This window comes from Hippopotamus amphibius, chromosome 12 (genome assembly GCF_030028045.1).
Source record: "Hippopotamus amphibius kiboko isolate mHipAmp2 chromosome 12, mHipAmp2.hap2, whole genome shotgun sequence".
In the NCBI taxonomy this organism is placed as follows: domain Eukaryota; kingdom Metazoa; phylum Chordata; class Mammalia; order Artiodactyla; family Hippopotamidae; genus Hippopotamus; species Hippopotamus amphibius.
In genome coordinates, this window is record NC_080197.1 from 101,448,307 (window position 1) to 101,736,664 (window position 288,358).

The 288,358-nt window shown below is 39.1% G+C and overlaps 1 protein-coding gene across 3 annotated transcripts; it reads left to right on the forward strand.

Annotated features, from left to right (window-relative positions):
• The first annotated feature begins 30,196 nt into the window (after window positions 1-30,196).
• SLC16A7 (solute carrier family 16 member 7) lies at window positions 30,197-196,927 on the forward strand. 3 transcript variants are annotated; one of them, XM_057702899.1, is made up of 7 exons: window positions 30,197-30,334; window positions 79,782-79,879; window positions 123,405-123,537; window positions 138,166-138,412; window positions 188,065-188,208; window positions 191,869-192,687; window positions 195,951-196,927. In XM_057702899.1, exons 4-7 carry the CDS (start codon window positions 138,196-138,198, stop codon window positions 196,232-196,234), a joined length of 1,464 nt encoding a protein of 487 aa, XP_057558882.1. In that variant the 5' UTR covers window positions 30,197-30,334; window positions 79,782-79,879; window positions 123,405-123,537; window positions 138,166-138,195; the 3' UTR covers window positions 196,235-196,927. The 3 variants fall into 3 exon arrangements, with proteins under 3 accessions (XP_057558882.1, XP_057558884.1, XP_057558885.1); XM_057702901.1 differs by lacking the exon at window positions 30,197-30,334 and adding an exon at window positions 44,129-44,203; XM_057702902.1 differs by lacking the exon at window positions 30,197-30,334 and adding an exon at window positions 57,991-58,032.
• Window positions 196,928-288,358: the final 91,431 nt, after the last annotated feature.

Consider the following 288,358-nt stretch of genomic DNA (forward strand, 5'->3'; position numbering starts at 1 on the left):
GAGGAAGAAAAGCATTCAATTAAAGAAATTAAAACAACAACAGAGGCCTAATGGTAACTTCTCAGCATGTTCAAAGGACATATGTTTCCATGTAATAAAATTTACTTAATAAACCCCAAACCTAATTGTCTGTCTACTTTGTCTACTTTACATTGCCTATTTCATCAGAAGATATAATATCATACGTTTTACCCAAAGGCTCTTGCCACAACACTGGAAATGAAAATCAAGTTTATAAAACCTCTCCATCATACGAGTGCTGAGGCCATGATCAGCCATGGTCATCACACAGTGACAAGTTCCGTCCATATCGACCGTCCACAAGTTTTTAGGAAGAGGTAAAGGGCTTCTGCAATAGTGCAGAGCACAGTTCTGGAGGATCTGTGAGATGTCATTGGAGGAGGCAGTGTCGTTGTGTATAAGGGGATGGGCAGGACTCAAGAGCAGTAGGGTTTTAGCCACTGGAGGGGGCACTGGAAAGTGACGGCTGGGTGACTCACACGACAGAAAGCTGAACGTGGGAAGTGCTAAATACGAAGAGAGCTATCATTCAGCCGCTAACGCCGGCAGCCGGCAGCCGGCAGCCCTCACTGAGACATAAAACGTTGGGAAGTGCTTGTGCGTACAGGGGTAAATGGGGCTCCAAGTGTCAGTGCTGAGATCCATGACCTGGGAGCTGGGGTCTGTTACCTGGACGTGAGAAAAATCCACATTCGTGGGAGGATCAGAGATTCAAAACCAGGTTTAATTCTTATGTGCCGAAGTCAAAGAGTGCTGATGAGAGAAACCTCCAGAGTCAGGGACACCCGTGGATTCAGGGATGAGCCCAGAATTCTTACCAGCACTTAGGCAGTCTTTCGATGAGCTCACCCAGTTCTGTGATTTGAAAGCTCTCTCTGTGTTTATAAAGGTATCTTGAGGCCTTATGTCCTCTTAGTTCCAGGCTCCCCTTGGATAGTTAACAGATATCTCAAAAGCAACATGACTAAAACTCCCTATATTTCTATATAATAATTCAATGAAGAGCGAGGTTTTTCCCTGTAGAGAGCTCTGCCTGGCTTTCCATCAGTGGCAGTTCCAGAATTTCCATACAGGCATCTCTTTGGAACCATACTCTGGTTGGAAAGGGGAGGCTGGCTAGGGAATCTGAGAAAGAGGTTTTAGAAGCATTGGCGTTGCAAGCACACATTTTCACTCAAACTGTGTATTTATTTTGAGTGAAGAGAGACTGGGGTGCGATGTTGAGCTGCCCCCCACCTGCGGCCACCACTTGGCATACTTGAATGAATTCCCATTGACCTTAAAATAAATGAAGTATTACGTTTTATAGTTTCCTGGGCACCACTTGCGATGGCCTCTGCCTCCTCCTCTTCTCATCTTCATCCACCATCCATCCCCTGCTTCACCTTTGCCAAGTACATTCCGGCCACAGGGCATGTCTTGCTCACACTAAACCTGGAATGTTTTCAGCTTTCCTGCTATTTCAAGCACATGCCTAGTTCAGGACCTTTCTACGAGCTGCTCTGTCCGCTTGGATTACTTTTCCTTCCACCTTTGAATAGCCATCTCTGCCTTGTTATTTAAGTCCCCTTCATTGTCACCTCTTTCTCAGAAAATGTTCTCGAACCATCTAATCTGAACTCTCTCTTCTCCCATATCTAATACTCAACCCTGCGATTTCTATCACATTGCCTTTTGTTCATCTTAGTTATTTATCTTTGTGTTAACTAGCAAACTTTTGTACTGCTCTATCAGAATGTAAGCTTCAAGGTCAAGGAGATGGTGTATATCAGGTTAACACTAGACTCCCAAAACCTAAAACAGTCAACAGTCAATGTTTGATAAACATGTGTAGAAAGACTAGAAAAAGTAAAAGTAGGGAAATGTGCGAAAGGATTGGTGAATCCATTTTTAAACATTAAATAAAAGTTATTACAATGTTAATAACATTCTATTCAAAAGGAAAGGGTGAGAATTGCAACATAGTGTCAGAAACACTTTGATCTGTGTTAAAGTGATGGGTAACTCCTAATAGTTATTTACGTAGTGACATGGTATCACTTGAACATCTTTTCAGCACATCATTTCACACAGGGTAACAGTGAAGTATTTCCTGCAAATGGTTGCAGTTAAATGTTTGTATATTGAGTTAGTTCCTCATTGTTATATACTAGAAATTGACATTATTTATGATCAATCTTCCTTTGACAATAATTTTTATTTATTAACGGGTAAGATTTTTTCTCCACCTCTTGTCAAGAAGTTAATTACATGAAAATATTTTAAATATGTAATTGGTACTTCTATTTTAACATACTTTTCTTAAGTAGTTCTTAGTGAAATAAGCAATAATTTATCTGTGAAGAGACCTATGCTAGAGTGTTTCACATGTTTTCATAAAATTTTATTTTATGTACTAAGTTTTCTCAGAAGGGTAATCATTACCACATATTGCATTTTGAAAAATGAATATATTCAGGTGATCCCAGAAAACACGGATTATAATATAATTACACATAGTATTACTCTCAAAAAAATCTCAGGCTTATAGAAAAAGGAATATTGTTTCAGAAGGAATCCAATTCAATAGACTTTACAGGGCTTTCTTATTGTCTTCACATGAGCTATTGAAGAATTCTCACTGGGAAATAAGTAGACATTAACAGAGCCCAGGCAATGAAAAATCCATTTAGACCACTTTAAATATCATGGTAGATGTTATTAGACATTTATAAAGTGAATTATGTTGACCCTCAGGGGTTCAGATTTATTTTAAATAATAAAAATGCAACTTTCCATGAAAATTTGATACAATATAAGAAATTGCTCTGAAAATTCAGTTTCCCTAATTTAAAAATTCCAATTGACTTACACCTTCCAGGAGAAATATTCATAAAGTTGTCAGTTTGTGTAAGTTGCATGAGAAAGATGATATAAATTTTCAGAGGAGGCAAATTTAACATACAATTTGCAACAACTTTTCTTAAAGCCATAGTATAAATATGCTATTTCTCATATTCACATTTCTTAAAATCTAATCTGATGAAATATCGGTTAATAAGAGTTATAGCTATATGTTTAATAACTATTAATTTAATTTTGATGAAAGCTAGTATACTGCAGTAACTAGAATTATTTTACAAAACTCAAGTTCCTAAGGGATGTCCCTTTAGACTCCCCATCAAATAAGAAAACATTGATCACTATACGCTAATAGACATTGTCTTAGTTCAGCCCCTGGTTTAAGTATTGGGAAATAACAATCCTCCACTTCTCTACTGTCATTTAGAGGAAAATGTCAAAATTATATAATGAATAAATGATTTATAAAATGTTTTTCTACTCCCTGTCTACTCTCTTTGAAGGATGATAGCATTCCCGGACTAGAATTAGAAAATATGAATGCTAGTCCCCAGATCATCTTTTAATAGATTACTCTGAATAAGTAGCTTTAGCTTTCTGTGCTTTCCTCTTTTTACTGATAAAACGGTGGCGGCTGCATTGTCCTTCTTAACTTGTTGTCCTTCCTACTCTTTTAGGGGTAAAATTATCTTTATTGTCAAATCAGAGTCTTTGACTTATTAAAAGAGACATGGGCACAATCCATGAAGAACTTGCTGTTTCAGTGATAAAAAAGCAGAAGACATTATTTTAGATACTGGTTCAATTTTTACCTACTTTTATTAAAAGAGAGGAGAATAATGGCATACGTATGTATTTCTGAGTGTGTATGTTTTATCGCATAAGAGTGGATAGGTTTTAGTTCTGTGTAATGCAAACTGTGTATTTTGGACCACAACTTCCACATAAGACAATTTTAAAACTATACAAAATATTTGAAATATTTCCTTGGAACATCAAAGAGCAAACAACAATAACTCTTACTGTTGACAAGTAGCAACAGACTGACAGCTAACTCCTCAAGAGCAAAAAGGAAGTCAAGAGACTGGAATAATTTACCAAAATGCTGAAACTGAACATTTTCTATCTAAAAAAAACTCCTTTTAGAATGAGACCTGAAATAAAGGTATTCTCACAAAAACCAAAAAGCAAAGAATTCATTACCAGCAGACTGATGTTAAAAGAGATTCTATCAGATGACAAGTTAGTGATGCAGGAAGAAAGAGAACAGAAATTAGTAAACGTGAAAAAACTAAATTAATATGGGCTTATAAACTAATAATAGATATAATGAAAATAATGTTTCAGTGCATCTAAAAGTATATAGTGTGATATTGACCCAGGGATACAGAAATAGATCAATGCAAGAGAGGATCTAGTAACAGATCCAGCAACGTATAGATACTTGGTATATGACAAAGATGGCTTTGCATAGCAGTGCAACAATAAATAGTCCCCAAATAATTGAGTATTTATGTGGAAAAATAATATTGGACCCTACTTCAAATGGGTACTATTTATAGAATTAGATGCAGAAGGGAAAATAATAGACAATAAACAGAAAAGAAAACAATAGACATGTTAAAGGAGTATATCTTCATATTAGGTCAGGGAAATATTTCTAAAACAGGACACAAAAATAAATAATAGTAACTAAATGATTTTTAAACTGGGTTACATTAAAATTAAGAATATCTATTTATCAACGGCACTATTAAGGATGTAAAAAAATGCAAATCACTTACAGTTAACGACATATGTAACTGACAAGGTCTTGTATCCAGAACACATAAAGAACATCTACAAATCAGTAAAAAGACAACCTGATGGAAAAATGGAAAAAATGAGGAACTGAAATTTCACAAAGAGAATGTGTAATTGGCCATTATACATATGAAAAGTACAACCGCATTATAAATCAGGGTAACTCAAATCTATAATGAACTGTCACCTGCAAGCACTATAATGGATACAATGTAAATGTCTGATGATACAAAGTGCTGGAAAGAATGTGAAGCAACAGGAGTTCATACAGTGCTCCTAGGAATGTCAACTGGTACAACGACTTTGGGGAAAAAAAAAACCCGAAGTTATCTCCTAAAGCTGACAGTATGCAAAGCCTAAGGCAAGCAAATCTATTCCTGTGTATATAGCCATGGAGACTGTGGGCATATGGTACATTAGGGAATCATCACAAAAAAGAGTTAACAGCAGCGTTGCAGACATAAACGAAAAGTCCAGTAAAAGCAAAATAAATAAATATATTGTGATTCATTCATGCAATGGAATCAAGTGAAAAAAGTGAAGGGACCAGTAACATTATTGGTGAAATTACAAAAACAATGCTGAGCAAGAGATGTCAAACACAGGAAATACTCATCATATGATTTAATTTATGTAAAGTTTTAAAATAGCAAAAACTAAATTACAGTGCTCAGGAATGCATTTGGGGGGTGTAGAAATTATACAGCAAAACAAGGGAGTGTTTACATAAAAGTCTAGAAAGGGAGGTGAAGAGTTGAAAGTGGCAAGCGGGGAACTTCTGGGGAGCGCACAATGATCTCCTGACCTGGGTAGTTTACTTGCTGATTACTTTTTAATAATTTGAAGCTGTATACATTTGTGTTTTATGTACTTTTCTCTCTGTGTGTAAATTCTTCACGTTTAAAAAAGATAAAAATTGTAAAAGAAACAGCTAAACTCTGGAAATCGAATGTTTAGACAAGAAGCTGAAATGATATAAAGAATAAAAAAATAAGAGAAATCAAGAAATTACATGACATACTTCAAAGGAGATCAATAGATCTTAAAAGGTAAGTTAATACCTTGTTTGAATAGAACAATTAAAACACCCTTAAGATGTCACAGGAAAATTGTAAGACGTGTTTTTGAACCTCGACTTTCTGATTTATGCTTAACTTCCTTGTAATAAACACATGGGAAGAAGACCCTGCAACCCCTGAGTGCATCCAAGAAAATTAATCTGTCTTCTATGGTGAAAAAGGATTACTGCGAAGTAGAATGAGAAGGCGAAAAATAAAGAAGCTACAACTAGAGAAAAAGGGTTTATGGCATTAATATTATTTTTAATGGTAAATGCAAATTAGGATAATAAAGAATCATGATTTTGTGATTAAGTAGTGTCTGGAGGGAAAATCTTAGACTATAAATGAGCTATCTGAAACTGACCAGAGAAGGTAAAATACATTAAATAAAATGGGCAGAGATAATGCTGTAAAAGAATAAGGAAAATTTGCATATTTTAAGAGATAGAAATATGGAGTTAATGCAAAGTATGTGTGGAATTTCCACCCATTTCTTCAAGGAGAAAATAATTATAACTATATACAATATTAAATTTCCTTTTACAATAAGAAGTGTGAACATTAAATGAGGAGGAAAGAAGAAATGATATAGTAAAGTGAATAGTAAAGGGCTGTTAACAAGAAAAGTGGCTCAACATGGAGTTGCTATGCTAAGCCCCAACTCACCAAACTGAGACTTAATTCCAGTTTCTGCTCTCCCAGAAATGGGCTGTTAAACTATCAGGAATCACCAGATGAGCGCAAGTTAGTTAGTCTGCCTGGCACACGTCTTGCCATGCCCCAAAGGAAGGTAGCCTTGCAATAAGCAACCCACTTTTTTTGCATAGTGTAGCTTCCTTGTTCTTGCTCCCTTCTGCCTGCAAGTCTTTCATTTTGTACAGCTCCTCGGAGCGCCTTTCTATCTGCTGGACTGGAATGCTGCCCAATTCGTGAAACATTGAATAAAGCCAATAACATCTTTAAAATTTACTCAGTTGAATTTCTTCAACAGAGCCAAAGAAAAAATTTTCTTTATCTTCCAAGGAATCAACCTCTATCTTTCCCTACCTCCATGAGAATTTCTACTTTAAGGGGTTTTTGCTCCTCTGCCCCTCCTTAAATGTGCATCTTTTCCATGGTTCTGTCCTCGAGCTGCTTCTGTTTTGTCTCTACCTTCCTCCTCCTTCCTAGTGATTTAAGTCTCCTGCATATCATTGATTTCCAGACACAGTCCTTATTTCTGTCTGTTGTTCCACTTGCCTGCTGGACATTTCCACCCAGTGCCTCAATTTCCCATTTCCAAAAAGGAATGCATCACTTTTTTCTTAAGACAGCATTATCTGCGAGATTTTGGCAAACAGCATGACTACCCCTGTAATGATCCAATTAAAGATTTTGAACATTTTCTTAGCTCTTTATTCTGCTTCAGCAACCTTCTCAAACTTCTCCTCCTGTGAACACAGAGATCGTCACCACCACCACCACAACCATCACCATCAGTCTCCGAATACTTCTGTTTCCTACAATGCTGCCAATGTTCCTTTATTAAAAGCAAGCCTGCATATATAATATGGTTGCCTACTTAACATTCTCTAATGCTGCATAATTCTTCCACTTGACACTTACAGGATTTTCAATACAGCATGTAACAATCTAGTTTTATACTTTGTTTACCTGTCCATCGCTACCAAATTGTAAATTCTTCAAGAACCAATCATAGGTTTCAATCCTTAGAACAGTCAATATGGAATACAACACATATGTATGAAATGAATGCATTTTGGCACAGCTGCTCACTGTAAATTCAGCACGCTGTAAAGCAGGAATTATTAGTCAAAGGTCCTTGGATCCCCAGGGGATCCACGGACAGAATTTACGAGTCATCAAACTTGGATCAAAAGATATATGTTTAATTTTCACTAACCTCTGATAAAAGTGAGCACCGTCTTCAAACCATAAACTACAGTAGTACCTACAACTTTGACACCAATAAAATCGGAGATTTACTCATAGCAGATATGAGGTACTGCAGATGTATTAAAATATCCTTATGACCATGACGGCTTTGGACTACGGCAATTATTACACCCATGCTATACCATTCTATGCAATATGTGAACCAACACACGCACATATATTAGTGTACGCGGACTTTAAATATTTAGGCAAACGTATTCCAAAACAATACGTTTTCCCTGATAACCCTATGCATTTAATTTTATTTACTTAAACCTGAGGAAGAAGGGTTCCATAGGCTTCAATAGATGTCAAAAAGGTTCATGACACCAAAAATATTAGGAATCCCTGTTTTAAAATGAAGCGAATAGAACACACCACTAAGAGATTTATTTTAAGTCTTCTCTTAGATAAGGAGCTCATCCTACTATGCAGGAAATCACTAAAGATGCACCCACAAATCAGTTGGGGGGAGAAAAAACCAACTCAAATTGAATGTGAAGGTCAACAGTGCAAGCGGAAAGGAGTGGAATTAATATCAGTGCATGAACAAGGAGACAAACAGAGGCATGACTAGAAAGAAAGGTAAAATACAGAATTAAAGTAAAATACAAGAATGTATAGTAAGAACTGAAAACTCTTGTATAATGAAAATGATTAGACATTGAGCTATTTGATTAGAATATCTAAGTCTCCTGGAAAATACAAAGCAAAAGACAGAAGTATTACCACAGATAATGGTTTGCTGAGATAAAAATATAAGCAAACAATTTTGAAGCATTTAAGAATACAAGTGAAGACTGAGAAAGAAAATAAAAGGCAAAATAAGACAAAACAAGTAAATACAGGTATAGTTGGTAAGTTAGTGAACTGTTACAAATTCCACATGGAAAAGAAACCGGTTGCCAAAAAGCAAATTGTAACTATAGAGACAGGAATACCACGTTTTCCTGTGCTTTGCAAATGCTAAGGTTTCGAGGGTTTGCAGTCTTGAGCCAACCCTACATTAAGCAAGCTTATCGGCACCGTTTTTCTAACAGCACCTGCTCTCTTTGTGTCTCTGTGTCACCTTCGGTAATTGTGTAATATTTGAACTTTTTCACCATTGTCACATTTGTTGGGGTGACCAGGGACCTTTGTTGTTACTCTGACAATCATTCTGAGGGGCAGCAAACTGTGCCCGCATAAGATGGCACACTTAACAGACCCGCGCAGTCTGGCCCATGGACTAGCTGTGCCCTCGCCTCTCCCCCTCTCTTCAGGCCTCCCTCTTCCCCGAGACACAACTGTATTGAAATTAGGCCAATTAATTAGCTTACAATGGCCTCCACCTGTTCAAGTGAAAGGACGATTCTCACCTCTCTTAAGTCAAACGCTAGAAATGATTAAGCTCAGTGAGGAAGGCAAGTTGAAAGCTGGACCTCTCGTGCCAGTTAGCTAAGCTGTGAATGCAAAGGAAACGTTCTTGCAGGAAATTAAAATTGCTGCCCCACTGAACACACGGGTGACAAGAAAGCAAAACAGCCTTGCTGCTATACGGAGAAAGCTTAAGTGGTCTGGATAGAAGACTGACAGCTTCAAACCATCCTCTTAAAGCAAAGCCTAACCCCGAGCAAGGCCCTAGCTCTCAACAGCTCTGTGGAGTGTGAGAGAGGTGAGGAAGCTGCGCCTGAAGTTTAAGGAAAGAAACCACCTCCTAACCTAGAAGTGCAAGGAGAAGCAGCAAGCGAGGACGGAGACGCTGCAGCAAGTTACCCAGGAGATCCAGCTCAGACAACGAATGCATGTGGTTACACCAGACAGCATAGTTTCAGTGTAGACGGAACAGCCTTATATTGGAAGGAAGATGCCCTGTAGGACTTTTACAGCTAGAGAGGAAAAGTAAATGCCTGATTTTGAAGCTTCAAAGGACAGACTGACTCTCGTTAGGGGCTACTGCAGCTGGTGACTTGAAGTTGGAACCAGTGTTCACGAACCATCCCAGAAATCCTAGGGCCCTTGAGAATTATGCTAAATCTACTCTGTGCCTTGTAAATGGAACAACAGAGCCTGGATAACAGGGCATCTCTTTACAACATGGTTTCCTGAATATTTTAAGCCCACTGTTGGGAACTACTGCTCAGAAAAGAAGATTGCTTTCTAAATACTCCTGCTCACTGACAACACACCTGGTCATCCGAGAATTCTGAGGGAGAGGTGCAACGAGGTTAGTGCTGTTTTCATGTCAGTTAGCACAACACGCATTCTGCAGCCCATGGTCAAGGAGTAATTTCACCTTTCGAGTAATATTGGGAGGGCGGCTCAAGAAGGAGGGGATATGTGTATACACATAGCTGATTTACTTTGTTCTACAGCAGAAACTAACACAACATTGTAAAGCAGTTATACTCCAATAAAACAAAACAAAACAACAAATCCAGGAAGGGGCAACATAATATTTTTGGTAAAGAATTTTGGCCCGGAAATAAATAGATCTGAGTTCGCAGGAAAAAAAGAAAGAAAGAAATACATTCCGTAAGGCTATAGCAACCATAGATAGTGATTCCTCTGAAGGATCTGGGCAAAGTCAATTGAAAACCTTCAGGAAAGGATTCACCATCCTAGATTCCATTAAGAAGACTTACGATTCATGGGAAGAGGTCAAAATATCAACATTAAGAGGAGTTTAGAAGAAGTTGATTTCAACCCTTAGGCATGAGGGGTTTAAGACTTCAGCAGAGGAGGTAACTGCAGATGTGGTGGGAATAGTAAGAAAACTGGAATTAGAAGTGGAGCCTGCGATGTCACTGAATTGCTGCAATTTCATGATAAAACTTGAGCAGATGAGGAGTTGCCTATTACGGGTGAGCAAAGACAGTGGTTTCTTGAGATGCAGTCCACTCCTGGTGGAGATGCCGTGGAGATTATCGAAATGACAACAAAGGATTTAGAATATCACATAAACCTAGTCGATAAAGCAGTGGCAGGGTTTCAGAGGATTAACTCCAATTCTGAAAGAAATTCTACTCTGAGTAAAATGTTATCTGACAGCATTGCATGGTACAGAGAGATCATTAATAAAAGGAGGAGTCAGGTGATCCATGTGGCACACTCCATGCCTGTCTTATTTTAAGAAATGACCACAGCCACCCCAACCTTCAGCAACCACCACCCTGATCAGTCAGCAGCCACCAACTTTGAGGTAAGACCACAGCAGGAAAAATTACAACTCACTGAAGTCTCAGGTAATGGTTAGCGTTTTTTTTAGCAATAAACTATTTTTTAATTAAGGTACATACACTGTTTTTTAGACACAGTGCACACTGAATAGACTACAGTATAATGTAAACATAATTTTATATGCACCAGGAAACCAAAAAATTCATGTGACTTGCTTTATTGCGGTGCTGTGGGATCAAATGGGCAATACCGCTGACGTTTGCCTATAGTTTCCTTAAATAAAGCTACTATTAGTTTTATGCATTTAACTAAACTTAGTAAATTAAACTTCAATTGTATTGTCAATGCTGCAGAACTATTTTCAGATTTCCTGCTTTAATTTATTCACGTTCAAATACAGGTCAACCACACTAAACATCTGGTATTTACTCTGTTTACCAGTATCCAATGATGAAGTATTCTTGCATCTTTTTTTATCTCTTGATAACATCTCTTACTTCCAAGGTGAACAGAGAATGGAGAAGAGATGAAAACATGGATTTACACAATGAAACAGAGGCTATTTCAAAAATACAGGGAAAATATGAGGAACTATACTAAATTATTATTTAGGGAATAGAAATACGCCACATGCCATTTGTTAAAATCACAAGATATACTATTTATTATTCTGTGTCTGTCAGTCTCTGCATTATTTACCAATGATAAAAAAAAATGACAACACCATCAGTATCTTCACGAACCTACCATCTAGGGAGAAGGCAGAATTTAATCAAACTAACGCATAACATATAGTTTAATATCATCAGTGCTGTAAGCACTGTGAAGGAAAGATACCTTCACGTAGGACAGGGAGAATAAACTAGTCCAGATCTAAAAGGAGACACTATTTGAGCTGAGATCTGAATGACAAGTTGGCTGGGGGATGAAGGAAGGAAACTAGACGATGAGGCAGCATAGACTCAAGATAGGAAAGCACTTGACATGGTCCAAGAAATGAAAGGTAATCAACAGTGTGTACTGAGCATGAGGGGTGGCAAGAGGGAAGGCAGGGTATACCACATAGGACTTCACAGGTAGGATAACCATATATCCCGGTTGCCTAGAGTAGTCCAGATTTAAGATAGGTAATAATAATAATGATGAGTAATGAATGTCGTCCTTTTCCACTCCCAGAAGTGTCCCAGTCTGGGGACGTATTATTATTCCACCTCTTGAAGTGAGTAGGGTAGGATCATGGAAGCCATTAGCAATTGCACTTAGCTGATCGTGTCCCTTGTCAGAAACAATAAGAGCTTAAAAAAAGACGTTTTTCTCTTATTTAAAAAAAAAAAGTACAAAGTGAGGAGGTCCTGTCCTGAGCTGACAGCTATCTTCTATTTTTGTGTCTCAGCACTCCTAGGTAATAGCTTCTCCTCATGTCATCTCAGGGTTCCGCAAGATTTCTTCAGCCTCGGCCATCTGGTCCACATTCCAGGCAAGATGAAGGAAGAATGAGGAAAGCACAGAGAGGCCCACACCCTATGAGGGAGCCTTCATGAGAGACCCAGACTAAAAAACTCCCATTTACATTTTATTGGCAGGAACCTAATCACACGGTAACACTTAGTTGCAAGAAAGGTTAGAAATTGTATTGTAGTTTTCAACTGAGCCTACTGCCACCCGACCAAATAAATTAGGGTTCTGTTATTAAGGAAAATGGAGAGAAGAGACATTGGGAAGGGAATTAGCCATCTTTGCAAAGGACATACTAATAGCTTAAAAAATATATCCTAAGTGAAACGGAAGCCAGGAAGAGACTTATGCAGGGTGGTGCATAACCTCATCATAGGTTTTGTTTTTTTTTTTTTATAAATTTATTTATTTATTTTTATTGGCTGTGTTGGGTCTTTTTTGCTGTGCGCGGGCTTTCTTTTTAGTTGCGGTGCGTGGGGGCTACTCTTCGTTGTGGTGCGCAGGCTCCTCATTGCCGTGGCTTCTCTTGTTGCAGAGCACGGGCTCTAGGCACGTGGGCTTCAGTAGTTGCAGCACATGGGCTCAACAGTTGTGGCTCACAGGCTTACTTGCTCCACGGCACGTGGGATCTTCCTGGAGCAGGGATCGAACCCACATCCCCTGCATTGGCAGGCGGATTCTTAACCACTGCACCACCTAGGAAGCCCAACCTCATCATAGTTTTAAAAAATCTTCTGGCTTCCCCATGGACAGCAGGCCTGAGGAGGGCGAGTGTGGGGTACAGAGATCAGCCAGGGGCCCTAGCTGACATGATGTAGGAAAAATATGAAATGGAGCACATTCCACTGCAGATGGAGAACGTGTGCAAAGAGTGAATATGGAGGCTGATCAAAAGGCAGGTGACAGAGAAGACAAATATTTGTAGCTTATAGAACTGAGTGAGCCGTGTTACCATTTGAAGAAATATGGAAACTTGGAAGAGACGTGGATTAGAGGCTAAAGAGTACAGGATGAGTTCTGGACATGTGAAGTTGGAAGTGCATTTGAGATATTTAAATGGCAATAGCAAGTCCGTTTTTAACTAGGTAGGCTTAAAATAAACTGGGAAGTCATTGGCATACAGGTGATAACTAAATTTGCTGATATTAACAAGTTAACTGAGGAAGGGCGTATATAATATGAAAAGATGGCCTAGGGCCAAGTCATAAGCAACTCCAACATCTAATTGTAGAAGAATATGATCTTAGAAGAAGACAGAAAATACCTGGCAACAAAGTTGGAGGAAAAACAGGAGAGGGCATTGTAATGGAAGCCATTGGAAGAGAGAGTTTCAAGGAGAGAGTTTACAGATGACACATTCTAGTGAAATATCCAATAAAAACAGCTGAACAATATCCGCTGGAGGTGGAAAATGAAGGTTATCAAAATTTGCTTCAGGAAAGGGGAAGTGATAAGCAGAGTACACATTATCAAGGAATAATTGGAGGTGAGGTGATGGGGTAGTGGAGACTGTAGGACAAATAACTTCAGCAAAGATCTGCACTGCAAACAAGTGTAAGCCTTGTGTAGAGAAAAGCAGAACCATAGATTTTTTTAAACTAAGATCAAGTTATGCACTAGCCTGCAGGAACCTCTTCATGGCCTCCATTCCACTTAGAATATATTTTTTAAGGAACCAAAGCATTTTCTTTCAGCTCCTTTTTAAATGGTAGAGTTTAAAGCAAGTTCAGAGGCTGCTGAGACGTCTTTTATAAACAAAGGGTTTGTTAAACAAGCAAAACGTGATGGGACAAATGCATTGTTTCATACTCCTTATTTCTTTCTTCAAATACACCAGGGCAGATTTACTCTCCCTGTGAAGGACATCTCGGGAAGATCCCACAACTTGGCCATCACGCTCAAGAACTAAGAAATCTGATTCTATCTTACACTGAACATCCATCACAATCAAGTTAAAGTTTCTTCTCTTCCTTCCATGTAGGCCAATTTTTTTTTTTTTTGCTGGGGACCTGCTCTGGCAAAGAAGTAATTGATCTGGTTTTCTTCCACTTACTTTTCTGCTGTTTGCACTGCCAGGAGCAGAGCCAGGATTGAAGGAACGTAGGCAGAAGTTTTACGTGATTAGTGCTATTTCATCCAGCCCAGTGTGAATGATTCCCTGATGTGGGCACATGCACAGCTGACCTCTTGCTACCTTCTTCCTCAGCTTCCATTTCCGGGAAGTACATCAGAGAGTTTCTTCCGTGGGGTCCCTTGGAGACAGCGCAAGCCCAGGTACGTTCCCTGGCATCTGATTGACTTGTGGGGGATCTCATGTATCTTTAGTCTACCAAAAGGTTCAGACGTTAGCACTCTTTCTTTCTCTTCCCTGCTAAGTTTTTTCGCCAGCTTCAGACTCCTGCAGGCATGAAGTAGGTATGGGTTTCTTTGTTTCTAAGTTCACATACATCTCCAAGTGTTTGAGAACCTACGTCAAGCCCTCCCAAAAGTACTCCCCAAAACTCTCATAGTGTACTATTAAAAGGTCAGAAAGGGGAAAATAAAAGCGTTCTCTACTTTTACAAATTCTCCCTTTAACAAACCTCCTTTTAAGTTCCGAGCCTGTCATCTAAGCTGTGGAGGCTGTGAGCACTGTGTCCATTTTGTCATTTTGTAGTCAGTTCCTCACAGATATAGCCAGTCCTTTTTTCCCAGAATTCTGAGACTCCTAGAAAAGTGGATTATCTCATGTTATAAACACAGTCCAAATAGCAGAGAGAGGGCACAGCAGATATACTGGACTGCCAAGAGAGTGCAGAGTGGAACGACTGACCTCAGAAAGCCAGGATCGTTCTGTGAGGGATTAGACACAGATGTTCATTTGTTTTTTTAATGTGGATTGCATTCTACTGGTATCGTGAGACTTCTGAATGTACGACCTGTGAACTGAAAGATTCAAATATGTTCTTTAAAATGAAAATGAAACGGCGGGGGGAGGTAGTGTGGTGGCCGGGAGTGTGAAAGTGAGTTATGGGAATAATTTAAAGGCACTAGAGAGTGGTGCCCTTAATTAGGCCAAGACAGTTGGAAATGAGAAGGGACAGTAGAGGAGAGGTTACGGAGTTACAAACGGCAGGACCTGATGACCAGAGGATACGAAGAAAGAAATAGGCTTAAAGGCAGTGGTAGGAAAAGGGAACCTCAGAGTTAGTTTTGTGAATCACTCAAATGTTGTGGATTTGAACTCGTTTTGTCATATGTGTGCTATGAATTTAGGTGCAAATATTACCTCTCTGAGTCACAGAATTGTACTTTAACATGTAAGTCACTTCCACAGGGACCTGACGGCTCTAAGTTCACAAAATTGCTAGCTCCTACCTCATTTCATTCTTCTCCACGTTCAAATTTTCTTCCTGTGTTTTAAGCTTTTGTTCAGAAATTTTTTTAAAACACAGTATGTGCGAGGCATGATTCTACCTGATTTATAAATATTAACTCTTCCAATTTTCACAAGTGACCCCATAAAGCTGTCGTTATCACCTACAGTGTGCAGATGAAGAAATCGAGCCCTGGGACTTCCCTGGTGGACCAGTGGCTAAGACTTGGCGCTCCCAGTGCAGAGGGCCTGGGTTCGATCCCTGGGCAGGGAACTAGATCCTGCACGCATGCCACAACTAAGACGTCCGCATGCCACAACTAAGACGTCCGCATGCCACAATTAAGACGTCCGCATGCTGCAACAAAGATCCCATGTGCTGCAACTAAGACCTGGTGCAGCCTACATAAATAAATAAATATTTAAAAGAAAAAAAAAAAGAAAGAAATCAAGCCCCTACAGGACGCCCAAGATCATGCAGCTTATAAGTACCAGAGCTTGGATTTGAATTCAAGCAGTTCATGCTTGTAAGTGCTACTTTTCTCTCCTACAAGCAGCCATCCCTGATTCTTTTAATCACAAGAAACTGCTCCACCCACGCTGCCACCCTACCCCCACCTCCCACAGCCTGAATTGCTGTACTGCTATCTGGGCTCCCATGCTGGTTCTTTCTTTCCACTTTGAGCTATAACTATTTATACAAATGTTCTAACTAGATTCTCCGAGGTAAGGACCACTTCTCGTTCCTCTTTGTACCTATGGCCTAAAAGCGCATAGTGCTACGGCGTGTAGGGTGACAGCGCAGACCCTAGCATCAGACAGGCTTGAACAGAGTGGATGTTACTGTCTTGCTGTATGACTTGAGCACAGTCCTAAAAGTCACGTTTCAGTCTCCTTACTTGCAAAATGGAGAAAAAGCTTTCTCTTGTGTTTGTTCCGAAGATTACGTAGATAACATATAGAAACATTGTAACAGCTCCTGATCCATAGTGAACACTCATGAAATACCTATCGTTTCCATTTTTGTTGCACAGAAACCCTCAGCAGAATTATTGAATTATTGATTCTGTGTTTGAGATTACATACAGGTCTGGCTGGTAAAAAGCACAGAAGAGGCCTCGCCTATTTAAAGTCACAGGAGAAGTGCCTTAAAATATAATTGCGATCAAGTGTTTTTACTTTCAGGTATGTTGATTAGTCATCCATGGAAGTTTTAACTTGTAGGGAACAGCTGTCAGCTATTATCCAGTAGCTTATTCTCGTGAATATAAAAATACGCTCATGACATCGTATCCGATAGGAAAGACATGGGGCAGTTTTGTTTGAAAATTTACCCAGAATATTGTGACATTTCCATCTGTAAAAGGAATAATAAATCAAAACTCAAGATTAAGGCTAATTATATTTGTAATTTAGAAAATGAAACAGAAATATTAAGCATAATTGTCCAAATTAAATCAATTGGGACTGAGCATACATAGGTTTATGAGCTGTTTGTTCTTCTCAACAGCAACAAGAAAACCAGATGTTTTCTAGGAAGTAGTAGCAGATAATTACTTTCATCCAACCCTGAATTATAGACTTTGTAGATTGCCCTCCTTGGATTCTTATGTGGAAACACTTAATGAGGGATGTTATGACCCAATAAGGCAAATAGCATTGCATATTTGAATTTCTTTTTTCAGACTATGGAACGGTACAAGAACATACGATTTCCCTAATCTCCAAATAACAATCTCCTAATATATTTATTTCTGGCTGGCTGGGAAAATATTATATGAACTACCAATTGTTGCTAATGGAATTGCAAATATTGTATGCCTATATTTTTTCCTTGAAAGGGCTTCCCAAAAGAAAAACTTTTGTATTACACTGGGTGGGGAACAGAGGCGATGCTTTAAGTGAATCTGCATACCATTTAAAATGTCACACAGGTGGTTTCTATCTAACCTTCTCTTTCTAATCCTTCACTTTCATTGGAAGATTTTAACAGGAAGAAAGGCAATACTGATGCCTTTGCAAAAGATAAAATGCTGAAGACGGAATAACATCAGAGGCCAATCATGTCAAAGAGTATTTTATGATCCAGGTGTAGCTTGACGAAGTCTTGAATTAGGGTTATTTTCTATTATATAAAAATAAACTTTTTATCCTTGATAAGTTTTTAGTTCACGTTCTCATAGTAAAGGTATTTCCTGTTAAATGGACTTACTGTTTAATGAAGCAGTAAGCCATTTAAATCTAAAACTTATAGGAAGAAAGTAGGTGATATACTCAGAACCACTAGAGTTGAAACATAAACTCATTTGATTTCATGAGTCCTGGAGCCTTTATGTGATTACTCAGTTCAAGCGGGGAATCTTTGAGACCCTTAAAGCAATGAACTCTGAGAAAGAAGGAGCTAGCTTGACTGATTGGAAAAGGCAGCAGATAAAGCCCCAGAGCTAGGTCATATGGAAGCAGGATTAACACATCATGTCACGCAGCAGCAGAAATGCCCCTCAGGTGAGTATAAGATGTTCCAGAAAATGCAAGGGAGCCATTTCCTGAGGGTTGCCCTGTTGTCACTGAATTGGAATCAGCCTAAAATTCTAGGCATGATGCTGAAAGAAGATAAAGTGTCAAGAGAAAGGAAAAAAGTTGCAAATTTTATCGACAAGATAGTGGAGTAAAATGAGCTTGAGCCCACCTGCTGTCATGAGCGCACCAAAATCACAGCTAACTGCTGAACAACCATCGATAAAAGACTGGAACCTACCAAACAAGACACTCTACACACATCCAAACACATAAAGAAGAAACCCGGTGAGACGGTAGGAGGGGCACACTTGCAGTACAATCAAATCCCATCCCCCGGGCGGTGACCCGCAAACCGGAGAACAATTACATCACCGTTTTCCCCCAGGAGGGAAGGTCCTGAGCCCCACATCAGGTCCCCCAGCCTGGGGGTCTGGCGTCGGGAGGAGGAACCCCTGGGGCACTTGGCTTTGAAGGCCAGTGGGGCTTGAGTTGAGGAGCTCCCTGGAACTGGGGGAAACAGAGACTCCACTCTTGGAGGCCACACACGAGGTCTCAGGGCGAAAGCAGTGACTTCACAGTACCTGCTGGTCTCGGAGAGTCTCCTGGGGAGGCGGGGCCATGGCTCACTGTGGGAACGAGGACACTGGTGCCGGAGGGACTGGGCGGATACTCATCAGCTTGAGCTCTTCTGGAGGCCGTTATTTTGGCAACAAGACCTATCCTCACGCAATAGCCTGTAGGCTCCCGTGCCGAGAGGCCTCACACCAAACAACCAAGGACACAGCCTCACCCATCCGCTGACTGGCTGCCTAAAGACCAAAGAGCCCACAGCTGCCTCTGGACATGCCCCCAGACACAGTTCCACCCATCAGAAGGCCAGGACCCACCTTCATCCATGGGCCCCTCCCTCCAGGAAGCCTGCACAGGCATCTTAGACCAGCCTCACCCTCCGGGGCGCAGACACCAGAAGCAAGACTACTACCCCCGCCCCGGCAGCCTACGCAGCAAGTGCGGGAACACAGGTCAGAGCCTGCCCTGGGACCAGCTGGGCCCTGGCCCTTGGGAGACGAGAGGGGTGCGTGCTGCTGGGACACAGAGGACATCCCCTACAGAGGACCGCTTCTCCAAGGTTGAGAGACATAACTAACCCTCCACGTACAGAAAAATAAAAATAGAAATCTAGACCAAATGAGACAGCAGAGGAATGAGTTTCAGGTGAAGGAAAAAGATAAAACCCTAGAAGAACAACTAAGTGACGTGGAGATAGGCAATCTACCTGAGAAGGAGTTCAGGGTCGTGATCCTAAAGGTGACCCAAGAACTTGGGGGAAGAATGGACACACAAAGCGAGACGTTACAAGCAGTCTTTAACGGAGTTAGAAAATATAAAGAATAACCAAACAGAGTTGAAAAATTGCAGAGTAAAACAAAAAACAAAAAAAAAAAAACTAACAGTTAAAAAGTACAAAAACCCCAAATGGGAATGGAAGAAGTGGACTGATGACTTGATTCTGGTGGGACTTACAGGACTGTATGCATCTGTCAAAACTCATAAGACTATTCTTACCTAAAGTGGGTAAATTTTCCTGGAGGTAAATTATACTTCATTAAACTTGAATAAAAAATGTTAAAAACAGGGACTTCCCTGGTGGTGCAGTGGTTAAGAGTCCACCTGCCAATGCAGGGGACACAGGTTCGATCCCTGGTCTGGGAAGATTCCCACATGCCGTGGAGCAACTAAGCCCATGCGCCACAACTACTGAGCCCACGTGCTGCAACTACTGAAGCCCGCATGCCTAGAGCCTGTGCTCTGCAACAAGAGAAGCCACTGAAATGAGAAGCCCGTGCACCAGAACGAAGAGTAGAGCCTGTTCGCTGCAACTAGAAAAAGCCCTGGGGCAGGAACGAAGACCCAACACAGCCAGTAAGTAGATAAATAAATACATAAATATTTTTTAAAAAGTTAAAAACAAACATTATCCGCTTAGAAAGATGAACATGCTAGTAGAATTTTTTTTTAAAAGTATGTGATTTAATTCACAACAATTTTAAATTATAGCTTGTGGATTAAGAGATGACCGTAGTTTCCAAAGAGGAAAGGGATGGGAAAATGGCACATTAACTTGACTTTTCAATGGCTGGCTTGGGGAGACTGTGTATTCTTTCTGTGTAGGAATTTCACACAATCCTGTGTCTTGAATGTGGACCCTGAAGGCAGACATAAACGAGAGTGTGTCCAGTTTCCCTGGAGAAACTGGTATGTCATCGGTAGGTGCTCCAGAAGCAAATACCAGCACTGCGCTTAGTGAGTAAGCTGTTCGTTAGAGAGGGGAGAGGGGAATTAGCATGACGGGGCAGAAGAGGAAATCAGAATGACTGGGTTTTAATGCATCTGCTACGCTGGGTCACCAGATTCAGGCTACCCAAAACAGGAGGAGACATCAGACAATGTGACTTCCTGCAGCAAAGGCAGAACTTGAAGCTGCTGACATGTGGAGGCTTCCTGCTAACCACACTCTCTGCATCTGGGCTGCATCAGGGGTCTGAGAAACATAACTGTGTGTACCACATGGAATTAAGTTTTCAAAGGCAGAAGACAAAACAAGAAACAAACAGCAAACCACCTACCTCTTTCTATATCAGACCTGATTTTCCTAAGGAAAACTATAAGCAGGTCCATGTACTGTTTAGCATTTTTTTTTACTAGTGTTCTTCCACTGGTTTCCAGTTGGAGAAAGCGATAGAGAAAAAGAGCTAAGGAGGGAAGTGTGGCAGATTGCGTTTTCCAAAAACGGCTGCAACAACAGCTCCCATCCCACATGCTTTCCAAAAATGTATCTTTGCTATGCGCCCTCGAAAGGTGGAGGCTGATTCCTCTTCTCTTTCGTGGTAGGTAGAATGCCTTCCCAAAGATAGTCACGCTCCACTCCAGAGCCTATGCATGTAGGTTGTTCACAGGGCCAAAGGGAGTTCACAAATGTAAATAAGGTGATGGCCTTTAATTAGGGAGATTATCCTGGTGGGCCCAATATACGCACACACGTCCTTAAAAGCAGAGATCTTTCTCCAGCTGGTGCCAGGAGAAGAGCTGCAAGGAGGAGCGAGTCAGAGAGATTCAGAGCATGCAGGAGACTCCAGGCCTTCTGAGGATGAAGGAGCAACGTGAAGAACAGAGGTGACCCTCAGAAGCTGGCAGCCACGGTGGAAATGGGGACCTCGGCCCTCCAACGACAAGGACCTGAATTTTGCAGGCGACCTGAATGCACTTAGAAACAAAACTTCCCCCAGATTGTGAGACCCAGAGCAGAGGAATTAGTCAAACTGACTCGGACCTCTTACAGAACTGTGAGTTCATGAATGTGTGTTGTTTTAGGCCACTACATTTGTGATGATTTGTTACAGCGGCCATAGATAATTAATATTGACTTATGACTTGCTGGTTACCGGTAGAATAAAGTGGAAGAGACACTGAGTAACGTTTGAGTTTAGGTGGACCTCTCTCTGGGACTTGGAGGCTGGCTCTCCGCAGGCTGCCTTTAGGAACAGAACACGCACACCGTAAGAATCTCAAGCGTGAGGAGAAGCCATGTCTCAGTGCTTCAGTAAGGATTCCCTGGGAGAATCCAGCCTGTGGGTCACTCCAACCCAGGAGCCACACGTGTGGTTGAAGAGGCACCTAAATATATTAGGCCCCCCTGTTCCCATCTTTCCAGTTGAAACTATGGACACTACGGAGCAGAAACAGGCCATCCCTGTTCTACCAAGAGCATACGGGAGCATAATAAAATTGTGGTTGGTTTATACCACAATTTTAAAATTTTTACACAAAAATGGTAACTGGAACAGAAAGGAGGTGGAAAAAAAGCCCTCAAATAAAAAGGGAATTTTTAAAGATCCCATACCTGGAGTAAAAAAGATATACAATTCTCTCTAGAATAGTTACGAGGAAGAATTTTATTCTCAAGTTGTACTCTGGCTGAGTGACAAAGGAAGAGAATGCCTTTTATGAGCTGCTCTACAATGGGGTCTGTAGCTCCCGCATGATACATGGTACTTCTTGAAGCCAGTCTTAACTGAACAGATATTTTTTTAAAGTAAGATGCCAGTGAAGTGATTAATTTTTCTATAGAAAACTGTTTTTGAATTTTGCAATTGTCCAATTTGTTCTTTAAAAATTGATGGAGATAAATATCAAATCTTTTTAAATTTTTTATCGAATGAGAGATTCTTTAAATTCTATAGTGTTTATAATTTTCAAAGGTTCACACACATGATTTCATATAATCCCATAATAGCCCCCTTTCCCCTCCACTCCTGTATCCCCCCCCCCGTAACCACTAGCTTCTTCTCTGTATCTGAGTCTGCTTCCTTTTTGTTTCATTCACTCGTGTGCTGTATTCTTTAGATTCCACATATAAGTGATATGATACATTATTTGCCTTTCTCTGTCTGACTTATTTCACTTAGCGTAATGCAAATATCAAATCTTAAGTAATATTACATTTTCTTTTCTCATTCAAATGATGTCAGATCAGTTTGCTTTACTTACATAATTGTATTTCTGAAATACTATTTCCTACATATGTACATATTTTGCATATGATCATACCACCTTTCATTTTTGTTAAGTGTTACAATTTAGAAATCAGTTCCATTTATTACATCATCTGGTTGACTCTTCTTAATAACCAAATCAAGTTTTTTACTTATGAAGAAAGTAAAATTTAAACGTACCTGTGTCTTTGCCAAAGTAGTGCATTAGTAAAGTGCCCAACTAGGCCCATATCCAGTTATTCAGATACCTAGTATTGAAAATACTAATTTCAGACACTGTATTGCTTTTTTAATACATTTTTTATTTTATGTATTAAAATCAAACTTGAGATGATAACATATGTCCACAGAAATATTTGTCCTTAAATATTCATAGAAGTACTTAAATAATAAAAATATTCCAAATATTTTTCAACATGTGAATTGATTAAAAAAAAAATTGTGGCATTTCCACACGTTAGAATACTAACAAACAAGGCAAGGAAAAACTGATGCACACACACAACTGCATGGATGAATTAAAGATAAATATACAGAATAAAAGAACCCAAATAAAAAAGAACGTGTGCGATGTCACTCTATTTAGATGCCGTTTTAGAGTATGGAAAACCAGCCAGTCTATGATGATGGAAGCCAGATTAGCGATCGCCTGGGCTTCAGGGAGGAGTGAATAAAAAGGGCATGAGGGGACTTTCTGGGATGATGGAGATGCTCTATACCTTGATTAGAGGAGTGATTAAATGCGTGTAATAATTTGTCAAATTTCACCCAACTGTACACTTAAAATGCATGCATTTTAATGTAAATTACATGTCAATAAAGGTTATTTAAACTAAAATAAAGCTGGTATATTGACAAGGAAATCCACCATTGTTTGAAGTCCTTGGCATCATGGAAGAAAGCTCATTCTCCTTCACAAAGGCTTCTGAGGAAAAAACTCTACATGTCTTTCTTGAAACATGTTTCTGACTTACTGGATAACCCTTCAACTCCATACTGTCACTAGGATAGTCTATGCCAGTTCAGACTGAAAAAAACTACAAGGAATATCATTCAAGAAAAATAATATCCCAATATTTATACTCCAATGTGTGCATACGTGCAGACATGATTACTGGGTGGGTGTAATCATAGCGTTAGGATCGTAAGTCTGAAAATGAAAGAAAGTGTGTACAGTCTGCTTGAGAGAACCACTACTTACATCCAAAAACCTTATCACAGTGCCTATCATGTAATGGTTGCTTAATAAATATGTCTAATGAATAAACCTCATGAAGACTGAATTCCGTGACTCAGGACCTGCATTGAGAAATGAAATTCTGGTGAACTAAGGAAAAAAGTACAAAATCAATAAACTTCAGGTAATGGCCTACATTGCTAGGCTCCAGCACAAAGCAGAGGGCTGGATTTGAAACCTACATAACGTTTCATAGAACAAATCTCATACAGATTATTTCTGGGGAAAAAAACTGTAACAAGTGATAATTTACGATCACAACAGACTCCCAGAAAAATAAATCAACATTAAGAAATCAATTAGAATTATATAGGAAAACAGCACAAAACAAATACGCAGTTTGAGTCAGTGCCTGGCAGATGGAAATCAGAAAAAGAGCCCCTGAGTGGAAGACAAAACGGCAAAATGGTTCTAACTTTAGGCAAGCAAAACAAAGTAAGGGCAGTGGAAAATCTAGCTTACTGAGAAGCAGGTAGCTGAGAGTATTTTAGCCTGAAACTCTCATGTGACCTGGCAGGCATTATGTAAACACAATGACCAGCCCTTCAAGGACAGTCCAGGCACAGGGCAAGTCACACAAGGTTACAAGTTAAGCAGGGAACTTTATGGTTGCATTCTTATGCATCTTGATCAAAACTACTCCCCCAAATATTTACAGCAAACAGTTATTAATTAGAAAAAAAACCCTCACTATACATAAATATTTTACTTTGTTTACAATAGGATAATCTCTGTGGATCTTTGTATCCTTGAAGTGCTTGAAAGCACCAGAGAGTTCTAAAAAGTGGAGCTAAGGTTAAGTGACCCACAGGAGACCACATGTACAGGAAGATGCACGGAAACTGAGGGTCCTTGACCATATTCAATCATCATTCATTCATTTAGTAAGTTCATTACATATTAAATGCTCATAAGCCATTATGTACAAGATCCTTGCCAGGAACGTTTATAGTTTATTGTTTTGTTTTGTTGTTTTATAAATTTATTTATTTATTTATTTTATTGGCTGTGTTGGGTCTTTTTTGCTGTGTGCAGGCTTTCCTTTTAGTTGCGGTGAGTGGGGGCTGCTCTTTGTTGTGGTGCGTGGGCTCCTCATTGCTGTGGCTTCTCTTGTTGCGGAGCACAGGCTCTAGGCACGTGGGCTTCAGTAGTTGCAGCACATGGGCTCAATAGTTGCGGCGCATGGGCTTAGCTGCTCTGCGGCATGTGGGATCTTCCTGGAGCAGGGATCGAACCTGGGTCCCCTGCATTGGCAGGTGGATTCTTAACCACTGGGCCACCTAGGAAGCCCTACAGTTTATTGTTAAAACTTTGAATCCGAGTTTTCCATTTTATATGCTTTCAGAATAAATAACATATTCAGATGAAGGCATCTATCATTAGGTTTATAATTAGAATTCATGAAGCTTCCTTTATGGATAGTATTAAATAAACTGTAAAATTAGAAAAATACCAATGGACAGGACTTTAAATGCAGAATCCATTGAGAGATTTTTGGAGCCTCAAGAGTCATTTCTTTTGACAAAAGATCTCTCTGGGCTCTTGTATAGTTATTGAAAGGCACCCTGTACAACCATGTCCACCATGATTGTTTTCCCCTGTTTTATTCTTTGAAGACTGAGACGAGGTTTGCGTTCTCCACAATTCTGTGGGAGGTTTCCATAGAAGAGATTTCCAAGGTAGCTGACGTGGGTGCACTCCAGATATAAATCTAGAAGCAGTGGAGTGATGTCTTTCATGTCTTGTACGTTGTGTGAAACCAGGTCAGAGCCATCGTAGTCACAGCGGCCAGTCAGCTGCAGGTGCACCGCCCCTCGACGCTGGACAGTAAGGTGCGTGGTCGTTTTCACCCAGGCTGAGGGGAATACTGGGTCATTTGGTCCTTCGTCCTTAGTTAAAACCCATCTATCCAAGAAAAGATTGTTATCTATCAAGTTGGGGTTGTGAGGATATATACTTTTAGCCTCGACTTAAGAACACATTAGAACATTCTTGTAAGCGCAATGTGTCATCGGGTCGTTATGCTACTATGATTTATAATCTCATTGAATAACATCTTGTATTGGTCAGAAGAGGTTAGGCTATTTCTCATGACAAATAAATCCTGAAAGCTCAGTGGCTAAACACAATAATGGTCTCTTGCTCACACAGAGTCCAGAGCAAGTCAGGCAGCCTTTCTTTATCTTTTAGTGACTCCATGTTGCAGTGACTTTATCTGACATGAGGCTATTAGAGCAGGGAAAGATGGGGATGAAGGAGAATTACTGGTTCTTAATGCCCTTCAGCCAGAAATGACCTCCGTTGCTTTCATTCGTACTCTGTGAGTTACAACTAGTCACGTGGCCCCAATATAACTGTAAGAGAAGCCATGGAATGTAGTGATACTATTAGTGCCGACAGCCTCTACCACATACCTGTTGCAAAAGTCACACTATCACCTCTTTCCTCCATTGGGACAACATTATTGATTACCTTCTTATATGCAGGAATTTGTGCTGGATGCTGGAAGACCACAGAGAAGCGTAAAATATCATTTCTACTCTCCAACAGCTTAAAACACAGGACAGGGGAGACAGAAAAAAATCACAATATCGCCAAACTGTGAAGCAGAAGAAAATGCCCCAAACAGAGGGATATACTGTCTTCTATGGGAAAGAGCAGAGCAGAAGATGGGAATTAATCCTTATTGAAGGAATCCTTGAAATGCTGCAGGGGTGATGACATCTATGCTGGGCCCTGAAGGAAGAAAATGGCTTAGACAAGTTTGATATAGGCGAGAGGGTGGGGACTGAGAAAAACAGAAAGATTGGAGAAGACATGACGTGGCTGAGGCATGACGGGACAGCGAACTTGGAATATGAGGCTGTGTGTGTGGAACATAAGCGTGGGGTTTATTAGCTTGTATGTTATGTGTCTGTTCACTAGTTCACTTATTGACGGAACACGAGTTGCTGGAACTTTAGTATATCGCTATCTTTTGTTTCTCCCATTGTTAGTTCACCTATGACTAGAAATCAAGGCAGAAATTTTACCAAAAACATTTCAAGTTCTGATCATATGATTTACTTTTCCCTAAATTGCATTTTTTTCCCTTCTGTCTCTAAAGAATATTCAGACTGCAAGTCATAGGAGAAATTGACTGGATTTACTCCCACCTAATTCTCTTTTCAGATTCCTTTCTAAGCCAACCAAATGTTTACACAGCAGGCCTAGCCCCAGCAACAAGGCGACTGAGACATGAGCACCCAAGGGCTAACACTAGGGCAGCAGATAAGTTGGATCCAGAGTTTTAACTGTTGGGAAAACAAGACTTAAAAAGAAAACCTGCTACAGTTCTAATATGATGCTATGGGTGGTGATGTTTAGGAGTCTGTAAACCGGTTAAATAGGCCATACGAAGACTAGGAAGCTGTGGAAAATACAGGATGAAAAAGAAATATAGGACAAGAAAGGAAAATCAGAATGAAGAGGGAGAAGAGGGTCAAAATTCAGGGAATGTGTGGTCTCTCTCCTTTCTCCTCTTCTTTGAAATAAAATAAAAATGATGAATAAACCACAAAAATGCTAGCAGCGAACGCTCAAGAACGTGACCTTGAAATGTGTATCTTGATGTTGTTTTCTTTAAAGTTTAACATTTTTTTTAAAATTTTTTAGTTTATTTATTTGGCTGTATTGGGCCTTCGTTGCTGAGCATGGGCTTTCTCTAGTTGCAGCGAGCGGGGGCTACTCTTCGTTGTGGTGCACGGGCTTCTCAGTGCGGTGGCTCCTCTTGTTGCCAGGCACGGGCTCTCGGCATGTGGGCTTCAGTAGTTGTGGCACGTGAACACAGTAGTTGTGGCGCACGGGCTCAGTTGCTCCGCGGCATGTGGGATCTTCCTGGACCAGGGATCGAACCCATGTCCCCTGCGTTGGCAGGCGGATTCTAACCGCTGTGCCAGCAGGGACGTCCCTAACATTCTTTTTTGTAATGAAAATGAAGTGTTTATAGTCACTGCTAGACGGTCCATCATTATTAAATGTCTATTATATCTCATACAAGTGTCGGGTTACACGTTTTGCTACGTCTAAAGTTCTTTCTGGAATTTCTGTCTTAGTTCCTTCATTTCCAAACTGCCCCTCTCTCTGTAATACTGTCTTCCAAACTCTTTGATGTTACTAATAATGGCCTTCCTTTACTCATCTCACATCATCTACCATCAGCTTCACATACGTCATTTCACCTAAGGCTGCTGACAGCAATACAAAGGTGACAGTATAACTATTTTGTAGCAGCAGAAGCTAAAATTCAGGCCTACAGACTAGCTGTGGCAGAGGTAAGGCGATGTGAATCTAGTCAAATACTTATTTCCAAACTTGTAAAATGTGACTAATCTGCCAGCTACAAAGTGGCACTTGTCACCTTCCTCCACAAGAGCAAACCGTGAGCTGCTGCAGCTGCTGACGGCCAACACCCCTGAAAGGAGTTCAGGGTGGAGGTCAGGAAGGAGGCACTGCGTGCCCTGGGCAAAAACTTGCAGAACAGGCCTTCAGATAGTTAGATATTTTCAGGAGAAGATTTTCTAAGCCCGATTTTGCATCTCCTGACGCCTAGGAAAGCACTAAAAGTCTTGCATGGTGATGTCTGCTCCTCCAGGAGACTAGCAGCCACCTTCTGCAACACTCATGTGCTGATGGCATGTCCCCCCCTTCACCAAAACCACATGGATACTCACCTCCCCCCTGCCTCTTTCCACTGGTTTCTCTGGGCTATCTGAAATGCTGTTTCCTGGGCTATAGACCTCATTTGGCACACCCCCCAAACAACTCAACTCTCATGGTGTGCATTTTCTTTTCTTTTTTTTAAAAAATTAATTAATTAATTAATTAATTGGCTGTGTTGGGTCTTCGTTGCTACACACGGGCTTTCTCTCGTTGCAGTGAGCAGGGGCTACTCTTCGTTGTGGTGTGCGGACTCTTCATCGCGGTGGCTTCTCTTGTTGCAGAGCACGGGCTCTAGCGCATGGGCTTCAGTAGTTGCAGCACACGGGCTCAATAGTTGTGGCACGTGGGCTTAGTTGCTCCGCAGCATGTGGGATCTTCCTGGAGCAGGGCTCGAAGCCGTGTCCTTGCATTGGCAGGAGGATTCTTAACCACTGCGCCCCCAGGGAAGTCCTTGTGCATTTTTTCCAGTAGACAAATCTAATACAGTTATTGTATTGAGATATTCCATATAAGTACTTCGACCAGTGCCTGACTATAATAAGCACTTAATAAGTAAGTATTATTATTATTATTACTACCATATCGCCATTTTGATTTTTTGTCCCTTGGGCTTCAAAATTCCACTTATTTCAATCAAATTGTCTTGGCTTTTTAGAAATGATTTAATTTCTAAAACAAACTAGAAAACCTTCTAAGAAGTTATATTTTTATCTAAGATTAATGCAACATTGTACCTTTTTCCCTTTTTTGGAGCAGGAAAGGTGGAGGTCGGAAAGCTGGAGTATGCATTCTCAAATCCAAGCCCGCATTTATTCTTCTGCATTGTTTCTTTCTAAGCAGTGCTTCAACCTTAAAATCATCCCAGGAACGGATGTAAATGCTCTTTTCCAGGCCTTCCCCTTTCCAACTTTCCCCAAAACACGTTCTAGACAGGCAAGGGGCAACACATACAGGTGGAAGAAACCAAACCAAGAGTGGTAGTGCCGTTATCCCTGGCACGATGCACCGTCGAATACCTACACCCGAACTTGCAGAATTAAATAATCGGAGAGACTGGACCTGCCTCGTTTCCCAATGACGCTCATTCCTTGCGCTACTCCCCCACCCACGGGGCACATCTTACTTTTCCCTCAGAGCGGGGGACTTGGCTGGCAAGCCTGATCTGCCCGCGCTGCGGCCCCCCCGCCCCCGCCTCCCGCGCCCCCCAAAAGGCCCCGAGGGGAGGCCGCCCCCGGGTCCCCGCGGGCCTCCCCTCGCGGCCTTGGCCGGGTACCTCTCCCTCCGCGCGGCCTCCCGCGGCGCCCCTCCCCGCGGTACCCGGGCGGAGCCAGCAGGCCCCTGACTCCCGGGGCAGGTGCCCAGGGGCTTCGGGGCCGGCGCGTCCCCGCAGACCTGGAGCGAGCGCGCCGCCGCGCTTGCGGCTCTGCCCCGGGGGAGCGGGACGCCCGGTGCCGGGAGCGTGCTCAGGGCCGCCGCCCCCCGCCCCCCGGGCGCCCCGCCGCCGCCGCGCCGCCCTCCCTCCCTCCCTCCCGTCTCCACCCCCCCCCCCGCCCCGGCCGCGGCGGGCGCGGTGCGCGTTCGGGGACATGAATAAGTAAGTGACTCCGTTCCCCCGCCGACAGCGAGGCGACCCGGAGAGGCCGGCGGGGCACGCATCGCGGCAGCGCCCACCCGGCGCCGGAGCCCCGGGGAAGTAAGTCCCGCCCCGCGCGCCGAGGAGCAGGAGGAGGAGGAGGAGGAGGAGGAGGACGAGGGGGAGGAGGACAGCGAGGAGCAGGAGGACGGGGCGCACGGGGAGCGCGCCGGCCCGCGAGCCCTTATATAGACACAGCTGGCCGCGGCGGAAGCGGGGCGGCGGGGCCGGGGCCGAGGGCTCCCGGGGGGCGAGGGCTCCCGGCCCGCGCCTCTCCCCGCAGGTCCCCGCGCGGCGCCTGCGCTTCCCCGCGGCATCGCGCGCCGGGCCCGCCGGCTCCCCGGGGTGGCCCCCGCCGCGGCGGCTGGGGAGCGGGGGGAGCGGCGTCTCTCTCAGCGGACGGCGGGGCCCGGAGAGGCGGAAGGAGGGGCCCCCGTGCCGGGGGGCGGCGTCCCCAGGTCGCCTGGCGGGGGCGGGAGAGGCGCGCCGACGGCCGGCGCGCGCTGGCTCCCCTGCCCGAGCGGCGGCGCCTCGCCGGGGGCCCGGGAGCTGCCGCCTCTCCCGGGCGGATGCTGCTGGGCAGCGGCGCTCTCCGCCCCGTGTGCTCCCTCATTTCCGCGAGACGGAGGGCGGCCTGCCTTGGCGCGGGCGGCGGTGACCAGGGCCACTTTCCCGCCAGGGCTGGGCAGGGAATGCCGTGGCCTGCGTCACGGACCGTAACGTTACACACGCGCGCGCGCGCGCACGCACAAGAGGATGTGTGCGCTTTCTCTGCAGATACCCCTGCCTCCCCTTCCTGGAGCAGTACTGCGTGGGGTGGTAGGAGCTGAGCTGACCTTTCACGTCCTCCTTCTTCCTCGGGTCTGTTGAGGGACGCAGCAGGGGAATAAAACCGCGGACAGTGATGACGGTGATGGGGAAGAGCCTGGAAACAGTGGACACTAGGTGTCCTTTCCTGGCACCCCATGCTTTAGGGCTAAATCCAAACTGGGAACTCAGGAGGGCTGCACACTTTCCACGGACACGTTGGCCTGGATGCACCGTGTCATTGGAACCTCAAGAACTAAGTGTGCGTTTGGGGGAGAGGCGCTGAACAATTGGAGCCTGGGTGGTGGCAGCAGAGAATGCTGAGAGTTCCACAAGGTGACCCTTATTTGGCCCTGGCGAGGCATCCCAGGTCCACTTTAGCTTCTGAGCACGCTGCTTGTAAAGCAGTGTAAGTCAGCTGGCGACTGAGTGACCTCAGCAGAAGGGAAAGAGTACCTTAAGCAACTCAGTGTGTTGTGTAACAACTCACACAGTCAGAAATTAGTTTTTGCAAAATTCACATCAACATTTTGCAATTATGTACTGCCCCCCTCATGTTGTTTTAATAATAGTAAGGGATCTGAAATTTTAGCGCTTTTTTCCCGATGTCTAAGTTAGTTCACCTTCCTTTCAATGCTCTGCTTATTTCTAGACATGCACTTACTCTTTTATAATGTCTGGCTGCTATATTTGGCCTTGAGCCCTCGTGAAGGGAAGGAGCGCAAAGAGACTTAAAGAAATATTCTTTATCCAGAGTTGTATTCTTGGATCACGGATCTGAAGTAAAAGAAGTCTCCTGCAGTTGCTTTTCATTCTACATTCATCAGATATTTTTTTGAGACATTCACATGGAAAAAGGTTATTAACTGTAGGGTTAGGCCTAGATTTCAAGTTCAGTTCTGCACTTTTTGTAAGGTTGAGTAATTATTTAACAATCTCATCCTCAGTTTTTCTTATGCATACAGTTGGGTTTGTGGTATCTACCATGAAGTGCTATGCTGAGGGATAAAGTGTATGGAAAACACCTGAAAAATAAACTAGCTATTTTTGAACCCCTAAAGTCACCCCAGACACTGCACTGTGGTTACCAAGATGAATGAGGTTGGAATTCTGCTGTCAGAAACCTCACACATCTAGTCATCCAGCATAATCTTCCTCCCGTCCTCTTTGCCGTCAGCCCGTTTCCTTCATAATGGAAGAAGCATATATCTCAAATAATTTGAAGGAGATGTAGCAATTTTAAGAAATTCAGATGTGCTAAAAGGCAAATTTAAGAAGGGTAGTTTGCCTCAGAAACCTGTGTGTTCAGCGCTCTCTGTTTGTCCATTGAGAGTGTCCCTGTATAAACAGGTAATGGAGGATTTTCTCTTGTCAGGAGGGCAGGACATCCTTTTCCTGAAGGATGTCTTTGCTAATGAATTAGTTTCCAATTTTTTGAGAGACTGAGCAGCAGGCTTTTTTCTGCACTTTGGATAGACGAATCCACTCACTCCGAGAAGCCCAAGAGTGTAGTAGCTATGACCACATCTATATAATGCTCACCGTGGTCTGGGCACTGTGCTGCCACTGTCTGTTAACTCCTTTTATCCCCTTAACAGTCCTAAGAGGAAGGTCCGTCAATATCCACACTGACAGAAGAGGAATTTAGGTGCAGAGAGTTAAGAAACGTGCTCAGTTCGCACAGCTAGCAAATGGCCGAGTGGGGGCCAGCACCCAGGCAGGCTGTCCGACTCTAACCGCTGAGTGGTACGGCTTCGGCTGCGGGAAGCTGCAGGAGGGCAGGGACTGTGTCCTGTTCTCCCTTCCCAGTGCAGGGCCTGGCAGGTGACAGTCCTGAGCAACTGACTGTGGAAAAAAAAGAAGCAAGGAGGGAGGGAAGGAGAAACAAACAAGCCTTCTTTCCTGCCTACAACTCTTAGCCTGGCAGGGAATCCCTTACAGACTCTGCCTGGGGGGCAGGATAGTTGAGGGTCTTTTGAAGATCTCTTGGCCTTGTTCCGCATTACTTATGCTGTGTGAGCACATGCATGGAAATAACTCCATACGTGGTAGCTAGTGTCAGGTATTGAATATTTGGCGTTAGGCTGTTAGGTTGTTATAAGGTTCCCTGGCTTATTCTTAACAGATTTTTGGGAGCGCTTTGAAAGTTTCTCAATAGATGGCATGTTAGTGCTGGACTGCATCATAAGCCAGAGCGGGCTCGCAGTGTCTGCGAGGTCATCCTTGTTTGTCCCAGGCTTTCTCAAGACTCTTTGGATCAAAGTGTGTAGGAAATCTGTTGCGCAACAATGGTACACGAAGTCTCAGTGAGTAATAGAACTTTTTTATTTTTTACTGACAGAGGAAGCTTCATTTTCTCAGTTGGTCCTGTAAATGGTGAACCCAGGGTCCTAATCTGCCTACTTGGAAGATCCAGTAGTTTTTATTAATCTTTATTGAAGTCCCAAGTAAGTTCTTGAAAATTTGACAGGGCACTTGGGTGACAACTATGAAATGCTGGTGTAAAGCTATTTTTGCTAAAAATTTTGTACAGTTAGGATAGCCTCACAAAAAAATGCGTACTGTGTGGTTCAGATATCTGAACTGGTGATGAATGTTTGGTAATATTTGGCATTAAAACAGAATTTCAATTGAAAATATCTAGTATGAGTGGTAACATGGAGAAATATTTGTTTAGATAAATAAAGATCTGTACAAAGTATTATTTTTAAAAGCATTTAAACACTGGCTGTTTCCTCACCTAATAGCTCGATGAAATGTGTTCTCATCAATCATCCACACTCCTAAACAGATTCTGATGAGAGCTAACATGTAGAAGAATTACACATTGTAAGAAGCTGCCCTACTAAGTAATTGACTTGAAGACCTATTTCTTTTGGAACTAGATTAGATATGAATAAACAGTAAAACTAAAAGGCATGCATTTGCTTGAAAAGTTTCTAGGAGATGAACTGTATTAATGATATTTGCCTATTTTTGAAATTGATTCCCCCCAAATTTCATAATCTGAAGTTCTATCAGTTTTTCTCAAATATGCAAAAGGTGCATTCAGTGATAGCATCGTGTGACAGTGTCTCTCCACAGGTGACACTGTTGGCATTTTGGGCGGGCTGTTCTACACGGTGCAGAAATGCCTCTCTTATTGCAAGATATTTAATGTCTCTGGCCTCTGTCCTCCATATGCTGATAGCTTCCTCTCAGTTGTAATTACTGAAAATGTCCCCTGACATTGAGTATGCCTTTGGGAAGAATGGTACTAGATGTGATTGAAAACTATTGGCCAATAAGATCAAATCGAGACTGTTTAAGGAAATTATCTTTGAAATCAGTGTATATTCCAATAAGAAATTCTTCTGTTTTTTCTTCAAAGGGCAGAAAGAGTAATCGCATGTGAAAATATTTTGATTTGAAGGAGTGAGTTCTTCCCTGTGGGGTGTATTAACATCTCATGATCAGGTTATAAATGCTCTCTGAGGCTCCACATCTTCACTTGCGTCGCTGTCAGCAGCCTTTGGCAATGCTGGCACCCGCTGCTTCTTAAACTCCTCTCCTGATGGCTGGGTGCTCTCTGGGCACCTCTTCCTTCTGTGACTGCTCCCTGGTGGCTTCTTCTTTGACGTTCCTTTCATCTCCTGCTTGCTCCAGCATGTGTTCCTCCGTATCTGCTCTGAGTTCTTCTCTTGTCTACATTGGATCCATTGGCAAAGCTCATCCTCTCTTGGCCTGTGCTTTGACCACAGCAGGAGTCACACCCGAGACATTATCTTCAGCCCTGACCTTCACAGAGCCGCGGGCAGACCTTTCCTCGTGCCTGCCGAACAGCTCCCCGCTTCTGTGCTGCCGACACCGCTGACACCCTGTGGTCTCCTCTGAACAGGGTCTTCCTCCGTTCCGTTGGCCCTGTTGTTTTTCTTGGTGTCAGCATTCTAGTCTAGAAGCTTTTGAGACCCTCAACACCTCCAGCCTTGCCTCTTACAGTCAGTAAGTCCAAATACAGTCCAAAAGGCTTCTTTCACCAGTTTCCTCTTTTCTGATGCTGTTACAGAGTTCACGTGCGTTTGACCTACTACCTAGAGTCATGTCCTAGTCTCTTAGCAGGTCTCCTCACTTCTAGTGTCTCACTGTACCAGTTCATTCTCTACGTGCCATGAGAGCCTCTTACTGAAACACATCGCCCTTTCCTATGTGTTAATAACACTTTGTGACTCCCATTACCTAGGTCTAAGGACCAACGTTTCAATCTCTGTTAATTCCTAAAAGCTTTTCCAGGCTCATCTCCCACTGCCACCATCCTCGGGTCAAATTGAGCTGTCCCCTGTGCCTCATTTATCTTCATTCTGTTTCCCGCCACTGTACCTTTGGCATGCTGTTCTTTCATCTTAAAATGCTCTAACCTCTGGCTATTTCCATGTCTAGCTTCAACCTTCAAAACTGAGCTTAAACACCACATTCAGATTTCCTCTGAAGCCCCTGGATAGGTAGAAGAGCTTTTCTAAAGTTTCAGTAACATTGCATTGTAATCTATCGTGTGTGTTTTAAACATTGTACTATAGTTGCATAGGGATTTGTATGTCTCCTCTTTCTCTGTATACTACAGATTTCTTGATGTCGGGAATGAGAACATATCCATACTTACATATCCTTTAGCACTTTGGTGGATTACAGAGTTGCGTGGGACTTAGAGGACATTGGTTTCTGCTCTTCCTTATTGATTCTTCAGCATTTTCAGCCTACCACCATCTATTTTTATTTTAAGTATGTGCACTGAGGCAGCCTGTTCTTTTAAGGGCAGTTTCAATTGTGACCACTTTCTTCTTGCTTCTACCGAGGGCCCTTACTCAGCTTTCCGGGGCCACGCAAAATAGATCTTTTTCTGGGTTGATTGATTGACAGCCTGCACATGTGTGGTGACAGCTCACACGTCATGTTTTCTCTATGAATTTAACACATTCCGTTTTTCCACCTGTTCTTTACGTGACCTGGTTAAGCTCTTTTTTAAGGCCATTGTGTTTCTGGAAGCATTCAAGTTTAGGAAAGACCGTATATGCACAAAACAGTTCAAGAATTGAAAATGGCAGTTTATGAATATAAATGTTTGCACCCTTGTTCGTGATCCCACTGGCCACCAATATTATCTCTTTAGAGATGATGTCACAAGGCGGGAAATAAAGGCACACAGAGGGGTCCACCTTTGGAAGAGCCCACTATTATCTCAGGGCTGAACATTTTCGTTCTGTGGCCCTCGGTGTCATGAAGGAATAAATGAATAAACCACCAAAGAGAAGGAAGGAAGGAAAATTCACTTTAGCTCTAGGTTACAATTAGAAATTAGCCCCTCAGTAAAATTGTTTGCCTTTGTAGATTAATGCCATACGAGAACATGCTCTGTGTGTGTGTGTGTGTGTGTGTGTGTGTGTGTGTGTGTGTGTAAAATAAGTGAGTTTAGAGACCAAAGATGGGGTTATTAGGTGAAGCTACAGAGATCACTTTGAGTAAAAATAGCTTGCCTCTATCAGACACTTCAATGTGGCAGGCATCATTTTACCTATGCATTTTACACGTTTTAACTAATTTCATGCTCCAAACCTTATGAGGAAGCATTATCATGACCCTCATTTTACAGGTGAGGGAATTAGGGCAGGAGGTTAAGTATCTTGCCCAGGGTGTGTACATCTTGTCGGTGGAGGAATCTGGACGTGGATCTGTTAGCCACAATACACCTTCTCATGTTAGTATTTTAAAACATGCAGTTCTGCAGTGGATTTGAAGAGATTCTAGAGGAAGGAAGTTTGAGAAATGTTAAAAAAAAAAAAAGACTAGTCAAGGATATCCTTACTGTTTGAAAGGAGTATCTGGAACCAAACTAAGAGGCTTAGAAAAAATAATGATCTCTTATCACTTGTGGATTCAGGGAGGCTGGGAAACCAGGAGGGACTGAAGAAACAGTAAGTCCAGGATGTGATCTCTTTAGCACAGGTAGCGAGATGATACGGGTGGAGTGCGCACGGGAGGCAGGGCTCCTGTGAGGACTCCAGGCTGCGGCCACCAGTGGGTGCCTGAGCAGAGTGGCATCTGGAGAATTCCCACGGGTGTGCGTGCGTCAGATCTGCAGTGAAGTGGGATTCTGAGTAAAGCCTCTGACATAGTTCAAGCCGGGGGATGTCGTCCTCTAATAATGACTACTCATTCATCCACTGTGCTCCAGACACTGTTTTAGATGTTAGAGATGGCGGTGAATACAACAGGTAGTCTCCTTTTAGTCTCGAGTCACACAAACAATGGAGCGCATTCTCAAAGCCAGGTTAAGCAATTTATGTCCTTCTGTCAACTTTCTGTAGACTTCCAATGTCGTCTTCATTCTGTCGTTGTCCCTTTTCTCTCTTTCCTTTTTTCTCCATCACAGTGTCGCGTGTTGCATCTGAGGCTCTGTGGATAGGTAGATAGACTTTGATGGAACTTTGACTTAGCCGCGTCTCAGCTGTTTAACTAAAATCAAGGTATGTAAACCTTCAGAGCCCCAGTTTCCTCATTTTAAAAAATGGAAACAGTGCAACCGCTATCACAGGATTGTTGCTGGAGAGTAAATAATAATGCAGGTAACTTATGAATGGTAATTGTAATCATTTTGCTTTTATCTCTACCAACATTTTGGGTGCATTTGAAGGCAGAGCCTCTTTATTCTTGAGGAATTCTCTTCTGTGCAGAGGTATTTATGAATTATAATATTACCATTGACAAGCTGAGCCAAGTAGGAGATTCATGAAGCAACAACAACTCTGACTTTACAGTAATGTGGGTCTTCCCCATATAGACAAAACTCTGTTTTTTGCACATATAGGAAGACAACTCAACACTGATGTTGACGTTGCAAAAATATTTAAGTGCTGAATTAAACGCAAGTTAGTAACCTTAATTGGGACCATATCCCAATGGATATGGGAATAAAATGGGAATTTCTTACTTTCCACTTAGAAGCAGTGGTGCACATAAGCACATATAAAACTGTGACAAAGAGAAAAACAGTAGTCATTCTATTATCACGACTTAGAGATGTTTGTCCAAATTAAGATACAAACATATGTCAACATAATTATTGATACCATTTAAGTGCTTCCTATGTGTCTGGTCTTTTAAAAATAGAATTTCTATTCCTTATTATTACCAAGTAAGATATATTCATTTACAGGTAGAATAAAGACTCAGCAAGGTGAGGCTACCATTAGAGAACCCCAAGAGTCAATGTCTCAGTAGATGTTTCAATGCACGCAGGATGCAGTTGGCGACTAGGTCCTGCTCTCATATCTTAAATCAATTTAAATCAGTAAATAATTAAGCATTGCTCTATGAAGTCATATGCATGGAGACTCGAAAAGATTATGTGTAAGACATCTTTCCTGACCCCTGAGAAGACTGTAATTTCAGAGACATTTTGTATGTGTGTACAGGTAAAGGTACAATCCAGTGTAGGACTGAGTATCAAAATAAAATGATAGAGCAGTGATTGTCTACAGCAGAGGTAGACAGAGTATAAATAACCCTTGGGCCACATCTAGCCTGCTACCTGTTTTCATAAAGTTCTTCTGGAGTATAGCCTCACCCATTTGCTTCTGTATTTTCTGTTGCTGATTGCCTACTGCAGACAGAGTAGAGTAGTTGTGACTAAGTCTGCAAATCCTAAAAGATGTACTGTCTTTAAGTTTAGAGAAAAATATTTGTGGACCCCTGCTCTAGGATTGCAGAAGAAGGAGACTTTACTATGTCATGGAGCAATCAAAGAAGGCTTTAAAGAAAGAAGTGGAGAGCTGAGAGAGGAACAGTCTTTCCATGAAACGAGGAGATGGTCATTAGAAGTGCCACAGAGCAAATGTAAAAGCAAAAAACCCATGGATAAATACAAAAGTCTACTGGAGTATAAGGGTTATATCACTGTATATAATTCACACAATATTCATTTATCTGTGAGTCTACTTTTTGTAAGTATTCATCTAGAACTGTGATTCTTAAACTTGATGGGATATTTGAATCAATTAGTAAAAAATAAGATTTTTTTTTTTTACTCATTGTTCTGTGATACTGAACTACAGTCCCTATGGAGAATCACTGATCTAGAATATTTATTCACTAGCTATTTTCTGTCGAGGAGAGAGAATATTTGTTTCTCACATGGTGTCTCTGCCTCTTTCAAGTGCATGTATGCTGGACATACATTGATAATTTTGCTAATCACTAGTTATAATAAAAGTAACATGAGCTCTTGAGCCCACAGCTAGGTACCAGCACTATGCCAAGAGCTTTTTTACCTTATCACATTAAACATTTAGAGTAGCCCAAGGAGGTACACGTTAGTCCCATTTTATAGAACACTAAGAAGAGGTGGAACAAATAATTGCCTTTAGACTATAGTACTAGTAAATAGACCCTCTTTATCTAATATCACCAAGAAATTCACTGTTTTAAAAAGAGAAACTTCTGGAGGTAGGGCATAGATGGGAATGGACTTTCAGAAATTTAAAACAAGAATTTGCCAGTTTGTTCTATTATGTGACTTCTTTTCTTTTAAAACCATTGTGCCATATTTTTATAAAAGGTGAGTCTGCTTTCATTACAAATTATTCTATAAATTTTTATTGAAAATACTGGTGTTTCATTGGGCTGAAACTTTCAGTATCCTTTCTATATTTCCTTCGTTTCTGTCACTTTCTGTCCATAGCTCTTAACCTTGCCTCTTAAGGTTCAGTTATTTGCAATGTCCTCCTTTTTTCCTTCTTTTTCTGTAGTATCCTTTCCTAATATCATATAGATTCCAGTTACTTATTGCCTGGTGTCTTCAATGTAGTAATAAAATGCTTGAATGTGTTTTCCTAAAGCCATGGCCTCTTTCAGAAGAAAAACAAAGAATCAATGCAACTAAATACCAGTTTCTTTTTCTGAACTTAAAAAGTGGCAGATACTGCAGGAATATTTACATATCACTAACTGATATGACAATGTAATAAGTAGATCAGAAAAGATGAATGATTCAGAAGAAACCTCAGGGAGTAGAACAGAATGTAAGTTCATCCCCTGCGGACCACATTAACTTCTCTGTGGAGAGTCACCTGGCCACTGTGCCCTGGGGAGAACATTAATTACACACAGTAATGGCCTGCTACTGGAGGATTTGCACGTCACATCTCACGCTCATCTAAAAATTATTTCCTTTTTAATCATTAATTTTCTTAGTAATATTTGCTTATTCAAGGGAAAAAATAAACAATGAGGAAGCATGCAAATTTTTATTGCTTTAAGTTTATTTTTATCAATAACAGATTTATTAATCTATTAAGCTATGGGCACCCATTATCTACATTTATTTTCAAATATTCCAAAAAAAGGGAATATACACTTCTATAGCTAGATCACCAATTTAACAACCTTATTTTAAATGCTTAGAAACCCAGTTGTTACTGTTCATTGAGACACTTCCGTATTGATGATCAAAATTATTATGCATATTTGACCAGTAACTTTCATTTAAGAGTGAATGTTCCATCCAACTTTTGTAGTCTATAAGCTATTTTAAATTATTTCACATTTTATTAGACCTCTTATTTTACCAGCTTTTGTCTTGAAGCAGTACTACCGACGTCTCCTCAGCTACACATTCAGATATTGGGTTGTGGTCTATAAAATCTAAATTCAAAAATGTAATGTGTTGGTATTCTCTTGGTGTCCAAAGGATGTACACACTCAGATTCTTGGAACTGGAAAAGGAGAAAGAGAAGGCACATATGATACTTGGTGCTGGCTGTGTGCCAGAGATGAGGCTGCCGGGGGCGTTACGTGTATCACCGCACATCGTCCAGAAGGTCACTGTCTGACAACCTCAGCAGCCCCATAGCGTGGGCATCCAGCATCCTTATCACTAACCTAGGATGAAATGAAGCATGTGATATCCCAGGTGGGTTAGGTCACTAAGCTCTATTTCCAAAATCCACATTTTCTCCTCTGTTCCACGTGATCGTCCCAGGTAGGAATAGAATCCTCCCTCTTTGCACACACATTTTGTAGAGAAGGGAAATGGTGGGGAAGATGAAAGAGAAGTACTTAGGATCCTGTCCTTCTACAATGTGCTTTTTAAAAGAGTCATGCTTTTAAATATAAAAATCACGCCTGGAAGTCTTTCACAAAAAAACAAATGACAAAATTAAAAGGACAAGAAAAATGTTGGCAGAATTGTATTTTGTCCCTCTTTCACGTTGTCTTATTCTGTTTGGGCTGCTGTGACAAAGTACCACAGGCTGCGTAGCTTATAGACAACAGACATTTAGTTCTCAGGGTCTGGAAGCGGGACGTCAGGGATCAGGGTGCCAGCGTGGTTGGGTGAGGGCCTGCTTCTTTTATCTTCTGTGGCCGGGTTGTAGACTTTTCTAGGTTGTACCCTGGCACAGTGGAAGGAACTCCTGAACTCTGTGGGGTCCGTATAAGAGTACTAATGCCATTCGTGAGAGCTCCATCCTCATGACCTAAGCACCTCACAAAGGCCTCATCTCCTGAAACCATCACATTGGGCATTAAGATTTGACCATGAGTTCATGGGGCTGCCAGCAATCAGACCATCGCGCACGTCCATAATTCTTCTCTCAGAAATGTGAGCTCCGTGAACTGTGTATGTTGAGACTGGTGTTAATACCAAGAAATCGAGTAGACACAGGTAGCACTGTGGAATTAACGCTGTGTTCAAATCAATTGGGATCTGAATATTGTGTTACCTTTTTTGGAGTACTCAATCATGCTTATTTAAACAAGTACATTCACCTCCAATTATACCTTAATAAGAGAAACTATTCACGTCACATTAAAAAACATCTTAGCAATAATAGGTTCATTGAAGTACCATAACTTCATTATAACTTGAAATTCAGCCTAAGAATTCATCTTACACAGAATCCATTTCAAAAAGACACAGGAAGGCCCCCACTGTAAGCAATTTAGCTGTTTACTGTAGCCTTATTATAGGAACAGGAGCCTTCAGCTGTAGCACCTTGAAGGTGGTGCTGTAATGAAATTCTAGCATCATTGTTTTAAAATGTATTTCTTTTGTAGTAGAACAACTTCAAAATATATGATGGAGGCACTGATGTTTTAAAATGTGAGGCAGTTGAACTGAACTCCGTGTCTTGTTTATCCAGTGTCTAATACATTTACAGTGTGAATGGGACTTTTCTTTACAGTTGACAAGAGAATATTCAATCAAGGAGGTGTGGGAAAATTATCAGGTACTCTTGTCATCTACTGAATAATATTTTATAGGACAGAGTTGATGGGGAAAACAGGAAATGCTCCGTTGTGAATTGAACACTTGTACAGACAGTTTAAGAGCACAAACCACCTATTTCTTAGACAATCGATAGCATTTAAGTAGTAGTTGACCAAAACCAAGAGTCTACGGCCAATAATTCAAAGAGAAGTTATGCAGTTGAGGCATTCCTGTATACATAGGGCCTCTTCCCCAAAGGTGGAACTGGAGATACAAGCTGAGAAATACAGGATTATGACAAGTCATCCTATTAAGGATTATTCGTCAATTATTAGTTAATAAAAATATGATATCTCCAAATAGCCTCTTGGGGTGAGAAAAGTGTCTTCATGGACTGTTTTGGCTCCTGAAAAGGTGCATCTTTTGTGATCAAATAATGATTTCAAAGGAAGTGGTTCTGATATGCTCTTTATGTCATTCAAAGGCATCAGAATGATAGACGGTAGTTGAAGTGCCACAATTTTTTTTAATTGAAGTACAGTCTCGTTGATTTATGATGTTGTGTTAGTTTCAGGTGTACAGCAGAGTGATTCGGTTATATACATATAACTGATTTTTTTTTTTCTGTTTACAAAGTACTGAGTATAGAACCCTGTGCTATACAGTAGGTCCTTGGTGTTTGCTACTTTATATATAGCCGTGTGTGTCTGTTAATCCCTGACTCTTAGTTTATCCCCCGCCTCCTTTCCCCTTAGGTAACCATAAGTTTGTTTTCTATGTCTCTGAGTCTGTTTCTATTTTGTAATAAGTTCATTTGTATCGTTTCTTTTAGATTCCACGTATAAGTGATATCATATATTTGTCTCTTACTTCACTAGTATGATAATCTCTAGGTTCATTTTTTTAACTTTATTAGAGAATCAAACTTTGTTTTAAAAAATTGTATATTATTTGCCTTATGGAGACATCTCCTTTTACATTCCTGGGAATTCTGTCAAATTCCTAGAAATCTGAAAATAAAAACACACACTACCTCACACTGTCTCAGTTTTACAGTGTGACTTTTGTTTCCAGTATGTCAGTGATCACGAGTAAAAACTTTCTTTTCCTTCTCTTGACGTTGGCTTCTACCTTTTCTTCCCCAGAGTCTCTTGTAGGAGTAGTTTCCTGATAGGACGGAAAACAGGTATGTGGAGAGAAGTGTGCGCCAGGATTGGCAAGCGTTCAGGTGCTGCATTTGTTGCCTCTGAAACCCGTACACTGTGTAATCACACAACTGCGCCAGTAATAATACCAGCACAGTGACCGGGCGTTCTTATCTTCGGTGACTGCTCCTGTTCTTGGGGTGTCACGGGTGCTGTGGCCATTGCCCCAGAAATCTGGCTTTGGCGTGCTGCTGAAACAGCGTCCTAAGCGACGCAGAGACGCTTCTGCTGCTGACATTTGTGTTTTCTGAACACGTATGATGTAGATTTCTCTGTGAACTTTAAAGTGCCGGAGCGTCTAAAAGGCTGCACCTGTTGGAGCGTGCGTGTTGCCTTATCTTGGACCCGGGCCTGGCTCCTGCTCCATGACTTGATTATGCTGGACCTTGGCACTGACCCCGGCCAGCATCTAGTGACCGTCCCCTGAGATGCCCTTTGGTTTTACTGGATGGGGAAACTACGAATAATAGTCATGGGAACCTAACAGCTGCCAGAAGCCAGACTGACGACGAAAACCGTGAAGGACGTGCCGCAGCGCGATGCGCGTTACGGCTGGCAGCATCTCCAGCCTGGGCCCGCACCCTTCAGCTGCACACACGTGGAGCAGGGGTTCCATTGTGCAGCATTTTCCTTGTCACAGCACAGAGGTGGAAGCGCTTATTAAAGGATTTACTGAAGGTGGGAAGCACTCTGATGGTACCTAAATAGCATCTTTTTATGGGAGTTCTCTCTTCTGCTTCTGACCGAACCATTTGATCATTGACTTTGAACAAAACTAAAACAATTACATGGCAGCGAAAATCATTTGTCATGCAATTCAGATATTCTGGGTAGACTACCAAAAGTGTCAAATTTGTATGTATCTTCTATACGTAAGTTCTTGGTTTTTCCTGAATTTATTTTAAATTTTGATAGATATTTTAATTTAATGAATTTTAAATGAAATTTAATTTAATTTCTTTTAATTTTTTAATGAAAAAAATTCCAAAGTATTTTACATAAACACAGAAAAGAAATATTGTGAGTTGATTTTAAGTTATCTTATTTGCCTTTTATTGTGTAAAAAATGGCCTTGCTATAGCTTCTTAAGGTTCTTCTTGATTCTATTCTTTAGTTATTCAAGTTGTCTCAAGTCAGCTGTTAATAAGGTAGAAAATAATGTTCAATAGAATGAGGAAAGGAGACTGGGTCACTTTTATTCTTTTTTTTTATAAATTTATTTATTTATTTATTTATTTATTTATTTATTTGTTTTATTGGCTGTGTTGGGTCTTCGTTGCTGCACACGGGCTTTCTCTAGCTGTGGTGAGCGGGGGCTACTCTTCATGGTGATGTGCGGGCTTCTCATTGCAGTGGCCTCTCTTGTTGCAGAGCACGGGCTCTAGGCACGTGGGCTTCAGTAGTTGCAGCACATAGGCTCAATAGCTGTGGCTCACGGGCTCTAGAGCGCAGGCTCAATAGTTGTGGTGCATGGGCTTAGTTGCTCTGCGGCATGTGGTACCTTCCTGGGGCAGGGATCGAGCCCATGTCCGCTGCATTGACAGGCGGATTCTTACCCACTGCACCACCTAGGAAGTTTGGGTCACTTTTATTCTGGAGAAAAGTATGGTCCATGGAAATTAAAGGAATTTCAGCATTTACAGAATAAGCCCGTTGTATGAGGTGAGCTAAGCTACATGTAATGTATTTCCACATTTCCTGTAACATTTGTTATTGAAAAGGTAACTAAAACTCTTTTCTACTGTTATACTTTATAGAATATTTTCTAGCCTCATTACCCAGTTAAAAGTCACATTCTGCCTGAGCATTTACCTAAATTGTGACATCTTGTAGATTTTAATTGTTATATGTTGTGGCAAAAATGTATTCTTTGGAGAGGTGGCTGGTTAACTTTGTGAAATAATTAATCTAGATTTTTTTTCTAACGCATAGTATTTTGAGTCAATATGTGGTGTGAGTGAAAGCACTTTTTTTCTTTTTTTTAGGATTATTGTTAGGCCCATTTCTCCATAAAGAATGAAATCAAAAAATTAAATCTGCATATATGATTGCTCTATTCTGTAAGTCTTTAGGCATGTGACTAGATCGCCTAAATTAGTGCACATTCATGAGTTATAAAGGTAAAATGGTTTGTTCTTCTTCAATATACGTACCCTTCTCATCCATCACTGTTAATGGACTCATAAAATGCTACCTGGCTTTGGACAGGCACTCGCCTCCAAACTACAGTCTGTTCAGGCAGTGCCTAAGTTCAGGATTTTCCCAATTTATTTGGTTACAGATGCCGTTTTTGAACAGAATTTCACAGCGTTAGAATTTAATGGAACACCACTGAGGAAACACTGCCTTGAGGAAAGACCTTTGTGTTTAAACAAAATAGAATTTTGAAAGTATTATTTATAAAGTCATGCATGTGCCTGAAGAGTAACTGAGTTTGGATTTCACTTTCACAGTTCAAACATGTGATATATTCTCAGTTACTTTACCATGCATATCAAAGTGGATAGCCACTGTCCCTGTTTTCATGATAAAATGACCAACTTCCAAATCGTTTGAGTTACTGGATCATACGGGTTACTGAAATTTTTATATTAATATAACAATAATAAAAGCAAAATGATGTATGGAATTGTTGAGGTGGGGAATTAATTGTTGAGACCCGGGGTCTGGCCTGATCCACTCAAGATAATTTAAACATAATTTCATTATTAGGGAGCTAAATGAACACCTCGCGTGAGCGCACGTGGTTATTTTATTTATTATTCATAGAATCACTCTGCCTTCCCAAACCTTGAGGTTTTAATCATTAGAAAAACATTTATTTTACTGACCTCTGGTTCCCTTATTTCTGTGGATTGCCACATCATACATAGAGGTATTCTAAAATTTCGAACTCCTTTGCTGAAAACTCTTAATTACTGAAATGTAGCTTGATTTTGCTGCTGTTAACCAACTGCCCAAATTTTGCAAAATCATGAGGGTTTTTTTTTTCTTTTTTTTTTTGCCTCTTAAGAGACAAAGACATGTACTGTGTATTGCAGAAATATGAAGAAAAAAAATTGGAACCATTCCCTGACATTTGTAGCCCATATTATCTTTCCTTTTACAGCTGTAGCTTTATAGCTGGTGGCCGTATCCCTGAGCTGCTTAAGTATCAATACCATTTATATGCTTATCTGCCAAATAGACTTCATAGATTTCTTTAAACACACAGCTCAGCATCCCTAGCTCATTTTTCTCATCCTATTCTAAAGCTTTATTCCATATATTGCATACTCAAACATTTGTTAAACCACATGCCTAACCAACATAGATTGCTATGTTATTACACAATATATTTTAAAATATAGATGCTTAGTATTTTTTGTTAATTCCATATAAGCTCATTCCATCCTTTCTAGCGTGACTGAGACCAAGGAAATTAAAAATATTGTTGTGCTCAATAATGGGGCTAAAAGAGGAGTACAAGTCACCTGCACTGATTTAGGGAACAAGATCCTTGAATTTTGACTCATGTTTGCCAGTCAACTAAAATAGCACACTGGACTTTCCTTCCACATTTCCTGCACCCTCCAAGGTAATGAACATAAAAGTCATGCAAAAAGCTAATTCTTTTAAAGTAGAATGTTCCTCTCCAAGTCCAAAATGCATGACAGTTAACAGTACTCGTTCGGTAATCACACTCATTGTGCGTGAGCTTCCCTTCTTAACAGTGCCTCTGGTAATAACGTACACATAGATATTAAGGTCAGAAACTTCCAGAGAGAAATGGTTATGTCTCTTGACCGCTGACACCGTCATCCCCCTCTTCCTACCCGCAACTCACCTTTTTCTTAGTTTTGTGGGAATCACCTATCTACGATGAAATTTTGGTATAATAAGTGGTATCTTTGACAGTAGAGATGCTGTTTTGCTTGGAAGTTGGCTATGTTTTCTATGTAGAATTTTATGCTGATATAATTTTGTGATTTATGTATATATTTTTTTACCTGTTCCTGTATATTCCCATTTACAACACCTGATTATAAAGAAAATTTTCATGGAAATTTTATTTTCTAATTTTTTTTTTTTACTTCTCAACTACCCTAAAAACTCTACATGTTAGGTGTATCTAAATTGAGCATTTAAAGTCTTTGAGTGACTTCTTACTTAAACATGAAGATTTTGCGAGATACTTTGTATTGAAGTGGACATTTAGCCTTTACCTAATCTTTGTGAGATAAACCCTTTTCCTTGTAGGATTTAAACAAAGGCAAATGTAAATTGCAGACTTGTATTGAAGACTTCCGATTTTACAGCCTGTCTGTGTCAGTTGAATCATGAACTCAAAGAAACTTAGAGGTTATTTAAACCCATTATTTCGCCCCATGTATTAATCCTACTGAGTCCATTAGAAGTGATTATCTAGCTTCAATTTATAGCTTTGCAGGCATACAGGGAACTTACCATCTTACACATAGCTCATATTTTTCTTAGCCAGTCTCATTTGTTAGTAAGTTTATTTTAATATTAGCCTGAGAGGGAAAGTGACTGTAAATTTTATTAACCTATGAGTTGGAAACATGCATACCAGAAAGGCAGGTCTTAAACGCCCGCTGATGGATCCTTAGGGAATCTGTCCACACCCGCAGTCCTAGCGAGGGTAACCACGTGCGCGTCACGTGACGTGGGCTGTGTAAACCAGAAATGACGGGCACTGAAGTGGTGAGAAATCAGAAACTCTGCTCTAGTGGCTATTTTGGCATGTGCCAACAGAGAAAGCTGCCAGGCAGAGAGAAGATGGAGCATATTGTCGAAGGAAGCAATTACCATTGTGTTATCATAATGGCTTTCATTTATTGAGGGCGTACTGTCTTAGGCGCTGTCCTAAGCGCTTCACACGTGTTCTCTTGTTTAATCCTGTAAGAAAAGTGTTGTTACTCCTGTTTTACAAAAAAAGGAACCAAGGCACTGAGACAGGAAGTGTTTCACCAAAGTTCACAAAGGTAATAAATAATAGCGGTAATGTTTGAGACTAGACACTCCAACCTCAGCTTCCACACTGTGTCACTTAGCTCATACTCAGCATCTATCCTCAGCGTTCAGGGCCCTGCAGAGACAGAGAAGGCAGCTGCCTGCCAACTCTGTAGTTGAGTTCTGTGTTGATACTGTTGGTTTTTCTCCCCCTCCCTTTCCTTAAACTACACCGAGTGAATTTTGATTTCTTTCAGCCATAGATCCCTGCCCATGAAATAGATTTGATTATTCATGTTATTCTAGGTTTTGCCTAGAGTGTTATAGATTCATTGTGCTAGGTGCAATGCAGAACAGATCAACCTGAAACTTATTTACTACTTCATAGACAAATGCTTTCTTCTGAAAAGGTCCAAGTAATTATTCAATTTAGAGTGAGGTATGTTTATGAAAAAATTGCATATGAAGATAGCCCAATGTGGTCTGCTTTGGAATTAATATTAAGGACACAGAGATCAACCAGGTGGCCTTACCCACGGGTATTGAACAGGTTTTGCTGTGTGGTGCTCAGGAAGTTATAACATTTCTCTCGGCATTTTCAGTAGCCGGGAAAGTTGATGACGAAGGCCCTTTTAAACACTTACTGTTCGTGGTTTTGCAAAAAAGAACAGTATCTATAGTTTTACCACTATAAAAACAATGTTGAGTTAGAGATATGTGTCTTCTTTGGAAGGGACAGAAAACAGGAAATTGGCACGAGGACATGAATCAGAGCTTGTGTAGCAGCGGAGGAAGTAGGAGGCAAACATCTGTGAGGAAGAGAAATCAAATGTACAATAAGAATACATCTCAGAAGGGAATCACATTGGATTATTGATCAGAACATAAGATTATGTGCAAAAGTTCACCCCCTCCAAACTGGGAGAAATACTCATAGTTTTTATTATTCATAACATTTTTATTATTTTATTATTTTATTATTCATAACATTCTCACCAGTGTCTGAGTTCATGGCCTTTCGTCAGCTTTCCCTCGCTGTGCAGTTGGGCCACTGATTGCATTTACAAGCTGAGCCCAAACATAATCTGGTTTTGCAGGCCAGCCTGCGTAGAGGCAAAATGTGTAATTAAAGTCTCTGCCCAGGATCCTAGGACATGGCGAGGCTAAGCTGCCATGGGGGGCCCTGTAACTGACAATTGGGGGGATTAGCTTGTAGCAGTGTTTCCCAACAAGATTCAAGACTTTGTCCACATGGGTCTCCTCTGTTGCTCCCTCAAGTCTAGACCTCTTTTTTTCTCACTCTGGGAGTTAAACGTGCCTGCGTTCATGAACTTGAGTCTCCTAAGCCGGTGTTCTCCTGTTATGAGGGCTACTTTGTGCCTGGCTCCTCATACTGATGGTAGAGATCTCTGGCTCCTGGATCCTTTGTGAGTACTGGCGCACTGCCGTGTTCTTTAGAGTCTTCTCTGGGACGAGCAATGCTTGAACCTCAGCCCAGGAGCTGAAATCCTGCTACCATAGTGTGGATTGTGTCTGTGCTGGCTTCTAGCTTCCTTAGATTTCAGGCTGTCACCCATCACGCACTGTCCATCGATTGGGCCGTAATCCTGATTCAGGGTGTGAACTCTTCCTAATTATGATGAGTGATAGTCATATGTCCTCTAGCATTTAATACGACTGGAATGTCCCATTCTTTGTGCAGGTGTCTAACGCTATTCGCCTTGTACCAGAACTGCCAAGCTACTGACTGTGTTCCTCTCATTCTTAGATTACAAGGACCTTGAGAGGTGAAATCATGACATAGTTTCTTGGGATCCACACAGAGTGTTACCCATTGTTTATTTCTTTATGACAAACTGAGTCAACTCCTAGAATCATCGGCCCTTACGCACACTGCCTTGTCTGAGCGTAATCAAACTATCACGTTACTGTTTGGTATTTTGTAATCCTGATAGCTGGTGTAAACTTTTTTTTGAAGTTGTTTCCTGTTGTTATTGTTTTACAATATGCCAGGATAGAAGGTAAACATTCCTTTAATACTTCTCTTACAATTTGGTTGAAACTAAGACAGAGCAAATTGGACCACTTGGGTATGTGGCGTGAGTGTAGTTTTGTTTCAGTGTTTAAGGTATATAAACATCAGTTTTTACAAATTTGTTTTGTTAAAATATGAATTTTTTTTTCTGTATAGAAGCTAGGAAAGTATGAATTTTTTTTCATCCTGTCCACTTTGGGGGGGATAAGGAAGTGGATGGTGCACAGAGAAATACCTATTCATGTTAATTCACGGATGAAAATTTGTCTCTGCTTTCAGGAAATTGCATTTCAGTTATATTTCAGCATTTCCTCATATGTTTGTTACTTTATTTCCTTTACCATTCCAGCCTCCAGTCACACACATCTTTGTGTTCTCTGACTCTTTATTGAAGTAAATATGAAATTAATGCCTTCGTTATCATATTCTGCACTCAGAGTGGGAAGGTGGTATGATGTACTATGTCCCTCCCAAGTGTGTGTGCTCACGTAAGGTAAAGATGAATTGTTAAGTAAGCTAGAGAACTATCTTTTAATTAAGGATAAGCTAACATTAGAAGTATCTGTTTAATTACATGTTCAAACATTACCATCAGCCTACTTATAGGTTGCTGGGCTGCTGTCTGAACCAGTACAGTCTTCCTTCCAGCGTGAAAAATACATTGTTCTTCCCTGCTTACTCTTGGCGATTTAAAATAGAACACAGAAATTTGTCAAACATCTCAATCTACTCACTACATATATTGATAGGATAAATCAGGCTCTAATAATTTTTTTCGGTCATCAAAATAATGAAGTACCTGGTAAGCCTTTGTCCATTTTTCTATATGATTATCTTTTTGTTGCTTAGATAGAGTCTTTATATACCCCATGTATTCTTTAGAGAGAGAGATATATATATATATATAAGTATATATAGGTGAATATATGTATAAATATTATAAATACCTTCCTTCAAATTAAGGCTTTCTTTTTCATTTTCTGTATAATGTCTTTTGACAAATGGTTCTGGATTTTAACAGCTGAACTTACTATTTTTATCCTTTCTTTGCTTGTTTGTTTAATTTGTTATTCCTTGCTTAACCCTTCCGGACCCCAAGGTCATAAAGATACTGTCGTAAATGTCCCTCAGTACTGTCCAATAGACTTTTCTGCACTGATGGAAATATTTTATACCTGGCACTGCCCAGTATGGTAGCCACGAACCACATGTTACTGTTGAGCACTTGAAATGTGGATAGTGTGACTGCAGAGCTAAGTTTTAGAATTTAATTTCAGTTAATTTCCGTTTAAATTTAAATAGCCGCTCGTGTTGTTTGGCTGGCTCAGCCGTGGCATTGTTTTCTCATGAAGGGTGATTCACCGTCTGTTCATGTTTCTGCAGGGCGTGAGGGGAAAACCTAGTGTCGTCTTTTCCCATGTGGGTGACCAGTTAGCCTAGAGCAACAGTTTTTTTTTTTTCCTGTGGATTGATAATACCAGTTGTGAAATAAAAATAAGTGATCTGTGTGTGTGTGTGTGTGTGCACGTGTGTGTCCTGGCTGCCCGTCGTGTTCCTTTCCTTGATGAACCCGTCTACGCTGGTACTGGTGCCTCGCACCGTCAGTCACCAGAGCTTTGTAATAAGCCTTGATGTTTAGTCGTGCACGTCCCACTCCTTTGGTTCTATTTCAGAAACGACTTCGCTGTTTTTGGCCTTTGATCTTTCAATACATTTTAGACTCGGGTTTTCAAGTAAAAAGAATTGGGGTTTTTCATTGCATTTGAATCAATACATCTACTTGGCATTTTCATGATATTGAAACTTTTAATTCATGAGCGTGACTTAGTTCTATTCATTCAGATCTTCTCTCGTGGGCTCCATTTGTTTTTAATCTATGCAGGATTTGGTATGTTTTGTTCTGTTTTAAAGGGAGAACTGTATTCAGGGCACTATGTATGTTGTCCTTTGAAAACCACATATTCTAATCTCTCAAACTGGTAACACTAAATATGATGCTACAGATTTTTGTTTGTTTAGTTTTTTGTTGTTTTTATAGATACCAGATTAAGGAATTTTTCTTCAAGTTTCAGGTTGGTAGGATTTTGAGATGACTTAAAAATTTTTCCTATATTGTGGTGAATCACCGTCATTGGCTTTATATTTATTATTTGTCTTTTTGGCCCTCAAGTATTCAGAATTGAATTAAAGGTTAATCATAATCTTTAGGTTGTGACATGCTCTCATCATTCAGAGCTATGTTTAATTATTTGGTGACATAATAAAAACTAATGAACCCGCAGACTAATTCAAGAATTAGAATATTAACACATCTAAACTTACCTGTGTGCATCTCCTTGGTCTCATTTCTTTGATCCTTACTCACCCAACCCCCCACCCCTTCGCAAAGCTAACCACTATTGGAAGTTGTGTATTTATTATTCATTTGCCCCCCTTTTCTTTTATTCGATTTTAGTAAGTTACATTTGGGCAAAAGCTTTTTTTTTTCTTTTTTTTTTTAGTGTTCTCATACAATTCTTCATGGTCTCTTACTGTTTAATTATATTTTAATCCTTTCTGGTTTAAAGCATACCTAATTTATATTTTCTGATTGAGAATTTTGCTGTCTAATGTATTTATGGACCAGATTCTACTCTCTGTGGTTTCTCCTGGTTCTTGCTTGATAATGCCTTGCACATGAGTATTCCTTGGCTTTTCATCCTGTGAGAACTATTTGAAGCTTGGACTGAGCTGGATTTCTAGTTGAGAGAATTTGTATTTCCTTTTTCCAGAGCCTGGGGCATTACCCAGTACTGTAAACTGTCTTTGGATGTTTGAACCACCTTGAGAGTGTGAAATTGGAGGGCAAAGTCATGTGAGAGATTATCGTTGGTAATGAATCCTCAGGTGACATTTTTTGTCCCCTATCACCAGTGCCAAATTTAGAGGCAGATGGGTTTCTCTGCAGTTGCCAGCTGTGTGTGTGTGTGTGTGTGTGTGTGTGTGTGTATCTGGTGCAGTGATGATACAGTTTTATTGGGTTGCAGGAGGGCATATCATGTTTTAGACTCTACACCTCGGGCTTACCTTGCGCCTTGTGATCTACTGCAAACACCCTTTGGGCTGTGAAACCCCACGTCCAAGTCTGCTTAGTTCATCAAATGTCCCAGGAGGAAACCCGAATAAAGTACTCCTCTTAATTACCTGGTTTCCCCTTTCGGTTAGTTTCATTTTCTGGCTGTTTCTTACTTTCTTCTAGTTTTCCTATTCTATGTACAGTTTTTAGTTACTTTCAGTGGAGGGACTTTTATACTGTAAAGGAGAGAGACTCGCACCAGTTAACTCAAGTTGGACATGCAGGGGATTTCCTGGAGTCTAGGCAGAGTTAGATTGGGCTGCAGCAGTGATGCAGGCCTCGTCTCCCCGCTGCCTCCTGATCTTGCTTTCTGTTGCAGTGCTCTGTGACCTGCCACTTCTGGTGTCCAACACCATCCAGCTGACTCACTCTCTCCGCGTATCACCTCAGATTCTTGAGACAGAGGGTAAAATTGTGTTTGCCTCCCCTATAGAAAGCAGTATGGTGGAATACTATTGAAGGACAGTACGCTGAAATGGTTAGGGCTTGGATGCTGCAGCTAGACTGGCTGGATTTGAAGCTTAGCTCCAAATCTTGCTAGCCTTGTAATCTTGGGAAACTTTCCGCGACTCAGTTTCTTCATCTGTAAGTGAGGATGATAACATTAGTCCCGGCCTCGTAGTTGTAATGAGGGTTAAATGAGTGACTGCATTTGGAGAGTAAAAAGCAAGAGTAATGCCTTGGATATAGTGGCTACTCGATAATTATTAGTGATTTCTTTCCCCTCCTCACTTGAGGTGAGCCCTGGTCTAACTGGCTGTGGCCTGGGGTTAGGACCGTGTGGTACCTAGGTATGTTCTGCCTAACGGGTTTACCTAGGCGTGTGCCTTTATCATCGCTGAGAAGCAGACTGAAAGAGAGGAAGGCAATAGCGAATGTGCCTAATACAGACTGGTGAAGTAGAAACAAAACAACCTGTCAGTTTGGGAAAAGCGATTTTTAATATAATTTCCTTTATTTAAATTACATACTTGAATGGTAGAATTGTTACCTAAAGATAGATCTTTTTAAAAAAATTACATTGACTGAGCTATATTGTGCAACATTTTACACATGAAAATTTTCCTGTTGCAATTAATCATATACTTATTGACACTCTGTTGTGTATGAAACACCGTATTATATGAGAGGATCAAAAAGGGCGTAAAAGCACAATATGTTAGTGGGTGTGATTACAGATTATAGGGGTGGAATCATCAGCCTTTTGCCGAAGAAAGCCTCATGCTTTGCCTAAATAATTCTAGGAAAACCTTAAACATTTCAAGGGATCATTTGCTTTGTCCTTTTAAGTGCCTCAGTTTTTTGTTTGTTTGTTTTTTAGCTTTTTTTTTTTTTTGGTTGGTTGTTTTTTAAGAGAAGAACATATGACATAAAAGTGAAGGTCTGGACTCAGCCTGATTTCCCACAAATTAGTTCATGCAGTTAAGTTCTGGGTTATTTCCAGGCCCTTGGCAACTTAAAAATCAATAAATAAAACTAACTGTGATTTCATTGGCAGTCTTTTAGGATCAGCCCAGTGTTTTCATTGATTCGTTAATTTCGTGAGGTGGATTAACACGATAATTCTCTCCATTTTATAGATGAATACAACTGAGGCTCAGGGACTTGAAGTAACTCACAGTCACAGAACAGATACATGGGAGAGAGAGTACGATGCAGACATAGGAGTCCTGAATCCATATTCCGGATTCTTCCGGCTGCTTACCAGCAACCAGTCCGGTCACAGAAGTGAATATATTGCTATCAGTATGTTAGAGGACGCTCCTGAACTCAGAGTTTTGCCTCTGGATTTAGGCTTACAGCCGATGACAACTTGGTCAGGTTGAAAAACAGGGAAAGCAAGTCTGGTAAAGGCAAAAGGGATATAAATTATGACCAAGACAGTTTTCACTCCTTTGCCACTGAGTAAAATATATTTAAACTTTCCATCTGAATATGTGTTGTGTGGGACTTCAGTATGTACCAACAAGAGACGTTGTCCTCGTAACATTTATAAATATTATTTAATATAGGTTTTTTTCTAGTCTCAAGAACATGGAGAGGTGCTTGAAAGGACTCGACCTTTAAATGCAGAGTGTATAAATTAATTCATATTATTACTTCAGTTTCACAGCTGAGTTGTCTTGTAAATAAAACTTTTCCCTCCTTAGAAATGAAGCCAATGTTGCAATTCCCCACAGGTCTCACATCACTTACACCATGCTCTGCTTCATACGGTGACCTGGAACCCAAGAGAATTTATGCACAATTGGTGATTTAAACCAGAAATAATTTCCTGTGGCATTATGTCACAACTTCAATGATGAAAACAAAATCCATACTTTTTTTATGTTTTATTAGAAAAATTTAAGTCAATTCCTTCAGAAGTATGATGCATACAATTTCATAGGCCACGGTTTAGATTTCTTGTGCTGTATAAAGTGCAAATCCATTTCTTATGTAAACTGTGTTATATGCCGTTCTCTGTATATGTGGGTGTATGTACCAATCTTTTGGTTTTAATTCTTTTATGTCTGATGTTTGTCATTAATTTTGCTGAGGAGGAATTTTAGCTTCCTGAGGAAAAGACGTCTTACCTTAAAGTAAATAAATATTTTTGCCCACAAAGCTTCAGAGGAAGTAAGATTAAATATGGGGACTTTCTCTGGATAAATTTGTCATCTTTACTGTTCCCACTTTTTTATACATTTTTATACATTTAGACAGTCTTCCCCACCGAACCCTACTTACTTCCGAAACCTCTGCTTTTTTCTTGCCTTGCTCATAATGTAGTGGCATGTCTGCCTTCAGAGTTGCAGCCCCGCGCTCTAAGCTGGCGGGTTCGGGGTCTACCACCCTTGCCCTAACTGACCTCTTGCTGCAGTCCTGCATGGCCGTTGCCCGTGTGATGTTCTTCCAGTCACACTGTGCGGGTAGTGCAGATCCATTAATATCCACCCAGTCTTCCGCCTGGGGAACACCAAGGTCGTTCATGGCCTTTCTGACCATCTCGTGCACCCAGCTTTTCATCAGACCCTGGAGACTCGAGCTATATCCTCGAGCCCAGCACTGCTTCCCGTTCCTGGTGCTGCTGCCCTCGTGGACTTCTTTACCATCTTACCCCTGGACCGCTCTGCAGTTCCCCTCTGCGCTGTTTGGTAATTCTCCACATCGCCCTCAGGGCACTTTTACTGAAAAACAGGCTAATCGTGTCTTTCTCATGCTTAGACGCCTATACTGACCGCGCTTTCCTGTCGTGAGCCTTAGCTTTCCTCTTGCTGTCAAGCCCCATCGTAGGCCTGCCGTCGTGACTCCTGCTTCTCCTGAGCGTGCAGCGCCGGTGTTTCAGGGCCGCCACGCGCGAGATCGAGAATCACGCCTTTGAACGCTCTGCGCTTTATATCTGACATGACTTATCGAACCTTTTCCTCTAACTGCATGTCCTTCAGGACTCAGTCTAATTCTCATTTTCTCTATGACATCCTGCCAGAGTCCCATAGGAAGCATTTATTGCTTTCATAGGAGCTTAATCTACCCCTGTCGTAGCTTTTAGCACATTTGATTATCATTATATGCTTATGTCTATCTCCTCCACTATGTAGAGAGGAAAAAAACATCATTTCTTTGAGAGTGAGTGTGTGTGTGTGTGTGTGTATTTGAACCCAGCACAGCTTAAGGCCTACCATATGCACAGTCCCCAATAAATAACTGAACAAATAATTGAATCAATTAATTAATGTCCCACCCAGCATTCAGATTAAATTTTAGATTAGAGATAGGAATAATTTTTAGATTAGAGATAGGAATAATTTTTAAGACCACATTGATTCTCAAAAGACTCTTCTCTGTCTTCATTTAAATAACAACTTGTTTGTTAGTTGGTCTACTTACCTATTTATCTATCTTAGCTCGGGCTGTTAAAATAAAATACCATAAGCCGGTGGCTTAAACAACAGACAATTATTTCTCACAAATCTGGAAGCTGGGAAGCCCAAGATCAGGGTGCGGGCTAATTTGACTTCTGGCAAGAGCCCCGTTCCTGGCTTGCAGACGCCATTGTCTTGCTGTGTACGCACATGTGTGATTGAGATTTCGAGCTGGAGCAGGAAAGGGAGAGGGAATAGAAAGATACGTTTTTCTGGTCTCTTCTAACCCCATCGTGAGGACCGCCCCTCCATGACCTCATCTAACCCTAATCACCTCCCAATGGCTCTGCCTCCTAATATCTACACATTGGGAACCGGGACGTCAACATGTGAATTTGGGGGGAACACAGCCATTCAGTCCGTATATTTTTCATCTAACTGTATCTGTCTGTCTCCATTTCAGCAACATACAGCAATGGAACAATGCTTGGAGAACTCAGATTTCTCACATGATAAGCAAATTTCCTGTCCAGAAACTATATGCCTAACTACTAAAATGGTATGCTCGTCTCATATTTGTTTAAAATATTATATTATGACCAGCGTACATAACACACATTAAACTACAAAAATTATCTACTCATAAGTAATAAAATGAAAGAGAATAAATTCATTTTTACAAGCAACTTTAAAATGGAAGTAGTCGAGGGTATTTATAAGTTGTTGCTATAAAAACCTTCTGCTACAAAGCATTTAAGAATGTGTGCCTAGGTAGAATTTCTTACACTTCAAGTTTTATTGTCATTTCCCAAATATGCTATATGCCTCTCTGTATCCAAACTTTAGATCTCTGAATTTAGTATATTTTCTTTTACACTGTGTACCTGTTAATAGCCTGTCCCTCAAGGGCAGCTCAAATTCTACCCTTTTTAATACTAACTATCCTGATGACCCCAGCTGCAATAATCTGTTCTCCCTTTTGAATTTTCATAGCATTCCCTGATTCAATCGTTTTTGGAACTTGTCGTATATTATCTTAATTTTTAGCTTTTCATGCATGGCATGTAAACTTTTTGAAGAAAAACGTGTTTACTCCTTTCTATGCTGCACAGTAGTCACTAAAGCGCCTTATATATGATAGGCTCAGATCATTAATTGTTGAAACAAGGAACAAAGACGAACTGGGTTCACTGGATTAACTTTGTGGGAACTGTGATACCTCCTGGCTCTCCCTTCCTTCTCTTTGTATAACCACTGGTAAGCCAGCAGAGATATGACTCCCCGTGTGGCCTCTTTCCTTGATGGGGTGCATGTCCTCCTTGGGAAGCTCCTGGTCCTTGCTTGACCTTGAACATTCTTGTGCTCAACATCAAGCGGCATATATTGGTTCGCTACTGGAACAGTCAAAATAGCAGATTTTCTGCCTTTCATGGGTTAAAATGTAATACAGAATATTGTTCAGATTGCAGTCTTTTGACATAGTTGGAAGATAATACTGAAGAAACACTGTTTGCCAGTGTTATGAAAGTTGGCACCTTGCTAAACCTCTCTGGAGCTGTTTCCTTGTCTGCAAAGGGCAGGTGGTGAAACCTCTCTTAGCAGGACTGCTGCAGCTACTGAATGATAACACACGTGGAGGTTGCTTGGCTCCTTCTGGGTGCTCCCAATACGCCAGCTCCGTTCTCCCAGCTGATGGCTATGGACTGCGCAGTGCAAATGATTCTTACTTAGCATAGAATCAGCTAGCACTCTGAGAAAACCTAACATAGCAGCTTTGTGACCTCAGTTTTGAACGTTATTATGTGGATGGAATATACATGCATTTAATCTTCAATGATTTTTTCACAATAACTGTTTTTTAATGAACTTGTAAGATTAGAATTGTATCTTTCCAGGTGCTAGTTACATGTTAAGCTATTTCTCTGATAAGAGGATTAAATGATTAAAATCAGTGGTTTCTTGGTATCCATGGGGGAAGGTCTTCAGTCTCCTTTTTGTCAAATCACATGTTTAGAAACTAAAAATATGAGACATTTGTTTCGAGGACAAATAGCTGGGAAATTTGATTGTATGTGTATTGTATTCTTTCTCAATAGGAGATATTTATAGCTATGCATTGATTACTTAGGTAGCCTTAGCTTATTTTTGGTTAAAATTCAAAATTAGAAATTTTGAAGTCAGACTAGTTTTAAGGTCGAGGGTGAGGTAGAGAGTGATGGAAATATGTTTTCATGTGGCATCAATTTGGCTTCCTGAAGTTTGACATACTACAAGGCTATTTCTTCAACTGTTATTAGGAATTGGATTTATTTTCTTCCTGAGTTTAGGCTCATAGCTCAGGCAAAGACATAAGCTCTTCTGCTGCTAGAACAGGCCTTGAGGAAGAAAAAACATTCCATCCTGTGCTTTTGCTTGGAGCAAAATGTCAAGTCAGTTACCTACTGAACACAAACCTCAGGAATTCTGGGATCTCAGACTTGAAATAGATGGAAACGTCTTTCAGGAGAAGAAAATGGGTACTGGATTCAACAAGGCCTAGTAATGCAATGTTACATTTAGATTCAGATGGCCAGTGGGAAACATTACGGTTCATGCTGTCAAGTGTTACGTGTGTAACTGCCTCGTTGATCCGTGTGAAGCACGTATTGAGTACTTTACAGGTGCAAAGCACCGTTGTACATAGAGGTTCTTGGGAAAGGAAATATAAGGAAAACCTGGTTCATGACCGTAGGGAGGTGAAATCAGGGTGTGTGTGTTTGTGTGCATGTTTATATGTGCCTGTGTGGGCGGGGGAGGGTGGGTCAGGGATGGGGAGAATTAAAAAAGCAAATAAATGACTGTAGTATAATATAAGGTACAGAGAAAGATACAAGAGAGAGAAACAGATCTGAGAAGGGGGGAGTCACATTTTGATAGGAAAGGACCTTTGCCTCTGAGCCTTGGAGGTTAATGGGGTAAGTGAAAGATGCATCAGAAGAGGAGAGACTGGGGCCTGAGTACAAAGGCCAGGAAGGAAAGGGCCGAAATAATTGAGCTTCATTGCAGGCTACGTGGATGGGAGTGAAATGGATTGAAGCTACATGGTAGAATTTGGTGTTATTTCACTATCAGAGATGTTACTTTTAACCGAGTGTGATTTCAAATGTGTAACTTAAAGTGGAAAAGGAGGGAATCACGTTTCCAACCCTGATGTTCTTTAGATTCTTTAAACCAATCTGGGTTTCTCAGCCTCGGTATTATTGATATCTCGGATTGGATAGTTCCTTTTATGGGGGTGTTTAGCGGCAAGCCCGCCCTCAACCCGGGGCTGGGACTAGAGGGAGGCAAGAGAGGCTGGTAGGCCACGGTTTTAAGGAGGCACTCACCCCCAGGGTCATGTGAGCTTTAATCTTGTGTCCCGATGACCCTAGAAATGAGTGAGTGCCTCCTTAAATTTTGAGCCCTAGGCACCTCCCATGCCTGCCGCGGTCCTGGCCCTGCCTCTGTCCACTAGAAGCCAGTAGCACCCTCCCAGTTGTGACAGCCAAATAAGTATCCCAGAACTGCCCAGGTTAAGAACCACTGCAGTCTAACTGGAGTAACAGCATATTTCTTTTTCATTTGTAAAATGCCAAGAGGAGCAGCCAGCAGTGTGATGGAATTCAGCTGAAAGGTAGCAACTAAATACAGGTGTAATTTGGGCTGAGACTCACTTGGGGAGTAAGATTTGAAGAGAGAGCTGTGGGAGAAGCTGCTGTGATGAGTGCGCTGAGAGGCACTGGCCTTAGGAATCGAGGGTTTGCATGAAAGTTACCTGAAGGTGAAGGACCCATTCTGCTGTTAATAATATACCTGACTTCTAGGCCTTGGCTGCACTGAAGGGTAATAATTCTGCTGTCCATCTTGGGGTTGATGTGACAAGACTTCCAAGTATGTTGTCCTAGTCCTTGTACAAATGCTCAAAAGTCTACAGCGTGTTTGTACTTTATTTTCTTTTTACAAAATTAGGCTGTCGTCTTGGTTAATACGTCACTGTGCTTATATCTGCTGTTATGGATTCTACCCTGCCCATTCTATTTCTTTATTTTGAGCTCTGGGGAAGCTGTGGCATTTGGGAATATGCAGGTTGTGCAGTGTGGTTGCCAAGATTACAGATACATCAGACCCTGGTGGCCTCCTGCAAGATGGCAAAAGCACGGGATAGTGCATGAATTTTCGTGGTAAAGGTTACATACAAGGGATGTGGTTAATTAATGTTTAGCAATGGAGTTTAAAGCCAAAGATTCCAGGTGTCTCACATTCAGTACCGTGTCCGTAGCATGTAGCTCCGTATATTTTTGAGGCACTAACCACACAAGTGGGCATGTGATACTAATAACAAATGAACGTTGAGTTTTCTAGCTCACTGACATCTACCAGGCGGTGTCCTGTGTGTTTTATTTGCATTTATTGTTCCAGTCACCTTTGGCGGTGGTGAATATTGTTATCTCCATTTTATGGTTATGGAAACGACACTTAATCAGTTTCATTAACTTGCCCACAGTCACACGGTCAGGATCACTTGATTGCAGACCTGCCAGCTTCTGAGTACGTGTTCTCACATGCTGCTTCCGGGCTGCCTGTAAGTGACCTTGTAGCTTGGGCAGGGCACAACTCCAGGTGTCCTCATACGCACTGTACACATTGCACGTGCTCCGAGAGCGTCCTGGTAGGGGCACACACGAAGAAAGAGAATGCCAGTGCTTTTCAGTGTCATTTACTTTTACATTTTTATGGCACGGTATACAGTGAGGGATGGGAACCTGGACGGGGATTTCTTTCCTTCCCTCCCTCCCCCCTTTCGCCACTCAGCCCTCCCCACCTGCCTCTTTCCTTCCTTCCTCCCTTCCTTCCTTCCTGCCTGCCTGCCTTCCTTTCCTGCAAGGACACGCCTAGATGTAAGTTCAACTGAGGAAAGGATGGAATTCAGCTGAAATGTTGTTCCTTGCTTATTGTGATTTCCCGTTTTCCAGTGCAGCTCATGCTCTCGGGAGAATGAAAGTACCCCTTTAGAAGTCCTCCTTCAGCTCGTGTTAGTGCAAATCCCGTAATGCCACCCATTCTTCTTCTGAGGCCTGAGGCTAGCATGTTCTCTCACTATTATTTATTATTGTCACGGAACCATTAGTGTTTGCCATTAGAAGCTATACTTACACTAAAGGTGTTACAGCTGGATGTATGTGCTCCAAATTCTCATTACGTGCTCCTAACCTCTCCCTATAAATCTCAGCGTGGAGTTACCAGCCTTCTGCTTGTTGGCTCTAATTGGAAAGTTCTCTGCTATATCCAGGTACGAAATGTGCTATCGGAGCTTGAATTCCTGCCCCTTATTAGCATTGCCTTTGTGACTTATTTCTTCAGTTCTCGTCCCGTTGGCGATGCAGCTGAAACAAATTCCCCAGTTTTATATACAAAGTGAGCGTGTGGTAGAACACATTACGAATCATGCAGTGCAGTAAACGAGAGCACAGTCTAATACTTTCACCGTTAGAGAATATTAACGTGTCCTTTACTTTACTAATTAATTACTTGCACACCACTTTTTCACTTAATAATCTAGAAATAAATTCATGCATTTTTCATCAGTTGGAAACTCATTTTACAGTTGAAAATCCAAGTGTCAGTTATACAGTAGGAAATTTCATGAAGAGTTTGCAAGGAGTTGTGTTATAATTTCCTGAAACCTGTCTACACTTCAGATGTTTTCTAATTTTATGGACATGGAAACTAAAGAGTCTTGTGACATCCAGAGGTGGCAAAGGGAATGCTTGTGACTTGATTCATCTGTCCATTAGAACAAATATTTCCCCGAGAGAATCCTTTAGACTTCTCTTATATTTAAGCTGGTGAGTTTTCCAGTGGTATATTATTATATCCTTTTTTTGAGGCAGAAAGCCTATATATCATACTTAGAAACTCTTAAACACTCAAACATTCTTGTTCTAGGTTCTTTACGTATGTTAATAATGACATACTAGAAATCAGTGTTACTCAGAAAGATTCATCTTAAGTGCACACTTAGAAGTATTTTTGTCTTCAGTACACATTTAAATATTTAAACAGTTCATAAATTACAGTCTAAAAGCACTTACTTCAGAACAGTTGTGTAGGGTATGCTGAATGTGAGTTTTGTTCTCCTTATTCTCCTTAGGTTTTAATTTCTTTTTTCTATTGAACAGTTTTCAAATAAATGAAGCTGAAGCTTCATGAGGCCATGAGGTAAAATAATCAAAACTATGTAATTTCTAAATTAAGATCTATGATATTTCCAAGAAATTCAACATGAATACTTCTGCTTTCCTCAAATGAACTTATTTTCCTAGCATTACTATCAAGAAACAAAGAGGAAAACTCTTAATTTAGAAAATCTTCATTATTGAAATTTGAGTTTAAATAATCATGCTCTTTTTGTTAACGTATGGAACAATATTTTTCCAGGCCTTTTCTGATTAAGTTCTACAGAATATTTAGACTATGTGCTTCTCTTATATTTGGTGACAAAATATGTGTACAAAATAGGAATTTATTATTGGATATTGTTACGTTCAGAATTAATAAGGGTGCCGGGCAAATTCAGCTGAAGAGACAACAGGTGTGTGAAAAGATAGACTGAGGCATATTAAAATTCTTAAGAATGAGTGGATAAAGAAGATGTGGCACATATATACAATGGAATATTACTCAGCCCTGAAAAGGAATGAAATTGAGTTATTTGTAGAGAGGTAGATGGATGTAGAGTCTGTCATACAGAGCAAAGTAAGCCAGAAAGAGAAAAACAAATACCATATGTTAACGCATATATATGGAATCTAAAAAAATGGTACTGATGAACTCAGTGACAGGGCAAGAATAAAGACTCAGATGTAGAGAACAGACTTGAGGACATGGGGTCGGGGGCGAAGGGGAAGCTGGGACGAAGTGAGAGAGTAGCACAGACATATATACACTACCAACTGTAAAATAGATAGCTCGTGGGAAGCTACTGTATTTAACACAAGGAGATCAACGCGATGACTGGTGATGCTTTAGAAGGGTGCGGTAGGGAGGGTGGGGGGAGTCATGGGAGGGAGGGGATGTGGGGATATGTGTATAAATACAGCTGATTCACTTTGTTGTACTAGAAGTGGTTAGGAGCGCTCCACCAATAGGAGCCTGGACAGACACTTTCATAGAGAAAAAGAAGCAAAGTAAGGAAGTTATTGACTGGCTACAGCGTAAAGGCTAGTTGCCTGTTTGTGATTGTCTTTAGTGTTTGACTTTCATCACCGTGAGGCACTCAGGCTTAGGTTTTGGCTTGCTTACCTAGACCTGCACAGCGTGACAGCCACCACCGTCTAATGTCCTCCCTGCTTAATTAACGTAACAGCTAGCACCCACTTTGCATATGCATTATATTATGAACTTGATTACATGGATTTAGAGAGATTTCAGCTTTCACGTAACATCAGACACACTGTGTTAATCCAAATGTTACTCTCTGAGCGCATAGACCTGACAGTATTTTTCAGGTAATACGTAGATTGTGAGAAAATAATTCCTGATTTTGAACAACTTAGAAAAGTATTTTTCGTATTTCCAAAATGAGTCTGTACCAGTCACGTGCCACAGACGTCTTTGCTCGTTTCTTTATATAGAAAATGGAGACCCTGGTTAAGAAGAGTCAGCTTCTACCTTTTGAGTATTCAAGAAGACACTATCAGCAAGTCACACTGCTTAATTGTAAATCTAGTCTTTTCTGGTTTAGTAGAAAGGTTGTCTTTGTTTCAACTTCAGATTGCCCTTAATAAAAGAAGCAGCTCCCATTCTGTTCTTTCTGTGTGCACGTTGGAAGACAAAGGAAGAAATGTGTCACAGATGTGAAAAACTGTTAAAAGTGCATAAAATTAGGACACCACTAAATGTTCGTCTGTCATCTGTAGTCCCCTGCATAAATGTCTTGGGCTCGAAGGACACTCACAGAACGCCTCTGGGGACAAGAGAGTTTTTTCTCCAAGTTCTTTGAATGTAGTAAAAATCTGGTATTTTGTAGTGACTAGCCGTCTCCACCTCTTTGCCGCCCTGCTCTTTTATCATTCTCTTTCTCCGTTTCCTCGTTCTTCTTTCTGTCTTAGCATCCCCCTATGAGTAGAAATGTATTCTATTATCGTGGTCATTGCTTTTTTTTTTTTTTAAGTTGCCATTATTTTCCAGTCTTGTGATTCTTATTTTATAGGAACTACAATTCTAGACAGAGGAAGACTTTTTTGAAAAAAGCTTTTAAGAATACTTTCTTTCCTGTTGTATTTCACTGGGTTAATAACTTTTTTTTCTGAAAAAATATAATTGATAGTTCTATGTGTCATCGAATGCTCAACTGTCTGCAAGTAGTATGTCGCTTTATTATTTCAGCGACCTATGAGGTATTTCTATTTTGGAAAGGAAGAACGTTTGACTTTCAGAAGATTAACTAAATTTTCCAAATTCACATAGCTTGTTAGTGGTTGGCTCAAGAAAAGACAGGTCCTGACTCTTAATTCTTAAATATTCTGCAAGTAATTCTTGGATATCTTAGAATTAAGCTTTACCTAACTATTTTCTTAGTACATCAAGTATAAATATTAAAACCTCTTCCATGAAAATCTTTTAGCAAAAAAGTTTATAAGTTTCTATAAAAGTGGACTAGAGTCTCTGATAGCTGTGTTTGCTTATAATTAAGATAGGAAACATAGTATTAAGTACTTGTGTGAATATCAGATTCTAAGAACAGCAAAAGTATTTTCATGTGTTCATATATCTGTACCTTTTCTATTAATACATGAGTTGCGTTATACCTTGGTTGTTGATAAAATCTGAATTAGCATAGTTAATTCTTTTTTCAGCCTCAGATACTGATTAGGTAGTTTGCAATCCAGACCAGTTTTATCTATCATTGGGAAGTATCAACTCAATAATACACACCTGACCAAATTTTACAGTACTTTTGGCTCATGGGCTTTGATCTTGAAGCTTTTAAAATATATGTTGATTTTGTTTTCCAAAGACCCTTAGCAACTCCAAGATTTGGTCCAGGAGTTGAAAGCTAATTTTTCATAACGCTTTTGCCATTCTTAACCATCTTTCTTTGATTTTATGATTACCTATCCTGGAAATTAGTTTTTGATTTGCTCTATTAGTTTTTGTTTGCTATAGTGTACTGTTGTGCTCTTGTCTTATTCTTACTTTTATAATGTTCTTACAGATATTACTGTTTCAATGCAATAAAACAAACACAAAACAACCTAAAACTACAACACAAACTCTTCGTGATAGTGAGGGAGTTGAAACTATGCTGTATACCTGAAATGATGGAGAAAAGACAGTGTTGCCAACAAAGAATGGCAGCCATTGTCACTGGCTTATTCTCATCATGGGCTTACAGTTCACATCTCTACAATTCACATTTCCACAGTTCACATCTCTGCAGTTCACATCTCTCCAGATCACATCTCCACAGTTCACATCTCTGCAGTTCACATCTCTGCAGTTCACATCTCTCCAGTTCACATCTCTCCAGATCACATCTTCACAGTTCATATATCTCCAGATCACATCTCCACAGTTCATATATCTCCAGATCACATCTCCACAGTACGCATCTCCACAGTACACATCTCCACAGTTCACGGCTCCATAGTTCACATCTCCGCAGTTCACATCTCTCCAGTTCACATCTCTGCAGTTCACATTTCTCCAGATCACATCTCCACAGTTCACATCTCCACAGTTCATGTTTCTCCAGATCACATCTCCACAGTTCACACCTCTGCAGTTCACATCTCCGCAGTTCACACCTCTGCAGTTCACACCTCTGCAGTTCACATCTCTACGGTTCACATCTCTATTAGAGTGGCGTCAACAGATGCTCACCCATATTTAAGCCTTGTGCCAAATGTAAATGCTTGTAAAGAAACTCAGAAATATTGCTAGAAATTAAAGGAGACATTGGGCTTACACAATTTGTAAGCACACTGAAAAGAAATTTGTGATTTACTCCTTGATTTTGATATTTGACTTTGAGGGGGTGGGGTGGATTTCATGATTTCAACATATGCTTTCTATTCAACTTTTGGTGAGTGTCCCGTTTTTGTCATTTGAAATAATATCTTATGTTAACCTGAACTCTGCAGTCTGGCAGAAAAAAAAACACCTAAGAATTTCATTTTTCCAAACATTGAGATTGTTCTTTTCATTTGCTACAAGAAATTAAATGACTGAAATTCTGAAAATAATGTAGTGCTTTCTCTAAAATACTCTTGGATTCTATCTACCCAAATAACACAAGGATCCGTGCCACCATTGGCTACGCGAGCCATTTATCATGCCAGATGTTTGCAAGTGTGTAGGGTTTATGTCAATGGCTTTTTTACCATTTGACTGACAGATATAATGAAAGCCATTGGCAGCCCCTATCAAAAACAAGAGCTGCCAAGTATTAACAGCTGAAAATAGCCACCTTTCATCTTGGCAACCTAATAAAGAGCCTGATATTCTAAATGTCTTCTCAAAAAAAGGAAAGAAAGAAAAAGAAAAGAAAAAAGAAAATTTTAAAAAGACTATTTTGGTGCTTAGGCAATGTCTCCTCAGAAACCTTTAAATTAATGTTTAAATGAATACAGGTTTTTTTGAGAGGAGCTGTGTGTATGCAAAATGTCTCACATGGGCAAGTTGAGAAGTCTAAAAAAGTTCCTAGTCGAACAAAACATCAAGGGCAACATTTGTATAGAAATTTTTTTATATACATACATATATATATACATATATTTATTGATTTGCTTTTACAGTTGACCCTTAAAGAAAAGGGTTATGAACGACCCTGCTCCACTTATACAGGGGTTTTTTTCAATAAATACTAGAGCCCTGCACAGTCTGCAGGTGGTTGAGTCCGTGAATGCGGAACCTTGGATACAGAGTTGCTGCAGGTACGGAGGGCTGACTGTAAGTGAGACCGGGATTTTCAACCGCGTGGAGGCTCAGCGCACCAGACCCCTCTGCACTGTTTCAATGTGGCTTGTCTGCATATACACACATACTTATTACTTGAAACAATCTTATGTGAACTCGTCAAGCTTTTTCTCTGCCTCTACATTGGAGCTATGTTAGCTGCCGGGATAGTTGCAGTGAAATAGCACATACAAAGGATTTACTTGAATAAATCTGTGTCCTGTACCCACCTCTTCCGTTGCAGAGGACGTCCCTCATCGCAGGAGCTGAAGGCACCATTTCCCCCAGCCCCTTGTTCCTATGGTACTTTTTAAAAAATTTACTTCATACAAAGCAATCCCTTTCATTTGTTTGTATCCCCAGCTAGGGCAGAGACTTGGTGAGCTGATTTGCTGCCAAATGCTCCTGAGTCTAGTTTTATACATAACATGCATTCATGCATTATTCATTCATTCAAAAATACTTCTTAGAACCTACTTGGCTTCAGATGGGGAAAATGTGATGAACAAAAATGAAGTCCTGCCCTTATGGAACACAAAACTCTTATTAAAAAGTGAATTTTCTTGATAGTTCCAGATTTATTCTATAACTGTGCAATAGTTTCTAGGGCTCATATTATATATGTGTCAGAATAGAAATAAAGTTAGTCTTTTTTTTTTAATGTTCCCTTTATAACTTTTCTACTTTTATTCCAGGGAGTCATTCTAGCATGGATATTTCTGATTTGGGGAGAGTCACTGGACATTAACAGTTATCACTGATTCTTACTGTCTCCATTTGTGGAAAGAGGGAGCCAATTCCAATGCTTTTCTACAACCTTGGGCTTAATAAACCATTATGGATTGTGCCTTCCAATGTGTGTCAGTTTCTCTTTACAGAGAGCCTTTCTGACCTTTTCCTAGATGTCACTAATAAGGCAGTTTAGAGTTTTGGTTGGTGGGAAGATGTGCAGTACTGCTAATAGTCCACCATTTTGGAGTATCAGTATTCTATCCAACTGACCTGAAACACTGAATAGAAATCTAACAAAACCGATGTTTCCTCATATTGCTTTAAATGGTGTTAAGGAAAAAAAAGTTTGAATTTACAGATTATTAAAATTGTAACCTTCATTTATTTTAACTGACAGTGTAATGTAAAACCTTTCCTACGCATTTTCGTGCTGGAGTCGTGCTTTATCAATTGATGTTCCAAGTGTTGCAAAATAAAGTTGCTGTCTTCGCGTTTCCTGTATGAACACACTGTCGTTTGTTTCTGTGCTTCAGAGTGACCCTCGGGCCTGGAATGCCCTTCCCCTTGTCCTTTTAGTTCACTAGTTCCTTCCTCTCTTTTAGGAAGCGCTGCTCTTTTTAGGGTTCTGTCCCTGCGGTCACTCACCTGAGGCGGCTTAGTTATCATAAAGCCACGCACATCCTTATTTCTCAGTGTGCTCGTGAAGCCGTGAGCGTTGTCATTTCCCCGATCACACTTTTCATGATTGTTCATTTCTAGCTTCTCCTGCCCTGATTATTCTGTGAGCTCCTTGATACTAGAGACTGTATTGCGCTCTGGATTGTAGCAGTCTAACCCGACACAGTGTCTGGCACATAGATTGTCACAGACCTTTTGGGACAATGATAACAAAATACCACAGACTGGGCAGCTTATAAACACCAGAAGCTTATCTTTTACAGTCCTGGAGGCTGGACGTCTGAGATCAGGGTGCCGCATGGTCAGGTGAGGGCCCTCTGTCAGGGGGCTGATGTCTTGTGGCCTCGCGTGGTGGGGGAGGTGAGCTCGCTTTCTGCAGCCTCTTTTATAAAGCACCTAATGCCATTCCTAATCACCTTCCAAAGGCCCTAGATCCTGATACCATCACCTTAGGTGTTAGGTCTGCAACATGGAGTTCTGGTGACAAACACTCAGACCAGAGCATAGGTTGTGCTCAGTATGTGTCCATAAATGAGTGAATAAAAATTAAGGATTCAGATTGGATCCAATTCTTTGTGCAGAAGATGATAGAGTCTCAACAAAGGTATAGTCCAGAAGGGAGAATACATTTCAGCAGCGATTACTTTTTCCACTGTGGTAATGATTGAAGTTATGAAGGATAGGGGCGATACTGAGATGAAAGTTGATTAGAGGAGAGCATGCAGTCTAGGCCAGAGAACTGAACTGACGCATTCAGACTGTGGTCGTGGGGACCAAGTGAGAAGGATTCTCGGGTGATTGCGAGGCATCTGTAAGAAGTGTGCAGAGTCGAGGGTGATGACATTTAATTGAAAATAGCTTGTTGAAGCTTTATAATTATTGGGAAAATAGACACGACGATGTAGGAAAATTCATTTTAATGCTGTAAATTATTGATGAGTTATCACTGCTAGCATATGCTCCAAATAGACTCCTGCTGTCAATTTTTAAAAGCCCTTGGATAATTTAGATTAATATAATCCACTTAAAAGCTATGTAAAGTATTAATGACTGATATCACCTACCACACTAAGACCTTCCTCCATGCCGTGGACTGCGCTGCCTATGCTGGTGTGCATCACCTTTAGTACTGAATCCAGTGCAAGTGTTCACAATTCACAGGTGAGAACACAGAAGGTTAGAGAGTTCACGCCGCTGTCTTTGATCCCACAGTTTATTAAACACCAGCTCTGGCATTAAACCCATTCCATTTGAATTGAAAGTTTGTGCTTTGTCATGCTACTCTGTAACGCATCCCAGTGAGGATCTGAAGTATGTATACATTTTCAGTGTCAGGCATAAATGGGCGTAATTTAGTTACCTCTTATGTGGTCACGCGTTCATTCCTTCCTTTATTCACTCATCAAACACTCACTGTCCCTCTAGGCACTGAGCCAGGTATTGCATATACACACATTTGCGTGCCCTTTTGGAATTCACAATGGAAGAGAAAGGCATTTCGAAATATAAATAACTATGTAATAACAATTTTGATAAATGCTATGAAGAAAAAATACAGTGCTTTTTGTAAAGTGGATTACAGTGCATGGTTCACATGTGCTTACTTTCCTGTGGGCAAATGTAATTAGATTTATAATATGACCTACTGTAACCCAAGAAGATGCTTAAAATAGCTCTAGATAAGTGGTACCACACCAGTGTAATGAACCTGAACAGTTTGAAAACATTGGTCTTGCAGCAGCCCTTCCACAGCACAAAGGGAATTTTGGTGAATTGAAGAAAAGTGTGATGTTATACCTAACAGGTTTTGAAACTTTACCAAATGTCACGTCTGTATTTCAGCTTTGGAAGGTGACTTTGGAACTATCTCTACAATGACCTACATCTGTTCACAAAAAAATAATGAATATCCATTATGGTGATTGTTGTACTGCCCTTTAGAGAGCAGTACTTATCCTGCTGCAACTCTGAGCATGTGGGAGATGCTGAGCTAGAAATATTAGGAAAGTATTTGATAAGTTTGAATATTTGGCTTCATTTATCGCTAACATTTGACATAAAATCTAAATAACCGTAAAACGGGAGAATTTATATCATTTAGGACCTAATAACACTGAATGGCCAAAATAACACAAACAACCAAAAACATTTTTAAAAGGCCAACAAAGCAAAGCAAAAACAACATGAAACTTAACCAGATGTTGATAACAACTTAGGTCCTGGCTTTATTGTAGTTCAAAGCTTATGACAGCCTAATTTTCAGAAGTTACCTTAGGCCTGTACTATGATGATGTTATAAATAACTGGTACTTAAGGAATTTGTGAAAATTGCAGAAAAATAGAAGTCAATCATTTCTTTTCTTTTTTTTTTTACACCAACAAATGTGTGTTGTAGTTTGACTTTTCTTTCGGCTCTCTCCTTTTAAAATCTATTCATAAACCGGTGGAAAACTGGTAATTTGCTGACAGTTGGAGATATGTTTGTAATTATCTGTAAATCTGAAAGGCTTAAGACTCTATTTATTAGCTGTCAGGGAGCCACTGAAATGCTTTTCATGAAATAAGTGGAAATGCATGTTAAAGATAGACGTTAAGCAGGAAGTCTGATATCCTAATTGAAACTCATTATCATCTGTCAACTCTAGATACTGTGAGGCTTCCCTCTTATCAACTTTCCTGGGAATTCCTTATCCTGTCAGTACTTCTCAGTGTCCTCTCGCTTGTCTTTCTGTCCTTCTGTCACAAAAGAAGGATTCTCAAGTTGGGTCTTGAGGAATAAATAGGAGCTTTGCTAATGGAAAAGTGAGAAAAGGATTCCTTGATAGGCACTGATACCTCCTAAGGCAGTAAAGACAGGAAGCTATGAAACAGCATGGGTTGAGCTGAAAACCCAATTAATTCAGTATTGTTAGGACATATAGTGCAGGCGGAGAAGTGACAGTAGAGAAAGAAGGGAGGAGGGGTCAAGTTAGATGGGAAACCATCCAAGGTCAGGAAGAAGGTATCATATATCAGGTGAGGTGACCAGGAAGGGGCTTACCTCTACCACCAGGGCAGGGGGGAATGAATGAAGGACTAATGGAGAAACAGAAATGTGCACAGATAAGATCATTTGTCATTTCTTGCCTGGACCGATGGTTTTCATTTTCTTTGCAGACAAGAACCCTGGTCAACCACAGGTGATGACAGGGTAGTTAGGAAACTTGAGGATGGGGAAGATGTTTAGAATTGTATTGGAAAGAGGAGGAGGGTACCAAGAAGTGTAGAAGCTTACTGGAGAGGCGTTGAGAATCCTGCTAAAACTGAAATCTACGAATGTGTATTGGCATCGGTCTGTGTCGTAAACCCATTTTTTTCAGCTCTAATTAGTACTCTAATTGCAGGGACCATTTTAAGTTTGGAATTTTCAGGCTCCTTGTTGCCAGAAGACAAAGGTGTGAGTGACTTGAGAACATTGATGATTATAGGTGACATTAATATTTACTGAGTACTTAAGGTGCTAGGAATTGTGCCTGGTACACTATGGACCTGGTGACATGTATTCCCTTCTTTCCTGTGAAGTATGAGTATTATTCCCATTTTTAAAAAACAAACTGAGGATCCTGTTAGGTAATTTTCCCAAGATATTTTGTCAGTAGAACTGGGATTTGAATGAAGATCAACATTGTAACTGAGCAGAAAAGAAGTTGAGGTCTGCAAAGAGCTAATAGTTTGGGAGAAGACGTAAGTGCCAAAGCAGTGGAAAATGTCAAGGAAATTCCAGGACAGAACTGATGAAAATGATGGTTTTAGTGCTGTATTCCAAAAGATTGGAAGCCAATTAGGAAGTGGAATGTCAGTGTTTAAGACTTCAGTAGTAGAAGCACTCAGAGTGCCCGTTAGCGTCAGGTTGGAAGTGAAAGGAGAGTAGAAGTGGAGGTCTTGCCTTCTCTGGCTGGGTTCTTAATCGCAGTGCATGGTTATTGGTCATGAATATTGATTACGGTGTGTCTTTGGAGTGAAGAGCAGTGGCTTTTGAAGAAATGACGTAAAGGGTGATAAGTCCTCGTTTTCAGGGTGATATAGCTTTTGGTGAAATGAACTTACGTGAAGAAAGATTTCCTTGTGTGAGTTGAAAAATGAATGACAATAAGATATAAAGTGGAGCTAGGATTATGTCTAGCCTCTGTTCTGGACCTAAAGATATGGAAGTAGCATGCATTCAAGAGGACTCAATCTAAGTCAGGTCTTCAAGGAGAAAAGATCGTGGCGACATTGCAATGTCTAGGTTAGGAATTAGGAAATTTATTTGAAAACATGGGAGCTCTAGAGGTTACAGTGGAAAATATTGGGAAGGACATCAAGAGGGGTGTGGTAGCGTGGAGAGTATGAACCAATAGGAAAAAACACGTAGCTGTGTAGTTGTGTGAGTATGAGATTGAGAAAGAGGGTTAGTGATTAGAGGAAACAGTTTATTTAGGGCTTGAGAGTCTGAGAGACAGAGGCATCAGTGGAATTTGATGGCTTCAGATTTGTAAATGGAGCTTCGGTTTAAAGGTGTTTTGCTATTTTAATTCCAGATAGTGCCATGATCTGACTTCAGCCACATTAACATTTGAGCTAAGTGTGGTGCTGTCCAAAGTTCTGTAGGTGTTGAGCTGATAGAAGTGCCTTGTTGATCCATCAGTTCAATACAAGTTTTGAATTAAAAATAACTGGATTTATGCTTCTGGTTCTGTCACCTGCTTAATAATATTTTACTTAAAAATATAATATTGATATTAGTACATATTACATAGGCATGTTTTTCTCATATTTCACTTGTTCAAAGCATAACACTATATTGTTTTAATATTTAGTGTTTAGGATTTACATATCATCATCTTTTGATTATTAGGACAGATTCCTGCTTAATGACATTAATTTCCATTGCTACATTTAAAAACAACAGTCTTACCTAAGCACTTCGGAACTGTAACACAAATTAAGACATTTAAATGGGATGTGTAGATTTACTTATTCTACAATGTATGGAAAAGGAAGGTGGCTTATAGAAAATAAAGGAGATACAACATTATCAAGTGGATTTTCTCCAAAAATTCATCAGGTTTTAGCACTGGAAGTGTTTTTACACATCCCATAGTCCATCCACTCATTGATGCAAGCATTCAGAGTCTTTTTATGAAAAATGTCACTTCTAACTGTGTGGTCGTTGTGGAAAGAGTGAGCAAAATTGAGGCTGGAATGTTGGCTCCTGCCCCTAAAATTGTGTAACCCTGAAAACTTGGCTTCTCCAAGCCTAGTGGTCCCTGTTCTGTAAAAGGGAGGTGCTAGTATCATCAAAGAGTAATTGAGAGGATTGCAGCAGCCCACTTAACTTTTAGACACCTCTGACTATCAGAGGCATTTTCATGGAACAAAACTCTGTCTCTCTGTCGTCGTCTAGCCCATTTGCTGTACTTCAGTTTCCTGGAATTGCATTAGGAAGCTGAAAAATCATCTGAAAACTAACTTTCATACTGAGTTTAATTTTTGATGTTTATGCAACAGTCTGGGCTTTGACAACTCAATAGTAACGAGGGTTTATTTTCCCCAAAGAGAGCTGTTGAACACCCAGCATACACCAGGCAATGCCGTGTGGGAGCTCCCCAGCCCAAACCAGTCATCAGAGGAGCCCCATGTATCCCAGGGACCGTCTGCTTGCGTGTCCCTGCTGTGCGGAAGTGCAGGCTGGGCACAGCCTGTGGAAGTATGGATTCTGTGCTAATCCAGCAGTGGGTTTCAGAGCTCAGCGGCTTTTGCTCTTGGTCAGTTACACTCCGTCTAGTTGGAGGTCAATGAGACACATGGTTAAGGGCACCACATCTTATTTGTCCACCCTAAACATATGTAAAAGTAATATTGCCAAAGGATCTGGTGTACACTTTGTTTCATGGAATGAAAGAAAAATGTAAATTTGGCTGTAGAGAAGACAGCAGCTAATAGAAGTGCCTATATGTTTTGCTTTCTTCACATTCCCCCATGCCAGCCCCCTCATAGCCACGTCCACCTGCATCATAAAAGTATGGTAAACTAAGCATGGTGACACCAACAAGACGAGCTGATTAAGAAATGCTTTTGCAATGCGTCTTGGCTTCGTCCTCCTTCATGTTTAGTTTTCAATACAATACTGAAGAAGTTATATTGGCTTTAAATACTGATCAATTTTCTTTCATCTCTGACTTCTTAATTAGAAGGGCAGGCGGTTTACGTCTCCATAACAGATATGTGAACAAGAATTGTGCATTTGATATTTTTGCTAAAGTTCTGCAATCACAAATTTCTCTTCTGTTTTCTCACGCTATGCTTATTCTAAGAGGGTTTAAGTCATTTCCTTGAATTCCATTTATGTAATTTCATTGTGCTTGTTTATAGATTTTGGGTTATACTACTTATTAAGGAGTGCGATAGAATTTCTTGAAGTCGGACATAAAAATGGCTACATACAGTAGCTGTAAACAGTGTTTCTGTAGTTGTAGGTTACAAGGCTTTGGAGCATCTGCCTCCTGTGACTTTCAGAGATCACCTTTGGTGGTTATGTAAACTTAAGCAGTGGATTTGTTTTTGAATGTGATCTGGAGTCTCATGCTTGTCATTTAACAGCAGAAGGATTGTTATTCTTTAGCTTTGTCCCGATGCCCTCACATTCTTCAGCCCTGGGTCAGTCAGCCCCTTATCAGCTGATGCGATTTTACATTTTTGCCTCGATCATTAATCACTCACTTTAAGTTTTCCTTTTGTAGTGTTTGCTATTTGCTTCCAAAACAAATATGCTTTCTGTGCCTGTGAGGAAAGGAAAGGAGAAAGAGATTTAAAAGGAAATAATAGGTGGGTTCTCAGTTATTTTTTGCTTTATTACTAATGCTAACTACTCTCATAAAGTATGGAATTGTGATTGAGGTATTTGTGCATAATTCATTCAGGGAACTTTTTCTTAAGCCCTAATGGACATGGGATATTTGCAGATGTGATTGGATGATGCTGTTAAGTTGAAAGGGAAAACTCTCTCCTAGGAGAGTAGGTTTATCTGCTGTTTCTTCTGAAAATTTGAATGTGGATTTACATAGTACCAAATATTCGTTTAGCTCTATTATGTTTTCTAAAATGATTTCTTATTTTTGGAGGGCTTTTTGTCCATTTTGTCGAATATATCAATAAAATTACCTATTTTAGCTAATGTAATTTTTTTTTTTATCGCTCAATAGGTAATAACCAACCATGTGTAAACATGAGTATCTTCCTCCTCTATATCATGTGTTCTTGGCCCCTTTAATAAGAACCTTTGTAAAAATGTATTTTATTTATGTCAGTTAAAATTTGCTCATGAGTTAGAAGAGATCATGAACCCCAGGTAATGTATTTTAGTCGCAACAAAAATTCCCAAGTTAATTATGAGATAACCATACACTGGATGTAGAACTTCGTGACACCATGGAGTATTAAAATACTGAAATAGCTGCTGGTTCTTTCTAAAAAGTATGGCCATTTAAATCACCTAAATAATGGCCTCTGAAATTACAGAATTAAAAAATTATATTTTTTTCTACCTGATGATTGGGTAAGAGATTGGACATAAACATAACCTTCCAGGGGCTTAGAGATTCCTGGGGGTTTTACTTCCTTTTCTTATTTGTGTTGATTTTCAGTATAATGGATCAAGGAATTTCTCTTAGCTTCTGGACTTTTCTAGAAGTACACCTCAGTTTTAGGTATTGGTTTTATAGTAGGGGACCTATGACACAAATTGTTTTTTTAATAAGCAAAAGCCTTTGTGAAACTTATCTGTGATTTAGACATGCATGTTTCAGAAGGTGACATATACTAACTTTCGTGCAAGGTGAAGGTTACTCAGAAGGTCAAAAGGCATGCCAAAACAAATAGAAAGCATTTTATTTCCTTATAACTACCTCTCTTTAAACAACAAAAAAAAGTATTTATTTAATGGATATGCTTATATGACTCAAATTAGTCCTTTCTTTCCTTTCTTTTCTTTCTTTTTTAAACACACGTCAGCTTACAAACATGTACCTTTTAACATCTGTGGCTGATTTCTGTTTAAGAAAAATATAATAGTGAAAGTATACATTAAAGCAAATGAGAAAACTTTTGGTACCCTATTTTTCACAACAAAATACTATAAATTAAGGTAATTCTGATATTCTGATGTTGTAGAGTAAAATCAGGGAATTTCTAAACTCAAACTGTTAAAATAATTTTATAGTTAAGATACAAAGGAAAGAAAAAAAGAAAAGAAGAAAAAAACTTCCTTATCTCATTATTCTCAAATATTAGTAACATTATTTTTATCTCACATGAGAATCAAAATATGAGAGACACTGCTTTTGGGGCATGGGGTAAATAATGTAATGATGTAGACAAAAGTGAATTATATCAAATAATACCAATATATCATCATACCCACACATGAAATGAATTCAAAATTATGTATTTCAGTGGCAGTCACTGAAGCAAAAAATTAAATTAATTGTAGTAAGATGTCCTTAAACACGCTAACTTTATTATATAAATTTTACTTATTGTGGTATAATAATACCAGTAATTTTGAAAAATATATTTCAATATTGATTCTAAATTCAAATGACTTTGTCACAACAAGAAAGTTCTTCACATATATTATAGAATTGACAGATTTTCATGGGGTATTTACTAAATGAGACAGTTATACGTGCACAGTCTTCTTATTATAGTCTCAGAACTTCCACAGTAAGCTGATTGACTGCCTGTCTGAAATTCCTTCCGTTTTAGACCACACCGTCAGAGTTCTCTGGTCAAACCGGGTGACATTGCAAGTGCTATCTCAATGACATTATATTATCTCTGTTCTCTCCTCTTAGTCTTTGCTCCTGTGGAGTATATTCCAATCATCTTTGCACTACACCATGCTCTGTAAAACAATCTGATTTCTCTGGGTCATATCTGAAAGTTGATTAATTACATTGCTTAATAATAAGACAAATAGGACTTATGTGCATAGATAAATCTCATATTTTTCAAGTCAGAAATAAGCAAGGATCTAATATTTATTCATCCATATAAACTAATATTTTTCACTGTTTTAAGTACCAAATATTAATAGTAACAAAGAGTTATTATATTCTTCTTTTTGTTCTTATTTTGTTGCCAAACACTATGCTAGCATTTTACAGATATTAACTGACTGAACTTAGTGGTCGTGATCTTGAGTTAAATTCTACTACATCCTCTTTTTTCTTCCAAGTAAGGGGATTGGACAGAGAAGTCAAAAACTTGTCTTAAGGTCTATATAATCAAAGAACATACAAGAATCAATGGTTGAATTTTGATGATTTTTTACAACTTTTTCTGACTTATTGTTAGAGCTTAATAATCTTACTGAAATTTCAGTTTTCAAATTAATAAGTTAATGTAGAGTCAGTGTATTTATGTAAAAATTTCAAGTTACTGCTGTATAAACACACAGATACACACTTATTCATTATCCTACCAAAAGTGGAAGGAAAATTCTCCCAAAAGTGAAAGACAAGCTCTTGTTTGTTTTGAAGTCCCAAATACATTGGACTGAAGTGAATCTCTTTGATGTTTGCACAGGAACTCCTCTGCACTTTGGGAAATATGACTTAGGACCGAAAATGTAAAGGCAGCCACAAATAAAGGCAGGCACCATTGTTATGATGGGTTAGTGGTGATATGAAGCAATTTGACGAAACCATCTGTCCATATCGAAAGAGGGCCTTGAAATAAAACCTTGGTGGTTTAGAAAAGGCAAACGGCAACCTCAGTTAGTGCGACAGAGAGCTGCATGGCATCGGGTCTTTCAGAGATGGAGTTGGATACCTTTTTCGTTTTTCTTTTTATCATGCATCTCAATATTTAGGTGGTTACTCTGTTCTCTGATTCTTTTAGGAGTCAGTCTTAAGATGTGATGCCTTCCTGTGAAACCTCACACACGGGAATCTTGGAAACCAAAGGACTCTAGGACTCCGTGACAGTAGACCTGCTTTGTGAGTACCCTCAGTGTATAATAATGCTTTCGTCTGTCTGAGTCATTCTAAGTTCTGCTGCCTGTGGGATTGGTGGATCTTAATGTGAATGGGAATGTTGGCTTGGCTGGTGTTTAAATCCATTTTCAAAAATAGGAGGGATTTTAAAGTTGGCACTTTTAGCCTTTAGTCCTTCGATGACTCTATATTCTGTGTGATCTTGGTCAGTAGGGCTAAATATAAACCCTTCCTTCCCCGAAAGGATGTTACAAAGGTAGTAAATGATAAATTTCAATAATAATAATTGTTACTAATATGAATGCTGGTTTTAAAATAAATGTGGAGGCTTTAAGTATATATTATTATTATTATCTCTGTCATTTGCACCCTTTAAAATATTTTGAACAAAAATGCTTATGTTGGGAGTTCTCATATTCGTATTTTATTTGTGTTGATATAAGGCCTCATTACTCACAAAGAGTGAATCTAACTTGACCCTCAGTACAGTCCTGCTCTCCGGCGGGTTGTGCAGATGAGAAAACGGATGCCCAGCACGGCTGGTGTCCTGTTCAAGACTGTATAACTAGTGACAGAGCGAATCTGAAGTCAGGTATTCTTATAACCAGGCTGTGCTCTTTTCAGAAACTGTGTTTAATTGGCCAAATTTCCTTTTTGCATCTGGACTGCCACATACTTTAACTATAATATGAGTATTGTGATACATTTATACAGTTGTGTCACCTGTTTGCCAGGAACAGCTGCTAGACCGACTATGTGCTTATTATAGTCTGCCATCAGTCTCAAGTTCACGAACACACTTTTGTCTGTCCAGGTGGTAGGCAGAATAATGGCTCCCTGCCTCCTCATCCCTTCCCCCTGTGAATGTTACGTTGCGTGGCGAGGGAGAAGTAAGGTTGCTCTTCAGATGACCTTGTGATTATCCTTGATTGTGTGCATGGGCCCAGTGTAGTCACCAGGGGCCTGATAAATGAGAGAGAGAGCAGTGTGAACAAGATTCAGCCCAATGTTGGTGGCTGGACGATGGAGGAATGCAGCCACAAGTCAAGGAATGCAGCCACAAGTCAAGGAATGCCGGTGACTTTTAGGAACTAGCAAAGGAGAGGAAACAGATTCTTCCCTTGGCCTCCCGCTGACACTGATTTTAGCCCGGGGAAATTTCTGACCTCCAGAACTATGAGATCATAAATTTGCATTTTTTTAAGCCACTAAGTTTGTGGTATTTTATTACAGCAGTGATAGGAAACTAATACAACCTGATGCCGTGAGCGTAGAGTGGTTTATGCCAGGGTGACATGAGGTCAGTCATGGGGGGATTTGCCTCTTTGATATGTTCCTTTCTGTCCCATGCTAAGCATGTAATTGTTGAAGTAGGTGGTAATATGTTGTATGGTTCCTCCTGGGTTCGTGGTTAACTAAGGGAACGGACTCGTCCCTGCCTATTCCTTATTAATTAAGAGCACAGACTGTGGTTCCCGAGTACATGAGTCCAGATGCTGGCTCTGGTTCTTGCTACAGGCATACCTCGTTTTATTATTGTATTTTACTTTATTGAGATTTCCAGATATTGCGTTTTTTCACACTGAAGGGTTTGTGGCGATGCTGCGTGGAGCAAGCCTAGGCACCATTTTCCAGCAGCATTTGCTCACTTTGTAATTCTGTGTCACATATTGGTAGTTCCTGCGGTACTTCAAACTCTTCACCCGCAGAAAGATTACAACTCACTAAAGGCTCAGATGGTGATTAGCATTTTTTAGCAATGAAGTATTTTTTAATTAGGGCATGTACATTTTTTTAGACCTAATGCTATTATTGCACACCTAATGGACTACAATATAGTGTAAACATAACTTTTATGTGTGCTGGGAAATCAAAAATTTATGTAACTTTCCTTCGATCTTCGCTTTATTGTGCTCGTGTGGGACTGAATCTGCGATTTTACTGAGGTATGCCTGTAATTACAATTTCCCAGAGCATTCATTTTTTCATCTGTGAAACAAGGACAGTAAAAAGCATCTTTTTCATTGAGCTGCTGTGAGAATTAACCGTGTAAACTTATGTTATGTACTTAGACTAGTACTTGGCACATAGTAGGAGCTATATAAATATTAGCTATGTTTATTATTATTACTTTCATTCTTTAAATACTGTATTCTCTAGACTCACACTCTTTTTTTTCATAGACAGACAGGAGAGTGTCCAAAACCTTAGGTGGAATGCCTTTGGGGTAAAGGCATTTTAATGCAACTAAATTCTGTCAGTCTCATAATTTGTTACTTAATATAATTTTAAAAATATTTTTTACTTTTCTTTTTTTTTCTTTTTTTTATTGAGGTATAGTTGATGTACAATATTATATAAGTTTAAATGTACCAAATAGTGATTCACAATTTTTAGAGGTTATATACTCCATTTATAGTTATTATGAGAGAGAGAGAGATTAAAATCTTATGCTTTTAAATATCGCTCTTCCTTATCTGCTGTCATTATCACAGACATGTGGATGGGGCAAGTTTTGCATATTCTGTCATAATTCCCTTCAATTCATTTGTCTTTCTATTTGAGCTAATATGGTGAGTCTTTAGGTTTGTTCTGATGTCACTGTTTAAACATGCAGATTTCTTGGTACTAGGAAAAGTATGCAGCACCCTGTAAAGAAAGGTCTTAGATCAAAAAAAAAATACTTTGCACGTGTGAAAAACCTAGTCTGAAGTTTCAAAGACATTCTGTGAAGAGAGGAGCCTCTGACCTGGATGGATAGAAACGGGTACTTCTGTCAACGCCACCATTCACTGTGTCTGGCAGTGGTGTGTGGGTCTTCCAAAGGCCTGGTAGGAGAATATATTTGATTACCTTTTTAGATTTTGGGCACAGTAGTTATATTGCAAGGTACAATATATTAATTAATTCAGCCAACATATGTTACACACCTCCCAGTGTCAACAAATAAATGATGTCCATTCAAGGCTTTCCCCTTACAGTAAGGAAGAACCAATGATTCCTGAAATAGCGTAAATCCTAGTTAGGTAGGGATGCGGGATCTGTTTATTCCGTCTAGCTCTCCACACACAGAGGCCAGTAGCAGCATCCCATGGTTTCTTAACATAGTTTTTCATCACGCATTGTTCTTATGGAATAGCTTGTCTGTGCCTTTTTTTTTTCTGACTCCCTAGGTTTTCTCTAGCAATTGGATACCTAAAAACTGTATCATAGACCTATTGAATATGTGATTTAGAAACACACCCATAAGCATGTTGTGTGCTTTTAATTAAATACTATTTCTACTTTCCCTCAAATATAGGTGGCATCTTCGTGGTGTCCTTTAGTCAGTTTCTTCAACTTCTGATTTACAGCCTCATTCCTCCCAGGCTTCACTAATTGGCATCTCATTTGCCTGGATGCAGTTCAAAAATCACAGAAAATTGGGAAAGGCTTTCCCCAAGGCACTTAACAGTGTGGAAATATGTAGATCTTTGTGTGGCCTCAGAAACTTTTGAACACTGAATGTACAAAGAATATCACTCTCTCTTAACTCTGCTTTAGCTTTAATCTGAGAGTTGACAGAATGGTGGCAGAAAAAAAGACAAATTATTTGAACAAAAAAAGTCACTAGAATGAGTTAGTGGAGGGTTTCAGGAAGATTACCTTCCAAATACCTTGTCGTGTCTTCTTTACCTCTGTACGCCTTTTCTACCTTGAAATCACATCAAGACGTCAGTAGCGAGGTAGGCTGAGCACATCCCACGATATTCTCCAGATTAAGTCAGTTCCACTCATGCGCTCAGTGTGTCCTCGTTTCTTTTACAGGGACTGTGGATTCTGGGGTTGATGTCCGTGCTGAGAGCGAATAATTAGGCTTTTTTTTTTTTTCCGGGCTGAATTGGCCTATAATTTTGGCAGTCTCTTTAACCTAATTTTTAAATTAAATATTTAGTCTTCCCCATTCATGTTATACTCCAGAACTAGTGAACAGAGAATTCCTGTTAAGAGTAAATCAGTCACCTTTGCTAATATGTCCGTGAAAAATCCGGCTAATAATGAGTACGTTGGTTTCATACACAGGGGAATGATTCTAAGATGCTAAATTCTGATCATCAAATCCCGACCTTGCTCAGCAGCTCCGTGATGTTATGGCAGACGCCCTGAGCAGACCATTTTATGATTTTGGCTCTTATCTGTAATATGAGTGAACGTACGTCGGGATAAGTTAAATCACACAAGATTTTATGGTGTATGACAGCTCTGATAATACTCTGGGTCTCTATTTTAGGCTTAATAATTAGGCCTTGTTAAATGTATGTGAATCTGTTTTCCATCGCGAAAGCGTGCTGTTTGAGAAGAGAGAACCTGTCTTATTTATCTTGGCATTCCTGCTGTTCATAACATAATACCTTTTGTATGCTAGCTGCTCACTGAATGTTGATTAAATAGATTAACACAAGGGAAAAAGAATAGATCTGGCTATCCCTTTGACTCATCTTTTTAAATCTTAAAACTGATGCTAAACTAGAGAACGTGGCTTGGCTATGTGGTCAAATGGAGTTTCTAATTGAACTTTGCTCCAAAATTTAGGCTTTCCCTTTTTAGGAGCACAGCCTGTCCTAGAACATACAGGGTACAGACCAGACCACAATGCAGCTCCTCTGTAGAAAGGCATATATGGAAAAGAGAGCACCCAGAAAAGTCTGTCTTAAGCTTGCTTAGTTTTTTGTTGTTTTTTTTTTTTTTCCAAATTCAGCAATCAGATGTGGAACAGACTAAAGCGTTATTTTACCAGAAGTATCTCTGAAAGGAAACATGAAGCCAGGAGGTGGGTGAGAAGCCTGAGACCCAGAGAGGTTAGGTACTTTGTTCAAGGTCAGAAATAGAGTGTAGGTCTGAACCAAAGCTTTCTAACCCTAAATCAAATACTTTTAAAAACAGAATCCTGTGGAATAGGATGAAGGACAGCAAGGAGTTACTCTGCACCACAGTGGGAGTTAGCTGGTTCCCCAGGGTGAGGAAGCCCAGTGAGTAAGCTGGGCCTTGTCGCAGGGCCAGACAAAGGCAGAGGTCCACGTGCTCTGTCTGCTGCTGCGGATGGCTCCAGAGAGTCGAGTCCACGCAGGGAAACCAAATGCAGTGATTGAAGCCATAGGATTTTTATCAAGTCCTAGGACATGGTTATGACTCCTGTAAGCTTTGCTTTTGCCATGTGACTTTACATGACTATCATTTTTTTTCCAGCTCTACTGCGATGTGCTAGTTGACATGCAACATTATGTAAGTTTAAGGTACACAGTGTGATTATATGATACACATGGACATTGCGCAATCCCTGCCACAGTAAGATTACCATATTCGTCACCTCACATAATTATCATTTTGTTGTTACGGTGAGAACGTGAAAGCTGTGCTCTCCTAGCAGCTTTCAAGTATGCGATATGGTATCCTTAACGATAGTCACCATGCTGTACTGTAGAGCCTCAGAACTTATTCTTTCTATAACAGAACGTTTGTGCTCTGTGACCAATATCTCCCCATTTCTCCCTACCCCTTAGCCCCTGGTGACTGCCACTCTACTCTCTGTTTCTAATTAGTTCAATTCCACGTACACGTGAGATCACACCATATTTGTCTTTCTCTGTCTGAATTATTTCACTTAGCATAATGCCCTCAAGGTCCATCCACGTTGTCACAGAAAGCAGAATTGCAGTCTTTTTTTTGGCCGCACAATCTTCCAGTGTGTGTGTGTGTATGTGTGTGTGTATACTAATATGTGTGTGTGTGTGTTTGTATGCCACATTTTCTTTATCCGTTCATTTGTGATGGACACTTAGGTTGTTTCTGTATCTCAGTTAGAGTGAATGATACTGCAGTGAACTCCAGTGATATCTGGAGTGCAGATATCTCTTCCAGGTATTAGTTTCATCTTCTTTGTGTATATACCCAGATGTGGAACTGCTGGATCATACAGTAGTTCTATTTTGAATTTTTTGAGGCGTCTCCATATATTTTTCATAGGGCTGCAGTAATTTACATTGCCACCAACAGTGCACCAGGGCTCCCTTTTTTCTACATCCTCACCAGCATTTGTTATCTCTGATCTTTTTGATAATAGCCATTTTACTCTTTAAATTTATGTTTCATGGTATTGGCATGTAAAAGATTTTATACTTTCATTTAAGGTAACTTAAAATGTTTAAAGTTTTTTGTTAACTTTGACTACAGATATAAACTTATTTTAATATGTGAAAGAATCTCATACTTTTGGTGACATGTGACTGGGCCAGTAGATGTAATGTTACCTTAAAGTCTATTTACTTATATCTTGTATTAATGTTTAATGTCTTTGTAGAATTTTTTTAAAACCAGGAGAAATAATGGATTCTGACTTACTAATGACAGTGAAAAGCCAAAGCACATTGAAACTCCAGTGTTAGTATTATTCAGATGGAAACTACACACTTGATCATATTATCTTATACCATATCCCCAGGTATACTTGTGTGTGTGTGTGTGAGAGAGAGAGAGAGAGAGAGAGCACACACAGATGACTGTGAGCTGTGAAGGTTGGAGAGCAGCAGTGAGGAGTTATTGATCCCTGTGCCATGGTCTGAGCTTGTATTAACTGCCCAATTTAGGCAAAGATACTGAGACTTGACTCAAGTAGAGAAATTGGATGCTGGTGTAGCAATTGGAAAGCTACCAAATTTACTGAAATAAAATGGTGCCCATGGGAAAGAAGGGAAGGAGATGGATCTGAGTCCTTGTGGAAGCAGACTCCACCAGGACTGGTCATCTGACTTTACGGCAGAGGAGGGAAGACAGTGTTGCTGACTCTGACTTGGAGCCGAGTGTCTGGCAGCGACGGACGCACTTGCTAGAAAGCCGTGAAGCCGCGTGCATGCTGAGGGTGATGGCAGGGAGCTACGCGCAGTCAGAGGTTCTGGGAGGACGTTTCCAAAGTACTCTCTCTATATATATGTTTGCTGTATTGGCTGAGTGTAGTGAGATCTACTGACTGGATGGCAGGCGAAGAAGCAGGGGTCTTGAATGTTCCCTGTACTCAAATGATGCTTCCAGTAATTCTGTGCTGTTAGTGAGCCACTGTCATCAGCAAAGAGAGGGAAACCTGTTGAAGTGGTGGCACATGTGGCATACGTCCACGTTTTGTGTTTAGGACCCCTTCACTCCCATTATATGTTTCTTGGCATTTTGAAACCTTACAGGATTTCTCTTCTGCAAGCAAATTTAACTAAAGACTTTTTTTTTTCCTTTTATGCTTATCAAGGTTAAAAAGAAAGATTTCTTTTTACATTAGAACTCTGAGGGATAATTAACTCAGGGAATAAATTTGGGTTGTTTCCTTCTATTATGCTGATTTCAAACTCCATTATAATTCTAGAATTCAGAAAACAGTGGAATCACAGTCAATTATGCTAAATGAATGTTAAGATTATAGTACTCTTTCCAGGAAAAGAATAGGAAAAAAAAAAATCATCCAAATGAGAAAAGCCATCCATTAGAAGATTCCCATTGTGTTTGTGAGGTATTTGATTAGGCTTTGGACTGGTTCACTGCTTTTCCTCACCCAAATATCTACATCTGAGTTTTCCGCTCTGCAGAATTTCTTGCACTGTTTATTCAGATGAAAAACTTGGGTTTTCCCCATTAACTCGGTTTTCACTCAGTCATAATGTGAGAAACATCAAAATCTCACGAGGGAAATGTGCGAATGCTGCACGGAACTTGGGAATAGAGTTATAAACAAATTCATTGCCAGAAACTCATTGTCATCTTTCAAACGCAGAATTAAAAACCTGTGCCAAGAGCACACATGCTGTGTATCAAGGTTTTCCCTTGAGACCAATCCCCCCCACCGCTCTCTTTCTCTCTCTCATCCCCAAATTATTGGAGAATTTTGGAAACTGGAATTAAAAAAACAAACTCACATTACCACATTTTTGGAATTACCTTGAGAATTTGTAACCTTGGCAAAGGTTAGTCACCTTCAACCATTTTCTCCCCTGGGCTTATGGTGTACAAGTCTGTTTTGCATTTGGCTTTTCTTTTCTCAAAGATTTATGTAATATACATGACTATCTGTATTACTTGAATAGTAATTTTTTAAGGATTTAATATTGTAACAATAAGCAAAATCATACAAAAAAAGTACAAAATGTATTGTTCACAATCCTGCCAATTCGCATTTTTTTAGATCTTATCAAGTTATTTTCTTGATAGTGTAATTTTTACATATCAATCTTAGATATACCTTTGTATTTCTCTTTATATTTAACTTTAGAACTTTTTGTAATAATACTAAGGTAAAATATTAATCACACATATGAGAGCTTTTAAAATTTAGCATTCTTAGTATAATTAATGGCGTGTTTGCTTAATGAAGTTAATAATCATTTATGTGCATAGAATTGAGTCATTGTCATTTGGCTTTATATAAAAGTAGTTGACAAAGCAAATTACTAATGAAATTTTATTCTACCACTTTTTTTGAAAAAAAAGAAAAACTACTTGAGGTATGCCTACGGAGTACAGAATGCAGTTATTATTACTTGATTAGTCACCTATGTTACATCAGGTAATTTTACCCTCAATAAATGTATTGAGCTCTTAGTAGCTACTACGCATTTTGCTGTTTTGGGACAAAGGTATTTGAAGAGTTCTCAGTAAAGATGTCATCTGCTTTGGATTGCTATATGTACTATATAATTGTGACATCCACATTACAGTTTGTTTAGTGTGTTAAAACTTCAGCGTATGTTTATTTTTGTACAAGGCAAAATTTTCTAATGCTTTTATTTTGTTTCATTTTATTTTTTGAACTTAAGGTCTTAACAGAAGACAGAAAAATACCACGTCTTATTTTGTAAAGGCATTTGAATTACTTAACTAAATAAATCAGAGGAAATGTCCAGAGATTATTTGTTGCTACCTGGTTATTGTAGCCATTATCTACGTACATTTAGAAATGCAGCCTATTAAAATCTTTGGGAATCATATTTTGCAAGTCGTTGCTTATTGCCTAGGTCTAAGTAATGGCATCGTTCATGTAGGAAATCAAATTCTCCTCACCCACTGACCATAGAACGGCTGACCTGCCGTTCAGTGGAGAAGAACGTGGACCTTGGATCCACGTAACCAAAATTGGAATCCAGGACCCAATATTTACTATCTGACCTAAGTAACCAAACTCTGAGCCTCTGGGTGTCCTCGTACTTTAAATATGTATCATAATGTCTATCTTATATGATTTAGAGGATGAGGTCATGGATGTAAATTGTTTGGTAAAATAACCTACGTAGAATATGGGAAACACCCACTAAGCGATAGCTCTTTATTTCTCCAGAACTTATTGTAATTTTTTCAAACCCCAAAATGGCAATACTGACCCACCATCAAATTCCCCACCACGCTCTTAGGGGAGGACCCTTTGTGACAGAGAGCAGACATTTACAGAATGGTTGGCCAAGTAAGGTGGGTTGTGTATGATTAGGCAACAAAATGAAATTATCTGCCTCTCAAGGGATTCAACACATGACCTTGGCCTCTTTATTATTGTTCATAACTGATCGAATTATCTAGTCTTAGACTAGGTGAAGATTCACTGACATTTTAATTTATATATTATATTACCTTTGCAATGTGTTCTATTCATAATATTGAACCACAGGATGGTACATGCACTTGAAAATGTAGTTATATCAACATCAGAGAAAGAGAATCAGAAGGCTAAAGTAGCAGAAATTTAATCAGAAGGTTAAAGTTAACCAAGTTGCCTGACCTGGTTATCTTCTTTGACGCAGGATATCGTTTAAGTCAGGTTAACTTAACACTGTAAAATGCATGAACAAATGGCGCATGTCAAAGTAAGTCCTTCAAGATGAGACAGAGCTACCTTTCCCCTAATTTGAGAAAAGAAACAGGGGAGGGCAGAGCAGAGGGTCTCTTGAGATATGAGTGCAAAGTTTGCTTGCAGCTAAAAGTTAATGATCAGTTGCCTCTCTTCTCAGCGCTGAGCCCTGAGAAGTAGCAAACTCCTATTCTCTCTCTATTCCAGTAACTTTTTTTAAATTAATTAATTTAATTTTTAAAAATTTGTCGGTTGTGTTGGGTCTTCGTTGCTGCGCACAGGCTTTCTCTACTTGCGGAGAGTGGAGGCTACTCTTCATTGCGGTGTGCGGGCTTCTCATTGCCATGGCTTCTCTTGTTGAGGAGCACAGGTTCTAGGCACATGGGCATCAGTAGTTGTGGCCCATGGGCTCAGTAGTTGTGACTCGTGGGCTCTGGAGTTGTGACTCGTGGGCTCTGGAGTTGTGACTCGTGGGCTCTGTAGTTGTGACTCGTGGGCTCTGTAGTTGTGACTCGTGGGCTCTGGCTTGCAGGCTCGGTAGTTGTGACACCCCAGCTTATTTGTTCCAAGGCATGTGGGATCTTCCCAGACCAGGGCTCGAACCCACGTCCCCTGCAGTAGGAGGCGGATTCCTAACCACTGTGCCACCAGGGAGGGCCCCAGGTAGCTTTTAAATTATACAACTTGTGCCCATCTTAAGCTATACTTTACTTTTTTTTCCAGATCTTTATTGGAGTGTAATTGCTTTACGCTGTTGTGCCAGTTTCCACTGTACAACAAAGTGAATCAGCTGTATTTATATATATATCCCCATATCCCCCCCCACCTCGAGCCTCCCTCCCACCCTCTCTATCCCATCCCTCTAGGTCTTCATCAGTCATGGAGTTGACCTCCCTGTGTTATGCAGCAGCTTCCCACTAGCTATCTATTTTACATTTGGTAGTGTGTATATGTCAATGCTACTCTCTCACTTCATCCCAGTTTCCTCTTCACCCCCCACCCCATGTCCTCAAGTCCGTTCTCTACATCTGCATCTTTATTCTTGCCCTGTCACTGAGTTCATCAGTGCCATTTTTTTAGATTCCATGTATATGAGTTAGCATATGGTGTTTGTTTTTCTCTTTCTGGCTTGCGTCACTCAGTATGACAGACTCTAGGTCCATCCATCTCACTACAAATAACTCAATTTCATTCCTTTTTATGGCTGAGTAATAGTCCATTGTATATACATGCCACATCTTCTTTATCCACTCATCTGTTGGTGGGCATTTAGGTTGCTTCCATGTCCTGGCTATTGTAAATAGTGCTGCAATGAACATTGGGGTACATGTATCTTTTTGAATTACTTTAGATTATAGACATTTTTTATTCCTTTAATGTCAACTGATTTCATGTTCTGAGCTTAATGAAAGACACTGAAAAAGTCTGTGTTAGGTGATAGATAAAGATTCTGCCTTTGAGTGGTACTGAGTTACGGCTAACGGGATATTCTGTGCTTGTGTAGGGAAATAGAGTGTGTAAATGTTTTTATAAAACTAACCGTTGTTATTCTTAAACCTCTTGGCTGAAAGATGTATTAATCACACTTACTTAATATAGGACATTATAGAGTTGGCCAAGTCTTCCTTAGTAAGAAAATTTTCAATCTTACTTAATACTGGAATTTTGAAAGTAACTCTGAATCTTTAATCACTAAAATTTCATTTTTACTCAAAATTAGATAGCAATATAATAAGTCATCTTATTTTTCTTACACTAAATCATAATGATTTATAACTGTCTATGTGTACTTTGCTAAAAAACTGTAAAAATGAATTGGGTTTTATTATGAGGTTTAGGTAATTTGTTCCCAAATGTCTGAGACTCTATTAGAGCAAGATTTGCAGTTATTGTGGGTGATGCTTTCTGTATAATTTATATGTAATTAAAGGCATTGCTTACTAATTTTACAGTTTTCAAAGCTGGTTTCTAAAAATAAAAGTATCTACTCTATACTTTTACAGAGGAGTCATATTCTGTACTGAGTTCCCAACGTAAAGAGATACATTATTTAAGCCATTGGAGCCATAAATTAGATGAATGTATATATTTTCTAGTCTCTCTAAAGTGTCTGGCCATTGTTATCTTTTTTTCAGCAAATATCCAAGACCAGGAAAACTGGTTGGGTTTGTATTTAGACTCACATGATAAAGACAAGGAAACCTCAAAAGGTAACTGTTATTGTGGTACTACTTATTCAGATTTCCATTTATATTTCTCTTGAGCTGAAATTAAATGTCAGACAGTGATCGATGATTTTGCAACTGAAATTTCGAACTCATAGAAACCTTGAAGAACCATCACATTTTATATCTGAGGATCTGGATCCAGAGAAGGAAAGTAACAACAGCTATTGAAAGTGCCAGGACTGGTATCAGAAACTCTATTTACAGGGTGACAAATAGAGTTAATGGTTTCTTAGTCAGTGTTCATGCTGTTTTTGAAAAGGAAATCACTTTTTAGTTGTCAATACACTTCCATTTGGAGGAATAGCTAAATGAGTGCTGGCATTTAAGGTGTAGCTGTGTAGTGATATTTTCCAGATTCCCCCTAAGTGTGGCGGAAACTTTTGTTATCAACTGATTAAAACATATATAATCCAGTCCTGTGTGCATATGGGATTCACTTAAGTATGTTTATGTTCTCAGGGTTAGAGAAGAGAGTTTTCCACTTTTCCTTTCGATATACACTAAAGCCATGCTGACAGGTTCATAATTTATAACTTAAATATTCAGGTGGCTGAAGTTTCACTAATTGAGGAAATTTTAAATATGAGTACAATCAATATATGCAAATATAGATGAAGCATCTTCATTTAAAATTTGAAACAATCTGCATACAATCTAAAGATAAAACAATTATTTGACTGTGGTGATCAAAAACACTAAGTTTGAGGTCCTGACAGTGTTTATTTCAGGTTGGGTGTGTGTAAATTTCTTATCATGCTTTAGCATACTCTTCATCTTTTATCAGTAGGTATTTATTTTCAGAACCTGATTTGCACATAGTAATATGTAGGTGCTAGTCTAATTCACTGTGTCCATTGCATATTCACCTACTTCTAAGTTTTCTGCTGAGAGTATGTAAGTCAAACTACCATCAAAACCTTTGCCAGGACATGGAGGCAACCTAAATGCCCATCAACAGATGAATGGATAAAGAAGATGTGGCACATATATACAGTGGAATATTACTCAGCCAGAAAAAGGAATGAAATGGAGCTATATGTAATGAGGTGTACGGACCTAGAGTCTGTCATACAGAGTGAAGTAAGCCAGAAAGAGAAAAACAAATACTGTATGCTAACTCATATATATGGAATCTAAAAAAAAAAAAAAAAAAAGGTACTGATGAACCCAGTGACAGGGCAAGAATAAGGATGCAGATGCAGAGAATGGACTGGAGGACATGAGGTTGGGGGGGCGGGGGGCGAAGGGGAAGCTGGGACGAAGTGAGAGAGTAGCATAGACATATAAACACACCAACTGTAAAATAGATAGCTAGTGGGAAGTTGCTGTATAACACAGGGAGATCAACTCGATGATGGGTGATGCCTTAGAGGTCCGGGACAGGGAGGATGGGAGGGAGTCGCGGGAGGGAGGGGATATGGGGATATATGTATAAATACAGCTGATTCACTTTGGTGTACCTCAAAAGCTGGTACAAGAGTATAAAGCAATTATATTCCAATAAAGAGCTTAAAAAAAAACCCCAAAAACAAAATACCTTTGCTCTGTTCCTTTAGCTCTTTATCAGATCTGTTCCATGAATTGCTGGAAATTTCACCAAGGTCCTTTGACAGTTACCCATAGATATTAACACACACACACACACACACACACACACACACACACACACACACACACACACGCATGCAGACAGATACGATCTATCTAAAAGGGAGGGGGGATAGAGTATCAGAGCTTTCAATTCCCTCAAGGGTGTAGGTGTTGGAAAACTTTGCTTAACGTCCCAGCATCGCAGTTAACGTGCTTTGCCAATCATGGGTAAATCACATAACCTGTAAGCGCCTCTGAGACGTGAGCTGTAAATGGGGGTTGTAACACTGGTAGGCTTCCCTCGCTTGTGTAGTACGAGAATCATGTGGATTTACATAAACTTTAGCTGGTGGCCTCTAAATCCTTAATGAGCGCTTCCTGGGGCTGCCGTAACAAAGCACCACAAGCTAGGTGGCTTGAAACAACAGACGTGTATTCTTTCTCTGTTCTGGGGATGAGACGTCTGAAATCAAAATATTGGCTAGGCTGTGCTTTCTTGGAAACTTCTGGGAGTGGATCCTTCCTTCCTCTTCTACCTCTGAGAGACTCAGGTGTGGCAGCATAAGTCTAGTTTATGCCTCCATCTTCACATGGCATTCTCCCTGTGTTTCTGTGACCGTCTTCTTATGTGGACACGTGTCATATTGGATTAGAAGTCTATCATACTCCAGTATGACCTTATCTTAACGGACAACATCTGCACTGGCCCCATTTCCAAATAAAGTCATATTCTGAAGTATTGGAGGTTAAGACTTAAACATATCTTTTTTGAGAGATACAGTTCATTCCATAACAGTTTGCCTTCTGATCATCCCCAAACTCATGTCCTTCCCATGTAAAAAATATGTTCACCGAATCCCAACATCCCCAAAGTCAACCATTCCAGTGTAAAACTCTAAGTCCAAATTTTATCTAAATCAATTATGGGTGAAGCTTGGGGTATGGTCCAGCCAGAGCAAAATTCCTCTCCATCTGTGGCCTGTGAAGCCTACAAAACAAGTATTCAGTTTCCAAGATACAACAGGTAGACAGATATAGAATAGACATTCCCTTTTATATAGGGAGAAATTGGAAGGAAAAAAGGATCACTGGTCCAGAACGCTAAAGTGGGTTTTCAACTTAGCTGGACAAATTCCATTAGGTTTAATACTTGAGAACAATTCTCTGTGGCTTGCTCTGTCCTCTGGACCTGCTGGGGTGGCCCCACCCCTTAAGCCCTGCCTCCTAGAACGGGGGAGGCAGCTCCACCCTCTGAAACTGAATTGGTCCTTAGCTGAGGCATCTCCATCTGTGGTTCTCCTCTCAGAATCATTCTTCCTTGATTTCATCCTATCTCTGTTCCTTTGAATCCATGCTGAGAGTGTTTCTGCTGGTATAAAAATTTTAAAAACATTGTCTGCCTCTTATGCAATTCACGGGGTCCAAACCATCAGATAAGAGGGTTCTCCACGGATCTTTTCTGGATTCCTGCATCTCGGTCCCTGGCTTCTGATGAGCTGGTTGCTTGGATGCGTGAGTCACACACCTAATCCCTTTAGTAAACGGTTGTTCTTGACTGTGTGCAGAGCACACTGTCTGGATAGGCTGAGGATTTTCCAGATCATCAAGTTCTGGTTCCGTCTTGCTTAGCAATTTCTGCTTCGGTTGCTGTCTTCCCCCGTTTTACTATGCGAAGCAAGAAGCAACCAGGCCATGCCTTCCACACTTGGTTGGAAGGGACATCCTCAGCTCAACATCCAATTTCATCACATACAAGTTCTACTTTCCACCTGAAAGAAGCACACAATTCAGCCAAGTTCTCTGTCATCAGGGTCATCTTTCCTTCAGTGACCAATAACATATTCCTTATTTCTATCTGAAACCTCAGAAAAGGCACCTTCAACATTCATATTTCTAGCAATATTCTGGTCAAGACAATCTAAGCTTTTACAGTCAAGCTCCTCAGAACTCTTCCAGCCTCCACCCATTACCCAGTTCCAAAGCCACTTCCAAGTGCTTAGATGTTCTTCACAGTAACATTCCATTTCATGGTACCAAGATTTTTCAGTGTTCTCCAGAGACACAAAACCAAGAGATTAATTTTAAGGACTTGGCCCATATGATCATGGGGGCTGGACGGTCTGAAGTTTATAGGGCAGGCTGGCAGGCTGGCCATCCATGTAAGAGCTGATGCTGCAGTCTTGAGTCCAGAGTTCATGGGGGCAGCCAGCAAGCTGGAAACAGGCAGAATTTCTATGTTACAGGTTGGAGGCAGAACTGTGTCTCCTTTGGGAAACCTCAGTTTTTGCTTGTGTGGTCCTCAACTGATCAGATGAGGCTCACCCATATTGGGGAGGGTCATTTTCTTTACTGGAAGTCAATTGATTGTAAATGCTAATTACATCCACAGAATACCTTCACAGCAGCATCTCGATGGGTATTTGACCAAATAGCTGGGCACCATCGCTTAGCTGAGTTGATATATCAAATTAACCATCACCAGTGGGAAGTATAGGAGACAGGACATGGAGAAGCATTTGATTTTTTTCTTCAAAGTGCTTCTTTCTTGTCATTTTTTTTTCCTTTTTCTTTTTGGATAAGAGAGTTGACTGGAAATTTTCTAGGGAAACTAATATTTCCACTTTTTGTCTTTTGCCTCCTTAGTCTTCCTTCCTTCTTCTATGACTTAGTGTCATATAGGCTGCTTAGAGGGTCTTAAAGACGTGAATCTGTACACTCGAGACCAAAAACCATGTATAATGCACTTTTCTACCTCCTACCCAAGCAGATAGTTCTGTTAAAGTAACTTGAACAGCATAACTACTCTTTGTAATGTAACTTTTTATTATTTACAGAGTGCCTCTCCACCACTTTGGTTTTGAACTTGCCATGCGCACTGCAGCCTCAGGACCCTTGCACATGTTCTTCCTTCTACCAGGAACTCTCCCTGCAGGCAACCTTATATGATACTGACACCTATTTTTAGTTATTTGTTTAAAAGTCGCTTTCTCAGTGAGGCTGTCCCGATGAGGTGTTCTCAGATCAACAGGTTTAAAATTACACCATTCTATCTCCAGCTTTCCATCACTTCCTGTTGGGTTTCATTTTACTCCATAGAAGTTATCATAATGGGAAATACATTCATTTTGCTTATTGTTTCTTCTTTGCCTTCACCTATTTTTCTACCAGAAGGTAAGCTCTGCGAGAGCAGCAGTTTCAGTCTTTTTTTTTAATCACTTATTCTCAGTGCCTAAAATAGAGCCAAGTGCATAGAGTGTACATAATATAGTTACTTATTGAATAATTAAATCTTTTTTTTTCATAATTTTATTTATTTTTTTATTGGCTGCATTGGGTCTTCATTGCTGCACGCTGCATGCGGGCTTTCTCCGGTTGTGGCGAGCGGGGGCTACTCTTCATTGCGGTGTGCAGGCTTCTCATCGTAGTGGCTTCTCTTGTTGTGGAGCCCGGCCTCTAGGCATGCGGGCTTCAGTAGTTGTGGCACTCAGGCTCAATAGTTGTGGTGCACAGGCTTAGTTGCTCTGTGACATGTGGGATCTTCCTGGACCAGGGATTAAACCCGTGTCCCCTGCATTGGCAGGCGGATTCTTAACCACTATGCTGACTTGAATAATTAAATCTTATCTTAGTTCCTTAAGTACTAATGATTCATAGAGCAGATAGAGACCCATGCTTTTCCCTTCTCCTATTTCTGGTCTTCTCACCTTCCCTGTGCCCTGAAATAACAGCCTTGTTGAATTTGAGATGTATCATTCTCACTCGTGGTTTTATATTATTACTATATATGGATATTTCCTATATAGTATTTTATAAAGTTTTTATTAGTTACCAGACCTCATATATTGGTGTACTGATTTAGTCCTCTTACCACGTGCTTTGTTTATTTGAGATGGCTCAAACATTTAACTTGAGCTCATCCAGTTTTAACTCTGTGTATTTCATTTTGTGACCGTATATACTTTATCCTTCTCTTATTGATAGATATTTAAATTGTTTCTAATTTTTTAAACTCCTTGCCACGCAGCTATAAAGATTTGTTTACATATCTTCGTGTGCACAAATGTGCACACCTAAAGGAGAAATTGATGACTGTAAAATATGCATAGCTTTAGCAAGCCGTTTTTGAAGTGTGGGAGAGGGACCACGCTCCACATTCTGTGCTTGTTTGGAAGCTGTAGACATCGAGGATGTAAGCCGTGGAGTGTCTTCGTTCGATTTTTGTTGCAAGGTTTTGCCCGAGTCCTATTAGCTCCAGTGTAAAAAAAAAATTACCCCAGGTGGTGATGGGCAACAGTTTTATTTTGTCTTCCTCCATTTGGGAGGGATTACAGAGGGTGTGCAAGACAGCCCAGACCAGCACCTGGCTTGGGTCAGTGAGCCAGACTCTTGTCTACCATTTTGTGTGGAGCCCTTTGAGTCCCCTCTGTTGTGCAGAAGATGAACTTCTCTTCATTGGCAGTTCCGGGCTCCAGCGGCTTTGTTTCACTGTGCTTCTGACAATGGAGATGTTTGCTGTTGTTACTGTAATTATCATTTTGGTTAGTTATTTACTTTGGTTTTCTCTTTTCAGGTTTTATTTTTCATCACCATCATATACAATGAGAATTTACAGAAATATCTTGATCTGTTGGCTGACTTTTGACTAAAGTTGAATAGCAGATAATTAAGACTAAAGAGACTGGCAGTTGTGTGTTGCCTATTGTAATAAGATAGATCTGCTTTGTGTGCTAATTATGTGGGTTGCAAAAATGACATTATTATATAAAAATCAAAGAACTCTTACTTGTATTCTTACCTGGCTGGAAGGCTGTGCCATCTTTGTGCTAATCGGGTTTTGTAAGAGTCGTTTATGATCGTCCAAGAGTTTTAATTCCAGTGTAGTTTTGGATCTAGTCAACGATTTGAACTGAACCTTTAATAAAGCTGTGATTCTGTCCTATAAAGCATAAAAGGGTTGACTCTGACTTGGGATATTTTGTAAGTAGGAAGTTTCCACTTCTATTACCTCTACCATAAAATAACTTAAAAGGGTCTTGTAACATTTAGGAATTTTGAGCAGTGTGGTAAGCACATCAGGATGAGTTCAGTACGTGATCTCCCCACGTATGATGAACCTAACCTGTGGGATAGAATTTTTAACATTTTATGTATGAGTGTAGAAGAGCAACAACCAAAACAGATGACTTAATTCTGGCATCATTAATATCGAGCTGTTCTTTCTGACAGTAATTGGTAAATAGATTCATTTGTTTCTTGAGACTGGTTCTGGAATTTACCAGTAGGACCAAGTCATCAACATAGAATAGATACTGAAGACGAGGATCCCATGATGTTGTGCAAAGTCAAGCCTGACCCGGGAAGGAGATGCACTTTGTTACTTGTAAATTAGACCAGTTGCCACTGAATATGGGTGTTGTGGGCCACTGCTGGCCCTTATTAGTGTATTTAATGTCATTAGCAATAAAACATTTTACATTAACATTTAATTGATACGTTTTTTTCTCTTCAATGTAGGCTAAAATGATAGAAAAATGAGTAACTCTCTTATATAACCTAGGGGGATATTGGTAATATGAAGAAAATATCACAATATTCATTTCTTATCCATCACACTGAACTTAATATTAGAAACACTTTATAAAGATGAAACTATGTGTTTCATTCAGTGTATCAGTTCTTCCAAGTGACTTCAAGCTCTGCTGTGATATTTTCTGCAGCATCGTTGGTCGTCTAACAGAAAGAGTCAACTTTATCTGTTAGCTCTCTAAGTATACCAACATCTTTCTTACTATGAACCTTTGCAAAATAATCTTGTCGGGATCATTTTTTTCTCATTTCTTTTCACTTGACTAAATCATATCATCATTTAAGACTCAACCAAAATGTATTTATGATCTCCTCAGGCTGGTGTAATTGTATTTCCAAATACAATAGTAATTATCATAGACCAGTTTTTCTCAAATAGAGTTTGATGAAAAAAATTAAACCTTTGATGAGAAAATTAAGCCTAATGCCATAAGTCTTAGAATGGACTAAATTAACTTTTCTCCTGTGTATTGAGGTGCATAATATTTATGTAACATCATTAGGAAAACTAAGAAAGTGGTCACTCAGATCATTTTCTGTGTTTGATGGTTCAGATAACTATAATTTTCCTCCTTATTTGTTGTTATCTCCAAATAATTGTATACTCTGTGAAGGAATGGACTGCATCTTTTTCCATCATTGTACCCTTAATGCTAACATATTGAAATCCTTCCATGTAGGGGTTGTTTGATAAATATTCATGAAATGAATGATAGAAGGAAAGGGGTTCTTCTGGAAGAACTTTGATGCTAGAACTGTATAAGGTGATTTATATCACAATGTCCAAGGAGGGATATGTGAGCCTAGGTCACATATGAACTAGTGTTAAATTTGAAGGGTCCAGTCAGGTGGGGAGAGTGGTTGTAATCAGTGGTTATAGTCCTAAGCTCTCAGGTCATGTTACTCATAAGTGAGCTAGTCTGAGTCAGCAAGAATGAAGGTGGGACAAGGCTACATGTCTCATTATCCCACAGGCTAGCATGGGTTCCTTTCAGGTAGTGATGACAAGGGTTCTAAGAAAAGCAAGAGAAGAGGGGCTCAAATGCACAAGTGGTTTTCAGGTAACTACGTGTTTCATATTTGCAGTTGTTCCTTTAGTCACAGCATCATGGACTGAATATTTGTGCCCTCCCCAGTTCATATTGAAGCCTTAACCCACAAAGTAATGGTATTTAGAAATGGAGGCCTGTGGGAGGTATTAGGTTATGAGGTTGGATAAACAGAGGCATCAGAGAGCTTGATCTCTCTTTGTGTGTGCTCCTGCACCAAGAAAAGGCAATGTAAGCACACAGTGAGGAGGCAGCTCTCTGCAAACCAAGAAGGCTTTCAGCAGAACCTGACCGTGCTGGCACCCTGATCTCGGACTTCTAGCCTCCAGAAGTGTGAGAAAATAAATTTCTGTTGTTTAAGCCATCCAGTCTGCCATCTAATCTATGATATTTTGTTATAGCAGCCTGCACAGACTAATACACACAGCAAGTCACATGGACAAGCCCAGAGTAAATGTGAAGGGGAACCATTTTAAGAGGTAGATACTATATGATGGGGAATGATTTGTGGCCAATTTTGCAATCTACCATAATTGCATCATAGTCTAAGTAAATAGAATGCATGTAGGTATCATAAATTAATGAGTTATGCTTCTTTGGATATAAACTTTTTTTAAAAAAGTGAATCCTTTGGAAAAAGTGACTTGTAGTCAGATATTTTGATGTTATTCAGTGCTGACACATTATGTACTTACTTATAAAGTGCACTTTAGGACTATTATGTATTTTACGAGTTTTGCAGGCTCTCTCATATTTCCCAGTGGATATATACATGAGACCAAATGACAATGCAAGCTAAATACTCATTAAATCCGCCTTCACATAATCTGTTCAGAACTTAAAGTTTCTATTATTTCATTGCCAATTGACCTTCAGGCACATTGTTAAGAAATTTATGAGGGTAGCAGCATGAATATGTGTTCTCAGATGTCTCTTGGGTAAAATATGACTCATGGTTTTCTTGCTCCTGAAATGATTAAGTGTGAAACCTGAAGATGACAGCAGAGTCATTGTACAGATTGATATTCTCAATGACTAACATTTGACAGAGTTTTCTACTGATTTATTATGTTACTAGGTAAAAACAATTTACCTCATTTTTTAGTATTTTTACTATGTTTTCTCACTAATTGGATGAAAAAATTCAGTTTCTTTTATATTGAGGAACACAGGCATTTTGAATAACCTAATCATTTTAAAGTTTTAGTTTTTAAAAAGTATAATTTTAATGGTTTTTTATAGTAGGCTGGTATGGTCCTGCTCTTTGCTTTTTTGATGCCACATAGCTTCTGCTTTTCTTTTGTTTGTTCCTAACAGTAAGCCTAATACTTATGTAAAATCTATTGAGTAATTATTGAGTTTTTATTATTATTTATGTATTGAAGCACAACAAATGCACTTGAAAAACAATCATAAACAGTTAGGTCAGCCTTTGCTGATTACTGAGCTTGTAATTCCTGGAAAATAGAAAACTAAGAAATCACTTTTCTCTTACTCCTTAAGAGCACTTTGAATAATTATAGTGTTTTAAATTTATGCTTTAAAGAATTAAAGTATGTTATATTAAGAAAAGAAACAATGCAATAAATGGAAATGGAGGGAAGGAAGATAATATATAATTCCTTCCTACAGTTTTTTCATCTACTGAGCAGATAAAAGAACATTACTATTTTTTATATAGCTTCTATACCACATGTACTTTTTGATAAATACAGATTTTAAGTAACATTTACATAAATTAGAACATTTCCTTAAGCTGAAGTGAGTCTCCTATAGGCAGCATATAGTTGGGTCTTTTTTTGTCCATTTAGCCATTCTATACCATTTGATTAAGAATTTAACCCATTTACATTTAAAGTAATTATTGATGGGTGAGGACTTATTAACACCATCTTGTTAATTATTTTTTTGACTAATTTGTAGCTCCCTTATTCCTTTTTTGTCTCTCCTGCTGTATTCGTTAGCTGTATTTGTTAGGAATTGGTGATTTTCCTTAGCAGTATATCTTAATTTAATTCTCTTGATCTTTTGTGTATTGTCTTTAGGTTTCTGCTTTGTGGTTATCACAAGGCTAACATAAAATATCTCATAGATATAAGGGTCTATCTTATGATAATAATTTAATTTCTGTTGCACACAAAAACTCTTTACTTCCCATCCCCCACATTTTATGTTTTTGATGTCACAATTTTCCTTTTTTTATATTGTGTATCCATTAACAAATTTTTGTAGCTGTTGTTATTTTTAATGTCTGCCTTTCTCTCTGTCCCAATGGCTATTGCTTTGTGATGGCTTTTCTAGATTATTGCAATAGAATTTAAATACTTTGTTGATATATCCTCTATCTTCCTTCTACCATCTTCTCTGACCTATCTCTAGGATTATTTTCTAAAATGCAAACTAACTAAATCATTCCCTTACTCCAAAAGCAGAATATAATTTCCAAAACTTTAAGATAAATAGACTATGTACCTTTCTACCCTCATTTCTCTCCAATCATATCATGCTGTCATGCTGTCTCTCATTTCTAGGATGTACCAACTGGTTTTGTTTTGTTTTCTTTTCTTTTTTCATCTAACACTCCCAATCTCAACCCATCTCTGTCCATCCTGGGAGAGGCTCCTGTTCATCTTTCAAGACTCAACTCACCCAAATCAGTGTTACTTCGACTCCTCTTGAGACTGTTTCTAGACTATCATCACATAGTCTAGGTATTCCTCCTCTTAGCCTCATAGAAATCTGAATTTACCCATCTAATGATGTTTACTGTAATCATCTACTTCATAATTTACTTCCTAGATTGAGTCATGTTTTCGGTCTGGGACAATATCTTATGTCTTAGTCATCTTTACATCTCCAATGTCTGGCCCATTCTTTGGCATAAAATGAGATACCCAGTTAATGTTAAGTGAGTGAATGAATGAATGAATGCTGGAAACAAGATATGAAAAACAATGTTCTACTTTGATTTCATTATCAGGGCAGAATTAGAGCAAAGGAAGAAGCTTGGTAAGGTTTACCTCTAGGCATAAGAGCTCAGAATAGAAACTCATTTCCACTTTAATTAGCATCTCAGAGAGAGGCAGGGTCTGTGTTGAAGACCAGCACAGCAGTGAGTCTTATCTATTTTAATCATTTTTACTATTTCCATGTATTTCCCCACAGTGATGATTAGTAACAAGCTGAAAAAGAAAGGAGGCATTGAAGAAAGGCAGGTTTAGGGAGACTATCCCACTTTGAGGTCACAACTGCAAAAGCAGAACTTTTACAAAGGACATAGAGGCAATGGACATGAAGATTAGAAAACAGGCTGAGTCCGTGGGGCCCACAGCCAAGAAAAAATGAAGCAGGGGAGAAGTGAGTTTGTCCTGAGAGCTTTCAAGAACACTGGGGCTGAGTATCGTAGAGCATGGGGGGCATCTTCCAATATAGTGTTTCCATATCCTAGTTAACCAGATTTGAAAAACAACCCTGAACTTTATAGAAATTATATCTAACCTTACTTCTCTTAGACTGAGAATGAATTATCTTGATTACTATTGTGTTTTGGGTTGAAAAGAAGGCAGGGAGGAGAGAAGGAGGTTCTTCAGCTTTTACTCTTTAGAAAAGCAAGTAAAACAAGAATTCCTTCACATTTTACTTTTATTGGCTACTATATTTGCAAACCCTTTTTGTTTACTCCTACCCCCGAACTAGGATTCTCTGTCATAATACCCTGTTTGTTTTTTTATGCAAGGCATCAGTCTGTAATTATCTTGTTTATATTTGTAACTTTCTTTTTACCTCTCTTCTTCACTAAAATATACATCCATGGGTCAGAATTCATTTTGTTCAGCACTGTAGCCACTGTGCTTGGCACGTAGTAGGCTTTCGATGGATATTTGCTGAATGTTGACTAACTGTGGAGTCAGATTGTTATTAATAATCTCAGTTTTTCTGACCCTTCACCCTTCGCTTGACTTCACAAGGACCTTGAATTCCCCGGACAGTCTCCTCCCAAATATTTCTGGAATCACATGAGATCATGGAGAGATCAAGTGAGTTTTTCCACTACTGTTTCTTGCCATTCCTAATGCCCTCAGTGGAAACATTGCTTATGTAAAGGACCTTGTTCCCTGATGCTTCCCAAGTAACTAATTCCTCAGGACCCAAAGCTGGAGTGCAGGCTGTATGGCCAAATCACCTCCTGTTCAAATCTTCACCAAATTTTATCATCTGAGTCGTAAAACATTGCTGTGTGCAAAGCCTCAAAGTCTCTCAGGAGAATAGTTACTTTAGCTTCTGTCTTGAAGCTCTGTCCACTGGAACCTGCAGGCTGGATAGGGTGGGCACCGTACCATCCACCTTGTTTATTGTTTTACTCTCTCCTGGGTATCCATGCATTCTTCTCCCTGCCTGTAGCCACATAGCACAACAAATAAAAGAAAACAAGACAAAATTGTCAATTCGTGCAGATAGAGTCCTAGAATCATCTTCAGTTCACCAGCTCTGTAAGAACAGTTTGGAACCTCAGCTTTACCTGTATCAGAACAAACTCTCTGCATTAATAAATATACTCTTCTCCTCTGAATCTAGAAGCCTTCATGGCTCCTTACAAACATTTTAAAAAATAGAACTGCTTCAAACATTGTAGAAAAATTAACATTTTTTCCTAACCAAGTTATCTGCTATAATAATCTCTCTGTTCACTAGGAAGAACGTGCAAATTAGCACAAGGTGTAAGCATGGTGGAGAATGAAGAGGGATGAAAAGTGGTTCTCATTTTGCAGCCCCTTTTAAGGTCAAGTGTGACCGAACATAATGTTGCAAATAGTTATCCAACCTAAAGCTTTTCTTAATCTCTTATGTTTGGGTGGGGATCTCTCTGTTACTTGCTCCTTCAAGAGGGTCTGCTGTGGGAATAACTGGAACCAATGACATTCAGGTCATTTTCTTCTTAGGTCCTTGAGGGACATGGCTTAGTCCATCTGAATTCCTCCCAGGATAGGGTTAGATTGAAAAATCTAATTATTTCCATCATTTAGAGGGGCCTGCTTAGAACCAGATAGCGTTGTGAGACCCCAGGAATCCCTGAACACAGCTTCACTCCTCAAGATCCTTGGTGATAAATGTTGTATTTTTGAACCCAACTGAGCTGGGTGAAATTAATCATAGAAATTCCAAAACATTTGACAAGAACTTCAGCTGGCCTTTAAAAAAAGCTTTTTGTGAGACCAGAATTTCTTTAACTAGTTTTATTTAGGCCTTTGTGAATCCTGTACCCCATTTACTGAAATAAATTCAACCTTTTAAACTAAATCCATTGAATAGATCTAAGCTTTATCATTATGTCCAGATGATGATTCTAGTACCAATGTCTATGTCAGGATTGCATGTTAGAGTTACGATGTTAGTTTTAAGGGCTAGTTTTATATAATTGAATGTACATGAATTTCTCCATCCTGAGGGCCAGAAATGAATTATTATTTTTAAAATAGTGTGAAGTTTTGCATATCCTGGAATACTCTGCTGAAGTTCCTGGGGTAGGCAGTGTCGAGAATGTAAATATGACTTATTCATGGTCTCAAGATACTTACAGTCCCTGTTGGGAGAAAGACATGAGTAATTTCAAAAACAGAATATAGTATGGTATAATCAAATAGCTTTATTTGAGAATTTAGAGAAGGGAGATTTTCCTTTTTCAGAAGTAATTTTATGATTTTATTTTAAAAGACATTGTTTATTTGTGTGTTAGGATGGATGTGATTTCATCACGTGACAATGCAGGCGTGTTGGGTAAATGGAAAGAAGGTGGATTTCTTGGAAAGAAAGCTTTCTGCACTGAAACGAAAATAAGCTTTTTGTCTGGGAGTTCGTCATTGGACAACTAAAGCAAATGGAAATGCCTGTTAGCATGGTGAATATGTTAATCACAAGACTTCGAGAAATTGTGAAACAAATACACCGTTTAGTAAAGAATTTCTCCAGTCTACCTGATCATTGGAATGTAAGGACTATAAGCATCCTGGGGGATGGGTGTCTCCTGATACCGTGTTATGCAGTTTAAAACACAGAGAATGGTAAAAATGAGGAAGGGAAATTTAATGCAGTCCAATTTTGTAACTCCTTGGATTCCAGGCTGTGGGGTTCCCTTGAAGTTTTTGAGTGATGGAGTAACCCAACCTGAGGAGCACTTTTTTTTTTAATGTAACCACTATTTTATTAATTTTCTTTAAAACTTTTTAAATCAAAATATCGTTGATTCAAAATATCGTGTGTGAGGAGTACTTTTGAGAGATTAATTCTGAGGAGAAGCTGGGTATATGGAGAGGTGTGGGAGGCAAGGATGGGAGGCCGAAGTTGAGAGAGTTCCTTAGGGGACTATGTGAGGGGAGCAAGGGGTGTGAACCCTGGTGCTAAAAAGCAAGTGGAAAGACAGAGGCACTCAAGAGCTATTAAAGAAAAAAGAAGATATATGAAAGGAAGGGGAAGAAGAAAGGCCTCGAGGTCTTTCAGCCTAGGGACTGACTCTTATTACAATTCACAGACTTAGGGGCAATTAACACTTCAGTGGGGCATCCTTTTGAAAATGTCTAGGAAGCAGTAAGAAAGGAAGAATTATAGCTTAGGAGAAGGAGTGACACAGGGGATGGAGAATTGGAACACGCCAAGTATAAAAATGTTAGCTGAATTTATAAAGGTAGAAACTGTCATGGAGCGCATGTAAAGAAGGAAGCGAGTCAACGATATATAATCCTTATGAGAAGCTGCACAAGCTGGAACTGAAGAGAAAAACTAGCCGTGGAAGGAGGTATAGGGATATAGTGAAATAGAAGCCAAAGTCTCAAGTACAAGGTCCAAGGAAATAATTGCTAAATGTTTACCACGTAAAATTTTAATGAGATGAGGCTCAGTGGCTTTGGAGATTAGGATTTCTCATCTTCAAGAGAAAATGTATTCAGCGAAGCTTGCAAGAGAATGTCTGACTTCAGCAAGGCACTAGGAGTAGGTGGTAAGAAAGAAGAGGTTACGAAGAAAGACAGCCCTTGTGTGACTTTTTGAAGTGAAGATAAGAGAAATATAGTGACAGCACAAGAAAAATGAGGCTCTAGAGAAGGTGATGCTTTCCTACTATTTTTAGGCTTGAGGAGATAAACATTTTGTAGGCTAAAGAAAAAAAAACAGAAAAGACAAATTGAAAATAAAGTCTGAAAATTATTGGAGCCAAATCCAATAGACAGGCAAGAGAGACTTCATGAACAATAAGTAAATGGATAGCATGAGAAAACAAGAGGGATGCCTTTTTCTCTAGGACCCAACTGGGTGGAATGGTTTGTTTCCGGTTCCCAGGTCTGGAGTGTTGGCATCCTTGTGAGCAGGGCAGAAAGGATGGCAGCCTGTGACTTCTATCTTGGCTACTTCCCGTGCTGTCTGTCAGGCTGGGATGTGTGGGACTGGCAAACAAGAAGTCAGAGAAAGAACCATGCTCTCTTGTGGAGTGTGAAGGAATGTAAAGGAAGCACTAGGGCAAGGAAGTGAGAGCTCTTCATCTACCTACAGCAAAGTCCAAACAAACCTGAGTGAATTGCCTGGAACAGAATGGCCCGCAGTCAGGCAGGAGAATCTCTGGTCTGGGAGAACGGATTGATGCTAGGATGTAAGGGGAAAGCACAAGGCGGAAACAAAATTAAACTAATAAAGTAATTAAAAGGTAGAGAAGTTAAATTAGGGTCAAGATGATGCTTGGGCTTATTGATATCTGCCCTGCTCAGTTGGCAGCCAGACCTGAAAGATGGGAGACGACAGGCCCTTAGGAGAAAGCTGAGGGGAGGGAAGATGGAGGCAGTGTACAAAGGCGGAATGTTTTCCACAATTTCATTCCTTCTAATTGGTGTAGTACAAGTGTGTCATCGCTTCTTGGAGGACTGTGTTTGTTTGTGTATTTTTGTGGGATTCACAGTCTTGACTAGGAAGGAAAGAGGAAAGAGAAAGAGGAGTTTTTTTTTTTTCTCTGCATTTGGGATGATGCTTCTTGCCGGTGACCTTCTGGAAGTGACAAGCAGGACTGAACCACTTGATTTCTTTCCAGCGGCTCCTGTAGCTCTCATCTTGGTTATATTTAACTTGGGTTCATCCTTGTTCCAGTCGGCACCAACTTCATTATCGCTGTTCAGTGACTATCACGTGACAATAACGTCTGATTCTAAATACGAGGGCTTGGAATTGTGAATTCTGTGGAGCTTCACAGGGAGGCTTCCTTAGAGAGCATCTTCATGGTGAATCTTGACAATGTCATAAAACATGACAAAAGTGATCACTTTCAGTTCTGCCTCCTATCTCAGCTAGCCTGTATCGATCTTTCATAAGAAATGACTGCAGTTAATATCCCCACGAGGTCAGTGTCACCAAATTTATATCTAAGCTTGACAAGAGGAATACCTTTTGGCATGTGTGTAAATAGTCAACTCATACATTATTAATGATTTCTTTATTGACTATTTAAATTCTTTTGAACGTGATATTTTTATTGACCAATATATGATTGACATGATTCCCATTTGGTAGTTATACGGTATAATTTTTTTATTTAAGGGTATATAATTTGGCAAATATGGGAACCAAAAATATATAGTGTATGAGTTGAAATATTACATTGTGCTTTAAGACATTTAAAATATGTAATATGTGAGATGCTGTTTTCATGCCATCTTTGAAAAAATCTTCACGTGATTGGCAACATTGAACCAAATTGTCCCAATTTTATGGGAATATATTCTGTTAAAGAACATGAAAACATGCTTCAGTATTTTATCTTGATAAATACAAAACTATTCAGATATATATCAGTTCCTTTGAGGATCTTGTACAATAATTTTTATGGGAGCTATACTGTGATTTGGGAATTGAATACAATTCTAAGCACACTTAAGGAACTAATACTTGGCCTCTAGAAGCCTCTGTATTTAACTAAACACATGACCCTGACTGCTTAAGGAATGGAATTCCTTCAGATGATTCTTTCAGAAGAACTTTCCTCATTCAACCCATAGTTTTTAGAATCTTGGAAAACTTGCTCAGGTAATGTCTATCTGTTTATTGCTTATTTTTGAACAGCAGTAGGTTTTTCCCAGAGAATGGAAGAAATTTATATTTCACATGTTAAGAAAGTCTGTAAAATAGAACTATGTATTTTAGTATCATAGAATCAAAAGTGAGCTGAAAGGGACCCCTCTAGAGAACAGTTAATCCTGCCCTGGCTTTTTACAAATAAGGAAACTAAGAGCCAGCATGAATGTCACTTGCTCACAGGGTTACAACAGTTTCTTAACATGTATTATATATACTTACATTTTCCATAGAGTTATATTCTGTACGTGACATAAAGCAAGTTATAGGATATTGGAGTTATTTTAATCACTTGGTCATTTGACGTTTCCAACAGTCACCATTCCTTTCTATCCAAGCTGGTAGCACATTTTATAGTATAATCCTTTGAAGAATATTTTTAAAATTTTTTGGTTTCAGTTAGCGCAAATAGTAACACTGTCAGTTCTTTGCAAGGCTCTAAATATACTGAATTATAGAAAGTGTGAGTTTTTCAGAACTTTGGGGACCACACCATTGATCCCTTCTCTACCTCCTACTCCCAAATATTTTTCAAACTGAAAGAATTTGCTAGCGTCTGACTTAAGCCTGTAAGAGATTCTAAGAGAAAGTACAGAGGCCACACTGTTGGTTTGGTCCTTTCCTTCCTTTAGTGACCTTTTGATTTGGTTTTTGCCCTGAGAGACTATCTTCACTTGAAGATGTTTTACACGCTAAAGATAGAGGAGGGGGGATGTGTCTGGCAAGTCCTAGGATGCTTGCATTGTCCCTTGTCCCTTTCCATCCCTGCTTGCAAACGGATCAAATCTATCATGACTTCATTGCCTCTCCTAGTACTTCTTAAACAGAGCTAATAACAACCAACTCGTGCCACCAACATTTTTCCCCCATCTCTTGTCCCACAACCCTGACTGCATGGTGTGTATTTTCTGCCTCTTTCAAGATATCACAGGCACAACGTTTAACCAAATATTTTGCATTTTTCTAATGTCGTCTAGCAGGGTCCTCACCACCAGCTGCCCATCCCTAAAGCCAATGCCACATATTTTAGGATTTTGTTTTAAACACCCAACGTCCAATTTTGTTGTTTTATCAGACAAGTCTGGTATCTTAGGGCTGACAACAGCGGGTATCTATTTCTTGTTTACAATATTTGAAGGCTGTGGACCAGCTATCGCTCTGGTTGACTCTGGTGGGCGTGGCTGACCTTCAAACTTACTTTTATTTTTAGGGATCCAGACTAAAGGGACAAGTTCTCAGACTGGAAGGTAAAGACTACAGGTATAAAGTCAAGACATGCACACACATTTTAAGCTCACTCTTGGACCTGGACTATACATCATTGGGTTATATTCCATTGATGAAACAAGTTCTAAATGAGGGGGTATGGCGTATACTTTACCTGCAGAGAAGCATGTCAAGGATGGTTAGGGGCAAATAATTATGATAAAAAAATAAAATTACCAATGTAATTCACTTACAAGTGGGTAGTAGAGGAAGCAACTGATAACTTGACTAGTTTCCTAAGAGTTTCACAGCCCTTTCCTCTGAAATTTAAATCCTGACTACTAATATCATTTTCTTGAATCCACTGAATGGTTAATTTTCTGTGGGCTCTAGCTTTTGTTTCCTCTTCCTGTTTTGGCAAAATTACAAAATTAGCAACTAATCGAGTGTCTCCTGAAGTCTTTGGGGAAGCACACAGCTGGAATGGATGGAAGGCAGAAAACTCAAGCAGGGGACCACAAACAAAGCAAGAATTAGAACAGGTGCAACACAGGAGGGTGGAGAGGGGGTGGGGATGTGACCACTTCAAGCCTTTCATGACTGAAAATTAACATGAAGACAGTAGGAAGTGTAGAGTTCCTAACTCTGCAAATGCCTAGTTCAAAACAAATGCTGCAGGTAGACTTAAAAGATAGTTGACATGGTTGAATTTCACTTTTATTGGCTGCAAAATGGAGGCAATAGCTACATTAAAAAATCATACACCATGATCAAGTGGGGTTTATCCCTGGGATGCAAGGATTCTTCAATATACGCAAATCAATCAACGTGATACATCATATCAACAAATTGAAGGATAAAAACCACATGATCATCTCAATAGATGCAGAAAAAGCTTTTGACAAAGTTCAACATCCATTTATGATAAAAGCTCTCCAGAAAATGGGCATAGAAAGAAATTACCTCAACATAATAAAAGCCATATATGAAAAGCCAAAAGCCAACATTGTTCTCAATGGAGAAAAACTGGAAGCATTCCCTCTAAGAACAGGAACAAGACAAGGGTGTCCACTCTCACCATTATTATTCAACATAGTTTTGGAAGTTTTAGCCACAGCAATCAGAGAAGAAAAAGAAATAAAAGGAATCTAAATTGGAAAAGAAGAAGTAAAATTGTCACTCTTTGCAGATGACATGATATTATATATAGAAAACCCTAAAGACTCTACCAGAAAACTGCTAGCACTAATTGATGCATTTAGTAAAGTAGCAGGATACAAAATTAATGCACAGAAATCTCTTGCATTCCTATACACTCACAATGGAAGAGCAGAAAGAGAAATTAAGGAAACTCTCCCATTCACCATTGCAACCAAAAGAATAAAATACCTAGGAATAAACCTGCCTAAGGAGGCAAAAGATCTGTATGCAGAAAACTTTAAGACGTTGCTGAAAGAAATCAAAGATGACACAAACAGATGGAGGGACATACCATGTTCCTGGATTGGAAGAATCAACATCGTGAAAATGACTGTACTACCCAAAGCAATTTACAGATTCAATGCAATCCCGATCAAATTACCAATGGCATTTTTCACATTACTAGAGCAAGAAATCTTACGATTTGTATGGAAATGCAAACGACCCCGAATAGCCAAAGCAATCTTGAGAAGGAAAAATGGAATTGGTGGAATCAGGCTTCCTGACTTCAAACTATACTACAAGGCCATAGTGATCAAGACAGTATGGTACTGGCACAAAAATAGAAAGGAAGATCAATGGAATAGAATAGAGAACTCAGAAGTAAGCCCAAACACATATGGGCACCTTATCTTTGACAAAGGAGGCACGAATATACAATGGAAAAAAGACAGCCTCTTCAATAAGTGGTGCTGGGAAAATTGGACAGCAACATGGAAAAGAATGAAATTAGAACACTTCCTAACACCATATACAAAAATAAACTCCAAATGGATTAAAGACCTGCATGTAAGGCCAGACACTATCAAACTCCTAGAGGAAAACATAGGCAGAACACTCTGACATCCATCAAAGCAAGATCCTTTTTGACCCACCTCCTAGAATCATGGAAATAAAATCAAGAATAAACGAATGGGACCTCATGAAACTTAAAAGCTTTTGCACAGCGAAAGAAACTATAAACAAGACTAAAAGGCATCCCTCAGAATGGGAAAAAATAATTGCCTATGAAACAACGGACAAAGGATTAACCTCCAAAATATACAAGCAGCTCATGAAGCTTCATACCAAAAAAGCAAATAACCCAATCCACAAATGGGCAGAAGACCTACATAGACATTTCTCCAAAGAAGACATACAGATGGCCAACAAACACATGAAAAGATGCTCAACATCACTAATCATCAGAGAAATGCAAGTCAAAGCCACAATGAGGGATCGCCTCACACCGCTCAGAATGGCCATCATCACAAAATCTGGAAACAACAAATGTTGGAGAGGGTGTGGAGAAAAGGGAACTCTCCAGCACTGTTGGTGGGAATGTAAGTTGGTACAGCCACTATGGAAAACAATTTGGAGGTTCCTTAAAAAACTACAGATAGAACTACCATATGATCCAGTAATCCCATTACTGGGCATATACCCAAAGAAAACCATAATCCCAAAAGAAACTTGTACCATAATGTTTATTGCAGCACTATTTACAATAGCCAGGACATGGAAGCAACCTAAATGCCCATCAACAAATGAATGGATAAAGAAGATGTGGCATATATATACAATGGAATATTACTCAGCTATAAAAAGGGATGAGATGGAGCTATATGTAATGAGGTGGATAGAACTACAGTCTGTCATACAGAGTGAAGTAAGTCAGAAAGAGGACAAATATTGTATGCTAACTCACATATACGGAATCTAAAAATGGTACTGATGAACTCAGTGACAAGAACAAGGACGCAGATACAGAGAATGGACTGGAGAACTCGAGGTTTGGGAGGGGGCGGGGGGTGAAGGGGAAGCTGAGACGAAGTGAGAGAGTAGCACAGACATATATATACTACCAACTTTAAATTAGATAGTCAGTGGGAAGTTGTTGTATAACAAAGGGAGTCCAACTTGAGGATGGAAGATGCCTTAGAGGACTGGGGCAGGGAGGGTGGGGGGGACTGGAGCGGGGGGGAGTCAAGGAAGGGAGGGAATACGGGGATATGTGTATAAAAACAGATGATTGAACTTGGTGTACCCCCAAAAAAATAATAGAAAAAAAAAATGGAGGCAATAGCCACTAAACAGAATTACCAGAAAATTTATCTTAAAGTATCAGCTGTCTTACTCAGTGATGCTTACTTGCCACAAACCAGGTAACAGTAAATGTTATTTATGTAGGTAATTGGTAATCAGCTAATGTAATTTATATCTAAATTTAAGTAAGGGGACCATCTCTGGATATCTTCTTTGCAACTTAAACAAGGGCCTCATAATCTCATTTAGGCATAACTAAAACCAAAACGACATAAAACAAACAAAAAAAGAGCTTAAAAATTGGAGGTAAGATCTTTAAATAAAATACAGCTTCCAGTTTCACTATATAACCTTACATTTTTAAAATGGTTGTAGACTAGTTAAAATCGAAATATTTTCAAAGTAGATAAAAAACCCAAACTAGGGCAAATAATTAAATGTATAATATTAACTTAAAGTATTTTATATGTCAAGATGATATAATACTATTATCCCAAATTTGAATAATTAAAGAAATACAATTTTTTCTACAATCCTCACCCTCCCCCTGTAGCCTGTATATTTTCTTTTTATGTGTCATTTTTGTCCCATATTTTGAATTTTGCATACATATGAGTTTTTCATTAAACATCATATAATAAATATTTCCCTTGTTACCATTATAATTTTCATGACTATCACTTAATGTATGTATAATAGTTTATCAAGTGGATGACCGTAATATATTTGCCCACTTCCCACATGTGGGTCTTTAGGTGTCTTTAGTTCCCCCACACCATAAACAGGATTACGCAAGGGACGTAGGGGGCAGCCGTTATGGAATCATGAGGCCACAGCTGACAGAGTGACATGTCATAGATAGAACTGAATATGCTCAGGATTCTGAAAAGAGCCGTGGTTCCCAGGTAGCTGCAGCCTTTCCGTAGGCAGGGCAGTCAGTAGCCCTGGAAGCACATTGTAGTGGGATAGGAACCCACGTTATTCGATGCCTCTGACAGGTTGATTCACCTTGTTGTGGTACTATTTCTTAATCCTGATCCCAACAGTATTGTATCTCATAGAAGCTTCTAGGGGATTCTAGTGTATTTCAGTCATACTATTGGTATCAGGTGATCTTACGGATTTTTTTTTTCTTATTCAGTTTTTTTAAATTACCTTTTTAATAGACAAGTGGGAAAGGTATTCTCTGGCCCTGTAATCTTCTTAGAAACACCCATGATTCTTTTTTTAATTTCCCTTCCCTAGTGCCAGTTAATGACCTTCTTTTCAAATTGAGAGAAGAAAGAAAATGCCAGAAAATCTTTGAAGGCTACATGCAAAATGTGATACTCAGAATCTTAGGAATAATTCCATTTTTCTCCAGGTTCACCAGAGAATGTCACTAAATACAAGAGGTGAGAAAGAAAATATAAATGACTTTCCATTTTAAGAGGCACCTCAGGGATCACCTCAGGGAAGGAGTCAGGGAATAGTACTAGGTAGATATCAGGATCTCTGTGACTCCTGGTTACTAGGATTCTGAGTAAGATTTTGTTTCTAGAAAGTTTTCTGTGGCTTCAAGAACTGTAGGGAGGCAGACGGAACAAAATAAAACCACACTTATCTATTGTCATCCCCCATAATTGTGGGGCCATACATATTTTTTTATGGCTCTGGGAGAGAAGGAAAGACTACAAATATACTAATAGGTTAAAAAAATTCAGATAAGTTTTTCTCTAAACATGAAAACATATTGAAAAGTTTGGGCTGACTACTCTTATTCATACAGAATAGGTTACATACTGTTAATGCTATTGGATGATGATTCTACTAGTAATTACTGTAGACCCTTGTTGAATGATTAATTAGTCAAGGTGGAAAGATAGTCACTGTTAAAATTCTCATTTTACAATAGAAGAATCTAAGAAGTTAAATGGTACATCTAGAATGTGGTAGAATAAGGGTTTGAATTCAGGGAGTTTTGACTTCAGAAACAAGAGTATTTAATTTTTTTCCTCTGTACTGCATAGCTGTATGCTAATTCAAAAGTGATTAAAAATACTTATTTCCACGACATTAATTTTAATCTTTCACTTTTGTACATTTGAGAATATTTATTGAACACCTACTAAATTCTGAGAATAAAGTCAAAAAATATATAGATTCTGTCCTCAAGAAGAGGGAGAGCGACAGGTAAATTGAACATATGTAGTGTTATGTGAAATGCACGTTACGGTAAACGTAGGCACAGGGATTTAGGATTGGAGCCAGAATGGGGAGTTGGTGTCTTTACGTACCTTATATTCTAGACGAGCATTAGCCAGGTGGAGGAAGACAGTGGTGGAGGAAATAGCAGATGGGACATGGAATTGTGAAACATCATGATGGCTTAAGAACTACAGATGCTTTATTATCTTCATTGTAGCCAACACTTGCAGCTGTGTTAGAGGACTTTTCAAACATTAGTGGGCAGCAGCATTACCTGCAGGACTTACGGAGCTCCAGTTGGTCGGGTCTCACGTGCAGAGCTTCACGCAGTAAGTCGGAGGCGGTACCCCAGCATCTACATTTCTTACAAGGTACCACGTTATGATTATGTCCCTCAAGCGGGGGCCAAACCAGGAGAACTACTAGGTAAGAGCTACAAGCAGGGGCTCGTTTCTTTTTACCTTAGTCGGTTAAAATCTAGCCAGCAGGGAAGAAGGCATTAGGAAAAAAAAGGATGTGAAAATCCTGTATAAAACACAAAGAGAATTTCTTGTTACAACTCACAACCAAGTTAACAGGTGAGGGATATATTTATATTTGCATAATCAGGTTTTGTGTTAGTGTTTTTGTAAAGTTTATAAAAGAAAAATAAGATATACTCATTATGTATCAATATTTAAACATTTCAAAAATATATAACTATTTTCCCAAATCACCTGCTCTTAATAGATTTTCAAGTATTGTTCTAGATAATTTGTATGCAAATACAAATATATGAACCTAAGTATTTATGTATATACACTTTAAAAGAAATGGAATGATTTTTTTTTGTAGCTTACTGTTATTGCATTTGTTATACTTTTAACAATATTCTGTATCAATGCATATAGATTTACCTCTTTCTTTTTACAGTTTTGTAGTACTTTGTTATGGATGTGCAGCAATTTACCTCTTTTCATAGTGACTTTCAGTTTTCCATAGTTATAAATGATGCTGCCTTTGACATCCTGTACATGTTTCTTTGCAAAGTTGTGTGAAAGTGCTTATAAGAGAGACATCTTTGGAATTGCTGGGTTCATGACTTTGATAAACCAGTTCATCACTACTGCTGTGTTCCTCTCCTAGGGCAGCTGTAACAAATTACTACAAACTTAGTGGCTTAAAACAATAGATATTTATTCTCATAATTCACAAGGTGTCAGCAGGACTGCCCTCCTTAAAGAGGCCCTAAGGGGGAATTTACTTTTCAAGCTGCTGGTGGCAGTCAGCATTCCTTGGCTTGTGGCTGCATCACTTTCCACTCTGCCTCACTTTCTCATCACTGCCTACTTTCCCTGCCTTCCCTTCTGTGTGTCTGTGTCTGAACTCCCTTCGCCTCTCTCGTAAGAATACATTGCATTTAGGGACCACCTGGATAATCCAGGAGAAACTCCTCTCTCAGGATCCTTGCTTTAATCACATCTTTTGCCCTCTGGGCTGCTGTAACAAAATACCATAGACTGGGTGGCTTTCTGGAGGCTTGAAGGTCCATGATTAAGGCACTAGCAAATTTGGTGTCTGGGGAGAACCAGCTTCCTGGTTCATAGGTGGCCGTCTTCTCAGGTCCTCACGTGCAGAAGGCACAAGGCAGCTCTCTTGGGCCCCTTGCATAAGGGCAGTAGTCCCATTCATGAGGGCTTCACCCTCATGACCTAATCTCCTTCCAAAGGCCTCACTCACCTCCAGATATTATCCCATTGGGGATTATGTATCAAGTTATGAATGGAGGGGGGCACAAACATTTTCAGTCTATAGCATTCCATATCTGGCCTTCTAAAGTCCATGTCCTCACAAAATACATTCATTCCATCCCAAGAGTCCCAAAGGTCTTACCTCATTCCAGAGTCAACTCAGATTCTGAAGTCCAGAGTCTCATTTCCATCCTCTACATCATTTATGGGTGAAACTTACGGTATGATCCATTCTGAGGCACATCCTTCTCCACCTGTGAACCTGTGAAATCTTCCAAAATATCATGGTGAGATAGGCATAGGATAGACATTCCTACTCCAAAAGGGAGAAAGGGGAATGCACAAAGGAGTAACAGGTCCCAAGGTCAAATCCCAACATTACACCTTAAGGATCAAGAATGACCTTTGACTGGATGGTCTGCCTTCTGGACCCCCTGGGGCTGTGGTCTCACGCACGCAGCTCTCATGGGTCGAAGTCCCCTGGCTGTGACTCTCCTCGGTTTGGAATTGCATTCCAGTGGTTCTTAGGAGCAGCTCCGTCCCCAGGGTACGACTGGGCATAACCCTAGTTGGGGCTTTCTGTAGTAACCCCACCCCCGCAGGAGTTCTGTGCCCGGGCTTTGCCCCTGCAAAACGGGGTCTTGTGCCCACAGCTCTCCCCAGGTGAGAGCTCTGCAGGCATCTTTTGGAATCGAGGTGGATGCAGCCACGCCCCATGGCTCTGGCACTCGGTACCCTGGCAGAGATGGTGGGGGGAGTGTGGATGCTCCCAGAGTTTGCTGCCTGTGTCTTCCACAGGTGTGGCCACCATGGCACCAGGCCGGAGCCCACTGGAGGTGCAGGCACCTGCGGCCGCCAAGGAGCACGGTGCTGAAGTGTAGAGAGCAGAGCCCGTGATGTGAGGCAGCACCTGGCAGCATACCCCCAGGTCCCGTAGGTTCAGGCAGCCCCTCCTTTGAATTCACTCTGCCCTTGGGGCCCTTGTACTCTGGGCCTGTGATGGGAGGGGCAGCCCTGATGGTTTCTGAATTCTCTTCGGGGTTATTCTCCCATTGGGTTCTATAACAGCTCCCTGCTTCTGCTGAGACGACTGACTAATCTTATCAGATGGTGTTTTGTGCAAACACTCAGTCTCTTCCAACCATATATGCTCATTCTTTTCAATACGGATAGACTGAGAGATCTTCAAATCTTTAAGCTCTGATTAACAGTTTTGTCCTTGTGTCATTTCTCCCTTCTCTCATTTTACTGTAAGGCGTCGGGAGGAACCAAGGACACTCCTTCAACACGTTGCTTAGAAATGGCTTCTGCTGAATATCCAATGTCATTACTCACAGTTTCACACTAGAACCCGAAGAGGAACACGGTTCAGCCAAGTTCTTTGCCTCTTTATAATGAAGATCGCCTCTCCCCCATTGTCCTGTAACATATTCCTCATTTCCATCTGAGACCTCATCAGAATGGCCTTTACCCTCTGTGTTTCTGCCAGCGTTCTGTTCAAGATTACCTAGGAAAGTTGAGGTTTTCTCTGTAGCTCTCCTCTTTTCTTTCTCGGCTCTCACCAGAATCACCCTTAACGGTCGGTCCACTTATGGCCGCAGGCTTTTTCTAGCATGCACCTCAACGCTTGTCTAGGTTCTACCCAGTACCCAGTTCCAAAGCCACTTCCACATTCTTGGGTACTTCTTATTAACAGCATCCCGTTCACAGTATCAGCTTTTATCTTGGTCTGTTAGGGCCGCTGTAACAGAATACTGTAGACTAGGTGACTTGTAAATAACAGAAGTGTAGTTCTCACAGTTATGGAGGCTGGAAAGTCCAAGATCAGGGTGGCAGCAGATTCAGTGTCTGGTTGGGTCCTCTTTCTTATTCTTAGACAGCCATCTTTCAATGTATCTTCGTTGGTGGGAGGGGCAAGAGAGCTTTCTGGGGTCTCATTTATAAGGGCACTAATCCCATTCATGAGGGCTTCATTCTGAGGACCTCCCAAAGCCCCCACCTCCAAATAACATTAGGTATCAACATATGACTTTGGGGAGGAATATGAGCATTCAGTCTATAGTGGGGTCCCCAACCCCTGGCCCAGGGACCAGTACGGGTGCACAGCCTGTTAGGAACTGGGCCACACAGCAGGAGGTGAGTGGTGGGTGAGTGAACATAGCTTCGTATGCCTCTCCCCATTGCTTGCATTACCGCCTGAACCATGCCACCCTCCAAACCCCCATCCGTGGAAATATTGTCTTCCACAAAACCGGTCCCGGGTGCCAAAAAAGGTTAGGGACCGCTGGTCTATAGGATCACATAAGGTATATTACGGGTCCTGGAAATTAGGACATGGATATATCTTCCTCAGGGCCACTGTTCAGCTCACTGCAACTGCTTTTACACAATTCTAAAAGTATAGTATTATAAATCAGAGGCATTGTCTTAAATGTGACATTCATTTCCAGTTCTTCATAAATAATTATGTGCTAGTTCATATTATTTTTTCTGATTCTCCCATTACAAAAACATCTTTAGTTAGTTTGACCCTTGTTATCAATTAGCATTCTCAGAGTCCTTTTAACTACAGCACTAGTTTACATCTAAAAATAAGTTTTGTGTTACTGACATTTTGTGGGCCATGCACTATGGATATCTCTGCTGTCTAGTTGTCAAAGTAAATCCGTCAGTAGGATGTAAAAGGTGGTCCAGTTTGAAGAATAAAATAACCTCCTAGGATTAGATTCCAATTTTAATTCAATTACACATTGGAAAAGAAAAGATTTGATTCAGTTTAATTCCCATTATAAAGTTGGATGAGTTGTCACCTGAACTTAAACATTGTACGTTAATTTGATGTTCCTATATCCTTTGTATAAGAAAGAGGGAATGAAGAGGAAAAAGACCAGTCCATTCTTCTCTAAGGAACATAGTAATTCCTATAGGTGAAAGCACAGTTCACCTTATGGATAGGATGTGAAGAACAACGCATGCTTTATCTATAGGCTACCTAGAAGATTTTATAGTGAAGGCAGTAGTCTCCGAGCATCTGGTGATTTAATTTGGGACTTAATTTGCTAAGTACATTATTTCTGGACTTTTTTGTCGAAACATAAACTCCTGGATGCAGAGGCTGCTGATAAGGATTCATGAAATTGATACAGCCTGGTTTAGATTTAGCAAGCTGAAGAATTAATATTCACGAAGTATATAAAGGAACATTCTGTACAACTGAATGAGAAAAGGGCCTTGAGTATAACACTGGCATCTAGGTACTGACCGTCACTTCAAAAGTTTCATTACTCCTTTGTCGTACACCCTCTTCTCCATAGATTAAGCAACCCATATTGATTTCTAGAAGGGAAGGCACAATTCTTGGGCTTTAGCACATCCTACCACATAAAGATTTTGAAAAACACTTGAAGTAGCCACGTGTTTTCAGTAGTCACCGTCACCTTTTTGTTAATGACAGTGATATGTGATCGTCTCTATACTAAAGAACGGTATAGAAAGGACATGTAAATAAGCTGGAATAATGATGAATGTTCTAAAGACTTTGAAGAATGGCTGGAGTTTAGTATTCCAAAGAACAAATACTTCACTTCTGATGGACAAGACAGACAAGAATACGTGTAAGAACTGAAATTTGGAAATTCACCAGAGAAGTAAATCTGAAGGCGTGTATTTGTAAGCAGAAAGAGCAGCCTCCAAGTTGGTGTTTTAAGGTGGGATCAGTAACAGTGGGCCTAACAGAAAGATACTAGTCATGCTATCAGTGCGATCACTTACTGGAAATTACACTTTGGAAAAATCACTTCGTACCTCTGATTCCATATGCTCTTATCTATAAATGTGATTAAAAATACCACTTGCTCTTAGTACGTGGGGTTATGATAACTAATTGAATCTTTAGAAAAAAAACTGAAAGTGCTAAAGTATTTTTTTAACCTTCCTAGTGTAAGTAACAGCCATCATGAAACATGTGGCATATACGTGAGTCGCTAAGAAACTGAGTTAGCTGATACCGCAGCCTGGTTTCTAGCTGTTGTAGTTAACGCTGCTTTTGTAGGGAGAAGAAGCTTGAAGCCCTATGCCTACCTGGATGCCCTCTCCAGAACAGTTTCTCTCCTGAATTAAAGGAAAACCTTCTTGTATGAAGGATTGTTGTTTCTTCTATTGTTTTTTTCATCAGACACACGAAGTTTGAAACACTGACTTTCATTTTTAAAACTAAAGACCAGTATATGCACTATATGAGTCGATTTGCATGAGTGTGTATAAAAATATGATAGTTTAACAGGTGTTGAGAAGTATATAATATAGATTAATATAGTTACAGCCATCGCAGAGGATTCCTGGATTATTGGCCAATTTGTTGGAAAAAGCCCTGGATGTGGGCTGGTCTTTCTGGAGGAAACTAGACCGGTCGTGTTAAAGCTCTGTGAACTCTTTGCAGAAGTGTTGGTGAGCATTTAAAACGTGGCCTTGTCGTGTTCTCTTGTTCCGTCCCCTCTGCTGCCCTCCATGAACCATAATGATAAGTAAGCATAGATGGAGGATCAGAGCCCACGCGCCAGGAATGCCTGAGGCTTTCTTCTGAGCCTTTGCCCTGGACTCCAGGCAACTCTCTCTGCCAGAGGAAACGGGCAGAAAGTGTATTTCCTCCAGATGTAAGAAGGGTTTTCTGCATTTGGATGGGCTGGTCACTTGTGGTAGGGTGGAGCTGCCACCCTTGAATTCCTCGGTGGAAAAACTCACACAGGCTCCCACGCCTCCTCGTAGGTGCAGAGCAGGTGTGAGCCTCTCCTCTGTGCTGTTATCCCAGATAGGAGGCCCACGGAGTTTTGAACGCTCCGTTCCTGGCATAAGTTAAAGCTTTAATTCCAGCCTTATCCATTTCTCAGATTTTATCCATGACTTTCTAATTCCACCACCAATCTTCGTTCTAATCCCCACCTTCAGTTTCTCCCTGACTTGGCAACTAGATCACAGACATCCTCATCCTCTCATACAAACCTCATTTGGCCTGGTGGTGGCATCACCTTCATTCAACACTTTAGGATAGGTGGTCTTGGGTGAAGGCAGGCAACTGCTTATTTAATTGACAGAGTTAACTTTTTCTTAGCTTTGATCTAGGCAAAGGAACGCTCGATCCAAACAAAATAAACCCTAAGTACTAGCTTCTATATACTCAGCCCCAGATTTAAGTTGAGATGAAGGCAATTTGATATATTAGGGAGATTTATTAGCGTATCCATCCATCACCCAGGTCTGATTAGGACATTTGATTTCTAAATCATAACATTTCTAAAATACCGTTTGCTTCATTTTCATGACTCAGTGTGTCTCATTGCAAGATGTATATTATTGATAGTATTTTTAAATTTTATACTTATTTTCATTGTCAATAGGAATTTTATTTAATTGATTTTTAGAGCAGATTATTTAAATGAGTATAGGGAATTATTTGAGTGACAACTAATGAATGCCAGTAAATTTCCTTCTCATAGTAGTAGATATGTAATTTACCATTATTTATTAAAAAAAAAACCCTAATCTTCATTTTATACTTTTAATTTTTTTCTCCTGCACGCATTTCATACCTAAGTGATAATTCCATCAATGGATTGACAAATGTATATGCACATATATACTTATGTATATATATTCAATTTTGTTAATTATTAAAACGCAGTCACAAGTTACTGGATGAAATAAAGGTAATGACTCTAATGAGGCTTGTGGAACTCAATTACACATGTGACTCTTGTTTTTCTATTTCTTTAGATAATCCAGGAGGGTCTGCCCTACCTCTTCCTTTGTATTGCCTTCGAATATCACACTTCAAGCAATAGTGACAGGGCTTAACAATATCACGCGTACCCCAAAGACATCTGTCCAAGCGGGCGTCTGTCGACAGGTAAATTATACTTCTCTCTCTGCTTTTCATGGTTATGCTCACGAATAAGAGGAACAAGAGAATCGTGCACAGGAAGATAACGTGAGGCCATTGAGTGTGTATGAACTGGGTCTGGACTATTGGTCAACTCAAGAGTTGTTAGTAATGAACAACTGATAATCTTGGAAGTGGAATTTTTCAAGGGTTAATTGATTTTGGTCCACTTTGCAGTGATTCAGCTAAGAGATCATAAGATGTCCATTTAAACGGAGGAAATAAAACAGGTTAGAGGTAAGGGAGTGAAGAGGTATATGAGTGGTGACTTGCAACCAAGAGGATGCAGTTATAATTAAAATCAAGTAAATTTGCCGGAGAAAGAGTATATAAAAGATCGTATACTGAGATAAACTGGTGAACTATGAAAAAATGACGATACAAAAAACAAAGTATTGAGGAAAAAATAACTCTATCATGTAATGCTTTTTTAAAAGACCCCTTCACTTTTCTATGAGCATAGATGTCTGTATATAAAATGAAAATTGAATTATCAACCTAGCTCATTAGTAAATGTCAATAATAATAGTAATAACATGATTTAAATGTTAGTGAATTTCAGTATTTATATTGATATAATAATTTTAAAATAATGGATTTAAGATTATTTAGAATTATTGTTTATGATATGTGAAATGGCTGAAAAATCATCCAGTTGTATTTCTAAGTGTTTACTCTAGAATATAGATGTGATAAAACCTACAATAGTTTAAAATCATGAATTAATAATGAAAGATGTTTTAGATTCCTTTATGCAAGCAGGAAAATTGCAATGAGGACTTTAAACCTCATGATAGTTTTTACACTTTAATAATACAACAAAAAGTAGGTTACCACATACAAGTGCTGTCTGGTATTTCTTTAGTATTCTTCTAGATTTATTTGATTTCCAAGCAATAAGAAATTTGACTATTTAAAAAATATAACAAAATTCAATAATATATAAATTCAGGTTATTTAGACAACTTTCAACCACCGAGTGCTATTTTCAGCTGGTTTAACCAATACTTACAATCTGTCTCTTTCCTTTTCCTTAAGTATCATACTTTTTTTTTTTTTTTTTTTTTTTTTATTTTTTTGGGGGGTACACCAGGTTCAATCAACTGTTTTTATACACATATCCCCATATTCCCTCCCTTCCTTGACGCCCCCACCTCGATTCCCCCCCACCCTCCCTGCCCCAGTCCTCTAAGGCATCTTCCATCCTCGAGTTGGACTCCCTTTGTTATACAACAACTTCCCACTGACTATTTTACAGTTGGTAGTATATATATGTCTGTACTACTCTCCCGCTTCTTCTCAGTTTCCCCTTCACCCCCCGCCCCCTCCCATACCTCGAGTTCTCCAGTCCATTCCCTGTATCTGCTTCCCTGTTCTTGTCACTGAGTTCATCAGTACCATTTTTAGATTCCGTATATGTGAGTTAGCATGCAATATTTGTCTTTCTCTTTCTGACTTACTTCACTCTGTATGACAGATTGTAGTTCTATCCACCTCATTACATATAGCTCCATCTCATCCCTTTTTATAGCTGAGTAATATTCCATTGTATATATATGCCACATCTTCTGTATCCATTCATTTGTTGATGGGCATTTAGGTTGCTTCCATGTCCTGGCTATTGTAAAGAGTGCTGCAATAAACATTATGGTACAAGTTTCTTTTGGGATTATGGTTTTCTTTGGGTATATGCCCAGGAGTGGGATTACTGGATCATATGGTAGTTCTATTTGTAGTTTTTTAAGGAACCTCCAAATTGTTTTCCATAGTGGCTGTACCAACTTACAGTCCCACCAACAGTGCAGGAGAGTTCCCTTTTCTCCACACCCTCTCCAACATTTGTTGTTTCCAGACTTTGTGATGATGGCCATTCTGATTGGTGTGAGGTGATACCTCATTGTGGCTTTGACTTGCATTTCTCTGATGATGAGTGATGTTGAGCATCTTTTCATGTGTTTGTTGGCCATCTGTATGTCTTCTTTGGAGAAATGTCTATTTAGGTCTTCTGCCCATTTGTGGATTGGGTTATTTGCTTTTTTGGTATGAAGCTGCATGAGCTGCTTGTATATTTTGGAGGTTAATCCTTTGTCCATTGTTTCATAGGCAATTATTTTTTCCCATTCTGAGGGATGCCTTTTAGTCTTGTTTATGGTTTCCTTTGCTGTGCAAAAGCTTTTAAGTTTCATGAGGTCCCATTCGTTTATTCTTGATTTTATTTCCATGATTCTAGGAGGTGGGTCAAAAAGGATGTTGCTTTGATGTATGTCAAAGAGTGTTCTGCCTATGTTTTCCTCTAGGAGTTTGATAGTGTCTGGCCTTATATGTAGGTCTTTAATCCATTTGGAGTTTATTTTTGTGTATGGTGTTAGGAAGTGTTCTAATTTCATTCTTTTACATGTTGCTGTCCAATTTTCCCAGCACCACTTATTGAAGAGGCTGTCTTTTTTCCATTGTATATTCGTGCCTCCTTTGTCAAAGATAAGGTGCCCATATGTGTTTGGGCTTACTTCTGAGTTCTCTATTCTGTTCCATTGATCTTCCTTTCTATTTTTGTGCCAGTACCATACTGTCTTGATCACTATGGCCTTGTAGTATAGTTTGAAGTCAGGAAGCCTGATTCCACCAACTCCATTTTTCCTTCTCAAGATTGCTTTGGCTATTCGGGGTCTTTTGCGTTTCCATACAAATCGTAAGATTTCTTGCTCTAGTTCTGTGAAAAATGCCATTGGCAATCTGATCGGGATTGCATTAAATCTGTAAATTGCTTTGGGTAGTACAGTCATTTTCACGATGTTGATTCTTCCAATCCAGGAACATGGTATATCCCTCCATCTGTTTATGTCATCTTTGATTTCTTTCATCAATGTCTTAAAGTTTTCTGCATACAGATCTTTTGCCTCCTTAGGCAGGTTTATTCCTAGGTATTTTATTCTTTTGGTTGCAATGGTGAATGGGAGAGTTTCCTTAATTTCTCTTTCTGCTCTTCCGTTGTTAGTGTATAGGAATGCAAGAGATTTCTGTGCATTAATTTTGTATCCTGCTACTTTACTAAACGCATCAATGAGTGCTAGCAGTTTTCTGGTAGAGTCTTTAGGGTTTTCTATATATAGTATCATGTCATCTGCAAAGAGTGATAATTTTACTTCTTCTTTTCCAATTTGGATTCCTTTAATTTCTTTTTCTTCTCTGATTGCTGTGGCTAACACTTCCAAAACTATGTTGAATAACAGTGGTGAGAGTGGACACCCTTGTCTTGTTCCTGTTCTTAGAGGGAATTCTTCCAGTTTTTCTCCATTGAGAACAATGTTGGCTTTTGGTTTGTCATATATGGCTTTTATGATGTTGAGGTAATTTCCTTCTATGCCCATTTTCTGGAGAGCTTTTATCATAAATGGATGTTGAACTTTGTCAAAAGCTTTTTCTGCATCTATTGAAATGATCATATGGTTTTTATCCTTCAATTTGTTGATATGATGTATCACGTTGATTGATTTGCGTATATTGAAGAATCCTTGCATCCCAGGGATAAACCCCACTTGATCATGGTGTATGATTTTTTTAATGTGCTGTTGCAGTCTGTTAGCTAGTATTTTGTTGAGGATTTTTGCATCTATATTCATCAGTGATATTGGTCTGTAGTTTTCTTTTTTTGTGACATCTTTGCCTGGTTTTGGTATCAGGGTGATGGTAGCCTCATAGAATGAGTTTGGGAGTGCTCCGCCTTCTGCAATATTTTGGAAGAGTTTGAGAAGGATAGGTGTTAACTCTTCTCGAAATGTTTGATAGAATTCGCCTGTGAATCCATCTGGTCCTGGGCTTTTGTGTGTTGGGAGATTTTTAATCACTGCCTCAATTTCTGTACTTGTGATTGGTCTGTTCATGGTTTCTATTTCTTCCTGGTTCAGTCTTGGAAGATTGTATTTTTCTAAGAATGTATCCATTTCTTCCAGGTTATCCAATTGATTGGCATATAGTTGCTTGTAGTAGTCTCTCATGATGTTTTGTATTTCTGAGGTGTCCGTTGTGACTTCTCCTTTTTCATTTCTAATTCTGTTGATTTGCATCTTCTCCCTTTTTTTCTTGATGAGTCTGGCTAATGGTTTATCAATTTTGTTAATCTTCTCAAAGAACCAGCTTTTAGTTTTATTTATTTTTCTTATGGTTTCTTTCCTTTCTTTTTCATTTATTTCTGCTCTGATCTTTACGATTTCTTTCCTTCTGCTCACTTTGGGGTTTCTTTGTTCTTCTTTCTCTAGTTGTTTGAGGTGTAAGGTTAGGTTGTTTATTCGATCATTTTCTTGTTTCTTAAGGTAGGACTGTATTGCTATAAACTTCCCTCTTAGAACTGCTTTTGCTGCGTCCCATAGGTTTTGGGTTGTTGTGTTTTCGTTGTCATTTGTTTCTAGATACTTTTTGATTTCCTCTTTGATTTCTGTAGTGATTCCTTGGTTGTTTAATAGTGAATTGTTTAGCCTCCATGTGTTTGTATTTTTTGCAGTTTTTTTCCTGTAATTGATATCTAGTCTCATGGCGTTGTGGTCTGAGAAGATGCTTGATATGATTTCAATTTTCTTGCATTTGCTGAGGTTTGATTTGTGACCCAAGATGTGATCTATCCTGGAAAATGTTCCGTGTGCACTTGAGAAGAAAGTGTAGTCTGTCATTTTTGGATGGAATGTCCTATAAATATCAATTAAGTTGAGATGGTCTAATGTGTCATTTAAAGCTTGTGTGTCTTTATTTATTTTCTGTTTGGATGATCTGTCCATTGATGTAAGTGGGGTGTTCAAGTCTCCCACTATAATTGTGTTACTGTCGATGTCCCCTTTTATAGCTGTTAGCATTTGCCTTATGTATTGAGGTGCTCCTATATTGGGGGCATAGATATTTACCATTGTGATATGTTCTTCTTGGATGGATCCCTTGATCATTATGTAGTGCCCTTCCTTGTCTCTTTTAATAGTCTTTACTTTCAAGTCTAATTTGTCTGATATGAGTATTGCTACTCCAGCTTTCTTTTGACTTCCATTTGCATGGAATATCTTTTTCCATCCCTTCACTTTCAGTCTATATGTATCCCTTGGTCTGAAGTGGGTTTCTTGTAGGCAGCATATAGAAGGGTCTTGTTTTTGGATCCATTCAGCCAGTCTGTGTCTTTTGGTTGGAGCATTTAATCCATTGACATTTAAAGTGATTATTGACATGTGTGTTCCAATTACCATTTTCTTAATTGTTTTGGGTTTGTATTTGTAGGTGTTTTCCTTTTCTTGTGTTTCCTACTTAGAGAAGTTCCTTTAGCACTTGTTGTAAGGCTGGTTTGGTGGTGCTGAATTCTCTTAACTTTTGCTTGTCTGGAAAGCTTTTGATTTCTCCCTCAAATCTGAATGAGATTCTTGCTGGGTAAAGTATTCTTGGCTGTAGGTTTCTCTCTTTCAGGACTTTCAGTATATCCTGCCATTCCCTTCTGGCCTGCAGAGTTTCTGTAGAAAGGTGAGCTGTTATCCTGATGGGTTTTCCCTTATATGTTGTTTGTTGCTTTTCTCTTGCTGCTTTTAATATTTTTTCTTTGTGTTGAATTGTCGTTAGTTTGATTAATATGTGTCTTGGTGTATTTCTCCTTGGGTTTATTCTGTATGGGACTCTCTGTGCTTCTTGGACTTGGTGAATTATTTCCTTTCCCATGTTGGGGAAGTTTTCCACTAGAACCTCTTCAAATATTTTCACAGACCCTTTCTTGTTTTCTTCTTCTTCTGGGATGCCTATAATTCGAATGTTGGTACGTTTAAGGTTATCACTGAGGTCTCTGAGGCTGTCTTCTAGTCTTTTTATTTTTTTATCTTTTTCCTGCTCTGTGGCGTTTATTTCTTCCATTCTATCTTCCAACTCACTTATTCGTTCTTCTGCCTCAGTCATTCTGCTGGTTAGAGCATCTAGAGTATTTTTAATTTCAGTTATTTTGTTATCCATTGCTGTTTGTTTTTCTGAGTTCTTATGAACTGTTTCTTGTACTTTCTCTAATTTGTTATCGAGATTTTGTATCATTTTTACTATCATTACTCTAAATTCTTTTTCAGGCATTTTTCCTATTTCCTCCTCATTTATTTGGTCTTGTGGGTTTTTTTCCTGCTCCTTTGCCTGCATGGGGTTTCTTTGTTTCCTCATGGTTGTCCAAGCTTTTGGGGTTGCTTGTCCTGGTGATAGAGGTGTTTATAGAAGACTGTCCAAGCCTCAGACTAATGTCCAAGTATTGGAGTAGACGAATATTCAGTCTAGGAAACACATACATGTATAAGACACACAATTATTGAATCCGTTAGGACATAAGGCTCTAGAAAGACCTGACAGAACCCCAGTGTGCTATCAGATATTCAGAGAGAAACCCAGCAGAAATTGACAACTGAAACAGAACAAATCAGAGACAAAAGCAAAAGCAAACAAACAACAAATAACACCCTACACATACAAACATCAATCCAGGGAGATTTTGTAAGCTAGGATCAAATATAGAAATGAGCTGGAGTACCACCAGAGAGAATGGAGATTCTCAGAATGTAATTAGACAACTGTACTAAGAACTAAGATAAAGACAAAAATACACTTAAAATGGCTGGAAGAAAGGGGAACAGAAGAGCGTAATGTGGTTGGAAATATGCAAAGAAAAAGAAAGGAATAGAAGTGTATAAAAGAAAGGGATGAAAGGAAAGTATGAAAGATATTTTGTCCGTACTACCAAAAACTTAGCTAGATATAGAAGTATTTTAAAAGGCAAAAAAAAAAAAAAAAAAAAAAAAAAAAAAGAGTAAAAAATATCCTTATAAAATTATGTTGTAAAACTTGTAGATCCCTTAGGGCTAAGATCGTATTTAATAAATCAAAAAAAAAAAAAAAAGAGAGAAAGAAAAAAAAAAAAAATCCAGAACTGATCCCCGAATGGACCAGTTCAATAGGTATTGATACTACTATTTCTGTTTCCTTAGCGTCTCAGCTGTAAGTGTCCTTTTCCTTGCCTTGGGTTTTTTTTTTTTGCGTTATTCTGTGACCAGCAGAGGTTCCTTTATTGTTCGTCTGTAAGCCTCGGTGTGTGGGGAGGGAGAGGGTGCAATAGTGGCTCCTTCTCCTGGGAGGGAGTGAGCAGTGGCGCACTGTTGCTTCAGTCAGGCTTGGAGGTGCCTGTTGCAGAGGGCGCTGGTGGCTCAGGCGTACACAGAAAGTCTTAGAGTTGGGCCTCTCTCGGGGTTTTTTCTTTTTGATGCTGGTTTTTTTTTTTTTTTTTCCCTCTCGGCAGCCTCCCTGCTGCTGGCGTTGCAAGGAGTTTTAATCTAGCCCCGCCCGAGCGCCTGAGGGTGGTTGTTATCCCTGAGCGCCTTATGTGGCCCCGCAGGGCGTCTCTCCGCTGCCTGTTGCAGAGGCGCAGAAAGAGAGGGAGAGGCTATGCGCGCGGCTCCTCCCCCCCGCCCGGGAGCCTGCAGCCTCCAGCCGCCATCATGGCCGGGCGGCTCTCAGGGATCGGCACTCCTCTCCGCGGACCTCCTCCCTCCTGTCCTCTCGGTCCGTCACCCTACCGGCAACAATGTTTCTCCCCCGAACCAGCTCTCCGGTTCCCACGCTCCCGCTCCTGGACCCTCCGTTCAGCCGCGGATCGATGTCTGGGTCCGGGAACGCTGAGCTGCGCTGCGGACCCTCCGTATGTTTCTCACTCCCTCCCGTCTGCCACAGCTCCGCCGCTTCCCCCTCTTTGAGCCCTCGTAGATGCCTCCCTACCGGCTATGTCAGGTTCTCCGCAGCCCTTTCCGGTGTCCGAGGCCGTCTGCTGGTGTTCAGCTGGTTCTCTGTGGGAATGACTGTGTCCTTCCGTGCATTCCCAATGCATCTGTGGAGAGGGATGCACTCCATGTCTCTCTACTTCGCCGCCATCTTTTTCTCCCAGTATCATACTTTTTAAAAGATGCTATTTCCAGTGCTCATATGCTGTAAATCCACCATGTTGGATGAACTGATGACCAAAGAGAAACCAAATTAGATAGATGATGATAGTTAATTAGATAGATAGATAGACACATTTTTATTGTTTCCAAGAAAGCAAAAAGGATTACAAAAGTGGACTGTAAACATTCTGAAGACACACGAATCTTTTCAAAATCATTCTTTGACAAGTATGGTATTTTGAATCGATTTCAACAGTTGGCATCTGTAGAATATTAATCAGCTTACAGAAGTGTCCCTGCTCTGATATGTCCATTTTTGAATAGGATCTACATTGTGTGCGTTATTTATTGGTGGCGAAAGCTTTTCATCTAACCTTAATAGCACACTTTTCTTGACACTTTGGGTAGGTTTTTAACATACAAACGTATCAATGGAGAGAATTTTTCAAGCTAGTTTCTTACAGTCTTGAAAATCAGGTGTCTTTGACTATTTTGACCCATATGAATTTTTTAGATATTCAGAGAGGACATAAAAAATACCTAGGTTTTTTTTCTTTTTTTTGGCTTGTTTCCTCTTCTAGATACATAAACCAAGAGTCTTATTTCTAATTCTATTCTCTTTATATAATTTTGAGTCAGCAGTGATTAGTGAAATCCAGTCCCTGACATTGTTTTACTTGGATCTAGTTTCTAATATTTCCTGAGCTTTAGTCTTATTTAAAAGATAGAGACAACATCTTATAGGGCTTTTGTGGAAATTTAACTGAGCAAATAAATACTTAATAAGTGCTTAGCGTTAAGTACTCAATACTTGAGTCAGAGATACCTTTATTCATTTTTGTATACCTATACATTTGGTTATAGGTTAATTAGATTCTAATACATTTAAATCAGTATAATACATTTGAATCAGGTTAATTAGGTTATAATACATTTAAATCAGTAAGGTAAAGAGACAAGCAGTTTGAACTTCTAAAATTCCATGTAGTTAATGTCACTATATCTAGAGCCATGTTGTCTGTGTGTATGTAGTCAGATACAAATAACTTGTTGTTATGCTTTTATTGTATCCTCTTGCAAAAATAAAATGGATTTGCCTTCCCTATACCATTTAAAATTTTTTAAATTATAAAACATTTCTATTCACAGTCCCTACTAAAATGGTAGATGCCTTTGTCATTTCTACTCTAACTTCTGAAACAATAATTTGAAGTGGCTTTCCAAACACCACTTCTAAATGTATGGATATAAAAACAGTATGTAAATAGATATACAAAGAAAAAGGCAGGGTGGGGGCAGAGAAGATACTTTCTCTATAAAACCGTGGTGGCAATTGAAGATTTTATTTGGTAGTATTTTATTCTGGTTTACACTTTTGCATTTTCCATATTTTGTAAAAATTGGAATGTGCCACTTATCTAGCCAAAAAAACACTTTTAAACAAAGACAATTAATAAAAAATAATAATAAAAAAAGCAGTATTCACAATTATATCTATAAGATCTATACAGTCACCATATTATTTAAATTTATCAGAAATGTATGAATATAGAAAAATGACAAAAAGAGATATGAAAAATTGTTAACAATATTGTGTTAGGATAGTGTGATGATGTACAATTTCTTTCTTTCCTTGGTTTTCTAATGGTATTCTATTATAGGGATCAGCAAACTATAGGCCTTGGTCTAATTTGTAAATAAAATTTTATTGGAACAGCCACACCCATTTTTTTTTCTTTTTTTAGTATTGTCTGTGACTGCTTTTGCACTGAAACTATTAAGATGAGTAGTTTTGAGAGAGACCACACAGCCTGCAGAACCTAAAATAATTATCATCTCGCCCATTACAGGAAATGTTTGCTGACTCCTGCTTTATAATATAACTGTATCAATGTTATAAAATGAATAAAATAAAATAAAATGTAATTGTTGATCTAATTCAAAAATAGAATGGAACCTTCCACAATTATCCAAAAGGAGAAAAAAACAGAAGGCAATAGAAAAAGCCAATAGATATGCCATAAGCCTATGCAAGAATCATTCCATTCCTTGGTTCAGCATTAAACTGGAAGGAAAATCCAGAACTGTAAGTGTCAGTTAATGAGATCAAGGCAAATAAATGGTGATTAAGTACTTGAAATCCTAGTCAGAGCAATTAGGCAAGAAAAAGAAATCAAAGACCTCCAAATTTGAATGGAAGAAGTAAAATTGTCTGTTTGCAGATGATGTGACTTTATATTATAGAAAACCCTGAAGACGCCACCAAAAAAACTGTTAGAACTAATCAACAAATTCAGTAAAGTTGCAGGATACAAAATAAATACACAGAAATCAATTGTGTTTGTATCCACTAACAATGAATTATTGGAGAGAGAAATTAAGAAAATTTCATTTACAATAACATCAGAAAGAATAAAATACTTAAGAATGCCTTTAACCAAGGAGGTGAAAGATCTATACACTGAAAACTATAACATTGATGAAAAAAATTGAAGAAGACACAAATAAATGGGAGGATAGTCGATGTTCATTTATTGGAAGAATTAATATTGTTAAAATGTTCATACTACCCAAAGCAATCTACAGATTCAATGCAATCCTTATCAACATTCCAATGACATTTTTTGCAGAAATAGAACAATCAATCCTAAAATTTATATGGAACCACAAAAGACCCTGAATAGCTAAAAGCAATCTTGAGACAGAACAGCAAAGCTGGAGGTATCACACTTCCTGATTTCTAACTCTATTACCAAGCTAATAAAAACAGTGTGATATTATCATAAAAACACACACATTGATCAGTGAAACAGAATAGAGAGCCCAAAGTCAATTAAATTTTGACAAAAGTGCCAAGAATATACAATGGGGAAAAGATAGTATCTTAAATAAATAGTGCTGGGAAAACTGGATATCAACATACAAAAGTGGATCCCCACCTTACTCCATACACAAAAATGGAATCCCCTTTATACACCATACACAAAAATCAACTCAAAATGGATTGAAGACTTGAATATGACTTGAAACCATAAAATTCGTAGACAAAAACATAGGGAGTAAGCTCCTTGACATTGGCCCTGGTGATGTTTTTTTTGGATTTGACATCAAAAAGCAAAGGCAGCAAAAGCCGAGATAAACAAGTGAGACTACTAAACTAAAACTAGACGAAAAAGTTTCTGCACAGCAAATTGTCAACAAAATGAAAAGGCAGCCTATGAAATGGGAGAAAATACTTGCAAACCACATATCCAATAAGAGATTAATATCCAAAATATACAAGGAACTCATACAAGTTAATAGCAAAAAACACATATAGCCCAATTTTAAAATGAGCAAAGGACCTGAATAGATATTTTTCTCAAGGAGACATATAAAAGGCCAACAGGTGCATGAAAAGGTGCTTAATATTGCTAATCATTAGGGAAATGAAAGTCAAAACCACAACGCGCTATTACCTCATACCTGTTAGAATGGCTGTTACCAAAAAGCCAAGCAATAACAAACCCTAGCGAGAGTGTGGACAAAGCGGAAGCCTTTTATGCTGCTGGTGGGAGTGCAAACTGTTTCAGCATCTCTGGAAAAAAGTATGGAGGTTCTTCAAAAAATTAAAAATAGAACTACCACATGATTGAGCAGTTCTACTTCTGGGTATACATTACAAAGGAAAGGAAATCATTCTCTCAAAGAGATATCTGTATGTCTATGTTCGCTGCAGTGTTACTCACAATAGCCAAGATGTGGAAACAACCTGTGTCCGTTGACAGACGAATGGATAAAGAAAATGTGTACACACACACGCGCGTGCACAGACACGCACACACAATGAAATATTACTCAGCTTTAAAAAATAATGAAATCCTGCCATCTGGGACGACATGGATGAACCTAGAGAGCATTATGCTAAGTGAAATAAGCCAGACAGAGAGAAATTCTGCATGATAACAATTAGATGTGGAAGTTTTAAAAAAATCACGCTTATAGAAACCAACCATAGATAGAGGTTGCCAGGGGCTGAAGGGTATAGAAATGCAGAGAGGGTGGTAAAAGGGTACAAACTTACAGTTATAAGATGAATAAGTTCTCCGGATCTAATGTATAATATGGTAACGATAGTTGATAATATCGTGTTGTATAATTGAAATTTGCCAAGAAAATAGGACATAAAGTGCTCGCACCAAAAAAGGTAAATACGTGAGGTGATAGATGTATTGATTAACTTGATTGTGGGAATCCTTTCATCATGTATATGTATACCAAATCATGTTGCACACTTTAACTATATGACACTTTTGTCAATTATACCTCGAAAGAGCTGAAAAAACTCAAGGAAAAAAAAAAAAGGTGATTGAAGTTGAATGTCTGAAACTTCCTTGCAGATATGCCTAACTCACATGGTGTAAAATAAGCATTTTAATCTTCAGTCCTGTTATCTGTTAATTGCAGATTATATTGATTCCACTCCATCTATGAAATACTGTAAAATATTATGTTAAAAAGCCTTAAGTAAATTTGCCAAAATTAACATTCAAAAAAAGAGGGAAAGTCACAGTTGTCCACATTGTTACTTCCATTCTACTGCTCGTCATTGTAGTATTTATTCTAGGGACACGGTGCTCTACCTATTTTAAGTTTCATTTTTTCATCTTGCCTATATGAGTTTCTGAAGTCCTTGGCTAGAACTATGGGCAACTTAGAAAACCTTAAAGAATATTTTCACTCAAAATCTGGAAGGTCTGTATAGAAGATCACTGAAAGTATCTTAGATATAATTTGACATCAAACAAAAATTAAACCTCTGTGTGTTCATAGATAGCGGTTTTGTTTTTTGGCAGGTTTTCTGAATTAGTGGCAAATTTAGCTTTTATTGGCTTATTTTCTATATTGTCTTACTAACAGGCGTTTCCTTTTTCCTCTACATTCCAACTAAAAAATATTCACAAATGCTATGAAAGTAATAAAAAAAAATGCTGGGAAATATTGGCGATTACAGCGAAAAGCCAATCAAGCAGCATCAGTCTACAAAGAGACATTGATGCTAGGGAACCAAGGTTTTTTTTTATTTAATTTCAGTTGTATTAAGCTATATGTGATGATTTCTTCCACAAGAGATTGGATGCTCTATACCATAAAGCTAGCAGTTAAGTGTTCCTAGGCGTATCCAAAAAGTACATCCCTTTCTTTGAATAAAAGAACAAGGACGCAGATACAGAGAATGGATTGGAGAACTCAAGGTTTGGGAGGGGGCGGGGGGTGAAGGGGAAGCTGAGACGAAGCAAGAGAGTAGCACAGACATATATATACTACCAACTGTAAAATAGATAGTCAGTGGGAAGTTGTTGTATAACAAAGGGAGTCCAACTCGAGGATGGAAGATGCCTTAGAGGACTGGGACTGGGAGGGTGGGGGGGACTCGAGGGGGGGGAGTCAAGGAAGGGAGGGAATACGGGGATATGTGTATAAAAACAGAGGATTCATCTTGGTGTACCCCCCCAAAAAAAAAAAAAAAGACAGATCAAAAAAAAATTAAATTATGGGACGTTTCCCTCATAAATTGATTGACACAATTTTTTTTTCTTGTACATCTTGAATGAGAACTTACAAATAGCAAACCTGCTATTGCTATTCTTCCTAATCTTCTTCCCTGAGAAGCTATACAGAAAAAATGGGAGAGAAAAAACCTTATTCTACTTTGGGACACATTTGAATGGTGTCGTAGGAGAGTCCTATGCAAGCTCTAATCAGCTATCCATGATCAAGTTTTGATAATCTCTCTTGAAAAGTATTAGGATTTTTTTTTTTTTTTTACTTTTGCTTTTTCAAAATTCATGGAAAGCTTATCCTTCCACTAATCATTAAACCATCTATCATATGATTTAAAAATATAGCATACCATCCATTTGATTGGGAGCATATCATTACTATGAAGAATTCGTAAAATGTATCATTCATAAAATGGTAGGTAGCACCAGTTTTGCAAGTGCATTAAAATTAATTCATTAGAATCATACAATTTCTAATCCTATAATTTTAGAAAATAGATCTCTGCTAAAATATCTAAGTATTTTCAATTACTAAAAGTGGAAAAATTGTAAAATATGCTTACTGTTTAATTCTGTAAAATTCATCAGATGTAATATAAGTCCTTTTAACCTTTGCATAGAAACTCTTAAATGTTTTGGATTAAGAAATTATTCTAAGTGATGACAACTCCATTTATCTTAGAAATCAGATTGAGAGAGCTTCTGTTTTTTGGTTGGTACTTTAGTATAATACTCTTTGAGTACCGGAGTATTAAAAAAATTTATGAAAAACTATACAGTTTTAGTTAATATAATAAAAATATAATATTATTTTGGTACCTATCAAGAATGATTTATGGGACTTCCCTGGTGGTGCATTGGTTAAGACTCTGCACTCCCAATGCAGGGGGCCTGGGTTCGATCCCTGGTCAAGGAACTACATCCCCCATTCATGCCACAACTAAGAGTTCACATGCCACAGCTAAGGAGCCAGCAAGCTGCAACTAAGCAGCCCATCTGCTGCAACCAAATAAATAAATAAATAAATATATATATATATATATATATATATATATATATATATATAAAAGAGGGATTTATGAAAATGGAAAAATGGCTTAAACTGTGATTTCATTTTTTTAATACAGGTTACTTGACTTGCAAATAGAGGAGCAGAAATGCCACCACCAGCAGGCTCCCCCTCAGTACCTACACCCCCTGATGGAGGATGGGGCTGGGTAGTGGTCGGAGCAGCTTTTATCTCCATTGGGTTTTCATATGCATTTCCCAAAGCTGTCACAGTATTCTTCAAAGAAATTCAGCTAATGTTCAACACTACCTACAGTGAAATAGCATGGATATCATCCACTATGCTGGCTGTTATGTACGCAGGAGGTAAGATTCTTTGGACTAAATAGAACACTGCTTTAAGAAAACAATTGCTCCATGTCACAGTGTTTTACAGGTAGTGGCTTGGTACGTTAAAGCCCTGTTTTCATATTATCCTCACTTAAAACCAACCAGAAGTATAGTTAGGACTAAATTTTTAGTGATTCAACATGTTGAACTGTTCACTTCATTCTGAGTCTTCCTACGGGATTTATTTGAATGAAGATGTCTTTGCACAAAATAACATTTACTAAATTATGGAATTTTCAAGGGTGGCATCTTTCCATTTGATTTGGAATAGAGTCTACACTATAATGTTAGTATCACTTCCTAATATTGCTACAATTGGTAGAAATGCTTTTTTCCTGAATGAGAAAGAAACTCGAGTCGCTGACAATCTATAAGCCTAGAAAGTAGCTCACTTTAAGCTGCCAAAGTGCAGTGTAATTATGTACATTCTGGATCCATTCAAGTTTGTGTGAATGAAATAACTCCTCATCTCTGTAGTACGTATGAAATATGACATTTTTTAATTTAAATGGGAGCCTGACAATTATCTTGTTACATTCCGCGTTCAAATGAGGGTATGATTCATGAGGGATGATGGATAAATAACTACCATCTTACTTCTGACTGTTAAAAAATACTGGAATTCTTAGTGCATTGTTATGTCGTCTGTCTGCTTTAAATTAATCCCAACAGCGAACAAGACTGTCCACAGATTTTGTTAGTCATTACTTAAAATATTTAGACTGTAGGGTTTTCATTTTTCCGCTGGATATTTGACTTTAAGATACAGATGTAGAATCAGAATATAAGCCCTTAAAGAAATCGTATGGATCATCTTTCAATGTCTTACGTTACAGGTGAGGGTGATGTGGCGCATAGTGATGGGGTTATACCACTAGGAATGACATCCAGTGTGTACGCCTATTTACTTTCAGCTCAGGCCTCTCTCCATGCTTGCTGTGTGTCATACAGCTAGTCCTGTTAACCTTCTGTGAAATAAGAATTACTTCCCTCCATTCTGTAGCCGAGGAAATAGCGAGACAGAGTACTTTTCCCAGGTCAGGTAGCTCATCAGTGGCAGATAGAAACTGAGACCCCACATGTGGTCACTGTGCTCTTCTGCCTTTGTCTTACCTCCGTAAAGTAAGTGACGGAGACAGATCTGTGTAAGGCTCCCACAAACCTGATTCAGGGGCTGCCTCACCGAGGTCATTTTTTTTAGTGACATAATAATTATTCTTTAGGGTATTGTCTTTTTATTCTACTACCGAGGTGAAAATTTGATCTCCCCATAATCCTGTGTGTGTGTTGGTGGGTATTTTCTACTTTCCGTATATCAGTGATTTTATGTTAATCCAGTATATGTCCCCGTTTCCTGTTTGGTTAGGTTAAATTGATACATTTCTATTCCTGTACCAAAAGGTATTTTAAAATGCTGTTTGGGTATGTCAATGAAAAATTCTGCTTTTAAAACACTTCCTGAGATTCTCCATTGGACTGTTGCTTTAAGGGTTGCACCTGTGTTATCGCTGATGACTGTGTAATGCACTGGGTCTTGCTCCTCTATCCCGTGGGTCAGCTACCTGTTCCTTAATAATGTTTTGTTAAAGTAACACAGAAAAAAATCACCTCCCCTAAGCTCCAAAATGTGCTGATGTTAAGATATGTAGTTTTTTCCCCCTTCTTAAATACACCTGAAACAGATCCCTCTGGTGAATGTGTGTGTCTATTGAATTTGGGTTTTGGGTTCCACACGTGCATCATTTTCAGTCGAGTTGGTCGTTGACTAACATAAGCAACACAAAAATGTATGTAATTTTTTAATTAAGTCAAGTTTCAGTTGACTTTCTTAGTTTTAAGCAAACAACCTTAACGTCCCAGGGTCTTAAGGGAACACATGTTTTTTTTTCTTGCTCGAGTAAGGCTTTATCTAGTGGCTGTGCCATCACCTAAGGCTTCCCTGAATATAGTCCATCCAGCTGGACAGAGAATAAACACAGAGAGCGTGAAATATTGTATGGGATGTTTTAGGGGCCAAGCCTGGAAGGGTTAAAGACATTTCTGCACACCTTTCATTGGTCAGAACTCTCATACTGCCCCACCTAGAGGCATGGGCGGGGCTGATGGGAAGTTCAGGCTTTCTAGAGGAAGAAACGAAATAACATAGAGCGAGTCTCAGAAAGGACTTTATACTCCAATAATCATTCTCCATCCAATGAAAGCAGGATGTAAGAATAGACTTGCCATGATTGTATGACATCCTTCCACTCCCTGGCTGGCTCTAAAAGGAGACTTAGAATGAAGGACAACGGAACTACTTTTCTCAAACCAATAAATCTTAGTATCAACTTATAAATAAATAAATGTAATATAATATATATTTATCATGAAATGACTGTTTTTATTTTACTCGTGCTCTTATTTTCCTACTTTTAATACATACAACATAAATGTTAAAAAGCACAAAAGAGAACTCTTTTGAAGTTCATCAAGAAAATAGTAGTTTGGTAAAATAGCAATTTAGAAAACACTGCCTTAAAATGTTTAGGGTGATAGATGAATAAAACAGGTGTCAGTTAAAGATCCACAGGGATTTTGTGTCTAGTTGTTTTAAGAAATCAGTGCTAGACACATGACAGTACTTTGTAGGTAGTGACTGAAGGGGATAATATCTAGGTGAGTTCTAAGTAAGTAGTTGGAAACAGTGCTTAAAGTCCTTACTCATCAGAGCTGAGACGTTTTGTACGTCATCTCTGGCCATGGAGAAAAGGCATCAATTTCAGAAATTCTGCTACCCTTTGGTCTTTCCCTTAAAAGTAGAAAAGTAATTCCAGGTCTGTTGCCTACTGGATAGAAATGTTACAACCTGCCATGCCCACTACTGCCTGGAGAACTGATACACTTCCATGGTTGGTTGGAAATAACACCCATGTCTTGCCTTGCTAGTTTTTAATCATTTTAACAAGAAATATTGGCACATTTAAAACTGTAATCTTATTATGAAGTCAATTCCCCTTGTGCAGGTGCAGATAATTTTTTTTCCCGAAACATAATATCTATTTAAAACAAGAAGTCTGATAGATTCAGTTAATCTAAGACACAGACATTGGTCCTGTTATTAAAGTGGCAGTGCTTTTTCAAGTATGGTCCACAGATTTTCTGCTTCTGAATCATGGGTCTGTTGTTAAAAATGCATAGTCCTGGGTCTTATCCCAAACCCCTTTTTATCCGAATTTATGTTGGTAGAATCCAAAAACTTACATTTCAGCAGTATCTCTGAAAACCACTTCACTTTATGTACAACATAGGGATTCGCTATTGTAAGGGCAAATCAATGTTTGATTTAAAAATATTGTGTTTAAATGTTTCTCTAATATTTGAAAGATCCCTACTGATAGAGGACCTTTAGGCTGATAATTATAAGATAAATTCAAAGACCATAAAGCAAAAACGCATATAGTTTACTGTGAAGTATAATGAGTGTTCCTACCAAGTAACTGAAATATTGTGTTCGACATAATGCTAATTACGTTAGCCTAGAGAACATCTAAGATGTGACACTCATTAGGGCTTAGCACTCAACCTATTAATCACCACGGTGCGGTCACTGGGTAAGGATGGAGTGTGTTCAGAGGCTTGGCCTGTGATGTCAGGGCCGGAGTCTCTTGTAGTAATTAGTTGGCATCTGGGCCCTGGTAGCAAGGTATTATCTTCATTCTGATGTCTGAATTAAACATGAAACTAATAAAAGGTATGCAGGAAGGATGGAAAAGAATGCAAATTATGTTTATCCCTTAATTCATCCTTAGAATAATGGCATGAAATTACAGCAACCCATCTGGCCATCCATATGGTCTCCTGGAGCTCTAACGAATTTCAGCAAATAGGTCAAGCAGAGTGGTCACACCATTAATAAAGCGCTAATTAGAGGTAGAAAACATAGTACAATTTAAACTTTCCACATTGTTTGGACAGATATAAGGATTTATTTTGCAAACAGTGATTATTAGTGCAATGTGTGTCTCTTACTATATCAAAAGGTAATGGGAACATGGTTAGCTACACAGTTACAGAATGCAGACCTGGGGCTGCCAGTCTCTGTGAGCACCTCATGTTATTTTTCCGGTAATATCTGTTATGACTTGGAAGGAACAGCCATTCTAAAGAGGAGAGTTGGCTTTGTTTCCATGGCAACTTACTCTTCTGTTTTATGTGAGCAGTGACTGCCAATTGTGCTAAAGTAAGAGTGATGCTTTTATGATGGACTACTTCACACAAGGGACCAAGCATCAGACCACTGAGTTGATTTTACTGGAGGCCAACAAGCAAAAGGTTTTAGGCATAGGAGGTTGGTGGCCATAGTATATAATGTGTATTTTTCTGTTCTTTTTAAAGTCTAAAGAAGCTCAGTATATTATTTTGCTCTGTGCTCTAAATATGTTTGCAGAATGAAGGAGATTATTAAAATAAGTCATATAGTGCTGTATCTTAGCAGCAATTAGAAAAGAAGTTCATTCTAACCCTGAGATTGAGATACCTAGGACTTTCAGCTTAACTTTCCAAAACCCAGAAAGTACCGGGTACACTTGGACAGCCCTGTGTAAGCAGGCTGTGTCCTTCTTATACTTACGTCATGATGGGTTATTTTGTCATCCATGAATGTAGATATTGCTAAGGTTTTCCTAGGAAATATGGGACAGTGCGGCAGAACCATTTTGCTCACCAGATTTCCATGTGCTCTTGAATATTTCCCAGTTTGCCTACACTCAGGTTGAGGCCAAGTGACTAGTTCTGACCAATAAAATGTGAGTGGAAGGATGTTTGTCATCCTTGGACACCTGGACAAGGCAGTTCCAGCTGGCGTGCATCTTCCTTTTCTCTTTTCCCCACAACCTTATTTCATATGATGTGGCCACAAGAGGAAGGTCCTTGGACCACTTTATACTTTGAATGAGTAAGAAAGAACTTCTTTTTAAGCTTCTGCAGTTTTGTTATGTGGAGTAAAACCTAGATTATACTGATCAGTACAAACACGAAGGCTTAGGTTGTTATATAACTGCAATATAAATTATGTAAATTTTAAATAAGGAGTAGAACAGACTATGGGATGTCCTTAGTCACTGAGCTTATATTATACCATGAGGAGTTTTGTACATGTGCTATGTTTTCAGATCTCTATTAGAGAAGAGGAAGTCTTCAGCCTCTCGAAATAGGAATCAAATGATGCCCATGGAACTTTCTTTGCCCCTCTCAAGACAGGGGTGGAGGAGGCCGGAATCAAGGGCAGATCCCAAGTATACGTATGCTTTTGAAACTATTCAAGGAGATACTTTCCCTATAGAAGGCTGCTAATCCAGTCCACATAAAATTGGATTGTTACTAAAGGTTATTTTCAGCAGAGAAAACTTAAGAACCTTTACTCAAATCCCTTTTGATATGTGTGCTTTAGACACTGAACATTTTACTTACTGACTTATGAGAAGAACCTACTTACTAATTTGTGGCCTCGCAAGAATAAGAATAGCTGTCCTGATTTTTGGCTTAAAATTTCTCTAAAATACACTATTCTCTCATTACATATTTTATGGAAATATGTTTTGGTTGCAAATGACAGAAACCTCATTCAAACCCTGTAAGGTCTGAAGAGAAAACATTCCTGCATACAGACCAGAGGAGGGACTCTGGTACCCGAGTCTTCCAGGTCAGCTAGCACAGGTGACTTCCGTCTGTCCATCACATGGATCTCTCCCCTCAGCTTCTTCTGGTGGGGTAGCCTTGTCTGTTTACCTTGGTATTCTCCCCCTGACACAGGGAAGATGATTACCAGCTTCTCGGTCTCATATTTCAATCTCAAATTTGACATGAGAGAGATTGCCCCTCTTCCCCAAGACGAATTCTAGGGAAGACTGCTACAGTCTGGTTTACTTTGTATCTGCCCCTGTGGGCGATGGATCAATGAGGAGCTAACATTGGCAGCTTGAGTGGAACTCCGTATTTAGTGTAGGAAATGAGCAGTTCCCTAAAGGAAGGATGACATTCTTTCCAGAGGAAGGAAGGCTTTTGAAGAGACAAAGCAATAAGTGCTCAGTACCCTTTTAAAAATAGACTAATATGTGATTCCCCAAGAGTAAAACCACGTGTTGCTTTTTTACTAATCACTCATGAGTAACTTTATATTTAGATAATTTCTCTATACTTAAGTAGCTAACTAGGCATGTGTCAAAATGCGTATACCGTGTTTAGACACTGGATTGTCTAATAAAATATAATATTTAGTAGCCATCCAGAGGACTCAATTGTGCTTGACAAGAGTTGACACCTTGAGTGGAACTTACATTTGCGAAGTGCTGGGATCTCAGGAGGGTTTATTAATGGCTTAAGAGAACTGTGAGAGGCAGAAGAACATTACCATGAAAATAATAAGCTCCAAGATAACAGATATGAAATGTGGACTTGATTACTTTGTTGTTTGGGCCATGCATGGGACCCTGGATCCTCAGTTTCCCCACCTGTAAAATCGCAAACGAAAAATAAGTTTGTACGTATGGTATCCACTGCTCAGGGTTGTTGTCAGGAATAAATGATTCTCATATATAGAAAGTACTGAGTTTCATGCGTAGGGATTTTTAGTATTGGATTCATGGCAGCTGTTCTGTTGCTGGTGTTGGCCTTTACATTAGCCTTTATAGAATGAAACCACAAATCAGGTACATGCAAGATAGTAGATCTGACTAGAACACCTGTGCCAAGAAGGTTTGGCAACAGAGGGTAAAGCAAGACGTAAATAGGTCAATAGTCAGTTCTGAAAGAATACTATGGCCTTTATTCATACTGGCTGTGGCATTTCCCCTATGCCTCCTACCACTTAGGTGGGGAAGTGGGCATAGATCATTCTTTTGGGCCATCATATATCTCTGAAAATCCTTCCTATAAATAGGGGATTCCCAACTTTGTGATTTCCTGCCTCCCCAGGTAAAAAGCCAGAGATTTAGGCTTTCATAGAATTCTTCGCACCTAGAGCACCCAGGCCCCATTAACCCAGTGTCGCAAAGGCAGGTTTGATTCAGAAACCACTGATGAGAAGAAACAGATGCCCCAAAGAACACATTCAGATGAGATGGTTACAGATAATCCGTGACCCAAAAGCAACACGCAAGTTGTGTCAGTGTTGAGCGTCAGTGGGGTTTGTGTTGTAGGCTGGAGGGTCTGTGGTCGCTGGTGGCAGCAGTGATGTGCCTGCCGGAGGAATCCGTTTTACAGTGTGATTTAGGCTGTTCTGTGGACTGAATTGTGTCTCCCTGTCAAATTCTTATGTTGAAGCCCTAACGCTCGATATCACTATTTGAAGATAGGGCTTTTAGGAGGCAATTAAGGTTAAAGGAAGTCGTGTGTGTAAGGTCCTACTCCAGCAGCATTGGTGGCCTTATAAGAAGAGGAAGAGACAGATCTCTTTCCCTCCATGCCCACACATCAGAGAAAGGCCATTTGAGGACACAGAAAGAAGGCTACTGGCCTGCAAGCCAGGAAGAGAGCTCCACCAGGAATTGAGTTGGCTGGCATCTTGACCTCAGACTTCTGGCCTCCAGAGAAATAAATCTCTGTTGTGTAATCCAGCCGGGCTACTGTATTTTGTCATGGCATCACCCAAGCTTTTTTTTTTTTTGATCCTCCCTTATATTCTTGAGTTACTTTCATGTCCTTGTTGAATGCTTTCTTCTGTACCTAACTGGAAAAGATTTATGAAAGATGCATGGGGGTTAAGCTTCTTAAAAGGCCCTAGTGAGGTCTAGCATGAAATACTTCTCTGAACAATGTTGGTTAATTTGAAAACTATGTCTATGAATGTTTCTTTCAAAAGAAGGAGCCATTCTCTGCCCCCTCAAACAACACATATATTAGGATTGGGACTAGGAACAATTTTTTTTTCAATCAACTATTTTTAAAGGACATTATAAAAATTAAATTTCATATTTCCATATGCTATGAGTGACTTAAGTTTGATGGATTATGTTAGAGAACTGGAAAACCCTTTGAATACTTTTTTCTTTATTTCTTACAACAGTGGTGACTTTGGCAGAGTAATTGCTCTATTCCAGAGAGATTGTTAAGCAATGAATCTAGATGGCTGTCCTTGAAGCAAGAATTTGCTCAGCTGGTTAGAATTACATATGCAGACGTGGGGTTCATGGATCTGACCCTAAGATGAGGTCCCCAACTGTGGCAGAAATGCTGGCTCTGCTCGACTATGAACAGCTTTGTTGGTGATCGTTAGAGGTGGGGATGTGCAGGGAATCCAGTGTCGTAACTGGAGACTAAACTTTATATAATTTCATCCACTCATTTATCCTGAAGATAAACATCGAGCATCTACAGTGTGGACACTAGTGGCTTGGCACTGGAAAGCCACACCAAGCCGTCAGATACAGGATGTGCTTATAGAATATGAAATCGATATTTTCACCTTTATTTAATTAGAGTTACAATACACATGAGTAAAGAAACATAGTAGTTGCTGTGAAACTATATAAAAAGGAAACAGATCTCAAAGCTGTGGTCAGGAAATGTTTTTTGAGCTGAACTTGAAGGGTAAGGATACAATGTGAATCAAATTAAAGGAAGTTTTCAAAGCAGAAGAAATATTAATGCTACAAAGGAAAACCCTAAAGGGGAAGAGTTATAGAGAGTTCTGGTAGCACAGGAGGTGAATGTGATGGATACATGAGGGCAGGATGGAGAGAGGTGTGGTGGACGGCCTGAAATCCACAGAAATGATCCTGGGCAACATGTTTTGTGTCCCTGCAGACAGATCAGAAGATGGTCATCTAGGATACCAAGGTCACAACTCTGAGTACTCTCCCTGCTTTTGTTCTGTTTTAATACCATATTCATAATTGGAATGTGCTAAGATACAGTTGATTCTCATTATGTGAATTAGTTAGTTATGGGCTATGAAATTGACATGGACACTGAAGTAGTGATTACCGAGCAGCTGCTCCTAACGGAAATAACACGGTTAGGTTCCTATGAGCTGCTGGTCACAGTTTCGTCACCTGATCAGTACGTAACTTTGTTTTATGTCTGTTTCTGTTTAAAGACACCTTATTTAATATATTAAATATATTTAATATATCTCTGATTCACTAACATGAAACTCATGGCAAACAACACTGTAACCCATGCCCGAAGAAAAATATATATTTTCTCTGTAAGGCACATCACATTCTTGCACTTAGGAACACCAGCCAGCACTTCAGCACTGTGGCTGAAGGCCATTTCAAACAGCAAAATCACCAATAAAAAGTGTGGAAAGCATGGCACAAAGTCGGGGGGCCCTTGTTTACAGCATAAGAGCTGAAACAAGAAGGCAGACTGTCACCTTGTTTGACCTCGGGTGGGAACACGGATGACCATGAAAGCACCGCGAGTACTGATCTGGGGGTCACGGATACGTTTTAGTGGGTAGGCAGGTTCAGAAATGTGGAATTCAAGGGTGGTGAGGACTGACCATACCTATAGACTTTTGGTGATACAATTAGTGTTTCTTGCTCTGTATAAAAAGATTTGGAGTGACCCAATGCTTTTATTATAGTTGTTTTATTTGCTGATTTTAAGAATGCAACACGCCTGCGCCATCACAGAGCTCATTTACGTCAACACTTATGATTACATCGGTGCCGCTGGTTACTGCCCCTGTTTGTGTCGAAGTTCTCACTAGAGGAATACAAATTTCTCAAGCTATTAAAATAATAATAATTACACTCAGAATCTTTCTAGTCACTAGGAGGGCATTAAGTGCAACACCTTGGGGAGCTTCGATGGGAGCTGCGATGGATACTTGAAGTGATGCTCTATAGCCTTACATGGTTCTCCTTAGACTGTGCTCTGCCCTCCCTAGGAGTGTTTGATGGTTATAGTGTGTTGGTTCCTTGGCCTCACCTCCCATGCAATCAGTGATTGGATTAAAGATTCACCTGCGGGACCAAATGCAAGCAACCTATATATTTTCTCAGCGCCCCAGCAATGAGCATGCATTCCCAGAAGGCTGAATAAGAATAAACCAAGTAAACAGAACTTTGATCTACTTGCAGTTAATCTGTTCTCCTCAGATGAAGGGTGGAAAGACTCTGTGGATAAGAACATGAGTGAAATCCAGGTAATGAACACAGAAGGACAAAAGGAGAAACATTATGTGTGCGTTCGTGATTTGGAGCTTCTTTTAATTTTTCCAAACTTCTACCAGGTGATACAATGTTCGGGTCCATGACTTACAGTGATAAAGAAGAATCATCTAGAGACCCAAAGCATTTAGAGTATCCTTTCAATCCTATTAATTAAGAGAAAAAAATATCAGAGAGTAAGATAAACGTATTTGAGACTGTATGTCAATGGTTGTAAACTGTTACGATATTAGTGGAAAGATGAAATAGTACATGCTGTGCCATTGACAGTTGTGCAATCCATGTGGCAGAAATAACAGTTGCTTATTTGACTTTTGGGCTACAGAACAGTTTTTGAAATAGAGTTCTTTCTCAATGATGCAGATTTCTATCATCTCCCTAAGGGCTGACATAGATCTAGAGATTGAGAAACTTTTCAAAACCTCGCTGTTCTTTTGTTTTTTTTAATCCCTCATTGTCTGGGACAAACATTCCCCCCACCCCCGTATCAGAAGGCAGAAGCAGAGACACAGATGTAAAGAACAAACATATGGACACCAAATGGGGAAAGCAGGGAGGGTTGGGGGGGAATGAACTGGGAGATTGGGATTGCCATATATACATTACCAATAAGAAAAAAAATACCAAATTGTACACTCTAAAAAAAAATATGCAAAGGACTGAATATTAATAACCTCATTTGGGATGTCCTTGCACACTTCAGAGGTTGTCATTCGCCTTCAGCTTCTTGGTTATGAAGCGTATTTCATGATTAGTTTAAAATACATGTAAAATATCTTTGTAGAGCTAATGTTGCCTTTTCAGAGAAAGAAAAGCAAGTTTAATGAGATGACTAAGATGAACTGTAAGCCTTCCTCATGAGCACTGCTTCTATCAGGAAATATTAAGTATCTTTATGTTGTGGCAAAGATATTCCTTAGAGGTGTTCCTTAGATGAAGCTGGATGAAACTTTCCAAGGGCAGGATAACCTCTGCTCCTTAAAGTTGGCTCCCATATTAGTTCAAACACAACTGAACTGGAAGCTTGAGGCAATTCATGAATTTTTCTGACAAAATAGCCTGGCCCCTGTGTACTACAAACATCCCAAAATGTGCATGTGAGAGAAAAAAAGGAAAACGTTTTTATTCAGTTTGTATTTTAAGTTCATGTTTGTGACCTCTTATTTTGTCTCTTTGACTAGTTTCATTCTATTAGGTTTAGTGAATGAAAGAGCCGTTAATGTTGTATAATTAGCAGATATAGATTTTTTTTCTATCTATTTGTGAAGAAACAAAATTGAAAATAGAATTGCTTTATTGTTTTTATATTTTCTGAAGCCATCCATTCTCCCTTGGGGAGCCAGTAGTAGTGGCAGAAAAACACATCTTACCAAGAAATCTGAATTTCTATTTCGTTTCAGACACTATGTTTTTGTTGCTTTAGCTAAGTTATAAATATCTACCATAGAATGAATTTAATAAGGCCCAAATTACATTAGCCAAACATTTGAATATTATTTTCACCTTCAATGATACTTATGTAATATCTATGACCTTCCAACTGGAACTGTTTGTTACATTTTTTTCTCAGTGGTGTTCCTTTTTCCACTGACAGTCTGCTATTTCTTGGAAGCGCTTAATTATTGATTTTTAATACCTACATGCAAATATACCAAAAACTTTCAAAGATGAATAACTAACTGATTTTTAACTAAATTCCTAAACAAAAGAAGCCTTTTTTTTTTTTTTTTTAAAGCGGCAGTAAAACAGAGTGCAATAGTGGGTTAGGGCGTGGACTTGGATTTGGCTGTTTTCAGATTCCAGGGCTGCCACTAACTAGTGGAGTAGTTCTGGCAAGTACTAAATACCTCTCTGCTTCAATTTCTCACAAATAAAATGTCCGTGCTTCTTTTTCATGAATATACATTTCTGAACTCTCTGTTAATTAGTTTCATCCCCCTAATTAAACACAGTAAGAAAGAACAATGTGGTTATTGGGGCAAACATACTTACCATGTACACCTGTGTACGTGATGTTAAGGTAATGCTCTGACATTGAGCTTATTTTAGTTGTTTCGAAAACTCAAAATTACCCAAAGGCCTGCACAGCATCTCCAGTGTGGAAACTGCGGAAAATGGATTTAGGAAAGAAAGTATCATATGATAATGCCAATTTTGCCTTTGATTTCAACCTGAAAGAATTATAGAAATAAGGGGGAGAAGACCCATCTTTCTATGACTATGATCACGTTTTGCCCCTCTTTCTTCTAGACAATGTCTCCGTTAAATGTTTTAAATTTTAGTCCCGCTTAATGTTCTGTACTCCAGGTTTCTTTTGCCTCATTTCTTGTCTTTTTCCATGCAATAGTCTGAGAAAAGCTATCTGAGGTGGGATGTGTGAGGTACTAAGTCCATCGTAATTGCAGAGAAGCCGTTGTGCGTCCTCCTCTTTTGCTGCGAATCGCTGCATATTGTCTGAACAGATGTTAACGCAATATGCACACGACGTGAGCGCCGTACTCGGTAACATAATGCGGCCAGAGAACATCCAAAACAGAGATGCTAAAAGGATCAGAAACACGTATTTGTGAGTCTGTGTTTGTTTTTGAAATAGCGAATTCCTCTTCTGTCAGTACTGGCAAATCAGATTTTGTCTTTATAGAGTGGAAATACCAAGTCTAAGAAGAGAGATAATAAAACAATAGGAAGTCTTGAAGGGTTTGGATTATGTGAATAGATGTAACTAAATTCTACAATATTGGAATGTGGTGAGAGAGAAGGAAATATAGGGCCCAAGACAGCCTGAAAAAGGCACATTTTATAATATAAGAAAATGATAAGCCAATGGAATTTATGATCCCAATAAAAAATGAATTAGGCCAAAATTTTAACAGGATCAAACTTTAAATTCAAAGTTTGATCAGTAGCTCTAGATATAAATGTAAACAAAGGTATTTACTATATATCTCTTATCAGTTCACCCTTATTGGGATTGTTCAATTGTGAATTTACGAAGACAGCATGTTAATCTCTCAAGAAATATTGGAAACAGGACTCATACCTTAATCTGTCTGACTTTAATGCTCATATATTTCTGTTCGCTTTTCTGTTTTAGTGACATCAGAACCTTATCCTTTTCTTTCCTAATCTCCAGGTGGGTGTAATGTATATCAGCCAACTATTCCATCAAATCCACTATGGCATCACTGTCAGAAGGATACAAAATTGGAAGGAGAGTAGATTTGTCCTAGTTTGGAATTTTCTTACTTTATTGTTATTTGTATATTTATAGTTGACTAAAATTTCTTATTACATCACTTTTTTTTTTCTTGTAACATACCTTCATGAAATTGGTCTCTGTTTTCTTGAAATAGAACATAGTCTTGTGAAGGCATAATCCTCATGCCAATAGAAATATCTCTTCCTATTATTGAAAAGGACCAGTCATGGTAGTGTGAACTTCCTATGTCGCTAAAATAATGTAGAGAAAGAAGTATAGCTGTGAAGTCAGGTACGTCTAGGAATGTCCTGTTTCTAGTATCTCCTAAAACGAGTTATTCATCCCCTCGAAACTTTAGTGCTTTCTCTACAAAATGGGAGGACGTTATGGAGTCCAACCTGGACACTTTGGTGTAATAGAAAAGGCAGTGCAGGAGGTCGTAGCTGTCATCACCCCCCCCCACTCTCATCATTCAGTCCCTCGCCAGCGAGGCCTGACTCTGATGTTCACATCCTTAAACGTGTCATTACCAGTCACTCTTAAACACTTCATGGTCTCAATTTTCTAGTATTTTCCACCATTAGGTTCTATCTCTCAGTCCATTTCCGCCATACCCCCACTCTAGTGACCCTTCAGCCCGTTGGTACTGTCCATCTATGTGCTGATGCTGCCACACTTACCAGCGCTCCCCTCGTGCTATCTTTAGCCTCCTTACCGAGCTAAATAGCAGATTTGATGATTCTCACTTCTTGGCCTCCATTCTCAACTTGCTTACCTACCTACCTACCCATTTTCCTGCATCCCTGGATGAAGCCAGAGTTGGTTAAAGCTGACTTTTCACCTGCTCAGTGCCTGCATCTGCACAGCCCAAGTAACTGAAGAAAAACATGCTGCAGGAAGTCCTGGTCTCCTAATCGACGATCAGTAATCTCAAGTAGGCCCTTAAGCTGCCTGGTAACCATACTTTATATTCTGTTGCTCTAACCCAGCCTCTCTCCCATTCCATGAGATGGTGATTTCTCACTGAATTCTCATTCCTCAAGTCCACTCTCGTCTTCTCCTTTATTCTTTTGTTTTTAAAATTTTTTTATCGAAGTATAGTTGATTTACAGTGTTGTGTTAGTTTCAGGTGTACAGCAAAGTGATTCAGTTATACATACTTCTGTATCTATTTTTTCAGATTCTTTTCCCTTATAGGTTAGGGTTAGTTAATTTAAATTTGAAAAGCCTTGGTTCGCTAATGGCTATTCTGCTGGACAGGGCAGGTTTAAAAGGTAAACTTGCACCCCTCCACTGGAATATCCTCATGCGAGCACGGGGTATTTTCCCTGTTTTGTTACCCGTGGTAGCCCCAGTGGGTAGATACGAGCTAGAACATCGTGGGTACTTAATGTTTTAAAGGAATGAACAAATGAATCATTGTCAGAATTATGGCAAAAATCATAAAATATGTGAAAAACGGGGTTCTCTTCCTGGCTGTGGTACTCAATAATGGTGTGATGTTTCAGGGTCACTTCCGTTCTCAGAACCGAAATTTCTTCGTATTTTTTCTTTCATTTCATAAACATGCATTGAGCTCTTCTGTGTGCCAGGAATTGTGCTATATATTGATGTCCCCAAATGAAAAAGACGTGGTTCCTCACAAGGGGTCTCATCCTGTTAGGACAAAAGAGAAGTAGAAATTATTAAATCTGTGGGTTGCGTCTAAAGACAGAAATATGAACTGCCGTCAGAGCAGAGAAAAGACATAAAAGGCAGCCTTAATTGTCAAAGGAATAGTTGGTATAGAGGGGAATAGTGAGACTTTCTGGAGGATAGAAAGGATTTGAAATGTTTAGAAAGAATCGGCATTTTAGTGTAACGGCAACACAGATCATATTCAAAATGAATTCCTTCCTGTAACATAAAGTGTGGGAATGTGAGATATTGAAGTGCAAGGCGTTGCATCATATGGCTCTGTGCATGCTATTATGAGGTCACAGTGTAAATAAGCGGAAAATTTACATTCTGCACATCCTTCAACTTCTTTTTATTACAAAGTCCTAAAATAATAGCTGTTTTCAACTGTTGTTGCCCTGTTTGCATTGCTTTTTTAAAAATGTCCACTGCCTTTCTTTTTATGTATATAAAAAGGGTTTTTCCTCTTATGGTTAGTGAATATTTTACGAAGCCTTTTTCGTTCCTAAACAGGAACGCAGGTTATAAAAACTGACAATAAAAATTTTAGTTGTGGTTATGAAGAATATATGTATAAACAAGGTCTGTGTCCTAGAATATCTGCCCATCTAACTGACTTTAATATTATAGAGATCTCATCAGCTTCGGAAGAGGCTGTATGCGTTTTCCAAGCAAAGTTTAGAGCAGAAGCACCTGAAAGGCCGTGGAGGTGCAGAGCAACGTTTCTTCCATCCTCAGTGCAGCTTTTGTGTCCCTCTTGTTGCAGTGCTGAGGACCAGGTGACAGTGGAAGAAAGGGTACTGTTAGCATAGTAGAGCAGAGTGCTGTTTTCCCTTTCTCACCAGCCAAAGAACGTGTCAGGTGTCGCCCTGAAGCCTAAGCTTACCGTCAGGGTTCACTATCAGTTTTCAAGCACCTACATCTATAGCGAAAGAAGAAAATACAATTACAAAATAAGTATGATAACCTTAATATCAACAATGTGCTTAAAAACCTCATTTCAAGTCTTTCTCTTTTTTTACTTAATTAATTTATTCATTTATTTATTTATTGGCTGTGTTGGGTCTTTGTTGCTGCGTGCGGGCTTTGTCTAGTTGCAGCGAGCGGGGGCGACTCCTTGTTGTGGTGCACAGGCTCCTCATTGTGGTGGCTTCTCTTGTTGCAGAGCACGGGCTCTAGGCACACGGGCTCAGTAGTTGTGGCACATGGGCTCAATAGTTGTGGCTCATGGGCTCTAGAGCACAGGCTCGGTAGTTGTGGCACATGAGCTTGGTTGCTCCGCGGCATGTGGGATCTTCCCAGACCAGGGATCCAACCCATGTACCCTGCATTAGCAGGTGGATTCTTAACCACTGCACCACCAGGGAAGTCCCTCAAATCTTTCTTGAGGTTAGTCTTCAGGCTACTATAATAATGATAAACAATTAAAAATAATTATAATTGAACTTGCTAGTCTGATGTATTACTTCCCAGGTAAATACATGTTGTGTATTATATGATAGAATTTACAGTAGACTTGCTGGAACTAGTTGGGTGCTTGTATGTGAGATGATTGTCAAGTTGCAAAAAATTAAAAAAATAAAAATAAAAATAAATAAAATGGGGCTGGAATTTAAGACAAATGTGACTGTAATTTAATTATATGGGTCATTATAAGCAGTTAATGATGTCATTAGAATATTTTTCTTAAAAGTCCATTTAAAGAGATGGTGGAGGGTTTTTTTTTGTTTTTTGTTTTCCTTTTAGGGATAATTCCTTTAAAATTGAGATGTAGGTGGAATTTCTGCATTTGAGTAAAACAGTGCCAGAAAGTCCTATGTAAGTTTTTTACCTGTGAAATAAAGATGATAATAGAACATTTTTAAGTTTATGCAAATACTGGAAAATTAGATAAATTATGGGAAATGTAGTATACTTCCTACTGTGTAACAAATTGCTTAAAAATGATAGCTATTGAAATTGCAGTGCCGAAGGATAATAGTATGTCTCCAAAAATATTGTTGAATAAATGCTTTCCCTCAAGAACACATCCATATTTAATCACAGAGATACAGGGAATATTCATAACTAAATAGATCTATTCTTAATATCATGTTATTGTATAGTTTATCATTAAACTCTAAACATTAAATAGCTAAAATCCGCTTCCAACTCCATATAATTTAATATAATTTCAAGAAACAGTTCACACTTTGAATCATAATTACCTGAATTCATAAACCTTTACAAAGTGGAGGAAGGTTTTCTTCACTGTACTGCTGCTTTACTTTACAGATTAAAAAACAGACTAGGAAATTTATGCGTTTTCCAAAAGCCATCCAGAAAGAGGCTGAGGACATCTGCTTCTGACTCCCAGGCTTCTGTGATGCCATCTTTCATTCTTTAAGGATTACTTCTCCTTGTTAGGTCAGTCTCCATCTTTCTTATGAAAAACAGTAGTAACATTGTTCCATTAGAAATAACTTCCCTTGGTCAAATTATTTTCACCACCAAAAATAAAAAAGTCTTAGGGATTTAAAATAATTTCCATACTGCTTAATTATACCCTGAGATATGTGCGATGTATTTTGAAAATTATGCTAAAGAAATGTCAGCTATAGAGTGGTTATTATTATTATCCTACTTGGTGAATAATAAGTGCTTTTACTTTTCAATATGTTTAAGCCTTTCAAAAAATATGAGCTGTTATTCCATCACCTTCCTTAGTTTCGTTTGATCAAGCTACTCATTTTTTGTTCTCTTAATCAGACCTCATAAATCAGTGCCTTAGCCTTTTAGACATCTCACTTCTTTCTCCCTGAAATGCCTCCTACATGTTCTTATTATTGTAATTTATTTTTTGAGTGTTGACAGTTTATTTGGCACTGTTCAAAACATAGCATCTTTCTTTTTAGAGAGGTGACTCAAATTGCCGTGTTGTGTTCAGTGTGTTCTCAGCAGACCACAGAAAGGATGTGGACGAAACCATCCCCATAAAGTTCGGGTTATGAGAAAGGGATCAAAACCGTTAGTTAGTGTGTAGAGTTCAGAAGCATTTTTCACCTCAGTCCAATCTTTCCCCATATTTAAAGTTATCTCAGTTATACTGAGCAATGAGTACCTGTGGCTAATTTGGGTTGCCTTGGACCTACAGGTTATCAGTACACTACCCTGAATTCCAGTGGCATTTATGTCAAAAATAAAAGCAACTTGAAATTCCTTTGGGGAAGGTCTTTGGCACATAAAGAATATCTATTTTCACTTGGTCCAAGTGTGTTTTTTAATCGACATTTTTAACTGTTTTGAAAGCAGAATATTTAAAGTTTTTAGGTATATATTAATAGACATAGTCAGTATATGGCTTTTAAGTAGATGTTCCAGTTTAAAAGACAGAAAGGACAGAGAAGGTAGAGAAAAAAAGGTAGAGAGGGAAAGACACTGATTTCAGAAATTATGTTTCTGCACACGAATTTCACTGCCTTTTAAATCACTTAATAGCGAACTACGTGGTCTAAAATCTTATTGGCCAATTTCTGATCCACTGGATCTTAATGACTGTTAATAGTGAACAAGTTAGTAAATAATATTGAAAATTAAAAGCACGTTGAACTGGGCACCAGGAAACCCGACTCCTCACCTTGGATCCTCCATCTCTGGGCTCTCAGAGTGGCTGGCTGGGACGCCACAGAAGTTGTGCTCTGCCTCACTCATCCTAAGACCTAGTGCCCTCAATTCAGCTCCTCCCCAAACGCGCCACTCAGTAACCATCACTCACATTTCTGGGGGAAAAAAAAATTGGGAACTTTGTGTGGTGCAGTATTTGGAAATAAGATTGTCCAGAGATTTATATTCTATGGCCAATGCATAAATAGATCAGAATAGAGATATTCAAAGTCACCGTAAGTAGTAAGAAAGAACCTCTAGGCTGCAGCAGTAATCCCACTAAATCCTTTTATTTACCTAAATGAGAACGATACTCGCAAGGAGTGGTCATGAGGCAACACTTGTGGGTATCTATCCAAACACTATCCGGTGGTGAAGGAACTTTAGCCAACTGATACTGAGTATTATGCTTCTGTTGGCAAGATTACTGAAAATGTGAGCTGGGAATAAATGCATTGAGAAGGAATATGAGTGCGTATTTAGGTAGAGTCAGGTGTTTAGACGTGGAAAGGTGTTAATCCCTGTGATGACCTCTCCGGTCTCCACAGGCTGACTGTGGAGAGGTGGGTGCTGGAAGAGGGAGGATGGGTGCTTTGAGGACAGAGGGAGAGGTGTGCGAAATCCCAGATGGTGGCAAAGCTAGATTATTAGAAATGTATGTAGCAGCACTGGGACCCTGTTGAGATTCCATTTGCAGTTTGAGAAATGAATTTTAAAGACACCGGTTTTATGATTTTTCTGCACCAATTTTCATGTCTTCAGTGTCACTGGGAGAGGGAATCTGCCTGAGTGCATCCTGAGTTAGGTATTTTCCAGATGGACATTATGGAGGAAGGAGTGACTAAGTCAGGGACGCTTTTTTGAAGGAGGTCTTATACGCGTTAACCATCCAATTAAAAATCTGCAAGGGAAGGAAGTGTAGGAGAACTTGGTAAATGTTGGCGGTTGGAGGGGAAGCAGCAGCATCTGCGGATGGGAAGCCTTGATGAGACTGAGAACCTGTTAATAGTGAGAGTGAGAGCACGTGAGGTGAAGGGTCCACGTTGGTGAAGGGGGTGTTTGCATTGGCCTTGCAGGGGAAGGTAGTGCCGCATTGGCAGATGACAAGTTCCCGCTTATAACCATTCCGTGCATCACTGAGCTAGAATTTGACCGAAAAAGAGAGAGAAGGCCAAAAGGTCAGGGGAAATCAAAAGGTCAGGAAACTGCAGAACTGCGCATGTATTGACGTTCCTAAGCAAGATGAGAGGCAGTGCAGCACAGACAGCCTCTTAGCCAGGAGCCAGCCGTGCGTGTGCGCGGGGGAGACCCAGGCGCCAATAGACAGTAGCAAGAAGGGGGTTGGAGGGCGTGCTATAACTGGATGGACGTAGCTTCAGAGCAGTGCGAAGACTCATAAAGGAAAGGGCAAAGATGGATAGGGGCGTAGAGTTGGTAGAAAACAGGGAGGACACATAGGCCGCCTCCTGGCCCTGAGTTATTGGGTGGAAGATGAAACGGTTTGCAATTGAAAGGGCATCAAGGAAAGTAGTTTTATAATGGGACAGTCACGACCCTCAAAAAAGCCAAAATAACAAAAAACAAACAAAAGAGTGGGAACACCATCGTGCCCAGGAGAAAGGTCGAGAAGTATCAGGTAGTAGATTTGAGAGAACAGCAGGACTATGGAAGATCCTGTCGAGAGTGATTAGAAGGAACAAGGGTTTGATGCACATTGGACCAGGACCAGATAGAGGAGTGTGGGCACTCAGTTCTCGTTCTTTGCTCCTGAATATGTCCTGTTGTGACATGGAGGCTTGCACTACATAGTCTCCTCTTAGCTACACGCAGGGTATATCCCTGATGGCTGAGCAGGTCGTTAGGCAGCATCTAACAGTCTGTCAGTAAGTGAGGGAGGCTTGAACGAGCATGGCAGATAGTCAATATGCGTCTGCCCAGAGGTGATGCATATGCTCTTGGATGACTGCCAAAGGTAATGTTAGAGCGTATAAGACTCGCAGCCTATCCTCACACAACGTTCTAGATGATGACTGTCCCATGGTGGGACCCGTGGGATGAAAGTCAGCCACACTTCTATATATTGTGGTATACTTTTCTTTTTCCATTATTCAAGAAAGTAGAAACCTAGAAATTCTGAACATGTACCAACTTCTGAAATGAGGAAATATCAAATAGATGCATGCCCTACCGAGATATTTGTCTGAGACTGTATTTCCAATTTGTCTACACTTTCACCTTATGATTCATTTTTGTAAATTAAGAAGTGTGAAGTCCTTTTCCACGCCAGACTGTTATTGGTGCCAGTAAGTTGGGTGAAAGTCATGCCCCACATGTGTCATCAGTGGGTACTGAACACATTCTCAGTAATCATGCCTGCACGTGGCGTGGATAATTAAGTTCATAATCACCCGATTTGCCTCTTAACGTCACTTTTTCTTAATTGAGCTTAATGTTAAAATCGACACAATTTTAGGAAACCCACAGGAGGTGAGACTATCTGTTGGTATTATAACCAATAATGATGGTTGCTCACGAGGCCGATCAAGTGGGTATTTCCTTTCCTTTTCCTGTCGTCTCTTTCTGACTTCTTTGTGTAAGTCTTCTGTGACAAAAAAAAGAAAAATAATTGTCTGAAAAAATGGTGTCTTCACTCTCTCTGCGTCTCTCTTTTGTCTTTTTATTAAATGTCATTTTCTAATTCCCTATCATTATTCATTCAACATTGTCATTCCTCTCATTTGATTATAATTTTATAGCCTTAATTCTTTCATTACCTGTGAAAACTAAAGCTTTTATGACTCACCTTTCTCTACAAGAAGCCCAACTTTTTTTTTTTTCATCCTAGTAAAGTTGAAGAGTTTCATAGTTAGAAGATTTTACTAATCAGATGCCTTTATGGTTTTTAAAATGATCCTGTAAAAAAAGGATGAATCCTCACCTTGCAAGGAGATTTGTTTCATTAATTTTTCACTTAGACCAAGTTGTTATTTGTCACTTTGCCGGATCAAAGTAGGCATCTGATGACAAAATGATAGTTCGGGAGAAGCTAAACTCAGCTTTCAAATAGCACGATAAGCCTTGCTGACACTGTAGCTGACTTTGATACCTGGGTAGCACTGTCCAGTTGTGTGCTTTCTGTGGGAAAAGTTAAAAGTAGGTCTGGAAAGAGACTCATCCTTTAAAATTGCTGATAATTGTTGAGGATCTACTTTTGTTGTAGTCGATGGCCTGCAAGCTTTCACATTTGCAAATAAACTCTGCAGTGTCTACACAGAGGTCAGTTGTGACCCAACTACTTGTGGGAATCCAGATTGATTTTCAGGACGGAGGTTCTCAACCATTAGTTCCACATCTACCAGTAATGATCGAAGCCTTACCCTGCAGGTGTCCACATCACTTGTTGCTACCAGATTTCCTTATTGTAGTCGGTGTTCTTTGGGATCTTAATACAAAAGGAAAAAGTCCTGCAACACTTGCTTAGCTATATCTCTATAAGCACCATCTACCAAAAAGAACTCAATCTTTTAGTCCCATCCAAATGAATATTCTTAAATCTGCTCTAAAATTTCCAAAATTTTTCCCTATTTCTGTGCTAGTATATAAATATATTTTAAGTGTGAGAATTAGGTGAGTATATATCAGACTCATTGTTAGGTAGCTGCAACTGAGTAAAATATAGGTAAAGCAAAAAAAGCAGTATTGTTTAATAAACCAAGGAAGTCACCAAAAAACACAGAGGACGACTTAGCTAAGGAGCACTAGGTTGATGGCCATATGTCAGACGACATTTTGCCTGTGTAAGTGGACCAAGTCCATATATTTTACTTTTTCTTTTCCTAATTTATTAAGAGATGTATTCAAATTCCAGGTGGTATTTTTATGCTCAGCAGCTCTCTCTTGAAATACATGCTTCTCAGAATGGGATGGTTTGATACTTTTCTATTCCACTGAAGTATGACTCTATTAATAGAGCTAAGGAACTTTCAAACTCTGAAGTCTCTTCACCACCTGTGCTATCTACAGCAGTGTTTATCCATCCAGCCTTCCTACACAGAGCCCAAGACCCGTAGAGAGCTTTTCCATAGATTATAAACAAAAGGGGAGGAAAATTTATCACTCCAAGAGATAAATAATCATGAAAATGTAATCTAAGGCAAATAAGTTAATTAAATTTCAGCTGGACAGGTTCCGAATATCTTTATGCCAAGTGTCTTTTTTTTTTTTTTTTTTTTTTTTGGTGTGGTGAAGGGGTTGATCTAATTCCTTTTGTGTAATAAATGGTTAATAATGCATACTCCAAGTTAAATTAAATGCAAAATAGTCAATCTCAAACATGTTTACATATTTTATTCTTATGTATGTTCAAAACTTATGAGTCAAATAAGAAGCTACCCTTAAGACTTTTTCAGAAAACCTTAAATTAAGTGACAGAAAACAGTAATATTTTACATTTAAGTAGCATTTTAAATCTTCTAACATTCCTTAATATGCATTACCTCATTTGGGTTTTGAACAACTTTTGAGTTTGGGGAAGGATATGATCACCATTTTCTAGGTTACAGAACTGAAGATTAAAAGGTTAAATGACTGGCAGAAGATCACAGGACTGGTTGTAGGAAAGTAAGCCTCGTAGCCCCAAGCTCGGTGCTTTGAAGTCTTTGGCAGCAGGATAAGAGTCCCAGATATGTCTCATTAACTTTCATCTCTACTTTTTCCAATCCTTGGGTTCATTGGCTATCTAAGCACTTTAGACTTAAAATAAAAAGACTGCATCTAGTCTTTACTCTACTATTGGTCAGCCATGTGACCCTCATGCAAGGCACCTGAACACTGAGCCTGACATGTTCATCTGTAATGTGGTTAGAATGCAGCTCCTGGCTCTTTACACAGATCACGTGATGCACACCCAACTGAGACAGTGCTCTGAAAATGACTGGGTGCTGCTCTTCTAAAATATAAATAAATATTATTTCCTAATACTGTACATTTCCCCTTAAGGTAAAAATCTTAGGATCAAAACTCAACTCCACCATTGGGAACTATAATTCCAAGACAAGTCCTTGAACCAACGTGAGAATCTGTTTTCTCCACTGTAAAATAATGATTTTTCAGATGATATTTATTTATTTTTAATTTTTTTCCAGTTTTGTTGAGATGTAATTGACATACAGCACTGTATAACTATAAGGTGTACAACATAATGATTTGACTTACACACATCATGAAATTATTACCACAGTAAGTTGGTGAACATCCATCATCTCAGGTAGATACAAAAGAAAAGAAAAAGAAAAAAAATGTTTTCCTTGTAATGAGGACTCAGGATTTACTCTCAACAACTTTCATATATAACATACGGCAATGTTAATTACATTGTTCGTGTTGTACGTTACGTTCCTAGTACTTATTTATCTTACAAATAAGTTTGTAGTTTTTGGCTGCCTTCATCCAGTTTTCAGTGATATTTGTTCATTACAGATGGTTGTGAAAAGTCAAATGGAATAAATGAAAGCGTGAAGGTCTTCATACGCTGAAAAGGTGCTGCTATGCAAATATACATACATTGGAGAAAGGCCTCATTAGCATGTAGTATACTTTAAAAGGTTACATTTTTGAGTCCCGGTGTCAGAAATGCAATGGTTCTGGAGTATTTAAGGGTTCTACGGGAAATAAGCCAAAGCAGGTATGTGGTAGGGTGCTGTGCACAGGAGCGGGGCTGCCTGTGACTAAAGCATAACGCAAGGCTTTCAACTGGCTTATCTCCATACTCTTGCCTTTCTCCGGGACTTTCAACCTCTTCCTTCCTTTATTTCTTAATTTTCTCTAATACCCAAGGTTCTTATTTCTCTGCTGCTTTGTGAGGGACTTCACATTGAACTGACCCTCCAAACTGACTTCTCTCTCTGTGATTCACCACCCCGTTCACTCCATTAAAGCGACTGTGCACGTAAGCGAGAGCCAGTTACATTCCTAACCTGGTTAGCTGCAGGCCTTCTTACCCACTCTTGCCTACATCTGTTTTGAAAAAGAGAGGGTGTTAGATGAAGAGTTGATTTCTGTAAGAGTTGACATAAGAGATCACTTTTTAAATGTCTTGGTTGGAAAAGCCTGCCGTTTATTCTCACTAGCATGTGAAAGGTAGCCCTGAGGTTGGCCACACAAGGCAGACATGAGAAGGGATCTAGGAGGTGAACAAACACATTTAAGTGGTAATTTTACACACGTAATGTGCAAATGCTGCGGGTTGTCTCAATTCAAACCTGAGCTTCTGGCTATAGAGGGAATTCACACAATAATCTGAGAGATGCAGGTTAGAATCACAGATATTCCTGAAATTTCCTTAAGAGGATAATTGTTGATGTGGTCTTGGAGACTTTGACATTTAGATTATTGTAATTATTTTTTTATGTGATTAGACATTGTTCAAAAGTTATATTTGAAAGAAAAATTATGATGAGATAAAAGTTGTTTCCTGAGATTTATAACCATATATGTTTTATAAATCCTCATATATTGCTATAAATTCATACATTCATGCATTACTCTCTAGTTTCTTAAAATTCAGCTGAAAGTTTCCTTTCCTATGATACCAATAATAAAACCCAATACATTTCCTGTATAATTAAATCATCTTGAAAAGAGTTTAAAACATGATATAAAAGTAAAAGCAAAATTGTCTTTTATAGCTCATGAATATATTTTGCATGGTCTCTGTGTGCTTTGTGATTTAGGTGGCAAACAGCTCAGGTATAAAGAGGATACCAATACGAGGTCCCTGAAAAGTCATTTTGATTTGAGACCTATTTAATTTCTACCTCAGAAACATAGTTTTTATAATGGAAGAAATGCTTTTGCTACTAGGAAACCTAAATAATATTCTCATCACAAGCGTAACGTGCTATATCCTTCTAGAAGTCGGTGTATTTCATTGGATCATTTTAATGTGCTCTGGCTGAAGAATGTCAATATCATTCTTCAGATGAAAGGTGGTTCCAGTAATGCCTGATGTCTAAGCATCATTTGTAATACAAATGATGGGGAGCCTGTGGCTTAATGGGCACTAATTTATTTTGAATTTATGATGCATTGCGGCCATTAGAAGTAAGCTGCTTTACATCAGTTCGTGGGGAATAAGAGCTCTTTTTGTGGTGGGTTTTATTTCTTGATGCCACATAGGAATATGTGCCCATTTAAAAAAAAAAAAAAGGAACAAGTCTGCAATAAAGTGGTATTAAGTCAGAAGTCTACCAGTTCCATGTAACAGTTCTCATATATCATGTACGTCACTGTGCCTTATCATAGGTAACCATGAGGGTATTTTTAAATGAAATACTGTGTGGCCCTGATGGTTTTGCATTATATTCAAACATAAATTTAACATGCAATTTCCACTGGTTTCTTTAAACACTGTTTCTTAATATATATTTATCACAGCGTATTTCAGAATAAGTAAAATATAAATTGTATGTAATGCAGGTTACCATATATTTAATTTTTTATTTTTTAATATTTTTTATTCTTTGGCTGTGCTGTGTGGCATGCAGGATCTTAGTTCCCCAACCAGGGATCAAACCCGTGCCCACAGCATTGGGAACTCAGAGTCTTCACCACTGGACCACTAGGGAAGTCCCTACCATATATTTAAATACACACTAACATTAGACTAAAATTAAACTCTCAAGTAACACTTATCAAGTATAAATACTACTCTATGATTGGTACCATAGGAAAAGAGAGAAGCAGAATGCACTGATTTGTCCTTCAAGGAGATTACCATCTACTTGAGGTAACAAGATTTGGGTAGGAATATATTTTAAGGCATAGTTTTAATAAGAACTCAAGGCAAGAGATGGTGAGATTTATTCTCACATTTGACAATATGTGGCATCAGTGCTTGGAAACAGGAGAGCAAGACTCCAAGGACAGACCCTCATAGCCATGGTAGAGTTTAAGGTGGGTCTTAAAGGAAGAGCAAAACAGGATTAGAAACTAGCAGAGAGAAAAGAGTAAGAGGAAGATAATAGATCATGAAAGAATGTAAAAAGCAAAGTGGAAAACTGTGAAGTTGAAGATGGGCGACATGATGAATGGGCCATGTCTCATTTTTAGGTATTTAGTCTTTATTCTGAAGATGATAGGCAGCTAACAGTTTTAAGAAGAAAGACCAGGATCAATAATCAGTTTTTTGAAAGGTCACTCTGGTCATCTATTTGTGTCCTGAAATAGGCAGTGCAGACTTCAAGTCAGAAAACAGAACAAGGATGAAAGAAGGAAATGGTTTCAAAGCATATTTAGGAACTAGAATTGGCAGTACTTTGTAATTAATTTGATGTCAGGTATGAAACACAAGGAGTAATCGAAGAGGATGTCTAGCTTTCCGGCGTGATTGAATGGACAGTGATGTCACTAAATATAATCAGAAATTCAGGAACAAAGCACATGTTCTTTTAGAGGCTTCAATGAAGCTACAAGGGCAAGTCAAACATCATCTGCACTCTGGCTGTAGAATTTATTTTAATTAACTTTTAGAAAAGACAAACATCATTTTTCGACATAATCTCCTTGCTTTTCAATACAGTTTGTCCATCTGTCAACAAGCCTTCGTATTCCCTCATTAAAAACTGTTTTAGGCTGAGCTGCGAGCCACGATTGCCCCACTGTCTTCACTTCATCAGAAGTGAATCTTCATCCTCGTAGGGCTGCTTTCAGGGGAACAAACAGGTGAAAGTCTGATGGAGCAAGATCAAGACTACAGGGAGGATGCTATAATGCCTCAAAACGAAGTTTTAGCAGAGTGTCGAGAGTGTGGGCAGAACTGTGTGGACATGCATTGTCATGCAAGATCACAACACCTTTGGATGGCAGTCCTCTGGATTTATTCTGAAGTTTAGGCTTCAGCTCTTCAATAAGCATCTCACTGTAACGAGCACTGTTGAACCTTTTCCCTGATAATGTTCCAACACTGGCCCTTGAGAATCCCAGAAAACTGTAAGCATCAATTTTCCAGCTGATAGTTGATTTGTGAGCTTTTTCTTGGTCAGCGATTGAGGATATTTCCATTCCATACTCTGCTGTTTACTCTCAAGCTCGTAGTGCTGAATCCATGTCTCTTCACCAGTAATGATTATCTTTAAGAAACTTTTACCTTCCTTAGAGTATCGGTCCAAATTTGTTTGCAGATAGCCATACGCTTCTGTTCATGCTCTTCCATGAGTTGTTTTGGTACCCATCTCACACAAACTTTTCGAAACCTAAGTCTGTCGTGGATTACTTCATTTTGAGGTGTTAAAGCATCCTCCCTATAGTCCCGATCTTGCTTCATCGGACTTTCACCCGTTTGGTCCCCTGAAAGCAGCCCTACGAGGACAAAGAATCACTTCTGATGAAAAAGTGAAGACAGTGGTGCATTCGTGGCTTGCAGCTCAGCCTAAAATATTTTTTAATGAGGGAATACGAAGGCTTGTTGACAGATGGACAAAGTGTATTGAAAAGCAAGGAGATTATGTTGAAAATGATGTGTTTGTCTTTTCTAAAAGTTAATTAAAGTAAATTCTACTGCCAGAGTGCAGATAATTTTTTTACTCACCCTCGTGGATTTGTGACTCAACTGATTTTGAAGCGTCAGTGATATACACAGCTGAAATACTAGAAAGGGCTTGTTTGCCCTGTTCTGTAATCATTAAAGAGTTCTAGTTTGGGATTTTGGATTTGGAATCTCTATAGTAAAGTTTGAAGAAAGCTTGGAGAGTAGAATCAGGAGATGGTTGTACACAATGTTAAGCTGAGTAAAAGCAAACTGTAAGTTCATGTATCACTACTGTCGCTGTCTTCATCAAGAGCATCCTTGAGAGGATCCCAGTTTAGTTCTAGCCACACTGGCATTCCTCATAGGCTCTACCCCTCTGCGTCTGAATCTGGCAGAAAATTATTTTAGTTTTCCTTCAAAAAATAGTGACAAAGTAGACAGCAGAATAATTAGGAATTTCATGGATGAAGATGTCCTTGCAATGATCTTTCTCCCCAAAGTCAGACAAGCAATATTTAGTCTTCTTTGTGTTTAAAATGAATGACAGTTCACTACCAAGAAATACATATACATACATATAGTTACATAGTAATGTGAAAGAAAGGCTCTGAAAGTTACTATTTAAGCAGAAATTACTACAACTATTGAACTACCTTATAATAAAGGTATTGTTGTGCTACATATTTGAATAAATCAGTTATTAATTACAGTTGACCCTTGACCATCACTGGTCTAGGGGCACCAACCCCTTGCATGGTCTAAAATTCATGTGTAACTTTTGGCTTCCCTAAAACTGTAACTACTCATAGCCTGCTGTCAACTGGAAGCCCTACCGGTGACGTAAACAGCTGACAGCCCATATTTTGTATGTAGTGTGTATTATATACTGTATGTTTACAAGAGTAAAGTAAAGTAAGCTAGAGAAAAGAGAGTGTTATTAAGAAAGTCATAAGGAGGAGAAAATACCTTTACAGTGATGACGGTGTATGCCGATGCCGTAAGTTTACGTCATTTGTTCGCCGGATGAATCGTCCGCCAGTGCCTCCATCAGCGTTGTCTTATACCCAACACTGTAGATGTTACATGTATTCCTAACACGAGACGTCAAAAATGAAAAGATAATGTGAGAGAGAAACCCACACTTATTTGCAGATATAATGACTTATGCATTGATAACAAAGGACAGCTGTGTGATGGCTGCATGGGAGCCTCGTGTGACTGATACGACTGCCTCGCCGCAGCCCAGCCTCTACACAAATGAATGTATGTTATAAAACGTCTATGGCTATGCTATTATTCACAATGCAGTATTAGAAACATTGTTACGTCCCACTTACCTGGGATAGGCTAATATGCAGTTTCTCCAATTACAAGAGAGAGGCATACTGTACGATAATGTAATCCTTTGAAAGCCAAGTTATAAAACAGTAGGAAAATAACATTATTAATCTTATATTAAATATCACGCACCTTATGCCTATATAAGAATAAACTAGTATGTACATAGAGTTTATGCATTCATGATATACCTTTCTCTTAATTTTTTGATATTTCTCGACTGCATGGTTCATCTGCAAGTTTTTTCAAGTCGTCCCAAATCAACAAAAATTATTCCAATATATTTATTGAAAAAAATTCACATATAAGTGGAGCTGCACAATTCAAACCTGTTTTGCTCAAGTCAACTGTATCAGCTACAGACATATAACAATGAAATTATCATGTAATACAAGGATTCAAAGTGTATCTGTACATAAAAATAGTACAATATATTTATAATTTTTTCTGATTATAAAAATTATAAACTCTTTTCTAATTGTTTTCTAACTCTGCGTTCGAATGAGTTAACACTAGACTATATCTTCCCATTCCCTGATCCCCACCGTATATCTAGATCTTGTGATCTTACCCTCTTCTGGTTGGCTAAATGACACAAATCCAGTAAGAAAAGAAGAGCATAGAGGTAAAACATCATGGGTGAGAGGATGCCAGGTGCCTGGCTCGCATATTTTAGAGCAGATGATGTCACCAAATAGGTTCAATCCATTCTCAGACTGTAACCAATCAGGTTAGTAATTCCTTCTCTCTAGGTCTGGAGCAGGAAAAGTGCAGATGGAGCTGTATAACTGAAAAGGGTGTAAGCAGAGGTGATCTTTGTGTAGGAAGGGAAAATGGAGCTTATTTCTTCAACAATTGCAAAACTCTTTCCTATACGGTATCTCATTTGCTCCTCCAAAGATCACATGAAGCGGTCTACAGAACGAAAAAGGAACACTGAATTACAAAGGCGCTGTAATTACCCTAAGCCACTAATTTACAAAGTTGATCTGACATTTGACCATAAAGTTTTCCTGATTTTTTTTTAAAGCATTATATCCGAGTGATTGTGCTGTGTGATATATTATATACACACTTCACTTTCCATCACATATGGCATATCTGTAAGTGTGTACCTCACAGTTAACTGATTTTGGGGCATCTATGTCTGAAAAATAAGCACGTCTTCATTTGTTAGACTGCTTTAAGGTAACATTATTTTAATGAGTATTTTTTCGTTTTTGAGTCTTGTTGCTATTTTTCAGGCTGTCAACTTTACTATGTAATTTGATATAAATACATTCTTGGATTAACTATCAGTTTTTTTCGTGACTCTTTAGATGGATTTTTTTTCTATTTGATTCCTATATTTTCTAAAAGTAGATATATTTTAATCCATTGTGTGATAATTACTAGCCATGAATGTAATGACAAGAATGTAAGTTGGAACTTTTATCCTTCTTCAGAATGGTAAAACTAAGAAAACCTCCTATCGTAGTATTTATGATAAAGTGTAAAGAAGTATCTGGTAGAGTACCCAAATTAAAATCTGTCTATTTATCTATCTATCATCTATCTATTATCTATCTACCTACCTACCTATCTGTAGAGCTCCACTTTTCATATGAGGTTACATTCTTAGATACATTAAAATAGTGCCCTATATTCTTAGTCACCGAGTAAGATTCACTTTATACTTGTGAGCTTTTTTCTTAATACCTCTTGGCCATAATTAGGGAATTATGAAATTATAAACTTCACTTATGTTCTTCCATTGTTTCTCCGCAAGTTATTAGACTAAGGAAAAAAATATCCAAACTCCAGAAAAGGGGTACAGTTTTTTAAAATAACAAGAAATCAGCATCTCTCTAGAGACCTATGGGTTTAAGACACAATTTGTGAAATATTTTGTTGGATGACTTTGGAATAAATTCGGAGGAAAACATTAATTCAGTAAGCTTTGATGTTCTGCGTCTGAGTGACAGAACACTGCAATGGCCTGTTTAGGGGTGAATTATGCAAATATGGAAAGCTGTGTCTTTTCAGCAGAATTATTTTAGGTCAGTTCTTATAAACTTTGTTTCTTCAATTGCAGTAGTTACTAATATTAGCATAATATTAAACCTAGCTATCGTGTGTTCTAATGAGATTTATTCATGGATCAGAAATAGATGACCTGTTGTTTTCAGTGGTCATAGAGAAGCTAAATGTTTTTATTAGCACCCTGGAATTTTTTCACCTCTGTGGACCACATTAGTTTAAAAATCATAGATAATAGTAGCTAAGAATTACACAGATGATAAAACTACCATTCCAAGAACAAACACAATCCAGACTTAAGTTTTGTGGAACTAAAACTGTCTAATCTTGAGACTTTTATTTATATTGTGGACAAAAAATACTGGCATTTCTAGGAATAAATCTCGATTTTGTTGTCCCTGAAATATTGTATCTTTTGGAGGAAATTCTTTGAAAAAAATATAAATGCATCTTACTCTTCATATTTTACTAAGCATATGGCCTAGTGAATATATCTCTAAGCCCTCCCAGGGCCTTGCACGGAAGCCATGCAAGTGCAGGGCTCTGGAGCTTACGCTGCTGTAGCCTGACAGTAAACCTACAAAAAAGTAGAAGGATTACTTCTCCTGTAGTAAAAAGATAGGAATCAAGAAGCCGATTGGTTTCATTAATGGCTTCATTATCATTAGTTAAACATTTGATAACATTGTGCGTGGATTCTCTTGTTAACTATTAAACAAAGTGTGTCTGTAACCAGCTAGTTCCCAACATTTCCCACATTTAACTCCATTTGTTAAGAAGTTCAGGTGCATCTTGACAATATGATCTGTAATTGCAGGGATTTCTGCAAAACGTACTTGTGTTTGCAGGTAGAATGTCTGAAACTTTTCTTGATCTCTCTAGCCTTCATTCAGCTGAGTCCCAGGAACATGGAACTATTCATTGTTAAATAATCAGTAGAGAAGATGTAGGCGCTTTTTTTGGTTTTTTTTTCTGTTTTGTTTTTTTCCTGTGTTAGAAACATTTGTGCCCTCTCAATGTCTGACAGTGGGTCTGTAACTCTTCAAATATTTGGTTGATGCATTTACTATTTAAGTGCAGCTTGGGGGATATAGAGGCATTCTTTATTAATGGAACATGTAAAACCTCAATGCATGCGTGATTCTCCCACTAGTAGTCTGTTATAAAGATGTAAACTTTGCTGCATCTGAGTCTATGTTTCTTTTTAACTAATCATCACAATAACAAATCTTAATATATAGTTTTATTTGAAGCATAAATCGCTCTCTAGAACATATACGGTGAGTACCTGTGTGTATCAATGAACACCTGGCATTGGCATTTCAAGTTAAACAGTGACTATTTCAAGTGAACAAAACACATTCTTAGCAAGAAACAGAAGCAAATGCCTGATGCCGAGATGTAATTCTTTGGAAATAGCAATGCCAAAATGCCCAAGGAAATTTTGCAGGGCAATCAATTTTCACACGTTTCTCTGTTTGTTCCCGTGGTGCCAAGCCTCTAAATGCAAATTCAGAGCATTTGCATCATGTCGGGGCATAATTCCAATATTTACTCAAGGAGAGCTTCTGAAGGTGGTCCTTCTCTGGAAGGAGTAAGCAGAATGGGGCATGTCGTGTTTGATCTTACCAGTCTTGCTCACTATATTCTACTAAGAGGCGTCTTTCTTTCATTCTTTGGGCCTTCATCAGACCACCACCATAGAGGATGGGGGGTAGACTTTAGCTCTGGTTGAATTGTCCTCTCATGTAAACTGACTCAAGCTCAACGTATAAAGAAAGTTTACCAATCGACTGCTTTTTATGCATTGTGTCTAACTTTGGAGTCACAGTTGCTCTGGCTTTAATTTTGGGGAAATTCCACAAACTGTGTGTCTTAAGCCGGAATGCCATGGATAAATAAGGAGACTTTCTCTTTATACCCTCTCTTAGAATTCATCCTGGAAAGCTTTCTTATTAAGTTTTTTCATTCTACCTTGAATATCTAAATGGCATGTCTCAACATAAATTCATAATTACATTTCCTGTATTATAGTACGTATATAGTATGACATTGTGAATTGGATGTTAGATTTTATAAAATTTTGAAAATCTGCATCTTTGCTTGTGTGTTATTTCTCTGTATTCTTCAAATTAGCCAGTGACTTGTAAAATGTCCATTAGACACATTCACTATCAAGCAACTATTCCCAGAATTCAAACATGTCTAGAGGTTTTCTTAAAATTTTTTCCCTGCTACAAATTATTGTACAAGAAAAGAATAGAAACAGTGACTTCTTTCTGAAGCAACAATGGATTCTAAATACCAAATGATCTAATGACCACTATCATTCATTTAGATGAATGAATGAGCATAGGACCACAAAATGGTAAATTTTGCATTCAGGCTTTATTTGAACTTATATTTCCATTATAATTCTGAAAATTATTTTTATGTTTTTAAGTATTTCTAATCCCTTTCTTCTTTCCTTGAAGAAACATTGTATATAAATCTAACCTTTAAAAAATTTTCTGGGATCATAAGGCACTACTTGGGAACAGAATTCTTGTTGAGCTTCATTATAATATTATTACAGCACATTTGATCAAAATCAGATAATCATTAAACAAAAAGTACACAATTAGTGGAAAGGTATCTTTTAATGAAATGAATGGGCCTCCTATGTATCTCCTGATGAATAATAGATAAGCAGATACAGGTTTTAGTCTCAATTATATTCCTTTTTTGTTTTGCTTTGTTTCCCAAAAAGTAAGTACTAACTAAATTTTTCACATAATAAAGTAAAAAAATAATGGAATAACTGCCAGCCCTTTAAATTTGCCAAAATGTAACATAATGATTTATCATCAAAAGTTGTCTGTAATGATCTGTTAGCTAGCAATTCAGTTGTCTTTAATTTTATGAAAAGCGGAGAATTGGAAACCATCTCATTTACAAAAGGATTATTTTTCAGTCAATAAATTTCTCAACTTCTGAGAAGTTTGCCAAAACATTTACATTCACCAAATAATAAATATCTACTCTGCTCTTTTATCATTTAGAGATGAATTTTTAATCCAAAAAGCTTATGAAGGGTGGAGAAATTAAAATATACACCTTTTTAAATATAGTATTTGTAATTAACATCTTTGTCTTTCACCTGTTTTAAGTATGTATTTGTGAAAATTTTGGAGATGCGGACTTAGCTTATTCAGTGTGGGGGAAAATGATGCCCTCTAACTTAATTAGCAAAGCCAGTCCCTGCTCTCAAACTAATCATTTAAGTAAGATTTAATCTGGCAGAAAATGTCTGAATTGATTTTTAAATTCAAGTAGATATTTTAATACGCTTTTGAGGATTATTGTAAAAGCACTGGGAATAAATAATAGTGTGCATCCTGTAAAAGTTAAGTCAAAATTAAAATGATGCTGCTCTAACATTTATGCATTTTTGCAAAAAGCTTAATAACAAAAACACACCATAGGTTGTTACTGATACTTATTTTGAAATAATGTGGTGTAATATGCACCTAAGATTATTTCTTTATGAAATAAGAATATAACAAAAGACACAATATTATTTTAGTAAATATGTATCTGAATGTGTTTTAAGTATGAGGTGTAAACATTCAGAAATACTTCACTTTATTTGTATATATGTAATTATGAACTTTTCCTGTGAAGTTAATGAAAGAGAAAAGCATATACTGCTGAAGTATAATTAGTCCAACAGCTACCTTAGTATTTATTCATGAGTTTAACATAAAAATTTGGAACCCTAGTAAACATTTCAATTACAATTAAAAGAATAAAGCTTCAATGATTTGAACTGTTATTCTTCAAAGGTGCTTTCTTTCCAACTAATGGCGTGTGCTGAGTGAGTAAAGAGAGTAGATGAAAATACGTATTTTAAATTTTGAAACAATCATCTTTAACAAACTAGTTTTTATCAATGCTCTCATTACGTTGTTTTCATCAGACTCTCCCTCAAGAGAATTCATTCTTCATCTATAATTAGAATAGAAGAAATGAAGTCATTGAACAAAATTGCCATCGCTTCTGCTACCCATACTACAATGTATATGATTTCTGAGTATTTAAAAATAAGTCCCTATGTCTCCTGCGTGTAAAGCCTGCATTACCCCCAACAGTAATATGCTTAAGATAAAGAAAGTCAGGAGGCTTCATGGTGTTTTTTTTTTTTTTTTTTTCCTTTATTAACCTTTTAAAAAGCATCTAGGAAAACTCTTTCCAGTTGTTTCTTTGGCTTTTTGGGGGTTTTCATACCTCTGGGTAGTGGACTCATGAAAGTGGAGATAGGAAAGAAGAACCTACGTGATACTTGGATTTAGTACAAATGGAAGGTGTGGGTTAAAATTCTTGTATCTCCTAAAATTCCAACACCCATATGTCCTTTGGAAAGTTTCCATTACTTCCAAGGGCAAGTGCACCTCAATCTGAAAACCACTTATCTAGAGAAGTTCCAGGGTATTGTCATACCACTCTTTTGTCTGTCTAGAATGCCTTTCCTCTTAGCCACTGTTGAGAGGTAACCTGGAGGCAACCTTACATGCTTCTTTCTCATTACTGTCCTGGGACCTCCATAATAACAATATCAGATTGCAGTTTTCTCTATTTCCTTGTGTGTCTGAACCACTCTCATTTACTAAACTCAGTTCCCCTTTAAGGGTGAGGGCGGGTCTTTTTACCCCCAGCGACTAAGGAAGCACTTAAAATGTCTAGTATGTACCCAGTACTATCTACATATTTGTTGAGGGAATAAATGGATTTTCCAGAGCAAGTTACCAAGGCATAGGATTATTAGACTTTATAAAGAAAGCTTGAAAATCAGTTATTCTAATGGTTTTCAACAAGCATTCAATCAAATGAGTGGAATTCTTTGGTAAATAAAAATAGTTGTTTTTTTCTGAGATTCTTTTAGAAGCGAGAATCTGCCTTCTTTGATGGTATTCTCGCCATGACTGCTGGAGAGCAGCTGGCTGATTTCATGATAACTGAGGATATTCAGAGATACGCCCAAGGTTGTAGAACCGTAACCATTTTTTTGCTACCTTACTAACCCACATTGCCATGTATTCATTTCTCCGTTTGAAATGAAAAACCAGTCATCCACTACATAATTTCTAAGGGAGAGCCCCCTACTACCTTCCCAACAGAGTGCTAAACATCTAATTTTTGATGAGCTGTTAATTAACAGAGTCAATTCCTATTAAACAGGAATGAGCTGTGTATGTTCCAGAATCTAAGCATTCACTCGCATCATTTTACAGTTCTGTGCTTTTCTAGCATTCTTTCATAATCATGTTATTTTTTAAATGTTGTAAATGATATTTTAATAAATATGTCATGAATGATAACTGTTAATACTAAAATAGCAAAATCAACTGAGGGTAAAAAAGCTGATTTAGCACTTTACCTAATAATGAATCTACAGTTTGTGTATTTATTGTAGGAAACAACTTTGAAAAGTAATGTGCATTATTTTTCTAAGAAATGTATGCTTATTTGATAGGCACCATAGCAATTAAACTTAAAATTCTTTCAGAACTAGACCAGAATTAGTCATATAAGAAATTTGTAATTTCACACATTTTAAATTGTAGCTTTTATTAGTAAGATATATTAAAAATTATATTTGAAAATCTTAATATAAAAAACTGTAACTGTCTAACCAACCTTCAGTGCTTAAGTCCCTCTACCATATTTTTATTTTTTTTATTTTTATTTTATTTTTATTTTTTTTGGCACACGGGCTTAGTTGCTCTGTGGCATGTGGGATCTTCCTGGAGCTGGGATCGAACCCGTGACCTCTGCACTGTCAGGCAGATTCTTCACCACTGCGCCACCTAGGAAGCCCCGATATTTTTAATATGTGGTCACATACTTCTGCTTGAACAGTTTAAGGCCAAGTAACTACCTTTCGAAGAATTAAGAATTTCTTCCCTATGCAAAAATCAGCTTCTGGGCAGTCTACTAACTCTCAATTGAAAGCTTTTCAAAGACTGAAAAGAAGCTATTACATTTTTCCTAAATCATCTTTATCTAAAATAAATATATACGCTTTTCTCAACTATCCCTATATGACATTGTATCAAGTGTTCATGTGTGAAATAACTCTCCTCTTTGGATAATCCACTCCTGTTTAACCAGCCCAGAGTGTTTCAGTGGGAGCTTAATGGAATCTGGGATTGGACAAATCTTTGTGTTATGGGTCTTGCACGTTGCAGGAGGCTTAACATTTCTGATCCCATCCATCAAATACTAAAAGTGCTCCACATTCCAATGAAAACAGATGTGTTCTCTAACACTGCCAACTGTCCCCTACAAAGAATAGATTTTACTTCAGTTAAGAAGCTCTGATGGGCAAGAAAAAAAGAAAAAAATCAAACCCACAATGATATGACCTTATACCTCTTAGAATGTTTATTATCAAAAAGACAAGAAATAATAAATGCTGGTGAGAATGTGGGGAAAAGGGAACCCTTGTGCACTGTTGGTGGGAATGCAAATTGATACATGCATTATAGAAAACAATATGGAAGTTCCTCAAAACATTAAAAATGAAACTACCATATGATCCAGTAGTCCCACTTTGGGGTATATATCCAACGGAAATAAAATCACTATCTCAGAAAGATATCTGCACTCTCACGTTCATTGTGGTATTGTTCACGGTAGGCAACCTAAGTATCCACTGATGGGTGAATAGATACAGAGAATGTGACACATATATATAATGGAATATCATTCAGTCCTAAAAAAGAGGGAAATCCTATCATGTGCAACAACACGGATGAAGCTGGAGGGCGTTATGCTTAGTGAAATAAGCCAGACATAGAAAGACAAATACTGCAGGATCTCACTTATACGTGGAATCTGAAAAAGTTGAACTCGTAGAAGCAGAGTAGAACGGGGGTTGCCAGGGGCCGAGGAGAATGGAGGAAATGAGATGTTGGTCAGCGTCGAAGCTGTACCAACTTTCCGTTACAAGATGAGTAATTCTGGAGATCTAAGATATCACATGGTGCCTATAGTCAATAATGATTTACTGCGCACTTCATATTTGCTGAGAGAGTAGATCTCAGGCACTCTGACCACAGAAGGCACACACACGCAAACAGTAACTATGTGAGGTGATGGGTACGCTAATTAGCTTGACTGTGGTAATCATTTCACAATGTATATGCTTATCAAAAGCATCATATTGTGTACCTTAAATACACACAATTTTTATAAATAAGTTCTGATGCTGTAGGTGGGTTTTTTTAATTTTGTTTTTGCTTTTGATAGTCACAAGTTCTCTGTTACTTCGTCAGCATAAAAATGTTGACCTGGGTGGGACTTGCTGATATTAATTGGTGGACCTTAGAATATGTCCTATAATCTTGGCTAATGTTAATCATTACCATTCTCCTAATGTATCTGTTAGTCCTAAATTCAACCTGTATTTTCCATGTTGTGTGTTAGAATTTCATTTGAGATATGGTGAAATGTCTTGAAAAAGATGGGTATGCTATTGTCTGTATTTCTTTGACATGAATGTGCAGAAATAAATGAGTTTAGCTTTCATTGATAAACATGCTAGGTGATCATAGTTTCTTATTCTAGATTTTCTTTAAAAGTCCTTTAGTAACCAATTCTAATCCGTCCCTAGAAATCTTCAGAATTTATGTCAAGTTCATTAATCTATGAGAAACCTATTTTTGTTTTGGAAGAGTGGATTTATATTTCCGTTATTCTTTATACTTTAACACACTGATTTAATTACCTTATCAGCATCTATCCATGCTTAGAGATACTCCTTTTTCATATTTTTCCATAAAAATCTTAATTTTTAGAGATTTGAATCTCGTGCCTGTGAAGTATCTCAGGTGTTACACATTTGCCTGTCTTCTCCCTTCTCTGGGATACTATTCACGACCCTACTTTTAACTTCCTCAGCTGTGTTACCACTCTTCTCTTGAGTTCCCGTGTCTTCTCCAAAAATCCACACTTGACTTCTATTTTAGTTATCTTAAGCTTATTATATACTTGTCTAATTTCTCCCTTTCCTGTCTCAAATGATTAATACACTTAATATAAATCTAAACTCATATTTCTAGATGTTTACAGTTACTTCTTTGTTTTTTATATTATTTCCTACATTCCATCTAGGATTTTTTAATAATCTTTTTAAAATCCAAATATACTGCAAATAACTTTCTCTTTTCCTGGGGTATTGCGATGTGTGCTTCTGAACACCAGTGTTCGCACCTCATATACCCAGTCAATGCTCTTTCTGTGGGTCTTCACTACAGGTACTGTTGCTACAGGTGGCGTATGGCAGTTTCTGGAACTTGCTGATTCCGCATTCATGATATACACAATGTATTTGTTAAACAATGGATTCTATTCATTCATTCATTCATTTACACTTTCTTTGTGGATACTAATATAGTTGGATCTGCTCATAGAGGTCCTAGATGATGTCAAAGATATAAAATGTCAACATAGCTTTTTTGATAATATTGTCTTCTGGATTAACAACATTATGTAGATTAGAAAGTATATGTCCCACATTTAATTATAAATAACAAGATTGTAAAGACCACTCCTCACCTTTTAAAAAATTGTATTGTGAACTAATAAGTGTGTGTGTATGTGTGTGTGTGTGTGTGTGTGTGTGTGTAAAGATAGTTTGTATAAAGAGGTTAAATATAAGCCAAACACAAAAACATATCTAGACAATGTCATATTTTATCTAAATCTCCATGAAGTTCAGAACACCAGTAAACCCTTGTCAACTTAAAATTCTCATTTAATTTATGAAAGAGTGTAATGCAATAAATTTGCATACCAGTTATTTCAGGAAACCTGTAAAACAAGCTATCATACAAAATACCCAATTCTTCAAAGTAAAATTGAATAACAGCTTCTCAGTTGAACATGTGACTGAACCAGACTTTTTTTGTTATCATTGATCTTGGTATTTCCAAATCTATCCTTCATTATACCACAGTATTTAAGGAAAAATCATCCATCTTATTACAGGTTTATCTGCTGAGATGTTTCAGGGTAAATACTCAATAGGCTTCCACGCTAACTAAACGCATTACCTCATTTAATAAGAATTTTAAATACAGGGTAACCATAGAATGGCATCGGTAGGGCTCCTAGTCCACTGTGATGCTCTCGGAACTGTTAGCTTCTGTGTTTCAGCTTTTTTTTCAGGCCAGTTCTCTTTCTGTTCACAAGATGGCTATTGTGGTTCAAGGCAACATAGGCAAATGAGACAACATTTAGGCATTTCTTGGCATTACTCTTTTTTTAAATTAATTAATTAATTAATGACTGTGTGGGGTCTTCATTGCTTCACACGGGCTTTCTCTAGTTGAAGAGAGCGGGGGCTACTCTTTGTTGCAGTGCGCAGGCTTCTTATTGCAGTGGCTTCTCTTGTTGTGAAGCACGGGCTCTAGGCACATGGGCTTCAGTAGTCGTGGCATGCAGGCTCAGTAGCTATGGCTCATGGGCTTAGCTGTTCCGTGGCATGTGGGATCTTCCCAGACTAGGGATCAAACCCGTGTCCCCTGCATTGGCAGGTGGATTCTTAACCACTGCACCACCGGGGAAGTCCTTTGGTAACTCTTTTTAAGCAAAGCAAAACTGTTCCCAGAAATTGCTAATAGAGTTCTACTTATTGACCAGAACTGTGTCATAAGCCCAGCGCTAACACGTTCAGTGGAGAAGGGAGTGAGGCTGCCGTGACTGGCTGTCTTAGTAAATCAGGAGTGATTCCCACCTCAATGCAGGGTTTAATCCTCTGAGCACATGGCTGCACAGTAGAAAGCAGATTCCTGCAAGGAACCAATGTTCTCCCAAAAGAGGAGGCAGGAGAAGATGGAAGCATGATCAATAACCAAGAGTGTTCGCCAAGGGAGGACTCATTTAAATATCAGTTGTGATTTCTCTAGTGATGACTATTTATACTCTGAAATAAGTAGAGAACGCTAATTGCTGTTACCCCGTGGTACTTTATAGCATGCTAGAACTTACATAAAGTGCGCACGGAGAGTACTTGGAGCACTGCCTCTCGGGACTGTGTCCCTTGGACTGACAGCACCCACACACACACACGAGTGCACCTGTATCTACACCATGTATGCCGTCGAATGCTGTTGCAGGTAGTGGCAGGGCTGTTGCAGCAAGCGGGTCTCGCACCTTTCGTTAGGGACTTGGACTGCTTAAAACTAGTCATTGCTCATAAACCGAGGCACTTTTAAAGAGAAGACTTAAGATGAGTGGAGGTCATACACACATATCTAAAATGACCGTTCACCTGGCGTATGTGTTGTATTTTTGTTTCCTATATGATTTAGGTAAGAAGAGAAAGGAACCCTATAGATTAAATATCCTCTTGAAAATCTCATCTAGTGTGATACATCCTGATGTCATACCAATGTAATGGAAATCCTAGATGAACTTAGAAGACAATTTAATTAAATTATAAAATTAGTGTCTATGGTATGAAATGTGTTTATCCTATACCTAAATTATAAACATGAGTCATATTATACCCCTGCCCTCCAAGAGCTGAAATTCTAGTGATTAATACAAATATGCAAATAAATATAGCACGAAGTAGAATATTAATACTCTTTTAGGAGGGATGGCAACAAAGTAGCGTAGCAATTAAAAGGTTAGGAATTGGGACTTCCCTGGGGATCCAGTGGTTAAGGCTGCACTCCCACTGCCGGGGGCTCGGGCTCGCTCCCTGGTTGGGGAACTAAGATCCCGCATGCCTCACAGTGCCGCCAGAAAAAAAAAGGTTAGGGATTGCATTAGACAGATGGGTTCATAGAATGCATTACAGCAGTGTTCTTTAGAACTGATTTTGAAGAATAAAGGGAGGGACAATATGAAATTCATAGGATTTCATACAGTATCCTCTGCACAATGCGTTATGAGGGGAAAATATCCATGAGCGGAAATGTATTTTAGAATCCTTTGGAAATGGCCATGTTGCTTATTAGTTGCCTAAAACACATATAAATCTTCAATTTACACATTGAATTTTCCTGACTGGCTAATGGAAATATATATATATATATATATATATAAGATACATTCTGAATTACATATTCACATTTTAAAATCCTATTGAGATGAAACTATTCCAACATTTAATTACGTTAAAACAATTGGAAACGTCAATCACTTTAAATGTTCTGCAGTTAGATCACACTGAGACAATTCTTTGAAACTAAGTAATCTTTCAAGCTTTAGAGGAAAAGAAGGTATTTCATAGATGTTAAATAGTTTTTAGTGTGAGGTAGTATTAACGGACTTTATGAAATTTTTAATAGGAATTGAATTTTTTCTATTCCTGTAGAGTTGGAATTATCTTGGACTGCAAGTATGGAAAAAGTCAGTGTCCAGTGGTAAACTAATAAGCAAACCTTATGATGTTATATCACAAGAATCTGTAGGTAAATCAGCTCTTGGCTTGGTTGATTTTTTTGGCTCTTTGATCTAACCAAGAGCTGAAGTATCTGCCTAACTTTTAAGCACTTTTCATGGTCCAGAGATGACTGTCACCTCCAGGCATCATATTCTCATCAAAACATAAAGAGATGCTGTATTGCTAGATAAAACCGAGGAAATGCTTTTTTCAAAAGTCCCCAGAAAACTTTATGCTATATAAACTGCCCCCAAATGCTCCTGTTGAAATCAGTGTTTGGTGATGGAGATGGTCCTATCATGACTGGCTTGTAGTACTTATGAATCACTTCCCAAGTGTTAGACCTGGGATCTCACAGAAGAGATTAGGATTCGGTTAGGAAGAAGGAAGAGGGTATGACTCTTGGGTAGGCAACCAACAAATTATTGCAATGCAGTCTTATTTTTTCCATATTCTTAAAAATTATTCCGAAGAGCAAGGAATGTATAAAATGTGTTAAATGTAATATTAAATGTAAATTTTTATTTTAAAGAATGAGCATTAGGGACTTCCCTGGTGGCACAGTGGTTAAGAATCCACCTGCCAATGCAGGCGGCACAGGTTCCAGGCCTGGTCCAGGAAGATCCCACGTGAGCAACTAAGCCCCTGCGCCGCAACTACTGAGTCTGCGCTCTAGAGCCCACGAGCCACAGCTACTGAAGCCCGCGCGTAGAGCCCGTGCTCGGCAGCAGGAGAAGCCACTGCAACGAGAAGCCCGCGCACCACAAGGAAGCGTAGCCCCGGCCCCCTACAACTAGAGAAAAGCCTGCATACAGCAACGCAGATCCAACGCAGTCAAAAGTAAATAAATAAATAAATAAATAATAAAATTCTCTTTAAAAAAATGAGCGTTATACATGTAAAAAAGGATTTAATCATTCCTTCGAGGAAAATAAAAATGACATCTCACAGGAGTGCGCATAGCTGACATAGGCAGTTATAGCACAGTGCTTGAGCAATTCTTAAAAGCTTACTGTGCACCTCTGTTTCCTTATATAAAAAATGGGAATGAAGTAATGGTAGCAGTTTCTAGAGGGGTTGTAAGGATAAGATGTGATTTTATACATAAAGAGCTTAGAAAGGTGCCTTGTCCTCAAGAAATGTTATCTTTATTATTATGCAGCCATTGTACCAGCCTTAAACAAGTGAGAATGTCTTTCTGGTTGAGAATAATGGAACCTATAAACACAAAGGGTGTGATTGGCGTTTCTGCCCTTGGGCATGGAAAATTAAAATAATTACTTTCAAATCTTTTGATTTGCACTAAAATATTTTTTAAGACGTCAGTGTACCCCTTTCCCCACCCGATCCCCACACACATAGCACGATCGCCCTCTTTGAATAGCTGTGATGATGTCAGGTTGCAGCAGTCTGTGGCTGGATGAATGTAGAAATGGGAGGCATCTGTGTAGAGAGAGGAAAGATGAGAAAACACAAGCATATCTTCTCACTGAAGTCAAATTCAAGAACTTTTCTCACAGCCAAGCCGATGGCAGGAGAAGCATTGAGATACGTGAAAAAAGAAAAATATTTAATATAAAAGATATGAGAAATGAGCATTAGATGTAAAGGTGTTTTTTAAAATAGCATTTAGTCCTTCGTTAAAGTTTGGTAGCTTCCTCTATGGGGCTGGTGAGAAGTCTCTCTGAGAAGCTGATATAACTGCAGAGACCTGACTATGAGAAAAATAAAACATGTACGTGAAGGGGGGGGGAGAACATTCCAAACAAAGGGAACAGCACGTACAAAGGTGAGTTTGAAGATCATCTCAAGCTCCAGGACCCTCCATCCTTCTATTGCATCTAGCATGTTAATCAACCCTTTCTTGATTTCTACAACTACTCAAACCATTCATTCAAAACCTTTGGGAGCTATCTTAAACACTTAAAATACTAGTTGAATGTTGAGTGAATACACTACGAGTGTCTTCAGCTGACCTAACGATTCATGTTGTGTAGGACTGGCTGGGCTCTTGTCGATCACACTGGGACAGTCATCATGGAGCAGTGTGCTCCCTGGAGACGCTTTCCCTGCCTGATCTTCCTATCTTCATCCTTCGTAAAAGGAAATGAAATAGCTGCTTCTTAGTTATCAGGGACTCTCCCCTTATGGTTTTCACTGACCCCAAATGAAGGGAGATCACATGGAGAGGGAAACCAGGTGGGATTTTCAATCCCAACTTCAGTACAGGGACAGAGTTCAGCCATATGAACAAATAGGGAATGAAGGGGATCCCACCCTCTGTCCAAATCAAAATAGCAAGTTTCCTAACCCAAAAAATCTCTTTGAAAAATCTTTCAAATTTAGGAAGCCTCTGTTAATAAGAAAAATACTGCCATAGGAAACACAGATAAATTTCTGTAATTGCCAACAACGTTCCCCCAGTCCTACACTAGTGCTTTTTGCATTTGACTTGACAGGATACCACATATACAAATCTGAAATAAAGCAAATGAAAAATAAATTATAGCGGTTTATCATTTCTTCTGTTAGTATTTATGCTATGCATAAAAATTTTATATAGCTCAAATTGATAGTCAATCCCAATTCGTGGTTTTAGATTGATCACATATATTTTATGAAATGTTCATTACATAACATACTCACCAAATTTTCTCACAACATGTGTCATGTACTCATGCATTATTCAAAACAAAAGAAAATAAGCACTATGAGTTCATGTTAACAGAATAACAGTGTACCAAAGAACAGACCGGTTCACATATTCATATATATATATTATATATTTTAAACATAATGTAACAAAAATCATCTGTTTAAAACAATGTACAAAACTCGAAATTAGCAGTAGGAGAGATATAGTATAGTGGTTTTACCCGGAGTCCCCAGTACCATTCCCAGGTGTGATGATGGGCTAGAAAGATTCACAGGACTCAACGATGTCTTTTCCGTGGCTATTATTTATTAAAATGAAAGGATACAAAATGGAAAAAAAGCAGCAAAGTACGCTGCACGGAGGACGGAGGACGGAGGAAACCAGATACAAACTTCCAAGAGTCCTCTCCGGATGAAATCACGAAGGATGGACTCAATTCCTTCAGCAACTAGTTGTAACAAGTGTCATGTCGCGTGAGGTCTACCAGGAAGCGCATTAGAGACTTGGTGCTTAATGTTTCTTTGGGGTTTCTGCTCACACAGACATTCTCTGTCCAGCATGCACCAAAATTCCAGACTCCCAGAAGGAAAGCAGGTGTTCAGCGTAAACCACACTGTAAAACAGCGTAGGCATAGCCAGCCACTCCTATCCTTTAGAGAATGGTGGGACCATTTCTAAAATCCAGCTTCCCAGATGTCAGCCAAGAACCAGCCTTGCAAGCAGGCCTTTCTCAGGATGGCAGTCTTAGCTCTGCTATGTTAACTCTTTTCTGCACAGTAGCTAAAAGCACAAGTTTTATATTATAATCAGATGACTCTGGGCTCACCTCCACATCCTAGCACGTCTGTTGATGTTGACCTTGAGCAAGTTATCCGAACACTTTGCACGCCTCAGTTTTATCAACTGCTAATAGCTTTAATTAGGCAATTAGGCCGTGAAAATCATACACAATAATGCATGTAGAATTCTCAGCACGCTTCCTACAAAGAGTAGTAACTCGACAAATGTTGGTGAAGAATAATAGTATATGTGGCAATTGCCTTCACGGAGCTTAGAACAGATTGTGCGAAGAAGACTCAAACAAAGGAAACAGACACGTGTTTTGTTCCTGTGTGTGTTGCCAACTGTAAGTGCAATAGGAGTTGTAAGAATGGACAAAACTCTGTAATTTGTAAGAACCCACAAAAGCTTCCTGGCCAGAATAAGTATTCCTTTGCTACGTGTTACAGAGCCTCAGCCGTAAATGACAGACATAGCTTCCAGGAGACAGTGAAGCAGCTGAAAAATGGGGACAATATTTTGGTTGTTACACGGCTCTCTGAGGAAGCCCTCCTTTATGGCTTCATAGCTACCATGACAGTGGTCATTGAACATGACACTAAAAATTCGGAAATAGGTTGGAAAGCCAGTTCAGAAGAAATCAGTGGCTAGATCAGTCTGATTTAGATACAGTCTGATGCTTTTGTCTATGTGTCTGGTAACGAGACATTATTATTCCTACATACTTTTTTTTTAACTGCTTGACAAGCTAACAGAACACAGCACTTTGATGAGCAGTACCTTTGCTCTACCAAGGGACGGGCTCAGATGTAACTCTCTCAGCAGGTAGAGGATTTTCTTTTTTTGACGTAACTAGTGACTAAGTACCATGATTACTGGAAAAGCACGCGCTGAGTAAAAACTTCCTGAATGATTGAATTAATAAATAAATGAAGGAATGAATGAGCTTGGAACATAATTAGGCCTAAGATTCCTCAACAAGGGACACCTGTGATGCTAGCTCATGTTTAACAAAACTCGTGTGTGATGAGAATTTATTTTCTTGAAACTTCATTTTTCTTGTTAATACAATAAACCAAGTCGCTTGTAAGGTTGGAGAGAGATGTTGGATGGTATTATGTTTTACATCTAATGTTGGATGTCTCCTCAGGCTAATATTAAGCACTTAGAGATTTTTTACAAAAGAAGCATATTTTATTCTGTATCATAATTTTAATTTTGCTTCCATAACTATTACAAAGTGGAAATAACTTATGACATTTTATAGCATTTCACATTAGGGGTATAGCGTGTCGATTATTTCTAAATAAATCACTTATAATGTATATCTTTTTGTTCTAGAAAAAGGTTATAGATAATTATATAAACATATCCCTCACAGGATATCACTTAAAACATATAATTTAAAATAAAATTATTTGTTAAAATTAGAACTCTCATTGCATCTTGACTGATGCCACTGTAGAATTTATCAAATCTTGCTCAGAAAGTGCCAGCACCTCCAAATGTCTTTAGTGGCTTCCCCTAATTAGTCACTGTAATGGAAAGTAGCCTTGATGGGGTCACCCCAATCTATAGACATCATTGTTTCCCATACCTTGCAAATGAGGATGTGATTCATAGACTACTTTCAAATTTAAACTTACACTATTTAGGCAAACACATTTATAAAACATAGTAATCAATCAGCCGATTTGTGAGTTATCCAGGCACCAAGTAGAAAACCGAATATGTGATATCACTCATACTGGGAAGCAATCGTTGTTATGAGTCCAAGTATTGGTAAATGCCTTTGAATTCATCCTGATAATCTAGTATTTATCAAAGTATCCATCACAGTTCTTAAAATAACTTGTTGATTATTTCCTCCTCTGGAACATAATACGTTGGGGATTATAGTTGTGCTTTTATTATTTTATCCTTGGTATCTATCAACTGGCTTTATACTAAGGGCTCAAGAAGTACTGCCTTGACCTGATCTGAGTTGAATTGAACTGAATTGGTTAAGTAATTTTAAGAAAAGAAATCCACACCTAAATTCAGTAATTAGGCTAATCACGATTCTGACTCTCCTCTTCTCATAAAGGCTATTTGAATTTAACTGCATGCTTTTAATTAAAATGTTCATTTCCTAAATCAGGGTATATGTTATAATAAATAAGTATATTATATATATAATATGTATACAGTGTACACATATATATATAATTTCTTCAGATGAGTTTTACCATGTTAGGGACAGAATTCTATCTTTTTCACATCATCTTGTACAATTTCATTTCCTAGTCAGTATCTGACTCTCCTAAATTGGTTTCCCTTTGCTGGTGAGGCACCCGTCTTAATGCAGAGTGCCACCGTTTTCTCTGGCGGCCCCGTCTAAACAGCGGCGCCCATTCTATAAGTTCTGATGGTGGTGCTTTCTTGCCCTTATGGGAATGTATCAGCAGAAGCTTTTTCAGACACAGTCAGGATTCACATTCATGTTCCTTTTTCAGATGGTCCCTCAATGGTCTGATTGAAAGGTGAGGAACTGCCACTGTCTGGCCAAGTTACAGAAACCACCAAATTCAGGCACACGTAAGGCATGGTAACAACATTACTACCTGTGACTGCCCCCCGATGAACAGGGCTTGTTAAGAGACCGTCTGTAAGACATCCTCATTTCTAGTATAATGAGATATGTAAACATTTGGTGTCTTAGAATAGGACAATATGGTTTTAAAGAGAAGCCACAGTGGCGTATAATAAAAAAATTCTGCTCCAGTTAAGGGCATATATGTGCGCGTGCACACACACACACATTATTCCAGAAAATAAAATTCAAACAGACAACTCATTTATATAATCCCTAGATTTTTGTTAGATAAATTTGTGTGCATTTATGAGGACATTTAGGCAGTTTAGCTATGTCCTGTTGAAAAACTTTTCCATCAGACGTTGAATATTCATGGGCCTAAAAACTCTGTGTTAAACAATTCCAACTTATTTTTTTTTTGTGCTTATATATATATATGGGTAAAGATAACCGGTCAAATTGATTGGAAAGTATTAAGAAGTTTTCATGATATTCCATGTGAACTAATATTTTTCTTTGATCATTAACATGTGCTTTCTCAACTTTCGAAATTAACAAATGTTACACATAAATAAATAAATACCCAGCAACTGAATATTTCTTAATTTCCTCTCTCCCTCAGGTCCCATCAGCAGTGTTTTGGTGAATAGATACGGTAGCCGGCCGGTGGTGATGGTAGGAGGTTTGTTATGCTGTTTGGGGATGGTCGCAGCATCTTTTAGTACCAACGTTGTACAGCTTTATATCACTATGGGATTCATTTGCGGTAAGTCAAGTGTTGTCTTCCGCTTACTTTCTTCCTGACACTTCTGTGGTTTGCAAAGTTCTGTCAGAAACATGAGCGACGGGACATTCTTATTTTCTTTGAATTTCTTATTTATATCAGATGCTATCTTAAAGTCTTGTCATCTGGTACATCAAAATACTGGCTATAGGATGGCCCGTCAAATTAACTTCAGTAAACGGAAAAAGCAAGTTGTCAGACGTGTGTTATGATATAAATGTCAAAAAGAAAACCTCTTTGGTTTGTTTTTACTGTTTTAACATTTAATCTTCAGCCAGTGAAGATGGTATTGTGGACACAGGCTTTTGGCATATAAATAGCTTCATTAAAAAAAAAAAAATTTTCATTACTTATAACTATTAGTGTCTGACATCACTCATACTAGGTTAAAAATGGTGCCAAAAAAGATGTTTCCTGGATTTACTTTAACAATAGAATCGCTGTCGCCTGTGTTCTGATTAGCGGTAGAGCTCTGCCTGGACGTCCCTTCTTTTTCTTACTAAAGAGTTCTGTTTAAAAGCTCTGAAAGGCACATTTGCCACGAAAAACAAGTGTTTTAAAACGACATCCTGTCACTTGATTATAGTTGTTTCGCATGCATGTCTGTAGACTCTAGCTGAACTGAATGTGTACATTTGGAAAACACTATTTTATTAGTCTCCACAGTAAATTGCATTAAACAAATATGCAAAGTTTCAAGAAAAATTAGACTTCAATATAGAAAGAAATTGAATCCTTCCCTTTCACCCACAGATAATAAGGTAAATATATTTCCCTTTTTATGAGTGTAGATCAGCCTAACCTTGCATGAATGTATCATTTGATGAAAAACTTAGACACATTAAAGCCTACAGTAACAGTGATGCTAAAGTCTTTCTCTTCACAACGTGTGGACAACTCTTCTTTTTGGATATGGTAAAAGACCTTTGACATTTTAAATGAGAATCTCCTTATATCTAAGCATTGTCATGATGGAGTGAATACCCTTTCCGTTGTGCAGAAATGCTACATGCAGATGACCCTTGAGCAATATGGGTTTGCCCGCGGGGGTCCACTGTACTACACAGTCCACAGGTGAATCCTGAGGGGAGCTGCCTGTAAATGATACCTAACAGACTCTCAGCTGTGTAGAGGGTGGGCCCTCCTAAACCCCGCATGTCCAAGGTCAGCCGTGTTTCATTTGGGCGTGGTGTTCGAGCTGGACCACAAGTAGATGTGCTAGGGAAAAGATGGTTTTGATGTTACTGTGTCACATATATCAATATCACTTCCATTCCTTTGGGTCTTAAAGGGTTTGGTGCTTCTAGTCAACTATTAAATCTACCTATGAGGGATTAATCTTGTCATGATCAGCTAACACTTCTTGGTACCTGAAATCAGATGGGTCTCGCTTTTAAAGCTGACCCAGCACATGTTAAGTGTGTGATTGTGAATAAACAAACCTCCTTATGCCTCAGTCTCTGTCTTCAAGATGGAGACGTGATAGCTCTTTCCTTTGGGAGTTGTTGTCATGATTAATGTAAAAACTGAATATAGGGTACTTTACAGAGTACCCAGCATGTTGTCATTTTTAAATAAATATTAGCATATAATAATAATCTCAACATCATCATATAACATCTTAAAGTTCTAGACCTTACTTGATTTTAGCAAAACCCTTTTTGGTTGTTTTTGAAGGAACTGGAACTCAAGAAGTCTAAGTATTTTGCCCAGTGGTACATATAGGTAAGCAGCTGAGGCAGAGTTAGATCTTTTGATTTCAAATCTCATGTTCCTTTTATTATGCCAGCCAGGAAATAGATGAGCACAGTCTCCTAAGGAGAGCTTGCGTTAACACCTGGAAGCAAAATTCCAGGTGACAGCATGGGGGCGCAGGGAGGGGGAATGGCATAAGGGAAAGAAATTTGAACTTCGGAACACAATTCCTGAGGTTTAATTTGGGTCCTTCCACTTACAAGCTGCTGAGCATAGTTTTATTATTCAAACAACGTTGGTTCTAATTACACTCATTCTGCATATCTCTCAAGGATGGCTGAGGCAGCATCAGAGAGCTGCTGCCCTGCCACTCTCCAGAGCATGTCCTTGCTTCCCTCACCTCAGTTTTTAGGAATCCTATTACAAATATTTAATACAAACATTTGTATTAGAGGTTTGCAGTATTTGTACTGAGAACTCAGTGTCTCAGAATCTAAATACTTAACAAATTTGCAATACTGTCTCAATTTACATAAACTGGTAAATGCAGAGGAATTCCTACTGTATAGAATCCTAAAATAATACAGAATAATGGCTAGGCTAAAGGGGAAAGAGAGAACGCTTGTATAGATCAATCGTATTTACTTTTTAAACAAACTTATTTATTTCTGTTGCCAAATAGTACCTCGGGGAGCTGTAAGAAGTAATTCCTTTCTCAAAAGTGATACTCAGGGCTTCCTAGGTGGCGCAGTGGTTAAGAATCTGCCTGCCAATGCAGGGGACACAGGTTCGATCCCTGCTCCAGGAAGATCCCACATGCCACGGAGCAACTAAGCCTGTGTGCCAAAAAAAAAAAAAGTGATACTCAGCACTGTCAAGGTGTCCCTAGACAGTAGAAACTCTGACTTACATAAACAATCAGCTTTAATCCCCGAAATGTGAATATGTTTCAAGCAAAAAAAAAACTTATTTTTTGTTAATACACGTGTACTTCTGTAGTCATGAAATGTGGAATGTGAGGAATGAAGTGATTACTCTTTTTTATTATTTGCATGGCTTTGAAAGAAATATCTCCAGGAGACCTAAGATTATTTTTAAATGACAACCTTTTTTGTCTGTTCACTCTATTCCGCTCTGAAAAGAAAGTATACATGTTTTAAATGCGCTCTTGCCCACAAGGAAGATATCCATTCTCTACATGTGTATATAACTATAGAGAGAGATTAATTTCTTTATGGAATTAAGTGATTGTAACTAAGAACGAAAACATTTTGTCCCAGTTTCAACTTATTCTGTGATTATTGCAACATCAGTAGAAGTTCTGGGTTTTATTTTTGTGTTTTAAAAAGAAAAAGGGGACTTCCTAGGTGGCACAGTGGTAAAGAATCCACCTGCCAATGCAGGGGACATGGGTTCGAGCCCTGCCCTGGGAAGATGCCACATGCCACGGAGCAACTAAGCCCGTGCGCCACAACTATTGAGACTGTGCTCTAGAGCCCGTGAGCCACAACTATTGAACCCATGTGCTGCAACTACTGAAGCCCACGCACCTAGGGCCTGTGCTCCACAACAAGAGAAGCCACTACAATGAGGAGCCCGCGCACCACAACGAAGAGTAGCCCCCCACTAGCAACAACTAGAGAAAGCCTGTGTGCAGCAGCGAAGACCCAACAAAGCCAATAAATAAAAAAAAATAAACAAATAAATAAATTTAAAAAATTTAAAAAAAAGGGAATATGAACCTGTCATGCATCTCAGGTGTCCATTATGAGAACCTTTTTGTTTATGGGCCATCCTATTGATAATACGTAATTATTAAAAATTACTGCGTGCAATTGCATTTTTAGTTCTGCCATCTCCACTTGAATGTATATTTTGAAGAGTCATTTCTTTTGAGAGTGGCATAATGTGTTTATGCTTTTCTTCCTTTTGTCTTGTTCTTTTTAGGTTTAGGTCTAGCCTTCAACCTGCAACCCGCCTTAACCATCCTCGGCAAATACTTTTATAAGAAGCGGCCTATGGCGAGTGGCCTTGCGATGGCTGGAAGTCCTGTTTTCTTAAGTACACTGGCTCCTTTTAATCAGTACCTCTTTAACACCTATGGTTGGAAAGGAAGCTTCTTGATTTTGGGAGGTTTATTGTTGAACTCCTGTGTGGCTGGGGCCCTCATGAGACCCGTTGGACCCAAACTAACCACTCAGAAGTCTAAAAATAAGGTTGGTGTAAGAGAGACTGATTCAGGTATGAAGGAGAGACATAAGAAGAAATCCATATGGGCAAAAATTAATAAGTATTTAGACTTCTCCCTTTTTAAGCACAGGGGGTTTCTGATATACTTATCTGGAAACGTCATTATGTTTCTGGGATTCTTTGCCCCCATCATATTCTTGGCTCCGTACGCTAAAGACAAAGGAATTGATGAGTACTCCGCAGCTTTCTTGCTGTCTGTCATGGCTTTTGTCGACATGTTTGCCAGACCTACTGTAGGGTTCATTGCAAACACCAGATTGGTCCGACCCCGCATCCAGTACTTCTTCAGCTTTGCGATCATGTTCAACGGGTTGTGCCATCTCCTGTGCCCGCTGGCTGAGGACTACTCAAGCCTGGTGGTGTACGCTGTGTTTTTTGGCCTTGGGTTTGGGAGTGTTAGCAGCATCCTCTTTGAAAGCCTCATGGACCTTGTTGGCGCGCAGAGATTTTCCAGTGCGGTGGGACTTGTCACAATTGTGGAGTGTTGCCCCGTCCTTCTTGGTCCTCCGCTTGCTGGTAAGACTATTTTTCATCAAGGAAAGCCAAAGGCATAAAATTAATATCCGTTAGCTGAGACTTTCTTTGTAGTGTAATGTGTGGTTTGTAATAATGGACACTAACAGCCTGAAAGACTGTGGGTGTGTTAATTTTAGGCTTTATTTTGTATTTTTAAATCTCCTAATTAGTCTATTGTAGACAAAAATTTCGTTCAGAGCCTGGAGTTATGAACTTAAGAATTTAAATTAGGCTGCTAATTAGCATGATTTTCAGGTTTTTACCTATATCAACTTGTGCTTTTAAAAATGTATCGTAAAAATAAAATGCCACTTCATTTTATCATTGGTAAACACACTTCTCTTATTTTTCATTAAAATGAGTCAAAAATTTGAAGTCATGCTCTCAAAAGGTCCAGATCTGTTTTCTTATCGGAATATATTGGTTGCATTAATATGGAACTTGTTACATGCTTAAGGAAGGAATACTTTTATAATATCACTAATTGGAATATATGAATAGGAAGGCAAGAATTAAAGGGAAGTTCATTCAAAGTCATTCTCTTGATCAGATACTTATAGTCCATAACTTATGTTCTTGTAACAATTACCTTTAGATTTTAAGATCTAAAATACTGTCAGTGATGCCTATGAAAGCATCTGTGCTAAATTATCTAGTAAGGACACTGAGTAAAGACAAATGTGTAAGTTCATTTTTGAAGTTAAGGCTTTATTTAGTCTTAGATTTCATTGTTACAAATAGTAAATAGTTTTTGTTGGCCAGTCTTTTCCAGTGATCACTGCAGAGCATTTTTTTAATTAATGCTAAATGTAGGTATTTACTTAGACCTCTTGGCCTGCCCCGTAATGGTCACAATAGTTGCTGGGCTAAACGTAAATTATTTTCATGTATTTAAAGTCAGTGTTTAAACTCTTCCTACATGACATCAAGGAGTCACTTTGAAAGTGGGAAAATTCATGCTTAATTTGTTAACCTTAAGGTGCCATTGACCTTTTGCTTTTTCATCTGGTCAGGAATGAGTGGTGTAGCTGCTGACTTTTTCTGTCCACCAGGGCTGTATCCCCTGGTATCTAGCACAGATGCTTTGGGTGGTATATCTCTCAATATAGATACGCCAGGGCACCAAAACAGTTTTCAAAGTGAATGAAGCCAATAGGTCACATTCATTTTGGACAATATATGTCATTATATAAGACAAGTACAAGTGGCCTACCTTTTCATACAGAATTAGTTTTATCAAATGGGTTTTAGAAGCCTATTTATTAGCAATAAAATTCTTCGTATCAACAGAGAAAATTTTGTTTCACCGGCCATGGCGAGATGGAAAAAAAATCAAGTTAGGTCAATAGGCATAGTGGATAGGTGCTATGGAAATGAATGAATCTGATTTCGCCACTCCTTCCTGTGCTGAGACCTATATTAATGATATTTATATCAATTTCTGTATCCTTGAGTGCTTATTGTGTTAATATTGCCAAAGTATTGCATCGGTGGTATCAGTGATAATAATTGATTTGGGGCTCACTGTTGAAGCTCTCAAGCTTTCGCTGTAAAAGAGTATCCATTCTTAATCCTGCTTCTTCCTTCTGTTATCCCTGATACTCCCTGACTTTTCGACTGGCTTCTCATCTGCAGTATTCAGTCACTATGAGCATGGCGTCTGGCACATAGTAGGCACTCAGTGAATACTTTTGAAGGAACAGGTATGCTGCAGTTACTTCTTACACGGCCGCTGCTGCTGCTACTGGTCTTGTTAGTACAGCAGTGAACGGCAGGGAGGGCCTGATTTTTATTTTTACTTTTTTCAACTCCACTTTCACTGCTATATTCACAAAGAGTTGAAATGTTAGTTCTGCAAATCATATCTGGCTTCTTGATGATGCTAAAATTTCCCAAAACATTTAGCAAGTATGTTGATTTGGCAGTCCAAAGTGATGCTAATTCTGATAGGACAAAAGACCTAAGGTTTTTGTATTTAGATGTGTAATAATTATTGTATGAATAGAAATATTTGACTAAAGATAGGATGGAAAATTAAATTACACAATTTGGGTTTTTTTTTTTTTTTTTTGTCTATTTCGTACTTAAGTAAGTCTATTCTAACATTTACCTAATTAAAACAGGGAATGTTGTTGAAATAGATAATTCCATAGGTAGCTAAATTTAATACTGAGCCACTCACTAGATTCTGGTCAGAATGATGGGAATTCTGACTAAACAGATAGATCTATTTCAGAACCACCTGGAACATACATATGATAAATAATATGGATTTGTGTATACTACATTTTGCCAATAATAATTATTGTTAAGAATTAGATGCCTGCATAAGCAGAGGCAAAACCAAGTATACACAGTACAAACCGAAGCATGTTTAAAAGTCAATAAGCCTTCCACTTATACGGCACCAGGCTAGTTTTTCAATGTTCTCAATCAAATGGAACGAGAACTTTCTTCCTGATTAGTGTGGCCTTCATAATTTAGATTCAGATAAAGTGAAAAGCTCTGATTAGCCCAAAAAATGACATGACACTTAACCAAGAGGTTTGGTGAAGCCATTTTACGGAGTAGTTAAGAACATGAGGTGCAGACAGCCTTTGCTGAGAGCCCAGACTCTGTCACTCACTCACTGGCTGCATACCTGTGGTCAAAGTACTTCACAGAGCTCTTGTAAATATTAAATGCACAATTACAAATAACACATTTAGCCAGGTGCTAGGCATAGAGAAAGCATTTCCTAAATATGACACCCCATCAGGAACCTTATAAATGCCTCTGCATTTTTCCTAAAGAATGTAACTTTTCCTCTTTATTGAAAAGATAGGAAATGTGGAAAGGAGGAAGTGATCTCCATATGTATGCTATAAATATATTCATATATATGTTTACACTTGTAATTTTGTGTGTGTATATATATATAGTTCTACACATGTAGGTGTAAAAATGTATCTCACACATGTGCATCTCTGTGAATATATATACAGACACACACATACCTAGTTTGTCTTGGTTGTACACTTTTATTGAGGGCAGTAATTTTCAATACATTTAATATAGTGGTAATGTAATGCAGTATGTGCCTGTAAATGCCTTAGCTATGCATGTGTAGAAGTCATAATCTAGAATATTTTTTTCTTTATTAAATTCTCATTTAGTATTAAATAAGAAATAGGTATGCAGTGTGGGGAGGAATGTGTTTGCAAATGTTATCATTTTATGGCTGATTTATTATGCTGTCTTAAAAGACATTCTTTGTCTCTTAGGTAAATTGGTGGATGAAACTGGACAGTATAAATACATGTATGTGTCCTGTGGAGCTGTTGTGGTCCTGGCCAGTGTGTGGCTACTCATTGGCAATGCTATCAACTACAGATTGCTCGCAAAGGAAAAGAAGCTGAAAGAGGCAAAGAAAATACATACGCCTGAGTCCCAAGAATCTGAATCCTTGAAGACATCTAAAAGTCATGATGTCAGTGTCAAAAGTACAAAAAGTCAAAAGTCAAAAAAATCAGGGGTTAATCCCTCAGAAAGAGAAACTAATATTTAATAAGAATCACATCTCTGATTTCAGTGTTAATGACTTTCTTAGGAGTAATTTTTTTTTCAACATGTTGGAAGGTTTTTAGTTGAAATGAGGCATCATTAAGGATGAGGTGAGATTTTCCTTAATGGCAAATTTTAAATGTTTGTTTTTTAAAAATTCTTTGAGCGGTTAAATTTTGAGATCATGCATATAAAGAGTTCATGCAAGGGACTTATTTCCCTACACGACTCAGGTTGTGGTGGTTAAAACGATCTTAAAGTCTTCCAGTGACTTCCAGTCTTGGTTATAGAGATCTGAATCCCAAACCGCTGGTTTAAGTAGTTAGAACGAGTATGTTTAGTCCCGTAAGAATACCGTCTCCACATTTCACTTTTTTATTTGATATTAAAGTGTGAAATGGAATCAAAGGAAGTGAATTTTTCCCAAACATGCTCACACACACCGACTTTCACACACTTAAGAACAAGCACACAGGGTATTTGGAGAAAAAAGACGAGTTCAAAAAGAATATGATCATTGTACTTTTTTTAAAAATCCATGGAGAGAAAAGAAATATGTTATATCTGCATACTACTTTATAGTGTGGATTTTACAGATAAGAACATGAGTGAAAATGAGGGTGATCTTAATTTGAAAATGAATCGAACTGCTGTAAAAAAAGAATAGCATTTGCGTATACGAAATAAATTTGAAAAATAGCAAAAACTCCATTTTAAACCATCCTTTCTGAGCACTGTCCGATTTGATTCACGCACGCACATGATTTCTTTGAGGGGGCCGATCAGTACCTGGTGCTAATGAATAGAACCCTCAAATAATTTCAGAATTTGCTAATATAGAAATCAGGTGAAAAGCCTCACTGATTCTTAGCAAGGAGCTATGTCTATTGATTTGAAAAGGATTGTAGTCAATAATCCAGAAAGGAATAGCCAGGGACTTCTTTTAACCAAACTCAATCCAGACTTGCTGTGATGCTGAGACATCAAAGTGGAATCAGCTGGAATCCTGGTTGACAGGCTTACAAATAGGCAGAATTTTAATTTTTCGCAACATATAGTGGTGGTCAGAGGGTTACTGTTATGAGTAGTCCATCTGAGTAAAGCGAAGAGTGGGAGGTGTTTATGATGAGATCTCCAAGCTGTTTTCATTTCCCTCCCCTCCCCTCCCCGACAGGCAAAAGCAACAAAGAGAAATCAAACAGGCTTTGTACTCAAGCCACCGAAAATGTCTGGTATTGTAGGAAAGGTAGCACTTGGAAATTCCACCCTCCACCGATTAGGCTTTCTGCTGCCTGCCAACACAGCTAAACCAGGAGACTTAAAAACGGCTTCCAGGGGGCTTCCTAGGTGGCACAGTGGTGAAGAATCCGCCTGCCAATGCAGAGGTCACGGGTTCGACCCCTGGTCCAGGAAGATTCCCACATGCCACGGAGCAACTAAGCCCGTGTGCCAAAAAAAAAAAAAATACAAAAAAAAAAACAAAAAAAACCGGCTTCCATCCCTGGAGGCTGTGTACGACTTGATATAGCCTTTGGAAGTGTAGATTTAGTTTATACCCTGATAGAAAGAAGCTTGCAAGATGGCAACCCAGGTTAACTTAGCAGTATCTCCTTTTCATAACTATGTGAAAACATCTGGGACTGAGTTGCTCTTGAATACAGAGGCGTGTGATAGAGCTGTGCCTTCAGAACGATAAATACCATTTTGAGCCATAAAGTACTTTTAAACGAGAAAGCGTTTATACATTAGGAATCAAGTTATAAATAGTCACCTTTATACGTCTGAAGTTTAAGATTGTGATTAATAAAAAGCATTTAGTGCTTGATCATTGAAGTAATGCCATCCTTAAGATGTCAAAAGGAATTTGCCTTTCTTTCTTCGTACGATTATTATTGCAATAGAGGCAGGTGCCGTTCTCATTTCCTTTAGGAGCACCTGGATACCAAGCTTTTGTGATAGTTAACACTAGGGATTTGAGTTGTAAACTTTAGCACTGCTTGAGCACGTGGCTCATGTTTAGCAAGCTATATAAAATTCCGTTTCATTCAACATTCACTTTTTTGCATAGAGAAAGGTATTTGTATTTTTAAAATATTAACTAAAACAATATATGCCAATACCATAGGTAAATAAATCAGGGAAAATGTGACAGTGTATAGTTGCTTTTAATTTAGTTTTACCCAGTCTTGAGTCTTGAATGAGCTATTTTCATATTATTAGCACGTCTGTATTCAGCTCTGACTTGTCACAAGAAATGTGACATCGTAAATTGTGCAGCAGCTTTCCAATCTTAAACATTTCCAAAAAATGCCTTGAATTCTCTGAAGATACATATTTATATTCATATACATAATAGACCCCTGGGGCAAGTCATGATCACGGAGTTTCAGGGCTGAGTCACCGTCCTTTTGATCACCTGCTCTCCGGTGCATTCCCGTGGCGTTCTTCCTGGAAGGAGATTTATTTACTTGCTGACGAGGTTCTTGTCACGTCAAAACCCATTTGTGCTTGTGCTGTTGCTCTTTGATCATCTTTTTAATTTTTCGGTTCTAACACTGATTATATTAAATTGTTAAAAAAAGAGAGGGAAATAAAATTGCACATTGGAAGTACATAACATGAGACATACAGTCGTGCCTGGCAGGAGCACTGCACAAAGTGACAAATATGCATGCATCTTCATTACCATACATAAATGTTGACAATTACATGAGAACACACTTGAAACAGTTATATAAATTCACAGCTGGAGGATTCAGAATTGTTGCAGGGTAAAATAAAGGTTTCAAGTTGTTTCCTCTCCCAAATACCTTGAACTTGTTAGAATATTTGCTCTGGAACAGAATCTTTCAGAGACTGAGAAGAAAATATCAACCTAGAACATTTATTATTAGAAAGTTGCCTAAATGAAGGAGAAAATATAGTTGGGGGTCTATGTCTGCAACAGTTAATGATTAGTGCAGCAAAAATTTTTCCCCACGGGAAAGACAGGTTTTAGGTGGTCGACATATCATGAAGCAAAGTCGGAAACCATTAAAATCCCTTTTAGTCCAGTTTCCTCTTATGGAATTGTGCAGAAGGAAGGTTATTATACACGTGGGTACCAAAATAATTCATGATCACTGGCGAGTTTAAGTATTTTTCCATTTGTGATAACAAGACTCCCCGAATTTTTCAACATTTAATCTTAAAAATGAATGCAATACAGGATATAGACACGTCCTGACACATACCTGTCCTCTTTCTTGATCCTTTTCGGAGCCGACCAGCACACATTTAAGAGGCATTTGGGTCAGGCTCTGGTGTGCTTCACTTTGGAAGGCAGAGTATTTTCTCAGTGTAAACTGATATGCCTCATCAGTTTCACTTCTTTAGTACCAAGTTCTCACCACCTTGTCTCATGGGTCTTCCCGGGACATTAGGAAATAAGTAAAATAACTTGGTTTGATATATTTGAATGTATACTTTAAAAATCTAGGTATTTTTTTACTTATCTGTCTCTGGTTGTACATGGTAGTTGAGGACATAGAAAAAAAGACCACAAGATGTGTCATGTAAATGTAAGTTTTTGTATTGATATTATAAAATGTGCAAATATACTTAATCAGTTAATTGAAACATTTTCCATCCAAAAAAATCTTAAAAAAAAAAAAAAACCCTCTTACAGGTACAATGTTGCAGGCTTTTCATAAAACAAAATAAATAATCATGATTGTTAGGCTCAAATTAATTAATAGGGAAAAAAGTGGGAAGTGGGAAGGGAATGGCTCTTTATGCTTCCTGCATTCTGCCTATCTGATATTCAAATCAAATCATAGGCAGAGGCTATTGGCCTGATATAATAGATGAGTGAAACAAAACAAAAGACAGATATACAAAGAAGTTTACAAATTACCCAAAGTTTAAAGGTATGTGACAGAACCAGAACTAAAACTCAGGTTTACTCAAAAGCAGAAAGAGCCTCTCGGGTGTTCACTGCCATGCCGCTTCCCCCTGGAAACTGTAGATACAATGGGAGATAAAATATATATACAAAAAAATGAAACACTATTTGGTAAACCAGTTAGATTCAGCAGCAAATTCGTATTACGATTTATTTAGTGTTTATTAGAGACTGCATTTGCTATAACCTGAATGTATAATTTCAAATTGCCTGCTTTTCTCACTAATGCAAATTATCCCAAATAATGGTAATGATTATATAATAGCCATAATTGCTTCAATATGACTTTTTTCATAAAAATAATGAACTATTTATATTACTCTGGCATAATATATTTTCCCTAAGGTTAAGTTTAGAAGAAAAATGCTATTTTCTTTATGGATAAGTAATTCCCATATTAGTTGCTACTTATCATGGCTCAAAAATAAAAAGTACTTACTATGAAAGATTATGTTCAGAATTACAGTGATTCTCACGTATAGGATTATCCCAAGCTCCCAAAAATTTGTAAAATGCTTATAAGATACAAAGGATTTGGCTCATCTACACAGTGTGTATTTATTTGCATCACTTACTGTAGCTGCTCCTACACTGTAACTAATGTTTCAAGTTTCCTGAACATCTGTATTGTTATTCTCCTTTCTGTCCCTTTGTTCTACAGAAGGAAAAAGTGCCGTTGCTTTTGTCTTCTTCCTCTAGACTTTTGGCATCCTTACAAAATTGTTCTCTTTAGCTCTCTTTGAGATGGTGCACTTGTGATGTCTTCCATCTTTCACAAAGTCGCTCATGCTGCATCTGGTCTTATTTATTCGCTTTGCAAGCATGACCGTATTCCTGGAGTCAACAGTGTACACTTTTTGCTAAGACAACTCATCTTCACCAGTAAGGGAACTCATGTGACTGTAGGCTTGAGGTTTCCTGGGTAAAGAAGGTGCTTCTATTCTAGAAGATTTTTTCTTGTTATGAATCTTCCTTATGCATGACAAATAGATAATTGAATACGACTTTTAAGAATCTAGAAAAATTGATCTTCCTGTCCTTGACATTTGCTATTCTGGATGTTTCTAACTTTCTTAAAGTGCTTGAAATTTTGAGAAACAAAGCTTACCTTCACAGCATAGCATCACTATGTGTCATCTTATAGGCTCTTTCAGGGCAGTTACATCACGGATACATCCTAACAGCTAGATTCTTGCCGTGACAATTCACAATACCAAACAGCATCAAAATCATTGAGATAAAAATTGAAATCACAGTCTTTATTCATTCTACTTATTTTTTAGGCTTCGATTTCTACATATTTATGGGCACCATCTCATGTTTGAGAAATGTACTTAAAACCTTAATAATTAATTATAATACTTTTATAATCAAAATCACAAACTGTCGATAATTTTTTTAAAATGAATAATTTGCTTAGTTCGCATCCTCTTTTTGGAGTTCTGATTTTCTCCTCTTTGTTATCAAATTGTACACTTTAGGTTTTAATGCTTTATGAGGTCCTATGATCTGGTCTATCTTAGTCTTCTGCTTTGCCTTCCCTTTATTTCACGTATGTTCAGTTCATGAAAGAATTATTTTAGCAATGAGAATCATAATTTTCGGTCTCTACCTTAAGAGGAAAAGGGATATTGCGAGAAGAATTTTTTACTGTAGTGGAGCATATGGACATTTTCTTAGACCAGGTGATTTCTCCCATCCCAACCCCATGCTGTGTATCTTCCTCCCCTCCTTCTTTTCCTAGGATTATTTTTTAAAATGTTTTTAAAATTATTTTTCTTTTACCATTTTTAATAATGTCTAGGCCAACTTCTTTAGCATCGTCTATCGGATTATGGACATTTTTAGTATAGCATTTTTGTTTGGTGGGTTAAGTTATACTTCCCCTACTTGCAGAATCTCCATGTTTTTCAGTCGTCATATTAATAAGGTGAGTAACATTCAGGAGTATTTCAGTAGTTTTCTGACTAAGCATTTTATTCTGAGTTTTTAGTTGTTGTTTTATGTGCATCTAAAAAACATTTTTAAGTTAGACTCAGTTTATATAACTTGTTCCTTAGAGTACAAGTTTCTGATATATTATTTAATGGACTTTATTTTTCTGCTACATGCTTTCTATTTCTAACTGAAGCATGACTGTTTCTGGATTTAGTGAGAAATGATATATAAAGTGTTTCTTTTCTAAGCATTAGATGTAATTGTGTTTTGATTTGTGTTGTATTTTGGTTTTGATATATTAAAGTTAGTTTTGTTAGGTACCTGCATTTTGACAGAATAAAACTAGAACAGGTAATAAGGTCTTGCCTAAATGTATGCTTGCCCTCTGAGTAAATGCAGACTTGGAAACAGAACCACGTCTTTTAACTTCTCACTTTTTTTCTGCCCTAGCCATTCTTATGTGTAACAGTGAACATTATAGGTTGAATACACATTTTCCTGGAAACACGTATTTTGATAAATTTCCAAAACAGATACATTTCTTCTAACTGAATCATACTTTGCGCGGTGACGTCTATAAATTTAATTTGAAGAATATTTGCTGATTTCACAGCAGATAATTCTAAGCGAATTGGACGTAATAACTGCTGGGGTGGATGATTTTGCCCAATATCTGTTGTTAGAGCAAAACGTGTGTAAGTCATTAGAATAATTCTCACCAGTAACTTGTTTATAGAATCCGCGTCAATATTCCATTACTTCTGTTTTACCATGTTCAGGTTTTGTTTTAGAGGCATCATTCACTTACTTGCTTTCTAAAACTATAATGCCAGAGCACAGAGTGCACAATACAATTTGTTAAATTATTAATTTGCAAGAAATTTTTGCTATTATATAACCTCGAGGAGAAGGGAACATCCCAGCAATATTTGTTGATCTGAGAATATGAGAATGAGTTAACAAAGTTAATAGAATAAGATCTAGCTAAAAAATTCTTGCTTTTCAAAGGGTCATTTCACCTACTTAATACTAAAATCTACAACAGGTGTCTGGCAGCAGTAAGACTCCAGTGTCTTTTATCTTAGAGATACCATCTACTTGCAGTCTCATCTTATCTAGACATTCTGTCACAATTTTTCCCTTTTGATTTCATTCCAGAAAAAAAAAAGAAAAAGAGAAGGAAAAAAAAAAAACACTCCTAAATAAAAAAGAGAGGTTGCTATTAGGAATTCACTGTAAACGTGTACAAACAATAACCTTTACTCAGTATTTGTTTGCTTAGTTCATCAAGGATATTTACACTAAGCACATACTTTTTAAAAAGTTCTGATAAACTGATGTGTCACAGTAACATTTATTGTAAACAGGACCTTAAACACATTTGCAGTCAGTGACGTGTTTGGTTAGATTCAGCTAAACTGACATCCAGATACTAAATGTGCATTGTTATTGTGATGCGGGGTAGGGGAGGGTGTCTGTAGCTACAGTGAGTACATCAGCTTAATATAAGGTCCTTCCTTCATAATGATCCTAAAAATGGCCTCCACTTTACTTAGATATTAGGCACAGAAATTCCTTTGTTGAAGATGGAAGAGCAGGATATTTTCAAATACTTGCTAAACTTTACATTCAATTTGAAGCTTTTTATTTAAAAACACATTCTTCCAAATATAACATTTCCTAGAATGAATAATTCCCCCTTTTAAAAGAATTTCTGAAAACATTTTATTTACTACTTATATTTCTTCAACACTTTTTTTTTATCCCATTATTACATTTGGGCAAATATTAAAAGTAAGATTATTGGGATGAAAGTTATACATAATGACATGTTTCTAATAAGACAGACATAAGGCATTTCTTGGCAGTAGCCACACCTAGTTAACTTGCAAGAATTCTTTAGGGACTGGATTTAGGGGTTAATTTATAGAATTATTTTTTTTTAAATATAAATTATATTTTAGGCTGCATTTTCATGATTTTCAACTGAAAAAATTTAAATACAGTTGATTTGTTTGTTCTGTAGGTGTCTTCAAGACCACTTAACAAATGATTATACTGTCATGTGGTCTATCAGCTACAATTATCATGTTAGTGACTTAAAGAGAAAGGTAGCTTCTCTTGACACCAAAGATGATCCAGTCAGTTGTTTTTACGCGACCTAAATCATGACTATACATTTTTAAGTTTCTTAAAAAAATCAGTAAGTTATAAACTAATGTAAATGCCTGTCAAAGTTTGAAAATAGAGCCCTCTTCTTTTTGCCTTCTTACAGATGAATGTCCTTAAAGTGACTGTAACTTGATCTTGGAATATATATTTATGTCTGTAATTTTTGTATATATAGTAGTTCTAAAATGGACAAATGAAACCTGGGAAAAAATTAACCAAAAATGAAAGAACTGGTATTTTCATACAAATACGTTTTGTTTTTAATCTAAATATAGTGTTGATTTATTTAAATCGGGAATATGTTATATTGTTGACCATTTAAAAAGTATATTTAGTTCAGGATGTTCCCACTTCATTTTTAATCAAGCTTGTTTGACTACCGAATCATCTACTGCCTAGCTTTCATTTATACTACGATGTTATATGGACAAAATATTTTAGGAAAATCTCTGTTGTGGTTTCTAAATTTCACTGTATAACTAACTTGGAACCAAATTTGACTTACTCTGTGGGAGTACATAAATTTTGCCGGCAGTTTTGAATATATTTTCAAATTCATCTCTTTCTTACTAGACTGTGAGCTCCTTGTGGACAAGGATGTTACCTTAGTTATAACAACAATTTTAATGCCTAGCAAAGTGCCTAGGCTCAAGATAATTCATTAACTGAAATGAACTGATGGACCGAGATTATTAAATGAATCCAACACTATTCTATGATGCAGGCTGAAGGTATATAAGAAAAATTCTCGGGCTAATTTTCAAAGACTCAGTGTCTATCAAGGGAATTTTCTAGCTAATTTTTAAAGATTGGGAAAACAAACAGGGTTTTCTTTACCTTAAAATTGATACTCTGTTTTGAAGATTTATTTTTATTTTGTCAGTAAACATTCTATGCAAACGCTGAAATATGCAACAGCTAACCTTCATGGTACATATTGACTACTTTTATTTTTTTTACAAAATTAGAGATGCTCAGTTTAGGCTTCCTGGAAATAAATGTTGACAATCATTTTATTAACCGAAGGTGCTACTTATTTTCCAATATTTACCTTGATCATAAGTGCTCCTGTCTGCTGAGCTTTATTTCTTCCCTTTTGGGGGGAGTTGCAGGGAGAGGAGTGCAAAAAAAATTACATCTTTTTTGTCTGATTATGCAATTTAGTACTATATGTGTTCCTTTGGTCGCTATTATTATTGTATTTTAATTATTATTTCTTACTGCTCACTAATTTTTATTTCAGGCCTATGCTGTTTCTTAGAAAGTATATGCATATATATTTATATAATATTAAGAAAAACCTGTATTGCTTATTAAATTAAAATTAAAATGATGAATAAATGTTTATGTTAAATTTTGAAATGAAATCTGCACTTTTTTTTTTAAAGGACCATTAAATGCTGTGCTAAACTAGGCTAATCAGAACATAATTTCCTACATCATCTCGACTGCTAGGGCACTTCTTTTCTCTGAATGTACATATCTGATTAATGTCAATGGAAGTCAGACACAGCCAAAATGCAAGCCATTCCTAAGGGCTGAAATGAATGTCTATTGTTGTTTTCACATGTATACTCTTTACTGGGTTCACGCAGAGAAGACACATTCAGTTCAAGAAGAGAACATTACCTGTACCATCGAAGTTTCCCCTCAAATGCCTTCCCAGCCTACTCTCCCTGCTTTAACTTTTTCTTTAATACACTCTGTTTTTTAGAGCAATTTTAAGTTCACAGCAAAATGGAATAGAAGGTACAGAGATTTCTCATATATGCCCTGTCCCATTCATGCATAGCCTTCCTCATTATCGTGGACTTAAAAATAAATCCACAGCGTGAGAGTTGCAAGTTGAGTTTATTTGGGGCAAAATTAGGACTGCAATCCGGGTGACAAGCATCCCATATAGCTCTGAGAAATTGTTCCAAAGAGGCAGGGGGGAAGATTAGTATATATGTATTCTTGGTGAAGGAGGAGTACATGCAATCAGATACATTTTTTTGTAAGGGGTTTCTGCCTGTCCGGAGGAGCAGATGTCACCATGTAGGGATTTAGTGCTTTTCTAGATATGAGGAGATGCAAGGGTTGGTCTCATAGATTCAGCTCCTGAAAACATCTAACTATCTAAAGACCTGTTCTGCCCATCCTCCAAAGCACAGAGTGCCTGAATCCTGGCCTCCACCCTGAATTCCCTTCAGGGGATGTGGAAGGTCAGCCGCTGCAGCAGCTGCGTGATTTAATCCTTGTAGTAGAGGCAGATGGCACGTGCCCATGGCAGGTGCCAATTGATAGTTGACATTACCCACGTCGCCTCTCCGCGTGGTACCTCTGTTACAGCTGATGAGCCTATATTGATGTCATCATCACCCAAAGGCCATCGTTTACATCAGGGCTCAGTCTCGGGGTCACACACTCTGTGGGTCTGGGCACATTTATAATGACATGTATCCACCTTTATGATATCATCAGGGGGTAGTTTCCCTGCCCTAAAAATCCCCTCTGCTCTGCCTCCCTCCCTGGGAAATGTAGATAAGATAACATTTGCATAAAACCCAGAAGGAGGTGCAGGAAGAAGACTTGCAGATTTCTGAATGAAGGACATCCCAAGCGAGGGAGGCTAAGTGCAAAGGTCTGAGCCAGGAGCATGTCTGGCAAGTTCCAGAGAGGGCAAGATGTTCCGCCTCCCTGGAACGGGGGGAATGGAGGCGAGACCACCCGTGGATGAGATCAGAGAGGGGATTAGGGACTGATTTTAGAGACTTACTGGTCAGAGGATCTCGACTCGTACACCAAGGAGAAGTGGCATTTGGTAATAATTATTTCCATCAAGACAGGAGACAGAAACAAAAATAATGCAATTGTAGAAGAAACCTACAACCAAATCGATAGCGTTCTACCGTCTCTCTGCACTGTAGTGCCACACTCCACCTGCGGTGTGTGTTCTAGTTCACAGAGGTCTTTACCGGTCTATTTTTAGAATCTAACCCCCTAGTCCATTTTCTGCCGTGTCTCTAACCCTCCAGTCCCTTTCCCCTCACGTTGATGCACATTCTAGCCAGATGTCTATCAAATCACGGTCACGCTCACAAATATTCAAGGAACTCTTCACTTGTGAAGGAAAGAGATTAAAGTCCTAAGCATGGTATTAAAATTCTCATTACCTACCACCACTTACCTTTCCAGACTTATTTGTTAATAAATCCTTTTATAATTACTAAAATATAGTCACATGGGTCTCTTCTTATTTTCATAAATTTGCCTTTTTTTGGCTCATGCTATTCCATAAGCCTATCATTTTTTTTCATTCTTTGGCTTGATGAATTCCTACTTATGAAGACCTAGTAAGTGTTTTTCAGCTGCTGACATTTACTATAAGAATTATTTATTACACTTCAATTAAGATGCAAGCTTGAATATATACATCTAATTCTACTCATTTGAAATTCTAAATACAATTATCAATACACTAAGAAAAATAATCTACATTTGTATTTGAGATAGGGAGTAATTATGTAAACATGCCAGAAACTAAAATTTCTTCTAGACCAAACGTAGAATGGCTACGTGCAAAATGCCATAGGGACATTCCTAATAAATTTGCTCCCTGTCAAATGTCCTTTACTCTTCTTAAACAAACCCCTACCTTACTCATTTCTTAGCATAGATGTCAAGCTCAAAATTTTCCATAAACCTCCATCTCTTAGCTAGTCATCTCTTGGTTTTAGCCCTTTGTTAAGCCTCTATTTCCAGGCTCTGACTTTTTTTTCCCTCAGCCTTGAGATATACTTGACAAAAAATATATATAGATAGATTTAAGGTGTACAATGTGGTTGTTTGATATACATTATAAAGTGATTACTACAATCAAGTTAATATATGCATTGGCTCACATAGTTGTATTTTGTGGTGAGAACACTTAAGATCAACTCTTAGCAAATACAATATGGAATACCATATTGTATACTCTCCACACTGCACATCAGACCTCCAGAACTTACTCAACCCTCCAAACTGAACCCATGCACCCTTTTGCCAATATCTCCCAATTTTTTCCATCCCCCAGGCCCTGGCAACCATCATTCTATTCTCTGTTTCTATGAGTTTGAGTGTTATAGATTTCACACACATGTTAGATCAAGCAGTATTTATCTTTCTGTTTCTGCCTTATTTCACTCAGGATAACGTCCTCCAGTTTCATTCACGTTGTCACCAGTGGCAGGATTTCCTTCTTTCTCATTGCTGAATAATGTTCCACTGTACGTACACCACACGTTCTTTATCTATTCATCTGTCCGTGGACACTTAGGTTGCTTCCACGGGTTGGCGTTTGTGATACACTGCAATGAACGTGGTTATACAGATATCTGTTTGAGATACTGATTTCATTTTCTTTGGATATATACATAAAAGTGGGATTGGTGGATCAGGTGGTAGTTCTATTTTAATTTTTGGAAGAATCTACATGCCATTTTCCATAATGGCTGTACCAATTTATATGCTCACCAACAGAATACAAAGTTTCTTATTTTTTCCATATGCTTATCAGCACTTATCTTTTGTCTTTCTAATAGCCATCCTAACAGACGTGAGGTGATATGTCATTGTGACCTTGATTCGCATTTCCATGGTGATTAAATGTCTGTGAGCACCTTTTTATATGCCTGTTGACCATTTGTTTGTCTTTTGAGACTATCTACTCAGGTTCTTAGCCCATTTTTAAATTGGGTTCATTTTTTTTTGTTGCTATTGGGTGCTCTTAGGTTAATCTGATACTAACTCCTTATCAGATACATGGTTTGCAAATATTTTCTCCCATTCTGTAGGCTGCCTTTCTTTTCTGCTGACTGTTTTCTTTGCTATGCAGAAGCTTTTTAGTTTAATGTAATCCCACTTTATTTTGCTTTTGTTGCCTTTGCTTTTGGTGTCACATCCAAAAAAATCCTTGCTTACACCAAGGTCAAGCTTTTCTTTACATTTTCTTCTGGGAGTTCTATGGCTTTGGGCCTTACACGTAAGTCTAATTTTTTTTTTGGCTGCACCAAACAGCTTGTGGGATCTTAGTTCCCTGACCAGTTGAACCCAGACCCAGGGAAATGAAAGCACAGAGTCCTAACCACTGAATCACCAGGGAATTCCTATCTAATCTATTCTGAGTTGATTTTTTAACATGGTGTAAGATGTGTGTCCAATGGTATTCTTCTGCGTGTTGATATCCAGTTTTCCCAACACCATTTATTGAAGAGACTATTTTTTCCCACATTTGATGTTCTTTGCAACCTTGTTGAAGATCAGCTGGTCATAAATACATGGACTTATTTCTGAGCTCTCTAGTGCAGTCAGTTTCAAACATGGAACATCTCTTTCCCGCCTTGGGATTCTCTTTGATTGCATGAATCTGGGTCATAGGCTCATCTTTCAAAAGTTTCCTGTGCCTACAGCAATTCAGGGCTTTGTTTGACCAAGCTAAATCTCAAATGCAGTCTTGCCTCTTCTCAACCTTTTTGCCGGAGTGTGAGTAGAGTGTATTTTTCCAGAGGAAATTTGAGACGTTGTACTGAAAAGAGAAGATGCTGGGTAGGCAAAATCACTAATGGCTACTATATATTGAAAAAAATTGATGACTTCTAGTTGCTATGTTTGTAATGATTATATTCTTCATTTCTAATCTGCTTTAATTGTAATAAGTGATGCCTCATGAGGTTCAAATTAAATCCAACATCATCATCATTATTGTATCAACCTTCTTGGCTTCCATATGAAAGACACTCTACTAAAATGAAGTTTGTTCATTCCCCAAAGCTGAAACTCATATAACCATTTTCTATTTTAAGGAATAATTGGCTACATTCCCTATCAAAAAGTTAAACTTTCATGTTGTATTTCACTCTTCCAAACTTAGTTATCAACAAGAATACCTTCTTAGAGATATTTTCCACATTTTCTTCTTTATAGAGTTTTCTTTATAAATATGGTCTGTACAATTTTCATTTTAAAATTAAGGAGTCAATTTAAAGCTTGGATTTAAGTTTTAGATAATATTAAAACCTGGTGTCCTAGCAAGCAAAAATTAAATTAAAAACATAATGATATGATACAAATCCTTTCAATACTCTTTTCAAAAATACATATAACCAAATTTTATATTTACATTAGGAAAATAGTGGAATCATACGTATTTCTCTAAAGTGCTAATTACTCTGTCACAGAATTTTTCATATTACACATTAGGTGATGGGTCCTTTAAGGAAAGTAGTATGAGGAGAAAGCCGCTGTGTAGTGATATCACTAACTAGGGCAGAGGCAGGCAGAACGATGCTTATCTGTACTAAACACAGCCTGTAGGATGTAAAGTCAAACTCATGGGAATAGACAGTAGAGCAGTGGTTGCCAGGAGCAGGGGGTGGGGAAATAAGGAGAGAGGACTGAAAGGATACACACCCTCAGCTGGAAGGTGAAGAATGTAAAACAGGTGACGGTAGTTGTTTACACTGTATTGTATAATCGAAATTTGCTAAGGGAGTAACACTTGCATGTTCTCACACACACACACAAAGATAAATGCGTGAGCTGACGAATGTGTAAACTATATGGGGACACGCCTTTCACAGTGTGTACGTGTATCAAATCGCCACCATGTACACTCTAAATAGTTTATCATTTTATATGACAATTATATCCAATGAAGCTGAAATTAAAAAAAAAAAGAAACAGATGAAATATAATATATGCTTTTATCCCCAGGAAAACTTTCCCAGCCAATTTTAGACAGTGTTTTGCAGAGACCAAGGCGTTTTTGCAGACAGTAGAGGAGTCACCTCCAGCTGCTTTTTCCCTGCTTCAATCCATGCATATCTTTTTTGTTGGAAGAGGATCCATCTACTATCGTATTTGAAAAAGATTCCCCTGATTTAAATAAAAGTTTGAAGACCGAAAACAACAATAACCTGAAATTATTAGTAATTGTATTAACCATTTCAATTGCAAGTGATCGAGACTCAACTTGACCCAGTTGAATTAAAAAGAAAATTTACTGACGTGACATAGCATACAAAATTGAAGGAGGACCTGCAGGCATCTCTGACATATTGAAACTTGACCTTCTCAGGATAACTTGTCTCTCATCTCTGCTTTCCTCTGTGTGTATCTTCATTCTGTCTGTGTTATACGGGAGTGTGCTTGGGTGTTATATCCATACAACTCTGACCACAGGTAAAGAGACATCCAGCATCCCCTACACACGCATGTGGACTTGCCCGCAGCTCCAACACACAGGCATGAAAGTTCCAGTTAAAACCCAGGCAAGTGATTCCGATTGCCCTTTCTCAGATTATAGTGTCCACCAGTCTCTTGAATTTAGTTTACAAATTACGAAGATTCCAGCTTGGGTCACAGGGCTTCCCCTGAGATTGGGGACCAGATTCTATTATCAGAAGGAAAGAAAAGGACTCGTGAGCAGACAAAGACAGTAGGCACTACAATATCTAAAGAAAAAAGATTGATTAGAATAATTTGAATAACTGCTTTCATTCCGTATTTATTTTTGCTTTCCCCTGGGCCAGAAGTATAACAAATTATTTAAACACATAACAAGCTTTGGAGTTAATGAGGGTACGACATGAGGGGAGTGAGTGTGGAGGGAGGCATGTTGGAAGCTCTGAGAGCCAATTTAATTTCAAAAACTATTTTCAAAATCATCAGTTCCTTAATGTTTATTCAAATATTTAGTCATTTTGCAATTTCAAATTACATTAAATGAGAGATTAATATATTTTTATGTTTCTCAAAAGAGTCTATAGGCCTGTAAAGATCTAGAAAATTAGTGTAACAGGACTTGTTTTGTTGGCAAAACATAAACTCTCAAATTGATCCCAGTGTCATGCTTGGAAACAAATTTGCTAGAAATCAGTAAATGAACGAGGATTAACTTTCTACTTACTTTCCATCCTATATCTAAGGAATATTTAGTAAATCCTTTGGATGTTACTCAATGACTCTAATGTCTGATTAGGCTTGAGATAACACCGCCAGTCTCTTGTTTTTTGCCCTTTTTGCGTCCTCGCTGAGAAAGACAGGAAGCACAATGAGCAGCATTCCCAACAGGATTCTCAAATACTTTTCTCATTGCTCGCCCTTCTTTGTGAAATTTCAGATCATGCCACTTTAACTGAGACTTTACTCACTGAAGGTGTACACTGAGAGAAGGACTTTCAGGAGCCCCTCTCGCTCCTGCAATCTTTAACACAATTCTGTGCACGTTTGTGCTTGTTTGTGAACACACATACATGGATAGGGGATCCAGCTTTGATCAAAATTACTGAGGTATTTGTGGCCAAAAAAAGCTTCTGGATCAATAAGAATGTCCGAAACAGAGTCACTGTTTATTTGGATAGAAATATATCAACACTTTTAAGATTTTGGTCCTAGTTCATTCTACTGGGGACCTACTAAATACTTTGAATACTAGTCCTAGCAACATACACAAGAACATGTCAAGTGCTTGCTGTGAACTGGCCTGTGCTACGGTCTGTACGTTACCTAACTTAATACCTGGCACCAACTGTAAAACAGGTATGATCAACCTCGCATTGCAGTTGAGAATACTACAGTTCAGAAAAGTGAGGCTTCCCTGGTGGCACAGTGGTTAAGAATCTGCCTACCAGTGCAGGGGACACAGGTTGGAGCCCTGGTCTGGGAAGATCCCACATGCCGCAGAGCAAATAAGCCCGTGCGCCACAACTACTGAGCCCACTCGCTGCAACTACTGAAGCTCGTGCACCTAGAGCCGGTGCTCGGCAACAAGAGAAGCCACCGCAATTAGAAGCCCGCGCACCACAATGAAGAGTAGCCCCTGCTCGCCATAACTACAGAAAGCCTGCATGCAGCAACGGAGACCCAACACAGCCAATAAATAAATTAATTAATTAAAAAAAAAAGAAAAGTGAAATCCTTGCCAAGGTCACATAATAACAAGTGAAAGAGCCCGAATTGGTATCTGTTTCTGATTCTCAACCCCATTATCTTGCCAGGAATAAATATGGTAAATACTCAATAAACACGAATTGAGTTAAATGAAAGTTTTGACATGAGAATGTGTAATAAGATAAGCACAGAACATATTCACCCCTCATTAAACTGTCCTTCAAGTAAATAATCTATACTATTCCCTCTCCTCCATCCCCATCCCGTAAATATTATTTTTTCTGTTTTAAAATAAATAATAATGTTATTTAAAGTCATCTCATCATTTTGACCATTTAGAAAAAAATGAGTCTGCAGAGTGAGGCAGAAGCCTCTAGAAGTGCAGAGAGCAGTTGAACTATTACGTGCTTTCTTCTGTGCTCTCTGCTTCTATTAATGTGGCATAAAGTGACATTAGGTCTTAGTCACACATATCACGTTGTCAATTACAGTCAAGGAAACCTATTTCGTTTTTATATACAATTCTATAAAACTACATCTTTTTCATCTGTACACTTGCAGGAGGTTTTGGATGCAGCTATAGTATTTTACATTTATTTCTATGACATTCAAATATTAGATTCAATTGAATTCAATTCTAACTTAATTCGAATTTTGAGATGCTGACTGCTACATCCACATTGGTATTCCTGTTTTAGAGCAAAATGATTGGATTCATAGATTAATCCAAATCAAACAGAGATGCAATTTTGGAACGGGGGGAGTTGTGATTATTATATTTTTCATTTTATTACTATGAATTACTACTACTAATTACATCTAATTACTACTAATAAAAAACTTTTTGTTTCCTATATTTCTTCTGGCCCTAAAACTTACTTACTGGCCCTTCATAAACTTATTACTATTCATTAATACTAATGATGAAATTAGTAAGTAGTTATTTAGATAATATCTTCTCAGTTGTCCTCAAAGGAGAGGGAATGATCAAACCTATTAACCTCGTAGAGTTAGCCGTAAAACAACAGATTTCATTGCTTCCTGCTGAAGAACAAAAAAAAATAAATGAAAGAAGAAAGAACAGGAGAAGGAGGAGGAGAAGGAGAATATAAAATCGAAGAAGAGGAAGAGGAAGAAGAAAAGAAGGAGGAGGAGGAAGAAGAGGGAGAGGAGGATGAGGAGGAGGGAGAGGGAACACACTGTTGGAGAAAATCTTTAGTTCTCTCAACCAGCAGGACATGTTCCTGGGGTGCCTGGAGTGAGAGAGAAGGTTGCAGATGAGGACATCACCTGCAACTATTTTTCCTTCAGTCCCTGCTATACACCTGAGGTTGCACAGAGAGTTGGGGCAGATTAGATTTGGGCTTCTTTTAAAGCTATATGAGAAATTAATTAAACTCTTGGAGTCATTGCTGGAAAACAACTGAAACAAAATGGGAGATCATTTTCTGAAAGTCCTAGAAATAGTCACATCACTGGAAACCTGAAGAAGATTTTCTGAAATTCTTCTCGTGCCTTGCAATAACACGGTTGGGCACCGAAGCGTGTTTTATGAAAATCATTGCTCTGGCTTGTTATAAATGAAAGTTTATCAAAGTCTGACCACAAATATCCTATCCCAACTTGAATCACCAAAATCTCCTGCAGGCAATGATGGGAACGGAGGTGAAATCTATATTTGCCATCTTCCCAGGGGCTGCTCCAGCCCAAGACAGGAGAAACACAAAAGTGAAAAAAAAAGAACAAAAAAATCCATGGAACCACTTTGAGAATTACATTTTACCTGACAAACAGTTGTCAGTTGTCAGGGACAAGAGCCAGAGACAAAAGTGAGTTAAAGGGAGGAGCAGAGTGCCGTCTCAACCTTCTAGGTGTCTGCTTTTGAGCTTGACTGGGGAACATATATATATTTTTTAAAGGTGCCCTGCAAAGATAAGATAGAATTTGGAGACACATAGCCTTGGGGCACAGATAGTGAAGTATTGTCCGTACTAAAATGAGGGATTTAAAATCCAGAAAGTTAAGGATACATTTTATTAACATCTCCTTCATCTCCTTAATATCCTGCCTTAATTCTTATCTGAAAAACTGTGTTTTGGAACTGGGAAATGAAGAGGCAGATGTTTGGGCCTTATTTTAACTTGAAGGTAAAAATAGATCTCCTGGTTTAAAATCAAGTTGGAAAAAACACAACCCGTAGAGGTATCCCTCTAATATGGTTTTTCTATTTACTATTGATATTTTAAATACTCATTTATCTTTCACTATAACTGAATTTGGAAAGGGAAAATTCCATACCTTATGGAATTGTGCTTATGTAAAATATGTAGCAAGTTCACACTGATGAGCTATTTGGATCAGTTAGAAATGGTCAACAGTCTATTTAATAGAATCGTGGCCTTTAGCCCTGTGCCTTTGGTAGATGCTAAAAAGATATAATCTCACATATGCCCTTCATCTTATTTTCAGATGAGATAAATGAAAATAGTTCACGCATAGATGAATTAAATAAAGCAGAGAGAAGTTACATGGCAGGCTCAAATTTGCAAATCATGCAAGAGAAAGAATTTAAATATCCAGCTTCCTCCACGTACACAAAATTGCCTCAATTTTTCCGTTTAGTTGCAGATTGGAAAGGGATAACAGAGATAATACAACTACTGATTCTCATTAATAGCCCATACTTGATGGAAATACAATGTTTGTTTTGCGGACTGAATGAAAATGTTTACGTTCTTTAGTGATGAAAATAAATAGTGGAAAGAAGTTAGGCTGATCAAGAAGAGAGAATAGCAGGAAACTATGGGGAGGAATACATTAAAGGGAAATTTCCATATCAATTCCCAATTTTTTGGGGTCTATGGGTATAGCTCCAGCAAGAGCTATTCATACAGCCAGACAAGAAGAAATTCATGTGTAAGTCTTACCTTTCAACCTCTTACTGTGGAGTCAAGCATTAATAAGTTAATACTAATTATTAATTTCCTGTGGGGCTTTCCAGGTAATAATCTTCAGAATTACCATCTATTTCATTAGATAATAAAATGTCCTTAAAACTGATTTTCTCTTTCAACTTTGAAAGCTTCCCTCTGTAATGTAAAACTGGTGATTAAGATTTTTTTTTTATCCGTTAGATTTCTCTCCATATATAGGCACAGCTTGGACATATTGAGGGTTTGCTTCCGGACCACTGCAATAAAGTGAATATGGCAATAGAGTGATTCGCATGGATTTTTTTGTTTCCCAGTGCATACAAAAGTTACATTTGTACTACACTGTGGTCTATTAGGTATGCAATAGCACTATGTCTAAAAAAAAAATCAATGTACATACCTTAATTAAAAAACTCTTGACTGCTAAAACATGCTAACCATCATCTGAGCCTTCAGCGAACTGTAGTAGTAACACCAAAGACCATTGACAACAGATCACCATAAAAATATAATCATAATGAAAATGCTTGAAGTGAGAATTACCAAAATGTGACACAGAGACACAAAGAGAGCACATGCTGTCGGAGAAAAGGGTGCTGACTTGCTCGATGCTGTGTATCTTGGATACTTCCTCAATTAAACAAACCAGTTGGTCATGGTAAATACAATAATAATATGATGATACTTTGTAATGCGTATTTTTAATAATTTTTCTTTTATTGTCTCAACACCACTGTGAGATAAATAGTATCCACATAATTTATTCACTCAGTTATTTACTGAGTCCCTAATATGTGTCAGACACTGTTCTGAGAGTAGCACTGATAGCAATGTGACAGGTTCCTATCTTCAAGTTCGTGTTGCAGTAGGGGAGATACAGAACAGGCGGTCACAAGAGGACAACATTTAAGCAGTTGGTCTTTGTTTCTCCACAAAGTACATTGCCCTGAATGGAGGCACCTGCTCTTCTTTGGGTGTTTAAGACACAAAATCAGGAGAAAAGGGAGAGGTATAAGAGGAATGCTTCTTTACATGCAACAAAGCTCCAAGACTGAAATGCAGGGCCAAGGTTTTAATTGGGCTACACAAATAACAGTAACAGGTGGTGGTATTGCAGAGGTATAGGTCAGGAGTTATGGATTTTCAGAGAATAAGATAAATATTGCACCTTTGAGGTCTCCGGAGGTCTGTGGGAGAATACAGGAGAATGCTTTGGGACAGAGGCATTAGCAAAAGCTTGGTAGGTGAGATAGCATTTCACCGGTCCTTGTAAGATATTTTATGTCACCACGTGAAGTTGAAGGCAAAGGCTCCCCAAATAGAGGAAACAGCATGACCCTGGAATCGTTAACGAGGGGTCTGTACTTGCAGCAGAAGGTATTATGGTTCAGCTGGAAAAATCATTGGTGGGTAAATCAGGGTAGTGGGAAAGGTCGGTTTGGAAGAGGTGATGAAATGTGTTCACGCAGGGTCCAGAGAGCTGGAGTAACTCACTGCTGGATTAGGCACATGTGCCGCTCTATTTCCCTTAAAGGAAGGACCTGGTGCCCAGCTTCTGGGAGCGCTAGCCACTGTGGCCCATTTTGCGGCAAAGGTTGTGCAACAATGGATGCACGACCATGGGATCCACCAGCTCTACCGTACAGCATGTTGCCTGGTGGTAGCCAGCCCGATGGAACATTGACGGGATCCTTACAGAGCTTTTCGAAGGTGCCAGCTTGGGGATGGAGAGTGGTGGTGCTGTTCTTTGGGATGTGTGCTGAAACACTGACGCAAGACTTGTGTCCCAAATGGATCTGGAATCAAGGGGTATGCACAGAATTAGTCCTCTTGCCATTACTCCCAGAGACCCACTTGGAAATGTGTCTTTCCCATCCCCGTAACTTTAGTCTCTACTGAATTAGAAGTCCTTATTTCCCAGGAGAGGAATACTTCCATGACTGGACACAATAATGTTTTCACTGAAACGGAAGCTATTATAGCTACATGGTCATTTAGGGCATCACATGTCAGTAGAATGGTGAGGAGATCTTGGCGAGCTATTGAAGCATTTCTTGGAGCCTCCGTGCCTGATGAGAGTGAAAAGAAAGTTGTCTCTTCCACAGCTTGACAAAAGCAAAACAGTCACATGCTCACAACCCTCAGGAATAAAGATCTGAATCAGCCCACCCAGAATATGGGGCCTCAATAGGTCATCTGTCAGCAACCAAACATGGATATGAAAACGGCAACCAAAGTCTCAGACTCCTCGAGGAAGAAGCTCTCCATCATCCGACTAGACAAACACCTAGACCAGCTACAGCCCCGGACAAAGGTACGAACAATCTAGAAAGGGCAATCTAGAGGATGGAGACAATTGTCTTTATTTACGGCCTCAGGGAAAGCTGCAGCAGTGGGTACTGTAGCTTGTGTCGTGAGTCCTAATTGCTTAGTCTTATTAAGAGAATGTAATTGGTTGCCACCTTGAAGGGTAATTGACACAGTATAATTAATGTGGGTTACAAGTAGATTTTCATGCTATAAGGCTGGGTTGGGGCAGATGCTTTTGCTGGCCTGAAATGTATCCTCTTACCCTTGCCTCTCCGTGCAGCTGCAGGGCTGGCTGACACTTCTGTGTGTGCGGACAGCACCCCTTCCTCCAACATGAGCCATTCATCTCACTGCATTTCTGTCCTGCAATAGTCACTGAAGATGCAGAAGCCAACTCAGCTCACATGCAGGCATTGCCTGACGATGCAGGAGTGTGCATGTCGGAGACTCTGGGATCTGAAGCACCAGTCCCCTAGCCGTCCTCTCCATGGACACTGTTTGGAGGCTTTCTATATGTTTATCAGAGGACCTGGCTGAGTTGAGCCCTCGTTGCTTGCAACTGTGACCTGGAGAATGTGCCCTTTATTGGCTTTTCCTACTTCATGTCACATTTCTTGTAACAGCTTTCTGGAATGTACTCCCAAATAAAATACCTGTACCAAAATGTGTGTTTCCAGTGCTGTTTACGGGAGAACTCAAACTAAGACAATTTTGATGTAACTTTGGAAAACAAGGTTATGTAGAAAAGGTAGATTGCATGTACCAACGAACTGAGGTGTCTGGGAAAACAAACAGGACAAAGAATAGCAAAGTACCACTACTTAGCATCAATAAAGAGCTTTACATAAGCTGCACAGCCAGGAAGAATTTTAGTGTTGGGGAAAAAGTCCCTCTGTCCCTTGTGTTAAGATGTTTATTATTAGGTGTCCTACATCGCTGTGCTTTGTGTACAGAACTAAAATGGATTGAGCAGGAAAACTGTATGAGTCTCTTATCTCCTCAGTTTTTCAAAAACATACAGAATTTATTGCTTGTTTTCCTATTTGTAAAGAGATATATATATTCACCATAGAAAATTTGGATATGACAAAAATACATAGAAATATCACTGGTAAGCCTACCATAGAAGAATGTCCATCAGGTAGTGTGAAACAAGTTTAAAGTTGTATGCCATCTATATTTCAATTCTGTATATATAAACCTAGGAAGGTATTTATTCCATGTGGATATAAAGTGAAAACTCTGCATTTCAGACTCTGTGAAGGTGAAGTGCAAACACTGGCCCCCGGCACCTTGATTCCTTTTCCAGCGTCAAAACTCCTGTCATAAACCTGAAAACAGTATTTCAGCCTACAGATATGCCATGATTTATTGACCTACTCATAGATAATTGGGATTTTTTTAGCTTAATTAATTTATTATCATTATGTGGACAAATCTACAATGAGACTAATAGGTGAAAAGTTAGAAACACGTTGTTTTTAATAACAATGCCAAATCACTTTCCTGAAAGACTAAATCAATCACCTTTCTATCAGCTAGTGGGGAGTGAACCCTCCCACCCTCACCAACACTAGGTTTGGTTTGGTTTTTCTTAAACAGCGCTAGGCCTGGATCATCAGAAGAGCCATATGAAGAGGGTATTGCAGACAAGTGGTTTTAATCGTGTGGTCCTGGGCCTTACCAGGTGCGTCCTGGTAAGAAGGAATCTGAACGCTTGATGAGACCTTCACGTGGTACTATCGTGACCTGAACTAATCAATGGGTCTATATCTAATTCATAATCACTTACCTATTTTTATATGCACATTTTTGGTTTTACCACAGAGAAATCTATTAAAAAAATAAGACCCTGGACTTCCCTGGTGGCACAGTGGTTAAGAATCTGCCTGCCAATTCAGGCGACATGGGCTCTGTCCCTGGTCCAGGAAGATTGCACATGCCACAGAGCAACTAAGCCCATGTGCCACAACTACTGAGCCCACGTGCTGCAACTACTGAAGCCCACATGCCTAGAGCCTGTGCTCCGCAACAAGAGAAGCCACTGCAATGAGAAGCCCATGCACCACAATGAAGAGTAGCCCCCACTCGCTGCAACTAGAGGGAAAGCTGGAGCGCAGCAACAAAGACCCAATGCAGCCAAAAAATAATCAAGTTCTCTTAAAAAACAAAAATGTGACCCTTAGGGGTGTGACATTTTAATAAGAACTGAAACTTTAACTTAAAAAAAAAAAAAAAACCAGATCATCCTCAATGCTGTTTAGCCCTCTGAGTCAAACTCAAGCCCTCCCTCATGAGTAATGCTGTCCTCATTAATTTTCTTTTCTGCCAGATGGCTTGCTAATTTAAAATCCCCGAAGTGATAGGTGTTTTATTATAGACAACCCACTTGGCTGGGAAAAGTAAGACTGTAGCCTTTCACACCTTCACTGATGAAGTTAATGAGGTCATATCAAGTTTATGAAAATCATTTCACTTATTCAGATGTGCAGAATTGGGTTCAGGGAGGATGAACATGGATTTCAAGTTCCAAGAATGTTTTGATGAAGTCAATCAAGAAAAAGTTATGGAATCAAGAGAAAATATATATATAATGTTCTTTTCCATTAACATTACCAATATTTTTAGTCAAGGCCTTAATTAACTCACAACTAGTCCATTGCCAAAGGTTCTTATTTAGTTTTCTGCTTTTAATCTCTTGCTTCTCCAAACCACTCTTCATATGGACATCACAATAATATCCCCTCAAATGCCTCTAATATCATGCAAGTGACAGTTATTTAAGGTCCAGCTCTTTGGCCTGTCTCTCAAGTCATCCATCCCTGAATTACCTTCCTTGCATTTTTCTGCACAAACCGGCCCTTTTTGCCAAGATGAGTCCACTCACAGTCCAGTCACGTTAATTTTGATCAGTTCAAATCTTTTACTTATATTTCTGGTCTTTGATTTTCTACTCCTATTTTGCTTACCATCTGAAGCCCGGCTCAAAAGTCACCTCTCTTAATGAGCCTTCTTTATTTCCTCTTCTAGGAGTTATCTCACCTCCTCTGATCTCTTATAGAACTTGTTTTCTGCACCACCCATTGGTAACAATTGACATATTGTCTTTTTATTGCAGTTAGTTAAATTTGTATGTGGTCACTGATGATTACAAGTTATAATAACGCAGGAAACATGGTTGATGGATTGTTCATATTCCTTAGTGTACTTGCAGAAAACCTTGCAAAAAGTAGGTGATGAGATGAATATTTATTTATTGCAAGTCCAAATGTATTTTCTAGGTAATGCTGATAAATATTAAACGACTCATAATTATACAGGACAGTGAGTTGCTTATAATGAAAAATTCCAACAAAAATTAAATAATGCACTTTCTTGATGGCACTGCTAACTAAGGCACATAAACTAGAGTTTTCTAATAACATGTCTAATTCAGGCATATGGATAATCTTAAAGTAAGAATTTAAGTATATGCTTAAATGGCTCAGACCAGCGTATGACATTTAAATGAATAAGATACTACAAAATTAAAGCATCATGTGTAACTCAGTTGCACGTAGAGAAGATCATGCTTAAGAAAATTATATAATTTTAGTTAATGAAAGAGTGTTTTCCTTCTTTAGTTGACTATTACGGAGAGGTTCAGAATTTTTTCAGGAAGTATTTTGAGGATCTGTATCTTTTTCAATACATTTTAGAATAAATCTAGCCTAATTTATATACTAAGTTTAAATACAAAGGGTTCTGCCTCTTTTCTACATCATTTACATCTTTATCCAAAAATCGTGTTCCATATTAACTCTGCATTCTTGTTGAAATATCAGAGTGCAGATAAAGAAAACTATCTCATGAACTTTGAAATATACTCCTTGCTTATCAAGAACTTGGAAAATTAAGGTGGTCAAATACTCACTTGGATATCCATATGCACTAGGCAGTATTTCAAAAATATTTCAATTGTAAACAAATAGACAAAATAGCTAACCATATGAAGTATATATTATAATTGGGTAAGATAGATTAAAAAAAACAAAATATAATAAATAAGTAAATCAATTTATATTATAATATGGTAGTACTTAAGATAAAATAAATATAAATAAAATGATTAGGAGTTTTTGGGGAGTACAGCTTACAACATTTCTAATTTTGTCTTAGTTCATAATTTCATGTACTGACTCTGTACAAAGTAAATTCTAAAATAGTATAATTATGGTATGTTATGTTATATAGCTCTGAGAACAGTAGTGAATCAGCAAGGTAAAAGAAATTACCAATATGTCTTATTAATTTATACATTATTCATGAAATATTTATTAAACATTTACTTTGTATTTGGTACTGTTGTAGGCATTAGGGGTAGTGTGATGACAAAAAACAAGTTGTCTGCAGCAAGAAAAGGTGCTGACTGTGAAGCAGGAGGAAGGCTCTCACCAGAACCCACCCCATGTCGGCACTTTGATCTGGGAATTTCTATGCTCCAGAACTGTGAGAAATAAATTTCTGTTGTTTATAATAAACAAAGTTGTTTGCTCTTGTGAATCTTATGATCAGGACAATAAATATGTAAGTTAATAAGCTAGGAATAAAACATCATATGAATAATAATATTATACCACAAAAAATATTGTTTTGCTTATGAGATATGGATGGTTACCTAATATTTGACAGTTTGGGATGGCCCATCCCAGGGAGTGAGGTGGGGCAGAGCATGGGGCTAGGTTAGGGTTAAACACGGTCAGATCCAGAAGTGGTAAGCTGGGGTATACCATAACTACGTTTTTGTTTTAAAACACTACTTTGACCACTATGCAAAGAATAGCGTGTTGAGAGTACAGAAAGCCATTACAGTTATAAGGCAAGTGATGATGGTGGTTTGACTGAGGTAGAAGTTAGAGGGGTAGGAGAAGTAATCAGATATGTTTTGAAGACAGAACCCAACAAGACCTGCTCAGAGTGATAAAAAAATAAGTAATAAAAGTTAAAAGATAAGAAATCAATTAAGACTCCTTGGTGACTGACAAAAGCAAAAGAATGATGCCATTTTCTACCCAGTGGGAACGATTGAGTACGGGATTGGAAGAGATTGGTACAGAAGTTAAGAATTCCATTTTGTAGAGAATAAAACGGTGGTCACCAGGGGATGGAAGGGTGAGAGGATAAGACTGATGTGGTTTAAGGGAACAAACTTGAAAAGAGTAGTAAATAAGCTATATAGCTCTAACGCCCGGTATAATGAATACAGACAACAATATTGTATTATAAGTATGCAATGTGATAAATATTGCTACAATGGCAAACATATTACAATATATAAATATATCAAAGTGACGGTATACAACTTAACTATACACAATGTTATACAACAAATGTTTCCAATTAAAAATACTTCTGTTTTATCAGAGTCCCCTTTGTTAGGGCATTAGACACCTCTGTCAACAAGCCAGGTAGTGAGTGACCCATGTACCTGAGATTCTGGGAAGAAGTCAGGGCTGGAACTTCATACCAAAATCATTTTTCTAAACTAAATACATATATTAACTTCAAATTTAAGTTAGAGGTTTCTTTTGGAAATGACACGTATATCGCTCTGATTATATGCTCCCATAACATACAGTGTGTGGAAAATCTTGGGCAGGGGGCACTTCCGGAGAGATGATAATCAACGGTGGTCTTTTAAATTGAAATTTCACTGCGGAAGTGAAGGACGTGGTCTTAGCATCTGCAATTGTCCTTACCACACTTATTGTTTCAGAATACAAGTGAGTTGTCTATATAAATGCAAACATATTTTTATAGAGCCTTTAACAGGTAAAAGTTTTTAATTTTAGCAACCTTTAAGTTTTTTGTTTTTGTTTTGTTTTGTTTTGTTTTTTTGCAGGAAAAAATAAGATCTTAACTGAGGAAGTGTAACCAGTATCAAGACCAAAGGAGAACTGAAATACTTTGTATTTCAATGAGCTAAGGTCTAATTGACCCCAACTTTCAATGGTTAAATCTACTTGATTTCTTTTCTTTTCTTTCCCTTTGAAAGAAAATATTAAATTCTAGGAAATCGTGTTCATGATATCTGTTCATTATTCAGGATATAAGAATTATTAATGCTGCCGGGATTATTTTTCCTAATTAATCACATTAAGTTTCATATTCTTCAGATCTGTCACTTTTTTTTTTAAACACACTCTCTCACCACAGATCAAATGGATCTTAGATCATGTCCTCATTATACTGTTTCTTTCATTTTACTTCTGTTTGACTCTAACAAAAATCTCATTGCTGCCAATTTTCAAAGAATTAATAGCTGTATACTCTAAGAATGTCATAAAAAATGAGCTTTGAAATATATATGTAGAATTAGAGTCACACTAATTTTGCCAATTGAAATCTTTAGCTCAACAAAGTGAAAAGTACATATTTTCAATGTGTTACTTACAAAACTTTTAAGGCTCAAACATTCTGTAAACTGTAAAATTTGGGAGGATATAAAATATATTAGGAAGAAACACTGCACTTGATATAGTTGATTCCTTTTGCTGTCACCAAAGGCAAACTTACACTCAGTTAATGACTATGAAAGAGATCTGATTGATGGTAAAACAAAAACACTTGCAGCTCTTACCTCCAGGACAGAGGTAATCCCTGCAGCAAACACTTGCTCCAGTGTTGTCTATTGGTATATAGCTGGACCGTTCATTCACTTCCATCCCTTTTTCTTCTATTTTGTGACTTTTTTTTATTTTTCTATGTTGTACATTCCACTACTTTGAACCACTGTGATGACCTTTGAAGAATCAAAACAATGCAAAATTAAAATGTAAATGAACCAGTGCTATTTTGAGTACAGTCATTTTTCTGTGAAAAAACATTTTTTTTGGCTTCATAGTCTACTCTTTGTTTACTTCCCCCTTCTCCACAGAAGATACCAACTTTAAAGTAAGTCAGTAATATAAGTAGAGGAAATTTCAGTTTTTGTCCTCAGTTTTTAGATTTCCTATTTAATTTTTATTAAACCTTAACCAAGTAGGCCTAAAAATCTTATCATAGATTTCTGTGTATGAGATGCTAGTGAGATATGGTATCTGGTATGTGCAGAAGTTTATGTTCCCCCTATTTAAAAGTTAAAATGACTTTTATCGTCTAATTTTCCTAGAGAAAAATCAGATATTTAGACCTTGCTTGTTGTTTATGAAATTATCTTTTTTCATAAATAAAACATTTCTATGAAATAACTGGCTTCAATCAAAATGAAATTTCATATTTCCAAAGGCATATTTAAATTAAAGGTAGAGGTATATTTTCCTTTATGTGATTTACAACAGGAAAGTTAATGGGCAATGATTAATAGTAAATCTACTAAAACCCTTTTTCAAAGCAATATAAACAAAAATATAATGCTAGACCAAACTTTTTATGAGTGAAAAATTTTTTTTTCCATTGAGTGACATACCAGGCTCAAATATAGGCCCAGCAGTTACACAATTAATGTGTTTTTAAATATTTTCTGTAGAAACACACACATATGCAAAGCATTATTTATTTATTTATTTATTTATTGGCTGTGTTGGGTCTTCATTGCTGCGTGCGGGCTTGCTGTAGTTGCAGAAAGCAGGGGCTACTCTTATTGTGGTGCACGGGCTTCTTATTATGGTGGCTTCTCCTGTTGCAGAGCCGGGCTCTAGGCATGCAGGCTTCAGTAGTTGCGGCGCATGGGCTCAATAGTTGTGGTTCGTGGGCTCTAGAGTGCAGGCTCAGTAGTTGTGGTGCACAGGCTTAGTTGCTCCGTGGCATGTGGGATCTTCCCAGACCAGGGCTCAAACCTGTATCCCCTGCATTTTTAACCACTGCACCACCAGGGAAGCCCCAAAGCATTAGTTTTAAACCAAAAGTAATTAATTTACCTCTTTGCTAAGAACCCCTTGCTTTTTTTTTTTCTTTTCCTTTTTTTTTTTTTTTTTTTTTTTTTTGTCTGCAGAGTCAAACTTGAGATAAGTACACCAAGATCTCATTTTCAGTTGAAGGAGGTTATTTCTATCCTAACTTTTGGTCCTTGTTAAGAATAAACTTGTAGAAAAAAAATAAAAAAATAAACTTGCAGGCTTTGGGTCTTTCAAGCACGAGTCACCCATTCTCAAGTGGCCCTTGGAATAAACCTTTCTCTGCTCCAAAAACAAAAACAAAGCAAAAGAATAAGTTGCTCACCCATGTGAGGGTTGAAAACTACAGCACATTTTTCAGCACCTTCCTATGAGTAGCAAGTTATTATTGGTTCACAGAAATTGAGATTTTTGTCTTGGGTCGGATTGGTAAATTTCATCTTAAACGTATGATGAGACTGCAGTTCACAACGTTCTTCCCCTTTTCTCCAAGTAAATTTCCCAGGCTGAGAAGATTCAAAGAAAGGGTCATCACCATGATAAACACTTACAGGGAAACTGGTTTCTGGTGGCGAGGTGGCTCTTTTACCCTGTGGCTCCTCAGAGGGGTTTCAAAAAGACTTGAGATCTACCGATATCTCTCCTCACTCTCGGGACCAAGAGGCAGTGGAAACGTTTCAAGATTTCCTTTTGCAACACGATTTTTCAAAAGATTTCGTTTTCTTTTAAATCTGAGACTCTCATCACTTGAAGTCAAAACATTTTCTGAAGAGCCTTATAGGGGCTTGTTCAACTGGTTCATGTGATAAAAAATGTGTGCTGAGCAGACAGGTTTCTGTAGCCATTCTTCACCTTCAAAAAACACTCAGCAACATCTGCAATTTACCTTTCAACTCAAACGCTCTGGTGAGAATTCTTCTGCTAAACCTTCAGATAGCTGTCTGCAGCGGGAGAGTTCTGAGCTCTTTTCCAGGTTTTTGCAGGGTTTTTAAAGCATTCCCAAGTGAACAGCCATTGTTTAATAAATTTAACCATTTTTGTACCATCCTCCATACATTGAAAAATTTTTTCATTTCCAAGGATATCAGCACCTATCTGTAAAGAAAGCACTGCATTACGACATTATTTTACAAGAGGTGAAATGTTCCATGAGATCTGTCACTGGAAGGACATTAGCAATACAGATGCCAGCCCAATTCCTCCAAGACAAATCTTTTGCAGTTCTTTGAGGCAGAACAAGGTTTCTTGAACTTCAACATCATTTACAAATCTTACAAATGCTATCGTGTGACATTTATTGGTGAAATCTGCTGACTCATCAACCTGGAGAGAGATGCTGTTGTTTTTCAGTTTATCATATCCAGCCTTTCCAGCATGGGGGGGACATGCCATCAATTACATCAACCGATTTACTGTTTCAAAGTGGAAACTTTTCACGTTATCATACTGTATCTTGTCATAGCATTTTACCCTTCCTCATTTTACATGCTGGCATTATTCGTTTTCCTTTTCTGGGCAAACCGTTTTGCTGTTACTAGTCAGTTATTTCCCAGGCCTTTCAAATCTAAGCCTTTCTTCTGTTTGGTTGGGATCCCAATAGTTGTTTAAAATGATCAGCACCTTTATTTATCAAATGCCTGTGAATTTGGTGGAACTATTAGTGTGCTTGAACATGGTTTTCCATACACAAGGGACAATGGAACAGGAAGACTTGAATTACCCACCCATGTAAAATGCATTTTAAGTAACGTTCGTCGCAGAAACAGGTGATTTTGTGTCTCCTGTTCCGTTACTGCAGTGAAATGACACATGATTTAAATTCGTCAGCATTACCCTCATCAAAATTCCCTAGAGGCCCACCCCTGGAGTCCTCCTCTTCTGACACCGCATCTTTAGAAATTGCCACGTTAGACCTCAGATGCTTGTAATCTGTGCATGTCATATGTAGCTAATTCAGTGTGAAACAAAAGGGCATGGTAAATAACCATACAAAAAATTGCCCCCAAAATACAAAGGATTCAAAATACAATTTACTTCTGACCCCATCCACATTTCTTAACACAATTCAAGAGTGAAGAGGTAGGACGTCCTAGGTGGCGCAGTGGTTAGGAATCCGCCTGCCAATGCAGGGGACACGGGTTCGAGCCCTGCCCTGGGAAGATCCCACATGCCACGGAGCAACTAAGCCTGTGCGCCACAACGACTGAGCCTGTGCTCTAGAGCCTGTGAGCCACAACGACTGGGCCCATGTGCTGCAACTTTTGAAGCCCGCACGCCTAGGGCCCGTGCTCCACAACAAGAGAAGCCACTACAATGAGGAGCCTGTGCACCACAGTGAAGAGGAGCCCCCGCTCACAGCAACTGGAGAAAGCCCCTGTGCAGCAATGAAGACCCAACGCAGCCAGCAAAATAAATAAATAAATTTATATATAAAAAAGAAAAAGAGTGAAGAGGTAGAGGGAAGTTGGGGAGGGTAAGCCCACGAATCATGACGCTCAAGAGCTTCTTCTAGAGAATACAAATCTCTGTCCGGTCTCTAACCTCACAAACCATCTCCTGATTGCATGCACCTGGGCTAAATTCAAATACATTGGTGCCAGAAAGGCCTTGCTACATTTATAGACACACGGGATGAAGGAAGATCGGAATCTCATAAAGAAAACTCCGAGCGTTCCACATTTTGCTTAAGGAGAGCCTATTCTAGAACTGGAGCGACATTCTTCTATTACGCTGGCAATATTTTATAGTTCCCATGGCGTTCAATGAGCTGGAACTGGAAGGTACAGAAAGCCCTACTGGAAATATTCAGGAAAGTTACACAGGAAATCACAAAAGTAGACTCCACTATTGGCTCTTCTGCCACATAGACTTCAGTTCTCTCACCCATAAACCTAGTAGGTTAATGCATGAGGGGACTTCAAGTTCTGAGATCCTATAATTTTGCTTCTTTGTCTCAACAGGAGGCTTAAATGTATTAAAGGGAGCCCCTTTGTCCTTTTATCATAAACTCAGATTTTGTAAAGCATCCCGCTTAATGCGACATTGGAGAATTCCGCTCCATCTGCTCTGCTCCTTGTGAAACAAGGAGGCTTAGCCTTCTAAACTGTGGTAGGCGGTAACAGAGGAGGAAAGGGTTGTAGGTAAAGCGTCGCAGAAATTACACAGACTAGCTGTGGTGATAAACACTTGACATCCCTTCTTCCCACTACTGTTCTGCCCTAGGTTTCAGAGTCTGCATTTTCACATCCTGGAAAGGACGTGGGAAGAATATCATTTGAAATGTGCTTGCACGTAGGTACTCAGTCTGCTTCTCTAGGACAGTCATGTCATAGCTCAGTCCTCAAACGGCATGACTAAAGACGCAGCATCTGTTATCCTCCCTCACACTGTATTGTTGATGAGAAGCCAAAAAATCATGCCTTCCTCTCTTCACACAGCAGAAGGTAAACTGTTGGCACTCAGATGTTAAATGATGCCATCATAAAGAAGGTCATGTGTGAAACAGTTAAAAAATAAACTCATAAGCCACTTGAAAGGATTTTTTTAAAGGTTATGCTATAGTAAAAACAAATAACTATCGATCACTTTCAAATCTCTCCTAGGTGTATCAACCAAAAAAGCAGGAGCTTCAAAGTAACTTCACGTTAGTAAACATTTTTTGCGCACCCATTCACTTAGATTTGCCCTTTAAAAACATTGGATTATTTACATTAATTGAGTGAATAAAAGCTGGAATGTCACCTTGTATAGTTCTCTCTAGCTCTAAGATTGTATCTAACTTTTAAAATTAAGATTGAATAGTTGAACTTAGGTATTAGATAGTTCATTCTCACCAAGATAGAACTTAGATATTCTAAGTTCATTAACAGTGATTATACAGAGGTCAAGCAATAATAAATGCAGTATCTTATGTGCTTTTATATTAACTTGCCAGTTGGTGGATGGGAACTCCATTCAAAGCTGTAGTCTTAAAATTAGCACCAATAACTGCCATACTATAAACCCAAGTATTGGAAGGTTAATGGAAGAAGAAGGCTCACACTTACACAGCATAGAAATAAAGAAGAAAAACTGTCGTCAGATATGTTGGGTTTGAACCCCAGCCCCATCTCTTACATGCCGGACAAGTTATTCATAGTTCTCTCATCCTCAGTGATTAAATACCTCTCTCATTGGGTGGTTTATGGATTAAAGCACATGTGTATCTAAAGCAGTGATCACACGGCTTGGTACCGAGGGAGCGTGCCGTCTACGGAAGTCAATTTTATCTGCTGCTCCAGATCGCGCAGCTCTGTGGAGATGGGTCACTGTCGCGCTAACTGTTGTATCCTCATTGCATAATCTTATGTCTGGCACGTAGTGGATTTGCTCCTGTTATGTTTTTCAACTTGCTTTTCTTTTTCTATTCTCTGGCCCCATGGACATCCTATATTATAGAAGCCCTCGCTGCTAACTTTTCTTCGATTCTTTCCTCCAATTGAGACCAGTTCCTAAGAAAGTGGAGAAACAGGGAAACACATATTTAGAAAGAGGCCCTGCAGTTGGTTTCTAGCAGCTGCTGGGTTCGCTGTCCTGGAGAACTAAACATAAGAACCAATATTCTTGTAACTTGGTGCTGAGTACACATAAGAAGAAATCACACGTCTCTGACCTACGCAGCTTTAATAACGGTTTCTCTGTAATGTCTCCTTGATGATGACCCATGGATATCAAGGGTAACGCGCGGCTATAGCCCTGGAAGGCTACACTTGGCAGCAGCACTTGGTACCCCCTCTGACACCCAGCAGCTGGGATGCCCGTCTAAATGGTAACTCATTACGAAAGTTACATGGTAGCCAGGTTTCCCCTTTCCGCTCTCTCCTGTGTTTATCCCAGCTGGCTTCCGCTCTTTATGGATGAGAGTCTTTTCCTGAGTTCCGGGAGAGTTATTTTTTTTAAATGTTCATGGTCAGTGCTCAGGACGGGCGCTACGGCGGTGGCTATTGGGACGCTCACCTAATCACGACCGTTAGCAAAGACGCAGGAGCCGTTCTCTCCCCACTCCCTTTTGGGTTCTGTAATGTTCACGTCTGGTACCCAGCGGTGCTGTCACAGGGGACGGGGATGCTGAAACACCCCACACGCCACTGCTGAAGCTCTGTGCCCTCCTCAGAGCGATGCCCTCCTGGAGGGGACACCTTGTCACAGTTCCACAGAGCCTCCTAGGCCAGTGATGCACTTGCTTCCTTTCTCCCTGACGTTAATCCCAGAGTGAGCACAGCTTTCAGCTTAACAGTAATGGATGGTTATTTAAGTCGCAAACAACAAGTTTTTGTCTAATTGCTAATTGTTAGTAACAATGAAAGTTTTTTCCTTCCTCATCTCCTAATTTGTATCAGTGCCCTAATCTTAGAGAGGCAGAATCTTTCCAGTTTGGGGGAAGTTATCTGATTCTACACTTTCTGACACAAATTCCCATTGCAAAACTGCTTCAGAGAAACACAGTTTCATGGTTTTTATTGGTATTGACATTAAAGGTATTAAATATTTCTTCTCAGTCTCCTCTCCAGATTGCCTTCTTTTCTTCTCCAGAGTCAGTTACATTACAAAATGGAGAAGGAAACAACTTCTGACATAAAATTCTTAGGCCGATTCAGAATTCTTGAGTCCACAAATGTTCTGTAAAGTTCCCACCTACATACATTTTTCTCATTTCAAAAATTAGCAAAGGGGTGATCTATCTATCATCTATCTATCTATCTATCTATCTATCTATCTATCTATCTATCTATCTATCTATCATCTATCTATCATCTATCCATCCATCCATCCATCCATCCATCCATCCATCTATACATGCCTACATGTATATTCTCTGACTTTCCCCAATCTAGTTCCTGAACCATTGTAATTCTGGACTCACCGAGAAAAGTATTTTTCATGATAAAAGAAGTGTTCAGAATAAGCTATTGTGAACTCAGAACTGAGCTTAGGACAAACTAAGAGCATTTGCATTGCCTTGAACCAGAAAGTCATGGTCTCCTTTCAGTCTGTGCCTTTGTCTATATGGTACCGCCTACCAAGGAAGCCTTTCTTTACTCCACTGCCATCCTCCTCCACCTCCATCTTCACAGGATTCCAAATGTGGGTCAGGGTTCTCTTCCTTTGAGAAACGTCCCTGGGTTGAATACTCCTCTTCTGTGACCTGAGACACCCCCATGCAGATTTCTCCTAAAGCACTGATTTTTAGTTTCCTAAAACCACTAGGGCTATAGCTTTGCGAAGAGTTCTGTATCTCATCTTGCAATTATTCATGTCTTCATTCAATACGCAGCTGTTGAATGTCAGTGAGCTATGTTGCTCGTAGGGGAGGAAAAATAATTTTCCCTCTACCCTTCTGAATTCTTGGCTGATACTCCTGTAGTGAAGGACAGACTAACAAGAGAAAAGTAAACAGAAATGTATTAACATATATACCTCTTGTATACGTGGGAGTACCCATGTGAAAATTAGTAATTCCCTCAGGAGGTTTAGAATTCCAGCTTATACAGAATCTTCAACAAAGTATAATAAACTTGTGGAGAAATGACAGGACAAAGGAAAGCCGTTTCAAGCTTCCAGGGCAGAGATAAAGGCTCGTTATTAAAGTGTGTTACGTAGATTCCTCTGGTGCCTTCTGGCTGATAGGTTCTAAAGTTGTCTCTAAGGATTAAGCTTTGTCTTTCCAGGTAACGAGGGGAGAAGGGACACCTTTGTTCATTTATGCCCTGCTTTTTGGCAAATTGAGAGAGGACACAAAGCTTTTCTTGTATCTATTTCTTCTCAGTTGCCTTTAGCTCAAAACAATCCTCAGGCCAGAGCGGCAGGTGGGGGCATCGGGATGCGGTGCGAGGTGGTAAAGGGGTAATTACCAACAGATAAACCATAGTCTTTGCTCCCAAGAACCGATTGCCTAGGACCAGCATTTGGCAATTAGAAAAGTGGTAACACTCATTCTAATACTAATGCAATACTAATAACAGAGAAAAAAATCTGTCCACTGCCTTTTGCTAGAACACATGTCATGCACGATGCCTGTTCTTTCTCACGCATTGTCTTTACTGAATGAGTGACGTGTCTTGGTGATGTAACGGTTACCATGGCGTCCCGCCGCTTTCCCGTCCCTCATTCATGGCGGTGCTTGGTTGCATTTGTGAGCTTTCTGTACCGAGGCCCAGGCCCTTCGGGGGAGCGCGTGAAACCCGGGAGTCCATCCGTGGAGAAGGGGCGTCCGAGTCGCTTCCGCCGCGGACTCCTTGGAAGTTCCCTGTGCGCACAGACTCCCGCTGCTCACTTGCTGCTGCCTCTTTTTGCAGTTCTTCATCTTCCTCGTTCGGCCACATACCTTGCTTTGGAACTTGCTGTCTTTGCACGTGCCAGAGTCATGTTCTCTTTTCTTTCATCATCTGGCCTTGAAATCTCAGTATCCATGAATTTCTGTCTGGCTCTGACATATCGCTGCAACAGCTCCTCTCTTTATCTCCCTGGAGATAATGTCCACACAGCTTATTGTCCTCTCTTGGATCCTGTTGCTAAGCCCACAGAATAATGCAGGCTCTTGAGACTGACAAATACATTAGCAAGAAGTCCTGAAGTCAGAGAAGGCACTTTCCACTCACATAATAGACTGCAGTACCGGAATCATCTTTCTAATGAGAACTGCTTATGCTTTAATCATGATTAACACGATACACAGCTTTCTTTTTTTCCTCAACATTCGATGATCTTTACCCATTTCCAACTTCCCATTTAATAACCTCTCTGTTCTCACTTTGGCAAAGAGTCCGTTTTAAGACCTTGTCAGGCAAGTGTCTGGCAATACATACACTATTTGTTTTATCTCATGTGTGGGTTTGCAGATAATAGGAATAGCATTTAATATTTTATATTTAAATGTGTACATTGTCTTGGCCTGTCTCTCTCTCCCACTTTGGATAAAAAGCAGAGAATTGACATTCTTCCAATTTAAATTTACTCTTGTCGATGGTTTCTCTCCCAAATATCCTTAGTCGAGAGTTGTGGGAGTTTTATTCTGTCTTGTAACTTTGTTTTATATACTTTCAAACGAGGAAAAAATCTCCACCACATTCAATTGGCTTGCCCTCTAAAACAAATGGCTCTACTAGCTCAGTGAGTTTTCTCTTTGAGCATTTCCCACTAAGCCCTAGATTTTTATATTAAAGATCCTAATTTGCTTTTCCAGTTCGCTGTCTTACTGACTAAACGTACTCACGCAGCAAGCTGTCCTCCACATAGCCTCTTGCTTACATCCGAAGCCATTTTCCTCTGCTCACGGCAGCCTAATTTGCTCACTGCATTCCCCATGATTTGTTTTCATAAACAGGCTACCACATAAAGGTCAACAGTGAGAGTCTAACATCCCAAAACTGAGCACATGATTATTATTTAATGTGCCTCTTTTTTCTCTGATTCAGGTACGATATAAACCTAGTTTGGAGATAGGATGCAAGAATATTCTGTTTTACCATGTGGAACAAATATGTTTGCTAAGAGCTTGGGACCTGAATGCTTTAACTCTCAGAATCAGTTATAGCTGGCCAGAGCATCTCCATTCGACAGCTCTCCCAGGACAGAAACATTAGAGCACAAAAAGATACTTTTTATTATACTGGCATTTTATTTTTAGCTTTAGTTTTTAAATTTATTTACTTATTTATTTTAATTGGCTACTTGGGGTCTTCGTTGCTGCGTGTGGGCTTTCTCTAGTTGCAGTGAGCAGGGGCTACTCTTCATTGTGGTGCACGGGCTTCTTATTGCAGGCTTTCTCTTGTTGCGGAGCATGGGCTCTAGGCACGCAGGTTTCAGTCGTTGTGGTACATGGGCTCAGTAGCTGTGGCCTGTGGGCTCTAGAGCACAGGCTCAGTAGTTGTGGCACATGGGCTTAGTTGCTCCGCGGCATCTGGGATCTTCCCTGAGCAGGGATGGAACCCGTGTCCCCTGCATTGGCAGGCGGATTCTCAACCACTGCGCCACCAGGGAAGCCGCTTCCTTCCTCTTTCTGAAACGTTAAAAACAAAGTCTGTTCAACTAATTCAAACAAGAAGTATTGGGTGCCTCCTATATACCAACACTTTTCTTCCTCCTAGAGATAATGTAATAACAGGGCAGACGTGAATATCACTCGTTAATGTCCCGCTTGTAATATTTTTATTCTCATGAAGGACACTTGTGGGATGATGTCTATTCCTCTCCTTGCGTTTTACCCATAGCCCAGACACAGGCAGGGAAAAAGCTGTGTGAAAAATGGGCAAGTTATTTAAGTTTTCTGTATTTCAGCTTCCACATGAGCAACTTGGGGATAAGAGTGCCTATCTCTCAGGGCTTTGGAGAGTGTTGATGAGGTCGTCCCTGTAAAGCACGCACAGCTGTCACCGGCGTCTCTGCGGTGCGCCATCGCTTCATCTCTGGTCCTCCTCTTTGTTCCCCCCCCACCCGCCCCAAATGCTTTTCACATAGACTCCTTCAGTAATTATTTGTGGAATAGATGGACACAAAAAAAGAGAAACTAGGCCCGGAACTGCTACAGATAATGCTTTTCTTTGAAAGCTCTGTCTGCTTCTCACTAATGTGCTTTGATTTTTTTATTTCCTTCAGCACATAATGCTGAATACAGTCCTTACGTATGCAAAGGTCTGTGTTTGGCCTCTACACACTATTAGTAAAAAGCAAGCTTTCATCATTAGTCAACTAATGAATAAGGGTTCAGCCATTGCTGGAGAGACTTGAACTCAGAAAGGAAAAAGGTTATTCTTTTTTTTCATTGTAATGAACCTATTTATATGAGAATTGATCATTATGTCTTTGGTATGAAGTCTGCTTTTTGAATCGTCTCTTGAATTTTATTCTCTCTCTTTCCTTTAAACAAACCGTTATCAGTCTCTTATCCATTACGCTTTCTGTTTGAGAAAGGATACTTTCTTCCTAATGTCAGAGACAACACAGTTTCAGTCTCCTGGCTTTTTTGCTGCTAGCAAGATCGCATTACCCTTGCTAGAGAATTTGGTGGGGACATATTTAAACTTGAATTAAATTAGTTAATTGTAAAAATTCCCCAAAGTTAAAAGAACTCACTCTAAAAATTTCATCCAAATTGCCTCTAGGAATGTTCATTGCAAGGCAAGCTCTCAAGGGGTCCCTCTGCATTTATGTATAACTCTGTTAAGTCTTCTGTGACTGTGATGGTTTCACATTGGACTTGAAGCAAACTATGAGTCAGCTAATAAATGTGAGAAATGTCAGGAAGCATTTATAATCGACCAGAAAACAAATTTTCTGGCAGATCATGCCATGAGTATATTCATTTAATCAAACATACTTCTAACATCTCCTCGGCATCGCACCAAACATTGTGCTAGGTGCTGAGATCAACGGTGATGAACTTACATCCTCTGCGCTACAGAAGCTCTCGGGATAGCATGGGGAAGCAGACTTGCTAATTAATTGTTTTTATTGAGAAAATGGTATGACAAAGATACATGTAAGACCCTCTGGAAACACCTAACCATCCTGGTGTTGAGAGAGAGATCAGGAAAACGTGGAGGAGAAAATGCCAAAGCGAAGTCTTATGGGACGAGAAGCATCTGCTAGACCGAAGACCTAGCTGGGTGGGCTATGGCGGGCCCAAGGACACGCAAGTGAGAACTGGTTTAGCAGGTCTACGGAACTGCAAGTGGTTCTTTGTTGCTTTGCGTATAAAACCTATGACATGGCATGAGGTGAGGCTGGCTAAGCAGGAAGAGGTTAAATTGTGGTGGCTTGCTTTTTGTTTTCTGCCTGTTAAGGAGATTTAGCTGTAGGCTCAGGGCTAGGTGGAGCTAGTTGTGGGTTTTAAACCTGGGAATGACATGGTCAGATTTGCATTTGGATAGATCGTTCCATAAACTGCGTGTAGACTGGATTTGAGAAAGCCAAGACTGGATGCAGGGACACTCATAGAAAGCTGTAGTTTCAAGAGACAGTAAGAGTTTGAAATCAGGCTGTGTAGTTAAACGAGAAGGGAACAAATCTGGAAGGTATTTATTACATGAAAACAGCAGAGCTCAATGCGGGATGGTAAGTCAAGCATGAATCCAAGATTTATCATTTAAGCGGTTAAGTGGATAATAAGTAAGGAATCAAATATTTTAAATTAATTTCTTTTAAGTTAATTATGCAGAACACATTTCTAAGCCTTGTCTAAAGAAAACAATGAAACACATATGTCATAATAAGCAGAGTACAATTGCAGAATGGTCTTTTTTTCTCTAAAATAAGTAAAAATAGACAAATTGAATACTTAAGAAAAAGCTGAAACGATAGAAAAATCAGTCATTTTGTACAAATACATGTACATGTATCCTTGGGTAATTGAAACTGACGTGAATCAGGAGGATTTGTCCTGCCCAATGTTGTCTTAATGTCATATTGGCAATGAAGCCAGACGGTCTGGTCTTGGTTTTACATTTCTGCTGCCTTGACAAACCGTAGAAAACTAAACAACATGCAGCGTTTTGATCCAGTTTCATGATAGCTGCAGAAACCCAGCCTGAGCGTTTGTTTACGATTGCTGGTGTGTTCACAGTTTCTACCGATGCCCCGGGTCTGGCTGAATTAAATACGATTCTAGTTGGGTTGAGGTTCCAACTCTGCATTCTTTCCCTCTGATGGAAGGAAATTAATGGCTTTTCTTTTTAATCTAGGAACAGTCAATATTTATTTCCTTCATTCCTTATAAAAACTCTAGTAGTAGCCCATTATACAGATAAGTAAATGGAAACCAGAGACATCCTAGGGCCAGCAGGGAAGAAGGGGGGATTTGAACTTAATCCTTAGTGCTTCCGGAGTGAGTGTGAATGTCCTTATGACACTGCCTCTGAGACTCTTGGGTGTTCTCATCACTGGGCAGAGAGGACAGAAGAGACCAATGGTCTCCATGCCTGTCATTTATTTTAATTGATCACTCGGCTTTTTTTCCTTATGTTTTTCTCAAATGAACACTACATTTGTTTAAGTTAAGGGGAAAATAGGATAGGAACTAAAATATATTCAGTGCTAACCATGCGTCTCACACATGAATTAGGAAGTGGACGTAGAGAAGGTTTGTGGATGTGGGTCTGACATCAGGTACTCCTGTGTGACTCCAGGCGTTCATTTAAACTCTATGTACTGAAGTCTTATTTTCACAAAATTGAGTGTTGTAAATGCAATGTTCCAAAATTATTGCATAAAGTAGGTAGCTTCTAAAATCTCTTCTTTAACTGTTTGTCTGGTTTATTTCACACATACAAGTCTATAAAACAATTCGGAGAGGTATTTAAAAAAACTTTTTTTATTTAAATGTTAAGATAACTGAGACCAAGAGATTAAACAAAAATGTCAATGTTATACTAGTAGAATGAAGCAGAAGCAAAATTTAAATTTCTAATTAATGCCTCAAAGTACTCTTTTTCTACTATAATATGAATTAGAATATATTTATTAAAAATAGTGGATTGTATTTATTGTTTACTTGAACCAAGCACTTTGCTTAGTATTTGATGTATATATTTTTAATTTAATTCTAAAAACAATCTTTTGAGGTAGATTTTTGTCCCTTTATTATTTTTTTTATAGATGAGAGAACTGATTTTTAGAGAAGTTAATAAACCTGCCCAAGGTCACACATTAAGAAAACAGTGGGCAGTTCAGCATCCTAAACACACGAGTGTGTAGATACGTGCTTTACAATCGATACCTTCTATGATCAATCTCTTTTGTCAATTCATGTTTAAGACCTGTAAATACTCAAGAATTACAAAATTAAGCCTCAAAATTATTGCACAAGCGTCTGTAACCATATGCACTGTAACACATTAGTTGCATGCCTGATAGACTTGTCCCAATCCATTATAGGAGCAAAGAGAAAAAAAAAAATTCTGGAAAGAATATTGAGTAATTTACAGTCTCACTGGGAAGGCTAAGACACGGGACATCATCAGTCATATGGGAGAGAGAGCAACGTCCACAGTCAAACAGTAGGAAACCCGTTCTGCGAGGCCCTCCTGCCATGAACACCGAGCCCTGCCTTCCCCAGGGAGGGACTTGGCCACCGCCTGAGCTGCCCACAGGCTGCCACTGCAAGACCCATCCCCTGAATTCCCTGGAACTTGTGCATCTCCTCTGAAGTTGCACTGCTGGCCTCCAGATGGATTTTCCATGAGCTCTGGCCAGCTTTAGGGGAGACTGACAAAGTAAGTTCAGGCAATTTAAAATTCAATTGCTTGAAATGGTCTCTGGCTCCCTCCATCCTCACACAGGGGATAAGGGTTAAGATTCTAAGCAGCAGCCCTCCCTACAAAAAAGACAAATATCGACTCTGCTGCATAAGCAAAAACGCCAGGCAATTCAACTTCTTTATTTTAAATCTGTACTCATCAGGTCTTTCTGTACTATACTTGCCTGTGCCTTGATTTTCTACTTTTAAGGCTGAGCTAATAATGCATGTACAAAATCATTCTGTAGCATGCATTTTTAATTGACTTCATGTGCTTTATTCTGTGTTTGTGTTTTGTTTTTTTTTTTAACATAACCTGAGAATTTTGGAAGACTTTGTGACTCAATAACAACTAATCCGAAATGTTGATGAGTGATATTCATAAGGCTATGTATTAGTCAGTTAAGTGACTCATGAGAGTCTATGCATTTAAGAACAAAAAAGTCATTAAACATTAGTTATCCTATCCCAATACCATAATTTTTCAAATTAGCAGAAAACAGCCCAGAAATGTAACATGAATTTTTCTAAATCCTATAACTAGATCAGGACAAAATAAAAAGCTTATTTATCTTTGTAACCTTATGCCAATCACAGTAGTTGCTTCTTGAACTAAATTGGTGCGATCCAAGTTTTCATGCCTCTCCAACTTTTCCATTATGGATGGTATAGTCCTTTAGGTTCTTTTCTCAACTTTTTATATTCATCATTTAGTAACAGAAACTGAAGTGGTATAATTAAAGTCTGTGTTGAGAGCACAAGATCAGCTAAACCAGTCACATATATTATCAAGCTCTTGAATGCACATGTGTATAAAGAACACAATTATTGTTTCCATAACATATTGCAATTTTGGACTAACTGATACTGTTACCATAAAAAGAGAAACTTAAGAAGGAGCTTCCAATCTACAACATTTTACTAAATAAACAAGTGTGTGTGTGTATGTGTGTGTGTGTGTAGGTGTGCGTATCTCTCCTTAATATTTTACTAATCACAGCCATTTCTATAAGCTATAAACTTTCCAGATAGATCACAGAATGTTGAAAGATGCAATCTAAGGTTAGCATTAAACCTTCTTGGGAGGAGCTAAACATCTTAAAAAAAAATACCGTATCTGTGAAAAAAAGTTGAGGCAAGCTGGCATATTATCCAAGAGATATTTATTATAGTTACTGAAGCATCCAAATTGCCTTCTTATGAAGCACTCCCACTGATGACATAGTCACCTTCTCTGCAGAAAAATATATAATGAAGTTGCCTTGAATTTTAATTTTAAACCATGATCTTTGATACTGATAATTCTATAAATTTAATCTATGCATTAAGATCATTGAAACTTGTCTTGATACTGCATTGTGTCTATTAAGGTTATACTAGTCATCCTTTATCCTCACTTAGCCACGCCCACAACTCCAATAGTTTAGCTTTAGGAAGACACTTAATATCATTGTGATTATTGTAAAAATCTGCCTCTTCAATATATGCTCAAGAAGAATCTATCCAAAGGCTTCAGTCTTAGTGAATGCCACTGTTTAGCTGTGGCAATTCTTTCTTTTTTCTGGAGTCAGCACGTTAGGAACGGATTCTTTGCACTCCATCCTGAAGGTCTATAGCTACATAATCAAAATATATTGATTCAGCCTCCTCTAGATTCCAATACCGGTCCTGTCCACAGACATGAAGAAGCTTAATGCTCTTGGGCCAACATTAACTCAGTTTTGCTTTTAGTCTCGTGCAATTTTATCCTGTTTCTCTTTCTTAACACTTGCATTTTTCATTAACTCATTCACCAAAAACTGAGAGCATTATGTGCTGGACTAGAAAGACTATATGATATGCAGTATCTGATATGCACGTTGCTGTTCCTGCGACCAGTGCCCAAGACAGACGTCGTTCCTCAAGCACGCCACTTTTGCTGGTATAAGCATCTCAACACACCGTCTTGGATAGCTGGTTACTGCCTGGGAGGTGGATTGGAAGTTGAAACCTGTTGATACTTACCATCCCTGCATTAGCTGTGGCAGATGATAAATAAAAAACACTCTAACTGACCACACAGGATAGTGGGGAAGACAGAGCAATAAACCATTAGATACAATACAGTACTTAATATGCTAATAGATTTGAGCACAAAAGTGGCAACACATGAGAGCACAGACTTGGGAAGGAAGGTGAGAGAGTGACACAGTCTCTTCCCATGGGAAGTGAAGCCTGAGTATAGTTTCAAGGAACAGGTTGGAATCGACCAGGTTAAGTGGAGGTGGGTGAAGGGCAGCAAAATGTGCAAAACTAATTAGACCTGAGAGAGCACGGCTTCCCTGGAAACAGCAGCAAGCTTCAGTGTGGCTGAGGATGGGGAGTTGCGAGGGATTCATCAGAGCCAAGGCGTAGCCAACTGAGAGCCATGCGATGGCTTGGCATTTCATTCTGAAGCAATGGGAAGCCGTTGGTACCTGGATGACGAGGAAATCCTAACGGAGAAACATCACTTTTACGCCGTGTGCAGAACAGGTTAGAAGAAGGTAAAGCAGGAGACGGGAAAGCCCGTAGGGAGGTTTTGTAGGGACTGTCAGGGGTGCCGCGGGCAGTGATGAAGAGAAGAGTTCTTACGTTCTCACTGACAGAACTTGGTGACTCATCAGCTATGGTTAACAACAACAGCAACAAAATGGAAGACAGGAAGGTAAAGGTGAGTTCCACGTTTGACCCTGGGCTGGATTTCTGTCCCTGAATTTTAGGGTTCCGTGTACGGGTCTCTAAGACTTAGAACTCCCACTGTCGTCATACCTGTTGCTCTTAGCCCTTAAAGTTTCCCTGTTTATTAGAACCTTATTATTTGCAATTCTCCTGCTGCTTTGGAGTCTCCCATGACCTTAGACTTAGTTTGGACTTAGGGCTGAGGTAGTCTGGTCCTTCCATTAGTGTTGGATTTCCTGACAAACACATTTTTTAAAAGTGAAGATATTTCAGAGGCTCAGATCTCTGGTCTTGTCCTGGTACTGCACCCCCTCGTTTCTGCCTTACACGCTATGTTTGTGAAGACTTCTCAAACTGGCCTCCCTTGAATTTTTAGCCCATTCGGTTATCACCACATCCTGCAGTCTTTGAAAGGAACACTTCTGTTTAAAAAAATAAGAAGTAACTGTCTTTACAACAATTTTTTTTTTTTTACTAAAGGATAAGGATAAGAATGAGATAGAGGCAAGCAACTACCTAGCACATTTTTAGGAATTGTATTTTACTTTTATAAGTATAGTCTACAAAATCATAAAGCTATTATAGAGAATGATGGAGAACAGTTAACATCATCCCCTGTAGGCAAGTACCTGGAGGAGAAAAAAACAAAATCTGTGGTTTGTACAGAGGAGAATGTATCTTCTTGTGTCAATTAGGCTTTTCCAGGATTATTGACTGGAGCTGCAGAAAATTTATTTAAAACACCGCAATGCATTTACCAACTGTTAGAAAGCAAATACAGATTGTTTTATAACTCACTGCAGGTTTTTCCAGCCAGGTCATTCCTAATCCCTCCATTTTCATGTCACCAGCATACTCTGTGCAGAAGCCAGAATTTACTAGTTTTCTGATGGCACTAACTGGGTCAATTTTTGGAAACAATGAAAACGTTTAAGAATATTCCTCATCTAAGTTTGAAATTTCACAAAGCGTTCAAGAGAAGCAAATGTTTTGTTTCTGCTGCAGTCTGTCACATGTACGAAACATGTGTGTCACAACCATTCAATGTAAAGGAATTGGTTCATCCCTCTGTGCGGCTGTGAATGGCAGAACGCACATCTGGAATGAGCTGAAGGAGGCAGGGATGCAAAAGAGGTGAAGGTAGAGCTAAGGTGTTGGTTGGAAACCTCTGGAGCTTCCAGGGTGAAATTGGAAACTGCCCCCTGTGCACTGGAGGGCAAGGAGAAAGGAAATAAAGAGACCACTTCAGACTGGTAGGGAGAAGGTTTAACGAGTGCAGGAGTTTACATACCCGGCTTGTCTCGGGCAGCCGCAAGACAAGTAAATCTTTGCACCCGTTACCAGGATCTTAAGAGTGTATACAGACGTCTTCACTGGTCAGTCACATACACCATCCAGATGGTCTCCAACCTTGATTTCTCAAGGCTGTGTCCTTGGAACAGCTCCTGGAGTGGGAATGGTGGAGAGAAGATACATTCCAAAGATAGGGGAGGGAAGGAGGGGCCTCTGATGGCCTGGTTCCAGCTCTGGGTCAGTTAGCAGACATGTCCTCTTGATGACCAGGTCCAACACAAGGTTGGCTAGAAGGTGCTTGGGAAAGTAGGGAAATATCAAAGGCATCTCAGAGGAACTAAATATGTACCATTTCTTATCAGCACATCTAAATGATCCTCAAAATTATATTTGAGAGGCAATGCTCTGTATCAAATAAGCTCTAGGCTTGAGTCAACAAGGTAAAGTTGATTCTCGTTTCAAAGTCCAGTATCATATAGCATCCTGACAACTGGGTGACTAAGAAGCTGCTTCTAATCAGTGAATTAGTGTATAGCCTCAGGTTAAATCTGGCTTTTGGGGGATACAGTTGACCCTTGAACAACGCAGAGGTCAGGGCACCGATGCTCCATGAAGTGAAAATCTGAGGATAATTTATAATCAATCTTCTGTATACACGGTTCCTCCCTATCTGAGTTTCCACATCCTTGAATTCAACCATGGATTGTGTAGTACTGTGGTGTTTGCTGCAGAAAAAAAAATCTATATGGGGACTTCCCTGGTGGTGTAGTGGTTAAGAATCCACCTGCCAATGGAAGGGACATGGGTTTGAGCTCCGGTCCAGGAAGTTTCCACATGCCTCGGAGCAACTACGCCCTTGTGCCACAACTACTGAGCCTGTGCTCTAGAGCCTGCAAGCCACAACTACTGAAACCGCACACCTAGAGCCCATGCTCTGCAACAAGAGAAGCCACTGCAATGAGAAGCCCAAGCACCACAACGAAGAGTAGCCCCCGCTTGCTGCAACTAGAGAAAGCCTGCACACAGCAACAAAGACCCAATGCAGCCCAAAATAAATAAATAAGTAAATGAATTTATAAAAAAAAAATGGAAAAGAGAAAAGAAATGCATGTGTAAGTGGACTCATGCAGATCAAAGCCATATTGTCAACTGTATCTGAAACTCTGGTCTACTCCATGGTAGTAGCAAATTGCATTAAATAAAACTGTTTCTATGGAACTATCATCAGTAGACAGAACAAAAGTCAGAAAAGTGAGAAAGAAGAATTATACGGTACTTCATTCTGGGCATCTGGAAAAGTCTGACTAGGCAAAGGGACCCAGATACGAAACCCTTTGACAGTGAGGTCTGTTTCCTTAATCAAAGATAAGTGCCAGTGGCTTGCTTAGATTACCAAAATTCTTTGTTCTAAGTCTGTATCTATCAAGCAGTCTTTTGATTACAATTTAACTTCCCACGTACTTTCCCAGAGGGCAGAGAATGTAACTGTTCTGTGAGCACTTGAGGAAATATAACTGTTTTATTTGTTATGCCCCAATGCTTGAGTTTTTTTTTTTTAAACAACTTTATTGAGACATAATTCACATACCATGCAATTGAACCATTAAAAATGTACAGCTCAATGCTGTTACTGTTATTTTGTATATTTGCAGAGTTGCTCAATCATTATCAAAATTAAATTTAGATTTTCTATTACTTTTATCACCCCCAAAACTGTCTTTGGCAGTTACTCCCCATTTTTTGTTTTTAGGATTTTCTTTTCCAGATTTATAACGCTGTAATTGACATATAACACTGTATAAGTTTAAGGTGCACAATTATACACGCATATTATGAAATTATTATCATAGTAAGGCTGTTAACATCCCTATTTCTTTATTTCTTTATTTTTGGCTGCGTCGGGTTCGTTGCTGCACGCGGGCTTTCTCTAGTCGGGGCGAGCGGGGACGACTCTTCCTTGCAGTGCAGGGGCTTCTCATTATGGTGGGCTCTCTTGTTGTGGAGCACGGAGTCTAGGCGCCCGGGCTTCAGTAATTGCAGCACTCGGGCTCTAGGGCACCCAGGCCTGAGTGGTTGTGGCGCGAAGGCCCAGCGGCTGCGGTACTGAAAAATCCATTGACCAAAAACTGCTTACTCCGTCCTTCAACTGAGAGCCAAGGGATGATAATGGATTTCTTTCTCTGGAGTGTCTTTACAAACATCACAAATTATTTATTTATTTATTTATTTATTTTTTATTTATTTATTTATTCATTTATTTTTTTTGGGGGGGGTACACCAGGTTCAATCATCTGTTTTTATACACATATCCCCGTATTCCCTCCCTTCCTTGACTCCCCCCCCCCGCCGAGTCCCTCCCACCCACCCCGCCCCAGTCCTCTAAGGCATCTTCCATCCTCGAGTTGGACTCCCTTTGTTATACAACAACTTCCCACTGGCTATCTCTTTTACAGTTGGTAGTATATATATGTCTGTGCTACTCTCGCTTCTTCTCAGTTTCCCCTTCACCCCCCGCCCCCTCCCATACCTCGAGTTCTCCAGTCCGTTCTCTGTATCTGCGTCCTTGTTCTTGTCACTGAGTTCATCAGTACCATTTTTAGATTCCGTATATGTGAGTTAGCATACAATATTTGTCCTTCTCTTTCTGACTTACTTCACTCTGTATGACAGATTGTAGACAAATTATTTATTTATTGAGGATAATTGAAATAAAAACTCAAGTCAGTTGTAATCAGTAGGAAAATGCCTTGTGCTTTGACTTTTACAGATGACGACGATTATGGGTACGACACAGCCATTCAAATAGCTGACTTTCTGTGTGTGTGTTTGCCTGCTGAAATGCGCAGGGAAAAAAGGGTAGAAGTGTTGCCAAAAGCTCGTGCCGAATCGCATCTTGGAGACAGAGTTGTGGGTGAAGCAGAAGAGGATAGCTTTATTGCTTTGCCAGGCAAAGGGGGCCACAGCGGGCTCCTGCCCTGGAAAAATAATGTGTCCCCACCCGGGAGGATTTGACGAGGGTTGTATAACAATGGTCCAAAGGTTGGGTCTCTGACAAGATGAGGGTGCGAGCTGGGCTTGCACGCCCTTAGTCTCGTCTCAGGTGGTCGGCTCCTAACCTTGATGCGCTTCTCCGGTCCCTTTAATCTTGCCCAGGTGGTTTCCTGGCTGCTCCTCCCTTCATTAGCTGCTCTTCCAACCTGCCCTTTGGGACTCGGGGAAGCTCATGGAGGCCGGAGTCTTGCCTTCAAGAAATGGGGCGCAAAAGGGCCTCGTGCTGGGACCCCCCCAGAGCCTTGCTCAGTTTCAAAAGTCGCTCTCTGTATATCTGTCCCCCGTCTGGTGATTCTGATTTAATGTTATGTTTAAAAATACCACATAGTTATTTTTACTTAGGATTGTTTGTCTTCTTTTATAATGTTGCTATTAGCATATGGCATGAGAATAATGTATTTTCATATACAAGACGTTTGTGAATAACAAAGATAATGCAATTAACCTGTATTAACTGAGTAGAAAGCTTCAGAAGGTCTTACATCCTAATTAGAATTAATCACGATTTTGAGTTTTGGCCTCATGTAATTTAAGTAGTTATAATAAAAAAATAAGGTTGTCATGAGACATCCACCAAATCCTAGTATTTATTGTAAAATAAAGCAAACAAAGGGCATAATGAGGCAGATTCTTCTTTTTTAGAGATGAACTATTTGGTAGATTTTCTTAATACTGAAGAAGATCTGTTGTAATTAATATGAATTGGAGCTTAAAATATTTATCACTGTACTCTTTCAAAATCATTTAAATGTTGTTTAGTGGCCTCTTTTCAAAAGTAAGTGAAAATTTGGAGATACATTTTTGAAAGAAACGTGTTTTGTTTTTTTGTTTTTTGTCCCCCACTGCTCAATCCTGACGAAGTCATCTGAGTGCAGTGCGTTCTCTGCAGTCAATGAAACTGATGAACAGGGATCCATTTTATAGATCACAAAGTTGAATGAGAAAGGCCTCCTAGAGCTATAAGACAGAAAAATAGATGTTTGGAGGATAAGCTCATTAAATTCTAGCTACTTTAGAGAATAAAATTAGGTCTGACACAGCTGAATTTTTCCTATAATATATGGCTTAAAAATTAACTGCCAAAATTGAGCTATGCTGCTAAAATCTCCTTAATCACAGGCCTGATTTGTTACACTTTTATTATAAGAAATGTTAAAAGGTGAAAAGAAACCAGTACAAAGAGTTAATGTGTATTTGTATTGAACTGGATAGGGAAACTGTCAATACACCACGAGCTTTTGCATGGATAGAGTCTCAACTTTCATGTGGTCGTTGTTTGCAGGAGAGATACTTGGTTTGCAAATATTTAAATACTGTCTGATCTTTCTAAGTGTGAGTGATAATAATTTCGTTTTCCCTTTTGTCCCTCTTCTTTATCTCTCTAATACTCCTCCTAATCATGTCTCCCTCCATCTTTATCCCTTTTTCTCGACCATGCCCCACCCTGGCTTCTCTTTCCATTTTCCTTGTAATCTTGCTCTGCACACACTCCTTTTCCAGAGCCAATTTGTCTCCCAGAATGGAAGGGTCTGCTTATCTAGGGGAGAGGAACTTTGCCCCACAGAGCTGTTCTGGTCAGATAAGCAGGCAGCTGCTGATTGGACAGGACGCGCTTGGCTGTGGTCTCTTCTGGACCGAGCTCGGCAGCAGGAGCAGGGCCACCTGATGGTGGAGCCGGGAGCCACGGCCAAGGCTGAGAGTAGGGAATATTTGGGAGTGGGATAAACATTTCAGAGATTCTAAACTTAAATATGTTTTGCTTGAGCTGGTCATTTTATCACAGGTTTCTCTCTTTGTCTGCTATTCAGCATATTCCTGATGGATTTCCCGTGGCAGCCAAACAGGCGCTATCTCGTGTACCTGCGTTTTGAAAACATAAATCTTCTTCAGCAGGCCCTTATGAAGTACCCCCTCGGTTAGCAGTAAGCTTCCCAAGGTGTCTTATTACTGTTCTTTGTTGAGAAATGGCTCAGAATTTGATTTGATGTATTTTCCACATTTCATAGTCGATAGGACTTTTCACAATGATAAGTACCAGCGGTTCATTTTGTTTAGGTACACAACCGGCATTTTCATTAAGAAATTAGCTGTGTAGCTCTTTGCCAGGGAAGATGTTGCCTGTGATCTTGCAGCTGTGTGCAGTGGTGGCCAAAATCTGCTAATCAGTGACCCTTGCTCATCACATGGCTGCTCGCATACATCCGTTAGCTTGACACCTGAGGCCGGTGCCTCTTTCCTGGCTGCCTTTCGTTAATGTTCTTTCATTTTCTCCATAGGATTAGGCTATTGCCATATGCAGACAAGGCACATGAAATGGTCCAGGAATTTTTTAGGGGAGGACTTCCTGAAAAGAGACTATAATACTATGCAAAGTGCTGCAAAGATTCGGATAGCTCAATCGTCCATGAGAATCACCTGGAGGGTTAAAAACAAAGCCCTGGGCTCCACTCCTACAGTTTCTCTTTCAATGAGTCTGCAGGGGTGGGGAGGGGGCTGAGAGTGAGGATGTGCCCTTTTAATACATTCCCAGGTGATGCTCACGCTGCTGGTCCAGGACCGCACTTGGAGAGTGTCTGGAATAGATGAGCGGGTTATCCTGCAGATGCCTCGGCCCCCACAGCTATACCTCATCTTCTTCTTTTCTAATGTTGTTTATTGTTTATTTATTTATTTATTTATGGCTGCATTGGGTCCTTTTTTTTTTTTTTTTAAGCTCTTTATTGGAAGTATAATTGCTTTACACTCTTGTACCAGCTTATGAGGTACACCAAAGTGAATCAGCTGTATTTATACATATATCCCCATATCCCCTCCCTCCTGCTACACCTTCCCCCCCCTCCTGGCCCTCTAAGGCATCACCCATCATCAAGTTGATCTCCCTGTGTTATACAGAACTTCCCACTAGCTATACATTTTACAGTTGGTAGTGTGTCTATGTCTATGCTACTCTCTCACTTCGTTGGGTCTTTGTTGCTGCGCACAGGCTTTCTCTAGTTGTGGCGAGCGGGGGCTACTCTTCATTGCGGAGCGAGGGTTTCTCATTGAGGCGGCTTATTTTGTTGCAGAGCATGGGCTCTAGGTGTGCGGGCTTCAGTAGTTGCAGCATGTGGGCTCAGTAGTTGTGGCTCATGGGTTCTAGAGTGCAGGTTCAGTCGTTGTGGCGTACGGGCTTAGTTGCTCCACGGCACGTGGGATCTTCCTGGCCCAGGGATCGAACCCGTGTCCCCTGCATTGGCAGGCAGATTCTCAACCACTGTGCCGCCAGGGAAGCCCTGTACCTCATCTTCTGATCCACTTTATGTCTGGTTGCAGCAATCATTAGCACTCAGGATCCTGCCATGGCTCATTAGCCCTCCTGAGCATCATTTGATAACTAGAGGGCATGCTTCAAGCTAATTTTGTAAGTTTATAATCTGTCCTCGTCTTCCCATTTCTCTAGCATTTCTGAGATATTCACAGTGATTCATTTTCTTCAGACAATATGCTGCCTATGACTTTTCTTTCAGAGGAAAACAATTATGTCCTTTGAAGGTGGAGAGGCCACAAGAAAGTGTTGGGGGTGGTGTGTCTTTTGAGTGCTGAGCTGGGCGAGTCGTAGCATTCGAGTAAATGGGAGCTGCGTGTCTGCGACCTCAGTTCTGCTCACTGAGGAGGTGAATGAGATTCTGATTTTGATTCAGAGAGTGAAGCCTCTGTTGTCTGACTGTAGGCCAGTGTGTAAAAACGAAGCATGGATTTCCTTAATCTTTTTTTTTTTTAATCTCACTGTCTAGTTTTGAAAAGATCTAATAAAGTCACTTCCTCAGCTTTGAAGCTGTTGATGCGGATGTTTGCAGCATCTTCTGTGTGCTCTGTCTGGGGATGCTGATATTGGACAAGTTTGACTTGTATCCTAGGCCCTTGCCATTTTGTTACGGTAGTTAATTACTGGCTACATGTTATTCAGGCAGGGATACCACCAGGACACCGGGAAGGGTGAAAAGTACCCTTGGAAGGATTGATGGGGGATAACTTTGAAGTGCCCAAAGTAACTGGATTTCAAGTTCCTCGGGGGCAAGAGCCCATAACGTCTTCCTTCTTCATGATCATATTGACAAGTCTGGACTACCTTGTGCCTTCAACACCCACACAATTCATTTATTAGATAAATGATATTAAGATAATCTTGAGGAAAGGAAATCCTAAGAGAGAATGTAAGTATTTCCCAAAGTGTGATCCTTGGAAATTAGTGTCAGAAATTGTGTTCATCAAAGAATTTTAGAAAATTTAGGAAAAATTATAAGCATCCTCCTCCCCACTCAAAGTCATAATACACATAAGCAAAATAAAGTCCCCCAGGAGGTCCCGTAGGAAAAAAATATCATAAAAATCTTAAGATTAAAATCACATATTTATGATTGTTTAACCTGAGAGGCTTTAAATTTATTTAAACACAAACCTTGCTTCTGTCATGACATTAAAAAAATATCCCTTGAAACCAATGTTATAACATATACTCTTTTCACTTCTGTTTACTCTCCAGTCCTGTTTTCAAACAAAAGTGATCTCCCTGTTTTCTAAAGCAGTGTTTTCCTCTCCACTGGCTCTGTCCAGTCTCTCGCCTAGAAGAATGCAATGACCTTCTCCGCGGGTCATTCTGATTTCACTCTTGTCCTTTACCCTCCCAGATTCCTTCTCCGAATATCACCGTTTGTAATCTTTTAGTGACGTAAAAAGGATCACGTGACCACTGTAGTCACATCTCACAATTAATTTTCATGATGGTTCAAATAAAGTTCAAATTCTTTTCCATGGCCCTCACTGAAAGACCTATCTAATGTGACCCTTACCCACTAATGACATATTGTATACGATTCCATCCCTCATGAGAATACTAGAGCCACACTGATCTTTTCTCAGGTTTTCAAAGAAACCAAACTTTTTTTTTTAAATTTTAGTGTAGTTGATTTACAATGTCATGTTAGTTTCAGTTGCACAGAAATGCAGATTATTTTGCATTATACATTATTACAAGATATTGAATATAGTTCCCTGTGCTGTATAGGAAATCCTAGTTTGTATCTGTTAATTCCATACTATTAATTTATCCTTCCCCCCTCTCTTTCCTCTTTGGTAATTGTAAGCTTGTTTTCTGTGTCTGGGAGTCTGTTTGTGTTTTGTACATAGACTCACTTGTTGTGGGAAGACATTCGGGAACCTTTTTGATGTGGGCCGAGCGATGGGATTCTTGAGCAGTGGAGGAGCTGAGGGTGCGGGGCGTGGAGACTAATATCACCCTGTTTGGTCCTGAGGGATGGCTGGTTAGCCAAAGACGGGTAAGATTCCTCAGAGGAGGAACAACCTAAGACAGGCACAGCCGCAGAGGGGCCAACAGGGGTGGTGCATAGAACCTTCCTTATATCACCGTGTTTGGCCCTGGAGGATGACTGGTTAGCCAGAGACGGGTAAGATTCCTCAGAGGAGGAACAACCTAAGACAGGCACAGTCGCAGAGGGGCCAACACGGGTGCGGCACAGACCCTTAATCCTTTTGAGAGAGGTCTCCTGCCCCCAGGGCTGTTTTGCTCTCCAGCCCCAGCTCAAATCCACACCTGCTCAACTCAGACCCAGGAAGTAAACAAAGATAATTGCCTCAATCATGTGAGGCCTTTGATTGTTTATGAGTGTAACCTGAGAATGTTAGCCCACGAACTCAATAAAAGCAGCCTGGGATGAGTCAGTGGGGCTCTTGATCCGAGAGGTCTTGAGTCCCCCGGTCCCATCTTTCTCTTCAGTCTGTGTCTGTGTCTTCTTCAAGCTTGCGGCACCCGTCACTCGCCTCGAGTCGCCGAGCTGGTCTCGGCAAGTGGCGCCCAACGTGGGGCTCGAAAGGCTTGAGTGACGAAGGTTCACGGAAAGTGAAATTGATGAAAGTAAAGAATTGGGAAGTGCCGTGAAGCCCCCAAGAGGAGAGTAAGAGGCCTCTGAGAAAATCCTGCCAGTAAGTAAATCTCTTGGGTAGTTTGTGTTCGGGGTAAAATATGGGAAATAAAGTTTAGATTAATATCGACCAGATGTATGCCTGTTACGGCAGCTCCTAAGGGCAGGTGGAGTAAAAAGCAAGTGAAGGTCGATTGTTAGAAATTCTGTAAATAGTTGAGAATACTGTATGTGGTTTCCTTCTTTAGGCTAACACTGGGTTTATGTACTTGGGGATAAGGTTGGGAGCAAACTTAAAAAACTGCATTCTAAAGGGACTCCTGTACCAGGTTCTGTTTGGTCAAATGTGGTCTCTGATTAAGTCAGTATTAAAGCCTCTATTAGCGCCTCTATGGGCTCCTGAAGGCTCAAATGATAGCTTTGATGAAGAAGCTGGTCCGTCAGAGGACCGATGGGCATGTGCGGTGCCAAACAAAACTGAAAAACAAAAGGGAATACAAATGGCTGAGGGATTAAGACCCTCGGCTCCCTTACTTGTGGAGGAGGGCGAACTTCCTATACTGCCCCCTCCTCCACCCTCTTTAATGCCGCCTGGGGGAGCTTATGCCTTTCCTGTGTCTATAGGACACTCAGTTTTATCACCCTTACAGAAGGGCATTTTGCAGGCTAGACAAGAGGGAGATCTGGAAGCTATGCAAATGGCATTTCCAGTGACTGTTCATGAAAGGGTGGCACCTGGAGTGGATCCTAATAATCCCAATGGAATTTATGAGGTAGTACATGAGCCGATACCCTTCAAAATATTGAAAGAATTGAAACAAGCAGTACAAAATTATGGAGTAAATTCTCCATTCACCATAGGTATCATACAGGGAGTAGCCGAAGGCTCTCGTTTGATTCCAGCTGATTGGGCAACGTTGGCTCGTGCAGTACTAGCCCCGGGAGAATTTTTACAATTCAAAACCTGGTGGTGTGATCATGCTGAAACTATGGCAAACCAGAACCAAGCAAGGCAGGTTCCTATCTCCTTGGATCAATTGATGGGTAGTGGAAATTGGGGCAGAATTCAAGATCAGATTCTGATGGAAGATCAGGCCATAGAACAGGTGAGACGTTGTTGTTTAAGAGCCTGGGAGAAAATAGAAGCTAAAGGGCAAGCTCCTGTCTCTTTTCAAAAGATCATGCAGGGGGCAAAAGAGCCCTATACTGAATTTATTGCCAGATTACAGGAGACTATCAAGCGGCAGATCACTAATGCTGAGGCTGCTGATACTATTTTGCAATTATTGGCCTTTGAAAATGCGAATACAGATTGTAGGAAGGCCATTGGACCTATGAAAGGAAAGGGAACATTAAATGATTATATTAGAGTGTGTCAGGGAGTGGGAACTGAGAGCTTTAAAGCAACAATGATGGCACAAGCTATGGCTGGACTGAAAATAAATAACAAATTTCCAGGGAAATGCTTTAACTGTGGTAAACAAGGACATACAAAGAAACAATGTAGGAAGAGAGTGGATAGAAGGGCTGTTAATTTTCAAGATAATGTAATCAAAGGGCAAAAACAGCCTGGACTTTGTCCAAGATGTGGAAAAGGATTTCACTGGTCAAGCCAGTGTAAATCTAACTTCCATAAGGATGGAACCCCTTTGTCGGGAAACTAACAACGGGGCTCACTCCTAGCCCCGCAACCAAAGGGAGCCTATCAGATCTAGAAACAGACAGAAGTGGCCCAATACTCCTCAGTGCCATGGAATTATCACCAGCCACAGCAGGCAGTGCAGCCTTAGACCTTCCTTGTGCAGAATCTATTATTATACTGCCTGCAGAAACTCCAACATTGGTCAGAACAGGAATTACTGGACCTTTGCCAAAAGAAACCGTTGGCTTAATACTAGGAAGGTCTGGTTTAACATCAAAAGGAATTAGAATTCATACTGAAGTGATTGATAATGATTATACTGGAGAAATTAAAGTGATGATATCAACTTCGGTTCCATGGAAAGCCCATCCAGGTGACAGAATAGCACAGTTGCTTATTCTGCCATATTATAAGATTGGCAATAGTACAAAAGTGAGGGGAACGAAAGGCTTTGGAAGCACAGGAGAGGCCAGAGTTTTCCTCTCTGAAAAAATTTTAGAAACACGCCCGACATGCTCAGTAACTATAAATGGAAAAGCTTTTAGAGGATTAATAGACACAGGTGCTGATGTTTCAATTATAAGCAGTAATCATTGGCCTTCTCACTGGCCTACTTGTCCTGCAGACATTACAGTGGTAGGTTTAGGTAGAGCTCATGGCTTGCAGCAAAGTGCTAAAATATTGCCTTGTGTTGGCCCAGATGGGCAGCCAGCCCACTTACAACCCTATATAGCAGACCTTCCCATTAATTTATGGGGAAGGGATTTATTGCAACAATGGAAGGCTGAAATCCACATTCCAACGTTAGATACTTATAGTATGCAAAGTCAAGAAATGCTAGTAAATCAAGGATATCAGCCAGGGTTAGGTTTTGGTAAATATCATCAAGGGAAACTATTTCCCATTCCAGCTGAAGGTAATGCAAATAGAGAAGGTCTTGGATATCAGTCTTTTCACTAGTGGCCACTGTTCGTAAAAGCTTACTGCTTCCCCCAGCACCAATCCCATTGACCTGGAAAACTGATACACCTGTATGGGTTGAGCAGTGGCCTTTAACCATAGAAAAGTTAGAAGCTCTAACAGAATTAGTGACTGAACAGTTAGAAAAAGGGCATATTGAAGAATCTTTTAGCCCATGGAACTCTCCAGTATTTCCAATAAAGAAAAAAACTGGTAAATGGCGTTTATTAACAGATCTCAGAGCAGTCAATGCAGTTATACAACCAATGGGGGCCTTACAACCAGGCCTCCCATCACCTAATATGATCCCTGCTAATTGGCCTTTAATAGTTATTGATCTGAAAGACTGCTTTTTCACCATTCCATTACATCCCAAAGATAAAGAAAAATTTGCTTTTTCTGTGCCTGCACTAAATAATAAAGAACCTCGAAAAAGGTTTCAGTGGAAGGTGTTACCTCAAGGCATGTTGAATAGTCCTACTATTTGCCAGAATTTTGTTGCTAAAGCCCTTGAACCAGTGCGACTAGAATTTCCTAATTGTTATCTTATCCATTACATGGATGATATCTTGTGTGCTGCAAGATTTACTTACTTCTGCGTATATTAGCATACAGCTTTGCCTTGATAGAGCAGGACTTAAAATAGCTCCAGAAAAGATACAGATGCATAGCCCGTATCAATATTTGGGCACAATAGTTGCTAGAACAACTATTAGACCACAAAAGGTGGAACTGAGGACAGATCAAATCCAAACTCTTAATGATTTGCAAAAACTCCTAGGAGATATTAATTGGCTTCGTGCATGCATAGGGATCCCCACCTATGCATTGTCTAACCTATTTGCTTTGTTAAAAGGAGATTCAAAATTAAATAGTCCAAGAACTTTAGCGTTCCAAAGAAACGCCATCTTGAATGGGATGTAGAATCTCCGGAGATGAACTTTGTACATTTGTTTTCAGGTTTGAGCTTTGGATACTAAGTTTACTAATTATGCCATCCCTGATAGACCTTTGTGTGAAATAAAACGGATATGGGCTGACAGACAAGATCAGATTCTTTGGGATATTTGCTGTGGGACGGAGGGTGTGATACTACTTAATGGTTCCTATGGAACAGTATGAAACTGGTCCCCTAAGGGGTATGCAGTCTCTAATGGTTTACACCAAAACAACTCCTCCTGCAATCCCTATAAAAGGTTGTGATGGCATATACCAATATTGCCATGCACTCGCCCTATCCCATCTTATGGCTTAGGATTGGATTAATACTTCCTTGGCCTCAATTAGAGAATGGCAGAGCTCAAACAGAAATATGGAAACTTCCCTTGAGTATAAGAACATTACAAATCTGGAATGGCCATGATGCCAGTGACACATCTGCTGGGATATGGAGCGGATGGTCTCACACTGGACATACAACAATTACAAACTAAAATTACTGGCATGCAATATGATTTTTGCAGTCTCTATACCAAATTTGCTACTTTACAAAGTATAGCTGATGGATTAAAAGCACTGCATCCATTGGATTGGATAAAAGGCATGAATAGCAGTCTCCTAAGCATTTTGATACTTTTTGTTGTCTTTTAATTATCCTATGTTTAAGTTCTCAGGTGCACAGGAAGAACGCTCCAAGGATTGACGGAAAAAGAAATAACTCGAATAGGCTTATCTTCTCCTACAGGCTTATCTTCTCCTACGAAAACAAAAAGGGGGAGATGTGGGAAGACATTCGGGAACCTTTTTGATGTGGGCCGAGCGATGGGATTCTTGAGCAGTGGAGGAGCTGAGGGTGCGGGGCGTGGAGACTAATATCACCCTGTTTGGTCCTGAGGGATGGCTGGTTAGCCAAAGACGGGTAAGATTCCTCAGAGGAGGAACAACCTAAGACAGGCACAGCCGCAGAGGGGCCAACACGGGTGGTGCATAGAACCTTCCTTATATCACCGTGTTTGGCCCTGGAGGATGACTGGTTAGCCAGAGACGGGTAAGATTCCTCAAGGGAGGAACAACCTAAGACAGGCACAGTCGCAGAGGGGCCAACACGGGTGGGGCACAGACCCCCAATATCTGAGAGAGGTCTCCTGCCCCCAGGGCTGTTTTGCTCTCCACCCCCAGCTCAAATCCACACCTGCTCAACTCAGACCCAGGAAGTAAACAAAGATAATTGCCTCAATCATGTGAGGCCTTTGACTGTTTATGAGTGTAACCTGAGAATGTTAGCCCACGAACTCAATAAAAGCAGCCTGGGATGAGTCAGCGGGGCTCTTGATCCGAGAGGTCTTGAGCCCCCCGGTCCCACTTTTCTCTTCAGTCTGTGTCTGTGTGTTCTTCAAGCTTGCGGCACCCGTCACTCGCCTCGAGTCGCCGAGCTGGTCTCGGCAACTTGTATTATTTTTAAAATTCCATATATGTGTTATCATGTAATATTAGTCTCTGTCTGACTTACTTCACTTATGATAATCTCTAGGTCCATCCATGTTGCTGCAAATGTCACTATATCACTCTTTTTATGGCTGAGTAATATTCCATTGTACATATATACCACATCTTAAGCCATTTGTCTTTTCATGGGCACTTGAATTGTTTCCATGTCTTGGCTGAACTCACTCTTTCTTTAGGCTTTTTGCCATAGTTCTTGTCTCTGCCTGACATGCTCATCTGATGCTCTTCACACGACCAACTCCTTTTCCATTTAAGTTTCAACTCAATTGTGCCTCCTTCAGCAGGAGCTTCTGTGACTACTCTATCTAGCCCCAACTTAAGCGTCATCATATCAACGTATTTCATTTTCTTTACAGATTATCACTAGTTGAAATTATTCAATAAGCTTGCTTTCATTTGAATTTTGTGTCTTCCTCAACTGAAGCGTTGGGCTACTTCCTGATTTGTTCATTTATCTGGTTGTATGCTTTGCTTCATATAAAAGCAGAATTACAAAACAATGGCTCGATAATGAAAGGCAAAATATAAAGTGCTTTCAAAACACAAATTGCATTATAGATGCATAAAAATAATGTACAGCAAAGAATGTTGCTCTCTAATGGGAAGAGTCGATTGTGTAAAGGTCATTAAAAAGTAACTCAAACTCCATTACATTAACAAAAGAGTAAAAGCCCATTAGGCAAGGTCTGGGAGGTTGGCTATTAAACACTGTAGTGCTTGCCTGCATACATAGTCCTTAGAAACCCACCTAAAAATTTCCTTGAAGTAAGTCACTGTGGACAGACCTTTGGCACTTAGTAAATAAGACTTCTACCTAATGAAACGGGGGAGCCGGCTCAAGATCACCACTGGATGCTGCAACATTAGGAGGAAGATTGATCCAGAACTTTTCAGGAGGAGACAGGCTAATAATTTAGCCCTAAATACTCAGAACTAGGTTAACATCACTAAAAGAGGAAAACTTGCACGTTATGTGCCTCCTGATATGATGGGGGGGAAAAAAGAAAATGCAACCCGCACACAACAAAACCAATAAAAACAGAATTAAATTAAGCCTGTGGATGTAACTACGAGCTAACAGAATATGTGGGGATAGAGGAACATGTGAAATCATACCCTGATGATGAAATCAGGCATACCTAGAATACTCTAGAGCACTAATGATGTACTGTCTTATGATTGGAAGATATCCCGTCCTTCTGATTCTGAGACTTTTTGGAAGAAAGGAACAGGGGAGTATTCAAGGAGATTAAACAGGTAAGATACCGTGTGTGTGTGTGTGTGTATGTGTGTGCGTGTGTGTGTGCACGCGCCCACACACGCACATCTGGGGATGGGGAAGCCTGCGTGAGGAGCACGCTCTTCCCAGTTGGACCCCGCCCACCGCTCAGGGGCCACCCCAGCGCCACGTGCCCTTGTGCTCCACGTCTCACCATCCTTCAGACACATGGTGCCCTTTCTTTGTCAACCCCTGCTTGCTTCCGCCCAAATTAGATGCTACTCCGTTCGTTACAGCTCAGGAGCACCATTCTCACATCTCCACTAAAGCATGTGCCCCCCCCCCCCCCCCCCCCCCCCCCGCCTTGTAAACTGCCTCTGGATCTGTACCGGTCACTAGTTTGTGAGGACAAATGGGCAGAGACGACCTGGTAATATCGTCACTAGCATGGGGGTCTGTCCACATTGCTGAGTCAGCTGTTGAAGGCCCAGATGTTGTTTAAATCAGCCAGTTTGTGGCATTCTGTTACAGCAGGTCGAACGAAGACCATATTTATATGTGGACTGTATATGCAGTCTGCATTCTCGTTCTACCTCAGAGAGCTTCTCAGAATACTTTGTAACTCCCTGGGCTGCAGGTAGTAAAGCATGGTAACACACACATGTATACATAATTAACATATATGGTCACCATATAGTTATGTCTTTTCCTTTCTTTAATGACAAAAATGGAAAAACCATGATGTTAGCGCTTTTCGAAGAAAGGCAGCCCCTGAAAAATCCATCCATCCTCAGGATTTATTCCCCCAAGACGGGGCAAGCATTCCTGAGCTATTTCTGACAGTGAGTTTAACCAATGACATTTTGGTCACCCATTAGACTCCTTGGAAACATGATTTTATTTTATAAAATATTATGCAAACTGGATCATGAAATTGATAAGATAAGGATTAGGTTGAGCTACGATAAATCGAGCTAAAGTCAATGGAAGAATAACATAGAAAGGGCAGATCTGGTCTACAGCCCCCCAGTGTGTCTCTGAATAATTGAAGATTTTATTTTTTTAATTCACTAGCACATGGTACTGAAACATTTCTGGAAGAGAAAGCCAAAATTGTTTTTAAGTGAAGATAATATTGTGAAACAAACTCACTGCAGGACTCCATGAGTTTAAAATCCTCAAATAATTATTCTTGTTTCCTGAATGGAATTACTTAGGAAGAAATTTCAAAGTTGAAATGTATAATTCATGGTAAAGTATTCTGCACATCACCCTTTCACACATTACTGGGCTATAGGGATATATTCATTATTACAGAATTTGCAAAACATTGAGTTGCTAGCAAGTCTGTCAACACATATTTATTGAAGTCTTCTTATGCAGGAGGCAATGCTCTAGAAAGTGGAAATAACTTGACACACAAACAGGCATAGATTCACTCTAGTAGAGGAATAAGCAGACAGTAGTTAATTCTGGGATGAGACTAAGAGGGGGCAAGAGAGACAGAAACCAGAACAAATCTTAACCTAATCTCAGAAGGTTTTCCTGAGAAGAGTACATTTAAACCAAGCCCTTAAGTATGAGTGGATTTAAGTAGGATAAGTAAAAGGAGGGGAAGAGAAATTCAAATAGAAGTGACAGACCAATCCAAGGTCCTGAGGCAGGTAAGAGCACGCTGTGTTTAAGTTGCTGGGCATGCTCAGCATGGCCAGGAGAGTGAGAACCGGGAGAAAAGTGGTGTGAGACTAGGATCATAAGGTGTGTATCGATAGGTAACAATGTGCATTGGTGTCTACAACTCGTGTTTTAGATTTGGGTCTTCAATGTATAAAAATGATCTGAAAATAGTTTATTACCTAAAAGTTAACATCAGAAATTTTAAAAGACATAGAGAATAGACTTGTGGTTGCCAAGGGGGAGGGGGTGGCTGGGGTGGGGTGGGGGTGGGGTCGGTTGGATTGGGAGTTTGGGATTAGCAGATGCAAACTATTGTATATCGAGCAGATAAACAACAAGGTCCTACTGTATAGGGAACTATATTCAATATCCTGTAATAAACCACAATGGGGGGCTTCCCTGGTGGCACAGTGGTTAAGAATCCACCTGCCAATGCAGGGGACACAGGTTTGAGCCCTGGTCTGGGAAGATCCCACATGCCACAGAACAACTAAGCCTATGCACCACAACTACTGAGCCTGTGCTCTAGAGCCCGTGAGCCACAGCTACTGAGCCCATGTGCCACAACTACTGAAGCCCACATGCTTAGAGTCTATGCTCTGCAACCAGAGAAGCCACCACAATAAGAAGCCCGTACACCACAACGGAGTAGCCCCGCCCCCCACTAGAGAAAGTCCGCGCAACAATGAAGACCCAATGCAAGCAAAAATAAATAAATAAATAAACCATAAACAATCATTTTAAAAAAACCCAGTGGAAAAGAATATGTAAAAGAATGTATATATGTATATATATATATATGTTATATATATATGTATGTATATATATGTTATATATATATGTATATATGTATAACTGAATCACTTTGCTGTACAGCAGAAATTAACACAACATGGTAAATCAAGTATGCTTCAATTAAAAAAAAAAGAAATTCTAGTAGGCATAAAAATGTCCTTGTTTGAAATAAAAACACAAAACAAAACTTTGACAACTTCTTAGAGTAGAAGGCAAATCTTCCCACTACCCCAGGGACCTCTGTGTTGGTTGGGTCCAAGACCTAAAAGAAGTGGGGTGCAGGCTAGAGCTTAAGATTTGCAGACTCCACATCAAGGGTTCAAATGGACACTTACATACCATATATCTAGATATTTTAAAATTATAAATCAAGCTAGGAAACTGGTAAAAATATGTTCTATCATTCTACCTTGAGAAATATATCTTCACAATAACTTAGAGAAACAGGTTTGAAGTTAGAATTCTCGGACTTCTGGGAATTCTGTACTGGAATATGATAGCACAGAGAGAGCCAATATTTCAGCCCTACTTTCCATTCTCAAACTATACCCTATCTTTTCCTGCTCATATTAGGAAGAATCTTGTATGAAAGCATGCAGACATTCCAAATTTAGATTTTTACGCCACTTATCCTGGGAAAAGAAAGCCTACCCAACCCCTGAAATGAGCTAGGGAATCTCGGGCAGGGAATTCCTAAGCTCTGAGTACCCAGAGCTCTGTTAAAGGAGCTTTCGGCAACATCCAGTACCCCTATAGTTTCCTCAGCACCTGGAGAGGGATGACCACAAGAAAAGGATCCTCTAAAATGAGCGGGATTACTGACCAGATGTTTCCCTACATAACAGGAGGATAATTGGGACTTTCTAGATTAAGAGAAGAAGAAAAGGAGATACTGGAGGGGGAGATAAAGAGAGGAAGCACAAGACAATAAGAGTCTGGGATTAGGTGAAGTTCTTGGAGCTCTATAACTTGCTCTTCCATTAAAAATTGTTGGCATTGCTGCAATATAAACCCTTTCTCAGCCTTTCAAAAAAACTTCAAGTAATATCAATTATGCCAATATTGGAAGATGAAAACCAGGAACTAGGGAAGTAAAATATATGAATAAGGCTGGTTGAGACAGAAATACAATAATTCGATGCAATGGGAACTATGGCTACCTGAGGGCAAAGGCTATCTAAATATCTATATTTATATAGATATAGATGCACAGGTGTATCTATATATCTATATTAAACAGCTATACTAAGCAAAACATGTCTGTTTGTAAGCTATGTTAATAAGCAAAATAGTTGACATTTATTGAATATTTACTGTGTTCATATCAATTGTTAATGCTTTGCATGTACTAATTAATGTTATTCATCACAGCACACTTATGTATATTGTTATCTGCATTTATAGATGAGGAAACTGTGGCACAGAAAGATTAATCAATTTGCGCAAGGCCATACGCCTGGAAAGTAGAGAGGTAAATTTAAATTCAGGAAGTTTACTTCTAGAACTTCTGTGCTTAATTACTCTTCTGTATTGGTTGTCATTGGTTGTTGTGAGGACTCTTTGGTTGCAATACCTGAAGAAGAGGCTGAGTTTTGTATTATGATTAATGGGGCACAGGCCAAGGTCAACAGATGAAGAGACTGGAATAGAAGAGTCAAGACACATAATGAAATGTTGAGCATCTCGATTTTAACTAGATTTCAAGGGGCTATGCGAATGCAATCTGACAATGAGTTAACTTCCTGAAGGCAGTGGAATGCCATAAAGGGTTTTAGGTAAATGACATATAAAAATTGCTTTGTAAATATTACTTGAGTGGCAGAATGGATTCAGGATAAAAGTAATGGATTAGTTAGGATGCTTTTTCAGTAGACACCCAAGAAAGGTAGGTGGCTTGAATGGAGTTTCAGAGACATGGCTGTAGTTAAGAGTCAGTGTTTTATTGGTGGTGAGGAAGAAGCTGGTGTCAATGTAACATCCAGTTTTCTGCCCTGAGCCCCTGGGTGGATTGTGATGCCATTTACTAAAACAGAGGATGCTGAATAAGGAGCAGATTTTGGAAAGTAATCTAGACTTTAGGAAGTGGGCCTGTTGAGCTTGAGGTACCTGGAGGACAACTCTAACATCAAGTGAGTGAGGACAGAAAGTTGTCCACTGGCTCAGTTCCAGTGAGAACAATGCTGGTAAAATGAAAATAGTGGATTTCAGCTTGTCCAATGAGTGGTTAGCCATTTCCACTAGAAATAATTATCTCCAGGAATTGAATGTTTTAATGTTTATACATAGTTAGGACTTTCTGAGCAAATGTTGTCAGCTCCTGGGTTAAAGGATGAGACTTGGAAGTTAAAGAGTGGTTGAAAAGCTGGAAATCTCTGGAGGAAGTTAGAGTTCTCTCCCTGTGTGTTTACATTTCAAAGGGAAGTAAAACCTGGAGAGTGGCAGCTGGTTATTTACATTCTAATAGAATGCAAATAACTAGAGAACAAAGGTTTACTACCTCTCTCACAGAGAGAGAGGCCAACTTGTAACCTGTGTACACTCCCAGGTTTCATTTCAGGAGTTCTGTCCTGCAGAACAGACCCTATCTGTGCAGGTGTGACTCTGGCTCTCAGAGTTTTCACCTGCAGAGCACTGGATGTGGGAAACTGGCATAGTTATTGCTGTAAGTTACAAATTTGATCCTGTAACAGGGAAGAGCTAAATCCAACTCCATGTTGGATCTGTTTCTTTGCCTTTAAACTTTGCTTTTTTGTTGCTTTTGTTATTATAATCATACATCAGAGAGCCTTGCCCACCTGTGAATGGCTGCAGAAAAGAAGAAATGAACACATCCCCTCCCCAAGGCTAGTCCTTCCAGGAGATGTTTTGCAAGACTGATGGCCCTTTTACTTTACTTCCTCACTGCCTCTTCCTCTCTGATTCTGTAAAACAAACTGGTATCCAGATCCCGATAAGATGGTTTGTTGGAGACACTAGTCTGCCATCTTGGTCTGCCAGCTTTCTGAATAAAGTCATGTTCCTTGCCTCAACACCTCGTCTCCAATTCGTCGGCCTGTTGTGCAGTGAGCAGAGAGAGCTTGGACTCGGTAACAATCCCTCTCCCAGAAACCTTGTATTGACTTTTAGGTTAAAATCAAATTAATACAAATATTAAAAACTTCCACAGTGGTCCAACCACTATGGAAAACAGTATGGCGATTTCTCAAAAAATTAAAAGTAGAACTACCATATGATCCAGCAATCCAACTTCTGGGTATTTATTCGAAGGAAAAGAAAACACTAATTTGAAAAGATATATGCACCACTATGTTCATTGCAGCATTATTTACAACAGCCAAGTCATGGTAACAACGGAAGTGTCCATCAGTGGATGAATAGACAAAGAAATGTAACATATATATACAATGCAATATTATTTAGCCACAACACAGAATGAAACTTTGAATTTGTAACAACATGAATGAACCTGGAGGGTGTTATGCTAAGTGCAATAAGTCAGACAGAGAAAGACAAATACCATAGGATCTTACTCATATGTGGAATCTTAAAAACAAATACAAACACAAACAAACAAACAAACACCACATTCATAGATACAGAGAACAGATTTGTGGTTGCCACAGGCATAGGATGAAATGGGTGAAGGGGCTCAAAAGGTACAAACTTTCAGTTGTAAAAGAAATAAGTCATGGGGATATAATGAAAAGCATGGAGACTGTATTTAATAATACTGTATTGTATACTTGAAATTGCTAAGAGAGGAACTCTTAAAAGTTTTCATCACGAGGAAAAAAATGTGTAACTATGTATGGTGACAGATGTTAATGAAACTCACTGTTCTGATTATTTCACAGTATATTCAAATATCAAATCACTGTGTTGTACACCTGACACTCATGTAATGTTGTACGTCAGTTATACTTCAATTAAGAAAAAATTGCTTCTATTCTCCTTAGTTCACCTTCTGTAACTCCCAGTGCACCAACTGATCTCTGAACAATAGTTCATTGTTTATTTTAAACATGCAAAAATAGCTCAACCTCCTGATGTCCCTCCACAATTTCTGGACCAAACTGGCTCTCCCATCCAAAGTGCGTATATATGTCTTTGGTTATATGCAGCCTTAGGATGTGTGATTAATCCACTTATATTTTCTTTCCCTTCAACTCAGAAAGATGAACCATTCCCCAAATGTTGAGGGCCATCCTTCCTCTGTTGCTGTTCATTGATCAACTCTCATCCCCTAGTGTATTGAACACACCAGGGGGTCTTTGAATTCTACAACCAGGATGACAATTTCTCGAATGCTGATTGAGTATCTCTGATCCTCAGTGGCGGAGGGAAAAAGAGGGGGAACAAATTGAGGAAGCAGGAAACGTCCACATATGGTTAATCCTTTACTTTTCTCTCCCTCTGCTCTGCCTCACCACCCAATTGCAGAGATGAGGATTTGTGATAAAGGGGCCAAGTAGAGACTTCATGATGATTGCCTGGGGCTGCTCTTTTCGGGCAGAGAGATCCTAGATTGCATTAAAAGACCAAGCCTAGATGCACTCAATGTTTAATCAGGAATAATGACCCATAAAACATGCCAGCCAGTAAGGTCTCTGCTAGTCCTCAACTGTTGTAGAGGGAGATGGGAACATAAATGAGAAGAATGCCTCCTTTGTCTACGTTTAACAGCAGATTTTGTTAAAATGTACACTTGTGCATTTCCTCTTTATTCACTTTATAATACTGGGCTGTGATACACACACAGACACACACACACATACACAAACAAATTTATTAAAAATATAAATTTTGATGAGTGTGTCTCTAAGTAAGACACATGGGGCTCTGTATCAGAATTACCCTGAGTACTTATTAAACACACAGGTTTCTGAACCCCTCCCAAGACTTACTGAATCACAATGTCTATTTATAAGGGCCTCCAAAACTACAATTTTAAAAACAGATATTCCAATAACGTTTATGAATTATTTAATTCAAAAATTACTGCTTTTATATATGTAGTTACCCTGACATTAAGGAAGTTTTGTGTAAGTGTGTGTGTGGGTGTGAAGTGAATTGTGGTTCTGTAAGTCATATTCTACACACAGCATTTTCCTCCAAGCTGTGAGGTCAGAAAATTACTTCTTTTGTGTGTTAACAGATGTTCCACACGCACACACACACTCACATGTGCCCAAAGGTTTTGTGGTCAAATATATTTAGCAAACTCTGTATACTACATGCCTCTTTGGGAGATTCCCAATTCACATTAGTATTTTAAAGGCTCTGAGAACCTATAAAAATCTGGTGTTTCTCAAACCCTTCAAGCAACTGTTTGATTAGTACTATTTTTTTAAGTAAAAGTACGAGTACCCAAGGACAGTTTGGGAAACACCATTCTACTCAAATATTATGAAGTATCTTAGTTGTAAAATATAAAAATCTGTGTCTTCTATTTTGACTTCAGGTACTTTTGCAAACAAACAATGCTAGTTTGGAAGGAAGTTTTTGCTTTTTCCCCTCTATCTAGCTGTAAATATAGAAACAATCTCTGTGTTGAATAAATATAAATTTATACAAGCAGACATGAGCATAACTTTTATGCTTTATGCTTTTGATGGTTATTAACATGTGTTGTTTTAATCATGTAATCTAGCAATAAACTGAGGACATTAGTATTCAGAGAGCGACTGACAGGAACCCTTTTGTCTTGTACTCTAAAATTATTATCCTTGGTGCTTGGGAACAGACTCATTTAACAGCCATTAAAGAGTGAGAAAATATACAGCTTTAACCTACATTGAGAGGTTAAAAATAGAAATGCTAGCACATAGATTTGAATATATGTATCACCAGACATATATTTCAGTCAAACCCTTCCTTCCTCCCAAAAAAATCATGGGAAAAATCGCTGTTTGCATTTTTATGTTCCAGTTTCCATTACTAAAAACCATTTACTTCATTTTTTTTTTCACCTGTCAAAAATCAATTCAATATTTATGTGAATCTGGTAATAAATCTCTTCTTCCACATACATTTCTCTTTCCATTGATAATTTAGCTGTTTAACCTACATTCTGTACCTCGTTCTTAAAGCTGCAATGGTGCCCAGTAGTTCTGGACTAAGATGGGACAACGTGGATGTCTTCCACTATACAGGGTCTGAAGAGCAGAACATGCAAGCTCAGTGCTGGGAGGGATCCCACCTGGAGGAAGTCGTTGCTTGAGTTCCTACAGTCTGAGGATGGTAGCGAAGATATGTAGCTAGACGGGAAGAAATGTTTTAGGTCATTTCATTTTTGGTGGTGACCGGTGACAAGGACCACAGTCTTAGCTTGAACACACACGCATGCATATTGCTGCAGCCGTCCATCACTCAGCCCAGAGCAGCAGGCAGGAGGGGCACTACTGAAAGCTTCCTTAGGGCAGGCTGCGCATGCTAACAGAGAGGAAAGGGGATAGGACTTGTCTCTGCAGTTGGTAGCAACGTGCTCCTCTGTCTGAGTCGAGAAAGCGTTGTTTTCAGCAGTGGTTAGGACTTTTGGAGATCCTCTGTTGTAAGGTGGGTTGTGCCTAAATTGAACCTCAGCCCTTCTCTTTCTGTAAGGTCAGCAGGTCATGCTTCTGGATTTTATAAACCATCAGAAATGGGATCAGCTAGTCCACTTCACCATCACTTTGCTCTATTCAATAGATCATGCCGTTCAAAATTCAGACTCACACTTGCATCATCATAACAAAATAGGTTACATTTAGGGGTCTAGCTGCTTTTATCATTTCTTCAAGAAATGGATGACCAAGTAAAAGAAGTCTTAAAAATCCAGGCAACCAGGCCCGTAGGGAAACTCCAAACAATTTCTTTCACTCCAACAACCTTCTCTGTCCCTCTTCCAGGCGTTATTTTTGCTCATGTGTTTGCAAACATTGCAGTTCTCCCTTCTCTCTGAACATCGTACCGACCATCCTTCCCAAACTTCAGACCTGTCTTCTCTTTCCCAAAGGGTGTGGGGTGAGCAAGACAGGACAGGGCTTAGAAAAGTTGGTCTTAATTAAATGTGCACCATGCGGGAACTGGAAAAATCATGCTCTTTTTTTCTTATCACCATTACTTAGATAAGAATTTTTAATATTAAGCACAGAATCAGATACAACTTCTTATCTATGTAATTAAATGTGACTTTAACATTTGAGATAAACATAAGGTCATTTTTTTTCTTACCATTTTTTTAAAATGAAGAGATGGCTGATATAAATATGAGCCTTCAGTATCAAGTAGATCACCAAAAACTCTGGGAGGGAGCAGAGAACTTAGAAGCTTCTTTTAAGGAAAATTGTCTTTCACAGTAGAATTTATAGTTTTTCTGTTCCCAGTTTTGTTGTTTCTTGGCATTATTAAGTACTTCAATGCAATAAATTCTGTTATAATTACATGAACTATATATAGTGAGATTCAGGAAAGGTAGGCAATGACTTGCTTAAAGTCATAGGAAAGTCAACTACTTTGTGAGGCTTATCATTATGGAAAAAAAAATAAAAGGAAATAGATCAATATATGCGAGGCAAATTCTATCAATGTGATAGACAAGGACTTTAATGGAGACCATAGATTTTAAATGTAGTTAGTATTTGCTTATCTATTGCTATGTAACAAAACCGCCCACCAGATTTTAGTTGCTTGTAATTTACCTCTCACAGCGGGTTGATGGGGTTCAGAGCTCTCATATAGCTGCAGCTGCAGCAAGAAACATCTTGAAGGTCCAATAAGGTGACCATCCACAATGACGCCTTCACGCACAAGGCTGGTCTTCAGCAGATGTGGGAACTGACTTGACGTCTTTTGCGTTCCGTGCAGCCTTTCAGCATGACGAGCTAGGGCCTCCCCACAGTATGGCAACATCACTGTAGCTGAATTATTTACCTGGCTGTTGGCTTCCCCAGAGCAAGTGTTCCAGTACACTCAGGTCGGAGCCTTGGTTCCTTATGACCTAGCATCGGCAATCATACATTATCACCCCATCACATCCTACTGATTAAAAGAAGTTCACAGAAGCGTGCCGTGCCCGGGAGTGGGCATCTTTGAAAACGAGCTATCACAGTTAGTAAAGGTGATGCTGAGAAATCAGAACAATGACGTTTCACAGAAAAATCTATCTTTCTTCCCTTATAATGTAAAGTAGTCATTGATTCTTAAAACAGGGAAAGATCTTAAGTACCCTCTATTTAAAATATCTCACGTACGCTTGAAGAAACTGAAGCTCAAGTAAGAGAGAAGTCTTTGTGTCTACAAAATCTTTTTAAAAACACAGTAATTATATCCTAATACTTTTAGACTGTCAGGGTATCACAATATTTTAACGGTTAAACAGAAATCTTAAAAAATGTAGGAAAGATAAATGTGTCATCTGAAACAATGTATAGGAATTAACCTGATACAATTGATAGATATCTTCCCAAATGTGCATAAAGTAGGCAATGGTTTTTAAATTTCATATTTAAAAGCAAAAAAAAAAAAAAAAAATCTGGAACTGGATGAAAAATTTTTGGTTTCTTATTTCTTTTTCTGTTATTTCATTTGAAAAACATGTGATATGAGTTTGCAATGATATATTTCACCATATCCTTAGTAAGAATGTTTTCATTGGAAATATTTTCCTTTTGGCCAGGTACAGATGATGTGAACAGTAATAGTTTTATTAAGGAAACTGGTGGTAATCCACCTGGAATTTCCCACAGATTACCCTAGGAAATATATTATGGAAAAACCCAAACGGAGTTTTTTGCCAACCTAATACATAATGACAAAAAATATTGACCCTTCAATGCCAGCTCTTAGTTATTTCTGCCCTGTGACTTCTTTAGCAGGGAGCTTGTCACTATTACAAGGGGGCTGCGTGTGTCATTGTTGTCACATGTGAAGCACGTAAATGCAGATGAGGGTCTCTGGGCACAGGAGGTACACGCGCATCCCGAGAACTCCCCTCTGAAAACGCGGTGCACGTGAAGAGAAACAGCGTTTCAGTTTGCAGTATAACATTGAAATATGTCACGTACATGAACTGAGACTCGCTGGGCTGATATGCGTTCTGAGAATAAAAGAAACATAAAATGCTGAGGCTCAGGAACATGCCTGTTCTATGAATAGAGATTGACTTTGCTGCCGAGGGAAAGATGGTGCTTGGGTTTTAGGGGATGCGTGTCCACTCTTTACTTTACCAGGAAAAAGGTTTGGAAAGCAAACTACTTGAAATGTTTTCCCAGAGGTTTCCAATGAATATCAAACCCATCAAGCATCACGTTTATTTTAGACACAGACTCTCCGCCTCAGGAAACTCTTTCAACTCTAATGTTATTAGAAGCACCTGTCATCTTCCTTCACCTTTTACTGTCAGGCTATCTGTGCCTTTAAGGTAGGTCACCTTTTTTGGCATCCTGCTTCTTTCTACGATTGGAAGCTACACTTCTTCTTCTGCGGGAGCTGTATTTGGAATTGGAGGCCTCTTTGCTTGCCCCAGTCTGCTCCACCCCATCCATCCCATTGCACGGGCAAACTGCCGCTCTCATTCGTGTATTTATTCAACAGAATATTCCTATATTATAGTATATACATATTACATTTTAAAATATTATAAATTCATATTTTATTAAGCTATCGTGTACTGAATTCCTGCTATGCGGAAGAAATAGTGGTAGGGGTAGAAGAGTCAAGAAGCTGGACTTGCCCTTGGCACCACTGAGTTAGGCTGGGGAGAATGATGCCAGGAAGAAGGCAAAGGGGTTTCTGCATCAGCAGAACAGAATCAAGGTCTGGTAATGCTCTTCTTTTTTTTTTTCTTTTTTTTAGCACACGGGCTTAGCCACTCTGTGGCATGTGGGATCTTCCTAGAGCGAGGATCGAACCCGTGACCTCTGCATTGGCAGGCGGATTCCCAACCACTGCGCCACCTAGGAAGCCCAATAATGCTCTTCTTAAAACACCACTGGTGGGGGTGCCCCTGTGACATCGTAGGGACCCTGCTTCCCAATACCTCTGTAACTTTCAGTCCAACTCCTCTATGAGGAAAGTAATGAGTTGTTTTTGTAAAAAAAGGGATAACAGCTTCCCTAATTTTTTTCCCTAGATGTTTCCTACCTGGCTTAGGAATGAGATCGTTGGATTCAATATGCAAGGTTGAGCCCAGCCAATATATTTTTGTTTTATTATTCTAGAAAAATTTCCCAGAGCCTCTCAAGGGTAATCAAGCACCCCAGAGGCTTCTATAGGGGTTGCAGAACCTAATTACTACTCCTTGTGGTCCCCATACCAGCGTCCTCAATGCTACTTTTAGAACTCCTTCTGAGACAGTGAAGAGTTCCCCAGCCAGGTGCTTCTGGACAGTCATTCTTCCTCTTATTGGGTCCTGAAGGGCAAAATGAGGAGAGGAAGGAGCCACTTTGGCTTCAGTGACTGATCAGAATTGAGTTCCTTTACTCTAAGCTGTGTCAACAATGCAAAAAAGACAGTGGTTTAATAAGAATATAAGGTTTAATAAGGATATAATGGGTAATAGGATGCCCGGATGAAATAGGAATGACTTCGTTTTGAGGGAGTGTGTGATAGGGAGAGAATTATTACCACCTGCTTTGCCTCGAGAGCAGGAAAACAAATTTACCTTGATTCAGATTATATATCTTGAGGGAAGAATAAGTAGGGAGACATTAAGTTTATATTTATAGACCAATGGATACAGGAGATAATTTTATAATGTCACCTTTTGCTCTCTGGCTGGTTTCGTGAATGCAAGCCAACGAGGCTTTAACTATAAAATCATTCCAAAAAAATAATAGAGACCAGACGAGTGACCTCATCTGAAAAAGAAGGTCAAAGATTTCCTTGACAAGAATTGGTTACTTACCAGGGTGGCACTGATGCTTTGACCTGCATAGAATGGTGTTTACTTTGGGGGGAAACTATGACTAAGACTGGGGCAGGGGGGCACATCTAAAAACCAACTCATTACCTTCGTGCCCCAAGTGAAACTTGGGCAGAGACCTGGACCACTGAGGTCACCTTGTTGCAGTTGTGTAAACAAAAAGCAGGCTCGCCTAAGACTGTGAATGCAGAGCAGCAGCTGCAGGCTGCGGGGTATGTTCTTAAGGCGATGGATCGAACTTTCTGTGGTTAAGGTGCGGCAGGCGTTACTGGTGGGTTACCCCAAGCCCTTCCTCACCCCTTTATCCCTTGCAGGCTTCCCACCTCATATGCTGTAAAGATAGTCTCTTTCACTGCAGATGTGGCCATGAACTCTAATAGGGGGAGTTTCTGGCAAAGATAATTTCTGGATGAGCTGGTCAGGAACAAGAGAGCTGGATGTCTCCCCCAGCCAGGCTTACCCTTGCACACAATGCTCTCCGGAGCTTAGCCAGGCATTTATTACTGCAAAAGAGGAGGTGATGACGCGCATGTGGATGAAAAAGCCTACATTACACCCTCAGAATAATTCACAATGAAAAGAAAGCTGGTGACCTTTACTGAACCCACTAAGCGGTTTCCTACCTCCAGGCCTCATTTTAACGGAACAACAAATGCCCCTCTGCTTTAAACAGCTTCTATTTGGATATTATTACTTACAGTCAGAAGCATTTCTTACTGATAAATAAAGTATGTGGGCGATCAAGGCATTGGTTGAAAAATAAAATACATAGTTATTCCAAGTTTGGGAAGTGAGTTATTTTCGTTTCCTATATCTCCTCAAAGATCTTTCACACAAATATTTATTTGGCTAACATATTACTTCTCAGAAGCAGACATGGTTAGTGTTGATTACAGCCTTATAAATGAGAAAACTGGAACACGGAGGTAAAGGGACTTTATCTAAAGCAACAAAACCTGATTCTAGCAGAGCTAATGCCTAAAGCTAAAGCCTAACAAAGATCTTTGATTCTTTGTCTAAGGTCCTCTGCTGAGTCACGCTGCAAGGTAAAAAATAAACAAATAAAATGGCTTTGTATCAAAGAAACTGGATGACAATTGAGGATGATTTTCTCTTTTGTTTCAAACCAGCAATACACTAAAGAAAGTATTCTTACCTAGGCTTTCTCTGTGTTCTTTGTAGAAGGGAATTTATGCAATTACCCAGAGAACTACCTTCCTATGACAACAACCTAGGACCTGGCTGCAGTATATGTGTTTACTGTGGTTAGGAATCTAAAACTGAACATTTTATAAAAGGAGCTAGAGAATGTTGTAGCAGAACCGTTATGGCTCTAGTTTTCCTGTTTCTTTCAATTCAGACCCTGCCCCAGAGTCACACTCCCTTTTGGGAATTCATGGTCTGCAAAGAGAAAGGACATCTAGTTTTAGAGCTACTCTGCTGAAATGCAGCAAAATGAATAGTTTGACCTCAATCCAATGATGTAAATCCTTAGATGGGCTAATCAGCCTTTACAGAAATCTGTTCATCTCTGTACCGAAGAATCAAGTATAGTGTTTCTTCAAATGCCCTTTAAAGAAAACTACAATTCAATTGCTTTTCTTTTATCCAGATAATCCAACTTATTTAGGGATTGCCCTTTTATAGTGGAAAAGACAGTATTAAACACTTTTGAAATGAATGCAATAGTTCAATGAAAATAACCCACAACTATAAATTCCATACTTTACCTCACAAATGCATCAATAAGTTGAGGCAGCACCTGAGGCAGCAAATATCCTGAAATGAGTAGGCCTGCGGTGATTCACACTTGGCAATTCTGTAGTTATGAGGAAATTTATGATTTTAGATAATCTTCTGAAAAAAAAAAAATACTTTTAGATGCTACTTGGATTTCCTGTAGATGGAGACTTTTTGGAGGGTGGTTAGGAGGAGATATTTAGCATGTCCAAAAATATTTGACAGAAATGATTTTTGCAACACAGTTTGCCAAATGCAAACCATAGGGCTCATCATATAATAGATATCAGAAACTTACAGGGAGATTCTTATGTTTTCTTTAGAGAACATCTTTTTCTTTTTAATGAATAGCTATATTGAAGAGGAAACACATTTTTTTCCCTAACAGACATCAAGATCATACTGTGGTTTTAGGTCACGGTACAGCTTAATCAGCAGAGTTCACACGCAATCGTCTGAGCCGTGACTAGGGGCAACTTCCTTTTTTTTTTTTTCCTGGCCGTGCCTTGTCCTCGTGGCTTTTGGGATCCGAATTCCCCAGCCAGGGATCGAACCCAGGTCCCCCTGCGCTGGGAGCCGGAGTCCTCACAACTGGACGGGCAGGGAGTATCTGAGGGGCAACTCCCATTATCCTATTAACTCTCAAACTGATGAGAGAAGGAGGAAAACACGCTGGAACCCAGGAATGAGCAAGGCCGAGAGCTGGAACGAACTAGAGCGATGAATTAAAAGAGAAAAGGGAGAGACTTAGGGACACAGAGAGGATCACAAAAGTGAAGAGAAAAGCAGCAGTAACAAACAAAAATCACATTTTTACATTGTGTGCTAATTAGCCACTTTATGATTCTTTTATTTCTGGTGACAATTCATCACTGCACTTTTGTCTTATATCCTTGTTATTTAAATATGTTTTAATTTTTTTTGGGGGGGAAACTTACTCTTAATTATTCACTTTTTAATTGGCTGACATTCATTCCTTTATTCACTCATCCAGATATTCATTAACTATTTATTGGATTATTTTAATGTACCATGAATTAAGTCTTAGAAATACAGATAGGCAAAAGTTACTTTCCTAATTGTCTGATATGGGTGCTGCAGACATTTATGTCAAGAATTAGAAATATTTTTAAAAGCATTTTGATGCAAATATATGCAAAGTGCAAAGAGAGAATTTTATTTTTTAACTTTTATCATTTTTTATTGATGTATCATTGATTTACAAGACTGTGTTAGTTCCAGGTGTACAGCAAAGTGATTCAGTTATGTATATATTTTTTTTCAGATTATTTTCCATTACAGGTTATTCCAAGATCCTGAGTATGGGTCCCTGTGTTGTATGGTAGGTCCTTGTTTCTCATCTATTTTATGTGCATAGTTCTTTGTATCCGTTAATCCCACACTAGTCATTTATCCCTCCCCCTCCCTTTCCCCTCCTGTAACCGTAAGTTTGCTTTTTATGTCTGTGAGTCTGTTTTTGTTTTGTATATAGATTCATTTGTATTATTTTTAAATTCCACACACTATTTGTCTTTCTCTGTCTGACTTATTTCCCTCAGTATCGTGATCTGTAGGTCCATCCGTGTTGCTGTAAATGTCACTAGTTCGCTCTCTTTTTTATGGCTGGGTAGCATTCCACTATGTATATACATGTACTGCATCTTCTTTACCCACTCATCCGTCAGTGGCCATTTAGGTTGTTTCCATGTCTTAGCCGTTGTAAATAGGGCTGCTAGGAACCCTGGGCCTCCTGTGTCTTCCAGAGTTCGAGTTTTCCTCTTTTCGGGATACACACCCAGGAGTGGGATTGCTGGATCCCACGGTAACTCCTATTTTTAGTTTTCGGAGCACCTTCCAGACTGTTTCCCACGATGGCTGCTCCCGTTTACGTTCCCACCGACAGCGGAGCAGGGCTCCCAGGGAGGGTCTTCAAGTCCAGAATCCGGACGCCTCTCGGCACCTGCCCTGCCGCGCCCTTGGTCAGACCCTCAGCACCCCTTTAGCTGCAGGAGCCTCCTCCCCGCACACGGCCACGTCTACCTTTTGCCGTTGCCCCGTTGCAGTCCGTTCTCCGGACAGCAGTCCAGATGATCCCTCCGAAACAACGCCAGGTGCCATCACTCCTGCGCTCACTGACGGCTCCCACGTCCGCTCAGCGCAGAAGCCGCGAGCCTCGGGATGGTTTATGCGGCTCCGCAGGGTCTGGCCGCGCCGCCTCTCCTCTCCACGTCGCCTCTGCCCGCGCTCCTCCGTACTGACTGTGTCCGTTCACGCTGGCCTTGTCTTAGGGTGTTTGCTCTAATAGTGCTATCAGAAAGGATGATCTGTTTCACTGGTATGTAGAATCTAAAATATGACACAGATGAACTTATGGACAAAACAGACACAGACTCACAGACAGAGAGAACAGATCTGCGGTTGCCAAGGGGGAGGCTGGGTGGGGGAGGGAAGGACTGGGAGTTTGGGGTTAGCAGATGCAGAGTATTATATAGGTCCTACTGTGGAGCACAGGGATCTATGTTCGATATCCTGTGATAGATCATAACGCAAGAGAATGTGAAACAATGTATATACGTGCATGTAACTGAATCACTTTGCTGTACAGCAGAAATGAGCCCAGCACTGCAAATCAACTATACGTCAATAAAATAAATTAAAAAAAAAAAGGAATGTAAGGAGTGTGTTTTACAGGGAGAAAAAGAGTATCTGCTAAGCTTTCTCTCTTTTTTCAAAGATTTTCTCAAGTCCCACTTATTCAGTGAGGCTTACGCTGAGGACTTAATTTAATATGACAAACTGCCCCTTTTGTACACATATTCCCTATTTCCACATAATGCTTGATTTTTCCCTTCTTTTCCCGTAATAATGTTGACTAACATGCAACATGATCTAGTTACTTATTTTAATGAATGATAATGTTTGATTGTTCATATTCTTCGCCCAGAATGGAAGCTGCAAGTAGCAGTGATCTCTCTTTTGTTCATTGGAGTATCCGAAACATGGAGGACATGTAGCAGGTCCTTGATAAAATGATTCTGAAAGAAAGAATGAAAAATAAGGAGTTTATTCTACTAGAGGGTGGATGAGGGGAGGATTAAGAAAGGCACCCCCAAATTAGCGACCTGTATTTTGGGATCGGTAATATCAGTAGCTACTCGACAGTTATTCAAAAGGAAAGAAACTCTCAGGCAGAGAAAGTTGTGTGAACCAAGGAGAAGAAGCTGGAAATAAGTAGGTGGAAATGTGCAAATCTGCCTCTTATCCTCGGTCAGGGGATCAGGGGTAAGAAAACTACGGCTTGAGTAAAATTCAGGCAATTCAGGCCATAATCTTTATATATATATATATATACACACATCTTTATATATCTATAAATATATATATAATAAATCTTTACATATAGTAAATCTATAAATGTTAAGATTTCTATGGAACATAGCTATGCCCATTTGTTTAGGTATTATTTATGGTTACAAATGGTCCACAAGGCAATTATTTTCTGAACCTTTTAAGAAAAAGTTTGTTGCCCCGTCCTAGGAAATAAGGAATCAGTGAAGGCTTTAAGCTGGAAATCACCATGTTCAGAATCACAATGTAGAAAATCATTCCCTGTTCAGCTCAGTTTTCCTAGCTAATCTTTCCCTCAAGATATCTCATTAGTTTTATCATTTTCTGATTTTTTTGCATGTATGTGTGCAGATGTGTATATTTTTATCTTGTTGTACCAACGCTAAAAGAAAAGTTTCATCTTACACAATGTATTTTATTTTTGTTTTATCCCCAGTCATAGTCCCCTGGTCTTTGTGGATCTTCCTTACGAATTAGTAGCAGTCGCTGCTAATGACTAAATGGGTGATAGCATGGAATACATTTAAAAGTCATCAAGTATTAGGGTCTGATGTGAAATGTTTCTGGTTAAAACAGGAAACACCAGATGGTTTCCAATGTACTTTAGTGAGTTATCTATGCCATGATTTGGATTTGGTTGGCTTTCTAATCTTCTTTTTATCTTCTTTTGGAGAAACTGGATAAAAACAGTATATTTGGAGAAAAAGTTAATTGCTAAGGTGGGCCAAACACGGCTTAATCATGCAAAATGTCTGGTAGAAAGTGAGATGGAATCATCATACTAATTAATTTAATTTATAAAATTCAAACTGGCGAGAGACTGTATAACACTAATGATACAGTTGCCTAATTAGCTCTGCAACAGTCTTTCCAATTTATTAAAGCAAAATGAGCCATAGTTGTGAACCTGGGGCAGCAGGTAGCTTCCTGTTAAAAATCTGTTTTAAAGTATGGGGGGTGCGTTTAACAATAGACGTAATCTAGTACTGATAGATTTCTTCTGCAAATGAGAGCGTGCAAGTGGCAATTGGAAATTTAAACTATATTAAACTGATGAAAAATTTGTGTCTTTATCTAAAGCAACAAACAAATCCAAGAATGATCTGAGCATATTTCACAATAAACATTAACATATTGTTGAAAAGACTTTTTTGTTATTTTTTTTAAAAAGGGGTTATTTTATTATTTATTGTTTCTTTAATTTTTTATCCAAACTGTTACTTTGGGTTTGTTTCTTTATTGCTTTGAGAAATAAAAAAAAATGGAATCTTTCAACTAAGTAATTTCTAAGATTTTTATGATCATTTGTCAGATCCCCTGCCTTTGTAATATTCAGTTTCAGTTCAGCGGTTAACCCAAACTATGCACTACATGACTGTGTTGCCGATTTAAATTTTACAGCCTAGACATTTAGTTCCCTTAATACCCACAACGATCTGCCTTAAAGAAGTACGTAGGGTGGGAGTCATTTCTTCTGCTTTCAGAGGTTTCTAAGCATCCTGTCATGCCCTAAAAATCTGAAACTATCTAGAAGAAAAAGGAATCAACAACATGGATAGGGTGGAATATTCTAGACTTGCACTTCTTGGAGTAGGTAACACAACACTATGGCACGTCAGAGAGACACCTTCGGGAACTGCTTGTAACTCCCAACCACAAAGCCACATCAGCCAGGTATATGGACACAAGCCGCACAGATGATAGGACTGGAACCAGCCTGAGGACCTCTTTTCAACATAGAGTGGCTGTAAATTTCAGGCGTACGTGGTAGGTGGTAGCTGGAACAAATGACAGTTAAACACCATGTAGATATTTGACTGTTCTTTGTGAATGAATGGAGAAATACATGCATCTTTCATTAAGTTGCTAATTCAGGCGGATGAAGTGAGGTACACTTACATACCTGCAAACTGACCTTAAGATTGAGCAAGGGTTGGAACTGGTGGGAGTGTGTTATCATTCTACCTAGTTGTGCGTGCATAGATTCTGGCTCTTAATTTTACTTTACAGAGGAAAAAATTGTAAGTGGTTGACTGTATTTTATAACCAACTTAGCATCCCCATGTATCTGATGATCAACAAAGGAACTCTAGCAAGGCAAAGAGCTCTCAGGGAATCAGCAGGTTCTTCTCGGTTGCCTAGGAGAAAGATGTTCTTAACATAAGCCAGGTATCCAGCGGTTTGGTTTTCCAATTGAGTGTAACATGCTACCTGGATTTTTCTTCTGTTGGAGCAGGTTTCCTTTCTAGAGAAAAATAAATTAGTTACATGTTTCTTACGAGGTTGACCCCACAGAGATCAATCTATTTCATTATTATTAAAGAACCCACAGAAACCATTTGTTTTACCGTATATTTTCAAACATCAATGGAAGAAAAAGATTGTACCAGAATTTCAACACTCGGTTTGGAATTATTCTAATAATACTTCCGCTGCTTCAGAAATTCAGCTCTCCAGATGAAACTCTAAAATGAACGGAAAAATTCTCGCTCTTAGATGAGGACTTAACAATTGAAAAATGCCAACAGTATTTACTTGGGTCACACCATTCCTGTTTAGATGGTAATTGGATCATGCATGTTTAGAGGGAAAGCTCACAAAAGAAACACCACTCTTTCTTTTATCATGCATTTGATTTCTTGAACGATCTTACACGACATTTGCGAACTTTCCAACTTATGAAAAGGTAGGTTGTGCAATGGGGAAACGGCAAGCTTTCAAGTTTGACAGTGGCTGTCAGTTACTAATTTTGCAGAGTGAACATAATTACTAAATCACTACAGGCCTTGCTGTCCACATCTCTGAAACAGGGATTAGACACTTAAATCACAGGACCCCTTGTGGAGAATAATTGAGATGATGAATGCATGTCCTCTACAGCACAGTAATGATACTAAGTAACCTGATTATGATATCGTTATCAAATGGAAGTATACACAGCAATCTTCCACATAGCTTATTAAACAAAATTTACTTCCAATCCTTTAGCGTTGTTGAGTCTTTCCGTCACTGTTAACCCAGCAGACATTTCTTATGTATTCAGATTAGTTCTGCAAAACACAAGTACACGTACACACTCATACACACACACACACACACACCCCTAGTATCTTTTTCTTTAATGTTAGGTATTTTTCATAAAGCACAATGCAATATTTTATTTCATAGTGTAATTCAATAGCAGAATCTATGTCATTTTGTTCTTTACCATCAGCTTTTAACAGAATTTATTTTAAGCAAATCTTTGTGTCTATGCTTTAATTTGATGGCTTTCAGAGTTCCTTTTTTCCTTTTTAGCGATCAAGCCCTCCCTCCTCCTGTTTGAAGCAAAACATTACAGAGAACCTTGAGATATAAAACTGAGGCAAGTTGAAGTTTTATTAAAGTAGAAATAATGGATCAGGGGCTATTTATGCATTTTCCCCTCCTTCCTGCCTGCCCACCTGAGCCCAGCAATCCCTGAGTCTCTCTGAAAAAACTAGGCACGACAATGAACAGTTTAAAAACTGCCATTTTCATCAACCCATTGGGCGCCCTTCTCCTACGTAGTGCTGACACAGTGACACAAACTGTACCCAACACAGTTACGAAATGCTGAGAAAATAAAAACTCTGAGTATCACTTCTACTGATGCATTTGACATGCCAACATTTTTTATCTGTCCATGTTCATCATGGGATCCAGCATGACTCCACGTATCTTTCTGCTCAGTAACTTGTCTGCTCTCTTAGATCTAAAGAGTAATCCTGACTCAAAACGTACAATTTGAACTTCCATTAATTGTCATTATGTTATTGTAAATCCAGTTCTCTAGTTTTTCAAGGTCACTTTGAATGTCAGGTCTACGATTTCTATAATCCTGCCCTGTGTGTAGACCGTCTGCCTTTTTGCCACCAGCAGGATGAGTTTCATGTGATGCCCACCGACCACTGAAACTAAGGAAACGACCAGGTTGATCTGTAACTGTTGGCTATTGTGTGTTTTCTGCACACTTAAATTTCGCTGTGACAATCATATGCAAATGACTCAATTTCCTTCCTGTCAGGATAGGGATGTATTTCTCACGTGACAGATAAGATGCTTCTCTCCTTCTCCTGCCCAACCACCCTAAAATTATATACGGGCTAGGGACTTGCTCTCTACCAAGAAAGGGGGAAAGCATTACGATTCATACCGTGTTCAAAATGCAAACAAATGCACATTGCCATCAATTTACTCTCTCATTTTTGATCACTAGAATGTTCTCCTTGGGAAACTTCATTACAAATTTTGCATTTTGGAAAGTCATAAGGTGTTGCTGGTACTTCCAGCAGAGGCAAAAATAAAGTTGTTTCAAATGAGCAAAATTTAGGTTGCTGGCTTTATACCTCGTTAGCATTAGCAAGTTGCAGTCTCATGGCAACCCAGATCTGATGATGAACACCTGCCAGCGCAGATGGTTTAGGAAGAAAATTTTTCCCTGAAAGGAGCAAAGTTCTGCTGTCGAGCTGTCCAAACTGTGATTTAACAGGAACGCTGCAAGAACTCTGAACTATTATTGTGGAATTGTAATAAACAAATATCTCCAAAGTTGTCATGTTTAATGGCCATCACTTCTAATGCCTAATGCCCCTCCTTTTTAAATTTGTGTAAATAATATATAGTTCTTATGTCATACACATATTCAGGTGATATTGGATGTCAATTGGCATGGACACAGCCCTGCAGGAAAATCAATAGCATCTGCACAATTAGGAAACAGCTGCTTTTCTTTTCACATTTGCTTTCAAACAAATCCAATCCTCGTTTCTTCTAATGAAGTGGCTGATGTCCAAGAAACTATCTTCTGAAACAGGATCTTAAATAGAAATGGGGTCACCTAGTCCAGCCCGCAGTACTTTCTCCCTCATCTAAACCACAACTTTACTCTTTGTGCCATTTCCATTGGCAGAGAGAAGCACATGGCAGTGGAGAAAGGGCTGGATGGGAAGCCAGAAGGTCTGGGTTGTTGGTTATCCTTTTTCTGTCGCTGTTGTTTTTGTGACCTGATTGAGCCATTTAATCTGAGTTTTCCTGTCTGTAAAATAATTTGGGACTAAATGACTAATTGGATTTCTTTCTGGTGTGGAAACAAAACTTGCTTCATTGTTTGTATATGTGCATAGTTGCTTTACACAAAAGTGAATGCCTTAGAACAAGGACTGCGCTTTAATATCCCCGACCAGTGGCACAGGGCTTTGTACACAAACGATGCTCAAGAGATGTGCGTTCCCTCATTGGTTTCCTCCTCAGTTAGTGGACATTTCAAAGATTTTGGACTCGGGTTGAGGATTTACTACTTTTTAGCTCTGTGATCTTGGTAAATTACCTAAATTCCTCGAGCCTCTCTTTCCTCGTTGTACTTACTTCATGAGATTGGTAAGAGTGTTAGCAAGTTGACACACACACGTGCTGTGTTCTCAGGAAACTCTGATTCCTTGTGCTTCACTGTCTGTGGTTGCTGGCACTGAGCATCGCACAGAGTTGATATTTAGGGTGATACCACGCAGTAATTAAGGAAACCAGAAAGTTTGGGTTCAAATTTGGCTTTGCCACCTCCTAGCTTTGTGACCTTGTGCAAGTAAGCTAATCTTTGTTTTTCTGTTTCCTCACCTTTAATGGAAACAATGGTAGTATTTACTTCTTAGGACTTTTATGAAGAGTCAATGAATTTAACACATGTAAATTATTTAAAGAGGGACTTCCCTGGTGGCACAGTGGTTAAGAACCTGCCTGCCAGTGCAGGGGACATGGGTTCAATCCCTGGTCCTGGAAGATCCCACATGCGGCAGAGCAAGTAAGCCCATGTGCCACAACTACTGAGCCCACGTGCCACAACTACTGAAGCCCATGCACCTAGAGCCCATGCTCCACAACAAGAGAAGCCACTGCACTAAGTCTGCATACTGCAATGAAGAGTAGTCCCTGCTCTCCACAACTAGAGAAAAGCTGTCGCACACCAACAAAGACCCAACGCAGCCAGAAAATAATAAATAAATTAATTAATTAAATAAATGATGAATCCTTAAAAAAATTATTTAAAGAGTATAGAACACAGAAGTATTATTTAAGTTTAGATCTCAGTTTCAACTTTACAAATATCCATGGTTTAGGGTTGTGAGAAAATTGCTATTCTAATGTGGCTTGTTCTTAAACTTCTATCTTATATACTTGACATTAATTATGTTCAAGATCGGCATGATAATTATCCTTGAATCTGGTGGGTTGTATAAAATACACATTCTATAGATTAACAGATAAATGTGTGCTTTTTCAACAAATTTTTATAATTTACCTTTCTCAGTTACATGCTATTCAATATTTTAAAAGAATGCAAATAATTTCTTGCCTACTCTCTACACATTGTGTTAATTTCTATCTTTTTAATCCATTTATAGTCACACATTTTCACGATATGCTAATGATAGTATCATCTTTTTAATGCCATCAAATTCTGCCAGGTTTGTTCACTTCAATGATACACGAAATTTATAAATATAGTCTATGTGTGCTTTTTCATCTATTTAATTCCCTGCTTCTTTCAAACCAACGTGATTGTAGTGTTGGGACGTTATTCAACACCATAGCATTATAGTTAAGAGGGCTGTATCTTTTTAAATTATTGAAGACCTTTCTTGTATTTGGTATGTGTCATTTTCCCCATCTGTTACAAACAAAACAAAGCCCAGCACACTCTAGGAGGCTGTCTCCCCAACATTTTTAGGTGTTAACTGATAAGATATGATGTTTCTTGGGTTAAGGAAGGTGGACCACTGGCAAGGGTGTTACTAGATGATAAAAACTCAAGAAGTATTGAACAGAAGACTATGAATGCTTCTGGAATGGACAATTCTGGTCCCTTGCCCAAGGCAGTTCAAATTAAATTCACAAACCCAGAGCCCGTTGATTGAATGAGAATCCTGGAAGCCTTGAGGAAGGACCGTACAATCCTGAAAATATATGCAATGACAGTCCTTCCCCCTTAAGACCTGTGGTCACCTGCAGATCTGTGTGACCTAACACTGATACTTGGGAAACCAAAACATCAACTAAAGTAAGAGATTAGGGAGGTCAGGTGGAAATAAAGTATTGGGTAAATCTGTCTTATTTCTAAGAACGTCCACAGACACGATGTGATTATTAGCCTAGTCCTGGAATGTATACTTGGAACTGATATATTTAGCTGTTGGCAGAACAATCACATTGGTTTCCTGACTAGAGAAATGAGAAACATTATAGGATGAAATGCCAAGTGAAAGTCCCAGAAACTACTGGAAACTATCCTGCCCCTGCCAAGATGGTAAATCAGAAGCAATGATGCCTCTGGGAAGAAATGCCAGGGGTTTTCATGTCATTATTTAATTAGACTTTATAATCTTTCCAAAAATAAGATAAATGAATGGTCAATGAGTATTGACAGCCATAAATTTAACCAGTTGGTAGCCCCAATTTCAGCTGCCATGTTGAATGTTTATACTTTTATTTGAGCAGATCGTTAAAGCCTCTGACACTTGGTATGTGGTCATTGATCTGGCAAATGTTTTCTTCTTGATCTCCTTCAGCAGGGAAAATCCGAAGCATGTTGCCTTCTTTGCATAAAGCGATGGCAGCCGTCAGTTCCTGTCTTGCCGCAAGGATATGCTGACTCACTTCCTTTCTGTCGTGATATAGTCCACTGGGATGTCAATTATTTTGATGCTGCATGCACGCTGTACCAGCTCACTATACTGATGACAGAGTGTGAACTGAATCTGATGAGAAAGAAGAGACAAGTACTCTAGATGCGCCAATAAAGTACATATGTGTCAGAAGGTGGGACTTAAGCCCTTAAAGATTCAAGGACCTGCCACATTAATGAAGCTTTAGGGTCCAATACTCTAGTTGCTGAGACCACCCCACTAAGCTAAAGTACAAGTTGTTTGTACTTTGCCATTTTTTTTTCCTCTACAAAAATATTCAGTTCTTATTGGACCTCTTTAGATTTTTGAGGCAGTACAAAAAGAGCTTTAGAAAAGCACCTCAAATCATTGGTTAGGTAACGTGAGAGACTTACAGCTTTGACTGGTGTATAGGGAAAGACAGTGGGTCTAGGCTGTGGGGTGTCTGCTCTGCTGCCATGATTGGCAGATCCAGTGGTGTCAGGATCCTTGGTGGATAGGGATGCTAGATCATGCTGTCTGCAGCTCCTTGAGTGCTGCTAAGCCCAGGTAGAGATGGAGCACCTGATCGTGAGACACAGAGTGACGCAGTGGCTTGAGGTCCATCATGAGCTGGGTTATCACATGCAGAAAGTGATGAAGCAGGGCAGGCACAGCAGTTGCTCACGTTTTGATAGAAATGAGTTAGGCAAGAGTAAAATCATAGGACCGTGAAGTGTGATGGTGGTTGCCAGGTGCCGGACAGAGGGGGAAATGGGGAGGTGGTGGTCAGGAGGCACCGACTTTCAGTCATGCATGTGTTCTGGGGAACCTATGCGTAGCATGGCCACTATAGTTAATTGCATTGTGCTGTGTACCTGAAGTTTGCCAAAAGAGTAAATCTTGTGTTCTCACCAACCGCCCCAAAAAGATAACTGTGTGAGGTGATGGAGGTGTTAGTTAACTTTTATGGTACTCATTTAACAATGCATGTATCAAATCTTCATGTTGTACACCTTAAATAAATATATATATGTAATTTTTGTCAGTTATACCTTAATAAAACTGGAAAAAATGATCTCACCCAATTAAAAACATATGAAAAATAATCTCATCCATTTTAATGTAAAAACTGAAATAAGAAGACTTTCACAGGGATGAGACCAAGCATTTGGATGATACATTGTATGATCAAGGGCAGGGAGGGGACCTCACATTCATACACTGTACGTAGAAGCAAGTATTGATATAACCTCTGTGCTGACAGGTGGTGGCTACTGTATTGCTGTATAATGAATAGCTTACCCCTTGCACTCTTAGTGGCTTAAAACAGACATTTATTTCACGCTCACAGGTATGCAAGTCAGCTGTAGCTTGGCTAAAGTTGGCTGAATTTCACAGGGGCTGGGGTGGGCCAGGATGGAGGTCAGGTTTTAGATTGGTTGAAGGTCAGCTGCGTGTGTTTTTAGTCTAGGTTCCGGGAGGAAGGGGCCGCAGCGCCCTAAGTCATGCTCTCCTTATGGCTGATGTGATGCTGTGATATAACAAGAAATATATATTTGGTTTTTGTTCCTGGGTCCTTGAACAGAGCTCCCAAAACACTTATAATTCCTTGAGTGATAGAGGTAAGAGCATCTTTGGTTATCATATTTGGTCCTAGTCCCTGGTTCGTCACACAAGAGCTTCTAAGACCCTGGGAATCTCCAGAGCATTAAGGGTGTCTTTCTGCATGCTCATGAGATGACTGGTGGCTGGAGGCCCCTAGGTAGCTTCAGAACAGGAGGCTGGTTGCCAGAAAGACTAAAGAATGCTTAGAGGGTGGGAACTTTTTTTTTTCTTTTAAAAAGAGTTTTATTGAGATATAATTGACGTACAATAAACTGCATATATTTAAAGTGTACAATTTGATATTTCTTTTCTTATTAGTCATCTAGTTTATACATATTAGTGTATATATGTCAATCCCAATCTCCCAATTCCTCCCACTCCCCCAGAGTTGGAACTTTTAATTCTCCCTACTCCCTGACCTTTGACCAGGGAAGAGGGGCTGGAGATTGAGTTAATCACCTACGGACAATGATTTAATCACTCACGCACACGTCATGGCACCTCCATAAACATCCTCAATGATGAGGTTTGAAGAGCTTCCAGGTTGGCAAATGCATCCACATGCCAGGCAGTGCTACACTTGAGCTCCATAGCGACACAACTCCCTTGCTCAGATTCTCTGGTCTTCAGTCTATGTACCTCTTCACCTGGACGCTTTTTTGTAAAATAAACTTTATAATAAACTTGTAAATGTAAATAAAGTGATTATAGCAAATTATCCAATCTGAGGAGGGGGTTGTTGGAACCTCCAATTTTTAGCTAAGTTGGCAGAAGTGTGGGTATTCTGGGAACCCACTTCTTGTGATTGGCATTTCAAGTGGGGGGCAGCCTTTTGGGACTGAACCCCTTACGTAAGCCCTTTAACTTGTAAGGTCTGCTCTAACTCTGTGTAGCTAGCCTCAGAAATGAATTAAATTGTAGGATATCCAGTTGGTGTCTGAGGAAAATTGGAGAATTTCTTGGTGTGGGAAGCCTATGAATTTTGTGTCAGGGGTAGTATGAGCAGAGAAACAGTTTTCCATTAGCAGATTTAGAAGAGTGCAAAGGAATTATGCCCTACTTTGTAAGGCCTCAGCTTAGACGTGACACCTTGTGACTTCTGATCATATCCTACTAGTTGAAGCAAGTCACCTGGTCTGAACTACAAGGGTTTGGGAAGAGTGACTATTTGCTGAATTATATCCAATTTATCACAGTTTCTATGAAATATGACTTAGCAATATCTATCAACACAGTCCCAGAAATTCCACTCCTATGATTTTATCCTACAGGTATATGGCACAAATAGGAAATTCTATCAATAGATGATTTGCGCAGTAAATTAAGTTACATCAATTCAATAAATCTGTGCAACCCATTAAAAATAATGAGGTGACACTCTCTATATATTTGTGGAAGGATCACTAAGATACACTGTTAGGTGTAAAACTAAGGTGCAGAAAAGTATGTATAGTTGCTATAATTGTGGAGGGAAATATAAATATGCCTGGAATATGTATATTATCTCCGGAAGGAGTTATTACAATCTGGCAGCAATAGTTTCTTCAGTAAGGGAAAATGAGTGTCTGGAGAGAGGAGTAGAAGGAAGACCTTTTCTTTTTTGTGTATACTGTTTTATTACTATGGAATTTGGTACAAGGCACATTTTTACTCAAGAAAAATAAAGAAGCAATATGCAAGTTAGAAATATAAGATGTCTCTCATTTTTCATTGATCTGGAGTTGTTGAATGTCTAGCATTTTCTGAAGGTCTGACCTTCAGGTCATCAGGTGAAGCTATGGGTGCTCTAGAATTCAGTTCTCTGTACAAACTACTGTATCA

What these genes read in the sequence shown, in the direction of transcription:
- SLC16A7 (XM_057702899.1), top strand. Translation starts at nt 138,196, where the DNA reads ATGCCACCACCAGCAGGCTCCCCCTCAGTACCTACACCCCCTGATGGA. An exon ending in GGCTGTTATGTACGCAGGAG is followed by an intron (nt 138,413 to 188,064) that starts GTAAGATTCTTT and finishes TCTCTCCCTCAG; the next exon opens with GTCCCATCAGCAGTGTTTTG. An exon ending in CACTATGGGATTCATTTGCG is followed by an intron (nt 188,209 to 191,868) that starts GTAAGTCAAGTG and finishes TGTTCTTTTTAG; the next exon opens with GTTTAGGTCTAGCCTTCAAC.